The sequence below is a fragment of the Ambystoma mexicanum genome, chromosome 6q (genome assembly GCF_040938575.1).
Source record: "Ambystoma mexicanum isolate Mex_15411 chromosome 6q, UKY_AmexF1_1, whole genome shotgun sequence".
Lineage (NCBI taxonomy): Eukaryota > Metazoa > Chordata > Amphibia > Caudata > Ambystomatidae > Ambystoma > Ambystoma mexicanum.
The window spans coordinates 1,432,808,758-1,433,097,115 of record NC_090937.1 but is presented as its reverse complement, the minus strand read 5'-3'; positions in this window follow the sequence as shown (position 1 = coordinate 1,433,097,115).

Below are 288,358 nucleotides of genomic sequence, written 5' to 3'. Positions count from 1 at the left end.
TATTGAAGTTACAAGGGACCACCACGGGAGAACCAGAAGGGGCAACAGAAGCAATAAAGGAATTAGAATTGGGAAAGGATGTAAAGGCAGGCAGACAAATGACACGGGAAAAGAATATTCACGGGAGGAGGAGGAGGCAAAACTGGAAGCGAGGATAGCGGAGCTGAAGGAGAAAAGGAAAGCGCTGGTGAACCAGTTGGAACAGACGGAACGGGAACAGGAGGAGCAGCTAGCATTAGAAAGGTGAGAAAAAGCAGAAATCGAAAGGAGGGAACGGGAGGTGATATACAGGATAACAACGAGAGATTCGAGTAAGGTAAGTACGGAAGCAAAGGGGCATAGAATATTAGAGAAAGAAAGGGTTGAGGCTGAACGAGAAATGGCATTTTGGAGATGGAAGATATTGTTGGACAGCACCCGAAAATATGAGGAAAGCAGGCTGAAGGAGTTAAGGTTAGCAATGTCAGAGGAAGCGCAAAGTAAGAGAAAAGAGGATGAGGAAACGCTACAGAGGATACACAAAGAAGTAATGGAAGAAATAGATAGGACCCGGCGGGGTAAGAAGAAGGGGACGAGCACCAGTGTAGACGAACACCAACGGGACCCACAGGCAGTAGCATGGGAATCACTGGAGTACCTCAGGCCGGGTCCGTACAGCAGAACGCAAAAGAAAAAGAAGATATGGAGGCGGCAAACTTTACAAACATTGATCTTGAAAGTGTGACAGTACGATACCCAATACCACGCAAACTAACATTCTCAGATGGATTTTGCAGTGTGGAAGATGAAGATAGCAAAGGTATAGATAAAAAAGGGCTAAGCAAATTCTACATTACACGAACAGGCACAGGTATGTCATGGGAGTGTAGGACTCAAGATGAAAAGAACGGGGGACGTCACACTGACAAAATTACAGAGGACGCGAAAGCAACAGTGGCACCACAAACGCCCTACATGCTAGGCTTCAAGATCTCCCAGGGCGCGGAAGAGATAGGACAGCAATTACCCATGACAGGGCGCACTCGTGTCAGCGGGGCAGTCACACAGGGCCCCGGGAAGCCCCGCACACAACACACACCAGAAATATCTCAGACATCGGAGCATCATGCACAACGCCCAACATAGATGTTGTAGACGTTAAAGTAGACGTCGAAGATGAGAGAGGCCCAATACAGATACAACAGTATAGACGAACACCTGAGGAAAGGGCTAAATATTCACAGAAGACACTACTAGAAAGAGGGGGGAGCAGACCGCAGTATATACCATGGAAACATGCAGACAGAGAGAACATTAAGAATAGGTTACCATCACTGAGTGGAGGGGCAGGGAAATGGATATATGAAATGGAAACACAGACAGCAGGACACAGACTGGCAGTGGGGACGTCAAAGGGCTATTAGTGTCCATACTGGGTGATGCACCAGATGACATTTGGAAAAGGGTGGGATTCCCAGAAGTAACAACACAGAACACTACACATGACGGATTCCCATTTGAGCTGCAGGCATGCGGTGTGGCAGGCCCTAAGGATAGAATACCCCAACACATCAGACATAGGTGCAATTACGTCACGCAAGATGCGTGACGACGAAGATCCAGTCAGCTACATCCAAGAGATTCAAGAGCTTTGGCACCTTGAAACTCGGGAGCCATGGGACAAAACACTTGCTATCTTCTATCACATCTTGATCCAAGGGTTGCCTAAATCCGTGCAAAGACAACTCAAGAAATTAGTGGGAAATGGAAGCCAAAGCATGGTTAGAGATACAATTAACAATACTATACCATTGTAGATTATGGCAGGAAAAGATGAAACAGAAGGCAGAGGATATAAAGGTGGATGAGGCAAAATTGGTACAAAAATATTTGTCAAAATACGCCCTAGAAGGAGCACTAATAACAAGCCCTGCACTGCCAACTCAAACAGCAGTGTCCCAACCCCAACAACTACCACAACCACAGATACAACAACTACCGCAACCACAGATACAATAACAATTACCACAACCACAACAGCAACTGCCACAGCAGTTTTCACAATACAACACAGCACTGCAGTACAAACCACAGATGGGAGGGGGAAATATGGGTGTGGGTGGGTACCAACAGAAATTTAGAGGACGAGAAGGGGGAAACAGGGGGTGGGTATTTGAGCCACCAGCACACTACCCAGGAGGAGGGTCCCAGGGTTACCCACAACAGGGATTGAAAGGCCAAGGAGAGGGAGGGGGAGGATTCCCATGGCAAGCACGAGAACCACCCCAATGTTGTACATGCAGATTAATAGGTCACATCTCCAGCACATGAAGGTACAGAGCATCACAACAAGGGTGGGGCGAGCAAGGGCTACAAAGCAACCAAGGGGGTCATAATGGGTATTATCAACAGGCAGGACCACCACCCATGGTGCAACAGCAAGGCATGCCCCAGCAAAAACCCCAATATCAACAAGTACAAGGGACACTGCTACCCCAACAATAACAACAACAACACATCCAGACAGTACAACAGTTGACACATTCACAGGATGACATACCACAACAAATGGACACAACGGCTGTAGTACTGATAACATGCATTGGAGGGGTGACTATAATGGGACTCAACCCTTATACCGACAATGGACAATCACTATACATACAATAGTACAGCCCACAGACTACCTTATTGTACCCTGTGGAGGAACCACGCATAAAGGTGGTGATAGGTGACAAGATGTTTTCCTTTTTGGTTGATACGGTGGCCACAAGGTCATGCGTACGGGAAGGGAACTACACTTTGTCAGGCAATGCCATGAACAATCAAGGATTTTCTGGGGCTCGAGCAGTGGTTCCATTCACTGATCGCATCTCCCTATCTATTGGGGATCATGACCTGTCACTACCCTTACTATATTCTAAACCTGCACCCGTAAATATTTTGGGAAGTGACATAAGGAGCCGGGTGAACATGACCATCTCCTTCACAGACAAAGGCATAGTGTGCTCCAAGCCAGGCATACACATGCTCACAGCAAGACAGATATTCCAGGCATATTGTGGCATGTGCAGAGGGGGGAGCCAGTAGACCTGGTGGTTTTCCAATACGAAACGGACATGGCAATGGCATGGATGCCAAGTATAGCAGGGAAGGTATTGAAAAGACCAGGTGAGTACCTTTTCAGGCCAGAAACGCCCACAGATGAGAAAGAAGGAACGTTCATGTCCATAGACATTGAAGGGGTAGTGGCACAGGAGGATTGGGTTGCAGTACACAGCCTAGACTTGGAAGGGAAGGCCTGGAGGGCAGTAATAGCATTAGCAGAATGGTGTAGATTGACCAAATATCTGATGAAGAACTCTTCTCACAAGAAAAGGGAACGAGTGAGATGATGCTGGGAATGAGTGTGTACGTTTGAATGCGGTTAACACAGAGAAGTGGCCCAGAAAATGGCAATGGCACTAGAAGCACCACTCCCAGCACAACCCCCATTCTGTGAGGAGGACCTAGCAAAGGTACAAGCTTATTTATGGACAACAAGCCCCTACGACATTGGGTGCATCAAAAGCATAGGGGGAGTTAGGATAAAATTGAAGAAAGGAGCAATTCTGTCCAGAGTTAGACAATACCCACTGTCAAAAGAAGCAGATGAGGGCATTTTTGAGGCAATAAGTGCCCTCATTGAACGAGGCATTCTAGTACCATCAGAATCACCCTGCAACACTGCTGTGTATCCCGTCCGCAAAGGAAAACAGAGGGCCATGGCATTTCATACAAGATTTGAGACCCCTAAACCACATTGTTGAAGCAGAATATCCAGTAGCAGCTAACCCAGCTACAATACTTAGCGGCATCCCAGCAGAGGCTACATGGTTCACCATGATTGACCTCAAAAACGCATTTTTCCCTATACCACTACATCCAGATTCCCAAGACTTAATGAGTTTCATGTACCACAACACAAAGTGGAAGCACACAAGACTACCCCAAAGATGCTGCGAGTCACCATCAATTTTCAATCCAAATGGCCCTAGGGAATATAGAGACAGAGGCCCCCATCACGAGTTGGACAGTAGGGGCAGCGCTATAAGCGCTGGGGCAATTAGCGCTACCGCCAAACCCCCCGGTGCTAATAGCGCTGGATCACAGGTTTGGCGGAGCGGTTGGTTCCCATTCCCCATTGGGCCCATTCGGGAATTCCTCATTCCCCATTGGGCCCAATGGGGAATTTTTGCGCTATTACTGCCGCTGGATTTCCCTCCGGTGGTAATAGCACCGAAAATCGGCACATTTTTGGTGAATTTCCCCCAGCTCAGAGCTGGGGGGAAATCAGCCAAGGCCATGATTTGGCAGACCATTAGATGCAGCGGTAATAGCGCTACAGCCGCATTTAAGGGTTACCGCCAAACTCGTGATGCGGCCCAGAGAGTACGATTTTGCAATATGTGGATGACATTCTCATCTGCAGCACAACAGAAGATGAATGCAGGAAGGACTCCATCGAAATACTTAAAGTACTAGCAGAAAAAGGATACAAAGTAGACAAGGCAACATTGCAATATTGTCAGGAAGTGGTTCTATACATAGGGCAAATGATATCGCAAAAGGGCAGACACATAGATCCACAAAGGGCACAGGCAATACTAAACACAGCACAACCACAGACAGTACGGGAATTACAACAGTTCCTCTGCCTATGCAACTATTGCAGGGCATGGGTGTTTGATTACAGCACATACACAGGTCCCTTACTTATGGCCCTAAAGTACACACAAAGGGGGCAGAAAACACTGAACTGGACACGGGAAATGACAGATGCATTTAATGAATTAAAAGAGGCGATATCAACAGCAGCAGTCCTGGGTTCCCCTGAATACAAAAAAGAGTTTTTCATATTCTCACACTCTGATGGGGTGGTAATGAAAACGGTACTAATACAAAAGACAAGCATGGGCCAAAAACCAATTGCATATTACAGTGGCCAGTTAGACCCAGTAATGACAGGACATTTCCTGTGCAAACAACACATGGCTGCTGCAGTTTTTGCTGTAGTAAAAACATCCTCAATAACAACACTTTATGTGGAGCACACTCTTTTTGCAATTTTACACAAGCCCAAAAGCACCTTGACTGCACAAAGAGCAACAGGCTATGAAATAATCATATCCCAACCAGAAAAAAATAGTAAGGTGCAAAAGCGTTAATCCAGCACAATTCCTAGCAGAAGAACTAGGAGAGGGAGAATATGTTCATGACTGTACAAAAGCTATTGAACTATACTCAGAAACACAGAAAGTAGAGGAAGATGCATTTGAGGGGGGAGATGTACTATACATTGACGGGTCCTCAACACTCACCAAGGTGATGGGGTGAGAAGAACAGGGGCAGCAGTGGTAAGATTAATAGAAGACTGGACAAGCGAGGCAATAAGGTGTGTTAGCTTACCACCCCAGTATTCTGCACATGCAGCCGAATTAGTAGCCCTGATAATAGCCCTTAGAGAGAGTGAAGGGAAAAGGGTCTCTATCTATTCAGATAGTACCTATGTGACATCAAGAGTCCATTCTGGTCTGGCAAAGTGGTTAAGGAGAGGGTTCAGACGGGAAGATGGCACACCAGTACAGCACACACTCCTTCTGAGGGAACTAATTGAGGTTGTGACATACCCAATACAACTCGCATTAGTTAAGTGCCAAGCACACATTAATGGAGAGGACCCAAATGAATTGAAGCAGTCCATTTCTATGCAAAACACGCATCATATTTTGGGGAATTATGGGACCTCCAAGAAAAACAAAAAGAGAGGGGAGGGGCAAGACAAATGCTAATGAAGGAAGGTTATAACTATTCACCAGAAACCCAAATAATGGAAATACAGGCAGCCACATCAATGACAGAAAAATAACTCTGGGTAAAAAGAGGGTGCTCAAAGTCCCCTACTGATGCCCTGTGTAGACAAAACAATACAGGAAACGTAGTGATGCCTCTCACATTATTACAAACAGCATTAACACAACTACACCATCCTGCACATACTGGGAAGGAAGTGATAGCGGCACAAATAGGAGAATCATGGTTTTGTCCCAAATTAAATACCCACGTAGCGAATTTCATCAGTAATTGCCTCACCTGCTAGCAATTTACAGCCAGACATACACTTAAGGTGATCAAAAAAGGTGATCAAAAGTATAATACCAAGACCGGCGGGTCCCTTTCGGCATCTCCACATCGACTATGTCGACATGATAAACGTATGCCAAGGATATCGCTACATGATTGTGGTAGTTTGTCCCTTTTCAAGGTGGATAAAAGCAGGACCATGCTCCCATGTTGACGCACTAAGGGTGGCCATATTTTTAGTTAGAGAAGTATTCCCAAGATGGGGCGTCTGTGGAGTCCTAAGGTCAGACAACAACCCCTACTCGGCCAACAAACTATTCCAACACACCACCACGTTGCTCAGGATAAAGCACAAGTATGCCTGTGCACATCACCCACAGGCTAGCAGCATCTGTAAACGCCTCAACAGCCTTCTAAAGGAAAGAATTGCTAAAACCCAACAGTCAACTAAAATGAATTGGCTGTACTGAACCCCTTGGCTCTATTTGAGCTACGGAACAAACCCAGGTCGGACCACCACCTCACACCCCACAAGGTGGTGACCGGGCGCCAAATGCACCTTCCACTGGCTTCATCCACAAGGGTCATGTATGATTGCGAGGGGACAGCGGAAGTATTGGGGAAGGAAAAGCATGAATACGCCACTTCACTGGTTACTAGTGCTTCATTTATCTCTCAACAGATCCAACGAACACAGGGCAGGTCAGAGAATGACCAACAAGTAGCCAACGACACTCAAGGACAAGCAAAAGACTCAGCGATAAAAGTAGGAGACAAGGTACTCCTATGTAATTTTACACGCAAGTGAAATGCACCCTGTTTTACTGGTCCCCACGTAGTGGAGAGCGGCGCAGACAGGGCGGTGAAGCTGGAAAGTAAAACTGTCTGGTCGCACCTCCACGACATCAAGCCCTACAAAGCATCGACCTCGCCCCACCTCAACATCGACAGGGCTGATGCTCCAGCAACTGATACATCAAACAAAAGCAGTGCCCCATTTTCAGTATCCCCCAATTTAGACACATCTAAGGACACGAATGAACAGGAGCGCAAAGGCCACTCAATGGTCAGGCGCTCACAGACATCTGATGTCCCCACAGAAATGTTAATTGAACTATAATAAATTGGCCGTTATCACCAAAATACGTAGAATTTTAATACAAATGCTGGCTGTATAAATAAAGAACGCTAGCAGATAGGGCTATGCGGCATGCACCCACCCATTAGGAATACACTGTGTCACTCTGTCTTTGCATGTTCTCTTCTCCCTTTTTGTCTCGCACATGCAGGTTTCTGCATTTGACAAATGTATGAGACAAAAATGTTGAAGATATATTGAAATTCAGTGATTCAGATGTTGCCTCCCATTGAACACCCTGAAGCACTCTCCTGCCAATATATTCACGTCCTGAAAGACCCACTCACTCCAGACCAAGACCACCACGTGTGTATTATAATGCGTTTATCGAATATATAGCATAATCAGACCCACAACTCCACCACACCCCTCCCATACTCAGGAATAGAGCAATAAGGAGGATTTGGGAGGAACTTTTCTCCTGGGCATTAAACGATTATTTAGTTCATCAGGCTTAAAATACTTACAAATGGTAAAACATTAATGTGATTTACTGCAATTTCCAGGCGGACAGCTATATCTTCTCAATGACTGCAAGACTGCAGGGTAAGTGGTAATAATGGCTACGCAATAAAGATTGTAATAAAAATAATATGGGTAGTTTTGTCTACTGGATTGGTAGCTTCCTTTGGGTGGCAAGCTTAAACAGCTTTGCACGTATCTGCAACACTAACATTCCTCCCACCCAAGCTGCAAGGAGCACGGTGTCAAGTGGTACGACAAGCACAAACGAGAAGGTAAGGAGAGGTAAGCATAGCATTGGCACTGATGTTAATGGGTTTGACACATATCTCACGGGTACAGCACATGTCACAAACAACATATGGTACAAGCACATGTCAAAAATTGCTAAGGACACAACACGGGATAGCTGCTATGTCTGCTCATTGATCCCATATGCCATGAGCACGTCCAGAACCTTTGTTGCCACAGAAGTACCAGCAACAACAGCACAATGCCTCTTATACCTTGCATTGTTCCAAACACGAGGGAGATTCCAAGGAAAAACAGCAACACTCCGGTGGAGATCAAAAGCAACGTACCTGTATGAGGACAATTTCATAAAGACATTACCGATGTTTGATAACTACCGGCACCACACACAAGCAGTCCGGTATATAACTGACAGGCCAGAAAAAGGAGAGACCAAGGAGGTAACCTTAGACTATCTACCATGCAAATGGAGAGCCAGAGAAACAGGCGGAGAACCTGGTTGCTGGGAACGCCCCCAGATATTGATATACGGAAAAGTATACACAAAGTAAGGATGGGTGGATGGAGTGGTAGGAAGCAAACCTTTAACACTAACAAAGGCTGCTGTGAACAAGGTCCAGGAAGAAAATGATAAGTGCCTCAAGGAATGGGCCAAGAGTACAAGCTTGCTGACGTGGTTGGATAAGGAAGACAGCCCACTGACAATCATTCCTCTTACAACACCAATGCTATGTTACCAACATGAAGGAGATGTTGAAGTAGGCACAAATGAGGGATGCAGGAGAATAAAAAATCTAGGAGACTTGGGATTAGGCACAGCGGTACTGATGGACCACTATTGGGTATGCAGGACAAAAGCGAACGACAAACTACCGCCTAACTGGGGAGGGATCTGCTCCCTAGCACATGTCAATGTACCCTAGCTAGTAGTACCCCAAACACATGTCAAGATGGACAACTTCCCTAAAATGGATGAAAATAACAAGCGGAGGAAAAGATCATTATCCCCTACCCCACTACCATCCAATAATGGCATCACCAGAGAGATACCATTATGAAGAGTGAAAAGGCAGGGAAATTACTTATGGGGCAAGTCAGAAGCTGCACTGGACGAAGTACCTGCCTCACATCGGCTGTTCAGCAGGGCTGCCATGTTTTTCTCAGCAATAATAAACCCAGGGTTCCAGACATACAGAAATGCAAAGTGGCTCCAGATTACAAGGTAGGAGCTGATGATGACGATAAACTCAACAGTTAACGGATTCAATGCAATAAAGAAGAGCTCTGAGCTATACGGTTAGTGGCCCTACAGAATAGGTACGTGCTGGACCTGCTCAAAGCCATGGAAGGAGGAGTATGTGCAAAAATAGGCAGTTCCTGCTGCACTTTCAACCAGCAAAAGACGAAGATAACGGAACGTTATCAGAAGCAGTATCGCAATTGGCAAAAATGTACGCTAAAATGGAGGAAGAATCAAAGGGCACGAAGAAGGACGGAAGCTGGTTCTCACATCTCTGGTCATGGATGCCATCATGGCTTGCTGATGGCCTAAAAATACTAGCAGGGGGCCTGATACTGAGATTGGCTTCTCTACTTGGAATAACAGTGTGCATGTCAAAATCAAAGACCACTGCAGAAGAAATTATTGGAATGAAGCTACTCTTACCTGCAGAAGGCGAGAAACAACAAGACATAACACATATGGAACGAGAGAGGCTAAGACAACAACTAATCGAATGTGACATATACCCACCATCGATAAAACTGGAAAACCCAAGGAATCCCAAAATCTATGTCAGAAAATGGGTTTACGGCAGGCCCGGTGGAGGACGTGTATACATGTATTGGTCATTTGAAGATCATGTGAACCACTACGGATATCTAGCTGGAATTACGAAGGTATGGTGCCTGAGGGACTACGTAAGAAGCGACAATTTTGTGGTCGACAAGTCGACCAGAGGGGGGACTGAAGAGGGAAAATCCGAGTGTCCCTTCCCTCCTGATGGCACCCCTAACCAGAAGAAGCACTCCCGACAGAACTATCGATTATCAGAGATTGCATCCAGTCCCACTGCTCCCAACACAAGCTCGTATCATGACTGACATCCAGTCATCTGCCGGATCAACCGCACGATGGCAAGAGCCTTAGCCAACACAACCAACGACAACCAAGACGGAGCTGGAAATGACTATATGGACCAAATCGATTGATGTCCCCACAAACCATGTAGCAGGTCGTTAGAGACTCCATGACAACATAGCCGCGTTAGACAAGAAGCACATGTGCATTAGGCACAACCGGGACACTCATAAACCAATCCACATGAAGAACATACATGTACAGTTCTATGAGCTAGAGGACAATGACACACATTCTGTCTGCACGTTTGTTATTTTTCATATAGACCCGCTATCACACTGCAGAAACGCAAGATGCCAAAAGAGCTTGTGTATATGCTTGCAGATGCTACTCGTTAGTTACTCTATGGATGGGCAGGAACACTCAAAGGACCTGAACACTCATTGCATGCTTTTAAACCTGAGCAATCATATTGGAAAAATAATCAAAATTTAGGTAGGCCTCGGATCAATCCAGCACACTAAAGTGCTTTTGCAGAGATCAAGACGCTGCAAGTAGCTGAGCAAGCAGAATCACCCTGTCAGGGACTGCACCACCAAGGCCATAAAGTTGCAAATTGATATCCCTCACTCACAGTGCCACAATGAGCCCGGCAACAGGGTAGGACACCTCAAGCTAAAATACAAATCGAATTGAAGTAATTCGACTTCCCTAGCGGTAGTGTACTGGGGAGTCGTTTAGTTCATTGTCGTCTTCATGCATGCTTCTCTTGATTCTTAAGGTTTTCATGTAGTTTTCTATTACTACATCTCTGAATGCATCTGTATGGCTCTTTCTTGCTGGAGGGTTCTCAGGTATCCTGGCCCATGGTGCAGGCTTCTTTATCTGCGTCATTTGAGCGGACAGGAGCCTGGCAGCTCTTTCCTGGTCTTCATGCATCTTTTCTCTGCTGCGTGCAAATGCCCATGCCAACCAGCCTGACACTGGTCTAGTATATGGCTGTATTGTAGACCTGGTATTTGTCCCTTGTGTTAGAACATGTGTGTTAGTTGATACAGTCTCTGCCATTTTATTCTTCCGTTCCTCTTGTAGTTTCCTTGCTCTGGGTATGTGCTTGAATAGTAAGTCTACTAACATTTGTGTCCTTGCGGAGAGTTTTTCTGAGGCTGCTTCTGTTTTCTTAAGGGTTTCTGATATGGCTGCTTTTGTTGGTCTTTCTCTTAATTCTTCTTGTCTTCTCCCACTATCTCCAGTGAAGGTTTTTATGGTAGGCAGTCTCATCTTCTCTGCTGCTTTTGTCCGTGGTTCTGCGGTCATTTACACTAGGCCTGTTTCATGTGCATTCAGTGAGTGTGTGCGTGTAGTTGTCAGTGTTTTTTCTTCATTCATTTCATGCCGACCCTGTCTCCTGCTTTCCTGCTCATTCGTTACCATATGTGTGTGTATATCACTATTAATCACGTTCATTTCAATTTCATTTACCCTACAATTAGATTTTCTAGGGACTGAAATGACTATATAGGGTCTGGGTGCTCTTGTAGGTTTCATGCATGTATCATCAGGTGGGTGCACTGAAATTGGAACGCTTCGTGCACCAATAAAGAATGCAGTTCTGATCGTTAATGACAGTAAAATAATGATCAATACAATGCACAAGTACATTATGGTTCGATATGAAAGGCGAGAGGATTTCATCCCAGAGAAGTGGGGGTGCCTCTCTGTTAGTGGGAGGATCAGGTTGCTGCTCTGGGCCTCCATCTCGATCATTCACCAAATGTCAATGTTATTATTTCCTTAACCAATAACATCTTTGAAATGCTGCGTTTGCGAGTGTTAGATGGTTCACACGTGTCCCCCCTCTTGCGGGCGATGGATTGTCTCTTATTTCAGGATACAGTTCCTCTGTTAGACGATGGGAAAAACAGGTTATATAACACTTCAGTGAGTCCTTTTACTGTGCATTTTCAAAGTAGGTCAGCTCCCAGTCCACCCCTCGAATCGGCTTCAGTCCTCAGGACATGTTGGACACTGGTCAGTATAAAGAAATAGGGAAAAAATAACATCAAATATAACAAATGGAGTTCTCGACTCTGCTCCCTCGATCTGTCCCTCGGTGGAAAGTTTCACGATCTTCTCCTAAGAATTCGATGGAGATTGGAAATTTTGATTTGAGCTATAATACCATGCAGGAGCATGTTTAGCTGAGTACTCTTTACTGGATCTCTGAGAAATGTAAGTACGTCAACATTGATTGGTCTTCCCAGTAGCTCTGGAAAGTCTTCAATAAGGTGAAAGAAGACATTGTATGCCAATCTGCTGTCTTCTGGTGACAAGGACACCTGTTCTGTCTTTGTTCAGATTCAGGATCATATGTTTTTTCCTTGATGTAAACAATGTTTGCACTGTCCAGTCGCGTGAAGTGTGACCAAAATGATGATCTTATTTAAAAATGGCTTAAATGTTCAGTGTTTGCTGGGTCTCGAAGAAATGTTAGTGTATCTGTGTTTCTTCCGACAATAGTTGGACAGTCTTCGATTATGCGCCTGTGTTGGGAGCATTGGATTCTTTCTCACTGTCCTCAGGGAGTAGGATGAGTTGTTCGGCAATGACAGTAAGCAGTTGTCTCTTTATTTTTTCATTTTCAGGATCTTGGAGAAAGTCTGTGACACTTGTGAGCCTCCCTACCAATGACGTGTATGATCTTAGCACAAGTTCAAAGTAGGTGACTAGGTCCTTCGTGATATCTCTGCTGTGGGACACCATAAGTGATTCCAAACAAAGTGTCGGTATTGAATGAATCGGGATTCTGTATTTGTTTCCAATGTAAATATCCTTGGTAAAAATTTGTCATAGTCTTTTTTCTCATGTGCCTCAGTTCAAAGCTCAAATCAACAAAACATGCTGTGGCTTACACGCGCAATTTTCTTCTTCACCGTGCAACTAGGATACACAGAGTGTCTGTTTTTATGTCCTTATCGACTTTTTGCTTAGAGGAAGTGTCCAAGTTAAGCCACAACTTGCGAAAAGTTCTTTGTCTTTACTTTGCTGGTCATGCGTCCTTCTTCCTCATCATGGATCTCGTCTGCACGTGCTGTGTTTCTTCCCCGTTGTCTGTAGTCTCTTCACAGTGGGGTGCAGGCAGGGGGATTCCTCTGATGTATGGTTTGATATTACCCAGGAAGATCCAAGCTCTTCTTCCTTGTAGCTTGACTGCAGATGGAGTAACGTCCTCAACTGTGAACGGTTGTTGAACCTTGGCTCGTCCCACTTTTTCCTTGTGTGATTCCTAACGAAGACGGCGTCTCCAGGGAAGATGAGTGGAACACGTAGACCTTGAACTGGGTCTGTTGCAGTGTCTCCTTCTGTGTCCTATGCTGCGCTGCACCCTTTTCATCGTCGCTGCAGCTGGTCTGAAATTACAGCAAGGCAAGATGTCATGCAGTTCAGATAGTTTTGCATTTCAGATCCTAAAACCTCTCCTGTTGACTGGGCATCACATCTAGCTATATCTCGGGGTTTTAGGGGAGTTCTCATTCTTCTTCCTGTGGCTATCTCGTATGGCGTAAGATGATGGTCGGAGCAAGGTTGGTTCCAAAGAGCATACAGTGCCAGTGGAAGGCAGTGCAACCATCCCTTCCTTAGAGTAAGCTTCAACTTGGCTATGCTTCTCACAGATCCCATTACCTTGTGAATGATACGCCGACGAGAACTTGTGCTTTATACCAAGCAGCAAGTTAATATGTTCAAATACTGGATTAACAAAGTGGGCCCCATAATCTGATCTCATTACTTCACACACCCCCCACCTTCGGAACTCTTCCCTCACTAGGAGAATTTTGCCGCACAGGTAGCGTTTGGGTGTGTAGATGGACCTGCCTCTATCCATCTAGAGAATGGACACACCACAACAATTAAGCATCTGTACTGGTTGCATACTTGAATCATGTCGACGTAATCAACATGCAAGTGCTGAAATGGCCCATTTGGCCTGGGGATGACTCCTCTCATAACTTTTAATGTGTGCCCAGCAGTGAATTGCTGGCAGATTATGCAGTTCACCATAAATAATGCAACATGCTCAGCTAACTTCAGTATGAACTAGTCTTCCGAGAGCATTGCTGCTAGATTCTCCTTTGTTATATACGCCGGTTAATGTAACTGCTCCAGCACTATTATTAGTAGGGCTACATGCATTACTGGTTTACCAGTGCTGTCTTGTCGTCACAAGCTGTCAGAGGGGTTTAAAGAACACCCTCGACGTTTCCACAGGTTTTTCTCTTCCTGTGGTGCCTCCCCTTGGAGCTCCATTAGTTGTATTTGCCCAAGATCGTTATAGGCTTCAGATGTTGTTCGTGCAACCATCATTCTTTTATTGGTGCACGCCACTTCCACTTCCATGATCGTCTCACTTTTGGATGCCATACGCTTGGCATCCGTGTCTGCTGCTTGGTTTCCATGTGAGACAAAATCTGTCCCTTTCGAGTGGACGGCGCATTTCGCGACCGCTATGCCCACTGGGAGCTGTAGTGCCTTAATCACACTGTCCAATAAGGCTGCGTGTTGTACTGGTGTGCCGTCCACTCGGAGGTAGCCCCTCCTTTTCCAGCACGCTAAGCCTACATGCACTGTTGACATCACATAGGCGGAGTCATTGTACACTGTTACTTCCTGGTCTGCGTGATTCTCAATGGCGAGTATCAACGCCAATAATTCTGTAGCCTGTGCTGAATAATAAGATGGTATTTGTGCACTAAGAAGCCCTCAAAATTCTCCATTTGCTGTGTGTTTCATCACAGCAACGCCTGTATATCTTTACACGTCATTTTGATCGATTCTCGAAGACCCCTCAATGAAGACGATCTCTCCTACTGCCAAGGCATTTTTTTTTCACCCTGGGTATTTCATCATAGAACTCTTCTTAATTTGCGCAGTCATGTATCGGTTCTCCCTCAGTGACTGGCTCTGCTATAAACATGGCTGGGTTCACTATTTTACATCGGACTATTTTAATTGATGGATTCAATATGATCACTTCGTAAGCAGAAGCTCTCTGAGATGTTAATGTGCCTTTCGGTTTTTCTAGAAAGGCAAATAATGAGTGCGCGACGTACAATGTCATTGAGCATCCCATTACAATGGTTCTCGCTTTCTCTATGGCGAACGCTGCGGCAGCTAAACTTTGTTCGCAAGGGAAGTGGGCTCTCATTACTGGGTCCAGATTTCCACTGTAATATGCCAGGGGCTTGTACCCCAACAAGGTTCTTTGAGCGAGTACTGCCGTCATGACGCTGCCATTTGTGTGTGAAAACAGGTAGAATTACTCTGCATAATTGGGAATCCCGAGACCTGGAGCTCTGCAAATAGCCCTTTTGAGTTCAGCAAACCCTTTCTCCATGGCCTCAGACCATTCGATCTTTTCCTTGTCACTTGGGCCTTCTTTAGGGCCTGAAGTAAAGGCTTAGTGTAAGAGCTGTAGTCGAAGACCCATGCCCTGACATAGTTGCATAGGCCTAAAAAGCTATGCATCTGTTATGCTCACCTGGTATCCACAGGGACGCCACCCAGCTGGGTTACTCGATGGTATGCTTCTCAGCTTTGCCCTGATGTGGTCTGCGGGGAAGGTTCTGCCTTGTGGTAGAATTAGGTGTGCTCTCCGTCCTGCCTTCTTTGCAGGGGCGCGTTGTCTTTCATGGGCGAGTGCGGTCCAGTTACTTCACTGACACCGGCCCGTTTGATATTGTTCAGGTAGGTCTTATTGCTGTTCTTTAGTTTTGTTGCTATCCTGCATGCCTGTCTTTGTTTAAAATGTCTCTTTTTCTCCCTTAGGTATGCAGAGCTTCAGCGCTGTGAACTAGCTTGGTTGAGCCCCGCTGGTAAATGATGGAGATTAAGAGCGCTATGATGCGGTAAGTAAGCGCTATGCGCAGCGCTGCGAAGTCCTGCCTTTGCTAACCTGTGTTTTCCTTCCTTGTAGGTCGCAGTGTTCTTCAGCGCAAGTGGAATGTCCGGAGTGGTGCCAGCCGAGAGGCAACCAGCCAGGTAAGCCTTTTGAGCAGTTCGTAATTTGTAAATGTCTCTAAAGCTTTCTTTAATGTTGCCTCTATCTTCCTCTTTCAGGTCGTTCTGTCCGGGAGGCATGCAGATTCGAGGAAGCTGTTCTCAGTAGCTCCGAGTGTTTAAAGATGAAGACTGCAGGTAAGATGCTGCTGCTAATGATGTTGCTTTTGTCTCCTTGCAGGTTCTGCTTTTCCGAGGTTCGAGGGAATAGCTGGATACGGTGAGTGTCACGTTGCAAGCTGCAAAGTAAAACAAAGCATGTTCTGCAGTCAGGGTGTGGTTTATATAGCCCAGGTAAAGGAGTACCAGGGAAAGTAGTTCCAGGCCTGCCACACCCAAAACACTAGACCGCATAGCTTGGTTCTTAGGAACCAAGCTATATGGATGCCTCCATGTTGGCTGACAATACAATAAAGTAGTTCCCAAGCACATTGTTGTTCATGGTGTATGAGCCTGGTGCCATAGGCGCCATGACTGGCCCCGTGAGGGCTTTTGAAGAGGATGCCAGGCTCTAGAGGCCCGATTCCTGACTCCACCTGGCCAATGGGTTTGCCAGAGGGGGTTTTGGGCGAGAGTTGTGACAGCACTTCCCCCTAAGGCCCCTTCCATGGTGTTCCTCCTGTCTGGCCCAGGTTTGGTTGGGAAGTTCCAATGGAATTTCCTGATTAGACGTGGTGCGTGGATATTCTCACTGGGCTCCCAGGATCTATCTTGTGGTCCAAATCCTTTTCAATCGACGAGATAATATAGCTTGGTCCTAGAGTATTTAGAGTCCAAGATATCTTTCACTTCAAATTCTGGTTCTACGTCAACAAGTATGGGCTTAGGTGGTGTCCCAATCCGTGTGCCGGGATGCATTGGTTTCAAGAGGGACACATGTAATACCGGGTGGATGTGTAGATAAGGTGGTAAATCCAGTTTCACGGCTGCTGGGTTGATAATTGCCTTAATGGTAAAAGGTCCTAAGAATCTGGGATGAAAAGTCTGGGTTCCCTTGATGGGTATGAATTTAGCGGCTAACCAAACTTTGTCTCCTACTTGATAATCAGGGGCCTTTTTCTGGTGTTGGTTGGCGAATCTCTTTTGTTTTTCTTTGGCATGAATAAGGTGTTCCTTTGCCCTTTTGAAAGCCTGAGTAATGGTTGTGTGTAGAGTCTTTACCGCTGGCATTTCCAAGCTGGCTGGAAGGTCTAGTTCAGAGGTACGTGGATGTCTGCCATGAAGGGTATAGAAGGGCGTTTGTCCCGTGCTTGAATGCAAAGAATTGTTATATGCATATTCGGCTATCCATAGTAGGTCTTTCCAATTCCTTTGTTCGTGGTGCAGCATGCACCGTAAATATTGCTCGAGTGTCTGATTGGTTCTCTCGGTTTGGCCGTCCGTTTGGGGATGGTGACTGGTAGATAGCCGAACGTCGATCAGCGCCATTGCACAGCATTTTTTCCAGAAGTTTGAAACAAACTGGCTGCCTCGATCAGAGACCAGAACTGAAGGGAAGCCATGTAGCTTAACCACGCCCTCCAGGAACACTTTTGCTAAAGTGGCTGCATCTGGGAGGCCTTTGAGAGGAATAAAGTGGGGCATTTTCGAGAATAAGTCCACAACTACAAGGATGGTGTTGAATCCTTGGCTTGGAGGAAGATCAGTGATGAAGTCAAGGGAAAGAGTGTGCCATGGAACTGGAGGAATGTCTAATGGTTGTGGGAGACCAGATGGGTTTTGTTTCTGTAATTTATTTTGTGCACAGACACCGCAGGACTGAATTTACCAAATGATGTCCTTACGCCAGGTGGGCCACCAAAAGTTCTCTTTCAACTTAGCTAGGGTTTTGGCTATCCCAGGATGCCCTTTGATCAGTGAATCGTGATAGTTTGAAATAATATGCTGTTGTAATTCCTTCTTGGGCACATATAGGCGATCCCTAAAAAAGGGTAGGCGGTCCTTGATGGTATATTGTTCTCCTTGAGTTTGCCATGCGAGGTAGGCATCAGGATTCATTGTCCGTTGGATTTCTTTTTGTAGTTCTGCTTGTGTTAAGGCTGTCGTGATACCCAAGAGTTTGACTTCAGGTATAATAGGTACTGGGTCTGGAGTTGTATATACTATTTCATCTATGCCCATGCGAGATAAGGCATCCGCCTTTCCGTTTCTGACTCCTGGTCGAAATGTGATTACATAATCACATTCAGCGAAGAAAAAGGCCCACCGTAATTGGCGCGAGGACTGAGCCTAGGCTGTTTTGAGATATTGCAGGTTTCGTGGGTCTGTGATGACTGTAATGGTGTGTCTGGCCTCCAGAAGGAAGTGCCTCCAGGCTTTAAAGGCAGATTTGATAGCCAGGAGTTCCTTGTCCGTGATGGCATAATTAATCTCTGGAGGTGAGAACTTTTTTTACCAGAAGGCCATAGGATGTAGCTGGCCGGTTTCCAGGTCTCTCTGTGAAAGGACAGCCCCCATTGCGAGACTGAACGCACCAGTTTCAACGACATAAGGGAGGTCTGGACAAGGATGTTGCAGGATTGGAGCGGAGGTAAACCTTTGTTTAAGTTCCTGAAAGGCTTCTTCTGCTTCTTCGGTCCAAGCAACCCTTTTATTGTTGTTTTATAATAGTACTGTGATTGGGTGCACAACCTGAGAGAAGTCTGGGATGAACCGGTGGTAGAAGTTCGCAAAGCCCAGCACGCTTTGTACCCCTTTCAGAGATGTCAGTGAAGGCCATTTCAGAATGGCATCTACCTTGTGCACGTCCATTCTGATGCCTCCTGGAGTAAGTATAAAACCAAGAAATTCTACTTCGGTGACGTGAAAAAAGCATTTTTCAAGCTTTGCAAACAAGCGATGCTGACGGAGCTTGGTGAGGACTGAACAAACGTACCTGACATGATCTTGTTCCGAGGCTGAGTATACTAAGATGTCGTCTATGTGCACTAAGGCGCACACATCAATTAACTACCTTAAGATGTCATTCATAAAATATTGGCATGCCGCAGGAGCATTGCATAACTTGAAGGGCATGACTTGATATTCAAACAAGCTGTACTTAGTACGGAAGGCGGTTTTCCATTCATCTCGTTTTCTGACTCGCACCAGGTGGTACGCTCCTCGAAGGTCCAATTTGGTATAAATTTGGCCATCTTTAAGTTGGTCTAGCATCTCAGGGATAAGTGGCAAGGGGTAGCGGTTCTTCACAGTGATCTGGTTCAATGCGTGGTAGTTAATACAGGTTCTCAAGTCGCCTTCCTTTTTCAGTACGAAGAACAAAGGACTGGCTGCGGGGGACTTCGAAGGACAGATAAATCCGTTTGCAAGGTACTGGTCTAAATAGGATTTCAAATGAAGGTTTTCTGGTTCTGTGAGAGCGTAGATCCTGCCACAAGGGATTTGTGCACCAGGAACAAGGTCGATCTGACAGTCATAGGGCCTGTGCGGTGGCAATGTATTGGCTTGGTCCTTTCGGAAAACATCCTGGAAATCATGGTATTCACTTGGCAAGGTATTAGTTGCTCCCAGGGTTGATACTGTCTCTCCGGGAGTCATGGGGATACAGACGTCGGGTTTCTCCTCTTGGTAATAGCGGGCAGGGGAGCAGTCACCGGGGAAGGTTAATTCTTGTGCCTGCCAGTCTATCAAAGGGCAAAGGGTTGTGAGCAACCAACCATGGCATCCCTAGTATTATCCTGAACTGAGGTGCCTTGATGAGATCGAATGAAATAGACTCCCGATATCCGTCCTGACACAGCAAGGTTACCCTGTCTGTGCACTGGGTTACTGGTCCGGAAGCGATTTCTGTCCCATCCACAGTGGTTACCTTGTCCATAGTTGGCTTAGAACACAAAGGAAGCCACATCTCTGCTGCCAGTTCTTGATCAATATAATTTCCAACTGCTCCGCTATCGATGTATGCTTCAACTGCATGCATTCTTGACGACTGTTGTTGGTCAATTCAGATCACTGGTATTGCAAAGTGCGAGGTCAGCAACTCTTTCTTCTCACTTGACAAACTGACCTCTACGTTTGTCGAGCTTGGTAGTTTCTCGATTCCTTAGCTTCATCCTTCTCTGTGGCCCTGACTGTTCTTCTTGGGGGTTTTACTGGACAGTCCTTCAGGAAATGTCCTGGTTTCCCACAATACAAACAAAGCTGTTGTTGTCTTCTTTTGTCCCGCTCTTGTTTTGTTAATGGAGGTGTATCCCTCCAATCTGCATGGGTTGTACAGCATTTTCAGGTACACGTGGTATGTTTTCCCTTGGTCGAACATACACAGTCCGAGGGTCCGTCTTAGACCGGTCTGCCTTTCGGTCCTGCAACCGGTGGTCTAGCTGCATGACCAGATTTATGAATTCTGCACAGTCTCTGGGTGGATCAACCACCTGGGCTAAGACGTCCTTTTCCTTTAATTCTCCTCATAAGCCTTGATGGAATAACGTGGTTCTTTTGTTTTCTGGCCACCTAGCTTCGGCAACCAGTCTGTTGAAGGTAGCAATGTACGTTAACAAATCCTGATTCCCCTGTCGGAGGGACAAGAGTTCATTGTGTACTGCTTGTTCCTGGGTATGGCGAGCACAAAGTTTTTCCATTTCTCTCTGGAACTCCCCAAAGTCATGTAATAGAGGATCGTCATGGGTTACCAATGGCACCGACCAATCTGCTGCACTACCACTCAGGTATGATAAGACAAAAGCTACCCGAGCTTGGTCGTTTGGAAATGCTCCAAGCCTACAAGGAAAATGAAGGCAGCACTGATTGATGAATGCTGCATACTTCTGTGGGTCGCCGGAGAACCTTTCTGGTGATCTGTACCGGAGTGGGTGGTATGGCAGGGTTTTGCATCATTGGATTGCTTCCAGGTAGAGGCGTCTGTCCTGCCTGTGATTGCAAGTATTGCCTGCTAATCTCTTCAGTGCGTTCTTTGGTCACTATTAGGTCTCTCTGGAGGGTATTAGTCTCTTGTCGGGCAGAATGAACCTCATCACAAGGCTCTCCTAGTAATTGGGCCAATTGGCCAATTTCTGATGTCTTCATGGTGCCCAGGTGGATTTGTTATGGTAGGCTTTGTGTTCTGTTACGCTCACCTGATATCCACAGGGACGCCACCCAGCTGGGTTACTCGCTGGTATGCTTCTCAGCTTTGCCCTGATGTGGTCTGCGGGGAAGGTTCTGCCTTGTGGTAGAATTAGGCGTGCTCTCCGTCCTGCCTTCTTTGCAGGGGCGCGTTGTCTTTCATGGGCGAGTGCGGTTCAGTTACTTCACTGGCGCCGGCCCATTTCATATTGTTCAGGTAGGTCTTATTGCTGGTCTTTAGTTTTGTTGCTATCCTGCATGCCTTTCTTTGTTTAAAATGTCTCTTTTTCTCCCTTGGGTATGCAGAGCTTCAGCGCGGCGAACTGGCTTGGTTGAGCCCCGCTGGTAAACATGATGGCGCATTAATAGCGCTATGATGCGGTAAGTAAGCGCTATGCGCAGCGCTGAGAAGTCTTGCCTTTGCTAACCTGTGTTTTCTTTCCTTGTAGGTTGCGGTGTTCTTCAGCGTGAGTGGAATGTCCGGAGTGGTGCCAGCCGAGAGGCGACCAGCCAGGTAAGCCTTTTGAGCAGTTCGTAATTTGTAAATGTCTCTAAAGCTTTCTTTAATGTTGCCTCTATCTTCCTCTTTCAGGTCGTTCTGTCCAGGAGGCGTGCAGATTCGGGGAAGCTGTTTTCAGTAGCTGCGAGTGTTTAAAGATGAATACTACAGGTAAGATGCTGCTGCTAATGATGTTCGTTTTGTCTCCTTGCAGGTTCTGCTTCTCCGAGGTTTGAGGGAATAGCTGGACACAGTGAGCGTCAGGTTGCAAGCTGCAAAGTAACACAAAGCATGTTCTGCAGTCAGGGTGTAGTTTATATAGCCCAGGTAAAGTAGTACCAGGGAAAGTAGTTCCAGGCCTGCCACACCCAAAACACTAGACCGCATAGCTTGGTTCTTAGGAACCAAGCTATGTGGATGCCTCCATGTTGGCTGCCAATACAATAAAGTAGTTCCCAAGCACATTGTTTTTCATGGTGTATGAGCCTGGCGCCATAGGCGCCAGGACTGGCCCCATGAGGGTTTTTGAAGAGGATGCCAGGCTCTAGAGGCCCGAATCCTGACTCCACCTGGCCAATGGGTTTGCCAGAGGGGTTTTGGGCGAGGGTCGTGACAGCATCTGCTTTATCGTGTGCGGCTTAGCCGTGTTCAATATGGCTTCAGCCCTTTCTGGGGTCACTTTCTTCCCTTCATGTGAGATCAGCTGTCCCATGTATAGCACTTCCTGTTGACTATATTGCAACTTTTCTTTGTCAACCTTATATCCTTTCTCAGCCAGTATAGTCAGTAGTCGAATAGAATCGTGCCTTCATTCCTCTTCTGTTGTGCTGCAGATCAGGATGTCATCCACATTTTGTAGGACAACACTTTTTTAATGCAATATTGCTTAAATCCATCTGTGAAGGGTTTTGACCCATGTTGGATCAATAGACTGGGTAGATGTGGGGATGAGCTGTCGCCGCCCATTATTCTATCCCAGGACAAACTAAATCAATAGACTGGGTGGATGTGGGGATGAGCTATCGCCGCCCACATTCACGCTAGAATCCAGGAGAACTGCGCAGTTGGCACAAGACCACTCTAAATATTGAACCTTCTTGTGGGGGGGGTTCCACATAACCACTCTAATGTCAGGATGCCTATCAGAACAATAGCAAAAATCTCCTGTCAAATTCAAGACAACTCAAAAATGGATGCAGTACCGACAAATTCCCCAAGGCGGCGCTAGCGGTCTAAACTCTGACAGGGAAACTGTATTTAGGAGTTGCAAGAGGGGCAGGGACTTCAAAGCTTGTTGGTTAATTGAAAATCTTAGCCACCTGCTGTTCCCAGAGGCCAAGAGGCTGGGAAACCTTAACACCTCAGAGATTCCCACACCAGGAGGCAGGATATCACATGACCCTGTTGATTGATTGAGGAGAGACTTCCAGGCAGCCTGCTGGAGCCCACACAAAAGGCTCTTTCTGTTGAATGGGGTATGTTAATTTTGTGTGTTTCCTGTCAACAGCCCTCTGCCAGCAAGGAGAGACATGTGATCACTGACCCACCCAGACTTCTGGAGGCGGACCCAAACACTTGGGGAGTTGAATTGCAACAAATATATATTTTATAGAAACAGTGAATACTTATTGTAACCAAATGACAGGAATGTAAAACTTTGAGAGTCTTAGTTTGAAAAATGCCCTCACGATTTGAGTCCAAACTCCAATTTGTACCATGTTCTGGGGCAAACCCCCACTATTTATGAATATTGTAGACAATGTGTTTAAGCTAGAGACATGGAAAGTTACTGGGAAATATGTGGAAGGAAAATGTATGTTTGTATAATTTTTGATGAAAATCCCATATTGCAAAACCCACTAAAATCGAAAATAAGTTGCCATTTTTGAATGCTAGCTCCTAGAAACGCCAGAGTCGGGACAGGGACTATCTTTAGTAATATATGATGTGTGTACGTGATGTCAAACAACTGTGTACCTGGGAATTATGTATTTGGATCAGGAATAGATTTGTGTGCACATTGACCAGGGGAGTGTAATTTCTGCAGGTCATAAAAATGACATCACTCTGACACACTATCCCTTCCCAAATCAGGGACCAAAGAATCTATTGACCTATCAAATCAAGAGAGGGGCTGGCTTAGTGATGCTAGCCTCTCCACCCACTTTTTAAAACACATAAAAAGAGACTGCTGGGACAGGTAGAGATTCGATTCCATTTTCTGTGGGACGCTCTGCCGGGAGACTCCAGACTTCACATCCATCAATCTTCAGAGACCAGAAATGTACTTCAGAACTTAAAGCAAGGGCCTAAACCCACAAACTGAGAACTCTTCTCAGCAGGCCTCAGCATCCTTAAAATCATTTGCAAACTATTCAACAGCCGGGCGAGCTGTTTGAATTCCCTGCCAAGAACTTTTGCCGGAACCGCAGACCAGACCCAGATCGCTGTGAGCAGAACCGGTGCCTGCTTGACCCGCCGAGCAGAGAGAACCGCCGCCGGATGTGTTGACCAGATCCGTGACGAGGCCTATTTCAAATTTATATTGTGAGTACCTAGCAGAACTGTGCAGGACCAATCTCTTAGTTAAAATTATCTAATCCAAACTATTTTAACCTAATTAGAACAGCCTCCTAGAAATCCTGTCATCTGTCATTTGTAAAGCTGCACAACTGTCACCTGTTAATTCTGAAGCTGCAAGCTGTCACCTGTCATTTTGAGTTTTAATTTAAATCCGAAAATCTACCGTTATTAAATCGTCTGTATCTCTGGAACCGTTTGTCCTAGGAACGTGGTTTAAAGCTGTGATTCTAGGCTTTCCAACGAACCTAGAACCGACTCCCTATACTTTTTCCGCAGTTGCGATTTACGCACTCGCGAAATTTACCGCAATTTGCGATTTTGGCTCAATTTCTCCACTTGTCAAAATAGCAGCTCCATTCTTTCCTTTGTTAAAAATCCGTTTGCAACCTGGTAATAACTCATAGAGCATTGCTAAAGTGAGCCTGAACTAATACCAACAAGCATCTCTCACTCACCCTGAATATCTAGAGGGAATTAAAAGCATTTTTAGCACATTTCTCACTTCATTGTCATCACATTCAAAGCATTTTTGGGCCTGTGTTTCAAACCTCTACCCATTTTCCTCTCAGCTTGCTGGGGGAGAACTGCATTTCGTATTGCATTTTGTTGGGATTCTTGAAGACTGTGTGCTCTCCTTCCATTTCTTACATTGCATAGGGGGGGAGTGAATTGTCAAAAGAAAAAGTGATCATATTACCTTTTGCTAAAATCATAACAAGTTATTTCTGTACTGCATTTTATTCCACCTTGCATTTCCTTGAAACCATCAAGCATTTTCAGCTACCTCATCCTCTACACTACTCTTAAGTAACCAAATCAGTGTACCCCTGTAACATTATCCATTGTTGATCACGGTCATATTCTGAAGTGTGATATCAGTTATCAATTTATTTATAAAGTGTGATAGATATATATTGTTGAATTGTCCAAATAAACCTTTTAAATTTGCAAAACAAACCTACTTCTTGGCTCAATGGGGTCAGGGGGATTCTAAGAGGGAGGTGTTATACAAGGGTTGTCATCCAGAGTACTGAACTGGACATAAAAATACATCAATAAGGGTTTTCCTCAGCATCCCAGACTAGGCATTGACTTAGCTGTAGTGTTGATTGAATATCGCTTACACATCTGCAGGACTCTGTTGAAAATAGACGGGGACTCACAGTACCCCTGTGGCAGCCTCATGCTTTTCAGACGCATTTGTCTGAACCTGAATGATCTCAGATTTGTGAGTCACGGTGCAACAGGATTTTTTTTTCAAGTCAATCACCATGAAATAATTTGCCTCAACGGATATATTGCATAATATTGTGGCCGGGTTCGGGACTAGAGGGAACTCGGCCTCAACAATATCGTTTATCGGCCTTCGATCTTGAATTAGCCTGCAAGACCCCCCCTTTGATTTTTTGACAGGATACACTGACGTATTACATGGTGACTCTGACGTCACTAAGATGCCCTGGTCCATCATGGCACAAATTGTCTTAGAAATCGCTTCATTCGCCTCTCTGGACATGGGATATTGTCGGGCTCTTGGTAGGATTGCTCCTGGTTTCAGTTTAATCCTCCAACCCCCTTCAAGAGACGCATGTCATAGGGTCCGGTAGTCCACACTGAGACAGGCACTTTAGCTATATCGTCATCAATATATTCAGGACGTTTACATGCCAACATCATTTTCTGAGGTACTTCTCTTTTAATCATCTTTACCCAAAAGGTGAGACTCACTTCTACCATTGTCTCTCCCATTTCTGTTTGTTCTTCAAACAGATCGTCAACGGTGACGTCAGTCACTCGATATCCTTCTTCAATGGCAATTATTACGCACAATTGTCTGCCTTCATCATCGTAACCGTCAACCAAGACCACGTTCCCTCGCACTGCAGCTGTGTGTATCATCAAGGGAAATACTTGTCCCTCCTCCTCATGCATAGGTATTCTTGCTCTGAATAAAAACTCATCAGGGGTTCTCATGATTCTGTCTGCAAAGCCTGGCAATCCCGTCGTAAGCACTCGCATGCCATATGCGAAAATGTCTGGCTCTAATAGTATGGCCCTCATGGTTACGTATCCTGAGTAAGCTCTAATCATTTCACATACCCACCCTCCAGGACCGTAATAACAGACTCAGCGCTAGACTCCCTACCACATCTAGTAAGTTGTCTACCACACCTGTCACCAAGACCACAACCACTAAGGACAGCGTAAAAGGCCACTAACGCGACTTCTCTAAAAGGTGCACTACTCAATGTTAGATCTCTAGTAGCCCACCCCACCGAAATTGCCGACATTATCCTCTCAGGAGACCTCGACTTCCTTGCTACTACAGAAACTTGGTTACATGAAGCAGCAGGACCCTACCTCACTCTTGCCGTCCCCGACAACTACTCTATCCTCAGAGCAGACAGACCTAATGCTCGCGGAGGAGGTGTAGCTATCATTTTCAAATCTTCACTCGACCTCAGACTAATCACCCCCCCCGCTAAAGTCCTGCGAGCACCTCATCATCAAAGTACTAACCACCCCTAAGAGTACCATTACTTGCAACTAATATATAGGCCCCAGGCCCCACAGGCTCCTTCGAGGAAGACATTACCACTCTCATAGCAGAGAATTCCAAGCCCCACTCCCAAAATATCATTCTAGGAGACTTTAACCTAGGATTTAATGACCCTGCCTCCTTGGCTAACGCCTTATCCGAGCACGACTTCACTCAAGTCGTTACACTACCTACCCACCAGAAAGGTAGAACCATTGACTGGGTCGCAGCCCACAACTGCAATATCACCTGCAAAGCCCCACAACCTCTTGTATGGACTGACCACTCCCTCATATTTATTTAACATCAACCAAAATAATCCTAACCCCAAGCAGAGCTCCTGTGCACCAGCCTGCCTGACTAGAAACAAGCGCAACATCACTGCGGAGACCCTCACACCTCTGATCCTCCCCCTTCCAAACACACTCCCAGCCACCGCTGACCTTAACCTTCTAGTCAACACCTACAATGATGCCCTAACCAGCGCCATTCATGCCGTTGCACCCCTAAAGGAACGCAAAGGCAAACCCATAGCTCACTTGAACCCTTAGTACACACTGGAACTCAAAACTCTAAGAAAAAAGAAAGCCAAGATGGAAACCCTATGGAAAACCAACCCCTCTGCAGAAAATAAATCCAATCTCGAAACCATTCCCTCCTTCTATAAGAATGAGATAATCCGCACTAAAAAAGAAGCATACAATACTAGAATAAATAATGCCCAATCTTCTGCTAAAGAACTCTTCACCATCCTGAAGGAATTAAAAAACCCGAACCCTCCAACCGATACCTGTGTGAAGGACAAGCGATGGTGCACCAGTATCCAAAATGCCCTGGCCAACAAAATTACTGGTCTCCAAAACAAAATTGAGGCCAAAAGATTACAACTCTCAAATAGCAACGCCTTCATACCTAGCACACCCACCCCGACCAGCAACACCTCCGGCTACACATTCAAACCAGTTACTATACCCGAAATCCAAAAAATCATAGCATCCCTTAAACCTTCTAATTGTAAAGGGGACAGCTGCCCCACCCAGATCATCAAAGATGCTACACGAGACCTAGCCCCCTTCATCTCCAAACTAGTAAACCTATCCTTCTTGACCAATTCTGTACCCAACAACCTGAAACAGTCCTGGGTTCTCCCCCTCCAAAAAAACAATCTCTCGACCCGGCCATTCCCACCAATTACAGGCCTATCACCACGGTCCCCTTCCTGCTAAAAATCCTTGACAGAGTTGCCTACCTGCAAATCCAAGATTACTTGGAGACCAATCAACTGTTAGGCCTGCGTCAATCTGGCTTTCGTCCTCAACACGGAACAGAAACTGCCCTTGTTGACCTCAAGAGTCAGATTGATGACATCAAGGACAAAAACAAAGCAGCTATCCTACTCCTCCTAGACCTCTCAGCAGCCTTTGACCTGGTTGACCACAAAATACTCTGCAACCACCTCTCTTCTGCTGCCCACTTCTCACCCTCTGCTGTCACATGGATACAATCCTTTATAGCCAACAGAACCATGAGGGTTTTCTCATCTGTGGCTGCAGCATACCCCATCCCCATCACATGCGGTGTCCCACAAGGGTCCCCTACCCTCTATAACATCTTTACAAAGCCTCTCTTTAAAAAACTGGACCATCTGGTTGTCACCTACACCAACTACGCAGATGACACCCAGATACTCCTCACCATCACTGGCAACTACAACACTGACGCCACCAGGATTAAGGCATGGATGGCCACACACAGCCTGTGCCTGAATGATGAGAAGACCGAGCTCCTCCTGGTCGGGTCCCCCAATAAGCTACAGAAACTCAGCCCCGATTATTCCATCATAGATGGCAACATCATTCCAGTTGTGAATAATGTGAAAACCTTAGGCTTCTACTCTGACGCCAATACCAACCTTTCCAAACAAGTTAATATGACCGCCTCAGCTACCGCCTACACGGGAAAATTAATCAGGGCTTGTAGATCTTTTCTATCTACAAACAGCTGCCTCGTTCTGGCGAGGGCACTCATACAATCGAAGCTTGACTATTACAACAGCCTCTACCTGGGTGCCAACCAAGCTATGATCAAGAAACTACAGATCCTCCAGAATAATGCGCTGAGAGCAGCATTAAATATTCCCAGGAGAGAGCACATCTTCCACATAAGAATATCTTGCATATGGTTATCTATTCAACAAAAAATCGACCTGAAAACCCTCTGCCTCACCTATAAAGCCTTAAACCTCCTAGCCCACCAGTACCTCACCAACAAACTCTCCCTTAAGCCAAACACAACAATCACCAGATCATCCAATACTCTCTGCCTCACCGTGCCTAGATTCTCCGCCAAAAGAGCGGGGGGCTCGAGCTTTACTGTCCTCGCCCCTCAGCTCTGGAACACCCTGCCACTGAGTATTAAACTGACCTAATCCTTCCAATTGTTCAGAAGACTAGTCATTAGTTGGCTTCTGGAGAAGGCAATCCTCAGATAGACTAAGCTCAGTACCAACTGTATATATTGTACATACTCTGAAATGTTTCCTACTACCTGCCTGTACATACTATATATGGCATATTAACGCCACAATTGTATAACTGCTTATATACTTTAACTATGTAACCTGTCCTTAAGCGCCCATTTACCCCAGGGTCTGGAGCGCTATACTAAATAAAACAAACAAACAAACATACATTTGAGTAGTGCATTCCTGGAGTGGAGCATACTATGCCCTCCTCCGTGAACGAAATTGTCATGTTCAACTTTTGTCATTAAGTCTCAACCCAAAATGTTTACTGGGGTCTGACATGAATATAATAAAGGTACATTCATTTCACACTCTCCTATGGAGACTGGGAGTGCGTCTGTAAAGGGAACTCGACTGTGAGCTCCTGTAAAACTCTGGGCCTCATTCCGAGTTTGGAGGTAGTCATGGCGCTATTTCCATTCTGACCCTGGCGGGACCGGTAAATCCTCATTCACCAAACCATTCCCCATTCCCATTTCAGCCCCCACAGGGCTCAATGGGAAGGCGCTAATAACGGTACCGCAAATTACGGTACCGTTATTAGCTCTGAAGTCCCTTAACGAGCCCCGTCCATAACGCCTGGTAAAACCAGGCGTTAACGACGGGACCTGCTAGGGGACCTTGGAATAGGGGCAAAGGGATTACCAGCACCGGTGTCCTTAATGGTGCCTGTTATCCCTTTGCGCCCTACTTGGAATGACCCCCCCTGAGTATCTATGGCCTTGCCGGACAAGGAAAAATTGCCTTCTCGTATGCACGAGTGTGCCGCACCCGTGTCAACTAGGAAGGAATATTCTTTACACCCTATAACGACATTCACCCTAGGTTCCCTATGAGGGTCTGGTGTCACTGATAGGATAGAGCACATCAGGGTTCCCAGTGAGCTGGCCTAACATATATAAATTCAGCCCACCGTGTGCTGGTGGGTTTCCCCCATTCCCATTGTTACCTCTCATTCCAGGGTTCATGGTCTGTGATAGTTGCAGCGGTGCCTGTTGGGATTGTCCTGGTGGAAAATTCCCCATGCTTCGCAGTTTGCGCCCCTTGTTGCACTCCTGCCGCTTGTTGCTGCACCGTGTGATTCTGTGCAACGCCCTGTTGAAAAACTGCAGGTGGATTCGACATGCCTGCTCCTGTTCCTTGGCCGTTCTGCATCATGCCTTGACTTCTGCATGTGCGCGCCAAATGCCCTGTCATTCCACACAGCCAACATACTGGCGATGGTCGGATCATTTGCCCATTTGACATATCTTGGTTACCATTTTGCATATTTTGAAAGCCTCCTTGATTATTTTGGAAACCTCCCTGATTGCTCTGCCATCCTCTTCCCCTAAATCCTCTTCCCCGGGGATAGAATCCCGTATTGCCCTGATTATTTTGCTGTGGATTAGCTACCTGCTGCATGCCTGATTCAGCTGTGCTAGTTATCATGGCTCCCTCAAGAGCATACTGTGACAATTTCCTTTGCACCAACTTCGCTTCCTAACCCTTACGAGTCGCTTCCTTTTTGTGATTCCTTTCTTGTAACAGTCTACAATAATGTGCGATGGTCAACTGTATTTCTGCCCAAGGTTTGGCTTCGATTCCCACCAATTTCTTGAGCTGTTTCTGCACTGGTTCTGGCAACCATTGGCACAGTATATGGTAAAACACAGGCATAGGTGTCGTCCAAGATTCATGTGTTTCGAGCACCCAGGCGTTTTGGAAATTCTGTATATAAATCAACAGATCTTCCGACTCCTTCATTTACCGAGTCATTCTAGCTCCCATATCGGAAGTATCTGGGTAAAGTACTCATAGCGTTTTCCATACTGCTGCTCTACAAGGATAAATTCACAATTGTATAATCACGCTGCTATTACATATTCAAAAACATTTTGTCTGCCGAGCAGAGCCCTTCCGGGAAACTTTTCGGTTGCCTAGGAACAGGGATCACGTGTCAAGTCACCTGACCGGGTCCTTGTTCATGTTGCCTACCTACTGATGTCACTACCGATGCAGTCTCTTTGACTGACGGCGTCTGCCATTGTGCGCAAGACTCTTGAGATATATGTCGTTGAGTACGTACTTAATGCTAAATGTGGAGGACACAATCTTTAGGCGTTTAACATGTCTGTAAGGATTACATATTGATATACTTTACTAGAGACTGATCAGGAATCTTTCTCTTTATATTTTCAACCTTGGAGATTACGGCCAAATAACTATTAGAGGGAAAACGGTCTGAAATCACTGTTTCTGTTAAGCGGCCGCTGACGATTCTGCAGCTAAAATAAGATACAGGTACAAGCCATTACTTATACCATTTTCAATATATAAATCATAGCGATACCGATGCAAATATGGCACAAACTATAAACTAAATGTGCTATTTGCGCTCTTTCTATTTTTTAATGGCCAAACAAATAGATAATAATAACTGGAATTTTCAAGAACTACCGTATAGAAACCAATCGTACTCATGGGTAATTATAAATCTTGTTGTCACCTCTACGGGAATAAAATTTTAGTGAATTCTTAGAAACGAAACCGATATATTGAAATAGAATCTGGGCAATTAGAACTGTCACCAATGAGTCACTAATTTCGGTTTATACTAACAAAATGGTGCAATCTTTGGTCTATTAGAGTGCAAAACCGCACTCATAGGTAACCATATATCAACTCACTGTTCTACGTGAACCAATATCTGCTGAACTCCTAGGGACAAACTGATATAATGGAACAGAATCTGTGGAATTACAATGTTTACAAAATTGGTCATAAATCATGTTTTGTACTAACAAATAGTGCCATTTTTGGCAATCTGTGTGCAACAACTAAAAAATGGAATATATCTAATAATGTTTGTTCTGTTTTCTTTGTCTCTGTGTTTTACTTTCTCCACTCTCCTCTCTACCCCGTTTTTGTCTCCCCACTCTCACCTTAGGGTAAATAATTCTTGAAATGCTCTAAAACTTAGGTTTTGACAAATAATTTAATACTATTTGTTGCAATATTAATTTGTTATGCGCCCTGAGGACAACCTTTTGTAGGGTTGAAACACGTGTCGGAGTGATGTATGTGCTATTTACATCCACTAAACTTGTATGTTGACATTGATTCAGGCGGGATGTATGTGCTACTTACGTCTACAAAACATGTTTGTTGATTTTGACATTGCCAATCTGTATGAATAACAATACAGAAGTTTAAATACTTAAATATTTACTTTGACTCAAGGTTTTTTTCTCATTATTTTCTTGAACTACCAATACACCATCATCCTTTATTTGAGTGGTTAAATGCATAGATATGACTCGATGGTAGAGTGCAGCCTGTGAGGTCAGTACTTTCCCTTACATGTTCATTATATAGGCGTTAGTGGAAAATCGCCTAACTCACCACATGGCTGCAGCTAGACCTTGACTCACATTTATACAAGATTCTACCTTCCTTTTGCTGTGCGCATACCCACATTGGGGGCTTTTTGTTTCCACAAACCTTCATAACTATCAGTTGGGCGTCTACAGCCATGTTTCTAACATTACTCTTGTAGACGTCACTAAAAGTACGGTGTCCCATTGGTTCTACTATCTATAGGACCCTCCATTATTTGGTCCATTGTGACTGGGTTGGCTTCAACCCCATGCATAAATCTCCACTTTACTTAGCAGCACGCAGAATGGTCAGCCAGGTGCAAGATGCCCCAAGATTCACCCGGCCTCCCTTCAATCAATCATTACTTTACTGGCTATGTGTCAATTAGTTGGCTGTGGTTGGCCTCGAAACTGTATCTTCTTGTCAGAAAAGGTTACGATATCTCTGTCTGGGCAACAGCCAGGCGTAGGTGTGAACCCGTGCCTCTTCTTGCTCGGATGGTCATGTGCTGCTCACACCGTGGATCTGCCTAGTTTCCTTCAATTTGTGCATTTAATTCTTGTCCTGCTTGCCACCTGCCTGCGCCTCCTTATCTCGGCCTTCCTGAGATAGGCTGTTCTGTTCTTAAGTTTCGATTCCGCAAAGCTATTGGTCGCTCCTTCTATTGGTCTGACCTTGGCTCCCCAGGCACGAGTTGCTCTTGCTGAGTGTGGATTCAGCCATCTCTTCTCATTTTAGCTGGAATACGAATCCTGTCCTGTTTGACCTCTAGTAACCTGAGTTAAATCTGCTTTTGTGTAAAGTGGATACGCACTTGTATAGTGTGCTTCGTTGAGGTAGATATATATAGGTGGCGCTTGCCGCGGTCTATCTTCTACTAAGCATAGCAAGCCGCACTGTTTTTTTAGCTTTCTTGCAGTTACAAGCATATGTATAGGCGTTTAGCTGGTTGAATGACTTCATCCTGCTTTACAGCTTACGTTTCTTTATATTCCAACATCGTATCTCCTTCTAGGTTCACGATATCCTTATTCATGGCGTTTCCTCCCTGTGTGCCATCTTTGGGTCGTTATATCTTCTATGGGTGCGTTAGTCCAGGCCCTCGTGATGTCACCATTCGTCTTCAATTAAGGCCTTTGAGTTTCTTCCGGGACAGTGTTTAAGCAATTTTCAATTCGTTTCATTTGCTGGTAGGGTTTTCTTAATGGGTACCTTACTGCCCATGTTTGTCTGGTTATTGGTACTTCAACAGGTATTGTTCTTCTGATAGGCACTGGGCAGAGCCCTACTGCGGCTCTCTGCTGGTTTATTTGTTCATTATACGTCACGTATTTCGGTGTCAATGTTCCTGGTACTTCAAAATGGGCGACTGGGGTGAGGCTTTATTTGGGACCACCTCTACAGTCTCCTCACACATGATCCGGCCGACCGCCGACCTGACATGACGCCAAGACCTGGAAGCTGGGAAGATGCAGCCATCTCACGTCTGAGACTGAACCTTGCCACATAATTCCAACAATCCACCTACAATATGTGCTTGGACTGGACCTCTCCCATGGCATTAGCAAAGACCTCATTGTTACACACTGTCACATAGTTATATCTTGTTGATGCATAGTATACGAGAGCAGGTGTCTCATGGGTTGGGAACAACAGTAGTCCTAGGCTTGGGGGCACATGGCCTGACCAATCAGCACACCGGGAGACAAAGGTTGGTAGACGGAATCTGGAGCCAATCATCAGGGGTTCTAATGTAGCAATTGTCAGGTAGCAACTTTTAGGGATGAACCAAGTGTACCACCTGACACTGCAACCACCAAAAACACGGCACCACATACGTCTCTATACTAGACCTACCACTCTGAGAGCCAACCTAAGGTGGCGTTAGGTTCTGGGAATGATTGTGATGTCACAAGTGTACAAAAAGGGCCTGAAATTGTCGAGACGTGCTCGGATGAAACTTGATGCCTAGTATGTTGTCCCTGCTCGTTTGACATAATAAAACGGCTGTTAACCTTTGCTCCTTGTGTGGACCTCGTCTTCTTTGGGACATTGGAGGGAGTTAGGGCCCTCTGTGAGCTGGAGGTCCGCGGACCCTAGGTACGGCTCTGCTGACCCCAGAATCTCCCCTAACACCCCCACTAGTTACACACCTGCACTGCCTCCCTGGCAACACCTGCACTTGGGGACTGTTTTCTGCATCCCTACAGTCCCCACCAGCACTTGGCACCTCCTGATGTCTGCATGCACTTACCCTTGCACTTGCCACCAGCTGGCCCTACTTCTCTTATTGTTATTTATTCTATTATCCCATGTACTGCACTGTCCCCTTCCCACCTCCCACTCCAAACTTTTCCTCTTCCTCCTTCCCCTGCACTTTCGCGATCTGAATGACACTTGGCCAAGTAGGATCACTGCCTCTGTCTTCCCTCTTTTCCCCCTCGCTTGCTGCGTCACGCCTTGAAACACTTGTGTATAGGCGCGTTATAAATGCCATATCATATCATATCATATTATATCATATCATATGTGAAGCTATCATATACTGGAGACATCCACCGTCTCAAGGCTTGGCTATCCCTGATCCAGACCTGGATGTCCAGGCCTGAACCCCAGTAGGAATGTCTGCTCCTTACCAACAACAGCACTACATCCAGATGTGGCTGCCCACCATGATCTCTAGTGCATAAAAGCATATACCAAACAGAAAGAAATACGAGCACACACAAATATATCCAAAATAACACACCCATGTACACTCCACCAATACATTCATCTATGCACTGCACATCTCAGACACTTAGACCAAGGCTGCCTATTAGCTTCACCAAGGACTGATTATTTTTCTATCCCTACTTCAGAGGTGCACATTTAGCATATATGCGCATACTCTGTCGGAGTGTTTCTATGCCAAGCAGAGCAAGGCAGAAATGGGTCGGAAAATACCCTTAACTGCTTTGCCCATTTCGCCACACATTGCCTGTGACAGGGAAGGCGAGACTTACATGAATGGTGCACTAGCGCCGTGATACCTCCGGGACTGGGCGCTATCAACAAATACAATAAATAAATAAATAAAAAGTAGAGGCAGTGTACCACTTTGTGATTTATTGCAGTTCCCCATGATACTCTATTCACACCCATGACATGCCTGTAAAATGCATACAGGACATCTCTGCTACACTATTTGCTCGAAGGCTACTTGGCTTGCATTTCTTTTCTATTGCTAATTAGCCCAGTGGCAAAAGGTGTTCATTTTTGTTTTGGTTATTAGGTGGTGTTTGAATGCCACCTATAAGCTAAAACTGTTAGGAGGGAGATGACATGTGAGGATGCACACACAACTTGTGGGTGTTACTTGGTTAAAACAACTTAGAATTCACGGAAATGATCGGATTACATGAACAGATCTGAGTGCGTGGAACGGTCAGGAGTGCGTGGGACGGTCTGGAGTGCGTGGAACAGTCTGAGGTGAGTGGAACGGGTTTCGGCGTGCGTGGAACTGACTGGAGTGCATAGAAGTGTGCGTCATACATGAATGGTTTGGAATGCATGTAACGTTTGAAAGAGCATGTAAACCATCTTATCACATCACCATGCTTACTCTCCTCTTTACCCCACCACTCAACTAGAACACAGAGATACTATGACACCATTCGGTATAGCTGATCTCATACCAACATCTGCCTCATACTCCACATCACTCTAACTAATCACTGCTGGTTTCACACCCCCCAGCCAGGCGTTCTCCTCAGGCCTAATGCAGTCAGAACCGGTCTGGATAAAACCTGCCAGAACGAACACATACCCCTGATCTCTCAACCACCACACCTACCGCTATGAAGCAGCTATTAGACAAATGCCACACCAGCTGCACACATATTCGGTGCTCAAAAGCACTTTTGACTCTCTCTACTCTCTCTACTGACTTGAACTTCGGTTCCCGAGGGCGTTCAACCTACCAGCGCCTTCAGACCATACCAATGGTACATAAGGCGCTATATAAATGCAAAGTAACATAACATAACATAACATTTACCCACCCATTGGCTGCCCCTGGCCCTGTTTATCTCAGTGGAAACTTCCATTTAAAATCTGCCCCGCCTGCATACAACACTTCCTCCTGTGATATCTTTGAAATAGCTATATCAAGCAGTAACACCAACCTTTGGTGTGAAAGTGTTCTTTCTAAATAGTCTTCTGGGACTTAATGGATTAATTGCTGCTCTAAATGCTGGTGTAATAAAAATGTCTTAACCAAGTGTGTCTTTCTGTCTCTTGGTTTATATCTGCTCCTTGCATTGAAGTCCTGTTAAAAAACAAGCACAGACAATGCCAGCAGTTTTGGCTTGTGTATGGGTATTGCCATCTTATGACAAGGTTGTACCATAATGTCAGTACCTTGTAAATGCTATAATTACCTGTTCATAAACTACCTATGAACACGGCAAAACCAATGACTTTGCCTATACACATCTAAAACTATTGACTTTCCCAAAGCGTGTTCCTACTTGAGCGCAGAACCTGTTCATGAATGATGACATGTCATACGTCCTTCAAATAGGAGTGCACTAATTGCCAAACTGCATGGCAGCAAATGTTATAAATGCACCCAATATCTCCAGAATGATGTCATGTTGTATCGGCTGCAGCAACAGAGTCGCCAGGCGGTGGCTACATGCAGCTTCTCAGCCGCTGGGGACCTCTAATGCAGCAAAAATGTAGCTACATTAACAGTTCCACTTGCATGGACATCCTACTGACCATACTACAAAGTACAAACTAGCAGGACAATGCACAGTGAACAGCGTGTCTTAACAAGACAGCGCCTAATCAATCAATTACTCATTAAACACAGGTCCACTGACATCTTGCAGGTCTGATCTGAGAGATGCGCCAGGAATGGCGTATTATACCTGCGAGATTTCCCAGACAGCCCTCGATGGATGATGAAGATATGTTATTGAGACAAAATGATGTAACTATGCTTCCCCGTCAAATAAATTATCATGTTCTCTTTGATCCCCGGGCAAAAGGAATAAACAGACCAATTTCAAAGCAGCAAGAACTGGCCTGAGGTGAATAGTTGCATATGCCGATATCATTCTACCTGGATAACCAGCGCATCAGCACGTGATGTCAAAGCAGAGCCTGCCGCCACCTGCACTTACAAGCAAGTATTATTCATTCATTAGATCAAAGCAACGCCCATTGCAACATCAAGGTGAATGATGAGCAAGGACTTTCACAATCAACAGCAGCTGTGTTATGAGGAAGGTAGTAATCTGGTTATAATGGTGCCCTCCAGCATTCAAGACTTCGGATGAGACACGTTTTGGGCAACGGTGGATCCTTAGCCTTCAGATAGTATGACTTTTGCAGAAGGCAAACACTTTAAGAGAAAGAGACAGAGAGAAGACATGGATACATGATGCTACTCATTGGGCCTCATTACAAGTCCGGCGGTAACCCTGCCGGTGCTACTGAGAGATTCCAAGTCCGGCGGCCCGGGAAGTCAGGCGTCGATAAAATGTAAGTTCCCATTCCCATAGAGTCTGATAGGAGTCTATGGGAGAGGGAACTCGGAAGTGTGGGCACCGTTGTGCCGGAGCGTCCGTGAACGGTCTACCTACAGTGGACACTACACCTAGCAGGGTCAGACCTGTCGGGCGCAGCGGCCACGGCAGACGGACACATAGTTTGCCAGATTGGAAACAAGGGTGCTGGAGAGCTTACTGGCAACCTTGTTTCTGGACCGGCAAACCTATAATGCGGCCCATTGACTGAAAAATGCTGTGTTCAGGGGACCGGCAAGGTTAACACTTACATGATATTGGGTTCCCTGCACGCAATTCTCTAGGTCCCAGGCAGTTTATAATTTGACCATCCAACTCTCTGACCTTATGTTAGCAATGACCATGAGCTTTATACATAGATATCGTCATGATCAAGTAATGGAAACTGAATAGCGCTCCTCTGACATTTTGGTGGCCGCATTGTGTGTTGCCCCGTAAAATAAAAGAAGGGCATTGGTTGTTAGTGGGATTAAGAGGGATGTGAATCAAGAGATGTTTATGTTTGTTCATTGGGTGTTGCCTCCAGAACACAAATATGTATTTGTATCTATAATTTGTTTCGTGATTAAATAAAAAGATGTAGGCAATTGGAGGGTTTATGAATTCATTTGGTTACATAAGTATCATACATTTTGGATAATAATCAGAATTAAACTCTGATACGTTGGAAGGATTATTTGTCACGAGTAGGGAGTAATTAAGCTATCTTCCCCGTGTCTGGGGGTATACAGGGCAAGAAACACCCAGCCTGAGTCTATGTAGGCCCGAGAGAGGTAATAACCTCTGCACAGGCTTCTTAGCAAAGAAGGTTGCACTGTTTTGCCTAGTTGAGAAATCATTAATAGTTGGCTATCTATTACAATTAAGTTTAAGTGAGCTTCTGCCTTGCCCAACTCAATGGGACAAAGCAAATACCATACTTGGGAATTGACAAACTGGATAGTTCTTGCAACACTTGCCACTTCTCATGGGTTACATCCAAACTTGCCTGCACTCACCCAAACTTTCTCCTCTGGCTAGCCACAAAAACATGAGACGTGCATTTCACACTCAGTTACAGCCACACAACATTATCTTCTGTCATGTACATCAAATGTCACATGTTGACCAGCTCTGCATGGTTGTCGGTGGGGCTTATCCTTTGCAAGTAGTGACAAAATATAGCACATTATAGCAAACTCACTTACAGACACTTAATGGTAATTGTCTGGCTCCAATAAAGTGTAGGATATTGAGAAAATACCTAACCATCCTATTTAATTTTTCACTTTTCCTCCAACCAAATCCTATTTCAGTTTCCTACCTCTTGCCCAACTACCCTCGTTTAGGTCTACTTACAAGACTGATCACAAATGCCAACCTGGTGCCTTATGTAACTTGCAAGGTCAGACTTCATCAAATCACTTCTCTCAAACCCCAAAGGAAGTTTGAGAAAATTCGATCTGGCCAAATCGGCACACTTTGGTTGTTTGGAGGGTGTCATGTCTTTACTCTGCTGGTACTTGGAGCGCAGGCTCTTTCCCATGCTGTCTGCCCCCTGTTCCACCCCATCCCGCTTCTTCAAAGGGGAGCCATGTTTTATCCACCAGCCTCCACATCGCGCTGTCCCCTTCATCTCAATACACACCCCACTCTTACCTGAGTCTCCCACTGTGCCACCGCTCCCTCCCCACCTGCTCTGATTATACCTCTTCCTCTATACCTCTTCCACCACACCTACTAACTACCCCCTTCCCACCCACTCCCCGCCTGACTCCTGACATGGAACAATGATCCAAAGTTACCCTTGCCACTTTTGCATCATAATAATGACCCATGATGAAAAGGAGTTGTGGTAAAGACCTTCTCTGAAAAGGTGGCAAGGGTGAGATCCATCCCCATTAAGGGTTTACCCAGAAAAGTTTGCGCTGGGCTAATTAAGTTACAAACCTCTTTGACAGTGTTTGTTTATGGACCTGCCACATAGTTCGATGTTTTAAGCATGGATCCACATTGTATCATTCGTCCAAGTTACTTGACTCTACTCCACAGTTAATGCTTTTGGTCTAATAACAAGAATACAAGAATGTATGCGAAGAAGAAAAAGAAGAAGAAGAATGTATGCGAAGAAGAAGAAGAAGAAGAATGTATGCGAAGAAGAAGAAGAAGAAGAAGAATGTATGCGAAGAAGAAGAAGAAGAAGAAGAAGAATGTATGCGAAGAAGAAGAAGAATGTATGCGAAGAAGAAAAAGAAGAAGAAGAATGTATGCGAAGAAGAAGAAGAAGAATGTATGCGAAGAAGCAGAATGTATGCGAAGAAGAAAAAGAAGAAGAAGAATGTATGCGAAGAAGAAGAATGTATGCGAAGAAGAAGAAGAAGAAGAATGTATGCGAAGAAGAAAAAGAAGAAGAAGAATGTATGCGAAGAAGAAGAAGAAGAATGTATGCGAAGAAGAAGAAGAAGAAGAATGTATGCGAAGAAGAAGAAGAATGTATGCGAAGAAGACAAAGAAGAAGAAGAATGTATGCGAAGAAGAAGAAGAATGTATGCGAAGAAGAAGAAGAATAAGAAGAAGAAAAAAGAAAAAGAAGAAGAAAAAGAAAAAGAAGAAGAAGAAGAAGAAAAAAAAGAAAAAGAAAAAGAAGAAGAAGAAGAAGAAGAAGAAGAAGAAGAAGAAGAAGAAGAAGAAGAAGAAGAAGAAGAATGTATGTGAAGAAGAAGAAGAAGAAGAAGAATGTATGAGAAGAAGAAGAAGAATAAGAAGAAAAAAAAGAAAAAGACGAAGAAAAAGAAAAAGAAGAAGAAAAAGAAGAAGAAGAAGAAGAAGAAGAAGAAGAAAAAAGAAAAAGAAAAAGAAGAAGAAGAAGTAGAAGAAGAAGAATAAGAAGAATGTATGCGAAGAAGAAGAAGAATAAGAAGAAGAAAAAAAGAAAAAGAAGAAGAAAAAGAAAAAGAAGAAGAAGAAGAAGAAAAAAAAGAAAAAGAAAAAGAAGAAAAAGAAGAAGAAGAAGAGGAGGAAGAAGAAGAAGAAGAAGAAGAAGAAGAAGAAGAAGAAGAAGAAGAAGAAGAAGAAGAAGAAGAAGAAACTGCTGCCCTGCATCTGTCACAGGTGAAGAGCTTCCTCGCCTTTTCTTTAAGAGGAAAATGACGCATAATTTGAACTGTAGCCCTGGTGGAGTTGACCAAGATATACGAATTTCCAAGTATTTGCCACTTATGTAGTGTCGGCAAATGTATAAAGAAGACTGGAAAGAGCAGGCAGTTCAACTAAAAGTATGCCAAATTCCCCCGCTTTTCAGCACACAATAAAGATTTTTTATTTTTGACTTTTTCTTCCCCTTTTATTGTTTTCTGAGATATGTATTTTAACCTACTTCTCATCTGCCTGCAAGCTAACATTTTCCCTCGCCTCTAACCTGCCTCTGTCCCTCACTTCATCTCCCTCCACTGTAGCACTTCACCCATCATGGTTCCATCTCGAGCACAGCTGGCCGTACGGGCTTCCTGCACTTACAAATGTCCAATGTTGGTTGTCCTTAATCTATGTATTTCCACTTATGTATTGTGCCGATCACTGTTCCATTTAATCCCCTCTACAACTGGTCAAAATGTCCCTCAAACTGGGCATCACAATGGCGTGATTACCATGATAAACTGAAGCAAATCAAGAATTACACCAGTGTTGTCCAAAGCTAGCTAAATGCTTCGTCTGGTGCATAGGTGAAACATATCAATCAGGCTACTTGGCCAATGTTGATATGAATCTCCACGTTTGCTGTGCAGCAAACACATGCAGAGAGTGAACAAAAGCTTCATGTAACCTTCTAGACACAATGAGGGATCACTGTCGATCATTATCACACGATGCCATAAATTGGGGACGGTCATCATCCCAAGCAATGATGACCTCTCCCGAGGTATTTAAGGCAATTAGCACATGGTGGTCGTAGCAATACATGTTCTGCAGTTTTTATGGTGATGTTAAATATTGTGCTTTAAGAGTGAGTAAAGTAAATAGACAAACTGAGCTAAGAAATTAATTTTATTTTTTGTATTTAAATAACATGATTGTCTTCATAAATTAAGCATTTTAATTGCAACTTGGGTAACCTGTAACAGGTTTAAAATGTGCATGCATTAGGTGTCATGTTAAAGTAAACGGTTTCTCTGTAAGAGTAAGAAAGCCTTTTCTACTGTTTTCTCTTTCTCTTTCTGTGCTAAGTGGCATGTACAGCAAAACAAAATGGTCCTCTGAGTGAGGAACTGCGTTATTGTTTGCCTGTCTGCTTCTGAACGTAAAACAAAAGCGGTGACGGCAGTCCAGCCCAAACTGCTAGGTCACATCCCTTCTGCACGAGACCACAAGCATCCTCAGACATGTTTAGGCCTCATTGGCATCATCAGTGAGCATAACTTGGGTATCTAGGCCCAGCAGGCTCGGGACCCATGTCTGCACACACCCATCCCACTCAGGGTGACTTACGCAAAACAGAAGAGGTGGTGGCTGGAAGGTTTGTAATTAATTCTAACCTCTGCCATTATTCTGTGCAGCCCCCCAGACTATCGTTCTTTAGCCTGCCAAGTCATTACAGAAAGGGAAATACCACATGAAAGTCAGGTTTGGTCCCACCCCAAAAAGGGCAGTCCAGCCAAAACTGCTAGGTCACATCCCTTCTGCACGAGACCACCAGCATTGCCACACATTTTTAGGCCTCATTGGACATCATCAGTGAGGATAAGCTTGGGCATCTCAGCCAAGCAGGCTCGGGACCCACGTTTGAACATACCCATCCCACTCATGGTGACTCACACAAAACAAAAGAGGTGATGGCTGGAAGGCTTGGAATTGATTCTAACCTCTGCCATTCTTCTGAGCAGCCCTCCAGACCATCGTTCTTCAGCCTGCCAAGCCATTACAGAAAGGGTAAGACCAAATGAAAGTCAGCCTTATTCCCGCCACAAAAGGGTCAGTCAGGCCAGGACCTCCTGGTCATATCTCGTCGCATGAGACCACAAGCATCCCCAGAGATGTTTCGACCTCATTGAGCATCATCTGTGAGGAGTAGCTTCGGTTTCTAGGCCCAGCAGTCCCACAACCCACATCTGGGCATACCTATAGGAAACCAAGCTGCACCCCATTGGTTAGGCCCAACAAGGCCATAGCATGTGTGTGATCGATTGTGTTTCCATGCAGAGCGGAGCTGACCTAGTAGCTCAGGCTGGGCTGTTCCCATTGGTGGCAGTGCCTGACTGATTCGAATATGGCTGGACCCCTTTTGCAATGGTGCACTCAAGCTAAAAAACAGTAGTGTGGAAGGTTGCCCAGAGCAGTGCCAGTGGTTCAGATTTATTCAAAACCTTCTACTCATCACTTTTTTGGTTATAGTTTGTCTCCCTGTCTGAGAGAGGGTATGCCCAGATGTGGGTCCCTTGCTGGCTGCGCCGTAGGGAACCAAGCTGGAACTCACTGATAAGGCACAACAATGTAATTTTGCTGCTTTACAATCTCCGATTAATGCAGTCGTGGGAACTGGCTGTAGGTTCAAGGGCCCCCCTCTATGCATACCTGTGTTTCAGACACATTCAAGACACCAAGGTATGTACTAACTGATGAATCTCAAATGGGTGGGTCTGTGATCATCCCTCCTTCCCGTAAGGCACAGAAGAAAAGAATATCCAGTAACGGGCCATAAAACAGCTTTCAGTGGAAATGCCATTTCTATATTTCCATCTGTATTTTAATTTGGGCAAGGAAATGCTGCCAGGGTCTGAAACGACCAATGGTAGCTTTGCACCTGTCTTCAAACAGGGAAGACTAATAGGTGACGCAAGAAGCCTGTACTTGCCCCACAAAAAATAAATACTCAAAGTATGGGAAAAAGGCCTTGCCTGCTTTTATCCAAAACATAGCATAGTTAGTGAAATTGTTTTAATGATTTATTTACTTATAACAGGCCATTGACCCGCAGGCATCTGGATGCACAAAAATGCAAGGATACATACATATTATGACAGGACAAATTCAGCAGAGGTCTAGTGAGACAAAGACCAGAAGGACTGTGACAGGGAACCAGAATCATAAAAAAAGACTTGTTTTCAGCTAGTTGAACGATCTGGTTTTTAAGGCTAGGTGAAAAGTTCTGGCATTTTGGTCCAGGCATAGTATACTTGGTAACAAGGTGTCTGACGTATAGGTTGAAAAGCGTGGGCGAGATGCAGGCCCCCTGTGGAACACCACATGCAATAGAAGCTAGTTTGGAGGAGGCATTTTCCCAAAATACTGACGATTGTCTATCAGAGAGAAAATATTTGATCCAACTGGTAGATTGGGGGGGCGCAGCTCCCCAGATCAGATAGAGTGGAGATCAAGCAATAGTCATCCAGCAGAACAAAAGCTGCAGATAGATCAAGGAGGACTAGGATACCTATTTTCCCCTGGTCCACCATCTCAAGCCTGTTAGTTTGTAGATCCATCAGAGCGGTCTCTGTGCTATGATCGCATATAAAACCGTATTGTTTGCAATGAAAAAGTGAGGAAGATTCAAAGTGAGCCTGTAGTTGATTAGTGGCAACCTTGTCCAAAATGTTCAATAACAAGTTGGAATTGGTGATAGGCCTGAGGATTTTTGCGTCCTTAGGATCCAGGCCGGCTTTCTTCACCAAAAGGGTGATAGTAACTACCTTAATGGCTTCAGGAACTGAGAAATGGTCAAAGGAGGCGTTCACCAATCTAGTGAAGAATGGAATAGAGGGCTCTCTTATCCAAAATAAATTTTAAGTATACAGTGTTTATATCAAATCTTTTTTTTTTTTTTAAATTTGCTTTTATTGGTTTTATCATATACAACAAAGAAAAGAAACAAGAAAGAACAATAAAGAAAAATCAAGATACATACCAAATAATGCACCGGTTGTCACATTTAGTTACAAAACAAAAAACCAAAAGCTTAATGTCAGCTCACAGTGTTATACAGTTATCTCAGTTCTCAATTAAGGTGCATTTCCTGATACTTAAAAAGAAAAAGAAAAAACAACTCTCCTTTCCACCATCCCACCCTCCCTTAATTTAGCACCAATCCGTTTTTCGCAATTAGAGCGCCGAAACGTTGATAGGGCAATGTTCCTGATTCCAGTGTCTGATCACACAGTGCTCGCTTGTATCAAGAGATTTTTCTTTTTTTTTCCTTTTTTTTTTCCAATCACTGCTACCTGAGCATTGGATTTCCATTAGGTCTCCTCAGGTTCGTCTGATAGGGACTCATTATCTGGCGTTAGGTGTCAACGTTTAAAGTCCATCCATAAGGTTTCACATTGGGCTGCCCTTCCGTGCAAAGCGGCCATTATGGTTTCCATCAGATAGATGTTCGTGGCTAGGGCAATCCATTCACTCTTCCTAGGGACTGTACCGGATTTCCATTTGATCGCCAGGAGGGCCCTGGCGGCAAGGAGTAGATAGGGGGTCAGGCCTTTCACTCTGTTCCATTCCTCTGCGTCTCTCTCTAAGGCAAAGAGCACCAGATAGGGGCCAGCATCTCTCTGAATACCATCAATATCCTTGATTCACCCCAGTACTTCGTTCCAGAATACTTTGATGCACGGGCAACCCCACCACATATGCCAGTAGTTAGCCATTTGACCACATTTCCTCCAGCATGTCGGGCTCATTGACTGAGACATTTTGGATAGTCTGAGGGGGTCGTGTTGCCACCTGTGCAGGAGTTTGATGGCATGCAATTTGTATTGACACGATAGCGATGTTCTAGAGGCGGCCCTGCACATTAGGTTCCATTGCTCGGGGTCTATTTCTTCCCCAAAGTCCTTTTCCCACCTAGACCTCAAGGGCTCCGTGGAACCGTCTCCCGCTGCTATTAGTTCCTGGTACATTATTGATATGAGACCTTTCCTCTCCACTCTAGAGTCCAATATCTTCTCGAATGGGGTCAATTCTCTGCTCAGTTTGTCCTTCCATTCTGCCTTCGTCAGGACCCTTTCAGTTGGATGTACTGAAATGTGGATAGTGTGCCTATGCCCAATGCTTCCGTCAGTTCCGGAAGAGTGATATAGGAGTCCTTCCTCTGGAGCTGGCCCACTCTCTCCAAGCCAGCCTCATACCAGGATTGGTATCTGCCCACCTCTGGTATGCGATCGTTCATGCCGGGAGACCATAGATGGCTGAGCGGGGATGGCCAGGTGGTGATCCCGCGCATCTCCCGATTCGCACGTCATACACTCCAAATCGTGCTCAGTATAGGGTGGCCTTTGATTTTCCGTAGTACCCTTTTGTGCGGGGTCCATAGCCATTCTGATACTGTGGCCGGGGCAAAGTAATGGTTGTCCATTTGGGCCCATTGAAGGTCATGGTGTTCTCTGAGGTGGGGAATCATGACTCGTAATTGGGAGGCAATGTAATATGATCTCAGGTCCGGGAGCCCAACCCCTCCTCTGTCCTTGGGGAGTATCAACGTGGTGTATGCAATTCTAGGTTTCTTACCCTGCCATATAAATCTCATCAAGATCTTTTTAGCTTCACTGAAGAACCCTTTGGGTATTTCAATTGGCAGCATTTGGAATGGGTACAGGAAGCGTGGGAGGCGTGTCATCTTAACCGCGTTGATGCGGCCAAGCCAAGAGATCGTAGGTTTACTCCATTTCTTAAGGTGCGCAGTAAACCGCTGTAGGAGTGGAGGGAAGTTAGCTGTTACGCTCACCTGGTTCCCACGGGGACGTCGATCTGGACCGGCCTGGTGCCACGTAGAGCCGAGATGACTGACTGGACACCCCCACTTACTTCGTTTGTAGGCTCGTATGAATATCTTTCTGCAAAGGAGAAAGGGAATTAACCTCCCGTAATTCGAGCGTTAACCCACCTTCCCCTCCCGTTGTCTGCCCACTGACCACTCCCGATGTTCCCTCTTGTTCTCACCTGATGGTTTAGAAAGGTGGGCTCTCCATCCTGCATCGAGCGCAGGGGCATGTAGACGACCAGTTACTTCACTGGCGTTGAGGAATTGGTGTGTTCCAGTATTGACTCTAGGATCCAATAGTTTGTAAGAGTTCAAATGTCTGATCTTCACTCTTTCCGATTCCTTGTAGGTTGCCGACTTAACCACCACGAAGAGTCCAAAGGGCAGTTGGTGAGAGTCAGGTAAGTCTATAGTGGTTTTCCCCTTAGGGGCCGGGGTACGGCGATGATGCAGAGTTAACAGCGCCAACCCGATATGAGGTGAATACCCCCTGCGGTAAATCAGGTAAGTCTTTGGAGGGTTGCTTGTAATGTCCAGTGGTTTCCCCTTAGGGGCCGGGGTGCGGCGGTGATGCAGAGTCAACTGCGCCGACCCGAGATGAGGTGAGTACCCCCCGTGGTAATCCGGTAAGTCTTTGGGGGTAGTTTGTATTGCCCTTTTGCATTCCCGTGCTCACCTGGCTTTTCTTGTCCCCTTAGATATCGGAGAGCGGTGTGGAAATGCAGAGGACTGACTTTATCCTTATGAGCCTGGCGCCATAGGCGCCAGGACTGCACCCAAACAGCCCCTAACTGGAGTTTTTGGGCATGCTTCAAATGGCATGATGCCTGCTTCCGGGGTTGCTGGGCCTGGTCTGGCTTCCCGGGGGCAGGCATCATGACATTAGCTTCGAATAAGTAATTCAGGTTTCTAGTAATCTGTATGCCCAGGTATTGTAGTGTGAGGTGTTCCAGCTTAAGGCCTAGTGGAAGAAACTTGAGATCATTTTCTGTCCTAGTTCCCTGAAGGGGGAATAGAATGGATTTTGCCTTGTTTACTCTAAAGCCGGAGAATTAGCCATACTCGTCCATTAGTCTAAGGACTTGGGGAATTGACTCTGCGGGATTGGTCATGTGTAAGACAATGTCATCCGCATATAGCGCTATTTTATATTCCACCGGGCCTAATCGGATCCCTTCTATCGCAGGGTCGGCTCTTATCCTTTGTGCGAGGGGTTCTAATGAAAGGGCGAAGTGGATCGCGGAGAGGGGACATCCCTGTCTAGTCCCTCGTTGTAATTCATACCAACGGGAATATTCACCATTCACGGATATCGATGCTGTAGGAGATGTACATATTGCCTGTATCCCCCTCCTAGTTTTGGGGCCTATTCCAACCCTCTGCAGGACGGCTCCCAGAAAATCCCACTCAACTCTATCAAAGGCCTTTTCAGCATCGATTGATAGCAGGACAGGGTCCCCAGGGAGGACGCGGGCCACATGAATGAGGTGCAATGTTTTGCGTATGGAGTCAGCTCCCTGTCTCCCGAGTATGAACCCAACTTGATCTGAATGGACCAGGCGGGGCACTAGCGTTTCTAATCTAGCCGCCAATACCCTGGAGTAAATTTTGGCATCAAGGTTGAGAAGGGAAATAGGGCGATAAGATCCACAGCTTCTGGGATCCCTACCCTCTTTGGGAATCACCGTTATCAAGGCTTTTTTAAAGGAGTCCGGGGCCTGTCCTGTCTCTAATATTTCATTAAATAGAACCGAGAGGAAGGGGGCTAGTTGTTTGGCAAACGTCTTATAGAAACCAGCGGTATAGCCGTCTTTTCCCGGGGATTTAACTAGTGTTAGCCTTTTGATCGCCTTATGCACTTCCTGTTCATTAATCGGGGAATCCAGAAACTCGGTTTCTGCGTTCGTTACCGTGGGCATAGGGATTGATGATAGGTAGGCTGATGGGTCAGGTTGGCCGGGAATTATCTCAGATGTATAGAGTTTCTCATAAAATTTGGCAAAGGATTCTGGGATATTGCAGGGGGTATAGGGAGGAGGGACAGGATCCTCGATGATTTCATTCACTCTACGGTCAGCTCTTTGTTCCCTAAGTCTTGCCGCCAATAAGGTGTCGGCCTTATCTCCTTTCTCATAAAATTTCTGTTTTAAAAATTGCAATTTACGCACCACTTGATCGTGTTCCAAGAGCCACAATTCTTCCCTTTTCAGCTGCGCAGTTTTCACTTTATCGGAGTAAACTCTATGTTCTTTTTTCATCTCCGCTTCTAATTGACCTATATCGGCCCTCAACCTTTGCTCTATAATTTTCCGTTCCCTTTTCTTTGCGGCCCCCTCTCGTATCAGGGTCTCTCGCCATGTGGCCTTCCCTGCCTCCCAGACCACTTGTTTGGAAACCTCCCCATCATCATTAATTTTAAAGTACTCTTCGATTTCGGTCTCCATAGTCGTCTTGAAAACCGTGTCCTTCCAGAGGGTTTCGTTGCACCGCCATTTCCCTCCCATGGTGGGTAGGTCCGCCCAAGAAATGTCAGCCAGAACCATGTTGTGGTCCGACCAGGTTATTGGAATAATGTCTGAGTGTTGTGTAGTTGGTATGAGGTCGTTCGACATGTATATATAGTCAATGCGCGTAAAAGTGTGGTGGGGATTTGAATAGAAGGTGTATCCAGCTACACCGGGATGCATTATTCTCCATATGTCACTCATGTTGTACAGATCCATTATCTCGACAAGGTCGGTACGTCCCTCTTTAATCTGATTCCTTGTCTCTGGATTCCCCGGTTTCCAGTCAATACCTGGATCAGCCCATTGGTTGAAGTCACCCCCCAAGATTATGTGCCCCGTTGCCTTGATCATTATTTTTGGGATTACTCTCTGGAGGAATGCAGTCTGACCAATGTTTGGTGCATATACAGTGGCAATAGTCACTTTTACTCTGGCTATTTTCCCCATGATCAGGAGGCCCGACCTGCCACATCAGACCATGTCTTTTCTACCTCGAATTGGATGCCCCTCTTGAGCAGGATACCAACCCCACCTTTTCTCAGTGGGCCTGAGCCCCAGAACTCCAGTCCCCCCCGCTTCCCGATGATGCTTCTTTCTTCCCCTTTGGCAAACTTGGTCTCTTGCACAAGCATTATGTCAATGTTGGATCTGCGGAATTCCCTTGCTACTAATGACCTCTTAGTTGGAGAGATCAGCCCTTTTACATTGATGGACGCCACTCTGAGTGAGTCTTTCTTTTTTGGGTTATCAAGAGATGCCATCTTCGAATGTCTCTGGAGTGTCTTTCAAGACTGTCGGCCAGACAATTGCTCGCTTCTCAAGGCCCATATCAACGTTGGTGTTGCAAACAAATTCAAATGGTGCTTTCATTATTCCCACACCCCTTTCCCTCAGAAGTTGCTGAGGCTCAAGGAAGCCCAGGCACTGAGGGTGCTGCATTAGCAGCTTTTGACGGCGTCCGAAACGGACTTGGTGACAGTGTTCCGTCCATTGTCAGACCATCAATGGGGACCGTTACTTCACGGTCCTAGTCAAATTTTCCATCTCAACATAAGGGTGAGCCCCCGTCCCACTCCCCCCCCTCACTTCATGTAATACAACAGTGGTAACAACGATAATCATACAAAAATATAACAATATAACATTCCGTGCATTCCCGGGGTTGTCTCACTCGGGTTCCTACCCTCTCTTACTTCAGAGGGGTGTTCTACTTCCGTCGTCCCCCGAGCACTTGACTTCCAAGCTCTCAGTCTCCATATGACCAGAGTCCCATGCTTCAACCATGGGTACCAGTGCTCCTGGTCATGGCATTCAGGAGGAACATCCTCATTTTCCATTATCGGGTGTGTTATTGGGGCGTCTGTATTTTCTGGATCCTTTTACTCTTTTGCGCCTAGGTCCATGTTGTTCCCATTGCATTCCATCTCGTCCATTATCCCCATTTTCATTGTCTTTCGGGCCTGTACTCAGAAGGTCGGCAATGCATTCTTTTATGTCATACTCTGATCTAAGGACGATTTTCCTACTTCCAAGTTCAAAGGTAAGTGAGAACGGGTAACCCCATCTGTATCGTATGCCCTGTTCCTTGAGCCATTTTGTCAGGGGACCTCAAAGGCGTCTAAGCGCTAAGGTAAGCACAGATAGGTCCTGAAAGATCGTAATTTGAGCTCCTCCCATCGTGAGTGGGCCTCCGGATCTGGCCTTCTCAAGAATCCTAGTCCTGTCCTGGTATCTATGGAATTTGGCCAGGACGGAGCGGGGACCACCGGGGGGTCCACCAGCTCAGTGTATTCTTTCGGTTTTGGGCTCATCGATTTCTTCATCGGCCGTTAGTATTTTTATAATATCGTGGATCGTGTCCTTTTCGGTTTCCTCTTCACGTTCCGGGATTCCAAAAAAGCAAAGGTTATTCCTTCTTTCCCTATTTTCTAAATCGTCCATTTTAAGGCGCATCGCCTATTCCTTTTTCTCAAAGTTCCGTATCCTCATGTCCATTTTTATCTCAAGTGTGTCGATCGACGCCTGGTTGTTTTCGACACCGTCCAATCTCTATTCGAAGCTGTCCATTCTCTGGGTGATCTTATCGATTTTGCCACCAAGGTTGGAGCCCATGCTTTTAATCTCACTTAGTAGTGCCGCAATGTCCCCCCTAGTGGCCGCGGCTCCCGCCTCCGAGGCCTCCAGCGACATGGTGGAGATGTGTCGAGCAGTCGGAGAAGATGGGGCGTATGCAAATCTGGAAAGTCTATGTCGCACGTTCATAAAATGGGCCCGAAGTCAGAGGAGGCACATGCCCCTGGATCGGGGGCCTTACCCTCTGCGGGGTTGTGTGGGGTCCTAAGAACAGGACAAACTCGAGTGCTTCGCTGGTGATGTCAGGCAGGTCTTCAGTGGGGATTCCGAAGAGCCGAGGGGCAGCAAGTCGTGAGTGCCAAGGCTGTGCCGGCCTGCCCGTGGCTGGGTTCTGCGTATCACCAGGCCGCGATCCCTCTTCCTCAGTTTAAGGCCGTTGACTCAAGCGTAAGTGCGCTCTGAGCGCGTTTTCGATGCAGGGTCTAGTAGTCTCTGGGTTCAGGTGTCTAAGGCACGATGTCAGTGAAGTGCAATAGATTTTCGGGTTTACCGATCGGGGAGTGGATCCGAGGTGAGAGGAGGCACACGCCCCTGAGTCGGGGGCCTTACCCTCTCCAGAGTAGCTCAGGCGAGTAAGTTCCGGGGGCGCTCATACACTGATACAAGGCTGTCATTCTAGGTGGCAAGGCAGGTCGCCAACAACTGTCTCGGATCCTCACAATGTAGCTTGATGTTAGGATTAGGGCCACAGTAAATGGCTGGCAAAAATGGGGCTTTCCACTCAGGATTCTGGCGGCGCGGTGTTCCTGAAGAACGAGTGCGCAAAAGTGGCTGGACTCTCCTTAATTACTACGTTCCGTACCCGAGGGGCACAGCCCATCCACATTCAGCGGGGGCAGAGAAATTCGCCTCCCAGGCGCCACACACACGACTCTCGGGTGCAGGAAGTCTTCCGCCGGATTGCCGCAACCCGAGGGCGCGGTTTCACTGTCTCCGCTGGGCCGCCTCCAGTCTTAGATGTTCACACAGTGATATTCCACTTCTACCGGTCTGATTTTGACCGCGTTTGCTCCCAGGTGAGGGGGGGGCCCTCATACAGCTCCCCAGCACTTCTCAACTGGTAGGGGGGTCATGAGACGGGAGCTCAGGTCATCTCAGGGACCATGGGTGCTGGAGCTCACGCAGAGTCGGTGTTCATCCATGCGCCCCCTGGTGGCCAGTCATATCAAATCTTTTACATAGAATGAACATATATCGAATATTTTATAATGAAAACTTTTAAAGTGAATGCAGTTAGGGGTGGGGTAAAGAGTTAAATATTGTTGGAAAATGGTTGGGGTGGGTTTTTAGGGGTGTGAAACGAGGGCTTAAGGGGAGGACCCCCCCAAAAAAAGAAAGAAATAAGTGCATACACTATAAAATCTTTCATTATAAAATATTCGATATATGTTCATTCTTTATAAAAGATTTCGGTATAAAGACATGTAACCTAACTTTGCTGGGATAATATTCACTCGGCAAGAGGTAGGATGCATGGAATGCAGATATCTTTCCATCTCAAGATTGGTGATATGCTTGAAAGAAAATGTTGGTAGTCCATCTCCATCTGTGACAAAGGATGGTCGCATACATTAAGGACCTGATCTAGTACCTAATTCATGTTAAACTTTATCGTGGGCGACCTTAAGATTGTTCGCAAAGGCTTGCTGAACATCAACACAGTCCTGGTCTTAAGGACAGATGGGGGGAGTTAATGCTTTTGCGTTTTCAAGGATTTACATGATTTCAAAACGTTTTTGGGAGTAAACATTTGCCCCAAATATTTCTTTATTGGAGACATTTTTCTTGCCACTGATGATCTTGATTTTATACTTGTGTCCCAGTATTTTCCACTGACCCTCATTGGATGCAATAGGGAGTTTTAACCAAGCTTGTTTAATGCTCCTTTTCTGATTTTTCAAGATAGAAAGTTCTGGCGTAAACCATTTTTTGTGGTTGACATGTTCCCTCACCAGTTTCTTCTAAATGGGGGCGATCTTATGCTGCATTTTAGACATGACGTTGTTAAATGTCTCAATAAGAATTTCAGGAGAGTCCGTGTCCGCTGTAGTGGACATAACGTCTTGAAGACAGCTCACTAAATGCGACGGTGTGTGGTCTGTGGGAGTATCTGTGCTGTTTGATTTGTAAATAATCAGCTCTCACTTTTCATGTTCTTTTCTGTGTTCACCTGTCAGCAGTCCCCAGTAACTCACAAGAGCAATGGTGATTGCTACGGTACATGTGGATGTCTATTTTGAAGTGAAATAGGAAACAGGAAACAACCATAAAAAAACAAGCATGAGTTCAGTTATTCAATAGAGAAAAAAGCAAAGTGACGAATCAGAGCAGGGGACAATACTCCTTCGAGACGTTCATTAAAGGTCTATATCGTCTCACGGTTGAAGACCGGTGAATGTACTGCTGCTTCCTAAAGCTGTGCTGTGTGACTGAGAGCATGGCGGAGAAGCTTAAACAAGGTTGATACTTTGCCTGTATGTCTTGATGCCCGCACAGCGTGCTTACAGCTGTAAAGTGCGTAACTGCTTTATAAGCCCATCCATTTGACTGTAGACTCACACTCTACCCACGTTTACACTTTATCAACAGTTGACCATTCAAAAGAGCATGTTTCCCTGTTCAGGCAGAGGGAGGGCACATGAGGTGCCGCCAGCTGCGGATAGCTGCAAATGTCCGGTCACATCCTACCTAACGACTCCTTCCGATCTCCTACAGGAGTAGAGCAATTTAGGATTCCATGCCGTCTGTGGAAGCACGCATGAGAAACTGGTTTGAGAGGCTTTTTCAGGTCCTGCCAAGGACAGATATGTTTGAATGCTAATGATGAACACCATCCTGTTTTAGAGATGAATAACTTTCCTTCCCATCATTGTACAACAAAACTATATATTTGATCTAATTATACCGAAACACATTTTTGTATTTGCATCCAGAAAGTTATATGAATAGTGATATCTCTTTGCAGAGTATTTCTTTCATGTTCTGATTTATTAGCAGGGGCATAGTCTTTATTTGCTGCCCTTTTGTCTGAGCTGTCACACGCTAGCATGAGCAGTGAATATTTCAAATAAAGCTCAGTAGATTGCATGCTCTTTCAATTGATACTGAATTACAACACAATGACTGTCCTTAAAAAGTATAATCAAAGCCAGTAACACCCAGAGTTAGTAGTTGGCAACAATAGCTGGCTTCCAGACACTGATGGCATATTTGCCTAATCGACCTTCTCATGAAAATTATTACTATTGGAACCCTCAATCTGAGCCAACGTTCTCCCCCTAACCACTCTCCCCTTTGCAAACTTCCTGGGAGAAGTTTTTAAACAACCTCTGTTTCAATTGGACACTCATCAGTTCTTGAGCCTGATTCTGTGCATCTTCAGATCTCGCTGCGGACCTGAGACACCCCTAATTAAGGAAATAGATGATGTTCTATTGGTAGTTGCTTGTGGATTGGCCTAACTGCTGTTGTAGTTGGACCACTCTGATACCTTTGACACACATAGTAGACCTCAATATCGTAGAGCAGCGGATGGCAACCTTCAGCTCTCCAGATATTTTGTATTACAGCTCCCATGATCCTTCATAATTGACTTTGCTGAAGTGGGCTAATGGGAGCTGCAGTCCAAAACATCTTGAAAGCCAAAGGTTGCAGAACCCTGTGGTGCAGTATTCTACTAGCTTGACAGATGTGGCAAACACAAGCTGGCCACCCAGAAAGGATTTCATCTTTACTCAATAACAAGATTTTGTTGACCTCACAGGGATGTTTTTGTTCCACATGGAGAACAGTTGAGAATGCAGAAACACAAGGGTCCATGCTATCACCTATTAGCACATAGTTGAAGAACAGGAATGTCAATTTCAATCAGAAATTACTTAAAGCGGTACATTTATGATGGCAGTGGTGTGCCCTGTAAGATGACTGTACAATATCACAAAGAGGAGAACAAGTGGTGAGCCAGTTTATGAGGATGTGAACAAAATGAGAAAAAGACCAGGGCGAAATAAAACAAACAAAAAATATAAGACACAGGAGAGCTGTAAAGGTAACATTAACCAAAGGGGAAAGTGCTTCACACTAAAGAGGGGAACTGAACAAATATACATTACATTCTTACATTAGTGCACAGAACTGGAGGGAGTGGTGATGTCATCAAGGGAGGATGGGGAGACAGAAAGGTGGGGATCCTTCTGTGGAAAGTAAGCAAAGTTTAAGCTGAGTCTTGAAGAGATCCAGGGTTGCACTATCATTAATTGTGGGTCCATGGGTTTCAATGGAGCTTGGCAACTAGGGAGAGAGAGCAAAGTTAAAGGAGGCAAAGGGAGCATGGGCCTGAGCTGTTGAGAGCAGAGGCAGAATTGAAGGAGCAAGCCCCTGAGTAGGCACAGATACAGAGAGGTACCAAGTATCAAGACCATTGATAGCTTTGTAGGCTAGCAGAAGGAACTTCAAGAGGGAGCATCGGCGCATGTAGAGCAAACAAGCATGGTGTTCCTAGGTGGGATCTGAGTAGATTGTAGAGAGTGTAGGGAGGCAAGATGAGGACGTTCAGTAGATAAGAACTGGGAAGTTGGGAGTACAACTATTTTTTAGGGAGTTGAAAGGTAGTTTCTATCCCTTTTTGAGGGAGTAGAATAGATATATTGTTGCAGTCTCTACATCTTTGACCCTAGTAATTAATACAAATTAAACGGTACAGTTCAACCTCACCACAACTCTTTGTTATAAGGCAGCAATGATAGCAGATCTCTTCCTTATGGCACTGCTTCACTGGTACCACTGATGCCAACACTGTGGTGTGTGTGGGTATAGGCATGGGAAGGCTTCTATGTGTCAGTTGTTTCCAATTTTATGGTTGTGGCATTTCTACTGCTTTATTTTTTGTTTGAAGTATTTGCCCCCTTTTACAGAGTAATGATGTGCTGTACACTGCTTTTCTTTTCTGTAGGGCTGAGTGCACCTACTACATTCCCTAGTCAGTGTGACCCAGTGAAAGTCTGGCTAACTGGCCCTACCCACCGCGGAAGACATACCCTAGTTCCCATCCTATCCTCTTCTCATATGCTTTTGCATATCTTTCCCATCAGCCCCCTTCCTTGGACAGATCATCGCCTGCTCCTCACTCTGGACTCTCCAAGTGAGGCAGGCCCAAGAAGAGTGTAACCCCAGAATTATCATCTTCTACTTTAAAAAACAAACATGAATTGTAGTGGTGCACAGCCACGTTCTGATGGGTGAGGGAAAACAGTATAACATATTGAGGGATTCAAATCAACCACAATCTAGATTCACTTTATGCCAAAAACTACCCCGAGTTAGTGCATCAATCAGATCAGACCCACAATGATGGGGTTTTACAGAGATTCTAGACCAGCCCATGTGGAAAGTGGGAAATTAACATCTTACTGTGGTTGCTTTATTTTTTACAAGTATTGTAGAGCTCTGTCCCTAGGTTCTTTTTCACTCAACTTAATATGCATTGCTGGGGTTTGTCCATAGGTCCTTTTTTGGTCAACCTAATAAAGTAGCATTGTGCATTGTATCGGGCAGAAGAAGAAAAAACGTCCATCTTGAAACAACTGATGAAGGCCTTTGGAGAAAGGGAGGTTTTTCCTTTTAATATTTCAGGCATATTTAGATGCAGCGCTGATTTCCACAATCTTTGAATGTTCCTATAAAGACACACAAACATTCTGAGCAGCGATGGATCATGTGGCCATTAAGACGTCTGTAGGAGGTGTTTTGGGGCTACAAAAAAAGGGCAGACCCACAAATGCACAAGCAGAACAACTGGGATGGTGGCTAAAATCGAGGGCCTTTTAACCTCCAAGTATCAGCTCACCTTTTTCACTTGCCATTACACTCTGATTCATCACAGCTCTAACTTCACCCTGGCTCTCGGTTGTCCTCATTTAGACAAATGGAAATGTGAACTTCTATCCATTTGGATTGTCCAACCTATCTATCTATATGCCTGCAAATGGTCCAGAATGCAGAAACATTTCTTCTTTCTGGGGCACATAGGTAAAACCACATCTCTTGGGTACTTCACACACTCCAGTGCCTCCTGGAGGAGCACTGGGTTCACTTTTTGGTCCTGTATATGGCCCTTTGAGTTATTATGGCAGTGTGGCCCACTTTTTTATCTCCACATTGCAACATGAAATCCTTCCTGGTCGCTCAGATCTATCACCTCCTCTGTTCTAGTGATGCCCAGCTTTGAAGTAAAACTCAAGGTTGCTCTGAATTCTCGCTTCTGGCCCATTCATGTAGGATTCACTGGGGACCACTTGTCTTTGAGACAAACATTGAAACCCACATATTACCATTTCAAGTCTTTCCGTTCTGAGCCCCACTTATCTTACTGACACTAGTCCAAGACTTTCTTGGGTGAACATTTGCTTTAGAACTCAAAGTTACATAACTAAACATATTGTAACTAGACAACACTGGCCTCATTACAAGTTTGCCAGTCTGGTAACGACAGTACCGGGTAGCTTGCCGGTACAGTGGTTACTGGACCGGCAAACTACGAGTTCTGCTCACGGGTGACTACCTGCCCGCCAGGTCTAACCTGGTGGTTATGCCGGCACCCGCGAGCAGACACTGCCGGTAGCACCGGCACCATTCTGTATGGTATCGGTGCTAACAGCCTCCCCATTCCCATTGAGCCCTATGGGGCTCAAATGGGAATAGGGAGTAAAAGTTTCCGGCCCCTGGCAATGGGGAAATACAGGGTCCGCCAGGGTTGTAATGGGCCTGTATTTCCGCCGTGCGAGGGGCCGGAAAAATTTGCAAGTTTGGCGGCAGCCTGCCAGTTTTACCGGCAAGGCTACGGCCAAACTTGTAATGAGGGCCACTGTCTCCTAATCTTATGACCAGGGGATTACTCCTAAAACACACCGAAGGTAGCATGGTGCCTCCATAACTGGAGCTGTAGAGGCAAGCTTAATACGGGTAACAACTGCGCCTGTTCACATGCCCTAATTTCCCAGTGAAAAAGAGCTATAGCCATTCAAGTGCTGCATCCAATGAGTCATTCCCCAGCCATTCACACTGCACCAATAGCCATATAATGAGTAATACAAACAATTGTGTTACAAAGGGATTAAAGGCCAGACAGAGCGCCTACCATGAGGAATCAAGGACAGTAATTAATAAACACATTAAATGGGCCTAAATTGTCCAGTGCAGTGAAATGTGAAATGGAGAGGGAGTAGAAGGCTGTCCTTTTTGATGGAATTTTTACGAAAGAATTCACTTGAAAAAATTCATCGAAATGTATTTGGGTGATGGGTAAAGCGTTAAAATTGGTGGGGAGGGGTTCCGGGTGGGGCAATGACATGGGGAAATGGGGGATGGGGGCTTGGTGGGGATCCCACCCAAATAAAAAAACATTTCAATGAGTTTTCCATTGATTATTTTCAGTAAAAAAATCCATCGAAAAAACGAGTGTCCGTAAAACAGCATAGAGCCAAAATATTGAACTAGGCACAACGCAGGATGGACATCAAACTATAGAAAACCAAACATCCTATATATCAGTGGAAAAACAAACGCATAAATGAGCTAAACAATAGTGCATATCATGGTAAATCTAACAGATACGCTTAGAGCATTCAATCAATATTCGTTTCAAGCACTTCTAGACAGGTCAGATAGAGTAGCCTCAAGTCCTTCATTTCTTTCCAGAAAGGATTATTTGATGTAAGGACTGTCATAGCATACACAGTTGTGAAGGATATCATTGTGCCAGAGGTTTGGGGGGCCGGGAAGGGCGTTTGCTTCCTCGTTTGCTGTTTCCTGGCTAATGAGACATGGCTTATTGGTAGAGACTGATAGAGTCACCCTTACAAATCTCTAGAAAATGTTCTCCTTGAAAATTTAATTTATTAATCAAAACATCCCAAAGTCATTGAGGATTTGTCCTGGGACTTTATTAGGCCCAGGGACTCTTCCATTTTGCATGTTCTGAATGCCTTGGTCTTCCGACAAACTGTAGGGGACAGTATCCATCACTAGTAACCCCCATTTCCCCATGGTTATTTTACCACATTTCGGAACTGGAAATGTCACTGAATTTTACCGCATCCTTTTTATGGGTGGTAAGGTGTCAGTGGTAGACGAATAGGGATTGTGTTAAGGTGAGAATCACGGGAATGCTCGTACCTGTATTTCTGGATGGTCTCGACGGGGCAGCCAGACTGACAAGAAGACTTGGTGACACAAGCAACCAGCCTCTCCTCCACCCTGAGTGGGAACTGGGTGAAAGATGGACCGATTCCCAATGCCACAACCAGGTTCTAGAGATGGCAGTTCTGCACCGCGTTGACAGAAGAAGTGGTTGGAGGGAATCCTTGAAGAGGAGTTGAGAGTCCAAAGGTGTGGGAGGCCACACTTGTAGCAGGCAATGGGTGCTGAGAAGTAGAGTCCAAAGGTGTGGGAGGCCACACCAGTAGCTGGCGATGGGTGCAGAAGAGTAAGAGTCCGAAGGTGTGGGAGGCCACACCCGTAGCTGGCAATGGGTGCTGAGAAGTAGAGTCCAAAGGTGTGGGAGGCCACACCAGTAGCTGGCGATGGGTGCAGAAGAGTAAGAGTCCGAAGGTGTGGGAGGCCACACCCGTAGCTGGCAATGGGTGCTGAGAAGTAGTGTCCAAAGGTGTGGGAGGCCACACCCGTAGCTGGCAATGGGAGCTGGGAGGTTGGGAATCCAAAATGGCACAGGAGAAAACTTAGGGAATTGGCCAGGCCAAAAGAAGGGAGGAAGGATGCAGGCAGAGAACCAGGGCTGACAAGGAGGGGAACCAGGAGGGAATGAAGCAGGACCAGAGAATAATCCCAGGAAGGAACCTGGCCAAAGGAGGCAAGTCCGGCAGTAGGCGAGAGGAAGGGTCAGGAGGAGCAGGGAACAAGGTAAGCACTAACCAGTTGAGCGGGAGAAGGCGAGGACACGATCCGGAACAGAACGCGTTGAGACGCGATCTGCTCCCGACCGCATCTCTCCCTTTATGGGCCGCCGGCGCCTGCGAGGCCTGGAGCGCAAGCCTGATGGTTGCCAGGCGCCGGCGGCCCCAGAATGAGGCTTGAGCAGCAAGCTGCTCCAAGCCTCGGCGGCCGCCCCCACAGCGCATGCGCGGGACCGTAATCGCGGTCCCCGATGCAAGCGCCGCGGAGCTGCCGCCCCTGTCCCTGGAGCTCTCCCCCCGGCGCCTCCCCAAACGCGGAAGCGCGGGTAGAGGCGCCAGGGAGGGGGAGCGCGAACAGTGAACCCCGGTCTCCTGGTAAGCGTGACACTATACCCCCTCCTAGGAAGATCCGGAGCCCCAGGCTTCCAGGGAAACCGCCGATAGAACTCGCGCACAAGGCGCGGAGCGTGCACATGCCGAGAGGGTTCCCAAGTGCGATCACAGGCCGGGTACCCCTTCCAATCCACCAGGAAATGGAGCACCCCCCTGCGATAGCGGGCATCACAGCTCTCCTGAACCTCGAATTCCGGAACCCCCTGTACCAGAACTGGGGCTGGACAAACACTGGAACGTCCATAAGGATCTGCCACATAGGGTTTCAGGAGGGAGACATGAAAAACAGGATGAATGTGCCATGAACGAGGAAGCTGGAGACGAAAAGCTACAGAGGATAGGCGTTTGACAATCCTAAATGGGCCAAAGTATCGGGGAGCTAATTTAACAGGTAGGTTGCGGAGAGGCAGATTCCTAGAGGACAGCCAAACCCTATCACCAACCTGGAAATCGGGTTCCATCCGCCTCTACCGGTCAGCCTGAACCTTCATGCGGTCACGAGCGGCCGTCAAAGAGGTACGTGCCAATTCCTGCTGCTGTTGGATTGTGGAGACCAAGGCGTCAGCGGAAGGAACCGTACTGGTTGGTACAGGGTGGAAAGGGAACAGCTTGGGATGTTGTCCCATAGAACAATGAAAGGGGCTGGTACCGATGGAAGAATGAAAAGAATTATTGTAGGAGACCTCAGCTAGGTCTAAATAGGTGCTCCAATTGGTTTGTGTGGCATTAGCAAAACTACGGAGATAGGCTTTCAAGGTCTGATTCGTTCTCTCCGTGAGACCATTGGACTGTGGATGATAACCCGAGCTTAAAGCTCTATGAATACCGAGATGACCACAAACCTTACCCCAAAAGGAAGAGAGAAACTGAGACCCTCGATCTGAAATTATCTTCTCAGGAAGACCATGTAAACGGTAGATTTCGTGAAGAAAAGCAGTGGCCATCTGGACCGCAGTGGGTATCTTCTTAAAGGGAATGAAATGGGCATACTTTGTAAAACAGTCCACTACGACCATAATACAAGTATGTCCTGCAGAAGGGGGAAGGTCGACAATAAAGTCGGTAGCAATTGAGTGCCAAGGGTATGGCGGCAATTCAGTAGGAGAAAGCAGCCCTAAAGGATGTTGTCTGGGAACCTTGGATTGGGCACAGATGGGACAGGCCTGTACATACTTCCGAACCTCCTCAGCCCAGCCAGGCCACCAAAACTGTCGTGATAGTAACTCTTGTGTTGCACGAATCCCACGATGACCTCCAATGGGGGAATCGTGAACTCCATGCAGAATGCCATCGCGAATATCCCCTTTAGGGATGTATAGTCTCTTCCGAAAGAATAAAAGGCCATGACTTTCAGATATTGAGGGTCGTTGGAGCAAGACTGACCTCCAAGAATCAGACCGGGTAGCATCTGATATCGACTTTAAGAGTGGCGATACAGTCGATAGAAAACGATGAGAAGGAATCAGAGGTTGAATCTGACTGGAGCTGTCTTCGTTCTTCTCTCTCTCCAAGGACCGAGACAAGGCATCTGCTCTTACATTCGAGGATCCGGAGATGTAAGTTATATGGAACACAAACGGAGAAAAGAAGAAGGCCCACCGAGCCTGTCTGGGTGTCCGACATTGTAAAGAGCGTAAATACTGTAGGTTACGGTGATCTGTACGGACCTCAACCGAGAAACGGGCTCCCAACAGATGGTGTCTCCATTCCTCGAAAGCTATCTTGATGGCCAATAGCTCCTTCTCAATAACTGCATAGTTCCTCTCACTAGGATTCAGTTTGCGAGAGAAGTAAGCCACGGGATGTTCGACTGACGTAGCAGGATCCTTTTGTAACAGTACAGCTCCAACAGCAAAGTCCGAAGCGTCTGCTTCAACGATGAAGGGCAAGTCATCCTGTGGGTGGCGTAAGATCGGGGCAGCCATAAAGGCAGATTTCAGGGCGTTAAAGGCTTGCGAAGCGGAATAATCCCACAGAAAGGTTATCTTGCTGCTTGTCAATCTCGTAAGAGGTGCTGAGATTTCAGAGAAGCGTGGAATGAATTGCCTGTAAAAATTGGCAAATCCCAAAAAGCGTTGCAGAGACCTTACGTCATGTGGCTGCTGCCATTCTTGAATTGCCTTTACCTTCTTGAAATCCATCTCAATACCGGACTGACTTATTACAAACCCTAGGAATTCGATCCTGGATTGATGGAAGGAACACTTCTCCGCCTTGACAAACAGGTGATTATGGAGCAGTCGATCGAGGACCTCTCGTACATGACTTATGTGTTCCTCCTTAGATCGGGAAAAGATTAAGATGTCATCCAGATAGATCCAGACAGAGATTCCAATTATGTCCCCAAAGATATGATCCATGAGCCGTTGGAAAATCGCAGGGGCATTGCACAGACCAAAAGGCATAACCCTATATTCGTAATGCCCAAAAGGAGTCTTGAATGCCGTCTTCCATTCGTCTCCACTCTTGATTCGGACCAGATGATATGCTCCTCGAAGATCTAGCTTAGTAAAAATCTGAGCCTGATGTAAGGTCTCTAGGATACTTCGAATCAGCGGTAGTGGGTACCGATCCTTGATGGTGATATCGTTTAAGAGCCGGTAATCCACACAGGGTCTTAAGGAACCTTCCTTCTTCTTTACGAAAAACAGAGGAAACCCAGCGGGAGACTTGGATGGTACGATGTACCCCTTACTCAAGCAGTCCGATAAGTAATCCTGTAATACTCGTCTCTCTTCCCGAGACAACGCGTACAGCCTGCCATGCGGAATCTCAACTCCCGGAGACAGTTCTATGGCACAATCGAACGACCGATGAGGCGGCAGAGGTATATTACTCGGTTCAGCAAACACTTGTTCGAAGTCAGCGTACTCAGGAGGAATCAGCAATGCAGAAAAAAGGTGAGTCCCCTTGTCTCGGAGTTCCAGATTAGTTGAAGAAGCCTGAGTCTGGACAAGCAAGCTGCATCTCGAGGTACAAGAGGTGGAGGAGAAGGTCAAGGTATGAGTCCTCCAATTAATAACTGGATTGTGATGCTGGAGCCAAGGTAACCCCAAGACCAACTTGTAAGTAGGTGACCTGATGACGTCCAAAGCAAGCCTCTCCACGTGATCGGCGATCCTAAGTCTTAGTCCGACAGTGTGCAGACGAACTGGTCCAGAGGATAAAGGAGTACCATCAATAACCTCCACAGGAAGGACTGAGTGTCTGGGCAAAAGAGGGATCTTATGAGTGCTAGCAAAATCCTCATCAATGTAATTGCCCGATGCTCCACTATCCAACAACCCAAAAACTTCAAGTGTCCGGCCGGGCAGTTGAATCTGAATCTTCAAGGTTAGTAGAACAGCTGGTTGCATGGGAAGAAGAATCGAGCAAAAGGCGGAAAGGTCTGAAAAAGGGGTGAGACCTGTCGTTGCCTCTCCTCCACACGACAGGTCCTCTAGTTTCCCGACTTCTTCTTCTGTGGCCGTAAAGGACACATTCCCAAATAGTGTCCGGCGGCTCCACAATACAGACATAATCGTAATGTTCTTCTCCTCCTTCTTTCTTCCTCCGATAATGGCCCTCTCACGGCACCCAACTGCATAGGTTCTGGTCCAGATTCTGTCGAACCAAAGGCGCCGGCGGGAAGACTGGCCGTTCTGGGAGCGACTCTCTCTAGTCGACGTCTCTCGGTCTTTCGTTCGGTTAGTCTCTGGTCTATGCGAAGCACCTGGTTAATTAAGAGTTGGAGACTTTCAGGTTCAGGGATGTGAAGTAGTTCGTCCTTGTATTCCTCCCTCAGCCCCCGGCGAAACAGGGTCTTTTGCGTAACTTCGGGCCATTGCGAATCCGTAGCCAGCAGGCGGAAGCGACTGATATATGTTATTATGTCTGAGCTGCCCTGTTTGATGTCCATTAACTGATTCTGCGCAGCGGCAGCCAAGTTTGGTGTCTGAAAGACCTCCAGAAATGCCTTCCCGAAAGCAGCAAAATCGTTAAGAATGGGACTGTTGGTAGCCACAAAAGGTGTCGCCCAAGCTAGGGCGTTTCCAGTTAAGTTTCCCAAGATATAACCGATCTTGGCCTTATCATTATTGAAATAGGTTGACCTGAAAAGGAAATGGATACGACAGTGGTTGCAAAATTCCGCCACTCGACGCGGGTCTCCATCGAACCTGATTGGGGCAGTATGGGCCAATGAACTTTCGGCCTGTGGAGCACCTCCTGTCCCCTGAGTTACCATCTGTCGTAGGACTTGATTTTCTTGCTGAAGGGCAGACATCTCTGCCCTGAGGGCTTGCAACTCACTCCGCAGGTCCTGCGTGTCCTCCATATCCAAATCGGAAGGAAGGCGTCTCAATCTGTTAAGGTGAGAATCACGGGAATGCTGCGTACCTGTATTTCTGGATGGTCTCGACGGGGCAGCCAGACTGACAAGAAGACTTGGTGACACAAGCAACCAGCCTCTCCTCCACCCTGAGTGGGAACTGGGTGAAAGATGGACCGATTCCCAATGCCACAACCAGGTTCTAGAGATGGCAGTTCTGCACCGCGTTGACAGAAGAAGTGGTTGGAGGGAATCCTTGAAGAGGAGTTGAGAGTCCAAAGGTGTGGGAGGCCACACTTGTAGCAGGCAATGGGTGCTGAGAAGTAGAGTCCAAAGGTGAGGGAGGCCACACCAGTAGCTGGCGATGGGTGCAGAAGAGTAAGAGTCCGAAGGTGTGGGAGGCCACACCCGTAGCTGGCAATGGGTGCTGAGAAGTAGAGTCCAAAGGTGTGGGAGGCCACACCAGTAGCTGGCGATGGGTGCAAAAGAGTAAGAGTCCGAAGGTGTGGGAGGCCACACCCGTAGCTGGCAATGGGTGCTGAGAAGTAGAGTCCAAAGGTGTGGGAGGCCACACCCGTAGCTGGCGATGGGTGCAGAAGAGTAAGAGTCCAAAGGTGTGGAGGCCACACCCGTAGCTGGCAATGGGTGCTGAGAAGTAGTGTCCAAAGGTGTGGGAGGCCACACCCGTAGCTGGCAATGGGAGCTGGGAGGTTGGGAATCCAAAATGGCACAGGAGAAAACTTAGGGAATTGGCCAGGCCAAAAGAAGGGAGGAAGGATGCAGGCAGAGAACCAGGGCTGACAAGGAGGGGAACCAGGAGGGAATGAAGCAGGACCAGAGAATAATCCCAGGAAGGAACCTGGCCAAAGGAGGCAAGTCCGGCAGTAGGCGAGAGGAAGGGTCAGGAGGAGCAGGGAACAAGGTAAGCACTAACCAGTTGAGCGGGAGAAGGCGAGGACACGATCCGGAACAGAACGCGTTGAGACGCGATCTGCTCCCGACCGCGTCTCTCCCTTTATGGGCCGCCGGCGCCTGCGAGGCCTGGAGCGCAAGCCTGATGGTTGCCAGGCGCCGGCGGCCCCAGAATGAGGCTTGAGCAGCAAGCTGCTCCAAGCCTCGGCGGCCGCCCCCACGGCGCATGCGCGGGACCGTAATCGCGGTCCCCGATGCAAGTGCCGCGGAGCTGCCGCCCCTGTCCCTGGAGCTCTCCCCCCGGCGCCTCCCCAAACGCGGAAGCGCGGGTAGAGGCGCCAGGGAGGGGGAGCGCGAACAGTGAACCCCGGTCTCCTGGTAAGCGTGACAGATTGTAGGGGCGGGGGGTGTAAGACTGGAGGGCAGGGGACTTGCATAATAAAATGCTGCAGTAAAATAGAATATGTCCACTGCAGGGAAATGCTTTCTTAGCGATATTTTGTCCCTCAACACCTGAGGGGTGACCCCTCAGCTTTACCCAGCTCTGGCATACCCAAAATCTGAAGGCTAGCAAACAATTCTTAATCTCTTGATATGTTTCGAAGTGGCATCATTGCTCACCCTCATGGCTTGACAGGTCAGCTCAGCTGTTTAATGATTTCATTTCAGAGCAAAGATGGTTGATGTTATGTTTCTTCCATCAGATTCATATTTTGGAGTGCCAGCAACTATCTTCTGTGTGCCCAAGAGGCTGGAGCTCTCACTGTGTCAGAGGGTCCTGGTCTTTCTTCTTGGTGTTAGGTGATGTGGCATCCTGATCCTTTCTGATGTTGTGCCCAGTCCCTTTAACTGCAAGGCTATTATGCAAGTCTATGCAAAAAGGGCGAGCATACTGAGTGCCTCAGAGTCAGGAGCTTTGGGCTCAGGCAGCAACTCCACCAACAGTTACTTCTATAATCCATACATGAGTGCATACATCTAGTCCATATGGCAAGGAAGAGTCATTTTAAGCAAGGAATGCTACGCCTATATGCCGTAAATGCCTTTGACACGGTCTACTGTGAACTTGTCAATGCACTTAGAGAAAGCTTTTGTGAATGCATACCTGCATATATGATGGATTTAAAGGGTTGATCCCCACAAACACTCCGTGCTCAAAAACAGAAACCACCTCCAGGAGATGCAAAATAGGATTGTCCCATTGCTACCATGCCCTAAAAAGGAGTCGTAGAGAGCTTCTCTAAGGAAAATGTGAAGATGAAGATGGGTGAGAATGAATATAAGGGACTTACTTCAGGCAGTTATATGCCTCCTTTTATCTCAAAGCAGGAAAACAACTGATCAGCAAATGCTGAGGTCATTTAGCTCGTATGGTTATCAAAAAGCATAGTATCTCGGCAAACGTAAATAGGTCAAAATTCACAATAATGCCAGTATTACACAACACATCCAAGAAACACTCAGGGAAATGTTCCTTTAAACTAAAACAAAAATTAAAGACCTTCTTGGAAATGTAAATATCAAAAGAAATAAAGCAAGTAATTAATATATTTTTGTTTGGAGTATTTTTACTCCCTATTTTTCCTTTTTGTAGCTGGTAAGATAACTCAGTGGGTTGAACGATCATTTGTGTGTGATCTGCAGGTCGCAGGTTTGAATCTCGGCAAGACCAACTCAGCCTTTCATCTTTCTGGAGTGGATAAATGAGTACGCACTTCGGATGGGTGATATTGTAATTAACTATGTTCTCTCTAAAGTGCTTTGGCCAAAGCACTATATAAATAGCACATCATTATCATTGTCCAATTTTTAGGGAATAAAAAGACCTGATACAACCCTTATCTGTAGGACTGGTTGATGATGTTCAGGAGAATAAAACATATTTAAGGGGAGGCAATAGTTATTTAGGGAAACAAACTCCCGAGAGGTCACAATTTCTGTAGCGGGCAGCAATTTCCATCAAGGATGGGGTAGGAATTTCCAAGAAAAATAAGGATTTTGGAAGGAGATAACAATGATAGAGGAGATAGCATTGTCAGATGGTGACCTTAATTTCACATGGTGAACAACGCTTTGGAGAAGATGCTATAACCTTGCAAGAGGTGTACTTTTTGAAAATGTGATGACATGTCTAAGTACAGCATACATTAATGGGGGTGTGTGACAATTGCAGTAGGGGTCAAGAATGTGAAAGAGCAAGAGTCATTCTAGAGAGGAGACATCTGCTCCTGAGGAGCAAATCTGATACTCCACGTGTGGGGACAACAGTTCCAGAGAAGGTGTAGCAGAGCTATTGGTGGGCAACAGATATGGGTACCCAGTGGATCTAGGAGAGTGCTGTAGTTCCTGAAATGAGATAAATGTTCCCATGAAGGGCAGCAGTTTCCAGCAAGGAACAGCAGTTCCCTAGGGAAGATAATGAGGCTGCCTTCATGGGTAGTATGAAAATGGGTTGAGGATAACCTTTGTTGTGGGAACTTATAGGTATAGATTAAATTATGTGATGAGATTTCAGAAATAATGTTGTGGGCAAACATTAGTTATGGAGATACTAAGTATTCTCACATGTTTACTAACAGTTATAAGGATTTTCAGAATATGCTAGAAGTTGGGAGTGAAGGAGCAGTATGCTAGACTGATAATACCAGGACTGCATCAGTGAATCCGACCCTCCCATATCATAGCCTGCAATCCTTGCCTCTCTTTCTAGTTAGTTAGTCAGATTTAAACCCAACAGACTTTACATTTCCCCCAAACCACTCATTGGACAGGGTGTCCTTGACACTAAACCTCTGATTCTCTATATCCATGGTCTCCTGCGTAGTTTGGTGGATATGGGATGCTGGTTCTGAATCCTTTTGCTCCAAATCATGTACTCTTTTAGGTTTCATAGTGGCATGAAGGATCTGCTTAGAGGACATCTTAGATACTGCGGAAGTGGGTCTAAATTTGGGGATCTTAGCTAGATCTCTCCCGCTTTTGATATCTGCTTCTTCAGTCCACCTGAGTTGCAACTTAAAGGACAGCAGGCTGGAAGGAAGGATTGCTTGTGATCATTTCTTGGGCACCAACTTCTTGGTGGATTTTCTTCTGTGCAGTCACCTTCCCTAGAGGGCTTCTTCACCCTGATTACCATTGGTCCACATTGGTGCCTTTGGGGTGAGTGTAAAGACCGGAGGGGGGTGTCTGTAATCCTGCTCTCTATATGGTAGAGGAGAGGCACACAAGACCTCAGCCAACATTCTCTGTTATTGGTATGTGGTCGAGCAATCAAGGCCTAGCTTCTCATGAGGTGATGCAGGCTGGTTCTTAAGTACAGTGTAGTCCCCGAGCCACCACAAAGGAATGTCCACACACTGTATTAGTTAAAACACAGTCTTTATATAATTAATGTTCAAGGTTATGTGCAATATCACAATAACTCACTTTGTACTCGGTTATCTATAATGGCAAATATACAGTTCTATGTGGTACCACAATTACTATTAGATCTCTTTAAAGTGCATGACTGTACGGTTAAATGTCACACAAATCAGTTCATAAAGGAAACCAAAAATAGATATAAGAGGAAAGCAGTTGGTTAGAACCATTGGCAGAATACTGTCCCGCTACCTAGACACAGTTCTGTGTGGAGATCCCTCCACCTGGGCAACCTGTAGAATAAAGATATATTACAAGCCCAGTCCATATATTGTTCACAAGAGACTTTCCAATAGTTCAGCAATGTAGGATGCATTAACCCACTCCGCTATGCTATGCAGCATCACCCTGCCAGTTATGGGGAAAGAAACAGCAACAATGGCGGCAAAATCCTTGTGCGCGCCAAAAACCTACAACAACCTACAAAAACTGTGTGCTTAAGCACACAAAAAGAGGGATGCACAACCTGCCACCCATGGTACATGAGCGGTGGAATTGAGCCCATCCTGCAGAGATGTGCCAGTGGGCTCTATGACCAGCAAAAAGAGTGCAGAGAGAAAAGCAGCACTTTGCAAATGAAACTCAAAATGTGCCTACAAATGACATTTGCTTTGTTGGCAAAAACTCCAAAAGGCCTATAACACAACACTTTTCAACATTCACAATCTTGCCTGGTGCTCAAATCCATGTATCAAATGAAACATTGTGAAACATACAAAGTCTGAAAACTGACAACCTCTATGCCAAAATCTGGGTGCAATACCCGGGACCACCTGAATGACACCTGTCAGAGGAGTACTGAGGTAGCTTTAAAATGACCTAAAACTAAAAAGTATGCTGAATTAGCAAACATAAACAGGATTGTTGCCAAAAAGGAATACAGATTTTAGTTGTGTTTTTTATTCCACAGATTTTAAGGCCAAGAAAGAAATGTATTTGTATGTGATGCAACAAATGTAGTTTTTGCTAAGTTTAAAAGTTAATCAGCTTGGCTGAAGCTGCAAAAAACTGGAAAAGCAGGGTTTTTTTCCCAGAAGGAGGGCCTTCCTCTCAGAAGAAACTCACGGGAGGTGTTAATTGCAGGTAAGAACAGAATCTTGTCTACGGAAAGCAAAGGAACAAGGACAAAGCTGCAGCTCAGGAAATTGGAAGTGTGAAAGGGGTCATAAATGGCCTCTGGAAGGAACAAGCAAGGAGGGGGATTCCCTGGACGGCAGGGAGATAAAAAGAGGTGGAGCCAAGCGACCATCTGCTGCTAAACATGAACAAAGAACACATTTTAAAAGACTCATAACTTGCTATTCAATATGGTGAAAAATATAAAAAGGACAGAGTTGTTAATTTAATTTCTGGCTGCATGTGTGAAGAGGTGGCAGAACTGTGTGACATGTTCTGGACAGGAATGGCAAGATATGTGGTTTTATGCAAAATGTATTACTGTTAGAATTGTGAAAATGGGTGAAGCCCGCGAGGAGGAAAGGGTGCGCTGTTAACTGCTGTACCGCTGAGAGACTTACCCTATCTTCTGTGATCTACAGAGACCAGCAGAGATTGAACGGCTGAATCACTCTTGCCACACCGAGTCGCGTAAGTCTGTCAGTTTCAGACAGCTGACAGCGGTTGAGGAGAGCGGGAAGCGAGAGCCAACGAATTTGCATTCCCACGTGACTCGTGTCACGTGCCATCAAGAGGACACGCCCCCTGACCAGCCCATAAAACCATAACAGCGCGACCCTTGAGGCATGAAGCCCACGAGGAGGAAAGGGCGCGCTGTTAACTGCAGTTTACAGCTGAATCGGCGTAAACTGCTGGTAAGTGTCAACAATTAATTCTATTCATAAAATCGACTGAATAGTAAGAAACTGACTATTTACAACCATAAATACCCAAAGATGGATATTGTAAAACCTCGTACAAGACTCCAAGAAAAATTAGAAGAATCTGTCATCATGACTAACAGAGTCAGGACACAAGTCACCATTAAACATCAGCCCATTACTACATTCATGGAGGAGAAGCGTAGATTAGCAAAAAACAAAGTGATTAATGCACAAAAAACAGAGACTAAAAACAACATCTATGAAACAACACCTAAGACAGCAGCTATCATAGATGATTATCTATTTATTTATTTATTTATTCACATTTGTTAAGCGCACAGCAGACCGAAGGCATCGTGGCGCTTGTTGCAGTGTTTCTTAAACTTGGTTACATACAAATACTGCCCGTGGTTACATTGGACAATGATTGTGCTTTAATGATATACATACATTGAGCACGAGAGAGGTCTGGTGAACATGTTAGTTGAAGAGGGCTGTTTTAAGTTGTTTGCAGAAGGAGAGTAGTTATGTTTCGTCTCTGAGGGTTGTGGGTAGCGTGTTCCAGAGCTTGGGTACAAGGTAGGGGAAGCCTATACTCCCAGCCTTGGTTCTATTGATGCGTGGTATGGTAAGTAGGTTGGTGTATGTGGATCTGATAGGTCTTGTGGATTGCGATCACAGCAGGATAACATGGGAGCCCAGACACAGTCTGCAATCGGAAGTACTTTGGAGCTGACAAGCGTACCAGCAACAGAACTTCTAACCAAATAGATCTTAGCAAATACTGATAGATACGGATACTGATGTAGTAGCACCAGGCCAAGGAATTATCAAGAGTGACAATCTACAACAACCAAGATTGGAAGACTACTGCTTTACACTATCATTGCAAGAGAGAGCAAGGATTGCAAAACAGCATTGCAATCAACATATCGCCCGACCAACTCACTTTGCGATAATAATATGCAGACTCTACCTATCAGGATAGCACGCCTGTCACTTGACATTACTGAAATAGACGCAATAATGGACTCTCAAGAGAAAAGATAAGAAGTATTCAACGGGATCCATCCAACTCCCCATACGAATCAAATAAACACCTCTACACTGATAATCCATAAAGAAAGCCATACAACAACGAAAGCATGTACCGAAAAACCAAATAACCATGTAAAGGTACAAAGAAAAGAGACTACTGAATCCTTATCCATAAGTAATCATTCCGACCTGACGAGGGACCTGCCTAAATCTCCTCAGAGATTACCTACCACAATGTTAGATTTGCAAAATACCTTAATTGCAGTACTATCACAAGCAATGATTCCATTTTTGAAAATACAGGAATCCATGGTCGACGCTACAAAATATCAAGCGACGCTTTTAGCGATGATCATGACGAAACAAACTCAGTTCGAATCATTTACTAATACCATACAAGAGCGAATGAAATAGGAAGCAGAAGCATCCAGGACATGGCCATCACGATTAGCGGACATGGCAAGAGTGGACCGCATAGATAAACAGAATTTACTGGAGACAGTGTCAACAATAACAAAAAAATTAACAGACAAAAAAGCGAAAAAACAGTCACGTATGACAACTCAATCACAATCATCAAATCAAGAAACTCAAACTGAGGAAAAAGGCTACGGTGATAGAACTAACACTGATCAGACAACACAGTATGAAATGCAACCTTTGACGATTGAAACAAACAACCACTTACTACCGATAATTCAAGGCACAAATGAAACCCCAATGTGCACACCATGTGATATATTTGATCTTTCCAAACGAGGCACGGTGGAACAAGCCTCCCTGAATAAATCAACTCACAAAAAAGCGATTAAGAAATCACAAATCGGATCTCGAGCGTTCCAAAGAAAAATGCAAAGTGTGCAAAAAGCACTAGGTGATAAAACAAAGTCAGCTAACCAAAGTAATGTTAAAAAATTCCAAACCCCAATTCGGCTATAGTAAACATCTCGAGATCAATATCACAAATTGTTAAACAAGTACCAAATGAACCATTGGATGACCTGTTAGCGGAAATCAATCATGACGCCCAAAATCCTACAACAAGCCAAGCCCCAGTAGCAGAGATCCAAACAATTGAGGATTCGTCGGGTGACTATTCAATCACCAAAAACCCTCAGGACGACATATTGATCGCCATTGATGAGTGCTACGATACATCCTTGGCAACTTCAACAAAATCCCAAGAATCAGACGACCAAGAAAATAACATATCTTTTATATATTCATCGGTATCAAACGATGAAACATGGTCATCCGCAGAAAAGCAGAAGAGGGAAAAACAACGACACACCGATGTCTAGCAGAAGTCCTCCTATTACGAGACCGAAGTTTCAAACCCCTTGAGTACTATGTAAGCTCATAGAGTAGCTCTGTTTCAAATGACGACAACTACAGAAGCACCGGTGATACTCAACAGATCTAACACTCTACGCTTACTAAAAGCCATCCCAGATCTTAGCGAAATCGAAAAGGACGACATTGAAGTAATCATTTTCCCGAATAAAAATCACATGGAGGAAGCTCATATTGACTTCTATTTAGAAGAAACCATGCAGAGAGTTCTAGCGGCAAATCATCAATTTAAGAAACTTGGATTTAAAGTAGAAGAAATCTTTGTATGCAGAATGATGGCTAGGAAAAAATCCAGGAATATTTCACTATTTGATCAAAGAAAAAACTATAACCAAAGAAAGGAGACAAAAGAAGAAAAAAAATCAGTGCGACAATATATATACAGCAAAACCGAAACATGTTTCCGAAAGAGAGAATCAAACTTCCCGACCAAGTAGAAAAACATACTTATAACCACCAAAGAATAAAACTAACGACACAAACACAATATCCCTAACATCTTGGAATACAAGGGGTTACAAACATCTCTTAGAAAACCCATCGATAACCTTAGCAGAATCAGAAATAATCTGCTTACAAGAAACTTGGTTGACCGAGGAAGTCCTTTGTGATGGATATATAACTTGGCTGAATCATGCAATAGCGTCGAGTTTAGGCAGACCGGCATCAGGGATGCTTATACTAATGAAAATCAATGCGACGTGGTCAATATTAGCAAGAAAGAACATCAATTCATGGGCACAATATATCACTATCAGCATGCCAACTTATAACTCGGAACATAACGATAACAATATGACTGAGTGTTTGGAAAACAAATGCATCTCAATCTTTAACATATATTGGAACCCTACTGTAATTAGTGACAATAAATTAATCGACTCCATATGTGAGGAAATTGACTCCATTGCAAGATCTAACACTGGAAACGAATTCATCATAGCTGGCGATTTCAATATACATTTAATCAATAAAGAAGGCAATAATTGTACTCTTGAAGAAATGTCACCCCGTGCAAGGAAATGGATGAAAGAAATGAGAATTTCGTAATATATTCTTAGCCGAACAACCTAAGAATGCTAAAGGAATACCATATTCGACCTGGACAAGCAAAACCTCCACTTCAATAATTGACTATATATTTGCCCCCGAAACCCTACAGAAATCAGTAATTGCAACTAACAACATCCCACACTGTTCAAGTGATCACCATCAGGTTTCAATTTCATGGAGAGCCCAAAAAACTATCGCTGAGCGAATACACCAGATATCGAAGTCTTGAACGGACTGAAGAAGTTAAAAATTCAAAGACATCAAGCCACTGAATACTTTCCACATTTCAAGAAGCACCCTTGAATGAACAGGAAAAGTTGAACTATGGATGGATCCTAGAGAAATACAAAGATTCACAGGTTAAATCTACGAACATCAAGACTACTCATGGCCATCAATACAATCCAGAAATTAAGCTAAAAAAAACAAGAGCATCAAAAGAGACTACGGCTATAGAAAAAAAAGAAAGATCCTGACTTTGAAAAACAAATAAAAAAATAAAATAAAAAATAGTCTAACTATTTAAAAGCAAATAAGGCTACTATGAAACAACATGATGCCGAAGCGATTTTAAGAGTTCTAGAAAACAGAAACACGAGAAACCTATGGTCAATGATGAATGATAATTCAATCCAACAAACTATGATACAAGAAGTGAAAGCCCACATCTGGGTTAAACACTTCCGTGAAGTATACAACACCAATACAGCAAACTTGCCTAAAAGCAAAGAAAATGATACGAGTACTTGGAAATTTAATTTGGATGTGGATGACATAACAAACAAAATTAATGCCTTGAATCCATCCAGAGCTCCAGGCCCTGATGGGCTTTCAAATGCTATCTTCAAAGCTACTCCGGAAAGTTGGGCAAAATTCTTCTTCCATCTATTGTATCTAATAGAAAAAAGAAAAGAAATTCCTTACACTTGGACAGTTGCGATTCTGATTCCGATTTACAAGACTGGAGACCGAAAGAACCCGAATAATTATAGGCCAATAGCCCTCCTAGATCCGCTAGAAAAACTATTTGCAAGGTATTTACAAAAACAACTGAACAACTGGGCTGCAAATAACGAAAAACAAGCGAAAAGACAAACAGGATTTGTGACAAAAATTGGAACTAATATAAACCTATTGATATTGAATTTGATTAAAACGGAAGCAATCATCAGAAAGCAACAAGTTTATGCTATATTCATAGACCTGAAAATGGCGTTTGACTCTCTAAACAGACATAAACTCTGGGAAAAACTATCAGCATGGGGTTGTCCTACTTGCATCCTCAATCCGATAATACAGCTCTACTCAAATACATCTGTTCGAGTTCGCCTAACAAACAATGGTATGGTCACACAATCCATTCCCACTTGGAATGGACTGAAACAAGGATGTCCATTAGCTGCTTGTTTATATAACTTATACACCAACGACTTTGAGGAACAAATCCAAAATCCTAAAGCAAATCCAACGAAGATTAACAATGAGTCAATACAAACACTAATCTATGCTGACGACATCATCATATTAGACAAAACCACAAAAGGCCTTCAAGAAACCTTGGATAAAACACAAATGTATATGTGTACAAATGACCTGCAAATTAACACAAGTAAAACAAAGGTCATGAAACTTGTCACTCAAAACTGGAAAATCCAACATCCCGTAAAAATATTTCTTGAAAATAAAGAAATACTGGCAACAAAGACAATAAAATATCTGGGCGTTCTGATTAATCGCTCTACCAATGAAAAAGAATGGTATGAATGCAGCGAAGAAAAGACAAGATCCTTAGCCAGACAAGGAAGGTTTTTTCACCTGAAATACGGCACATATTCAGTAAAGGCTACAACCCTATTATACAGACAAAAGGTAGTTCCAAAAATAACCTATGCAAGCGAAACATTAATCAACTAGAAGGTGATCAATAGGTCTTTTCTAGAAGGACTATACTGGCGAAAAACACTAGCTCTCCCAAAATCGTTTCCCATTGCAAGGATCAGATTTGAATTGGCCTTACAGTCTATCGAGTCTATAGTTTCATGGAAACAGATGGACCTGTATAGAAAAATAATTTCGGATGGGCAGATTCCATCACTGGAAATACTAATAAGAAAAATGACAGCTCTTTCGAAATGGACAACAACAATAAAAAGAAAATTGCAACTTGAAGAAATATCAGAAGAAATGCTAACAAAGAGGCCACAGCAAGCGAAACAAAAACTAAAAAACAACGATTGGCTAAAAACAGTAGAGAGCCAAACAACCTACGAACGTTACCTCAAATGTGACTCCGAGACAAGAGCTCTAAACGAACTACCTGACTATTTATGTCAATTTCCGGACAGAAATATACGTGACTTATTTCTAAGATTTCGTCTGAATATACTACCGACCAGAGACTATCTAGCAATGATAGATTAATCTGACACCGTTTCCTTGGATTGTAGATTTTGCAAAGAAGTGAAAACAACAGAAACATTATTTCACATAATCATGGAGTGTCCGATGCTGAAAGTAAAAAAAGGGAACTCTTTTTTTAACACGACTGAAGAAAGATAGTCTAATCTCCTACTAGGTAACGATCAGTGGCTTATCATTACAATAATTAAATTCTGGATTCAGATTACAAATGAATCGGAAAGTGTCTGAATTAAATGACTTGTTCTTATTCTAATGAAAAGTTTGTTAAATCAAACAAATCATTTTAAATAAAAAAAAAGAAAATGTACACACATATCCCTATGTTAAACAGGCACACTTGTGGACATTTGCAGAAAAATTGGAAATTGTGTTCATCGTGAAAAGGGCAAAATTCTGCAGAAAGTGGAGACCAGATCCCACCACTGCTGGGTTTTGAGGAATAGATGCTATGTGAAATATGGTATCTTTGTGTGTGATTTGTATAAAGGTGACCAATGTAGAAATGTACATTTAGTACCAAATCTGATTTTGTGACCAGTGGCTAAAGGGAGGACTCAGAGGATTGTAAAGCAAATCATAATACATGACATCACCCAGCCTTGATCCAATCACTGAAATTGCAAGGCGGAAATGAAGTTTGGTCCAATCCCAGCTCACTGGGGCAAGCTTAGCTAAGCCGGCATACACAACCCCTTTGTGATGTCATTCTATAACATGAATAGAGACAGCTGACAAAACATAGGGATTCACAGAACCAGCCACCTTCCTGATTCCGGCGAAGCACTCTGATCCAGCTTTCTACATCCAGCTTTAAATATTCATCCAGATCCAGATGCTAAATCTCTTGCCAGCAATATAGACTATTGATTTCCAGCAAAGCCCCAAATCCTCAAATGTATTCTCTCCACTCAGTAAAGCGCTGTGTGAGAAGGCCTTTTGAACCAGTATACAGAAATTCTCTGACTTGCCACTACTAGGCTTGCCTGAGGAACTTGCCATCCCTGATCCAAATACCCACAGACTGGGAGAGCAGATCCTGTGCCAATCCGGCGACCGGCCTAGAGGATCCAGTTCCATGTCGGATATGCTGTCTTTCCTAGACCAGACCCAATCCTGACCAGAGCTGACAGTCCCATTTAAAAACTTATCCTGTGAGTATGAATAGGAAGAACTGTGGCCCATAGCATATGTACTTTGCATAGTTTTATACCTATCTCAGACCGATCCTATCTTTCATTCAGAACCAGTATTGGTAGGAGTATCTTTGCCGTGTCTTATCCCTATCCAACCCATCCTATCTTTCCTTCAGAACCTGTATTGTTAGAACTGTCTTTGTGCTGACCCTTTTCTCATCTGAAGAAGTCGAGTTTCCTTATCAGGTGGGTCACCCTGATCCAGTGACTGTAATCTCCCTGTGTGGTATTTGATTCTTCATAGTCATCCTCTAGTGTAAGCAAACCCCTTTGTCATTTTCAAAAGTGCATTTCTGTTTTCTATTATCGCGTCTATTTTTATAATAACAACCTTTACTAAAACCTCCATAACCCCCTCAATTTTTGGAATAGGAATGGAATTTCCACTCCTCCTTGTATCCAACATCGATAGCTATCCATAGAACCCAAATGAAAAGTTTGCTGCGATTTTAAAAATCGGAAATGTTTACACGTGTAAAATAGCTTTAAACTGCTTCCAACTTGGACCTTAAGATTTCAATTGTTTTCTGCTGACCAAATCATTGCTTGTGCTTGTGTGCAACTGTTCAAAGCGGCTCCCATAGGAATTTATAACAATTTCAGTATTTTTTACTTCAGTATGTTTTAGCCTAGACCATTCTAAAGACAATTTTTGAAGCCAGTCTGACAGCTGAGAAGTCAATTCCGTTTTTCTCTTGTATTTACTGGGGGAAAGTGGGACTGATATTCTGTTTGATTTGTGCTATTCCAGAATACCTGCTCTCTCCTCCTATCTCTTTACATTGCTTATTGGGGGTTTGAGGGGTGTGGCAGGGGGAACTTCTAACCATAGTGCCATCTGATCTGAAACCAATACAAAAGTATTATTTTCTGTGCTGCATTTGTTTTGCTCATTACTTAATTCTCGTGTATTAAAGATATTATTCAGTGTTCTGTCACCCCATTGGGGATTGTTGTTTACCTATCAAAATATATTGTGATTAAATTTTAAATACATAAATAAATATTTACCTTTGCAAACCAGCCTGATTCCTGGTTCAGTGTGACCGGAGGGTTCCAGGAGAAGGGTGTGATATGAGTGGTATATCGTTCAGAATATTGAACTTTTAGACCAAAATAAATAAGGATTTCAGTTGTGCACTACATGCTGGGCTTTGACTTTGCCGTGTGCCGGATTAAAATTACATAAGGCTTGGGGGCTCGTTGTGAGATCCTGAATTAGACATACCACTCGTGGCAGTCTAACACAGCATGCTAGCTGATGGGGTACATACACCTTGTTGGGTTACCATACTGTGCTACACTGTATAAGCACCTTTCAATAGAAATACTCAAAGGCGTTGGGCCTGTTTGCAAAAGTAAAGTAATCCTGAGATAAGCCAGAAGGAAATTAATATTTCGGGAATGGCGACCCCAGTGGAAATCAATATTGCAAGGGAACACCTACTGCACAAATTGTTTGTCAGGGGTGAGTGGCTAGAACAAGACGGGTATGGCTGCAGGGAATAAATCAAGCACTTAGCGAATTGTATATGACCCCTAAAATAAAAGAGGAGCAATGCAAAATTGCCAAAATAGCGGCCTACATGTACCTCCACATAGGAGTCATACAGGAAAAGTATGCAGACCATGTAGACTTCACAAAGAGGCAAGGGGAAGCAATGCAGAAAATCCAGACCAATCTGGAATCTGCAGAACAAAGGCTCCAGAGTATCCAAGAAGCTGAAACAGAGGCTAGGCAGTATGCCACCAAACTGCAAGAAGAACTGTTACTCTTACTGCAAAAGAATGCAGAGCAAGATGCCAAGGTATGGACACTGCAAAAAGAGTGTCAGGAAAGGTTGGACTCTCTACAACAGAGTCAACAAAAGTTGGACCACAAATTCAGTTTTAATAGAATCTGTGTAGAACAGATGGTCGTCTTACGAGACCAGATAGACAAATTAAAAGGGGAAAATAATAAATTAACCATTAAAGATCTAGAATTCCAAGCAGAGTTTGATGAGGAGCACCAGAAAGCCGGTCAAAAAACAGAGGGACGACCTGGCTGCACAGAGGGGAAATCTATCTCAGGAAAGGGACTCCTTAGGCCAGGAAGTCAGTCATTTAAAAACAAAGTTAGAAGAAAATCACCTGTCCCTTCAGGAACTTGGTGAAATCAAAATGGATTATGTAAAGCTTTTAGAGCACACCAGGCGGGTTGAGGAGGCTCTGGCAAAGAATAATCAGACCACTAAAAATTGGCCCAATACTCCCAATTCAGGCAGGAAGCACAGAGAGACAATGCGGCTCTCTGTGAAAAGAATGACAGGCTCCATAGACAGATAGCCATGCAAGAGCAAATCATTGAGACCAGTAAGGCCTTAATAGAGGAACAAAAGGGTCAGATATTGGCATGTCATCAGGAAATAGGGGCTGCAAGAGATGAGGAAAGATGGGAGAGAGAAGCCCCTGAGCATAACTTCAGGGTGGTATCAGGGACTTTAATCCCTTCAATTCATATGAACCAAGGGCCATGGGGATGGTAGACTTCAACACAATGGTAAATATGGGACTACTAGATCAATGCCTCCCAGAAATGGAGGGGCGGGCATCTATGTACAGGTTCCCAAATGCTAGGGCCAGGCTCTCTGATCAGAGAGACTCCAATGAGCGGAGAATCAGAGAACTGGATCCTCAGAAACATCACCTACCTAGAGATCAGTCAGTCAAATTTGGTGGGGAATTCCATGAAAATAGACCCACTAAGAGCATCTTAAAAACTGCTTCCCAGCTAGGACAGTGGGGGAGGAGGGTATTCAGTCAACCCTGGGAGCAAGGGAGAGTCAGAAGACTTTTCCGAGAACCACAGGCCTCAAGAGACTAGGCCCCCACATTCTGCCAGCCATTTTCCAGCCCGCAGAATCAGGAAGAGCCTAGAAGACCAGACAGCCACCTTAGGTAGCAGTGCCTCTGAGTCAGAGGATGAGTGGACCAGGATGACCAGAACTAAAAAGGCCAACAAAGTTAAGAGAGCTCTGCTGAAAGACCCCTGAAGCAAATCAAAGCTATTAGGAGCGCCATCACACACTACCACAGAAATGCCAAATATTCAGTTTGGGAGCACCTCGAATTGTTTGAGCAAATGATGGAGGCTTTCCACCTGAAGGACAGCCAAAAATGTATTCAGTATGTCAAGTGGACATTTTCGTCCGAGTACTTCAGCTTCTTTGCAGGGCTGGAGGATCAGAACCATTCAAGATGGTCCACCTACAGGGAGGCCATCTTAAAGCATTTTTCAATCCATAGAAACACTCAAGAGGCCCACAAGGCAGCCTACAACCTGCAATGTGGGGAAGACCAGGCCCCACAAGAATTTGTCCAAGAACTGAAACGTGCCTTTGCGCAAACCACCAGTAGGGAATTTTTCAATACCTTCTTTCATGCCATCTTTAAATACATTATGACCCAGCTAGTGTGGGACTTCCTTGAGAAAAGATCACTAGACTGGGCCATTGAACAAGCAACTCGCATCTACGAAGTGCAGAAGCCTCTAGAAAGTAAAAGTGCTAACAAAAGCCCAAAACCAACCAACACCTCTGCTACTGCTAAGGTGGCGGAGGTGAAGGTAGCCCCCATTTTAGATCTGGAGATGGGGGGGCCTAAAAACATTCCCGCACAGAATCCTACCAACCCCAGACATAGAAGGCCCTCGGGCCAATCCCAAACAGGGAGTCAGGGAGGTAACCCCACAAATGGGACCCCTAACTCCCCTGACTACATCAGCCCCTGTTACAAGGGGCACAGACCCATCCTGGGCTATGTGTGGACTCCTCCAGCCCAAAGGAGGAGGGGTCCAACCAGGCAGCTGCCAACCCAGGAAACTTCCCTCCTCACTTTCCCCAGGAGAGGTGTATTCCATCAAATGTTGAATTTCTTTCCCCGGTACCCGCCAAACCTCAACCCCCAAAACAACCCTTCTTTCTTTCCCCACTTTCCTGAGCCCAGACAGCCCAATCCGGGAGAGGGAAGGCCAAGGGTGGAGGGTTACCAAAACTATCCTAACCATGGGTATTATGGGAGAAGGGATAGTTACCCTTCCCGTGATCAACCAAGGGTAGACCAGAGGACCCCATACCAGCCAGAGCGGGAGTCCCAACTAGAGCACCAGGTTCAGAACATGGCACAGGATCTGGGTCGCATGTTGAGAGCGCAGCAAACCCCTCTGATGAACATGGCAACTCAGAACTCCTCAAATCAAAGGTCTGGTGCTCCAGAACAATGACGGGGGAAGAACCCAGACAACCCACTGGTTCCTAGGGAGGAGGCACAGGGGGAAGGGGGATATAAAGCCTTGGAGGAAGATTCCTTCCGCACTTGTGGAAAGCCCCTGGAAACCCAGGAAGTGGAACCAAAATCTCCTGCCACGAAAACCTGCAACCCAAGGAACAGAGGTTGGGTAGGAGAAATAAAGAGCCTAAAAAGGCCCATTTTGTGGAGGAGGTGTGAATCTTCCAATTTGAAGGAGAGGGGTTCTCAGAGGATTGTGGGAAAAGGATCTTCTCCTTCAGGGATGGGGGAACCCCTCCCAAAGAAAAATGGGTCCCAAGAGAACCTGATCAAGACTGGATAGATGTGGGGACCGAGTTAAAACTGCCCATCATCAAACCCCAGAATGACCAGCCAGAAAATCCCCTTGTTCAAAACAATTCAGGTGACTGCCTCCAAAAAGGTGGAATCAGACCCAGGGGAGCCCAAAACTTCCCCCATATACAATGGCCACCATTTTCGTACAAGTTCCCAAGATCCCACACAAAATCCTGCCCAAATCTCCCCTCTGTCAGAATCCAAAGCAAAGAAATTAACCTACCAATTGGCCAAAAATGCACATTATCTTTGCCCCCTTGAGGAAATGGAGGGAAGATTTTATGCCCCAGTCCAAATACAGGGGCAATGTACATTTTTGGCACTGGTGGACACTGGATCCCAAGCCACCCTTCTGTCAAAAAGGGCCTTTGATCAGCTGAATTCGGAATTCGGCGATTGGGAGAAATACCAAATTCCTCTCACCCCTCTTCCTGGACAACTTCAGAACTTTGATGGGAAGGAAATTCATGTCGAGGGGACTGCAGATTTAGACATTAATATTGGCTGACACAAGATGAAGCACCCGGTCATAGTTGTGACTCCAGAGGTCACACCATATTTACTAGGGAATGACATCCTGCATAGATTGTCTCCCCTCATAGATTTTGGAAACAAGGTCCTCTGGACCCAGACTAACCGACCAATAAAATTGAAACATAGTGTCAACCATGTTAGTTTAAATGGCACATGCCACATGGTTTAACAAAAACCTGACCAAATTGAATTCCACTCCCAGAATAACCGAATCCCTGATGAGACAGTAATTGCAGTAGGACAACAAACTGGTGATGGGGAGTCCTCTCTATTTCTGAAAATCAACCTTCCTTCCAGTCTAAGGGGGCATTCCACACTGGAAGGGAACACTCTAAAATTCTATACAAATTCACAATCAGAAAATCCTACTCCTATAGTCCAAAAAGATGCGAAATCAGCTCAAAGCTTGGCTGATACTCAGAAAATTGAAGAGCAGTTGTTCATCCCTATTCAGTTAAATGAAGGGAAGGAGTCTATTCTCGCTTGAGTATGTATGAACAACGGTAGGAGCTTCATCAGCGAGGCCATGTTCCGCAAACTCCCAAAATATCCAGCCATTCCCACATTTAAACTGTTAGACAAATGGGAAATGGACCTGGAAACACCCAATTCCAAACATCTCATGCCCAGCAGGTGTATGCTCAAATTTTCCATAGGCAACAAGAGCATAGTCTATATTTGTTGGGTCGTGCGAGATGTCCCTGGTGCATTTTATTTAGGCAGTGACATTCTCAATTGCTTTGCCATTAGTTTGGACCTAATAAACTTCAAAGCCTGGTCCCGATTAGCGGGTCATCCCATGGACTTTGATGACCCAGAGAGAGTATTTCGGTCAGCTCAACTGCTGCCACTTGCAGTTGAAATTCAGATTGGAGAGGAAGTCACCAACCCAGAACGGACCCGACAATTCTCACTGGAAGCAAAAATTAAAAGAGGAGAGAAACTGAAAAATTCTGACGCCTATGTTCATCTCAATGCTCATTTGCAACAGCAAGGGTTGGGGATGAACCCAACACCACCAGTTAACATAGAACACAACACCATTCCAATAGAGGTGGATAACAGCGACCTAAAGAGTATCACTCTGGGCGCAGGCACCATTATTGGAATGGCGGTTGATGACTGACATTTTTCCATAGATTTAGGTAACGAACTGTTAGGACCAATCCCCAAGGACTGTTTTGACAGTGATAGCGATGATGACACAATACCAGAGAGGATCTTCACCCGGCATGGGGGGAATTTCCTGGTGTACTCTTCCTGCCCTTGTGGTAGGGACGATGTGACCTGTGAATTAAGGAGGGATGAGGTGATCTTTCAAGTCCACAAGGACTGCATTCCCCACCTGAAGCCATCAGTCCAAATCAGTACTTTGACACAGGACTTCTCCACCCAGCTGGAGGAGACCGCTGAGATAGCCAAACCAGAAGTCTTTCCGGGCTTCAGGCAGATGGTTGAAGAGAGAGTCAACCTAGCTGATGCCCGTGAGACTCTGGAGCAAAAGCAGAAATTGAAACAAGTTTTCTTAGATTTTCAAGATCTCTTTGCGGTGGACTCATATGACTCTGGTCGCACCAACATCCACACAACAACAAATCCCATGGATCCTGGCATGACTCCAGTGTTTGTGAAGCAATATCACTTGCTTCTCGCATCAATGGAGTCCCTTACTGAAATAATTAAGAACCTTCAGTCCCGTGGGTTAATTCGGTGCTGGGGATTTTGAAACCAAACAGCCAGTGGAGACTCTGTGCTGACCTAAAGGAGCTCAACAAACGGGTCCATACTTCCCAATGTCCTCTTCCCTACATTGACCAAGGGCTGCCCCAGATCCAGGGGTCAAAGGTATTCACTGCAATTGACCTGACCAATGGGTACCTGTCAATAGGGAGGACCAATACAAGCTGTTCTTTACTTTTGGGGGGCAGCACTACACTTGGACTCGGACTCCCTTCCGAAACATCAACTTCGGCAATGAATTTAACATCTTTCTGCATAAGACCATGCCCGACTTGGGTGAAAGGGGTAACCTGGCCTATGTAGATGATGTTCTAGTCAAAAGCTCAACTGTGGAGGAACACATAGTGGAGATCCGTTATGTTCTAACACAGTTGAGGGCTGCCGGAGCAAGACTCTCTTTTCAAAAGGCATCGTGGTGCAGAACCCATGTCAATTTCTTGGGGCATGAGATAACTCCTGAAGGTCTCTGTCTCCAGGAAAAGAAAGGAGAAGCACTCCAGAAAATCAAAGACCCCACAACTCTGCGGGAACTAAGGAGCCTCCTTGGACTAACTAATTACAGCAAAAAGTTCATTGAGGACTACGCAGAGATCACAAGACCTCTGATCCATCTGTTGAAGTGGGGGTCAAGTGGGAGAGGGGTCCAGAACAAGCCGAGGCAGTAAGACAACTCAAAGGAAGCCTCTCACAAGCGCCTTGCCTAGCTTAACCTGTCAAAAACAAGGAGTTCTTCTTGGAGACAGGGTTCTCAAATACATGCTTGACTGCAGTATTATATCGAAAGCATGACAAGGTCAATAAAGTAATCTCCTATGTGAGTAAGACTTTATCCTCTGTGTAGGAAAAATTCAACGATTGTGAGTATTAAAGAATTACCGCCCGTTTATCCAGGGAGAACACATCATAGTGGAGACTTCACATCAACCTTTGCAATATCTTCAAAGTGACAGAAACCGGGCCGGAAATGTGAGTAATTCCTGAATTACTTCCTGGATTCTGTCAATGCAAGGCTTTCCTGTGGAGGTCAGTTATGGCCAAAACAAGAAGACACCCCTCACGCAAGGTCTGGCTGACTTGCATGATTGTGCCAGAGAAAACTGTCTCGAGGACGAAAGTCTTAAAATCAAGGACAGCATGGAGGCATACCTTAATTCCCCACACAAAGTCTATGAAGAAGACAAGTGTGAGGGAATACCCATGGTCTATGTGGATGGGTTCTCCTACCACGTTGCCAACAATGGGGAAAAGGAACTTGTGGCCGGCGTGGGGAAGGTATGGGTGAATGATGCCCCAGAACCCTCCGCTGGGTACAAAATTGGTCCCCGAAGTAGTCAAGTGACAGAGCTGATGGCTGTGCCTCAAGCCATCCTCACTGCTGTCCAACACCAACTCCACAAACTGGTCATAATCACTTATTCAGATTATGTACGGAACTTGTTTGTGGAACACCTGGTTAACTGGAAAACCAGAGGCATGCTGTGTGCTAATAATAAACCTTTAAAACATGGAAAATTAAGACAAAATATTGATGATCTGGTCTCCTCGAATGGGAGGACCATCTACTGGAAAAAGATCAAGGGTCATCGTAAAGTAGAGGGACAAGACAAAACTGGAAATGACCTAGCTGATTAGCTGGCCAAAACCAGAGCCATCCAAGGGCATCTACTTGAGATCGAGTCCCTGTTGGGGGAAATCCAGGTCACTGCTATCACTAGGTCCCAGACAAATGCTCACAATGAACTCTCAACTGCACAATAGAGTAAGGAGAGTCCAGATGCTCATTTGATTATGGCTCAAAAAGGGGATCCAATAATTGGTAAGTTTTATCAACACATTGAGGACCCTGAGAACTTTTCCCTGATGGATACCAATTACATTGGGAAAGAGGACCTCAGAGTGTTGATGAAATGTCCAAAAATGTTCCGAATCCAAGACGGTTTGCTGGTAAGGAGATTCATATCTGGCCATGACCATTGGGTGGTCCCTACCTCATTCCGAAACCTGATACTAAGTCACGGCCATGATGCGGCCACAGCCGGTCATAGGGGGTTTCATACGACATTAGAAATCTTGCGAGAGTTTGCATACTGGCCACACATAGGGCAGGACCTCGACCAATACTTTAAGGGGTGTCTTGTGTGTGCACAATTTCAGCCAACATCACTCACACACTGTGCGGTGCTCTCCTCCAAAGAGGGGATGACACTGCCTTGGTCAGATTTGCAAGTCGATTTTATCGGGCCTGTGTTTCGCTCCTCTAGGGGGAACAAGTACATGTTGACCGTAACATGCTTGTTCACTAAATGGGTGGAATGTCCCCCAGCCCCAAATTGCAAGGCAGAAACAGCAGCTGCTCTGATGATCTTCTTCTCGTGTTTTAGACTACCCCAAAGGATTGAGTCAGACCGAGGTAGTCACTTCACTAGTGAAGTGATGACAAAGATGTGGGAGATACTTGGGGTCAAAAGGAAACTACACATTGCCTACCGACAGTCCTCTAGTGGTTGAGTTGAGAGGTACAATAAAATTATTGTGAGCATATTAGAAAAGTTTGTGGCAGATTCTGGGCCAAGTTGGGACATTAGAGTACCCCTTGTCCTGATGGCCATCCGATCTACCCTTTCTTCTGCAACAAAAATGTCTCCATTTGGGCTGATGACTGGACGAAGGATGGTGCTACCCCAGCATCTGCTCTACAGAACCCAAGAGCAGACCTTGATAAATGCCTCCACAACTCACGAGGATGTTGAGAATCTGAGAAAACACCTTCAACATGCTTTTGCCTATGCTCAGCAGAATCTAGAAAGATCTGCAGGCAGTATGAAGACCCACTATGATCTCAAGACAACTAACAAGGAATACCAAGTAGGAGACCGGGTCTACTTGTACAATTTCCAAAGGAACCAAGCAAGTAGCGCAAATTCCTCCCAACTTGGCGGGCCCTTTTGAAATTGTGGACAGAACCTCACCAGTCGCCTACGGAATCCGCAACACCAAGGGCAGTTTGGGAGAAGGGGAAGACAAGTGTGTCCACATAAACCAGCTGAAGAGTTGCCATCCCAGGCATACTTTGCGGCAAATAGTGGAACCAACCAGAAACCCATAGGGGGAATAGTGCCAATTATAACCAATGCAAGTGTCTTTCCCACTGCTGACATCCCCAGATGACGTGTGGACACAGTATTGGACAAATATCCATAACCATGCTCTGTTCTATCTTCTAGATGCTGGAATAAGAATCATCCAAAGTACTACCAAAGAAGACCACTCGGGGACCGGGAGGAGAGAACCAAGGAGCCCGGAGTGCTCCATACTCCCAACCAGAACCAGCAAGACTCCTGACCAGAACCGGCGAGGAGAGTGTGTCGCTTCATCACTGACGGGAGAAGAAGCAGAATTTCTCCACATGGACAAAAGAAAAGAACATCCCAATCTCCTGATTTCCCCTTGACTGGCAGCCAAAATCAAGTCGGGAAAGGGGGCTTTGTGGGATGTATTGACCCACGCCGCTATGCTATGCGGCATCACCCTGCCAGTTATGGGGAAAGAAACAGCAACAATGGCGGCAAAACCCTAGTGTGCGTCAAAAACCTACAACTAGCTACAAAAACCATGTGCTTCAGCACACAAAAGAGAAATGCACAACCTGCCACCCATGGTACATGTGCGGTGGAATAGAGCACACCCTGCATAAATGTGCCAGTGGGCTCCATGACCAGCAAACAGAGTGCAGAGAGAGAAGCAGCACTTTGCAAACGAAACCCAAAAATGTGCCTACAAATGACATTTGCTTTGTTGACAAAAACTCCCAAAAGGCCTATAACACAACACTTTTCAACATTCACAATCTTGCCTGGTGCTAAAATCCATGTATCAAATGAAACATTGTGAAACATACAAAGTCTGAAAACTGACAGCCTCTTTGCCAAAATTTGGGTGCAGTACCCGCGACCACATGAATGACAGCTGCCAGAGGAGTACTGAGGTAGCTTGAAAATAACCTAAAACTAAAAAGTCTGCTGAATTAGCAAACATAAACAGGATTGTTGCCAAAAAAGAATACAGATTTTAGTTGTGTTTTTGATTTGACAGATTTTAAGGCCAAGAAAGAAATGTATTTGTACGTGATGCAACAAAAGTGGTTTTTGCTAACTTTCAAAGTTAATCAGCTTGGCTGAAGCTGTAAAAACTGGAAAAGCAGGGTTTTCTCCCAAACAGAGGGCCTTCCTCTCAGCAGAAACTCAGAAGGAGGTGTTAATTGCAGGTTAGAACAGAATCTTCTCTACAGAAAGCAAAGGAACAATGACAAAGCTGCAGCCCAGGAAATTGGAAGTTTGAAAGGGTCGTAAATGGCCTCTGGAAGGAACAAGCAAGAAGGAGGATGCCCTGGACTGCAGGGAGACAAAAAGAGGCAGAGCCAAGCGACCATCTGTTGCTAAACATGAACAAAGAACACATTTTAAAAGACTTATAACTTGCTATTTAAAATGGTGAAAAATATAAAAAGGACAGAGTTGTTAATTTAATTTCTGTCTGCACGTGTGAAGTGGCGGCAAAACTGTGTGACATGTTCTGGACAGGAATGGCAATATGTGTGGTTTTATGTATGCAAAATATATTACTGTTAGAACTGTGAAAATGTACACGCATATCCCTATGTTAAACATGCACACTTGTAGAAATTTGCAGAAAATTGGAAATTGTGTTCATCGGGAAAAGGGCAAAATTCAGTAGAAAGTGGAGACAAAATCCCACCACTGCTGGGTTTTGAGGAATAGCAGCTATGTAAAATATAGCATCTTTGTATGTGATTTGTATAAAGGTGACCAATGTAGAAATTTACATTTAGTATCAAATCCGATTTTAAGACCAGTGGCTAAAAGGAGGTCTCAGAGGATTGTAAAGCAAATCATAAAACGTGACATCACCCAGCCTTGATCCAATCACTCATATTTCAAGGCAGAGATGAAGTTTGGTCCAATCCCAGCTCACAGGGGCAGGCTTAGCTAAACCGGCCTACACACCCCCTTTGTGATGTCATTCTATAGTATAAATAGAAACAGCTGACAACACATAGGGACTCAAAGATCCAGCCACGTTCCTGATTCCGGCGAAACACTCTGATCCAGCTTTCTACATCCAGCTTTAAATATTCATCCAGATGCCAAATCTCTTGCCAGCAATAGAGACTATTGATTTCCAGCAAGGCTCCAAATCCTCAAATGTATTCTCTCCACTCAGTAAAGCGCTTTGTGGTGTGAGAAGGCCTTTTGAACCAGTATCCAGACATTCTCTGGATTCCACCACTAGGTTTTCCTGAGTAACTCGCCATCCCTGATTAAAATACCCACAGACTGGGAGAGCAGATCCTGTGCCAATCCAGCAACCGGCCTAGAGGATCCAGTCCCATGCCGGATGTGCTGTCTTTCCTAGACCAGACCCAATCCTGAGCACAGCTGATGGTCCCATTTAAAAACGTATCCTGTGAGTATGAATAGGAAGAACTGTGGCCCATATCATATGTACTTTGCATAGTCTTATCCCTATCTCAGACCCATCCTATCTTTCATTCAGAACCTGTATTGTTAGAAGTATCTATGCCTTGTGTTATCCCTATCCAACCCATCCTATCTTTCCTTCAGATACTGTATTGTTAGAACTGTCTTTGCACTGATCCTTTTATCATCTGAAGGAGTCGAGTTAGCTTATCAGGTGGGTCACCCTGATCCAGTGACTGTAATCTCCCTGTGTGGTATTCGCTTCTTCATAGTCATCCTCTAGTGTAAGCAAACCCCTTTGTCATTTTCAGAAGTGCATTTCTGTTTTCATTCTCGCACCTCTTTTTATAAAAACAACCTTTACTAAAACCTCCATAACTCCCTTAGTTCGATTCTCCTGTTATCGTGAATATCGAATAGCGAAAGTTTGCCGCGATTTTAAAAATCTGAAAGGTTTACACGTGTAAAATAGCTTTTAACTGCTTCCGACTTGGACCTTAAGATTTCAATTGTTGTCTGCTGACCAAATCATTGCTTGTGCGCAACTGTTCAAAGCGGCTCCCATAGGAATTTATAACAATTTCAGTATTTTTGACTGTGTTTGGTGTTTTTGCCTAGTCCACTCTAAAGACAATTTTGGAAGCCAGCCTGACAGCTGAAAAGTCAATTCCGTTTTTCTCTTGTATTTTCTTGGGGGAACATGGGACTGATATTCTGTTTGATTTGTGCTATTCCTGAATACCTGCTCTCTCCTCCTATCTCTTTACATTGCTTATTGGGGGGTTCAGGGGTGTGGCAGGGGGAACTTCTAGCCATTTTGCTATCTAATCTAAAACCAATACAAAAGTATTATTTTCTGTGCTGCATTTGTTTTGCTCATTACTTAATTCTCGTGTATTAAAGATATTGTTCAGTGCTCTGTCACCCCATCAGTGATTGTTGTTTACCTATTAAAATATATTGTGATTACATACATAAATAAATATTTACCTTTGCAAACTAGCTTGATTCCTGGTTCAGTGTGACCAGGGGGGTTCCAGGAGAAGGGTGTGATATGAGTGGTATATCGTTGAGAATATTGAACTTTTAGAACAAAATTAATAAGGATTTCAGTTGTGCACTACATGCTGGGCTTTGACTTGTTGTGTGCTGGATTGAAATTACTTACAGCAACCCCAAAGTACCTGGCATTGTAGCGTTCCTCGTCAGGGAATCAATGACCCTTCTTGAGTGCCGTCCCTTTAAGGCAGGAGTCACGGTCGTCGAACGTTCGACGGAGAACAGGGTGAACCACAGCGGTGAAGTGGCAGCTTCGTTCCTAGCAGTGCTCATTGGCGACGGAGCGTAGACGTCCTGCAAGGATGAGGCGTGCGGGGCACCTCCATGTCGATAGTTCAGGACCGCAAAGAGTTTGAAGAACTGTGGCCCAGCAAGGCCGTTGTGTCGTCGGCGTCTCTGTGGTCTTTGGGTGGCAGGAAACCCACCGGTGGATGCTCCTCGGTGAGTCAATGCCCTAGCCTTCTCTGTCAGGATAAGGCGGGTGGCGGCAATGGGAGCACGGCAGCTCCGGTCGGCGACAGCAGTCGTCGACAGTGGCGGACAACAGTCCGGGCGCTTCTCTTTGGGATTCCGCGACAGTCCCCGTCTCCGGTCGGCAGCCTGTCGTAGGTCTGTCTACCAGGGAGCTTTGGCAAGGATCAGCTGGTGCACGATGGTCCCTCGTAGCTCAGGAAACGGGCGCCTTACCAGGTCCTCTCTTGGTCAGTCCTTGGAGACACAGCAGCTTTCAGATTGATGAAGTAGAGCAACAGCAAGACTTCTCTTCCAGCAGAGCTTCAAGGTTAAGCTTGAGTTTCAACTCCAGTTTCTCTTCAGCTAATGAACACCAATTCTAGCATTGAGAGGCCCCCAGATATACTAGTTGATCTCCCATTCATTCTGCCGGGTCACACTCAGGCAACCAATCGGTCAGAAGGGCATACATGCAGGCAGGCAGCCAATCGGGTGCATAGTGCATTCAGGCCATTCACTTCTCTCCAGACACTCACAACAAGTTATGTGTATTGGGATAAGTACCCAGCCATTCAACGCTCCACACTGCATTCATACCAGCTTCGGGCAGGGCTGTCTCAGTCATTGTTTCAAACAACAGATACTAGACATCCACAACACAGAATGTGTATTCGTCACACACTCCATTCACCCTGATCCCATCCACAGGGTGTACCCACAACATACAGTCACAGGGAAGGCTCCAGCCAATCTGGACTGGACTTCACAACAACACCATATATGGAACTTCCACCCAACAGACGGTCAGGGGGAAGGGACAGAGTCAGGGCTTCCCAGGACTTTGGGAAAACAAGGTAACAGGCAATAGAAAGCAGGAGGCCACAGGGGCCATGTTGTTTCCTATCAGGAATCAACTGATTCCAATGGCAGGGCCTGGGTATCCCAAAATAGAGGCTACTCAGAGCACCTGACAAATGCAGCATGGAGCTGCCACCAGACCATACCCTGCTCTGTGGGCCACACACAGGTGCCCAAAAACATACACTAGGTGCACAGGGTTGTACCCCCACCCATGGGTGCCATAAGGGTATCCCATGGGTCTGCACACCAAACCAAAATCAGGAAGAGCTGCACTACCAGGAGTCCCATATGGACTCCTGGGCAGAAAACAATACAGAACACAAATGAAAAAGGACTACAGGACAAGGACAGGGAGGGCCTGTCCCTCCAATGCATTTCCAGCATCTCAGTCACCACCCCCCAGACCGAGGTTAGGGTGCCTAATCGCCCACGAGATAGACACCTACATCCAGCCGGTCAACATACCTTCTGGAAAAGCCATCTGCATTATCGTGACTCTTCCCTGGTCTATGGTCGATGGTGAAGTCTAGCCCTTGCAGGCTAATGGACCTTTTCGCCCTTCATCTGCATAAGCCCCTTCAGGGGCTTATGATCTGTTTGGACCTTGAAGGTAGCTCCGGTAAGGTAGGGTCTAAAACGCCTAAGGCTCCAAACTATACTAAAACATTCCTTTTCAACGGTAGTCCACCTAAGTTCTCTACCCTTAGTTGTCTACTGATAAATATGATCGGATGTTCTTTTCCTTTGTCATCTAACTGGGACAAGACAGCTCCAATTCCGGTGTCACAGGCGTCCGTATGAACGATAAAGGGCTTGCTGTAATCAGGTGCACACAACACGGGTGCCCTACACAGACTTTCTTTCAAGCCATCAAATGCTCTCTGACAGTGTTCAGTCCAATTAACCTTCCACGGCTGTTTGGGTGAAGTCAGTGCTGTCAGGGGTGCAGCTATGGTTCCATAGTCTGCCGTGAAATTGCGATAATAACCAGTGAGTAGTGAGATAATACCCAGTGAGTAGTGGGAGTCTCCCAGTCATGCACATCATGTACTTTACTGGGGAGAGGTTGGAATTGACCCCCTCCTACCTCATTACCAAGGTACCTGACTTTCCCCTGAGCTATCTGGAACATGGTGGCATTGATAGGGAGTTTAGACCTTTTCAAGGCCTGCAACACCCTATCCAGATGTGTCAGATGCTCTTCCGAGGTGGAACTGTAGACGGCAATGTTGTCTAAGTAGGCCACACAAAAGGCCTCCAGCCCACTGAGCGCATGATTGACCAATCTCTGGAAGGTGGCAGGGGCATTCGTCAACCCAAAAGGTATGACCCTAAACTGGTAGAGTCCCTCAGGTGTTGAGAACGCCGTCTTTTCCTTGGCATGGTCCATTAGAGCTATTTGCCAATAGCCTGAGGTAAGGTCAAAGGTGCTCACAAATTTGGCAGCACCTATGGTGTCCACAAGCTCACCAGCTCTGGCCAATAGGTGCCTATCAGTTTTGGTGATGTCATTGACTCCTCGGTAGTCCACACAGAACCTCCAATCCTTGGTACCTGCCTGGGAACTTGCCTTGGGGACAAGGACCACAGGACTGGACCAGGGACTGGTTAAGGGTTCAATAACACCCAGATCCAACATCTTGGCGACCTCAGCCTGGATGTGGTTCTTAACTGTATCTGACATACGGTAGCACCTGCTTTTGACAAGCACACTGTCACCAGTGTCAATCTCGTGCCTACATCACGGTGTAAGGCCTGGAGTCAGTGAAAACAGAGAGGCATACTGCCGGAGCAAAGCCCTGCAGGCCCTCTGCTGCTCTGTCCTCAGATCGGGAGAGAGATGTACTCCCTCCACTGAGCCATCCTGAGGGGTGCTATGCAGCAAATCAGGAAGGGGCTCACTCTCATCCTCTTCTTGCTCTGAAGCTAGCAGGAGACATGAGACTTCTGCTCGCCTGTGGAAAGGCTTGAGCCTGTTAACATGGAATACCTGAGGGGCTACCCCAGGGACTCCCATGTCCACCAGATAATTGACTTCGCCCATCTTGGAGATGATCCTGAAGGGTCCAGTCCACTTGTTTTCCAAAGCTCTAGGCTTGGTAGACTCCATCACAAGGATTTCCTGTCCCGGAGTCCAATCCACTTGCGAGGCTTTAAGGTCATGCCAGTACTTGTTCAATTCCTGGCTGGCCTTGAGATTTGCTGGTGCCTGACCCATCATCTGTGTCATCCTCCATCTTATAACTAACAAATAGTCCCCCACTTGCTTGGCTGGACCTAGAGGGGTGGCCTCCAAACCTTCTCGGTTCAAGGCAAGGGGCCCCCTCACGGGATGTCCAAAGAGTAACTCAAAGGGGCTGAAACCACCATCCTCTTGAGGTACCTCTCTGTAAGCGAACAGCAGTCATGGCAGGAGGAGATCCCATTTCCTCCTTAGGGGCTCTTCCAAAGCGCCTAGCATGCCCTTGAGAGTTTTGTTAAATCTCTCAACCAGACCATTGGTCTGGGGATGGTAAGAGGTGGAGAACTTGTAGGTTACCCTGCACTCTTTCCACATGGTTTTCATGCAACTAGACATGAAGTTGGATCCTCTGTCAGAAGCAACCTCCTTAGGGAATCCAACCTGGGTAAAAATGCCCAGGAGAGCCCTGGCAACCACCTTGCAGTAATAGTCCGAAGGGGTATAGCCTCAGGGTACCTGGTGGCATGATCAACCAAGACCAGGATGAACTGATGTCCACCTGAAGTGGGAGGGTCAAGGGGACTGACAATGTCAATGCCCACTCTCTCAAATGGTGTGCAACCACTGGCAATGGCTGCAGTGGAGCAATGACACTGCCTCCAGTCTTGCCAGACAACTGACACGTTGAGCAGGTCCTGCAGTGGGACTCCACTTCCACTCCCATCCGGGGCCAGTAGAAATGGGCAGAGAGCCTCTGCTTAGTCTTCGTGGTACCAAGTTGACCAGCTAAGGGCACCTCATGTGCCAACTGCAGCAGGAAGGGCCTGTAAACCTGGGGTACCACCAACCTCTTGAGGGCACCAGGTTCAGGCTTAGTGGGCTCACTAACAAGGAGCTCACCCTCCCAATAGATACGGAATGCCCTAGGCACTTCTGCTTGTGCCTGGGACAGGGCCTGTTTCCTCAGACCCTCGAGAGAGTGGCACTCTCTCTGACCCTTACAGAAGTCCGCCCGGGAGGGTCCCCCTTCAGCCAACAGGCATTGAAGATCAGGATGGTCCTCCGGGTTGAGAACCTCTCCCACAGGAGAGTCTTCTGTCTCTTCTCCCTCAGGAGTTGAGTTTGGTTTTTCCACTGGACCCAGCTGGTCCGGAGCATGGATCCCAATGGGTGCTGTAGGAACAACAGGAAGAGAAGGAGCCCCCTTCACAGAGGTGGCCTTTGTGGTCTTCCATCGTCTTGCCTTAGGCCTCGCCTTTGGCTCGGGTACCTGACTCACAGCCAGACTCTGTGTCACCTGTGACCTAGTGACTGCAGTAGCAGTCAGGGGGAGACTATCCAAGATGAACCCCAACTTCACTAGATCATTACCTAACAGAATGTTAGCAGGGACATTGTCCTCAACCAGGACATGAAGCTTTGCTGTCTTGTCTCCAATCATGAGTGTGATTAAGGCTACAGGCGATAATTTGGGAGGCCCACCAGCTAACCTGGTGGTTCTCAGAGGAGCACCTACACAGTCCTCTGTCTTGAGCAGGGTCCTGTCCAACACTGTCATGCTTGCCCCAGTGTCTCTCAAACCAGTAGAAGGCTAGCCATTCAAGAGGACACTTCTCAAGAACCTACGGGTGTTCTGTGGGATAGTCGCCAGTACTTCTGCGTACTGATCCCAGGCCCCAAGGGACACTAAGGAAATCTCTACAGGAGCACCAAATGTGATCCCTGTAGAGGAGGGGAGGACAGTGGCCTCCCCCTCAGACATCGGGTAAGGGTAGGTCAGGCTGACAGCCTGGACTCCAAGTGCCTTACCTTTAGACTTGGGGTCACCCCTCTTGTGATCCGGAGCCCCACAGTCCCAACAAGTGCCAGGAATGCGGGGTACGGTACTGGAACCATTGGGAGCCTGCTTTGCAGCAGGTGGACCACTACTCTTATTCCCACCCACAGATGACTTATCCCCACTACATTTTTGGGTCTTAGGAGAGGAAGGTTTTGGTTTACTCGACTGTGATTGCTTCTGGGACTCCTCAGCTTTCTGAGAGGTCCCCTTTTCTTTGTCCTCGTCCTTCCCACAGGTGTCAGTCAACCTAGCCAGCTTAAAGGGATCCAAAATGTTCTGGTCAGCAACATACTGACGCAGCTCTGGTGAACAGGCTTCTGAAAAATGCTCAAAAAACAAAAGGTGGGACAATTCAACAAACGTTTTCACTTTGTAACCATCAATCCACCCCATCATGTTCATGTGCGCAGCACTCACCCAGTCAATGAATTGCACAAGCCGTCTCAAATGCTTCAATCCACTGGAGAATATGAGAACCCTCCACAAACCCACCAACCAAATCTTTCATAAACTTGTTGGCTGGGAACCTGCCACTCTCAACTGGTTTAGCTGAAGTCTCCACTCTAGCTTTCTCTAGCTGGATTCTTTGGTGAACTTTGAGTATCACTTGCTGTGCCAACTCCTCTTTCTTCAACTCAGTTTCTGTTGCCAACTTGTTGTATTGAAAGGCTAACTGTTCCCGTTGTAGCTCCAATTTTAAAAGTTCAATCTTCAGGGCTTCCCCCTGAAGAGAAGTGTTGGGGTTTGGAACAGAGGCAGCAGGAATGGTGGCATTCCCAAGAATAGACTCCATTGCTTGTAATGCAGTTATCTTGTACACAACTAAACCTCAATTTAACAAAGTGCAGATATTTTGTAAGTGGCATGGTTATACACTGATTCTTAAAACCCTTAGCATCCCACCACTGCCACCAGTGTCTGTCTGTACTCCTGCTCTCTATATGGTAGAGAAGAGGCACAGAGGACCCCAGCCAAGATTCTCTATTATTGGTACGTGGTCGAGCAATCAAGGCCTAGCTTCTCAGGAGGTGATGCAGGCTGGTTCTTAAGTACAGTGTAGGGCCCAAGCCCCCATAAAAGAATGTCCACACACTGTATTAGTTAAAACACAGTCTTTATATAATTAATATTCAAGGTTATGTACAATATCACGATAACTCACTTTTTACTCGGTTATCTATAATGGCAAATATACAGTTCTATGTGGTACCGCAATTACTATTAGATCTCTTTAAAGTGCATCAACTGTATGGATAAATGTCACATAAATCAGTTTGTAAAGGAAACCAACAATAGATATAAGAGGAAAGCAGTTGGTTAGAACAATTGGCAGAATTCTGGCCCTGCTACCTAGACACAGTTCTGTGTGGGGATCCCCGCAGCTGGGCAACCTGTAGAATAAAGATATATCAAAAGCCCAGTTCATATATTGTTCACAAGTGACTTTCCAATAGTTCAGCAACCCCAAATCGACAGCCCTTCTTGTCTGCACTCCCTTTAAGGCAGGAGTCACGGGTCGTCCGACGGAGAACAGGGTGAACTACAGCAGTGAAATGGCAGCTTTGTTCTTAGCGGTGCTCATCGACGCGTCGACGGCCTGGCCTTCTCTGGCGGGATAAGGCGGATGGTGGTGCAGATGAGCGCGTCTGTGAATCGAAAGTTCTTAGGAAACGGGAGCATGGCGGCTCCGGTCGGCGAACGGCGGTCGTCAACAGTGGCGGACAACAGTCCGGGCGCTTCTCTTTGGGATTCCGTGCCAGTCCCCGTCTCCAGTCGGCAGCCTGTCGTAGGTCTGTCTACCAGGGAGCTTTGGCAAAGATCAGCTGGTGCACGAACGTCCCTCGTAGCTCAGGAAGAGGGCGCCTTATCAGGTCCTCTCTGGATCAGTCCTTGGAGACACAGCAGCTTTCAGATTGATGAAGTAGAGCAACAGCAAGACTTATCTTCCAGCAGGGCTTCAATGTTAAGCTTCTGTTTCAACTCCAGTTTCTCTTCAGTTTCTGAACACCAATTCTAGCAGTGAGAGGCCCCCAGATATACTAGTTGTTCTCCCATTCATTCTGCTGGGTCACACTCAGGCAACCAATCGGTCAGAAGGGCATTCATGCAGGCAGGCAGCCAATCAGGTGCATAGTGCATTCAGGCCATTCACTTCTCTCCAGACACTCACAACAAGTTATGTGTATTGGGACAAGTACCCAGCCATTCAACACTCCACACTGCATTCATACCAGTTTCGGGCAGGCCTGTCTCAGTCATTGTGTCAAACACCAGATACTAGACATACACAACACATAATGCGTATGTAACGCTCACCTGACTCCCACAGGGGCGCTGGCCTGGTTCGCGCTGCTGTGACCTCGTCTAAGGTGATGCGCAGGGTTCGGAAGACGGACTGGACCGGGCCCCAGATCTGGCTTGTCTGACTCGCAGAAGTATCCTTCTGTAGGTGAGAATAGGGGGTTAACTGTCTGCGGGGTAATGCAATCGGCCTCCCACTTACCCCTCTCACCCTCCTCAAAACCCTTCTGTGCTTCCCCGTAGCGTCTCACCTTAGGGTCTGGAAGGACGAGCTCTCCATCCTGCTTCTGATGCAGGGGCGCGTTGATATCCAGTTACGTCACTGGATTTTCGGATGGGTGAGAACCAAACTTGCTTGGCTTCCAGGTAAGTTTTTCTATAAGTGGTTCCCCTTGTGTCCATGCATTAATGTTCTAATGCTAGTGTCTTTTTCCCCATAGGGGCCGGGGTACGGAATGCCGGGGAACAGGAACCGACCCGAGGTGAGCGGTGAAATCCTTGTGGAAATCAGGTAAGTCTTTAATGAGTGTTTTGGTAATGTCTTTTCATTCACTCATTAACGCTGATGTCTTTTTCCCCTTAGGGGCCGGGGTCCGAAAATGCCTGGATGCGGCACGGACCCGAAATGAAAAGGGAATGACCCAACAGGTAAGTCTTGACATGGAGTTTTAGCTTCCCTTTTCCCTTCTTTCTCTCACCTTTGTTCTTGTCTTTTTCTCCCTAGGCGTGGGGGCGCGACTGCGAATCCGGATGGTCGCTGCTGAACATGGAGGCGCCCTGTAAAGGTGAGTAGAATGCGGCGCTGCAGCGATCGATGCGATGTGCTTTTAAAAATAAATGTCTTCCTTTTCAGGATTGTCGGCGAAATGTCTCTGGGATGCAGATTTAGCAGGTGAGGCCTTTTCCTTCTTCTGTTCTCTTGTTCCCTTCCTTTGCAGGTGATTCAGGATGCTGGCAGGTGTGGCAGAAGTCAAGATGCAGGAGCAGACACGGTGAGCGTCCAGCTGCTAGATGCAGAACAACGCGAAGCACGTGTGGCTGATCGGGTGTGGTTTAAATAGCCTTGGAAGAAGTTCCTAGAATGTGTCCTTCCTCCAATCAGGTATGTATCCTTCCCCGACCACGCCCGGGTGGTAAATGAGTCCCACAGGTAGAGTAGTTCCTTTCAGGCCTCAAGGAGGCCGGGGTTCTGCAGCATGGTCTGCATCAGGTAAGTGCACCCAAACACTTTCATAATGTCCGCTTTCGGGGACACAGTGCCTGAGCCGGCTCCCCGGGAGCGGGCATCGTGACAGCACTCCCCCCCAAGGCCCCTCCCAAGGTTGTTCCCTCCGGGGGTTTTGGTTTGTTTGGGAAGAGTCGGTGGAATTTCCTGACTAATCGAGGTGCATGCACATTGTCACTGGGTTCCCACGACCTCTCCTGAGATCCGTACCCCTTCCAATCAATTAGGTAGAAAAGCTTTGACCTAAACATTTTTGAATCTAAAATGTTCTTCACTTCGAATTCGGGTTCCCCATCTATTTGAATAGGTTCTGGAGGTTTGAGTAGTCGGGTTCCGGGTACCACTGGTTTCAGAAGTGACACATGAAAAACAGGGTGAATTCGCATATTAGCTGGTAAATCAAGTTTAACCGCTACTGGGTTCATTATTGCCGTAATAGAATAAGGTCCCAGATATTTTGGGTTAAAAGTTCGAGGCCCTTTGAGCGGTAAATGTCTGGTAGCTAACCACACTTGATCCCCAATCTGATACGGAGGTGCTTCACTCCGCTGTAGGTCAGCATTCTCCTTGTATTTTCTCTTGGCTTGTTGTAAATGCGTGGTTGCCTCTTTGAAGGCTCGGGTAATGGTAGAATGCAGATGTTCTACTGCGGGCACTCCGAGGTTCCGAGGTGAGTCGAGGTTTGAGGTTCGAGGGTGATGTCCAAACAAGGTATAAAAAGGACTATGGCCAGTTCCAGAGTGTACCGAATTATTATATGCGTATTCGGCTATCCAAAGAATGACTTTCCAGTAGCTTTCAGATTGCTGTAACATACACCGTAAGTACTGCTCAAGGGTCTGATTTGTCCTCTCGGTCTGACCATCGGTCTGAGGGTGGTGACTGGTCGATAATCTTTCGTCAATTTGTGCCATTTGACAACATTTGCGCCAGAAGTAGGAAATGAATTGGCTTCCCCGGTCAGAGATTAGTATAGATGGGAATCCATGTAGCCGAACAATATTTTCGAGGAATTCTTTGGCTAGGACAGAAGCTGAAGGTAAACCTTTCAAAGGAATGAAGTGGGCCATTTTGGAAAACAAATCCACAATTACCAGAATGACATTGTATCCCGAACGAGGAGGCAAGTCCGTAATAAAATCCATTGATAGGGTGTGCCAGGGTGCTGGCGGTATGTCTAGAGGTTGAAGGAGACCGGCTGGTCTTTTCTTTTGACCTTTATTTTGGGCGCAAACACCACAGGACATCACAAAAGATTTAACATCTTTTTGCCAAGAGGGCCACCAGAATTGTCGTTTCACCTTTTCCATTGTCTTGGCAATACCGGGGTGTCCCTCTATTAATGTATCATGATAACCTGAAATAACTAGTTCGTGTAAATCCTTGTGCGGCAGGAATAAGCGTCCTTGGTAATAAGGTAAACCATTATCTATGGTAAAGTCTGATCCCTTTTGTATCCAATCCTGGAGGACTGTAGGGTCCAGGAGTTGTTTCACTCTGACTTGAATGTCTTCAAGCATCTGTAACGAAGTCATGCCTAGAATTCTCTGTTCGGGAATTATTGGTACTGGTTCTGAGTTTGTATCAGATTCTCCCATTCCAATTCGGGATAAGGCGTCTGCTTTGCCGTTCTTGCAGCCAGGTCGATAGGTAATCACGAAATCAAATTCAGCGAAAAACAAAGCCCATCGGAGCTGCCGTGATGACTGAGCCTTGGCGGTTTTCAAATACTGTAAATTCCAGTGATCAGTGATCACCGTGATGGTATGTCGAGCGCCAAGCAGGTAATGCCGCCAGCCTTAAAAAGTGGACTTTATGGCTAACAGTTCTTTGTCAGTGATTGCGTAATTAATCTCTGGTGCCGAGAATTTTCTGGACCAAAATGATACAGGATGAAGTTGGTTGGTTTCAGGATCTCTTTGAGACAGAACTGCTCCCATGGCTAGGCTGGATGCGTCAGTTTCAACGACATACGGGAGATCTGGACGTGGGTGTTTCAATATAGGTGCAGAGGTAAACTTAGCTTTTAAATCCTGGAAGGCCTGCTCGGCTTCTTCAGACCATTCAAAACGTTTATTTTTCCTCAAGAGTGCAGTAATGGGTTGTACTATGCGTGAAAATTCCGGGATAAACCTGCGATAGAAATTGGCAAAGCCGAGCATGCTTTGAACCCCTTTTACAGAGAGCTAGGTGATGGCCATTTGAGGATGGCATCCACTTTTCTTGAGTCCATTCGGACTCCTTTGGGTGTCAGCATGAAACCGAGAAACTCAACTTCTGTGGTATGGAAAACACATTTCTCCAGTTTAGCAAATAGTTTGTGTTGGCGCAGTTTTTCCAGAACTGCCCTAACGTGTTTTCTGTGATCAGATTCCGAAGAGGTGTACACTAGAATGTCTAGAATGTCATCGATATAGACGACAACACAAACATCGATGAGTTGCCGAAGGACATCATTCTCGAAGAATTGGAAGGCAGCAGGCGCATTGCACAACCCGAAAGGCATTACCTGGTATTCGAATAATCCATATTTTGTACGGAAGGCTGTTTTCCATTCGTCGCCTTCTTTTACTCGCACCAGATGATATGCCCCCCGGAGATCTAACTTGGTGTATATGCAAGCGTCCTTCACCTGGTCAAGGAGTTCAGGAATCAGAGGTAGAGGATAACGGTTTTTAACCGTTATCTGGTTCAAAGTGCGGTAATCGATACAAGTTCTAAGGTTGCCTTCTTTTTTAGGCACGAAGAACAAAGCCGAGGATGCCGGGGACTTTGACGGGGAATAAAACCATTGGCGAGGTATTAATCCAAATATTGTCTCAAATGCAGGTTCTCAGGTTCGGTAAGGGCATACATCCTGCTACAAGGGGGTTGTGCACCGGGCACCAGATCGATTTGGCAATCGTACGATCGGTGAGGAGGTAACATGTTGGCCTGTTCCTTTTGGAAGACGTCCTGAAAGTCCTGGTATTCCGGAGGTAATTGCATGGAGGCAGAGGTTACAGATGCTAGATTAATCTTCAGGTTTTCTGAGTAGCAGGTTTGTGCACAATCCGGGAAGGTTATTCTCTTAGCTCGCCAATCAATTCGAGGATTATGTGTCTCTAACCAAGGAATTCCAAGAATAACCTGAAACTGTGGAGCCTTGATTACATCAAACACAACTGCCTCCCGATGGCCGTCAGGACCAATAAGAGTCACCTCAGTAGTGGAATGTGTTACCGGTCCAGAGGCAATTTCAGTTCCATCGACTGTGGTGATGACATCTTTGCTGGTTTTAGGACAGAGAGGGAGGTTAATCCTAGAGACCAATTCACGATCCACATAGTTTCCAATAGCCCCACTATCGATGTATGCCTTTATTGCATGCAACCGCTTAGGCTTTTCTGGATCTACGAGAACCATTGGCACAATGAAATGCGAGGTCTGAGAGTTAGTTTTCAAGCTCGGCAAGCGGACCCCTACGCTTGTCGGGCTGAGTCGTTTCCCAAAACAGAGTCTTCATGGTTTTTATCAGCGGCTCCTACCGCTTTTCGGGGTGGTTTTGCCAGGCAATCTCGTAGAAAGTGTCCAGAGTTCCCACAATAAAGACATCATTTTAACTGCCGCCTCCTTTCACGTTCCTTTTGAGTTAAGGGTTCTTTAACCCCTCCAATTTGCATAGGCTGAGAGACATCAACTCCCTTGGGGTTAGCGTGGGTCTTGACCAACACCCGGGTCTCAAACCTGGACCGATCTGTTTTTCTGTTTTGAAGTCTGTGATCCAATTGGACCACTAAGTCTATATATTCTGTGCATTCTTGGGGCGGATTTACAACTTGGGCCAAGACATCTTTAAGTTCTCCGCGTAGACCTCGATAAAATAACGTGACTCTTTTATCCTCTGGCCATCCTGTTTCCACAATTAGTCTATTAAAGGTTGCAATATAGGATAGGAGGTCCTGATTGCCCTGTCGCAGGGATAGAAGTTCGTCATCCAGAGCCTGCCCCTGAGAGTGTCGAGCAAATAACCTTTCCATGCTTGCTTGAAATCCTTGAAAATCACGGAGAATCGGGTCATCTTGAGTAACCAGTGGAACTGACCAATCGGCAGCGCAGCCGCTGAGATATGACAATACAAAGGCTACTTTGGTCTGATCATTAGGGAAGGCCCCAGGTCTGCATAGGAAGTGCAAACGACACTGATTCATGAATACGGCGAATCGTTTGGGGTCCCCAGCAAAGCATTCAGGTGGGGCCAGCGGCATGTTTCCAGGTAGATTAATCTGCACAGGGTTACTGGGAACCGCAGGAGCGGGGTTCCCTCCGGAACAGGGTAGAGGAGTTTGTCCAGCTTGACCTTGCAAAAGCTGTCTGGCCAGGTCATCAGTTCTTTCCTTTGATATTATTAATTCCCTCTTGAGGGCATTAGTCTCTTGACGTGCGGCATGTACTTCGGCCCGTAATTCCCCCAGTAATTGGGCCAACTGATCAGTCTCAGAAGTTTCCATAGCGCCTGGGTGGGAATTTGTAGGAAGGCTTCGCGTTCTGTAACGCTCACCTGACTCCCACAGGGGCGCTGGCCTGGTTCGCGCTGCTGTGACCTCGTCTAAGGTGATGCGCAGGGTTCGGAAGACGGACTGGACCGGGCCCCAGATCTGGCTTGTCTGACTCGCAGAAGTATCCTTCTGTAGGTGAGAATAGGGGGTTAAAAGTCTGCGGGGTAATGCAATCTGCCTCCCACTTACCCCTCTCACCCTCCTCAAAACCCTTCTGTGCTTCCCCGTAGCGTCTCACCTTAGGGTCTGGAAGGACAAGCTCTCCATCCTGCTTCTGATGCAGGGGCGCGTTGGTATCCAGTTACGTCACTGGATTTTCGGATGGGTGAGAACCAAACTTGCTTGGCTTCCAGGTAAGTTTTTCTATAAGTGGTTCCCCTTGTGTCCATGTGTTAATGTTCTAATGCTAGTGTCTTTTTCCCCATAGGGGCCGGGGTACGGAATGCCGGGGAACAGGCACCGACCCGAGGTGAGCGGTGAAATCCTTGTGGAAATCAGTTAAGTCTTTAATGAGTGTTTTGGTAATGTCTTTTCATTCACTCATTAACGCTGATGTCTTTTTCCCCTTAGGGGCTGGGGTCCGAAAATGCCTGGATGCGGCACGGACCCGAAATGAAAAGGGAATGACCCAACAGGTAAGTCTTGACATGGAGTTTTAGCTTCCCTTTCCCTTCTTTCTCTCACCTTTGTTCTTGTCTTTTTCTCCCTAGACGCGGGGGCGCGACTGCGAATCCGGATGGTCGCTGCTGAACATGGAGGCGCCCTGTAAAGGTGAGTAGAATGCGGCGCTGCAGCGATCGATGCGATGTGCTTTTAAAAATAAATGTCTTCCTTTTCAGGATTGTCGGCGAAATGTCTCTGGGATGCAGATTTAGCAGGTGAGGCCTTTTCCTTCTTCTTTTCTCTTGTTCCCTTCCTTTGCAGGTGTGGCAGAAGTCAAGATGCAGGAGCAGACATGGTGAGCGTCCAGCTGCTATATGCAGAACAACGCGAAGCACGTGTGGCTGATCGGGTGTGGTTTAAATAGCCTTGGAAGAAGTTCCTGGAATATGTCCTTCCTCCAATCAGGTATGTATCCTTCCCCGACCACGCCCGGGTGGTAAATGAGTCCCACAGGTAAAGTAGTTCCTTTCAGGCCTCAAGGAGGCCGGGGTTCTGCAGCATGGTCTGCATCAGGTAAGTGCACCCAAACACTTTCATAATGAGCCTGGCGCCTACGGCGCCAGGACTGATGTTTTCTTTGAGCCTGGCGCCATAGGCGTCAGGATGCTGTCTTAAGGGCCCCTATAAGGGGTTGCTGGGACCTTCCCTGGGGACTTGATGTCCGCTTTCGGGGACGCAGGGCCTGAGTCGGCGCCCCAGGAGCGGGCATCGTGACAGCGTATTCGTCACACACTCCATTCACCCAGGTCCCACCCACAGGGTGTACCCACAACATACAGTCACTGGGAAGGCTCCAGCCAGTCTGGCCTAGACTTCACAACAACACCATATATGGAACTTCCACCCAACAGACGGCCAGGGGGAAGGAACAGAGTCAGGGCTTCTCATGATTTTGGTAAAACAAGGTAACAGGCAATAGAAAGCAAAAGGCCACAGGGGCCATCTTGTTTCCTATCAGGAATCAACTGATTCCAATGGCAGGACCTGGGTATCCTAAAATGGAGGATACTCAGAGCACTTGTCAAATTCTGCATGGAGCTGCCACCAGCCCATACCCTGCTCTGTGGGCCACACACAGGTGCCCTAAAACATACACTAGGGGTACAGGATTGTAACCCCCACCCATGGGTGCCATAAGGGTATCACATGGGTCTGCACACCAAACCAAAAGCAGGAAGAGCTGCAGTGCCTGGAGTCCCATATGGACTCCTGGGCAGCAAACAATACAGAACACAAAAGAAAAAGGACTACAGGACAAGGACAGGGAGGCCCTGTCCCTCCAATGAATTTCCAGCATCACAGGCGAGGGGAAAGGTCTTGGATCTTTCCTGCCTCGTTTGAGGGCTCTTTCATTGCCCCAGGCCTTGTCCGCCTTTTTGAATTATTTTTGTTTCACCTTATCCAAAGGTTGGATGGATCCACTCTTGGACAACTGCAGGTCAGTAGTCGGCATGGATACACTCAGATAAGAGGTCTTTCTGGAGGCCTCTTCCTGATCATGTGGCTCTGTGGAATAGATTTCCGTTTGTTGCATTTTTGTGTTAGAGAAAGTTGGGCCCACGTCTTGCTACGATTTGTCCTTAGATCCCCCCATTTTGGAAGTTGACCTGGGGTTTCCCTCTTCCCTGGTCTTTCTTCTGGGATTCTGTGAGTGTCCTTGATTTGGATTGTCCAGGGTAAGGGCCATTGGCTTCCCTGAAGTAATCCTGTTGAGCAACCAGGATTTGTGTCTATCCATGGTACCTGGGTTTTTGCCCCTTTCCGAATGGTATCTGTGAGGGATGTCCTTCACGTTCCCTGTTCTCTCCTTGCTGTGGGTTGCTTGTGACTCTCCATGGCGTTGCCAATGCTCCTGCTGTGGCAGTCTGATCTTTGGTATACATCATAGAGTAAGTACTGTGACAAGGAGCAGGTAATGCTCTGATTACTGATTGGTAATCTTCATTACTCCTTGTCTTACTCTTTCTCATCACAGTACTGACACCGACCTCTCCCTCCCAGTGGTAAAATCGCCACAGTTCTTTAGTATAGACAGAACAGGTTAGGTGTGTTGTAACCCAGTGGTGGGTAGGCAAACCTTGTTAGTAGTGGCGCTTTGACGTCCTTCAAGAAGCAATCCCAACCATGGTGATGACCATGGTTGGGATTGCTTCTTGAAGGACGTCAAAGACACCATGTTCGTGTTTCACACATTCAATTTTTATTTGTTGATTTTTGTAACCATTGTCCTGGCACAGAGTGTGCTGGGTGCATGTGAGAAAAGCCAACACGTATTTTGACCGAAGTCTTTGTCAATGCTGTGCATGTGCAGTGATTTCTGTGTGTGTTTTTTCGATCCTATATACATGAACAGTATGTACATTGTTCGTAGAGAGATGCAAAGTGCTGTTGCAGTGACAGTGTGAATATGCATTTATAGTACACATGCATTTATAGTACACGTACATGTTTTATAACATATTTGTTCACAGGGCGTACCAAGGAGGAGAGAAGAGCAGGGTGGGGGAAGGAGAGAAGTGGTTGAGCGATGAGTTTAAGAAAAGTAGCTTGAATAGCTTGGTATCACTACTTGATATGGGCCTCATTAAAAGTTTGGAGGTAGCCATGCCCTTAGTAAGGGCATGGCTACCCCCAAACCCGGGTCCAGGTTCCCTGAATGGGGAAATACCGGGCCATTCCGACCTTGGAAGGCCTGGTATTTCCCCATTCAGGGAACCCAGACCATCCCCATTTGAGCCCCCATAGGGCTCAATGGGAATGGGGCGCATGCTAACAAAAGGGACCGTTAATGACGGGTCCGTTGTTGGCATGCTGGGCTGCTTGCGGGACCCACCAACGATGTAAAACCAGGCGTCCAGAGCGGGTCCCGCGAGGGGACCTCGTAATGAGGCGGTAGGGGTTTAACGGCGCCGGCAGCTTTACCAGCGCTGTTAAACCCCTACCTCCTCACTCGTAATGAGGCCCACAGTCTCTTACCAGAAGCAGAATGGTTGAGGATCCTTCTTTACGGATGTGGGCGGCCTGGGGAGTGTGGAAATACTGGGTCTGCATAGGATTGGCTGTGTAGCCATTGTAACAAGGGAAAAAACCATCCGTTACTAGCCAGGCAAATTGCATGATTGATTCTGATTATGCAGATGTTGTTGTGTTGTGTGTATGTCAATTGTGTTGGGCGTGTGTGCAGGGCCTGTGTGTGTGGTCAACTTGGTGAAAGGTTCAAGCTGCTGTGGGGTATCCCATGTCAGAGGGTGGGTTGGCTACGGGTTAATACCAGTGCTAATGCGATTGATAGGGTCATGGTGGCATCTGATGGTGTCTGGGTGGAACCCAGAGTGCAAAGGAAAGATAGCACCAGGGATACGGCGGTATGGGTCCCGTGGAGAATTGCTGTTAGTGCCCACATGGATAGAGACAACCAGTGGTTAGAGCGGTGTTTGATCAGAGATGCCTTGCATAATTTGAATGTTCTGATGCGTGAAGATATTTATTAACAAAAGGACTAAAGTAAACATGCGACAAGCTGCATGCGCCTGTTCAACGTGATATGTCTCTGCTTCGTAGTTGCATGGTGACAGTGTGTTGAAGAAGCTCGGTTCATTGGCGATCAGTAACCCGGAGGTTCGGCATGCCAAAGGCCTCGCCATCAGCCTCAAGAATAGTTGCAAAACCGACTAACAGGTAAGAGAACAAGTCTCCTCGAACACCGCTGAATGCCAGGGCTTGTAATTAAACGTCACGGGACGGGACCACAACTGAGCACAATGCACCCATCAACGCGCCTAGCCAGTATCCTCCCTCTGCCATGACCATCAGCCCTCCTCACCAGGTTCAGTGGAAGACCACTAAGGTGAAACACAGGCTCCCCTACTATTACAGCCCATGCAGCATCAAAGCATGTCATATATATTTATGTCTGGTAGCCAAGATCTACCGCCATTTGGCAAAGATTGGAACATGCAAATGTGTCTATTCATTAATGTACAAGAGGACCACTCGTTTTTGTAAAGTGGATTCTAAGTGAAACTAAGTACCTATCTTCCCCACTGATTAAAATTCGTTCTTCGTAGGGATCATGTCACTGGTGTGAATTACGCACATATTTCACAGGTATGACATCAGTCCCAATAATTATGATTTTGAAACGTAGCCAAGGGAGTAGTGTGTTTAATACTCAGGTCGTCATGTTTGGTGACATTTACCTACCACATTGAAAGACTGTTTCATTCCATGGAAGTGCAGCAGCAAAAGAAGAGGTATTGTCAAGTTTCCAACAATGTCAGGGCAACAGCTTCAGACTAACAGAACCGAAGGATGAACACTATGCATACCTAATTCTGTTGTTTTAAGAATAAAGAAGTAATGAATTGTGTAAATAGTATATCAATAGAGATCTCTTTGTAGTTTGAGGTGCAGGGAGATAGTCTCAACATTGGCATCTAGGTTGGAGAGATACAAGAACATAGAAAAGTGTTCCCAATAAGGACATGAGTTGCTTATTGGGAACACTTTTCTATGTTCTATTTCAGACTAACAGACATCAGGAAATTGGCCCATCCAACCAGTTGCTTTGAGGAAGGTTATCATGAATGCATTTAACCCTTGGAAGGCGTATGACTTCTCCATACATGCCACCAACCATTTTTTTTAAACATTGGCTGCCCTGCTTTAATTCAGCTCAGCAATGTTAGATTACTTTTTGAATACATGTGTATCTATGTCGTTCTTAGCATGCGTCTCTTGGTAGCTACTGAACAGGGCATCATCCATGATGTATGCATGTGGAAGGCCTAGTTGAGCAGCCTCCGTTAAGGCCTTTAATATGAACAATCTGTTGCTCGCCACCGAATGAGGAAGAAGTGAGCACATCTGGAGTTATATGTTTGCGTATGACTCAGGCTGGTTTATGTAGGTTTACACAAGAGCCTCTGTCGCAGTGACCACATGGAGACGGCCTTCACCTAAACCCCGTGTAAATCCCTCTGCAAACCAAAAATGAAACCCATGATTGTTTTAAAATGTAAGCGTGTCACGCTATCACTGGAAAACTGGAACCAAGGAGGAATTTTGACCCCAAAAACGAACGTCGAGATGTTTCATTATTAGAGGCCGTGGGAGTCCAGAATGTGGAAAAACAGTTCTTGGAAAAGGACAGGTTAGTGTAGGAATAGTGTGCCCCAGTGAAAGCTGCCATTCAGCGGGTCTTATGTACACTGCAGATGCTTCCCGGGCAAATAAGGGAGCTAAACACAGGATAATGAGGAAAGGCGAAAACTTCAGTCAGTATTATTTTCTAAACCCGCTCCACCAAATAGTCTTTGTGTCAAAAGTGAGTTTACAGCCCTGAATGATTAGTTCAATAAACACGCTATTTTCTGTAAAGAGATAAAATGTTTCCTGTCTGGTTCTCCGGTATCCCCTAACACGGGACGTCCTCCTCTGTTTCCCTCCCAACTCGGTTTCGGTTACATTACAAATATACATTCACAATGAAGCAAGGTGTGGGTAGAGGCCTGTCCAATAAAAAGTAATACAACTTTGTAGTAAATCTCCTGTAGGCTGCTGTAAACGGGCAAAGGTCATGTGCCTTCGTCTCATGTGTCAAATTCCAGCCTGGTAGACTCCCTCTGACCTGTCCGCAGGGAAAGTAAAATGGAGTCTGCCTGCTCGAAGTGCCCATATGGCCCGTGACAAACTCTGTTTACGAATTGCTCTAAAGGGAAGCCGCCAACTGTTTCAAAAAAATCTGCAGATGGTCCTGCTACATGGTCATACTTACTTATTTGTTACACTTTCTAAGCCCTGGTGGAGTTTAAAAAAACGGTACATTCTCTGCAGTCAGCGAAGAAAACGGCTGGCGTGTCCACATGCACACACCCCCCTGAAATAGAGTCTTAAGACATGGGCAGGCAAAGTACCATGCAACACCTGACTGCTCATAAAAGAGACAATGGGGTGGGTCGTGAGGCAAGTCCCTTTTCAGTTGTAATGACCCAGACAAAGGATGCAGAAGTAAAGGGCAGGTACAGTAATCACCCGAGTGCTTTAAATGGGCTAGTTCTATTTATTTGTTTATATGTTTATATAGTGCTGCAGCCCGTGGGCATCAGAACGCGTTCCATGTAAACAAAAGACGCAGTTAGCTCAGGACAACATGAAGGGTGGTATCTCAGTTAGAGAGTGATATAAGCAGGTGACTTTATTTGAAAAGCAGGGTCTTAAGATTTTTTTATGAAGCATAGATAGTTTGTTTCTGATCTTAGTGTCAGCAGTAGTTCATTCCATTTTGTGGTTGCATTTGTCGTGAAAGTCCTACTTAGTCCTATTCACTTTTTTGTTGGTATAGTTTGAAGAAGGCCTTTGTTGATCTCAGGTTGCAGCTTGGTTCATACCATTTTAATTGTTTCTTCAGGTATGCAGGGTCATTACCTAATAGGCAACAGTGAACAAGTGTAAGTGATTTGAAAGTGATGCGATCTGCTACGACAAGTCAGTGAAGATCTCTTCTGTCCCCTGTGACGTGCTCTCTCTTTGAGTTGCCGGTTATTGTTCTTATGGTGTTATTTTGGATCACCTGGCATTGTTCTAAGCATTTATTGTTTGCACCCAATAACAGAGCGTTTCCATAATCAAGCCAAGAGAGGATGGTGGCCCTAGCAGTTATTGTACTATTTTGTTGGTTTAGCAAGGTTCGGATTTTATTTAGTAATTTTTGGTGGTATTGGCAGTTTCTTTTAAGGTAGGCTGTTTGGGCTTCTGCACCCAGTGATGCTTGTAAGTAAATACCCGTGTCTTGATTTTTTCTGATATGGTGATTGGCGACTCTTTGATGTTAAAGGAGGAGTATGCTGGGCTCAGTTTTTTTCTGGCGCAGGATGATCCGAAGATCATTAGCTCCGTTTTGGTGCCATTAAGGCACATCCAATTACCCTTCATCCATGTTTCAATGATGCCATGTACAGATGTTAGTCTGTCGCTGTCTTGGCTGTGGTTCCCACTCAGTCCGAAGACCAGTTGGTTTGTTGAAGACCAGTTTGCTTGTTGAAATTTCAACCACCATAGTGGTGGTTGAAATTTCAACAAGCAAAACGAAATTGATGAATTTCGACCTATATTTAGCTTTTGCCATTTAGCAAAATATTAATATTTTTGAGTGCAGCCAGATGATCTAGCATTTTCTTTGGTGCTAAAAAACAAAACAATTTCACTTAGCACCAGAGTTGTTGCTTGTGTAATACGGAATACAGCAAACAGGTTTTACCCTTTCTGGAGTACCATTAAAAATTGTTTGCACTTGGGAAAAAATCAAACTGTTTCTTTTTTTTTACTATATTTGCTGTGTGACATAAAAAGAAATACATTTGACCTTTAACTTCCAGATTTGATATATTGCGCAATACATGAGCAACGTATATTTTGCAGTTCTTTATTTCATAAACAGAAGAAAAAAAAAATGTGTGTGCTCAGTTGTAGCGGGGGAAGAATAAAACAGTCATTTGTTATATGGCAACATCTATTTTCTTCATTCCATATCGCACAAGCAGTAAAACTAATGCTAAGTGCATTTTTAGTACTTGTTGAAACCTTTGACAACCTGTCCCAGTATGGTAACAACGATAAAACAGTGTACCCTGACTGGCGGGGCTTTACTGAAGTGACTGCTAGTTTAAATCTAGTAGCCTGGATCTGACCAAAGCTTCCTTAAAGAGCACAGATTGGATATTGTAGGAATTCAAGTGTAGTTACGAGACTATCTGCAGTGACAGCGGTAAAGTTCAGCAGTATTGAGCAGTATTGAGAGCTTTCGTCAAGCTATAATAGACCTACACCTCTTGGAGACTCTGGGGAGGGCTGGTACAGCTCTGTGAAACCACACTAACTAACAGCCTCTCACTGATCTTTTAACAAACAAATGGTACCAAGTAAGGCCTTGTTTTTAGGTTATGGTGCATAGGACACAGTGGGCCGGATTTACAACATTGTTTTAACATGGGAAAGTCCAAATGTATTTTTTGTTGTAAATCAGGCACAGAATCTGACCTGACCTCATAGACAGCATCGATAGTTGCCTCAGGCTCACTCTTCACAAGTCGAATTGTGAAGATCTTAGAGATGAGCATCTGCATGTATTCTTTGCATATTGGAAGACTATGGGCCTCATTACGAGGTGGGCGGTGAGGGATTACCGGCACCGGTAAGGGCGCCGGTGCCGGTAATCCCTTACCGCCCTACTACAAGGTCCCTTAGCGGGTCGCTTCCTTAATGCCTGGTTTTACTAGGCATTATGGAAGGGACATGTTAAGGGACTTCAGAGCTAATAACGGTACTGCAATTTGTGGAGAAATTTGATCACCTGGGCACCAGGTTCTCTGCCTCTGGAAGGTGGTGTGATCCTATGAACATATGCTCATTGGCTCGGTCCCAGAATGCCGGATAGATCCAGACAGTCAATGTCTGCTTTTCCTCACCCTGCATTGATATAGCTTTTGGAGGTGCATACTGCTAATGTGGTCCCTACTGCCAAAGATGGGGCTAAGCTGTGGGTGCCGGCTCCATACAACAAGTTAGGTTGCACTGAAAATGCTTTTTTCAGATTCCTTTTGAGGCTGGAGGTAGGTACATCAATGCTTGCAATGTGGGCGGAGCTTGTTATTACCTTGGAAGTCCAGGTGGCCAGGATGATTACCTTGGTGTCCCAGATGGCCTGGATGAAGCCTTGGGTTTAAATTGTCTATGTCGACATGTATACTACCTACTGTATGGATAAGTACAGAGAAAATGGCCAAGCAAGATCTTATAGTAAATAAAAGAGCATTTATGGTATTATTGTAGGGGATTAGTGCTTGTTCAAGCACTTCAGTTTCCCAGAGCATGTGGCTACAGAGAAGAGAGGACTATTTCTGTGTGGTGCTCGGATTACTTGAAAGGTGCTTTATCTCCAGCTGAGACTGGGTACCCTCCATCTATCACCTGTTACTTGCTCGGGAGCAGGGGGAAGGTAGTCAAGGTGTTCCTACCTGTAGTTGTGATCATTGCTCTTCAACATTATATACTACGTTTTTGTGCCCTAAGTAGGATATTTGGCAGAGCAAGTGATCAAAACAAGATTTGGTGGACACACGTGTGCCCATTGTAAGACAGGGCTTGGTTTTCATCAGTTGCTCTGAGACTTCGGCCTCTCCGTTAGCTGTGTTTCATTTCCTGTGGAAGGCTTGGGGGAGTCATAAGTATAGCCAATAAGGACCATTCATCTTTCGATCTGTACTGTGTAATGAGTTGTGCTTCTCTTGTTGGCCGCGTTCCAGCTTCACGAGCTACCCAACCCATTCTGTGCTGCTCGTGAGGCTGGAATGCGGGCTTTGAAAGGAGACGGTTAGCGGAGCGTGAGGAGGTGAGTCCGCTACAATAAAGCCTAAGACTTACAGTACCCGATTCCGTGCATCTTTTCATTTGCGACGAGATCCTACGAGGCTGTAGTGGGCCCGCCACACATATATATATTGTCCTGCCACCGAGGGTCCTGCAGTGCAGACCGGGAACAGCTGTTATGGCTGTTTCCATATAAGTCGCTCTGCCCCCTTCCCAGGGTGTTGTAGCGGCCAACGGGGGACTTGCGCATATCCAAACCAGGAACAGTCAGTTACTGTTCCCAATCAAGCCGCTCCGCTCTTCCCCTGCGCATGATGCAGCCAACATAGAGCAACGTGCCCCTGCTTTGCCCCACCCAATTGTTTATGTCGAGTGTTGTAGGCCTGCTACAATATTAACTGTTATAAAGTGGCAGACAGTGGACAGGATAGACATAATAGAGCGGCCAGTACACCCATCAAAACAACTCAAGTGCCACAAGCTGGGTGGTAAGGAGCAGGAGGTTTGGGGCAACTCTAGTGCTGCAAAGTCTGGTGGCATGGAGCAGAGAGTTGGAATTCCCAAGTGCCATACCATCTGTATGAGAGTGGCAAGCACATTGATTGGGTCAGCTCTACAGCTGATTAAAGGGGCAGTGAGCCTTCTCAGGCCACTATTGGCATATAGTAAGGCTGTAATCACCTTCACATTTGGGTCATCTACTTGTGCTACATACACCGTCACAACAAGCAGAGTATTTGTGCGCAGGTTACCCAGATAACCATAAACAAATAAGGACTTGAAAGCCACACCTGCATCCTAAAAGCAAACATGGCAGCTGCAAGTATGTCCCCTCCTCCACCTTTTCTGTCCGAACCAGGCACTCCGCTCATCAGATGGGACAGATGGAAGAAGCAATTTGACACTTACTTGGTGGCCATTGGGGGTGGATAAGTTTGCTCCAGCCAGGATGAGGCTGTGTTTCTGCATAATTTGGGGACTGAAGGACGCAGCGTCTTTCACGGTCTAGCAGAACCCATGGAGATGGGTCAAGGAGAAGAGGACCAGTTCTCTTTTGCAGTCAGGAAATTACAATTACACATTGAACTAAGGAAGAATGTTACCTTCGAGAGACCCAAGTTATTTTCAAGGAGCAAAGAACTTCATGAACTTGTAGAAACTTTTATTGCTGCACTTCGTACTCTCAGCCATTCGTGTGAATTTGGACATTTGGCAGAATCACTTATTCGTGAACAGTTGGTGTGCTGCATTAACAATCTAAATGTGGCAGTGGCTAACATTCTTAATCCTATCTAGGTGTGACGCAAGCCAATAATCACAATTCTATCTAAATGTGGCAAGGGATAATATTCACGGTTCTCTCTAAATATTGCAATGTCTAACATTCACAATCCTGTCCACATGTGACGCTGGCTAATATTCACAGTGATATCTAAGTGTGGCACTAGTTAACATTCACAATTTTGTCTAAATGTGGCTTAGGCTAATAATCAAAATCATGCCTCGAAGCGACACAATCCTACCTTTACAATCCCGTCTAGATGTGATGCAGGTTAATGTTCACAATTCTGCCTAAGTGTGGGACTGGCTAACATTCACGATCCTGTCTAGATGTGACGTGGGCTAACATTCACAATTTTATTGAAACGCGGCAATGACTAACATTCACAAATTCTATCTAAATGTGGCAATGGCTAACATTCACAATCATTTCCAGATGTGACGCAGGCTAATATTCACAATGCTATCTAAATGTGGCACTAGCTAACATTCACAGTTCTGTCTAAATGTGGCTTAGGCTAATAATCAAAATCTTGCTAGAAGCGATGCAATCCTACCTTTACAATTCTTTCTAGATGTGACGCAGGCTAACATTCACAATTCTATCCAAATGCGGCAATGGCTAACATTCACAATTCTATCTTAATGTGGCAATGGCTAATATTTACAATCCTGTGTCGATGTGACGCAAGCTAATATTCACAGTTCTAACTAGTTGTTAAGCTGGTTAGCATGATATCCTGGTCTGCTATGTTCTGTGGGTAGGTTGAGTGGCAAGGCTTCTAGAGTAGAATAATTGCTCTACTCCCCACACAGGCAACACATACCTTGATGGTTGCTGCTGGTTGATGGCTGGCCGTTCTACTCCCCTGCTGACACCTGCAGACACTGACTGGAGCTGCTACTGTAGGAGCCGCCCTTTGTCTAGGGGCCCTTAGCCACAGAGGCTCCCGGGCAGAGGGCTGCCCTGGGAAGATGTTTTAAGGGTTGCAAAAGAACCAATCAGGGCAAGGGGACGGGATGGGAGGTGGGAGGAGGGGAACAGGGGACAGAGTTTGGGGCATCCAGGACACCAACAGGGGCTGGGGGATCTCATACCACAGACCATGAAATAAAACATGGCCCAGAAGGGCCTACTCTCACCTGCGCGCCCAAGTTGTATGATGTTTCTACCATACAAAATTTAAATCAGTCTTATAAAAGTTTTGGCACACAGGTCCTCATTTTGTGGATTGATATTTTGAGTTCAGAACATTGCTGGGAGGTGCGATTAGAATCGAGGTAGCATGACGCCAGCACCCTCTCTAAGGATACTCGCCTATTGTAATCCCTGGATTGCATATGTGCATTTATCTATACAACAGAACCAATCCAGCCATCCATATGCCCTTTGCACAGGGAATCACGACAAACCACTTTTCACTGCCAAGAAATAAATATAAATGAATACATATGCCAAAAGCTTCCAGTGCGGTATTGCATGTATTTGGCAGCAGGACGATTTCCTACTTTTGTTTACAATAATGGAACATTTTTGTCAGTTTGAGCTGGTCCCCTCTTGCTGGCATTGTGCCACATTCTGCCACATTTGATCAGATTCCGTTTTGTTTAATACATTCCTTTAATGGCCACAGGCCTCGAGTGCCAGATCCATGAAGGCTTTTCAGGATGCCCCTCATTAATATTCATGAGATACATTTGCATACAATGATTCTTAATGTAGGCACATTTTTCCTCATGCATATTAATGAGGGATATTCTGAAAACCCGTCAGAATTCCGGCCCTTGAGGTCCGGAGTTGGACAACCCAATACATGTTTTTGTTCAAAGCTTTAATGATACCATTACCTAGTTGCAGTCTACGATAGTGCCTTCACCCCAGTCATGGGACGAGGATGGTATCAATCGTAAAGTTGCTAAGATAATGGTGTAATGGGCATGCAGCAATATACAAGTTTGCACCCTGGGTGGTTTTCCTGCATTGCTGACTGCCAGGGGAATCCGTAATGGGTGGTGGTTCACATTGGCTCGCTTGCACAGGTTCTCCCTTTGATCTTTGTGTTGCATTGTGTGGAGGAAATAGGTATGGATCTTTTCTATTAAGCTGTCACCACAGATGCATCTGAAGCATGGCTCTGCCATGGCAGAAACATTTGTATCACACTGTCCCAGCATTTTTCTTCCTTACAGTGTTAATTGGAATTAAGTGGCCTGGACTGCATATGATTTAGTAATCCATCAACCATGGGTGGATTATGAGCAGTGACAGCTAGTGACTTTGAAAGGTTTTGGGCATGCATTTCTCCGTGCGAAATTGGAAGCAAGAGCAGCAAGTGAGCCTAACCGACATCAAGGATTGGAAAATCGGGAAAAATGGCTTCCAAATTGTGCAATTTACTGTCCAAACCCACACAAATATGACCTAAAAAGCCTTTAGGTTTTAGGTATTAATGGTGGTACAAGTGTGCAGGTTTGATAGTGTCAGCAGACCCAGGCATTCAGCAGCATCTGGGCAGTGTGACAACAAGGTCGGGCCCGGTGTGCCAGCAGTCGGTGGCCCCAGAAGCTGGGAACCATGCTGTGCGATGGCGGTACCGGGGGAGTAATATAGGGCCACCCCTGAGGTGCCACAATGCAGCCTGCTTACTTAGCAGGGAACTGTTAGGGCATGATCGATTCTCGTTAGCGCCAATCATCACTCATATCCTTAAAGGAATGGGTGGGGGTAGATTAATACTGTTCACTTAGCTGCACTCTTTTAAAGTGTACTATGGATGTTGTAATACTGCACGGAACAACCAAACAATATGGCTGCTTCAGGCTTGATTTCATATTCTAGCAGAAGAGCCTCCTTGCCATTGTCAGACAAAAGACCTAACTGAAAAGCAATTCTACTAGGACACCCAGCAGAAAGGCTGCCCACTGGCAGTAGAGGCCCTCTGAGTCTATATCCAGAGCCGGTGCAGGACCAGTGTGTGAATACCCAGTGGCAGTGGAGGCCCAGTGTGTCTATACCTAGAGCCGGTGGAGGACCAGTGTGTCTATATCCAGAGCCGGTGGAGGACCAGTGTGTCTATACCCAGTGGCAATGGAGGCCCAGTGTGTCAATACTCAGTGGCAATGGAGGCCCAGTGTGTCTATACTCAGTGGCAGTGGAGGCCCAGTGTGTCTATACTCAGTGGCAGTGGAGGCCCAGTGTGTCTATACCTAGAGCCGGTGGAGGACCAGTGTGTCTATATCCAGAGCCGGTGGAGGACCAGTGTGTCTATACCCAGTGGCAATGGAGGCCCAGTGTGTCTATACTCAGTGGCAATGGAGGCCCAGTGTGTCTATACTCAGTGGCAGTGGAGGCCCAGTGTGTCTATACTCAGTGGCAGTGGAGGCCCAGTGTGTCTATACCTAGAGCCGGTGGAGGACCAGTGTGCCTATATCCAGAGCCGGTGGAGGACCAGTGTGTCTATACCCAGTGGCAATGGAGGCCCAGTGTGTCTATACTCAGTGGCAATGGAGGCCCAGTGTGTCTATACTCAGTGGCAGTGGAGGCCCAGTGTGTCTATACCCAGTGGCAGTGGAGGCCCAGTGTGTCTATACCCAGTGGCAATGGAGCCCCAGTGTGTCTATACTCAGTGGCAATGGAGGCCCAGTGTGTCTATACTCAGTGGCAGTGGAGTCCCAGTGTGTCTATACTCAGTGGCAGTGGAGGCCCAGTGTGTCTATACCCAGTGCTAGTGGAGGCCCAGTGTGTCTATACTCAGTGGCAGTGGAGGCCCAGTGTGTCTATAAGCAGTGGCAGTGGAGGCCCAGTGTGTCTATACCCAGTGGTAGTGGAGGCCCAGTGTGTCTATACTCAGTGGCAGTGGAGGCCCAGTGTGTCTATAAGCAGTGGCAGTGGAGGCCCAGTGTGTCTAATAATCATCCAGCCTCCAGGTCTCTCTCACCAGAGGTGCTGTGTTCCGCAGCGTCCGTTGAGATCAGCGACCTCAATGGAACAAAACCAGCCATGGGGCAGCCTACAGCTAGGGAACGTGCATGCTTCAGTCAGAGAAACTGCACACGCCCTCACAGTCTCTTAGTCTGGACAGCTATTTTGCCGAAAAAATATGATACCTGAAAGTGGGCAGTCATTGCCCTAGGGCTATGGCTGATTAAAGATGCCCTTGGGCCCGGCGAGCTATATAAATAAATAAAAAAATACAAATACAAAGCAGTTGTAGGCCCTGGAAGAGCCGCAAGACTTACAAACTCGGTTATTTTCAGATCAAGGAAAGGCCAAATAGTATTTTGCCTATCCTTGTTCTGAAAATAATTAAGTTAATTACTCTGGAATGGAGCTCTTGGGTGAGAGCCTGAGAGGTGAGCATGACGTTGATGCAGGGCCTTCCCGGCCTGGCCTAGACAGCGTTGACAACTAGGCCCCGCATTCCTCAGTGCAGGGATCCAGGACGGTCGTAGTTTGGAGCGCTGTCCTGGGGAATGAAGGCCAGGCACAAAGTTAAATCTTCAAGTTACCTAACTTATCAGCAGAGTTGGCAATGTAGGCCGCGCACATGGTGGGCTCTGGCCTCAGCTGTTCTCTGGGCAGCTCTTCTGCTTCAGTCCATGCAACTCAACTCAGCAGCACGAGGTAAAAAGATTGCATGCACCGTCACCATCACCTAACCACACCCACACTCAAATATCATTGGCTGACAAACAGCAAATGACATTCAGTAAATATTCTGTTGCTATGCTGTAAGGTCAGATATGATCATACCGATCCTCACTAGTGGCTGTTTGCTCAAAGATTAATAACGGTGGGGCCACCCCTCTGGCACCCCGCCAGCCTCTAGCTGTTGAATGGTTTACTAGAGTGGATGTAGCTATGAGCTCCACGCACTTTACAGAAGAAAAAAGCTGCGTAAAATGTGACGCACCACTCTGTGGCAGCTGGCCCAGCCATGATTGAAGACGTGACACAGCAGCAGATAATTATTTATTCATGGTACTATAGTACACATTGCTGCCACGCCACGCTGCCCGTAAAAGATGCGGAACAGATTCAGAACTTAAGAATCTGTTTTGCAGCACTTGTTTAACACTGTTCTCGCTCCCGGACGGAGTCCCCGACTCTATGAAAGCGGCTGCCACTGATTGGAAGAGTGTAAGTGCTTTCAATCCAACCAGGACCCAAATCACATCGGACTGCTTAGTCCCACCTCAGCGTCATCATGAAACTAATTGCACTCCCTTGGAGCACATGTCAGCGGTAGCACCAGGTCACCCTGATACAATACCCTTGTAAGTTTGATGGCATCTTACCTCTCCACTGCTAATTTTCTTCACTTCCTCTTTCTCGAACCAGAGAACTCAAATTTACACTCACCCAACCTAAACCTCCACCAAACACGCCCCTACCTAGGTCCTAATGTATGTCATGGTGTGCTTCTTTAGTATTTATGTGTTACTCACTTTCTAAAATGTTCTTTTAATTTCGAGGTAGTAGCCATTCTCGTTGAAACATGCAATTATCAATGGCGACATGTTACTAGTGACGCTAGTAACAGATTTACGTAACGTATCATTACGAGTTAGGCAGTAATTCCGCCTGAAATCTGCGGTAAACGAATTACCGTTACCACCACTTGGTCTGGTAGAATTTCTGCCTGATTACAAGTGGTGGTGGCGGTGTAATTCCCCATTTATTTTGGGTCCATTGGACCCTATTGGGCTTTTTTTGTGTGGAATTACCGCATCGGAATTACCGCTGCAGCAATTCCACCAATTCTGTGATTCTTGGGCATAGAGTTGGAAGATTTACCTCCAGGGTTTTTCTGGGAGTAAATCCTCCACTCAACACCAAAACTCACCATTTGGAATAGTGGTAAAATTGATGGTAACTCTGTCACCTCCAAATTTACCACTTACTACCATACTCGTAATGAGGCCCATAGAGTGGGCTGATTTTGACATCAGCCATTACTAACGCTTCAGACGACAAGTCATAATATGTTTTCATTTTATATAGTACAGAGCAAGTACAGAACAACACATCAACAGTAACTTCTGGGCATATATGTGTCATAAAAGGCTTCTTCTGACCGAAATATTCTAAATCAAAAACATTTTTTAAACATACTTAGGACTCATTTCCTCCACTCAAGCAAAGCATGTTGCCGCATAATGCACACTTTGTATTAAGCACAGAATACACTGGTATCTGTATAAAAACATTGATTATATTGTGTGATATTGTAGGGCCTAAACATATCTTTCAAATGAGACTTTAAAAATTCAAATCATAGTGTGACACCACAGAAAATATTCCTCTATGTGTAGTTTCTGACACAACACCAGTCCCAAATTGTCCATACTAAAGCTGCCACGCAGCAAGTTGTTTCTAAATATGCTCCTGTGCGAATGACACTACCCCAGACAAACCATTGGATCCCAGCTGCGGAATGTTCCAATCAGCACATTTCTGTTCCTTCTTCTGAATCAAGGTCTGCATAGCAACGCTCTCCAATAGGACCCCTGGCCCATTATATTTGACTTACAAGACTGTTTGTTGGTGAAAGTGGCCAGTTATGGCCATCACACTTCCTATGGTAGTTAGTTTGTTTACTTACCCGTTGAGTACTGTTGATCTGATGCCGGTTTTATAGAATTCTAAATAAATGGTATAAAATGTTTAGAAAAATCATGGATCTAGTATGGCGCCAAATGCAAGGCTCGTCTCTCTGCAATGTCAGAATTCCCAATATTCCTTTATGTTCCGCAGATCAGGCCCAGAGCCCTACAGCACAGCCTGCCCCGCCCTTGAGAGCCAGACACTTGCTTCAAGTCTGTGCAGCATATGAAGCTTTATCTGAGGCCAGGATCTGGGCCTGTGTGTATATTTCTACAATCCGTTTCAAGCAAAAGCTTTGTGTCTTGATGTACTGCAAATAATAATACAGGAAGTGTATTAAAGGAAATAATTAAGATGAAACTACAAAGATGAACCGAACAGATAGGATCCCAGATGCGATTTGAAGTGTGAATTTCAAAGAACGCTCTGGAAATAAAATAAGACAACAGATGCTGCTTCTTTTTGCGCCTTTAAGGGGATTTGGAGAGAAACTAGAGGGCATTGCACAGTAGAGGGAAATATTCCCTAAAAGTGCATAAATACATATCACAGTTTTTTAAGGGCTCAATCAATCATCTCTCCATCACATCTCAACACTATTTTGGACCCAATGGCCCTCATTACGAGCATGGTGGTCTGGGAAGTACGGTACCGGTAAGCATGCTTTTTCCTGGCGGGTGTAACGGCACCCGCGAGCAGAGCACGTCGGATGCTCCGGCACATGCAGAGTTGAGCTGGTGCATCCGACGTCCCCATCCCCATTCAGCTCTATGGGGCAGAATGGGGATGAGGAGACCCTGGATTCCGGCACCCGAAAATGGCCAAGTACCGGGTCTGCCTAACTCAGCATGACCTGGTTCTTGCCCATTCATGGGTGCCGGAAAAAATGCAACTCCAGCGGCAGCCGTGCCGTTTTTAATGGCACGGCTACCGCCAGAATTGTAATGAGGGACAATGTATCCCAGATACAGGGCTGCTGGGTTGTTGTACATCATTTCACCACTAGGTGGCTCCTTGCCATTAAATGGTGGTCATAGGCTGGACTTGCTCCCAAACCCACCGAGTGTGGTAGGCGGTCTTTTCAAGAACATAGGCGTTCTGGCACCAGTCGTTCTCTGTAACTGGTTATTGCAGGGACAAGCCCCTGCACGGTGTATCCTTAATGGATTAGGGACCAGAATTGGAGCCTGGTACTGGCATCCTCCACTGGAAAAACTGGATGACCCCAAAATCAACCGACTCCCAAGGGTCAATCCAATCCACCCTTGGTATTTGTATTACGTTCAATAAACAGTATATTGAAGACGTGAGGTATTTATACCCTTGATTTTACAACCTCAATTTTATTGATGTGGTTTTTTTTAATACATTCTATTAAAATTAAACATTACTAGACGCTCACATCAGCCTTTGATCTGCAAAATACACAGAGCGGAGGCCAGGGTGCAGAGGGCAAGGAAACAGAAGCAGTGCAAGTGAACAAAGGTTCACCATGCATTCAAGGTTTGGAGGGTACACAATACAGTATGAGCCACCACTGGGCACAGTGTGCAGTAGCAGGCGAATCGAACCATGGCAGCCCAGTGTATCACATCCATAACTGCAAAGCCCTCTCACCGTGGCAACAGGTCTCTTACTGGGGGAAGGGGTTGTATCGTGCGTCAGCAGATATCAGACATGTTAATTATAACTACTGTTTTTTTAAAAAAAAAAATAAGGTTTTTATTATGGGAAATGAACAGACATGGCAATTCATTACTGGACAGTTAATTTGAAAACAAGACACCACACACTCCTCCAGTAGACTTAATGTACAGTACATGCTTCTTCAAAAACCATGATGCCAGGTGACAAGTACAAGACATTCAGGGGGTCAAGTAGTCAGCATCACGTGTCCTGGGCAGGAATGCAGTAGTAACTTCACAGTAAAAAAAATAAATAAATAAAATAAAATAAACATCTCTCCCCCTCAACACCAGCTCCTTCGCAAGCACTTTTATCTGGACCTGACTTCCTTCTGATGCTCTACCCTCACCCACCCGGCCACAGGCATAGGAAAGAAACTGGCATAGCATGCTGCAGTGCCTTCCGGGCAGTCTGAATCAATTCCATGAAGTAGAACCCCTGCCATAGCATGGCCCCACATCAAAGAGAGCAAGGTACCAATCACTTCGAGAAAAGACCAAGAAATGCCCAGGATGGCAGGATACACACCATCGTATGTGGGAAATAGGAGGTGGCAAAGGCACTCTGAACTCGGGGATGGGCATTCGGAAGCGACACTTGCACCTCTTAAGGAATAATGTGCACCGGAGGAGAAGAGCATGTGGCAACGGTAGACTGGCAATATATCCACTCCTTCACCTATCACCCCAGTACGGCTATTCTCTCGTCACCATCCTACCCACCTGACCTGACGCTTGGTCCCACGTGACACCAGCCCTCCAGATGGAACTGCCATGTATGAGTATGAACATGTTCCAGTTCATGGAAATACAATGGGGAAATACAGGGGCATTACAGCCCTGGCGGACCCTGTATTTCCCCATTGCCAGGCGACGGTAATAATTAATCCCCATTCCCATTGAGCCCTATGGGGCTCAATGGGAATGGGGAGGCTGGATACACCGGCACCATTCTGAATGATGCCAGAGCGTCCAACATGGTCTGCTCGCGGGTGCCGGTCTACCCGGCAGGTCAGTCCTGGCAGGCGGGAAGGCACCCGTGAGCAGAACTCGTAGTCTGCCAGTCCGGTAACAACGGTACCGACAAACGTACCGGAACTGTTGTTACCAGACCGGCAAACTTGTAATGAGCACCCAATGTAACTTCTCCTGAGTCAGGTGTTTTCACTATACTCTGGCTTTGGGTTGCTGGTTTCTGACCCCCAGCTACGTCTGTATTTTAGTTTTCACTCTCTCTTTCAGGTCCTGGCCAGATGGAAATCTTCATAGTAGGGTCCTTTGAGTATTTTCTTCTCCCTAGAGAATGCTAATCGGGACCGCAGAGCAATTGTCTTAATAGTTCAAAAAGTTCCTTTCCAGTCAGCAGTGCTTTGAACTTGGGATGTGGTATTTAACACTTCCAGTCGGTCTCTAGAACACAATGCTGCAATGTGATCATGTCCTTATCTTTCTTAGCCCAAGCTCTCCTATCTGGCGCTCCAGGCCACTGGTTGCAGCAGTGTCTTCTACACCCTTGGGAGATACTTTCTGCGTCTGAACCCCGCAGGCTATTTGTGATCTGAGCCCATGCTAAGCTTCTTCTGTGGGTTTTAGCCCCTTGCAGGATATGCTCCGCTTTAGCCCCATGTGGGATATTCTTAATCTCAGCCCCTCGTGAGCTATTCTCAATGGGAACTGATTGTTTAATGTTCGGTAATACATGATAACCTGGACGAGGGGTGGGGCAGAACTAATGAGAGACAGGCATCCAAGGGCACTGGATATGTAGAGGGCAAATGACTTCTATATGGTAAATGCAGGGCTTTTCATCTCAGGTTCAAGAGGTGGAGCTTCATGGTAGATTTAAAGGTGTGGATAGTAGTGGTATTTTTGATGTGGGGTGGTGAGTTCTAGAGGAGAGGGCCAAGGAGATAGAAGAAGTAAAAGTGTATGTGCAGTGGGGGCTAGAGTAGAAGTCATGTGGAGGAGAATGACAGGAGTTATTTTCAGATGGGGAGGAGGGAGCAAGCCTATGAACGGAATCAAAGATGAGCAGTAGACATATAGAAGTGGGACAGTTGTTCATAGAGAACTACCGAGCATGGCTGCAGTGTTGGGAAGTAGGTGGAGAGCAAGTGAGATTTTAGAAGGTGTGTGTACCAAAGCTGAGCATTGTCTACCATGAAAAAGGAGTAGATGGGAAGGCTAAGAAGGAGGCTTGTGCAATAGTCAAGTGGCTGAATAAAATAGTATGAGGGTTTGAGGAGAAAGGTAAGTGAGCAGGTACCTGATGTTTAACATGGGTAATCCTGGGAGTAGTTTGAGGTAGCAGTGACTAGGTTCTGAAGATTATGATTGATGTTAAAATGGACCCCAAAGGTGCAGTCTTTAGTTAGGGGGTGTGCAGGTTGGGTAAAACGAAATGGGTGAGAGAAGGAACGAGGCATTGGGGGTTGGGAGAGAAATAAAGGTAGGTTTTGAGGAGGTAAGCCTAAGACAGATATGTGTCATCCAGTGACAGATATCTGTGAGGCATTTAGAAATGTGTGAAGAGAGATCGGAAATGTGGGAGAAGGAAAATAAGTTTTGAATGTTGTTTGCAAAGATGGGATACGAGAAACCAAACTGAGATCGCTTTTTCGAGCGAGGAGGTGTAAAATTTGGGGAGAAGTGGGATAAGGACAGTGCCTTGGTGGACATCAACCAGGCGGGAGGTCAGAGCAGAGGTAGCTGTGTTCCTTGAGATGGAGAAGGAATATCTACAATAGTTTGGGGAAGGACAGTTTCCTGGACACCAAGTACAGTAGTGTCCAAAGGGAAGAGTAGTGGTGTGACGAATCAACCTCCGGGGGCACCAGTGGTCCAGGGATGAATATCGGTTTCTAAACCATCAATCAGCCCCACACCTCTAGTACACCAGAAGGGATACAAATAGATTGGAAACACAAGTAAATTATACACCTCCTTGGCCAATTTTGGTAACGTGGATGGAACGGCAGGGTTATCTAAGCAAGGTCGTGGAGCGTTGTTTAGTTGCAACACAGCAAAAATACAATTATTACCCAATGATAAAAGGGACTGTGAAATCAAGGTTGTATACAAATATCTACTTTATTATTATTACAACAGACAGTTCCAGCACACTATGATACAACCCACCCTGTAAAGGAACACAGAGGACAGACAGTTTCACGAAGGAAAGGGATGCACTCTATATGCCGACAGGTTTCAGCACCAAGAGAGTAAGGGGTTGTACATGTCACTAGAGGCCTTTGGAGAAGGACCAGCAGCACAGAAACACAATGTACCTGTTGCTTGAGATGATCTTGATGCGCAACAGCTTCGAGTCGGTTCCAGGATGCTCTGCAGCTCCTGCGGGTTCAAGATGGGAGACAGCTGCAGGTATCAGGCAGCTGGCAGTTCGACAAGCAAGACTGGATGGACGGCTGCTGGCTTGCCTACATGGAGGCTCACGGTCATGAATCATTGTCTCTGTGCTGATTGGTAGATCTGGAATGCTGGTCGAGGTGTCTCTTACGGCTTTAGTGATTGCACTGTGACAACAGACAGTGGTGCAGCCGGTCGCAGTTTGAGGGCCCGACTGCCTCGAAATAGTCCTTAAAAGATGGCTGCTGTGAACATAAGGTCCTTTGGGTAGTGTATCATGCAGTGGATGGGAAGCAGAGGAACTCTTACACCAAATAAGGGAACCAACTCAGGAAGATGGTGAGCTTGTCTGTTTTAATATCAATTGTCTAAAATAGGGAGTTCCACAGACATCAACGGATGTCTCACAGCATTCTGTCGAAGCATTTCATTAAAAATAAATCACATTTATATAGCAAATTCTCATCATAAGTGACGTCATACTATGTGGTAAAATAAGAAAAACCTATGAGGGGTTGTGATAGGTTCAAGGGGAACATCTAAGTATACTTTCTATATGGGATTAGGTTGTAATTGGACTTCTACTATCAGGTGGACACCTCCTGCCCACCCCTAGTCATCTTCATCAATTATTAGACAGATGGGACATCATTGGCTCTCAAACTATAAGGCCCTTTGTTATACAGCCCTCTACAATTGGTTGGCACGCTCGTGCCAGTCTGGAACATTCAGCTCACTAGCAGTATGTAAGCTCATACCCAGGAGCCAGAAGGTGGACATGACTTTACCTCCCCACACAATTAGCCCATCGTGTCTCATCACCTGCCATGAAGATTGTCTTGAACTTGGCCTTGCCGTGTATTTTTGTCTCTGGGAATATAAGGGAGTGTGAGCAAGGCTACCCTAGTTCAAAAGCTGCATGCCCAACGCTATTTCCATCCTTGCTCACGTGATAGGAGTCACAATTTGGCCCATTTTGTAGTATTTCATTGTCTTGAATGATAAAACTCGGAACTCATGGTGTTCTTTCTTTGCACCTTAAAAAGGGATGATTCAGCATGCTTTCAAGGATAGATAACCAGTCTTGGCTGCCTTAACCTTGACACCAGGCCAGGCAGCTCTCCCAGGGCATTCCACGATCTCTGCTATTTTTGTGCTGCAACACAGCTTTCAGCCCTTCTCTCCGTGGGTTTGAATTTACTAAAGTTGTGACACTGATGTCCAGCTTCATTATAATGGTGGCTCTGCCTGCAATCTATTCACTATATAGAGCCAGCTTTTATGATCACTTGGTCTACTTGCGTTTCAGCAACTGTACAGTTTTTGAACGATTTGCATTTTCTGCAGTGCTTTTCACATGTGCAAACTTTGTTTAACATATTAAAGTTTACTCAATTCTTTATTTTGTCAACAGTTTTTATAAGATCCATACACTTTCTTCTTCAGCCGATCTTCTTTGTGTGTCATGCTCATTTCTTGTGACTTTACCAGCTCCTTTTCTTGATCCTTTCATATTCCTTCAGAAACTAGCTCCATGAGATTGTTTTCTCTTCAGCAATACATTTGATACAGTTTTCTCAATGGGTACCTTTTCTCGAATATTCGCTGCGGAATGGTCACAAATGTTGGTTTCAAACATGGCACAATTTCAGGCTCCCCACATATAGGCAGTAGGTGTCACACTTTGCCTGGAATCTCACCTGTTTATCTTTCAAAGTTTTGGTCTGGGGTTTTTCCTTATTCCGGACAGATCGGGTCTTGTAGAGATAAAGTCACATATTCTCTGTCGCCAGCGTGCAGGTTAAATCCGACCGAGGTGAGTATGCGTTCAACTCCAGGAAGGAAAGGAAGATTTCGCAGCGTCTCGGGAGGAGGGAAGCCAGGAAGGGACCAGGACAAGTACAACGCGGTAAGGGAAAGCGCTAAGGGCGGCAAGGCCCAGAGAAGGGTGAGGGCTAGTAAGCTAAGAGGAGAAGGGGATTTGAACAAAACCTGGAAGGAAGAATGTACTAAGCGCAAGGGAAAGTACAACCACACTTGCCGAAGTATGGAAAGTTAGCGCTGAGAAGTGAAGCGCCGCTGGGTGTGTCTCTTTTCAAGTGACTGGCGAACTCCTGGAAACACTAGAGCGGTAGTGATGCACTAGCGGTGGCCATGTTGTATATACTTTGGAAGGGATGTAGCCGTGTCTTATGGACCACGTAGTCCAAAAGGGACTGAAACTTCGAATCATGACAGTAGGGGGATGAGACTTCCTGGCTGCTCCTCTACATCTGGTTGATGCTAGTTGTGGCATTCTCCTAGCTTCTTTGCAGGGCTTGTGTCGGTCTTTAAGCCGGACGGCCCAAAGCTGAGGGGAGTGTTGGCAGGCAACAGCCTTGTCCTTTGTTCAGAGACTCTCTGGCACTTCCCAACTAGGAAGCTTGCTGGCAGAACCTAGCAGGGCACACTATGTGCTGGCTGGGTACCGGTTCTGGAGTTGCTGGACGGGTCCTCTGAGTCCGGTATCTCCCTATTTTCCCAAGGAGATGTTTAGGGGAGGGACCTTGCTTCCCTCGTTGGAAATCCTGGCCTTACTTCACTGGTGGAAGATGTAAGTTAGACTGCACCTACAGTTCTGGTCGAAATTAGTCCTTCTTCTTACTAATTTCAAGGTCGTCAGATAATGTGATAAGTGAAGAGCTCAGCCCTCTTTTAAAGCCAAATGGGCCCCAGTGATTGGTGCAGGCTATGCCTACCTTAATGAACCAATCCTGGGCACATACTAACAATCTCCTGTTATGCGTGAGGCCCGGACCACAGTGCTTTGCAACAGGAAAGGTAAAGGGGTGACAACATGTACTATTAGGTCCCACCCATCTTCCTGTCTGTTGTGGATCAAAGTGTCTCTCTGGTTAATTGAGCTCTCTGTGGTTCCTAATTAAAAGCGGTAGGTTTCCCTTGAAGCAGAGGTCAGACCAGACTTATGGTCACCCCCAAACCACATACTCGTACCTTCCCAAATGTGGTCCCCCTGCAGGGATGACCACTGTAAACAGTTGACCAAACATGACACTCCACTGCCCTTGAAACTAAGAGGCGGGAGCTGACTTCAGGTTAACAAAGATGCATTTCAAAAGGTTTTTGGGTATCCTGTACTTTGTCAGTCCTGCGACCAGGCCTCTAGCAGGCCTGCTTCAATTTACTTCTCATCAGTATGCGCTGCCACCAGTAGGGTGGACAAAGGTTAGGCCAGATACACGGAGCCTTTGTCAGTTAATGAGGTTGGCCATGGCAGGAGGAAGGTTTTGCCTTCCCCCTTATTGAGATGCTTTGATGTACCTGTGGTGGTCATATTACAGCTGAACATGACAGGAGGACGGCACCTGTAGGTTGTGTACCCCAGAGTATACATGACCATGTGTTTGTTCCGGTGAGCATAGGAAAATGTGTGCAAATTAGCCCCACACATTTTCCGGAGGTTGATCTCCCAACATTCCATTTAATTACAACATTTCAAAAAAGCCCAGGTGGGCGCTCACTTCCCGTGCAGATGGTCGAATTCCTCACAGGGGGAGGCACTGAAGCTGGTAGTGCCCTCTGATAATCAGGAAATCAAAACGCCACCCAGCTGATTTTGGTCTGCCTAAGATGAAAACTGGTGAGTAAAGGAGGCTAAATCAGGTAAACAATTGTGTCCTTTGGTTTGTGAGGTGTTTTGATTCACACAAAGAAAGGATGCCGATAGATGCTTACCATAGCTGAGCAGTGAACACAGGAGTATATGGTGCAGAAATATTGTCCTGTCTGCCAAGCACTGCTGCGACTACACTTAATTTTGTTTGGTCCAACCTCCTCTGTGTGTCCTTGCACATTATGCAGTCAGGTGTTGGCATGCATTTGGTGGGGATCCTGGCTTAGGTCAAGGCAGTGACGATGTTTTTAAGCCTTCTGGTATATCATAAGGGCAGTCTCTTTTATATGCATTTTGTAGGTTTGCTAGCATTGAGTTATTTGAGCAGGATAACTGGTCTGCCTATATCAAAAGGGGTATAATTGATTTGGGTCTGGTCATCACGTAATACAGGACATGGATAGGACTGTAATTTAGTGGCTAACAATAACGTACTGCCATTGCCTTAGAGATAGGTATATTAGCAAAGCTGCCTTTAGTCAAATTATCCTGTAATATTTCGAGCACAAGAATAATATTTTGAATAATTATTGACCCAAAGGGTTCAACGAACCTTTTCCACATTGTTTTTTGCCAAATTCATTTTTGGCGAATTCTACACCTTTTTTGTGGTAAAAGGCAGTCGGAGACCCCCATACCACACCAAACCCTCACCCCCATATATACCCTAACCCCACTTACCATCTGCATTTTGCCAACCAAAACCAAAAAAATTGTGAAATAAATTGGCAAAATGCATTCGGCGAAAAAGTGGCCTATAATGACCCAATGAGCTCAGCAGGTTGATCTTTTCTATATAATGAGTTATATACTTTGGCCCACTGCCTTTACCTGCATTTGTCATGAACTTGGATTGGGAGGATGCCACTTCACTCTACATATTGCGAGTGCCCAGCCAGAGATACTCGTGGCTGCCCGCCCTAAAATGGCCGCCCACTTCGCATGAACTTTGTTTTGCCTCATCGCCCACCCACATGGATGTCCGACGCCATTGGCCACAGCTGACTTTATTTTAGCCAAACACTCACCGGTAGGCGCGAGCCAGTCCGCCTCTCGAAGGCCGCTGAGCTAAGGCTTTTACCCTGTCCCTGCCTGTCCACGCCTGCCCATGCCGAATGCCAGAACCCCTGGACCTGTCCTGACCCATTGACGCGGGATGTTTATAAAACACAGGTACTGTTAATATCCAGATATCCTTAGTCACGCTCCCATACCCAGCCACAAAGTCTTCACCTCTGAATAATCGGCCGACTAACTGCGCGAACATGGCTACCTCACTGCTTCACCTCTAAAGTATTTGTGGACTGCTGCTATCAAATGCTAGCCTTGCGCCATCAACCTCACTCTTCGCCTGCAACGCCCTAACACTTTGTAACGTGTCCAAGCTTGTCTTATCTTGCATTTCAAACTGCAACCACGATTCTGTCCAACCCATTGTCTACTTACCGCATTATATTGTATTGCTTTCTTGTAAACCTGCCTAGCTCACCGGCACACCACTGCACATTGCACTAAAGTACTGTATTGATGAACCAGTAGCCCACAAACACATTATTGAACTAGCTCAAACTGCATTGTTGTGAACTAGCTATATCTGTAGCATTAAAATAGCCTATGTTGGATTGTGAAATGTGGAACTTAAACTACCTGCAATGGCGAATTATCCTGTAGTATAGAAATCAACTATACTTTAAAGTGGAATGTCTCTGGTGAATTAGCTTACTGTGTAAGTACTGAAGCACTGAAATAACCTACCTCTGTAAAGTGCACCGAGCCGATCCTGGCGACCCAATCCATACGGCAGAATTAAAATAGCTTACTTGCATTGGTGTATCAACCGTATTGACCTGCTGATCAAGTACCTACCTGCTTTGTTTACTAGCCATTACTATAACGTTGATCATGGGCATACATTGTACTGCTGTAATAGTCCTATTGTATTAATGTCGATCTAGCCCACGCGGTACTTTAATTAACCCATTTCGTACTGCACTGGAGACCAAATCCACACGGCAGAATTGAAATAGCTTACTTTCAGCAGCAAATCTACAGTTTCGTCCGGCTAACCAGTGTTTGCCTGCTCTGTCCATTAGCCCCGTCTGTAATGTTGTTCATGTTTTTACATTGCTTTGCTGTACCTGCCTTACTTTAATGATGATTATTTAGCCTATTCTGCACTGATAATTAGCCTATTCTCTATAACTGAACTAAGCCTGTTTATATTGGTGTATTTGCCTGTGTCAATATTGAACTAGCCCACCTGTAGTACTAACTAGCTGTGACCATACTGATCTAACCTACCCTGTATGGTCGAACTAGCCTACATTGTAACGCTAAAACTAGCCTATCACGGACTAGCGATCTAGCCCACGCTGATCTTGTCAGTGCCTAATCCTAGAATTCCAGCTTACCACTGGTATTAGAACACCTAGCTCACTACTGCATTCCTTCACTACCACTCGCCAGTTCCTCATTACCACTGCCCACACTAGCATTTCTCCTACACTCCGCTCCACACAGTTGCACAATATGCACCTGTCTTATCTACTACAACTCATTCCGAGGTTAATCTCACTGTATACCCTATTAGCCTGGGCACTCACTCCCATCACCACCTATACTATCCATACTCTGAGTCATCTTGCCCTACCTACCTCTATAATGATATACCCACCTAATAGCTCCAACGGTAATTGGCAAGATAGGCATTCACATCAGTCATCGCCTCATCACAGCCACACCCTAGGAAGTAACCTTATACTGCCTAGCACCACTCACCTATCTACCAATCCCTACTTAAACTCACCTGCCTTATGGATAGAACACTTTGCCATGAAACCTACACCTAACCAACCCTGCGCGTTACACCTCAGAAGCACCAAATTGGGATCTAGAATCCACTGTGTAATCAACCACACACAGAAGCCTTGTACCATGGAGAAACTTCCACATCCCAACTCGAGACACCCGTTGCCCATTACCTCCCCACTCACATCTACTCATGACGTCCAAGCCACTAATCCTAAAAATAGTACGATCAGAGGCGCACTGGTCAACACTAGGTCTCTCCTCGCACAAGCATTAGACATTGCTGATCTCAACTTCCTCGCCATCTCCGAGACATGATTACACACAGTATCCGGACCACTACTCTCCCTTGCCATACCGACTGGTTATGCCATCTCTAGATGCGACCGTAACTCCCCCAATCGAGAGGTGGCAGAGTCGCCTTTATCTACAAAACTCACTGGGCCTCAGAGCAATGCCTAATCAACAGCTTCCTTCAGCTGAGCTCCTCTCAGTCAAGCTCCCCATTTCTCCTAACCAAACGGCCACCCTACACTTGATCTACAGACCTCCCAGCCATATTATCACCTTCCAGGATGAGATTACCTCCCTACTAGTTGATAAATCCAAACCAATTATCAAATCATACTACTAGGGGATTTTAATCTGGGCTTCCAACACCCTAACGACCATAATGCAGCTGACATTGCTAACTCACTAACTGACCTAAGTTTCACTCACCATATACTTGAACCTACCCACACTAAAGGGAGGACACTTGGCTGGTTAGTTGACTCTAACTGCAACATCAGCTTACAGTCTAATTCACCTTGTGCATGGTCAGACCACCATATTAACACCTTTAGTATAGAAGTTAACCAATGACACAAACCTACCACTGCCCCTGCCTTGCATACCAGAAATAAAAGGGACATCACCTGCAACAAATTACTGACACTCATCATTCCCACCCTTAATAAAGCCATTGCTTCCTGCTCTGACCCCACTGCACTAATCAATACGTACAACCAGGTCATACTTACAGCATTGAACTCTATTGCCCCAATTAAACTTCGAAAATCTAAACCACGCGCACATCTCAACTCCTGGTTTACACCACATTTGAGAGTGTTACGTAAAGAAAAACGTACTGCTGAATCCCGGTGGAAAAGTCATACCTCAGATGCCCACAAGGGTAGCCTTATCATAGCATCCCTTAACTATAATGAGGACATTTTCCAAGCGAAAGATCCATACAAACTGTGTATCACACAAGCGGACTCTAACACCAAAGAACTATTCAAAATTCTGAAAGAACTGGAATCCCCTGCAGCCCCACCTGACTCCTGCACCAAAGACAATACTTGGTGCTCAAACATCCAAAAAGCACTCTTGGACACAATTGCCACCCTCCAAGCTAAAATCAAAACCAAGCAAAACTCTTTGCAGTTAGACCTGCCTCCGAATCCCCCTACTAGCCCCAATATCCAGGCCACCTTCACGCATAAACCATTCAGCTTCTCGCCACTTTCTGTCGTTGATGTTGATTCAAGCTCCAAAAAGCGGGGTGGATTAGCTTCCCGGCACTAGCCACGAATTTATGGAATACCTTACCTAATGACATTAGAGCTGAACCATCCTTTTAGTCCTTTAAGAGTAAAACCAAACACTGGCTCTCAGCTCAAGACATCTGAGACACTTCGCTACTGCCGTCAAGGCAGACTTTCCCCTGTAATTGCTCCTTTGACATCTCCTGCAGCCCACTTGGCAACTTTTGTATATTGACTACTGAAATTGTACCGCTCTGCACACTATTTCCATGAATTCAAGTTGACTTATTTCTCCTTCTGTACCTTACCTGTATGTGCTCCCCTGTACTGCTATGCCAACTTGACTGTATTGTATCATCATTATGTTATGTTTGTAAAATGTAACTGTCATTGTAACCTTTAAGATATGCGTTCAGATGCCCTGGGCAAGGCGCGCTATACAAATAAAGAAAATACAAATACAAATACAAATACGCAGTGTCTTAGTTTAAGGCAGAAAATCATATTTTGTGTTTCTGTCCCTCTTACTCACTTCTTAGAGCATGTTAACTTAAGCCATTACTAACATTATATGGTATAAGTACAGTGCAGCTGGTCCAAGCTTACATTAATTTAACTGCAAATGCACTAATGGTGACTGCCATTGAAAAATGTGTACATATGGCCTGCAACCAGTGAAGTTGCAATATGTTCACGGCTTTCCATCTCCAAAATAGGTTTAAATTGTTGTTTTATTGTGAATATGGTGATAGATTTGCATATCTATGCCCCCATGCCCCCCGTGAGTCATTGTGTGCCCCTCTGCCCCCCGTTAGTCATTGTGTGCCCCTCTGCCCCCCGTTACTCACTGTGTGCCCCCCTGCCCCCGTGAGTCACTGTGTGCCCCCCTGCCCCCCCGTGAGTCATTGTGTGCCGCTCTGCCCCCCGTTGGTCATTGTGTGCCCCTCTGCCCCCCCCCGTTACTCACTGTGTGCCCCCCTGCCCCCCCGTGAGTCATTGTGTGCCCCTCTGCCCCCCCGTTAGTCACTGTGTGCCCCCTTGCCCCCCGTGAGTCATTGTGTGCCCCTCTGCCCCCGTTAGTCACTGTGTGCATTGTGTGACCCTCTGCCCCCCGTTAGTCACTGTGTGCCCTCCTGCCCCCCCGTTAGTCATTGTGTGCCCCTCTGCCCCGTTACTCACTGGGTGCCCCCTGCCCCCCCGTGAGTCATTGTGTGCCCCTCTGCTCCCCCGTTAGTCACTGTGTGCCCCCCTGCCCCCCGCGAGTCATTGTGTGCCCCTCTGCCCCCCCGTTAGTCACTGTGTGCCCCCCTGCCCCGTTAGTCATTGTGTGCCCCTCTGCCCCCCCGTTAGTCACTGTGTGCCCCCTTGCCCCCCGTGAGTCATTGTGTGCCCCCCTGCCCCCCGTTAGTCACTGTGTGCCCCTCTGCCCCCATTAGTCATTGTGTGCCCCTCTGCCCCCCGTTAGTCATTGTGTGCGCCTCTGCCCCCCCGTGAGTCATTGTGTGCCCCCCTGCCCCCCATGAGTCATTGTGTGCCCCTCTGCCCCCCGTTAGTCACTGTGTGCCCCCCTGCCCCCCGTGAGTCATTGTGTGCCCCCCTGCCCCCCATGAGTCATTGTGTGCCCCCTTGCCCCCCGTTAGTCACTGTGCGCCCCCCTGCCCCCCATGAGTCATTGTTGCCCCCCTGCCCCCCGTTAGTCACTTAGTCACTGTGAGACCCCCTGCCCCCCGTGAGTCATTGTGAGCCCCTCTGACCCCCCGTTAGTCACTGTGTGCCGCCCTGCCCCCCGTGAGTCACTGTGTGCCCCCCTGCCCCCCGTTAGTCACTGTGCGCCCCCCTGCCCCCCCCGTGAGTCATTGTTGCCCCCCTGCCCCCCCGTTAGTCACTGTGAGCCCCCCTGCCCCCCATGAGTCATTGTGTGCCCCTCTGCCCCCCCGTTAGTCACTGTGTGCCCCCCTGCCCCTCCTGTGAGTCATTGTGTGCCCCCTGCCCCCCGTGAGTCATTGTGTGCCCCTCTGCCCCCCCATGAGTCACTGTGTGCCCCCCTGCCCCCCGTTAGTCACTATGTGCCCCCCTGCCCCCATGAGTCAGTGTGTGCCCCCCTGCCCCCCGTCAGTCACTGTGTGCCCCTCTGCCCCCCCGTTTAGTTACTGTGTGCCCCCTGCCTCCCCTGAGTCATTGTCTGCCCCCCTGCCCCCCTGTTAGTCACTGTGTGCCACCCCTGCCCCCCGTTAGTCACTGTGTGACCCCCTGTCTCCCCGTTAGTCACTGTGAGCCCCCCTGCCCCCCCTTTAGTCACTGTGTGACCCCCTGTCTCCCCGTTAGTCACTGTGAGCCCCCCTGCCCCCCCTTTAGTCACTGTGTAACCGCCTCCTCAATTCCATCCTCTACTACCTTCCTACTCCCCCCCTTCTCTCTCCCCCCTCTCAGCCCTCTTCCTCCTAGCACTTACTCCTGTCATCTGTTCTGTGACTCTTGACAGCAGCTTGTCTGTCTCCCCTCCTCCCCTCCTTGTTCTTCTCCCTCCTCCCCCCTCCCCTGCTTTTTAAATTTGTCACCGACATTTTTGCTCAGTAGCGTGCCTTGTTCTCCTTCCTTCCCCCTCCTTCCCCTTGCCCCCCCTCCCACCCCGCCTCTTGTTACAACCTGCACTGCGTAAATTGTCGTCAGACATAGTAATGTTACTGCTTGCTTTGTTCCCTTTCCTATCCATTACCTCTTACCTTACTTGTTCTATGCACTTGCACTATCAGAAATGTCGACAGGCCTATTATGATAGTTATTTTTCACATTCTGTATTGCTCAAGGACTTTTACTGAATGAACTGTATTTTCCTATGTCCCCTCCCTCCTTGAAGCACTTTGAAACACTTTGTGTATAGGCGCTATATAAATAAACTATCATATCATATCATATCATATTTATGAGGGGCTTTTACACAATGTGTTTCCAGGTGCCACAAGACAAAACAAGAGGGCCTAGGGGGACAAGGAGATTCAAAATAATAATGGTCCTACTAGGCTTTGTGACATTCAAATCGTGCAAGTGCAGCATCAATAAGTGCAATGGTGAGAGTGGGAAGGGGAAAGGGGCAGGAGGGCCCAGGGTTAGGCAAGTGCTATGGGGAGCCCAAAGATATCACCTACTAGTGTGGGGGATGGGGTGGAACGGACTCGGGGGGGGGTTGCAATCCTCCAGGCTGGTCAGGGAGGGGCCCTGGAAGGGTAGTGCTAGGTTGGGCGGGTGCTGAGGCTGACTGGACGAGGGGGCCTGATGCCCTGTAAGACTGATGAGGGACCAGGCTCCGAATCCGAGTGATTTGCCCGCGGCTGAAAGTACCGCAGGCAAATCGTTCGCATGAGAAAGGTGCGAACTACCAAAAGTTCGCACCTTTCTCACGCGAACACACATACATTCTCACACCCATAACACACCCCCACCCACACCCCTAACATAAACAAACCCCACTTACCTTCAGCTTCACGCTGGTTCCCTGTAGCGCCAGTTCCCTTTCACTTCCATGATCGGTGTTAAGCGACTTCAATTCAGCACTCCAACTAAGTCAATGCCTGGTCTGGGATGCCCAATGAAAGCCCTTATTTATATATTTTTATGACTAGTTCATAAATCTGATGATAAACCCTTGTATAACGCCCCTCTCTTTGAATTCCCCTGACCCCACTGAGCCAAGAAGTAGGTTTGTTTTGCAAATTAACAGATTTATTTGAAAATTAAACAATATATATATATCACACTTTTATAATAAATTAATATTTGATCGCACACTTATGAATATGACAGTGATCAACAATGGATAATATTACACTAGCCCACTTTTGTAATCACTTAGGAGTTGGTATTGGAAGGATAAGGTAGCTGAGAATGCTTTTATGGTTTCAAGGAAAAACAATGATGGAAAGAATGCAGCACAGAAATAAACTGATATGGTTTCAACAAGAGAGAATAGAATCACTTTTCCCCTTGTGGCAATTCACCCCCCCCCCCATGTAATGTAAAGGGATGGAAGGAGAGCACACAGTTTTCAGGTATACAATGAAAAGGCAATTCAATGTTCAATTCCCCCCAGCAAGCTTAGAGCACAGGGATGATTTTAAAACACAGGCAAAAATACTTTAAATGTGATTTGCAAAGACGTGAAAATATGCTAAAAATGATTTTAATTCCCTATAGGAGATTCAGGGTAGGTGATAGCTACTTAAGATTGGTTCAGGTCAACACTACCAATTATTCAGGAATGGTTATCAGATTGAAACGAATCTCAGCAATGCAAGCAAAAGCAGCTATTTTTTTACAAGTGAAGAAGTTTGAGCTAGATTTCAATTTGCGGCACTTTTTCTGAATGCATCGCGCGTGATTATGGAAAAACTATAAGGAGTAGAAGTTGAGGATCTTAACTTTAAAATGAAAGTTAAATCTCGTTCCTAGCACACGCGGTTCCAAAGATACGGCCAATTCTGTGGAGGTAGATTTTCAGAAATAAAGTAGTGATTCAGAATGGCAAATGACACTTTCACGGGTTTAAAGTCAGAGAATGGACACGATTTCTATGATGCAGTTCCGGACAGGCTAAAATGGTTTGAATCAGATTATTTTAGACCAAGAGATTGGTTCTGACACAGTTTTCAGGATACTCACTCCTAGTCTTGGAAGGAATGGGCCTCCATCACGGATCTGGCCAACAGGTTTAGCTGCGGTTCTCTCGCCACGGACGGTCTCTGGTACCAGTTCTGCTCACAGCGATCTGGGTCAGCTCTGCTCTGCTGGTTCTGGCAAAAGTTCTTGGCACTGCACAGCGGTCTGGTCTGGATACAGCACTGCTTTCTGGGTTCTGGCATAGGGTTCTAGCCAGAATCAAACAGCACAGCCCGGCTGTTGAAGAGTCAGGTTGCAAAAGATTTTGAGGCCTGCTGATCAGGATTCAGCTTGTAGTTCAGGCCCGTCTGCTTTAAAATTCTGGAGTCTGGAGTCTAAGTTCTGGATGGTCCTTCTTGATATTGTCTGGTCCGGCAGAGTGCTTCGCAAGAAATCAGTTTGAAATGGAAAAATGAATGCCCCTTCCTGCGTCTTAGTGGCTCTTTTTATATCTTTTGAATGTGGGTGGGAAGGCTGACTTTCTATGCCCAACCCTCTGAGGATCCTGATAGGTGAGCGAATCTGCCGTCCTCTGATTGGGAAAGAAAATGATGTGTCATCGTGATAAGGTAGGTTTATGGGTCAGAGGATCCTCCCCTTGTCAATTTGTACACAAATCTATTTTTGATCCAAATACATATTTATCTATGTACAATTTTTCTAATATTACGTGTCCAGTTAACCTATTTTCTGTAGCACCAAATCATCCGATCCCTGTCTTTGTAAGATGTCGTGTCCACTTCTGAGAGAATTCTGCCCTTTTCATCAAGAACACAACCTCTAAACTTTTCCAGAATTTACACAAACGTGCGCAAGGAATATGGCCATCAGATGATAAAGTGTCAGATTTTTAACATACAGACATTTGGAGTAATAACTTATTTTCCGCTACTATCCCCCAGAACATACCACAGAGTTCTAACACCTCTTAAAATGTGCACAGAAAAATCACAAGAATAAATGATATTATTATATAATTTTGACAATTTCGTACTATGAATTATCCATCTTTTTAAATTTATGCTCTGGCCCAGATGGGTGTGGTTTAGGTTCCAAAGCACATGGGGGGATTTCTGTCTGTCCCCGCCTGCAGCTCAGGTGGCTCCCAGAAGCACTGCTTCTCCCAGTTTCTTCCAAGAGGAAGCCATTTACGACCCCCCTAATTTAAAATTTGCCTGAGCCAAGGAAAGCTCATTGTTCTGTTTCCTGCAGCCACAGGTACCCCACCCCTAATTCAATCAGAGAGGTGTAATCTCCTTTTGGTGGGAACAGCAGAAGGCAGCCAGGCCTGTGAATGCAGTTGCTGGGCAAGTTTCATCTCCTGTCGGGGGTAGTTGCCGGGCAGAATTCAATCTCTTCAAGACAGGCTTCAGCCCAATGTCACTTTTGTTCCAGTTTTTTTCATGCAAATCAAACTTACAATTTTGACACATGCAGCTAGAACGCTGATTCTAAGTTCAAAACTATGACATTTAAACAGTTGCAACCTATGTGACACTCCAAAGTAAATCACTCATTTATTTTAAACATTTCGATTTTAGTGGCTTTAAGTCCAATTTCACTTAAGCTGCTGACATCCACCGCTCAGCCATTTGTGTTATGAACATTATTTTAGGCTCTTCATCTTTCCAGATTTTGTATGCACACAAGACTACATTCTGCCAAATGTCTGCTGGTGTTCAGTGAGATTTTTGAATATCTTGCAATGTTTGGAATAGGCATCTTGAGCTTGCATTTCAGAGAAACAAAGGTTATTTCAAGGTGCTTTTTGAGCTAACCGGCACTGCTGTATTTTCTTCGGCACCACGTTTCACTCATGGCACTTCTGGCCCATCACGCTCGCACTGGTGGGTGGCAGGTCAGGCGACCATTTTGGTGTGCGCAAAACTGCGCGGTTTTCCTGGATTCTGGCGCAAATGTGGGCTTTCCAGCCATCTTGGATTTTCTAAGCCCACATCACCAAATGTTGTAGCATAATGATTCAAATGTGGGTCAAAACACCTGGCAAGCCCACTGCCCGTCTGCACTTTGATTTCGAGTCGAGGGGGAGTCGGGTGCAAAGGATGTTTTGATCCACGCACTGGGATGTCTGCATCATCTTCTTCTGATTCAGCAGATGGCACAGTTCAGCATCTTTTCCTCCATCAGGGTGGATCGATCGGTTCTCCTCGCCGGTCTTGATGGGAGTTTCGGGTGGTACCCCGGGCCCCTCGGATCTTTGCTCTCGGTCCCCGGGTCGTCCTCCATGGTCAGTCTCCATGGTTTCATCTCTCCTAGGATGACAAAGCAAAGCGGCAATACAATAGACATTTCTCCCCCACTATTGATATAGTGGGGCGGCATATACATTTTATAAATCAAGAGACATTTACATTCTTATTTTAAAAAATAAGATATAATCAGGAGACATTTGCATTCTGTTACTATATTTTTGATATGTGGAATATTTTAGGGTTGGAGTTTTTATTACTCTGGATCGGTCCCCTCTGGGATTGCAGAGGACTCCTCCAGTTGCTGCAGAGTGTGCTTGGGATGGCAACACTTTAGCTGATTAATATGGACCCATTTGTCTTCCTCTTCCTCCGAACTACCTTTGGGGATGCGGATCTTTTAGGCGACTGGGGAGATCTTGTCTACAATTTCAAAAGGTCCCTTCCATGTAGGCAAAAATTTCTGCTGTTTGGCCAGGTTCCTTTGGAAATTGTATAGATAGACCCGGTCTCCCACATTGTATTCTTTCCTGGTAGTCTTCAGGTCATAGTGAGTTTTCATACACTCGGCTGATCTTTCTAGATTCCGCTGAGCATAGGCAAAAGCATGTTGGAGGTGTTTCCTTAAATTCTCTATGTATTCGTGAGTTGTGGAGGCATTTATTAATGTCTGCCCTTGGGTCCTGTAGAGCAAATGCAGGGGAAGCACCATCTTGCGTCCAGTCATCAGCTCAAACGGTGACACTTTAGTTGCAGATGAAGGGGTAGATCTGATGGCCATTAGGACCAGAGGTAATCGGATATCCCAACTTGGCCCAGAATCTGCCACAAACTTTTTTAAGATGCTCACAATGGTTCTGTTGTATCTCTCTACTGCACCAGAAGAGGCTGGCCGGTAAGCAATATGTAGCTTTCTTTTAACCCCGAGTATCTCCCACATCTTAGTCATTACTTCGCTGCTAAAATGGCTACCTCTGTCTGACTCAATCCTTTGGGGTAGACCAAAATGCGAAAAGATGTGGTTGATCATCAGGGCAGCTGCTGTTTCTGCCTTGCAGTTTGGGGCCGGGAGACATTCCACCCATTTAGTAAATAAGCATGTCACTGTCAAAATGTACTTATTCCCCCTAGAGGAGCGAATCACGGGCCCAATAAAGTCGACTTGCAAATCTGACCATGGCAGTGTCAACCCCCTCTTTTGGAGAGGCACACGGTGTGTGAGGGATGTTGGCTGAAATTGTGCACACACAAGACACCCCTTCAAATATTGGTCGAGGTCCTGCCCCATGTGTGGCCAGTATGCAACCTCTCTTAAGATCTCAAGTGTTGTGTGAAACCCGCTATGACCGGCGGTGGCCGCATCATGGCCGTGACTTAACATCAGGCTTCGGAATGAAGTAGGGAACACCCTCTGATCATGGTCAGCTTGGGATTTCCTTACCAACAAACCGTCTTGGATTCGGAACATTTTTGGACATTTCATCAACACTCTAAGGTCCTCTTTCCCAATGTAACCGGTATCCGTCAGGGGAAAGTTATCAGGGTCCTCAATGTGTTGGTAAAACTTCCCAATTATTGGATCCCCCTTCTGAGCTGTAATCAAATCAGCATCTGGGGTCTCCTTACTCCATTGTGCAGTTGAAAGATCATTGTAAGCATTTTCTGGGACCTAGTGATAGCAGTGAACTGGATTTCCCCCAACAGGGACTCAATCTCTATTAGATCCCCTAGGATGGCCCCGGTTTTGGCCAGCTGATCAGCTAAGTCATTTCCAGTTTTGTCTGGTCCCTCTACTTTGGAATGAACCTTGATCTTCTTCCAGTAGATGGTCATCCCATTCACGGTGACCAGATCATCAATGCTTTGAATTAATTTCCCATGGTTTAAGGGTTTGTTATTAGCACATAACATGCCTCTGGTTTTCCAATTAACCAGGTCCTCCACAAACCCGTTCCGTACATAATCTGAATCTGTGATTATGACCAGTTCGTGGAGTTGATGTTGGACAGCGGTGAGGATGGCCTGATGCACAGCCATCAACTCTGCCACCTGACTACTTCGGGGACCAATTTTGTACCCAGCAGATTGTTCTGGGGACTCATTCAACCATGCATTCCCTACGCCGCCACAAGTTCTTTTTCCCCGTTGTTGTGAACATGGTAAGAGCATCCATCTACATAGACAGTGGGCATTCCCACACACTTGTCTTCTTCAAAGACTTTGTATGGGGAAAAAGGTATGCCTCCATGTTGTCCTTGATTTTTAGACTTTCGTCCTCGAGAGAGTTTTCTCTGGCACAATCATGCAGGTCAGCCAGACCTTGCGCGAGGGGACTCTTCTTGTTTTGGCATATCTGACCTCCACAGGAAAGCCTTGCATTGACAGAATCCAGGAAGTAATTTGGGAATTACTCACATATCCAGCCTGGATTCTGTCACTTTGGAGATATTGCAGAGGCTGGTGCAGAGTCTCCACTATGATGTGTTCCCCTGGATAAACGGGTGGTAATTCTTCAATGCCCACACCGTTTCCAGGAGTGCCTTCTCACAATCGTTGAATTTTTCCTCCACAGAGGATAAAGTTTTGCTCGCATAGGAGATCACTTTATTGACCTTGTCATGCTTTCGATTGAATACTGCAGTCAAGCATGTATTAGAGAACCCTGTCTCCAAGAAAAACTCCTTGTTTCTGACAGGGTAAGCTAGGCAGGGTGCTTCTGAGAGGCTTCTTTTGAGCTGTCTTACTGCCTCGGATTGTTCTGGACCCCATTCCCACTTGACCCCCCCTTCAAGAGATGAATCAGGGGTCTGGTGATTTCTGCGTAGCCCTCAATGAACTTTCTGCTGTAATTAGTCAGTCCAAGGAGGCTCCTTAGTTCCCGCAGCGTGGGGAGGTCTTTCCGTTTCTGGAGTGCTTCCACTTTCATTTCCTGGGGACAGAGACCCTGAGGAGTAATCTCATGCCCCAAGAAATTAACACGGGTTCTACACCACTGTGCTTTCTGAAAGGAAAGTTTTGCTCCGGCGGCCCTCAACTGTGTCAGAACATAACGGATCTCCGGCTATATGTTCCTCCACAGATGAACTTTTGATAAGGACATCATCTACATTAGCCAGGTTACCCCTCGCACCCAGGTCGGGCATGGCCTTATGTAGGAAAATGTTGAATTACTTGCCGGAGTTGAGGTATCCGGAGGGAGTCCGGGTCCATGTGTACTGCTGGCCCCCAAAGGTAAAAGCCAGCTTGTATTGGTCCTCGCTACTGACAGGCACAGTCCAGTATCCATTGGTCATGTCTATTGCAGTGAATACCTGTGACCCTTGGATCTGGGCCAGCCCTTGGTCAATGTAGGGAAGAGGCCATCGGGAAGTATGGACCAGTTTGTTGAGCTCCCTAAGGTCGGCGCAGAGTCTCCACTGGCCGTTTGGCTTCAATATACCCAGCACCGGATTATTGAAGGTGCTGTGGACTGGACGGATTATTCCCCGGGACTCAAGGTTCTTAATTATTTCAGTAAGGGACTCCATGGATGTGAGAGGCAAGCGATATTGCTTCACAAACATTGGAGTCATGCCAGGGTCCATGGGAATTGTTGTTGTGTGGATGTCGGTGCGACCACAGTCATATGAGTCTACCGCAAAGAGATCTTGGAAATCCAAGAAAACTTGTTTCAACTTTTGCTTCTGTTCCAGAGTCACACAGGCATCAGCTAGGTTGACTCTCTCTTCCACCATCTGCCTGAAGCCTGGACAGACTTGATTTGGACTGGAGGCTTCAGGTGGGAAAGGCAGCCCTCATGGACCTGGAAAATCACCTCATCCCTTCTGAAGTCACAAGTCACATCTTCCTTACCATAAGGGCAGGAAGTGTACACCAGGAAGTTCCCCCCATGCCGGGTAAAGATCCTGTCTGGTGTTGGGTTGTCATCACTGTCACTGTCAAAACAGTCCTTGGGGATTGGTCCTAACAGTTAATTTCCTAAATCAATGGAAAAATGTTGGTCATCAACCGCCATTCCAATAATGGTGCCTGCGGCTAGAGTAATACTCTTTAAGTCGCTGTTATCCACCTCTATTGGAATGGTGTCATGTTCTATGTTGACTAATGGTGTTGGTTTTACCCCCAACCCTTGCTGTTGGAGAGAAGCATTTAGATGAATATAGGCATCAGGGTTTTTCAGTTTCTGCCCTCTTTTAACTTTCACTTCCAGGAAGAATTGTTGGGTCCTTTCTGGGATGGTGACTTCCTCTTTAATCTGAATTTCAACTGCATAAGGTAGCAATTGAGCTGACCTAAATGCTTTTTCTGGATCATCAAAGCCCCTGGGATTATCTGCTAATCGGGACCAAGCTTTGAAGTTTATTAGGTCCAAACTAATGGCAAAGCGATTGAGAATGTCACTGCCTAAGTAAAAGGCGGCAGTGACGTCTCGCACGACCCATCAATTATGGACTATGCTCTTGTTGCCAATGGAGATTTTGAGCATACACCTGCTTGGCAGGAGGTGTTTGGAATTGGGTGTTTCCAGATCCATTTCCCATTTGTCTATCAGTTTGAATGTGGGAATGGCTGGATCTTTTGGGAGTTGACGGAACATGGCTTCGCTGATGAAGCTCTTACCGTTGATCACACACACTCGGGCGAGAACAGAGTCCTTCCCTTCATTCAACTGAACGGGGATGAACAACCGCTCTCCAATTTGGTGAATATCAGCCAGGCTGGGAGCTGATTTCACATCTTTCTGGACTATCGGAGTGGGAATGTCTGATTGTGGATTACTAAAGAATTTCAGAGTGTTTCCTTCCAGTGTGGAATACCACCTTAAACTGGAAGGAAGGTTAATTTTCAGAAATAGAGAGGACCCCCCCATCACAAGTCTGTTGCCCTACTGCTATTACCGTCACTTCTGGAACTTGGTTGTTCTGGAAGTGAAATTCTACTTGGTCAGATTTTTGTTCAAGCATGTGGCAGGTGCCGTTTAAACTAACATGGTTGACACTCTGTTTTAATTTTATTGGTTGGCTACTCTGGGTCCAGAGGACCTTGTTTACGCAATCTATTAGGGGTGACAACCTTCTCAGGTGGTCATTCCCTAGTAAACAAGGGGCGTCCTCTGGAGTCACTACTATGACCCGGTGTTTCACCTTGTGTCGCACAATTTTAATGTCCAAATCTGAAGTCCCCTCGACGGGAATTTCCTTCCCGTCAAAGTTCTGAAGTTGTCCAGGAAGAGCGGTGAGAGGAATATGGTAATTCTCCCCCCTTCCTGTATTTAGTTCATCAAAGGCCTTTTGGACAGAAGGGGAGCTTGGGATCCAGTGTCCACCAGTGCCACAATTGTACCCTGCCCCTTGTACCGGGGCATAGTATCTTCTCTCCTTCTCCTCAAGGGGGCACAGATAATGCACATTTTTGGACAACTGGTGGCCTAATTTTCTGGTTTTGGACTTTGAGAGACAAGAGATTTGTGCAGAGTTCAGCAGGGAGTTTTGGGAATCTGAAAGAAAAAGTTGGCAATTGGATATTGGTGCGGTTTTGGGTTTCCCTGGTTCCGGGCCACCCCCTCCCCTTTTTGGAGGCAGTCACCAGGATGGGTTTGAACCAGGGGTTTACGCTATTGTTGGTTCTGGGATAGAATGATGGGCGGCGACAGCTCAATCCCCACATCTACCCTGTCTGGATTGGAATCCCTTGGGACCCATTTTTCCTTGGGAGGAGTTCCCCCATCTCTGAAGGAGAAGATCCTTTTCCCAGGATCTTCTGAGGATCCCTCTCCCTCTGTACCTCCTCCACAAAATGGGTCTGTTTGGGTCCTTTGTTTCTCCTACCTCCTCTCTGCTCCTTGGGTGGCAGACATTCAGGGGTAGGAGATTTTGTTTCCGGTTCCTGGGTTTCCAGGGGCTGTTTACAAGTGGGGAAGAAAGCTTCCTCCAAGGTTTTACACCCCGCTTCCCCTTGTGCCACCTCCCTGGGAACCGGTGGGTTATCGGGGTGCTGCCACCGTCATTGTTCTGGGGCACCAGGTCCAGAGTTTGGGGCATTCTGCGCTGGCATGCTCATCTGAGGGTTCTGTTGAGCCCTCAGCATGTGACCCAGATCCCGTGCCATATTTTGGACCTGGCGCTCTAACTGGGAAACCCGCTCAGGCTGATACGGGGTTCTATTTTCTCACCTGGGATGATCCTGGGAAGGGTAGCTATCCCTTCTCTGGTAGTACCCAGGGTTGGGAATATTTGGGTACCCCTCCATCCTTGGCCTCCCCTCTCCCGGATAAGGTGGTCTGGGCTCAGGGAATTGGGGAAAGAAGGATGGATGATTTTGGGGCTGGAAATTGGGTGGATACCTGGGGAAAAAGTTCTGGCCAGGGTTTGGTGAATTTCTGCCCTCCTGTGGGAAGTTAGGAGGGAAGTTCCCTGGGTTGGGTGCCTGGTTGGATCCCCCCCTTGGGCTGGAGGAGTCCACACATACCCCAGGATGGGTCGGGTTCCCTTGTAGCTGGGACTTACATAGTCAGGGGAGCGAGGGACCCCATTTGTGGGACTCCCTCCTTGACTCCCTGTCTGTGACTGGCCCGAGGGCGTTCTGGGCTGAGAATTATTCGGTGCAGGCAGGTTTTTAGGCCCCCCATCTCCAAATTTAAAATGGGGGCAACCTTTACCTCTGCTACCTTGGCAGAAGCAGGGGTGCTGGTCGATTTGGGGCTTTTCTGAGCATTATTTTTATTTTCTATGGGCTTCTGCACCTCATAGATCCGGGTAGCCTGTTCAAAGACCCAGTCTAGTGACCTTTTCTCGTGAAAATCTCTCACTAGCTGGGTCATGATGTATTTGGCCAAGGCGTGGAAGAACGTATTTACAAACTCTTTACTGTCCGTGCGCACCCTTCTGGTAGTCTGCGCAAAGGCACACTTCAATTCCTGCAGAAATTCTTGTGGGGCCAGATCCTCCCCACATTGCAAATTGTAGGCTGCCTTGCGAGCCTCTTGGGGATTTCTGTGCACAGAAAAATGTTTCAAGATGGCCGCCCTATATGTGGACCATCTTGAATGGTTTTGGTCCTCCAGCCCCGCAAAGAAACTGGAGTATTCTGGGGAGAATGTCGATTTTACATACTGGATGCAGCTACTGCTGTCCTTCAAATGGAAAGTCTCCATCATTTGCTCATAAAGCTCCAAGTGTTCCCAAACAGAATACTTGGCGTTCTTGTGATAAGGGGTGATGACACTCCTTATTGCCTTAATCTGTTTTAAGGGGCCCTTAAGCAAGGCCCTTTTTGCCTTATTGGCCTTTTTGGTTCGGGTAACCCTGGTCCATTCATCCTCTGACTCAGAAGCACTGCTCCCAGAGGTGCCCGTCAGATCTTCCAGGTTTTCCCGGATTCTGCAGCCTGAGAATGGCTGGCAGAATGTGGGGACCTGGTCTCCTTTGTCCTGGGACGTTCAGAGGAGTCTTCAGATTCCTCCTTGCTACCAGGATTTGATAAGTACACCCCCCCCCCACTGACCTAACTGGGCAGAGGTTTTCAGAATGCCCTTAGAGGGCCTACTCTCCCAGAGTTCCCCACTAAATTGCACTGCCCATACCCGGATGCCCGCCCATCCATTCCTGGGTGGTACTGGCCTATGAGCCCCATACTTTTGGCTGGATGGTAATCTGCCATCCCCGTGGCCCTGGGCCCATGTGCGCCATGGGACATGGGGGTGGCAGAGTCCAAGGACTGGGAGAGATGAAGGCCTCTGGTACTAGGGCTCCTGAGGTTATGCTCAGGTGTTTCCCTTTCCCAGGGAACCTCATTTCTATCAGCCCCTGCTCCCTGTTGCCATGAAAGAGCCTGTGCTTTCAGTTCCTCAGTTAAGGCCTTACTAGACTCTATCAGTCTCTCCTGCATGGCTACCTGTTACTGGAGCCTATCATTGTGCTGGCAGAGAGCCTCATTCTCTTTGTGCCTCCTGGTTGGTCCTGGAATACTGGGCCAGTCTTTGCTGCAGGAGGGTTACCTCCTGAGTCCCATCCCTACTGGCCTGTTCCTTTCTTGCCAGAGCATCTTCCACCCTCCTGGTGTGCTCTAACAAGTTCTGATGCTCTTTTTGGAGGTCACCCAGTCCCTGGAGGGCCAGGTGATTTTCTTAATTTTTTTCTTTTAATTGGCAGACTTCCTGGCCTAAGGTGTCCCTTTCCTGACTAAGAGCCTGCATCTGTGCAGCCAGGTCATCCCCTTGCCTATTAAGGGCCCCAGCTTTCTGGCGCTCTTCTTCAAATTCTGTCTGGGTATCCAGGTCTTTCAGAATCAGTTTGTTGATCTCTGCCTTCTCCCTATCTAGGTAGCTTTGCAGGGTGACTACCTGCTCTGTGCATGCCCTATTGAAGTCCAGTTGTTGCTCCAGCTTTTTCTGGCTCAGCAGTAGGGCGTCCAAACCTTCTTGGTACTCCTTCTGCAAGGCCAGAAATCTGGTATCCTGGTCAGACTTTTCCTGTTGCATGATACCCATATCCTCTTTTATCTTAATGATATACTGCCTTTTATCATTTTCTGACTCCTGACTCCTCTGCAGCCTCTGCTCAGAAGAGACCAGATCAGATTGGGCCTTTTCTAATGCCATCTGTTGCCTATTTGCCATATCTTGGCCTTCAGCACATTTGTCCTGTATGGCTCCCATATATAAATATAAATATGCCGCTACCCTGGCAATCTTGTTGTGCTCATCCTTGGCCTTAGGGGCCATATATAGTTCACTCAGGGCCACATGTAAGGGACCCTGATCTTTCCAGCTGTCTAACCCAGTCGCATTGACCTGTTGTGTGATCGCCTGCAGCCACACATTCTGGTCCTGTTCCGTCCATTCGCCTCTCACAAATAGCTTATGTAAGAGGTGCTCTCTGGCTATTTTGATATCTACCAATGTCGTCATTCTGGAAATTGATTCCCTTCCTGACTTAGAGAAGTTAGTATTTTATTTTGCAAAACAGACCGTTTCCTTAGAGCGTTCCTTTGAGGGGTGTTTTACAGCGTGGTGATCCAACAGGATTTATGTATCCTATCAGTTAGCACACTGTATCAAGCTGCACAAGTGGTAGACTAATCCAGAATCCCCGGCTACGAGCCCCCACTCTGTTAAGCGACTTCAATTCAGCACTTCAGCTAAGTCAATGCCTGGTCTGGGATGCCCAATAAAAGCCCTTATTTATATATTTTTATGACTAGTTCATAAATCTGGATGATAGACCCTTGTATAACGCCCCTCTCTTTGAAACCCCTGACCTCACTGAGCCAAGAAGTAGGTTTGTTTTGCAAATTAACAGATTTATTTGAAAATTAAACAATATATATATATCACACTTTTATAATAAATTAATATTTGATCGCACACTTATGAATATGACAGTGATCAACAATGGATAATATTACACTAGCACACTTTTGTAATCACGTAGGAGTTGGTATAGGCAGGATAAAGTAGCTGAGAATGCTTTTATGGTTTCAAGGAAAAATAATGATGGAAAGAATGCAGCACAGAAATAAACTAATATGGTTTCAACAAGAGAGAATATAATCACTTTTCCCCTTGTGGCAATTCACCCCCCTGCCCCCCCTATGTAATGTAAAGGGATGGAAGGAGAGCACACAGTTTTTAGGAATACAATCAAAAGGCAATTCAATGTTCAATTCCCCCAACAAGCTTAGAGCACAGGGATGATTTTAAAACACAGGTAAAAATAGTTTCAATGTGATTTGCAAAGAAGTGAAAATATGCTAAAAAAAGATTTTAATTCACTATAGGAGATTCAGGGTAGGTGATAGCTACTTAAGATTGGTTCAGGTCATCACTACCAATTATTCAGGAATGGTTATCAGATTGAAACGAATCTCAGCAATGCAAGCAAAAGCAGCTATTTTTGAAGACGTTTGAGCTAGTTTTTAATTTGCGTCACTTTTTCTGAATGCGTCGAGCGCTATTACGGAAAAACTATAAGGACACGCGGTTCCAAAGATATGGCCAATTTTATGGAGGTAGATTTTCAGAAATAAAGTAGTGATTCAGAATGGCAAATGACACTTTCACAGGTTTAAAGTCAGAGAATGGACACGATTTCTATGATGCAGTTCTGGACAGGCTAAAATGGTTTGAATCAGATTATTTTAGACTAAGAGATTGGTTCTGGCAGTTTTCAGGATACTCACTCCTAGTCTTGGAAGGAATGGGCCTCCGTCACGGATCTGGTCAACAGGTTTAGCTGCGGTTTTTTCGCCACGGACAGTCTCTGGTACCGGTTCTGCTCACAGCGATCTGGGTCAGCTCTGCTCTTCTGGTCTGGATCTCTGGTTCTGGCAAAAGTTCTTGGCACTGCACAGCAGTCTGGTCTGGATACAACACTGCTTTCTGGGTTCTGGCATAGGGTTCTAGCCAGAATCAAACAGCACAGCCCGGCTGTTGAAGAGTCAGGTTGCAAAAGATTTAAAGGCCTGCTGAAAAGGATTCAGCTTGTAGTTCAGGCCCCTCTGCTTTAACATTCTGGAGTCTGGAGTCTAAGTTCTGGATGGTCCTTCTTGATATTGTCTGGTCCGGCAGAGTGCTTCATTAGAAATCAGTTTGAAATGGAAAATGAATGTCCCTTCCTGCGTCTTAGTGGCTCTTTTTATGTCTTTTGAAAGTGGGTGGGAAGGCTGACTTTCTTTCTATGCCCAACCCTCTGAGGATCCTGATAGGTGAGAGAATCTGCCGTCCTCTGATTGGGGAAGAAAATGAAAGTGTCATCGTGATGAGGTAGGTTTATGGGTCAGAGGATCCTCCCCTTGTCAATTTGCACACAAATCTATTTTTGATCCAAATACATATTTATCTATGTACAATTTTTTTAATATTACATGCCCAGTTAACCTATTTTCTGTAGCACCAAATCATCCGATCCCTGTCTTTGTAAGATGTCGTGTCCACTTTTGACAGAATTGTGCCCTTTTCATCAAAAACACAACCTCTAAACTTTTCCAGAATTTACACAAACATGCGCAAGGAATATGGCCATCAGATGATAAAGTGTCAGATTTTTAACATACAGACATTTGGAGTAATACCTTATTTTCCGCTACTACCCCCCAGAACATACCACAGAGTCCTAATTCCTCTTAAAATGTTCACAGAAAAATCACAAGAATAAATGATATTATATAATTTTGACAATTTTGTACTATGAATTATCCATCTTTTTAAATGTATGCTCTGGCCCAGATGGGTGTGGTTTAGGTTCCAAAGCACATGGGGGGATTTCTGTCTGTCCCCACCTCCAGCTCAGGTGGCTCCCAGAAGCACTTCTCCTCCCAGTTTCTTCCAAGAGGAAGTCATTTATGACCCCCCTAATTTAACATTGGCCTGAGCCCAGGAAAGCTCATTGTTCTGTTTCCTGCAGCCCCAGGTACCCCACCCCTAATTCAATCAGAGAGGTGTAATCTCCTTTTGGTGGGAACAGCAGAAGGCAGCCAGGCCTGTGAATGCAGTTGCTGGGCAAGTTTCAACTCCGGTCGGGGGTTGTTGCCGGGCAGAATTCAATCTCTTCAAGCCAGGCTTCAGCCCAATGTCACTTTTGTTCCAGTTTTTTTCATGCTAATCAAACTTACAATTTTGACACATGCAGCTAGAACGCTGATTCTAAGTTCAAAACTACGACATTTAAACAGTTGCAATCTATGTGACACTCCAAAGTAAATCACTCATTTATTTTAAACATTTCGATTAAGTGGCTTTAATTCCAATTTCACTTAAGCTGCTGTAATCCACCGCTCAGCCAGTTGTGTTATGAACATTATTTTAGGCTCTTCATCTTTCCAGATTTTGTATGCACACAAGACTACATTCTGCCAAATGTCTGCTGGTGTTCAGTGAGATTTTTGAATATCTTGCAAAGTTTGGAATAGGCATCTTGAGCTTGCATTTCAGAGAAACAAAGGTGATTTCAAGGCACATTTGGAGCTAACCGGCACTGCTGTTTTTCTTTTGGCACCACGTTTCACTCATGGCGCTTCTGGCCCATCACGCTCACACTGGTGAGTGGCAGGTCAGGCGACCATTTTGGTGTGAGCAAAACTGCGCGGTTTTCCTGGATTCTGGCGCAAATGTGGGCTTTTCAGCCATCTTGGATTTTCTAAACCCACAGCACCAAATGTTGTAGCATTATGATTCAAACGTGGGTCAAGACACCTGACAAGGGGAACCGGCACTGCAGTGTCCTTTTCTTTTCTTTTTTTTTTTTAAATGGAAGGCTGCGGGGGTGTCCCCCGCAATCCTGTTTTTGTTTAAACGGAAGGCTACGCTGGTGTCCCCCACAATGCCTGCTCACTATACCATGAAGTATATAGTGAGCGGGGCGATGCGGGGGACACCCCAGCAGCCCCCGTTTATTTTTTCAATGCTACCACCAAAGGTTCGAACTTTTGGTGTTCGAGCCTTTGGTGGTAGCATTTTTAGAACTTTTGGTCAATGCGACAATTTTTTTTTAGGTAATTTCAACTTAAACCCCAGGCTGCCTGTCACAGCAGACAAAATGGGGGGATTAGCATGGGAGGGCGAGAGGGAAGGAAGAAGAGAAGGGCAGGGTCTTGAGCCACTTCCGGAATTTAGGGAGATCCCGCTTAAGTCTGACAGATGCAGGCAGGCCATTCCAGAGGGAAACTCTTGCCAAGGATAGAGATCTACCCCCCACTCACTGTTTGGAGAAACAACGGATCTGCAGAGAGTTGGAGCTAGAGGACTGAAGTGCTCAAGCTGGGAGGTATTTAGGGAGAGAGAGTTTGATGAACCAGGCTCCTAGGCCCCAGAAAGACTAGTAGATGATTTTGAGGGTCTAGGATTTGTTCCTTGCAGCCACCGGGAGCTAGCGGAGAGATATTAGGGCTGGAGAGATGTGGTCCCTGGGCTTGAGGCCACAAATACGTATTGCAGTCCTATTCTCGATTAGTTGGAGGGGGCAAAGAGAGGAAAGTTGCAGATTGAGGAAGAGGCTGTTGCAGTAGTCCATCCTACAAAGGACAAAAGCTCTGGAGACACTAAGCTTCTGGTGGAAGGTGAGGAAAGGGAGAATGCCTCTGAGGAGGAGGAGCTGAAAGTTGCCCTTCTTGGCAAGGGCCATGATGTGGGGAGAGAAGGAGAGAGAAGTGTCAACGATGACACCAAGGTTTTTAGCCTCACAAGAGGGTGAGGGGAGAGGAACCAAGGATAGTGGTTTCATGCCTCTGGATGCTCTGAAGGCAGCCTGGTGGTCATGGAGCAGGCCAACAGATTCAGTGTGTTGGGTTATTTGGGGATGATAAACTTCTCCAAGAGTTTGCCTTTAAAGGGGTGATGGAGAAAGGGTGATAGCTGGAAGTGTTTTTAGGAGAGGGTGCACAAGGGAGTGCTTGAGGGGTAGTGGAATAGAGCCTGTGGCAACAGAGTGATTACAGAAGTCAGTGGTGAGAGAGGAGATGTTGTCCTTGACAGTTCTGGAAGAGCAGGGGAACACTTGTTTGGATGAGACTTTCATAGAGCAGACTACTTCAGAGACCTAATCCGGTGCAATGGGAAAGAACGAGGAGAGTATGGGGGATGGAGAGAGGGGGCCAAGGGAGGCATGAGGGGAGAGGTGGTGAGGGTAGGAAAAGAGGAAAGTGAGGATAGGATGTACTGGGTTTTTGTGGTGAAGTGGGTGGCCAGTGTGTTGCAGAGGGCCAGGGAGGGCAGAAGAGAGGTGGAAACTGCCGTAGGATTGGCAAGTTCATTAGAGGTTTTGAAATGTTCTGCTGTGTGGTGGCCCAAGAGATGCATGCTTGGACAAGGGCCCTCTTCTTTAGAGCGAGTGGAGAGTCGGTATTGCCTTTAGAGCAGGCAGCAGGCCAGTTTGTCGAAGGATGTACATGAGGCCTGCCACTTCCGCTCAGCAACTCTGCACTTGCGTTTCAGATCGACCAGGTCGGAATCATACCAAGAATTGCACTTGGATGCCGGTTTCATGCTGATGAGTCTCATGACAGGGCTAAGAATGTCCAGAGTTTTGGAGATGGAGCTGAGTCAGTATGAGAGTCAATAGCAGGGTTGGGAGGAGGAATGAAGGTGGTGGAAAAGGCTGTGTGACTGGCCCTCGTTTCACCAAGCCTACAGACGAGGCATTCAAAGGAAGAGTAGGATTGAGTGGTATGATAGTAACAGGGACCCATTCAGGGACGATAAGGGCCAATCCGCCCCCAGACTGGTTTGGCCTGGGATTGGAGAGGATTGTGTAGCCATCAGGGAGAAGAGTGTCAAAAGCAGTGACAGAGCTGGCATTAAACCACGTTTCTGCGAGAGCGAGGCCGTCAAGGCCAAGGTCTTCTATGAGGTGACAGATGTCATAGGAGTGTTTGACAGCAGAGCGAGAGTTGAGGGTAGCTAAGTGAAGCTGATTGCCACCATTAAAGGTCTTCCTACGAGTACAGGAGTGGGGTACATCACTTGGAGGGGGCATGGTAATGAGAGCTGGGAGACGCCTGTCCAGAAGGAAAAGATTGGGCTGAGACTGAGCCCTGGGCCAGGACAGTGCCATTCAGGTAGACATTAAAGATGCACCTAGACGATGTGAAGTGAGCCAAGAGCACTTCCCATCTGGTTCCCACATTAATGGGTGAGGAAGAGAAAGGCGAAAGGACAGAAACTATATGGGGAGTTCACAGGTCAGGAGAAGGGACAGTAAAGAGGATGTCAGTGATAGTCTGCCTGGAGGAAGCATTGACATAGGTGTCAGCAATGGGCAGTCCTGGGTTGGAGACCACGAGTGCTTTCTTACATTTTTTTTCTTCCATGCTTCAAGAGAGAGGTAGGAAAGAAGATAGAGTAACAATTAGAAAAGATAGGCGCAAAGGAGAACACCACAGCTGATAAAAAGAGGGGGAAGCCAAAAAGGAAGGGAGCTGCACAAGGCACTAGATACTCACCAGGTGGCTTAGCAACAAATCAGGAAAGGAGGAGTTGGATGTACAAGAAACAGTATTTCAAGCTTAAAGAGGGAATTGCTTTTCAATATACAGTCCGCATGTCATTTTGGGTAAAGGCTGCAGATTCAATAACAGCCAGATTCGAATTTCGTACATGGAGGCAAAATGCAGCAATTTGGATGAGGCCAAAAAGGATTTACGTAAGGCAGACAAATATCAGAACAGCCAGATTTGAATTTCAAACATGTAGACAGAAACGCAAAACGTAGATTTAGAGCAACACATCAAGAATTGAAATTCAGGAAAAATTGTAAAAATGCAGCATTTGAAATATAGTCAGCAGTTATATAAAAAAAAGCATCCCTGCATCCAGAAGTTGCAGGACATCTTGAATTGGCATTCAAGAAAGGTGAAAAAAGGCTTCCAAGTGAATCAAGCAGGAAAGATGTCGGGAAGCGACACTCAGGCCGAATTTCAATGGAGCGGGCCAGTATGCAAACGATCGAGGGCAGTCCTAGAGAGGAAGCCCTTGGGCAAGAGATGTAAAGTAAGGTAGCAGCTAGTGATGTTTGGAGCTGGATCGGCTTAGTACAGGCCCCAGCAGTAGCACAAGACATCCCCAGGTAAGGGAGATACACCGGCACACCCTCTCCATCCATTGTCCTATCTGAGACTGCCACTCCAGCAACACTCACAAGTACACAGCATTCCATATTCAGAACATTCATGACATCACAACATGCATGCAGGTATGATGGAGTAAGAGGAAGACACATCACACCACCTCCAGTGGCATTCAGTGAGCTACAGGTATGAAAACCACTGTGTAAATAGATAAAGCAGAAATGTAATGCATAAATAAATAGACCAAAAAGATTCCTCTATATGCAGGAAGACTGGGCCTCTACCAGCGAGTCTGAATCAGTGAATGTCTCCTTCTGAGACATGCACAGCAGTGCAACTTTAAGGAGTCATATGTCCTGCCCTGGGTGCAGTATGAGGGAATGGGAGGCTAGATCACTGCATGACAACCTTGGACGCCATTCACTGTTCTGCAGTCACTCATTGGGTAATAATGAGGCGTGACCCTATGCCCCGAACAGATGGACAGTGCAGAGTGTTATGAAGATGTGGCATTCATTACAAACACAAAGAATGGCACTTGTTCTCTGCAGCGCATCAGAGTGACACTCACTCTGTAATGTCGCGTGAGTACTGCCTTCTGGGGTCCAGGGGGAGACTTTCTGGATCTCAGCATGTTTTTTTAGCTAGTGGCAACCTTTGGCACCAGCACCCAAGTCGTCACTGCCAGCATCTGTTGTAGCAGGCCATACATTCACCAGCCAGCTAAATGCGGATTACATTCCTACTATATACTCGAAATACAACCCATGACCTCCCTTCCATCTGGCTGCACAGGGAGTGCTGCCAAACAACTGGAGGTCAACACATAGCCACTGGACAGTTGCTAGTTACATGCCTGCTGCCTCCTCTGTGGTGGCACCTCCTCCACCCCCCAACCAGATGAACAGCATATTTAGTTTGCTTGAATATTCTCTCTGTACAGTGACTTATTTCTGGCATTTCCTCCTTGCAATACAAAAAATCACGCAATCGTTTTTTTAAATCTTGGCACTGAGTTTGTTTTTTAAATATATTTAAATGGCACGTACTGTAGCTCTGAATATTGAACATTTTTCTGCTGCTGAGCACCTCACATGTCATGGCCGAGGAGCAGGAGGACTTTGTTCTTTGGAATCCTTAGTTAAACATTTGGATGTTGAAACACAGACAATTACGTAAATGTGCCTTTTTATTTTTTTATTAAGTAAACATGTACGGGATGTTTACGCGGTAGTCGTCTCTTGTGGGCCACCCTAGTTGCCACTTGACAGCAAAAAAGACTGAACGTTGGACAGAATTTATAAAATAGTCTGTGGCCATTATACATAATGAAGCTTTATAACCCTTCGCCCACATGCCATACATAGTCAAATGATCCTGAAGCCTAGGTTCATTCCAGATCTAAGTCAGGGTGATACTGCGGGCTCAGGGACATTGCCACACAGTGTAGGCCAATGAGAAGGGCTACACAATCTATCAGTACCACAGGAGCAGGTTGTGTGGGTGGGCAGCAGCAGCCAGTGGGTATTAGTAAAGAGCCCACGCTGGAGGACACCAGGGAGAGGTGGAGCTAAATACAGTGCCCCCAGTGTGAGAGGATGTGCTGCCAATGCATGCGAGGAGACGGCTGGGGCACAACCAGAAGCCATTCATTAAGCGAGAGCTGGACAATGGCAACTGGTGCAGCGACACTGGGTATTAGCGACGGAGCAAAGTAAGGCAACCGTGGAAGGCTGCTGCAGAGGGACGGAGGAGAAGGTTCAGCAGAGGATTGTGGAGGGGCTAAAACTCTGGGCTGTAGCAGGAAATATAGCCTTATGTTTAGCCAATGAGGAAACATCACTCCACAGGGTACGTCTTACTGTCCTGGCTCTCAACTCTTTCTTCCCTGATCTGACACATCTCCTTGTGGCATTTCCTATTGGCATCCCCATTGTCATACGGGCGGACTTTCACCTCCCCAAACCCTCTGCAGCCACCTGTCTTAATCTTCTTCCTATCTGACCATGTCCTGTACGACTAGCCTACTCACTCTGGTGGAAACTCTCCATTACCCCTCTCCCCCTGATCACTCTCTTGATCACTTTAACATCTCCACCTTCTACTCTTCATCACTTCCCCTAGTCAATGACTAAGAAGAAATTCAGGCAAGACTCTCTTGACCCTTACCTTGATGATGTGAGAACCTCTCACCTTGCACTTGCCCAAATTTATGCCTCTCCCCACCAACACGTGCGTGCTCTCCACTCCGACCAGCACTTCCTTTCCCTCCTTAGCATTAGTGCATTTGGTTCTGACCGGCACTTCCTCCCTTGCCCACTCCCCTGCACTTCTTGTTACTGCACTTGCACGACACGAATGACACAAGGGCTAGTAGGACCATTTTTGGTATTTTGATCACTGCCCCCACTCCCCACCCCCTTTGTCTTGTTGCTCCTTGAAACTCCATTTGCTCTATAGGTGCATTATAAATACCCAATTAAACCACCTTCCCAACCTCAACCTTGGATCACCCATGAAGACCCTCAGAACAAGCATGCACTGTGACCTATGACTCTGGCACAAATTACAGACAACTATCCTACCCCTAACCTACAAGAATCCCCTTTCAGCCCTAAACTCTGGCCTGGATTTTGTCAAATTCTCTAACTTCACAAACCTAATATCCACCATTCGTAATCACCCCCACAAACCTTCATCTACCCTCTGATCTTTGCTCACACCTCCAAAGCCAATATAAATTGCCCCCTCCCTTTCTGCTAACGGCTTTGCCCACTAATTTTCCTTTTAAAATCTCTAAAGTTCATTTCACTCTCACAACCCTCCTCTCCCTCCCTCCCAAATGCTCCTCCTGTCCCCCTACCTCTTCTGCTCTTGACTACTTTTCCCTTACCTCTCTTATTGACTTAGCACCCATCCTTCTCAGTGCCATCCCACCATGTGCTCCCAAAATGGTCAAAGGCTTATCCTCATGCATTTGCCATTATCTTTCTGAGCTCTTCCACCTCACTCTATGCTCTCTGCTGGACTCTTCCCTGTCCCCTTCAAATCTTCAACTGTCTTAACCCTATTCAAGAAACCCTCTGATGATCAAATGTCCCAGCAAACTATTGCCCCGTTCCGTCTTTCTCCAATTTTTCAACAGTCCTTGACCAGATAGTGTTTGACCGGATCACTAAGTACCTTGAAAATGGCCTTACAGATCCACTTCACTCTGGCTTCTGTAGTAAGCACTCCACTGAGATTGCACTAATGCATGTCTCACGCCTTCTCTCTAATGCTCACCACTCCAAACTCTCTTCTATACTCATTCTTTTGGACCACTCTGCTGCTTTTGACACTCTGAACCACTCTTCTTTCCTCCTCATTCTCCAGGACCTTACGTATCACAAATCGGCTCTTTCCTGGATCACCCCCTACCTGGCAGGTTGACCCTTTAAAATCTCTTGGAGCTCGACCCCAGTCCTATCTCTGTTGGCATCCCCAAAGTATCAGCCCTTGGATGTTTGCTGTTCACTCTGTATACCTCTACCCTTGGAAGATGTATGTCACCCTTTGGCTTTCACTATGACCTTTTTGCTGATGACATTCAAAAACATTTCTAACTTCCCTCCTTCATCCCACCCAGCCATTTCAGAATGGATTACAAACTGTCTTACGCCAAGACATCACAGGGTGGCTCTCTGCTGCCTCATGATGCACTCTTCAAAAACAAAAGTCATTCTTCTCCTGGTTCTCAACTTTGCTACCCGCCCCATTTTGAAGTTCATTCTCCTAGTCTACAAAGCTATGGTCTTGTTCCTCAGTAACTGTCTTATTGTATCTGAGTTTACTTACCATTTTGTTCTGTTCGATCCTCCTCTTTGGGGTGCAACAAAGCACTTTACAAACATAGGGGGAGAACACAGTGATGGAAGCAGAGAAAAAGGGAGTGGGGAGCTAACAGAGAAGGGTGGGCAATTGGCAGCAAGCGGTCTTCAAGCAACGAGGGATCTCTGCACTTGACTTCATCATCCAATATCCTCCCTGTGCCTCCTCTCGCTTCCGCTCTGTCTATCTACTCACCCTGCTCCACTGGAACCCATTGCCCATAACAATTAATGCCAGCCCAACTGGGGATCTCTTCAAAGCTCAGCTTAAATGTCACTTACTTGCTAAAGAGTTTGCTTGCCCTACGCTCTTTCCCATCCTCCCCACCAGACCCCACCACTACCTCCAGTGCTGTTTAATAATACGGCAAATCCCTCCATGGATTTACCAGCATTTTCCCCACGTGGAATCTGGCAAGTGGCAGAAACAGTATTACATTACCGGCAAACTGTAATATCGTTTCCGCCACTTGGCAGATTCCAACTGGCGGAAACGCCGGTAAATCCATGGTGTCCCGTGGAGGGTTTTGCCAGTATTACCAGCACCGGTATTACTGGTATTGGTAATACCAGCAGTATTTTGCCGATAGTGTGGCGAATATGACTCCGGTATTACCATAGGGATACTGGCAAAAATGTAATGAGGCCCATAGTGTTGGATGGGAGGATATAGGCAGCTGGGATGGGAGATTGCAGTGTGTTGGAACGTACAGTGTTCAACAGCTCCTTGATGGTGCCCCCTGGGGGGGTGACAAGGTGTTATGAAAGACAGGGATTGTTTGCTTGCTGTTGCCCATGGAGTGACATGTTTTATGTTGGTGTAAAATACTACTTTATCTCTTTGCCTTTCTTTAAAAATATTGGTGTATTTGCATCGGTGTAGTTCTTTTTCATGGAACAAACTGTTCCCCTGTTTAAAAGGGAAAACAAAACAATGCAAATGCACTCATGTTTTGACACACATGCAAAGATGAATAGATGTGTACATATTTTAATTTGTCTGTTTTTAATGAGGAAATCTTGGATGGCATTGAAAGTATGTGTGGATTTCTGTGCAATGTGATCAAGGAGAAGGGACACGTTAGCTATAGACAGAAATGCACTTAAGTCTTTAGCAGTGATGGGAATTTTAATGTATGGCTTTTGGCTGTGGTAATAAGTTTTTTGCTGTTGAACAGGCAGTCTTGGGAGGGTGTGAGTTGACTGGGATTTGCCTGGGGGTGGAGTGTTTGCTTTTAGTGTTGAGGTGTGTGTGTGATGAAATGGCTTCTGTCCCATAGGAATACAAGGGAAAAGCCAGTGGTTGAAGTGTACCAAAAGAAGTATCTGAACTATGTTCCCTGCAGGCTTGCTCCCGCTTCTCACAAACCCCATCACCACACCCCCTCCCATGGGCAATCTAAACCCGCAAGCAAACACATCTGCTGTTTAAGGGAATGTTCAAGTTCTTCCTACATGCATTCAGGAACGGTTTCTTTTTCAAATAAAAGTATAGGAACAATATAATGATATTTTTTAAAGCAGAAGAGCACCGCTCCTAAAAACAAGAATGATCCCAACCGTAAATGTGAAACTGGCACAGTTACGAGATATACCTCCCTCGCATATTGTGGTAACGTGGGACGAGGGAAGGCAATACTCTTAAAAGCAGTGTGAAGGTGATACAGATACAAACGCAAACAGCAAAGCATAACATTATATATATTATAATTAAATGCACCATCTGAATAAATAACGAAATAGTAAAACACTACACAGAACCTACCCCTACCCCTGAGGATAGAACATACCAAGATAAACAGATGCAGCACTATGGGTAATGAATTAGGGGTGAAAGACAAGTAAAAACAAAATGATCTTAAAAGGGATATGTTCTTCAGTGTAGAAGGGATTCAAGTGCTCTAACCAGTCTCTAGGGCCCGGAAATGGGGGAAGTTGGCAGTCAATAATACTTTTTTGAGGTTCTTAGCATTACGCTTCTTGTTCCTGGGAGAGCCGATTGAGCCAAGTTCAGGTGTGGTGGATCGTGCAGGCCCAAAGAGAGAGTGGGTGTTGGGCTGGTTCAAAATGGTGGCTCAGAGCAGTGTGAGTGTAACGTTCAAGCAATGCAGTTCAGATGGCTCACCAGGGTTGGTTCGAAGATTGGGTCGAGTTTGAGTCATTGTAACTGCTGGTTAGGGTCAGCATGTGACACTCCAGCGGTTTGAGTCTTTTGGTAACTACTTGGTCAGGGCTACGCTTGACGCGATGCTACCAGTGGTCCGAAAGAGGCAATGATTGGTTGGTTCTCGTCAAATGGGCAATGAGCTCTGCTTGGGACACTGGTTCGAAGAGGTGCTCAGTGAGGTGAGGGTGGTGAGGGCCACCAGGGGCAGTTTTATCATAGGTTTGATCACAAAGATGCTGGTGACTGGATGTGAAATTTGCAACAGGTGTCTCAGTGCAGAATTCGAAGGTCACGGTTTGAGGATGCACTGGTCGATTGTATTTGTATTTTATTTGTATTTTTATAGAGAGCCTTAAGCCAAAGCGCTCAACATTTTAAAACAGGATACAGTGCAATAAAAGTTAAACAATCAAATCCTAGTAGCAATCATACAGTAATGTTGAAGAAAGTAGGTTTTCAAGAAGTACGAAAGAGAGAGTCAACAGTGATAGAATGTAGGGAAAGAGGGAGAGCATTCCAGTTGAGAGGAGCAACAAGCTCAAAGGATCAGATTGAGACTGGGCACAGTGAGGACAAGGAACCATAAGTTTAAAGAGAGAGAAGTCCAGAGGGAACAAGAAGAAATATAGAAGGATAAAAGCACAGAAAGGTAGGTAGGAGAAAGCCCAGAGAGATATTTAAAGACAAGGCAAAGGAAGTGAAATTTTATTTGAGAGTGGAAAGGTAACCAGTCGAGTGTGGCGAGAGAGGAGGAAATATAATCTCGATAGGTAAGAAGACAAAGTAAACGCATAGAAGAGTTAAAGACTGATTTTAAAGGGGCAAGACGAGAGCTTGAAGGCCAAACAGAGTGGTAGAACAATAGAAGAGTCGGGAAAAGATCTGTGAGGAAATATGGAGTTTAGATGCTTGGAAGGTAAGGAAGGGACGAGCTTTGCGAATATTATGAAGATGAAAATGACAGGAACGAGAGGTGAGAGAAATACGATGAGAGAAAGAAAGATTTGAGTAAAACTGGAGACCAAGGTTGCGAGCTTTAATAGAGATCGGAAGATTAGAGGGAGGGAAAGATATGAACGGGGGTGGAGGATGAGGAGGAAGAGTGTTAGCAGGGAAGAACAGGACCTCCATTTTCCCTGCATTAAGGGGTGAGAAAATGAGATAACATCCAAGATTTAATAGCGGTGAGACAAGCAGTGAGGGTGTGGTGGTTTTCGGGAGTGAAGGAAGAAAAGGATAGAACAATTTGAGTGTCATCCACATAGAAGTCATGAGAAAGACCAAGAGAGGAGATAATAGCAGTGAGTTGTATAATGAAGAAATGGTACCCCGTGATTAAGGGGGAAAGACATAGAGAACTTGCCTGCTCATGAGACAGAAAAAGTTCGATTGGACAGGTAGGAGTTAAACCAGGATAAAACAGGACCCTTTAGACCAAAATGTAGAAAGTAATGCCAGAAGCAAAGAGAGATCCACAGTGTCAAATCCAGCAGATAAGTCAAGAAGAATGATAAAGGAGGAGTGTTTATAGTATCGAGCTGAGAGAAGGGAATTGAGCACGGAAATCAAGGCAGTTTCAGTAGAGTGGAGGGGGTGAAAGCCAGACTGAAACCGAGGAAGAAGAGAATGATCAATGACAAAGGATGAGATCTGAGAATACACAAGATGCTCTAGGAGTTTAGAAAGATAGGGTAAAAGAGAAATAGGCCGGAAATTGCAGATACTCAAAGGATTAGCTGTAGGTTTTTTAAAGATAGGAATAATAGTGAATGAAGATCAGCAAAAAAGAAGCTGGTGGTTCGAATAGCGGTGTGAATGGTGCAAGTGTAGCAATGGCTTCTTGTTCGCGCCGTGGAAACGATGCACTCGGCTAACGCGGTGACGCAGTGAACTGATTTGAAAACACAGTAGTTCGATCAAACAAGTGCCGAAAGGCAGCACTTGATGTTCCTGTTGGTTCGACTGGGTCAAACGAGTTTGAATCACACTTCAATGGCAGAAATTTAGGGAACCTTGTTGGTCTGGCTCGCAGGCTGCTGCGAGTCCTAATACACGACTCAGGATAGGATTAGCTCTTGTTCTCGGACTTCCACCATGGGGGAAGCTGCCACACGTCTACAGGGGTCCTTCAGCATGGTGTGGTCCTTGGTAACACTTGGCTGGCAGAGGCAGGTCATGCTCCTGTAGCAGGTCCCCCACAAGGTGCCCTAGGGATGGTTAGGGGACAGAGCTTGCCTCTGCCTTCTAAACACTGTCTTAGCATCTAGCGGATGGCTTTAGAAAATCAACTTTCCTCAGTGAATTCCTCCTTAGGTGTTTGTTCCAAAGAGAATACAAGAAGGGTGCGAGATCCCTTCTTTTATAGGGAAAGGGCCCTAAATGATTTATTTATTTATTTCTATCACATCATTCCACTAAAGCAAGCACTAAAGCAATCATCTTCTAATCCCTGTGCCTGAGACAAGCGGTCTCTGCCTTCCAACATAACACCCTAAGTTGTTTCTGCTAATGTAACTGAAGGGGACGGGCTGGTAGGATAGAGATAGAAAAAACAAGGTGGTGGAATCTCCCTCCAGCAGGTCTGAGTTCCCCCTTTTTACACTAACTCCACTCCCATCCCTTGTCAATATCATCAACAGTGTTTTTGGTATGCAGCACCCTGTTCTGAGGCTAGTCCTTTGGGATAAGTGAGCCCTAGGATTCCTGTTTCCGAGGACAGCTCCTATGTGACAGTTGGCTCTCTGGACAGAGGTGTTACCCAATCTCAAAGGATCAAAGGAGAGGCATAGTCATCCAGTCCCCTGCACTGTCACTTGGCAGGGCCTGGATGTCTGACCAGAATACACATAATCCTTCCACAGGTGGGCTGAGATCACAGGGCTGACACATGTGTGATTTGAATCTGATGTATCTGCAGTAATTATGAGAGATACTAGCCACCACACCTTAAACTCAGATATGGCTTAGATTTAAAATTACAACAGCCACCAGGCTAGTCATTCTCATAGTTATGTGGTTATGTGAACAGGGGTGCATCTTTAAAGCATCCCCTGTGCGGCCATGACTTGTCTGTCATAGCAGCTGGCAAAGGGCATCTGTGAACATTGAACCAGCTCTGTGCCACTGGAGAGCAAGCACTGCAGATCAGGCTACTGATTCAGCAAGGAGCAGGTGTACACTTTGGTTTTGTATGGAACATATGAATGGGGACTGTGATTACCCTTTCTGACATGGAATTACCAGCATCATTTATTATATTAATAAATATTAATCAAAATAAAAAAGCCAGGGATTTTACACCTTTGCCAGATACAATTCCACACATTGGACCTCATCACGACTTTGGCGGTAACCCTTAAATCCGGCGGTCGTGCTATTACCACCGGATTTAAGGGTCCGCCAAATCAGGACTTTGGCGGATTTCGCCCCATCTCTTGGCTGGGGGGAAATCCGCCGAAAATCTGCGCTATTACCACTGGCAGGAAATCCGCCAGCGGTAAGAGCGTGAATGGGCATTCCCGATTGGGCTCAATGGGGAACGGGGAATTACATTACCGCCGAACTCGTGATCCGGCGCTATTAGCGCCGGGGAGTTCGGCGGTAGGGCTAATACTGCCGGCGGTAATACCGCCGGCGTTACCGCCAAAGTCGTGATCAGGCCCATTGTGTCTGTCGAATTTGACCTTCGGAGTGTGATTTGGTGGAGTGACTGTAGGAGTGTGAAGACGTTGGTGACAGAATGAGAGGAAGAGGTGAGATCAATGACGTCTTGTTACAGTATGTTGATGGGCAAGCCCATGAAGTAGCAGGAATTATGTTTGCTGGGCCTGTTTACCATTAGTAGCTGTGTGATGTTCTATAGATGTGCGTGCCATAGGGAATAGCTGACTGCTGTGGAATTGTAGGTAGGCATTCAAGTAAATGTATGAGGGAGAACATAAATACGGTTGCTCCATTTAGCGGTGGTAGGGACCAATGATGCATTGCTTGATTCTAAAGATATGGAGAAGATCAAAGAGAGATTGTTTTATCTTCTTGGTGGATTGGTCTCCTGAGAGGTTGAGATTGCTCTGGCACCCCCATAAATGTTCTGGTTAGTTTTTTCTTTTTTTTTCTGTTGTCTGCGCCTTCATGCCTGCGGGTCCATAGTGCGCTATATAAATACCGCCTTTCTGCACATTTGTGTAGCCCTGATCGTGAAACAATCTGCACTTCTAACTTACATTGAAGTCCGCAAATAAACACCTCAGGAAACAGTGTCCAGGTGTTTCTGAGCCCCATGGGAATTCTTGCAGAGTTTATTGCAAACCAGGATACGCTTGCTTGTGCCACGTCCTGCCTCCTGCCTGCTGGGCCCAGCACAGGCCCTGGCGTAGATGGGAAGTTTCATGATGCCTGTGGAATATGGATTTATTATTATTTTTATTATTATTATTATTTTGGGATTTATTGAGCATGGAGATAGCTCCAAGAAGTAATGGAGTGCTTTACAGAGGTATACACCAATACAAATGTATAACAGAGCACTTTATAGTGGTAAACAACATTACAGATGCATAACAGAGTGCTTTTCAGTGGTAACAATAGAACAGATATACAGCAGGGGGTAGGAAACAGAGGAGGGGTGCAGCTGTACTAGGTGGTGGGGAGGAGAGGGGTGGGTGGTATCTAATGAGTCAGGTGGTACGAGGGGTGACGTGATGGCATAGGTGTTGAGGAGTAGAGACTCCTTGAAGAGGTGTGTCTTTTGTTATTTTCTGAATTCAACTCAAGACCTTCATTTCGCTTCCACTTTCTCTCTCCCTCTCCCTTGCTGATGTGCCTGTCTGCTGTGCATACTGGTTATCTGGCCCCCGATTGAAGTTACAGGACCAGGCTCCTGCATGACCGGTTGCCCTTGCACTGCCTCCGGGCCTCCCAACCACTTAAGGGACTGTATCTGCAACCCTACAGTCCCCTGACTCTTTGCACTGATAAGCCACCCTTAGGCTGCACTTACCAGTTGCTTGCACTCTCCCCTCCTCCACAGCCGGGCACTTCTCCCCCTCGCTCCCCCCTGCACTTGCGTAATCAGAATGACACTAGGCCTAATAAGATTGTTGTTTTGTTCTAATTCTGTCCTCCCTGCCTTGTCTCTTCACGTCTTGAAACACTTCTGTACAGGCGCGTTATAAATGACTTATCATATCATATCAATTGTAGGAGCATGGGGGAGAGTCTGATTTCGACGGGGACGAGTTTCCATAGTCTTGTTGTTTTCTTTTCTTTTCCTTTTTGCAGCAGTGGATTCCAAGTCTAAACGTGTCCTGTCTTCTGGTGGTGCCCGGAGATGCAGAGTTTGGATGAGATGAACTGAACTGAGCTTGTAGCACACAGATCCCTTTTGCCACAGAGACTGCTAAATGTGTTTAACTTACTGCCATGGATCCCTGTGTGTGTATGTGTGTGGCTGTCAGTGTGCATGTCTGTAAAAGTGAGTGTGTGCATGTAAGCATATGGGTGCCTCTCTTCCACTCTGGACACAGAAAGTAAATTTATTTCCAGGAATTTAATAGATTTTATCTCAAATATGTATAATGTAAATATCTCACCAATAAGCTACTTTGTCAAATGAAAAGAGAAAAACCCCACTGTTAAAGCAAAAGGAAATATCGAGGCTGAGTACCACAAAAGGAAATACACCAAATACGGGCTGTAAAGATTCACAGATCTATATTCTACTGTACAGTTTACAAAGAAACATAGAAACAGATAGGTATCTGGCTCTCAACACCCCGCAATGAGTACCAGCCCATCAAAGAGAGGAGAGAGAGTGCTGGACTTCTGAACATTCATACTTTTATACATTCCTAACAATATTGTCCAGGCCCTCTACACGTTAATAATCTGCGGTCTAGAGTTTGTGCTGAGTTCGCATACAGCTTATACAATAATATGCATATGGATTACATGAGTTTATATTTCCGTGGTGATACAATGACAAGATATGCTCTGAAATCCTACAACAAGCATCTTTTACAACTATGTTACAATTGAGTTCGGCCTGTGTCCACGCTTGATGTTTACTCTGCATTGTCCCAGGCGTGGATTTAGTGAATTAGTCTTGTGAGCACAGACAATGCTGTCCAAACAGTCTGCTCTTGGTCAGCCTAAACATTAACAGAACTCAAAGGTCGACAGGCGTGGTTGCAAGTTGAAAACACAGTCCACCATTTTAGAACAGAGAATATGTGAACAGAAATCAAAATGGCGGATGATTCTAAAATGGCGGCGAAGTCGATCCAAAATCGGAGCTTTGCAACGCGGTTTTCTTCACAGAGCGACTAGGCTTAGGCCAATATAAATCAAAAGGAGGCACTAATATGATTTTCGTTTAACACTACAAGTGAATATATTGCAAACTAATTAGTATAGCACATGGTTAAACAGTGTTGCCACGAGTCTCCAGAAATCTAAAAGTTAAAGACTCACATGTGAACTATCAGCACGGAATGTGTCAGAAAGATAAGAAAAGTAAATAGTGTGTTTGCTTTCATAAAGGGAGGGCCTAAAATGTTCCTGGATATGCACATTTTATAAATTGGCTACATTTAGGTGCATGAAAGCAGCAACTGGCATCGTGAACACCTTCTGTGCATGTGAACCATGCATCCAAATGCTACTTTTTGATTTAAAAAGCTCATCTTTAGTGTGCAAACAGTACAAAATGTGCCCTAACACAGTATAAATCCCTGTTTTGGTACAATGTTTATTCATCGCCTGTTTTATCTTTTTTGCATAGTTTTTTCTGCTGATTTGTTGCTGAAAAATCTCAAAGGAAAACGTGGGGGTGGGGGGGTAAAGGGATACATGTGGCAGGGGGTATATAGAATAGGTAGTGAAAGACTGGGTACCCCTGAAATAACCCCCCCAAATAAAAAATAAAATAACAATCAATGTTTTTTAGTCAAAAACCAGCAGCAAAAAAATCAGCGAAAAATAACCTGCTGAAAGAATGACATAGAACCCTTGTTCTATAGCTCTGCACTAACTCTTTCTATACAATATGCCTTACTGCATTAAATAAAATCGCCTTCTTCACTCTTCCCGTCCATGTTAACGTTTGGAGGGCTGAGAATTCACCATCATGCGGTATGTGTTTACCATTTAAAGAAGCAAACCTAGAGATCTCTGTTGAGTTGATCCCATCCTACAGGAGCAGAGCCACCAGGTAAGAGAGAGAGAGAGAGAGAGAGACAGACAGAGAGAGAAAGAAAGAGAGAGGGATTGTGTGCGTGCGTGTGTATGGTATTAAGTGTGTACGTCTATTGGGCTGTGTTTGGTAGGCTTATGGTGGAGCACTGCCAGCATATATTTTTTTACAAACTATGCTGGTATATATATTGTTGACACAGGCCACAAGGATTTTAATTGGACACATCAGCATGAACATATGTTTGAAAATGATCCTGTGTACTGTTTGTGACCAGCCCTATTCCATGTGCCCCCTACAGAACGGATTGTAAATGAAATGCCTATTTTACCCAGTTATTCTGAAATGTATTCTGTAAATTCTCCATTTCGGCTCCTTATTTAACATTTGTCAGGGGAGAGCTCTCCAATCCTTGCTAATGGTTAGGGCTTGCTTAAATATGTATGATTCATAAAGCACCACGAAACTGGAAAGCAACAGAGTGCTGTACACAGGGGGAACACCCAGGGGCTTACAGGTAAGGTGTCGGGTGGCCGAGGTAGGCGTTTCGATATATGAGAGCAGGGGATGGTGGTGCAATGGATAGAGAGAGAATTAGGGCTGAGTACAGTGAACAGCGGATGGCGAGATGTTCGTCACAAAGCAGCGTCATCAACTACTTCCTGAGGAGTAGGAAGCAGTGGGCAATCTTTTCTTCATTGGTTACTTGTTCCACAGATATTTTATTTTGCAGGAAAGGACCTGTTTCCTATTGTTTCCCTCTAGCAGTTCTTTGTGTCTAGTCTGCCGATGCTGTGGCTTCCGTTGATGCATTGGCCTACAGAGATGCCGAGTTTCTCAGCCAGGTAGAATGGTTCTTTGCTCATAACTGCTTTGTTGATGATGCAGGCTGTCTTGAACATGATGTATGCTAGAAGAGGTAGCCGGTGCAGCTCCTTAAAAAAGGGGGTGATGTGGTCACATTTTCTTAGTTATGTGAAGAACAGACTGACAGAATACTGGCTTTCAGAGAGGAGGAGGTGACATCTGGGACTCCTGAGCATAGTGCGTTGCCATTGTCCTGGTGGGAGAGGACAAGGGTTTTCACAACTGCTCTGAACCCGTGACAATGATTAAAGGGTTGAATTTGCACAGGAGAGCAAGCTGGTACCATATTGATGGGTCTTCCTGGGGAAGTTAATTTTTGGTAAAATGCCACAGCTTATTGTAAAGGCAAGAGATTTTGCAGAGGTTGACAATTGACGTGTGAATCTGTTGAGCTTCTTTTTCATAAGCTAATTGTCATTCAGTATGCTTGGCGAGGTTCCTGGGGAAATTAATTCTGTCTTTGTGGGGATGAGTTTCAGATGCTTGGCATCCAGGATTGAATGGGGGACAGGAAGTTCTTGAGTCGATGAATGTTGTTGATGCATTTAATCTTTGGATAAAGCCAGCTTGCTGTTCTTGCACCAGTTTTGAGCAAATATTGACTCACACCAATTGGAAAATATATCAGCCCTACTGCTGTGAATCCATATCCATGGGAAGTCAGGGTACAGAGAGAGGCAAATGACTGACAAATCATCACAGGCCTTGTCTCTGATGGCCCATGCATGTTGAATCAGCTGGTGCCCCTTCAAGAGCCTGCCATCATCCCCTATGAGCAATTTCATTCAGAAGCTGTATATTGGCGCAAGCGTACAATCTTGAGGGGAGCTGTGTGGGATGCTGTGACAAGAAACTGCAGTGAGTTCACCAAAGAAGTGAGGTACTGGTTTCAGGAGGGTGCAGGAACAGGAGGATATGTGGAATATTGAAACCTCCGCCAGTCCTTGTGGTTAATATTTTATATGTTGGATCCTGGACCCACCCTGTTTGAATTTACCAAAGATCAATATAGGGCTGGAGTTGTGCCATGATTCTGTTCTAACCTTTCAGCAGGTTTCTATGGGTAACTGTGTCTGTGATGTTGGTGGTGTGGCGCACCACAAAGTGAGAATTGTTGGGCATGAGTTAAAGTGCTTGTTTTTTGTGAGAAATGTTGACTTACATGGGTTTTCAGATACTAGTTCTGGCCAAACAGGGGAAACACCTTTTTGCTTGTTTCCCTTAGCTTTACCACACAGACTGGTCACACTATAAATGGTGGTGATGAGGAGGAGGGCAGTGACATGTAACTCTTCCCAATCAATCACTAGCTGATGAATTGCCTCCAATCACTCAGGAGGTGGCACAAGAATGATGGAGGCGTGAAAGAGAGGGGAAGGGAAGCAGTTTGGTGGTCTCTTCATGCTGTTTTGGGGGTAGGATAAGGATTTCTTGAGAGCAGGCTCCCTTTTTTGCTTATGAAAACTGGTTTAATTCCCATGGGGTTCAGGCTCACAAAATCCATTTACGTTGCTCCTTCAACTGATCAATCAGCAGCCACAGGTTAGATGCTGATCCCTGTGGAGGAAGAGGATAGAGGATAGAAAGATGAAAAAAAGAAAAGAATGAAAAAGGTATCAGCGTGGTGTTCTTTCATATGACCATGGGGAAGTGATAAGGTAACCATGGTGAAAAACTTTGCGTCATTCCACGAGAAACTGGATGACATTAATGCAAGTGTTGCTTCTATGCGGGCCAAATTGGATCAGCATGGTACCAGGCTGGCAGAGGCCGAGACACGAATCGGGGTCAACGAGGATGGAATGCACACTCTCCAAAACACTGTCTCTGAACTGGTGCGCGATATGAAGCAAGTCAAGGCAAAATGTGATGATTTGGAGTCCAGGTCCCGTCGGAATAATCTTCGCATCGTGGGGGTCCCAGAGTCCACCCTCAAGGGCAAGATGGAGCAAGCAGTTGAAAATCTGCTGAGAGGCCTCCTGGGTAATCCCCAACTATCCCAGTTCTTCACGATCGAGCGCGCTCATTGGGCGCTGACCCCCCGTCCCAAGCCAGGGAACTTCCCCAGGCCGATCATTGCCAAGGTTTTGAGTTTTAGGGACAGAGACCATATACTTCGCTTGGCCCGGGAGAAGGGGGAACTGAAATTTGAATCTCAAACTATTAGAATTATTCCAGACTTTTCCATCAGTGTGCAAATGGAGCGCAAGCAGTTCAACGGTGTGAAAAAATTGCTCAGGGAGAGGAAAATTGAATATGCCATGCTGTTCTCGGCACGTCTGAAGCTTATTCATCGCAATAAGTTATATTTTTTCACGGTGCCGGAGGAAGCAGTGAAATTTATCGAAGCCCACATCCCGCTTCCTGACTCGGCCGAGGAGTCAATACCTGATGGCTGAAGAAGCGAACACCGACCCGCACAAGTGGCCCGCCTTGGGCGCTGCTAACACACATGCTGTCTATATCTCCCTTGTTGTACTCATGAACCTTGCATTCTCTATATCCTCTGCTATACGTAATCTGTTGTAATGGCTCCCTGTATTGTACCAATTGATACCGCTACTAGATCCACGGTGTATTTCACCAATCTCACACTCAAGTTGAGTTAACAGCAACAGCGACCCCCGCTGCAGCTGTAATGCCGAGTTTGGCATGTTATGACTGTCGGATGCGCCCCTGTTGGGAGCGCAGGCAGGCGTGCCCCTGTTCTGTTGGGCGCACCTCTGTTGGGTCTTTGGGAGGGTTTCTGTGCACTGCTTGGTTGGGGTGGGCAGTGAGGGTGGGGGGTGGCAGGATCGAGGGATGTTATCTCAAAAATGGCAAGGAGAGTGTGGCTTGGAGGGTGGAATGGTGTGTCACTGCATCGATAACCATCATACGGTCAACAGTCAAAGCTACGCGATGCTGGGATGTCCCGTAAAGTCGTAACATGGCTATTAGACTAATGTCATGGAATATTCGAGGGCTCAGTAATTTCACTAAGGCCCGCAGGATAACGGCGTACGCTCAGAGGCATGGGGTTAATATTCTACTTTTACAAGAAACCCACGCTCTTGCGCATCTCTCATCCTCTCTGGCCCCGGCATGGGGCACCAATAAATTCTATACTGTATATTCCTCTCAGTCCAGGGGTGTCCTAACCTTGATTCACAAATCAGTGGAATTTTCCTTACGTACTAGCCACATAAATCATGAGGGCAGATACGTGATCCTCCATTGTTTATTAGCTAACACAGAGTGCCTGTTGGTCAACACGTACGCCCCGAGCTTGACAGATCAGGCACTGCACACAGGACGGTATCCAGAGCTGCCCGTCGGCTCCAAGCACACATGGGCCCAGCTGGCCTAATCGATGCCTGGAGAGCGCTTAACCCACTGGCTAAGGAGTACACGTTTTACTCTTCTGCACACGACAGTCATTCCAGAATCGATCTCTTCCTTCTGTCGGCCGGGTTGATGGGGAAGAATCTCAGCATGCAGATATTACCATGCACGCTCTCAGACCACTCCCCAGTGACACTCGACATTACCTTGCAGCCTGCACTACCTCGCCACTCCAACTGGCGATTTAAATCGGAGGCACTACATGACATAGTCTTTAAGGCCGACATCCTTGCGGATGTCAATTCGTTTTTTGACAACAATAAACGCCATGACACAACTGATGGGGTCCGATGGGAGGCTTTCAAGGTGTTCATCAGGGGGATGTGTATCTCTAAGGAAGATGGGGTCCTGAAAGACATTAGGAACTCTTTGCAATGCTCCGAGACAAAACTCAAGGAACTAGAGCGTGAATACGCCTCTGCTCCCTCCCTGCCCAAGTTGGCACAGATACGTGCGGAATTGGAGACCTTTGAGGCACATGCCCTCAGGGAGATATGATATTATGCACGACCCATTGTGGCTCGTAAATATGGCGAGGGGGAAAGACTCGGTCAAACCCTGTCCAGGCTGGCCCGGATTGAGTGGGGCAGAACCCGGATTGACAGTATTAGGAGCAAGAACGGTGTCCAGCATTGGGCTGACCAACCCATCCTTGAGACCTTTTCAGAATTTTATGCTGCCCTCTATGACCCGCAGAGTGAGCATAGCCCTCAAGACCTGGATCGTCTCCTTGACAGTATCCCCATGTCCTATATATCCCGCGCCACTAAAGAGCAGCTGGACGCTCCTATCTCTCTTGATGAGATCACTGTGGCTACCTCTGCCCTTCCCAAAGGCAAGGCCCCCGGTCCTGATGGCCTAACCGCTGAATTTTATCAAGAGCATGTTGCTTTACTGGCCCCGCGCCTCCATGAGGTGAGGGATGAGTCCCTCCTCCTTGCAACTCTCCCCCAGTCCCTACGTAAGGCTATTATCACTGTACTCCCCAAGCCGGGCAAACCCCCGGAGGAGTGTGGCTCCTACAGACCTCTTTCTCTTATGAATACAGACACCAAAATATTCGCCAAGATTATTGCGAACAGGTTCCTCCCTATCATGACGTACCTAATCCACCCGGACCAAAGTGGCTTTGTTCCTGCCCGTTCCACTGCTTTAAATATCCGGCGCCTATTCAATATCATCTCCAGAATTGACCCTAAAGCTAACGCGGTTGCCATGACACTAGATACCCAAAAGGCGTTTGATATGGTTTCATGGCAGTACCTGTGGGCGGTGCTGGAAAAGATGGGAATTGGCCCACGCATGCTCTCCTATATCAAACTGCTTTACACGAACCCAGCGGCCAGAGTCCTGGTTAATTCTCATCTCTCAGCTCCCTTCACCCTCCACAGAGGGACGCGTCAGGGGTGCCCATTTTCCCCCCTATTATTTGCGATGGCTATTGAGCCAATGGCAGTCAGTGTAAGAGACAAGCATACTCGTAAGGGGATACGCCTGCGCGACACGCCCGAAATTATATCACTGTATGCGGACGATGTGCTTCTGTACATCAGGGACCCCTCGGTCCACTTAGACCCAATCATCCGTGAGATAATCAAAATAGGTAAATTTTCGGACTTCACTATAAATTACACTAAATCAGATATCTTCCCTCTCACACCTGCAACCCCTCAGCCGTCATGCGAATTCCCACTCAGCTGGGCCCCAGAAGGGATTAAATATCTTGGGATCCAGGTCTCCCTGTCTAGAGCCTCCCTATTGGCTGATAACTATGATGCTGCTGCGCAGTATGCGGAAGCTAGAATGAAGAGGTGGAGTAACCTCCCCCTGTCCCTGGCGGGAAGACTGTCGCTAATCAAAATTATTATAGTTTCAAAGCTCCTATATATATTCGCCAACGTCCCACTCTGGCCCGGGAAGCACTATTTCACAGACCTACACGCGGGGTTTGCCCGGTTCCTATGGCACTCCGGGGCCGTCCGCTGGAAATGGCAGCATATGACTTTACCATACGAGAAAGGGGGTTTTAACGTGCCGGATATAGCCCGATAATGGATTGCTGCACAAGCCCAATACGCAACTCACTGGTATAAACACCAAGACCCACCTCCTCATGTCAAAATCGAGATCCTGGCAACCGAGGAGTTCAATGTTATGTCCCTGATCTTCTTCCACTCATATCAATCCGACGCCCCGGCTGACCCAGTGGCCACCACAATCAGGGCATGGAAACAGATGCTGCAACCCCACTCTGAACTCCGTCCGTACTATAAATGGCTGCCCATATGGTCATTCCCAGGCCTCATCCCCACACAGGATAAACTCCTCATGCGACACTGGCAGGACCTTGGGTATCGGGCGCTTTCCGACCTGTTGCCCGAGGGGAAATTCATCACCCCGCAGACATGGAGGCCGGGACACTCTGGCTCACCACTGGAGTTACTGCAATACTTTAGACACAGAGCGGCAGTGCAGGACATGTGGTCCTCATACCCGGACGAACCCCCAGAGTCCTCCGAAATCTATTACATTGCTAATTCTGCAGGGGTTAGGGGCATAATATCCGCCCTTTACAAAATGCTGATGGAACGTACTGCAGAACCATCCTATAAGATTCGGGATGCATGGAGTCAGGAACTGGGGTTGGCAATCACTGACGAGATGTAGGCGAAGATGTGTACACTCACACGTAAGGTCTCCCTCAACTCTAGATTTAGATGTGTGCAATATAAACTCCTTAATCGCCTGCATTACACTCCCTGGGTGGTTGGGAAGTTTGCACGAAATCAACCCCACGTTTGCCAGAGATGCAAATCCAATGAGGCGGATCACACGCATATGTTCTGGTCCTGTGGGGCGCTGGCCCCATTTTGGGAGGCTGTGCTCGAGGCCCTCTCAGAGATGGTGGGGTTTCGGATTGATCCTGACCCTCTGGCTGTGTTGTTTGGGCTGTGGGAGGGAGCGGGGGCTAAGCGGGTTGCTAAATTTTTGAACGTGGGAGCCATAGTGGCCAAGAGATGCATACTGCAGTGCTGGAAGCAGAGATCACCCCCTACGCTAGAAATGTGGCTAAAGGCTCTCACCTGGACACAGGTGTGTGTGGAGGACTATATCAATACATTGTCTGTGAATGCTCACCCCAAAAACGTGTGGACTGAGTTCTGTAGCTATTTGAATAGCAAAGCTGATCTGGAGCTCCTATCCTCGCCCTCATCGCCAGATCAGACAGGAGTGTAAGCTGAACTGTGGGTCCCCTCTTTGGACTCGATTTGTTCTTGAGAATGTAACTGCCTTGTTACTAATGCACTGATTGTTGTCCGTACCTTTAAACATGTATCAGGGTTTTGCTGATGTAGTATGTAATGCACCTGCTCCTTGCCAATAAAGCGAAGTTTAAAAAAAAAAGAATGTAAAGAAAGACTGTAAACATGATCTCATTTTTCATACAATTACAGCTATGGGACTCCATGGAATGGGGAGTAATTACCCTTACTTGCACTTGGAACCTGGCGGTAATCCCGGCAGTCCAAGTGCCAGTAACGGTATTTTTGTTTGGTGGTATCATGCCACATTTACTGGTGGGATACCACCAAACCTGTAATGAGGCCCAATGGGTTCATTTCTCCAGGCTAGCTAAGCACGTGTTTTGGCTGATGGCTTTGATATCGGGGCTCTTGATGGCTCAATGTTAATCATGTTTGGGTAATAATTGGTAGTTTGAAACAGGCATTCTTGGCAAAGATTGAATAACTGACGATATTGTGCTTCATGAAGAGGTGCAGGTGTTCCAGAGGAATGAGGGAAAGAAAGTTCTAAAGTATATTGCCTTAAAATTAGACATATTACGGAGAGGTCCTGTTTTTATTTTTTCTTTGCCCTTGTATTTCTGAAAAGCTACCTTAGATAGGCCTATGAGTCCCTCTATATGGACGATCCAATGGAGGGACACATAGAGGGGCTATGCTATCCATGTTCTCACATGCCAGGGAATCCATCTATTATGTTTCAGGAGAAAGCTTATAAATTAGAGTTTCAGAATAGCTAAAGCTTCGCGGACTGCAAGAAGTGATGGCGTGAAAGGGTGCCTTTCCTAGGTACTTCCTGGGCAAGATATTGCAGAATGTTATGCACTCACCTTGGACATGTGGGGCCAACCCGCAGGACCCAGCCCTTCATCCTCCCAAGGTACAGTTGTGAAGTGCTTGGAGTGTATGCAGACGTATGATGAGCTAAGAGAATGTTGGTGTGCTGTGGCGGATGGTTTGGGTGTGAATGCCATGTGAAGGTTCTAGGATTGAATAGTTCGTAGAAGCTAGCCTGGCTGATGGGATCCAGTGGTTCGCTGTAACATCTTGGAAAGTAACTACAATGAAGCTTACCTGAAGAACCTTACCAGAGTGACTATTAAACACCTGCAGGACCCAGCTCTTCATCCTCCCAAAGTACCATTAAGCTGGGCAGTGTTTACAGCTATTAGTGCAGTACATAGAACAAGGGTGTTTCCACAGGGCAAGTGTGTAGGGGGAGCATGTTATCAAACTATGAAAAAAAACATACTTTGCTTGATGGGGAGTCAATGCATGGATAAAGAGGGGTGCAAGACCTAACCAGCCATCTCTTGGGCGTCCATGCTCTACTCCGAAAATACCACTACAGTCTAAACCAGTGGCAGCTGTTGAACCTGTAAAGTGGAAGGGAGCACAATGTTTCCCTGAATGAGAGCCCGTGCCTGAACTAATCTAATAAGGCTGTGTGTGGTTCCTGCCCTTAGACAGGTTTTAAAATGGTGGTTGGAAGCAGTAATTTAGTGGCACAAATGTTCAGAGAAACTGGGTAACATTCTATAGCATTTACACTCAGTTTGGCAGGGCAACAGATGAAACTCCTTTAGATGCCAGGTCACCAACAGAACAAAGGAGCATCTTGCAACATGTGTTACTGCTAACTATGCTCAAAGAAAACCATGAGGCCTTTCTCAATAATGTATGCCAACAATTCCCTGTTTTCAAGCAGGTTCTGCCCAAATCAGATCTTGAGGTCTGTCCCCTGTCCCCCTTGCATGGTGGTTGTGTCCAAAGAAGGTAATGAGGCTGCTCTGAAAACACGTCACCTCTGTCACTTCTGACACTGTACAACCCATTTCGTGCTGGCAGTGGCCAGAGACAAGGTGAGTTCTGTTTCAACAATATATGCTCCCGTTTCATGCTGCCACCGGCCTAATCAAACCTTGAACTCTCTCTCAATATATGACTGTGCTTCCACCAGTTCTGAAACATTTGCGCCTTGGCCCCTGCCATGATTTCACATGTATACACGACATCCGTAAACACACATTCACGCACACATGTATGCAAAACACGGTTTTTAAAACATGCCTTATTTTATTTTCTGTTAGTAGTGGTTAAATATTTCGCACCTGTAATTGGAATAGTTTGGATCTCTTTAAACTATCCTATTGGTATTACTAGGTACTTGACAACGTACACACCACCAGAAAAGCCTTGATTGATTGGTTGACTTGTTGATTGATTGATGACATGGACAATGCTGACCCACTTTAAAGTTCAGCTAAGCAGGAGCCACTCTGTGGATACATTTAAAGTCAGACAATTTTGAAAGTTAAAGAGGACTCCAGTGAAGAGAATTTCTGACTGAAGTTACATGCTTATTTTTTCCGAGTTCACAAATCAAGCACAAAGCCCCATTCTGCATCCACTGAATTTTGCGAAGGAGGCAGGTGGAGAGACCTCCATAGAGGACATTACAGTACTCCAGCCCTCAATTAAAAGTCACTTCAATGACCAGGGTTCTACCCGGGGGGGCTCTGTGATAAGCCCAGCTGCTTGTAGTCACTATTTCACAAAAGTATGCATCTTCTTTTTATGCATAATGATATGCACATCAAGCAATCAGCCATAAATAGCACTCTTCAGATAAAAGGGTCACTCGACTTTGTTTTGTATGTCTTAGCCAGCCATTAATAAAACAGTTGCTTCTTAAAAAGGTGCATTGTTGGAAGCAAAGGCAAGCGTGAAAAAATGATTTGCCACCCCAGAGTGTTATGTAGTGGCTGTCTGTGTCATGCTGTCATGCTGTGAGTCTGTGATGTCACATGGAATGTTACTGTGTGGATGATGGAATGTTTATCTGAGGGTTCCATACTGAGGCAGGCAGTTAGAGCTCCCCTGCCTGGGTGATGGGGCCAGTGCTGATATAATCCATACTCTCATGTATTTATCTTAATTTAACCGTAACTTAAGTGCTTGGAATAAATCTAAGTTGTAACCCAAGAAAGACTGCAAGTCACTTTACACCCCAGAGGCCTGATGGAGGTGATCATGAGACGTTCTGCCACCTGCATTGTCCTCCTAATGGTTCTCGCAGGAGCAACAGCTGGGAAATAAATCCTGGGCTGTTGCAAAATGTCCTAATTGTCTCCACTGCATGGCTGGTGCTCCGGCAAGATGCACTCCCCCTGTCCAGTGGCAGAGCTATTGAGAGGGCAGGGGGCGCCCACCTACCCCTCTCCCCATGTATCCCCTTGGTGCCCGGTGCACACTCCAGCCTCCCCCTGGCACCCTATTATCTGCCCCCTCTGGGACCAACAGCTGCCTCCTCTACTGACCCTGGCCCGCCAGTGAGTACACAGCTGACTTAGAAGTGGGAGCAATCAAACATAAAGCACAATCTAAAAAAGAGATTATCATTGTTAATCACATTAATTGCTTGTAAACAACGTGTCATCAAGAGCATACATGCAAGCCAAGGTGATGTCAGGCAGTGTCTACAACAACATTGCACCCTGCGATATTTCTTATTATTGCGTAGATGGGAATATATTTGAGATCGCTTAGCTTGTGACTCAATCGAGCATCCTCAATAGTACACCATTTCTGCTTCCTTGAAGACTGTTTCCAGGAACCCGCAGAATAATGTTTTTCACTGAATATAAACCCCAGAGTAATCCGCACAGAAAGCCTCTGTTTTCATCTGCTGAACTGCCTCGGCCTATCTTGCCAATCTCACTCTATTTTATGGTGCATGGAAATGGGATTTCACAGAGTTATTAAATACCAATTCTGCTTATAAATTGCTGTAATCTTTCCTCTTCTGGATGTGTGTGAGCTGTCAGGGGCACCGCTCTATTGCTGGTCCCAGGGGGTGCCGCTGCATCTTTAGAGGGGAATATGAGCGCATGTCTGGCTTGCTGTGTTTCCAAGTTAACGCATTATTATATCGTTGGTCTCAGATAAGAGCGCGCGCACTGAACGCTCGGCTTCGGAGGAGTATTCACTTCAGGTTTGGCAGGGCTTCTTCTGCTTTTATTAGCTTCCTTAGTACATTTGGCGATATATCATAATAACCCAACATTGATCAAATGTACAAGAAATGATTAAAAGATCTCTGGGCATCTTTGAAGTAAGCGCTTGTTCAATGATGGGTTGTGTCATGCCTCAAGTGAGTATGCGTGTCCAAGAAGGGCCCCCTTGAATGTAAAACGCTCCCTAAATGTAGGAGCGCTATCCTGAACTCAGGAGACAGCAGAAGGCACCAGAGCACAGATGGGAAAAATTCTGACCACACGACAATATGATCGTTTATTTGATATGATTGTTTATTTATATAGCGCCTATACACAATGTGTTTCAAAGTGCTTCAGGGCAAGGGAGGGAACAAGGGAAAATACAACCACATTCTTACAGGCCATGAACAGTAAGGATGTGAAATTGACTATCGTACTCGGCCTGATGACATTTCAGATAGTGCAAGAGCTAAGACATAGATAAGGAAGCGAGGGGGAGAGTGGGAAGGAAATGGAAACAGACAGGCGACTACCGTACTAGGCCTGACGACATTTCTGGTAGAGCTGGATAAAAACAAAAGGTGAGGGAGAGGGGAGAAGAAAGGGAAGGGAGGAACAAAACAAGCGACTATCATACTAGGCATGACAACATTTCAGATAGTGCTGGAGGGGTGGTGGGGAGGAAAAAAACAGTAATGGGAGGGTGGAGGAAACAGACGAGGTTGCTATCATATTCGGTGCAGGGACAATTCTGATAGAGTAAGTGCATAGAAGAAAGTAAGGGGAGGAGATAGGAAAAGGGAGAAGGGAAAGGAGGAGAGAAAAGAGAGTAAACAGTCAAAAAAAAGAGTGGAGAAGCAAGAGTGGAGAGCGAATACAATTGCAGAAGTCAGTAATAATGTTGCAAGCCAGGATACAAGATGAAGATGGGAACAGCATGATTCAGGGCCACCATGAGTACAAGATGCAAAGGAAGTCCAGCATGAGAGTTGAGAAAGAGTGACGCACCGTGAATGAATGAAGTCCCTAAAAGTCAAATCCAGCATTGGCCACAAGACCGTGATGGTGAAGGAAAGCACCAGGTGGGCGGGGTTTGCTAAGTGGTGAAAAAGAGCAGCAGGCAGGAAGGTACCAGGTGGGCGGGGCTTAGGCCAGGTGACCTAGATCCACTTGCACCTGCTCCCCATCTGCAAAGGAAAAGAAGCTGGAAGGCTCCTTAAGTGGTGAAAAAGAGCGGGAAGCAGGAAGGCACCAGGTGGGCGGGGCTTGCTAAGTGGTGAAAAAGAGCAGCAAGCCAGGAAGGCACCAGTTGGGCGGGGCTTGCTAAGTGGTGAAAAAGAGCGGCAGGCAGGAAGGCACCAGGTGGGCGGGGCTTAGGCCAGGTGACCTAGATCCACTTGCACCTGCTCCCCCATCTGCCAATGGCAGATCTTGCCGGTTGCCTTGCCCTTACTTGCATTCCTAATATTGCGAACATGATATACAGACAATCTCTTTTGCATGTGATCGTCGTTTTACATTGTGTAAACATGTGAGTGACTTAGTAGAACGATTTCTGTAGCATGCACTGTGGACAATAATAATCAAAAATTGACTAATAGACAATGATGACGGATTCCATATGTATGTAATCAAATGTTTTTACCAACACAAAATCTTCGTTTTATTTCATTATAATAGTTCATCAGATTGATCACAAACTCAACTTTTTATCCATTCAACCTTTTTTTCATAACTCATACATACCATACACATATCCAAAAAGCGTATACTGGCATAGATATCTAGTGTAACCTAAACCAACATATATAACATGTTTCCTAAATTACACGTGTTATAGTTCACAGATGTATCCCACTATACACATGTAGGGGATGATTGCTTGTCGACACGTGTTTCGGTTGTATTTTGTGGGTGCATGATGTCTTGCTCCAGTTGTTCAGCCAACCTTCCTCAGGACGGAGGATAACGAATAAGTGTTCCTTGCCTCTATGATAAATAGGGTGACCCCTGTGATCTACAAATAAAATAATAAACTAATTACAATGAATTCAGAAACCTAGTCATCTCCAATGATATGTAATAAATGCGAGCTCAGTAAATAATCAAATTGTTACCCAAACAGGATCACCTAGGACAAAAGTTCCAGTGGTGATGCCATTCACCGAATTCTATCTCATATAGAGAGTACAATGCACCCTATCCTGTAGAGTGAGAAACAAAAACACAATGGCCTAGTTTTAGGTGAAGGTTTACTTTATAACCTTTTGTTCTGTATGCCAATTATGTAGCAGCATATATTATTTTCGAGAAAGCTACTTACTAATTCAGGGTTTTCAATATCGTAGATATTGCATGTTTTTCTGGTACTGACTTGCACAGAGTCTGGTCTCTCAAGGTTACCATAAACAGCCTCACTGTGGTGTTGGAAGGTGTGGTCTTGTGGGTACCGAACAGCAATTCACCTATACAGTGGGGTAGAGAATGCCGTATTAGTGCCTCTTAAAGGTGCCGTAAAACCATGATTTGTCACTTAATGGGTGCACAACTTCCTTGTTGAAGGTTTGCGTACTGATTGGACTTCGTGCTAGAGAAGAGGTTCAATGATCTTCTCACTCGCATGCACCAATGTCCATTGCATTCGTATGGACACGTTGTTTATCATATCCCATTCCTGCAATGACATGAATATCACTGTCACTGATATAGATATCCGCGATTCACATGGACTGCAAAGGCATATTATTTGTTTCTTGCCATCCTTCTTATCAGGTCTATAAAGTATTATCTATATGTATGACCCATGCCCAACAACTCAAAGAACGCCTACAAACACGAGGCTACCCAAGGAAAATGATAAAAGACAATTTGAAGAGGGCCGCAAATACTAATAGAGAGATGAGTCTCACTACGAAAGAAAAAAGCACCAGTGACAGATTGGTGTGCGTGACTACGTACAACCCAATCAGTAATGATATTAAAAAGATCATCAACCGGAATTGGAGCCTAGTGCAGAATCCAGGCAGCCTATCAAAAAGGCCAATGTTTGCATTTAAGCAAAACAGTAATCTGCGCCAAAGGTTAGTACACACCTACCGAGATGCACCAAAAGAACAAAAAATTCTCAACCAATGGGGGTTACCACCGATATTCGGACACCATAGATGCGCTAATTGTGTTGTATGCCCACTCACCGAGACTAAATATGTTTTCGAACACGGAAACATCAAATGAGAATAGGAAAACCATACAAACCGATGGAAAAAAAAATGCCATCTACATTATCTCATGTCCTTGCAATCTATTATACGTTGGCAAAACGGTGCAAGAAATTAGAGTGGAGGTAGGTGAAAACCATTCCTGTATTCGCAACAATGTGAGTGACAAGCCTCTGGTTGAACACTTCAAGAAGAAAGACCACAAAGACAAAGATTTTAAATGGTTTGTTCTACAAACCATTAAATACAGAAGCAGAGGGGGAGACATGGCTACGGCGTTGCATAAGTTGGAACAACGTTGGATTTATTCCCTTAATACAGTCCACCACAGTTTGAACATCTCCGTAGAGTGGAACGCCCTAGTGACTAAATAAGCTGTTTTGCTCGTCTGAGATACTGTATCAGCATTAGTTACACCTAGAGGAGTTGATATATCCACCAACAGAAAATGAAATACATAAAATAAGGGATTTCCATCACCTAAGGGCTGCACATTACCAGTTATTTGTATAGGTCTACATCTCCCAGAATACCAGTTGCTTATGGAAGTATGATAATTCAGATAACTGAACACAAGGTGAGTAACAACTCACATTTCCGCTGCTCAGGGGAGTGGCAAAATAGCAGGTAAGTACTGTCCCAAAAATATATTCACCCTAACAAGAGGCACACCATATTAGGTTATTGTCCTCTTTCTATGACCATGGTCGTACTCACGCGGCACTCTTGATCATATGAGAATCAGAGGCGTGGACGTAAGATTGACTGGTGCCAGCATCAGAGAAGAAGTTGGCTTCATTCAAGATGCACGCTAGAGGAAGGTAATGAATGGAAATAGCGGGCCGTGACCACTCAGTCCAGCGCGGGTCGTACATATACATAATACTTTAGAGATCCGATAAGAAGGATGTCAAAAAATAAATAATATGCCACGCATGATGGGGGCCATACATACCTGACCTTTGCAGTCCATGTGAATCGCGGATATCTATATCAGTGACAGTGACAGTGATGTTCATGTCTTTGCAGGAATGGGATATGATAAACAACGTGTCCATACAAATACAAAGGACATCAGCGCATGCGAGTGAGAAGGTTATTGAACCTCTCCTCTAGCACGAAGTCCAATCAGTACGCAAACCTTCAACAAGTAAGTTGTGCATCCATTAAGTGACAAATCATGGTTTTACAGCACCTTTAAGAAATGGCATATAGGTGAATTGCTGTTGGTACCCACAAGACAACATCTTCCAACACCACAGTGAGGCTGTGGATGGTAACCTTGAGAGACCAGATTCTGTGGAAGCCAGTACCAGAAAAACATACAATATGTATGATATTGAAAACCCTGAATTAGTAAGTAGCTTTCTCGAAAATAATATATGCTGCTACAGAATTGGAATACAGAACAAATGGTTATAAAGTAAACCTTCACCTAAAACTAGGCCATTGTGTTTTTGTTTCTCACTCTACAGGATAGGGTGCAGTGTACTCTCTATATGAGATAGAATTGGGTGGAGACTTCCACCTGAATAGCATCACCACTGGAACTTTTGTCCTAGGTGAGCCTCTTTGGGTAACAATGTGATTATTTAACAAGCTCATATTTATGCATATTATTTGAGATGACTAGGTTTCTGAATTCATTGTAATTAGTTTATTATTTTATTTGTAGATCACGGGGCTCAACCCATTTATCATAGAGGCAAACAACATTTATTCGTTATCCTCCGCCCTGAGGAAAGTTGGCTGAACAACTGGGGCAAGACATCATGCACCCACAAAATACAACCGAAACACGTGTCGAAAAGCAATCATCCCCTACATGTGTATAGTGGGATACATCTGTGAAATATTACGAGCGTAATTTAGGAAATGTGTTATATATGTTGGTTTAGGTTACACTAGATATCTATTCCAGTATACAATTTTTGTTGAATGGATAAAAAGTATGAGTTGGGTCTGTGATTAGTCTGATGAACTATTATAATGAAATAAAACGAAGATTTTGTATTGGTAAAAACTTTTGATTACATACATATTGAATCCTGTCATCATTGTCTATTGGTCAATTTTTGATTATTATTGTGTATATTCACCTGGAGGACCATAGACCTATACCAGGTACCCCAGGTATGCTTTGTGGATCCTTAAATGCATGCACTGTGGAGACCAGTGTCTCGGAGTAAAGAGCGTGTAGGAAAACAGGGAGGGGCTAAGACACAAAAGAGGAGTGTTTTAGGCAACCTCTAAAAGTGTAGTAGTTGGATTCTGTCCTGCGGTCAAATGTTAAACTGTTACAGTGGGTGGGACACCAAACATTGAAGCATCTTCTACCCCTGAGAGTGACATCACAGTTAGCGATCGAGAGGAGGAGTTTGACGCTTGACCTGGATCAATGGGTATTGTTGGCGCGATATGATGGATCAGTGCCATAGAATGACTTGTGTACCAGGTAAGGACCCTGAAGAGGATCCGCTGTTTTACAGGCAGTCAATCAAGAGATGCTCAAGCTTTATAGAGGTGGTGTTTGTTTGAGTGGCTAAAAGATGATGCAGATGGTGGAATTTTTAATACAATTTCATGTGAGCAATTTCTCGACAGGCCACTTTGTTCACACCGTGGCCTGTTGGGAATTGCTGCATCAGTGTTTCCCACAATGAGAGTGAAATGGAGGAGAGTGAAATGGAGGACGATGTCGGCATTGAGCACCGAGAGGTAAGGAGTAGTGCAGGGCTGGGGAAACATACATTTTTTAAGGGGAGGGATGCAGGAGACAGGAAGGAGTGGGTGGGCATGTGGGATGGTGTTGTCATGATGCCTACCCCCGGAGCATCACGCCAGGCCCAGCACCCCCGGAAGCAGGCATCATGCCCTCGGGTAAAAGCCCAGCGGCCCCTTATAGGGACTCTTTGGACTCAGTCCTGGCGCCTTTGGCGCCAGGCTCATGTTGGACATCAGTCCTGGCGCCATAGGCGCCAGGCTCATAAAGGGAGGTGTTTTGTGCACTTACCTGATGCAGACCATACTGCCCGCTTCAGTCCTCCCTGAGACCTGAAAGGGACTATTTCTTCATAGGGACTATTGTTTCACTCGGGCGTGGCCAGGGAAGGATACATACCTAGTTGGGGAAGGATACATACCTGGGACTTCTTTGGAGGCTATTTAAGCCACGCCCAGACAGCAGCTCATGCTTCGCGTTGTTCTGCTTCCTGCAGCTTAACGCTCACCGTGTCTGCTCCTGCTCCTGGACTACAGCCACGCCTGTCTTGAACCTGGAAGACCTGCGAGGAAGGAAGAGAAGAGAAAGGTGAAAACCAAGGATTATTTCAAGCTTCTTACCTGCATCCGGAATCTTCTCGCCAGCATCCCTGAAGGAAGACTTCAATTTAAAAGCATCGCGTTGCTCGCTGCAGCGCCACGCTTAACTCACCTGTCCTGTCCTCGAGACATCTCCCGGCTCCATCGCGGCTGTCAGCATCGGACGCCACATCTCTGCACCTAGGGGAGAGAGGAAGAAACAAAAGGTGAGCAGAAGGACACACAGAAGGAAAGCCTGATTAACAGCCATAATACTTACCGGCTTTTCTTCCACATTTCGGGTCGGCGCCACCCCGTTGGAAGGTACCGTACCCCGGCCCCTATGGGGAAAGGACTAGAGACATTTCAGAGGAATGATAAGGACATCTAGAGGGATCGCCCTCATTACTACTCACCTCGGCAGGTTAACCCCTCGACGCATCGCCTTCATTCTGCACCTGAAATAAAGGACAGATCACAGGTGAGAAAGACAGCATAAAGGGGGCCTCACTTGAACTTTGAACTTTCATACTTACGGCGCATCGCTCAGGAAAGTCAAGTGGATTTTGCCAGCGCCATTCTGAAAACCAGTGAAGTAACTGGACGAACGCGCGCCCCTGCACCAGAAGCAGGATGGAGAGTTCAACCTTCCAAACCATAAGGTGAGCTTAAACCGGGTTTGGAGGAATAGAGAGGAACGGAGGAGGGAAGGGGGGAGCTAGCACACCATTCTGCAGACTGTTAAACCCCTTTCTCATCTGCAGAAGGATATTCCTACGGGCCAAGGAAGCACGATTTGGAGGTCCTGTCCAATCGGTGTTCCGGGTCCTGCGCATCACGCTAGAAGAGGCCGCAGTAATCCAGACTAGATCTGCGCCCCCGTGGGAACCAGGTGGGCGTTACAGGTGTACATGGGGCATAACTGGAGATCGGGGCTACAGGAGTGTTGTTATAACCAAAGGGGCACTAGAGGTACAATTTACAGAGTAAAGCACTAACAGGCCAATGTATTAACACAAAAAGGAGGGCAACACACAACTGTATGTAGTTACAAAAAAAAGGCAATGCGGAAATCCCTCAAAAGAAGTGACGGGCGCATGTACAGTGACCAGGGATTTACTGGGTCAGTAAGAAAGACAGAAGGATAGATGGAAAACCACTTCCTGTCCCTGTCTGATCCCAATCATAGGAAAAAACTTTCCTTAGAAAATGCTGGTGCAACGTTTACAAAAACAGGGACAGAAAAAAAAGGCAAAGAGAAGACATTTTTGAAAAACCATAAAAATGTAGAGATTGTTAAACTCCTGTATGTCCCAGGTCACTGTAATCCTCATAGGAGGACTGACGGCAAGCAATGGGGGGAGTTTACAGCTAGGACTGCAAAACATGGGGCCGGATAGCCTACTCTGGGTCAGCAATCCTTTAATATCCCGTAGACTAGTCGGCCCATCCCAGGGTAGCTCAGGATTAAGAACTAGTAAGGAAGCTGAAAACACCACTGCAGATTGAAACTGATATGCTGCAGACGGTACTCCTTAGTATGGGTGAGCTCGCTTTTTTAAGATGAAGACAAACACTGCCCGCGTTGCCCGTCCTAGAAAGGTACTAGATAGTAGGACGTAGCGTGGGGCAGACATAAAACACATATAACAGGTTGTTCATGGTACAGGTAGAGCAAGTTTATAGCCTCCACCACGTAACGACCGCTGTCTACCGGTTTCTGTGGTGTGTATTTGGGTGGAACCACTTTCATCAGGACAGTCTTCTAAAAGCGAAAAGACTTGGTGATACTCAAGCATCAGTCACCATTGTCTGCCACAGGGTGCATACTTTACCCTGCTTCTTTGCGCCAATGCAGGGAAGGTCAAGAGGAGAACCTATGGAAAGACAAACAAATATATTCCATAGTCACTCCCCAAACGCTGCCAAAGGCTCAGATGCTTGGAGACATCAGACAAAGTATCTGTGTCTCCCTTGCAGGTCAAAGGAGTTTGGACCTTTCCATTTCACACACTAAAGATCAACTAAAAGTACCAAGCGTTCTGCAATGAAGAGTGGAAAATCTGCAGAAACGTCAGAGTTTAGTAATATTATGTAAAGTCTCTGCTGTCAGGTAGTTTGAAAAGACATGTCAGGTAGTTTGAAAAAAACATAACACACCTCCACCAGGCTACATACACACTCACACAGACTTGAACTGTACAGGCCGTGTACTGACCTTCCGGCTGCATTCAGCAGTCAAAACTGGTTGTTGGCAGAGTCTTAATGGTAGAATGTTGACGTGGTATTGGAAACCCTGTCATGAACAGCTTTTTGTGAAAAAGAAGGAGAGAAGGGCAATCACTCAAATTGTAAACTGTGATAGCCCGACCTTCCCTTCATCTCCTAAGTGTAAATGCACAGCATGAAAAGACATGAAAAGACATGAAAAAACACCCAGCCGGCAAACTCCATATTAATGAAATTGTCGCCTAGGGAGGAAGAAGGAGACCGTACAATGCACGGTGAGTGCAGGCTACCACATGTTAATGCTAAAGTGCACCGACGGTGTTGTGTACCCTGATGTTGAGGTTTAGGATTAAATCAAACACTTACTTGCTCGCACGAACGCAGCCGCGTCAGGAAGTACAGTGGTCTGCAAATGCTACTATAGAATCTACTAAAGACTCAAGTCTCCCGACATCACGTGACATGGGGCCTCATTACGACCCTGGCGGAGATCCATGGTGCAATTTGCACCATGGTCCATGGCGCAAAGCTGCCAACTCCGCCATGGTGGTTGGCGGATTTACCGCCCCATTCCGACCTTGGCGGGGCGGTAAGTCCCCAATCCCCATTTACCCTTCCCCATTCCCATTTTTGCCCCATAGGGTATAATGGGAGTGGGGAAGGCGTTAATTACGCCACCGTAAATTACGGTGGCGTAATTAACAACAAGTCCCGTAGCGCCATGGATTTTTCCGCCTGCAAAAAGCAGGCGTAAAAATCACCATGGCGCTACGGGAACTCGTAGTCAGGCGGAAAGGGGCGCCATGGTTTACGCCGGCGTAAACCCCTTTCCGCCAGGGTCGTAATGAGGGCCATGGTAATGTGTCACGTGTGCACGCGGCCCAGAAAAGGAAGTCTTTCCCCTGTTCGGTCTGTTGTTGGGTGCTGGAGTCAGGCAGGGTCAGGCAGGGCGAGGGGGGAGCCACGAACCTTTAAATCTGAAAAAAGTTATTTTTAAATCAACAAAAGTAGAGTCCAGGTGTATGCAATCACTTGTTGCACGTATGTAATAGCGCAAGGTTCCCCCGGGCAAATTATTTCTCTTGTGTCATGTGTCTTAGCAGGTGAGACCTGTGCATATCGTAGAGTGTCTGTCTTCCTATAGATGGGCTAGGAGGTGAAGTGCCTGTAATTAGGGCCCAAAAGATGGCAGAACAAACGGGCACAAGGGAACATTATATGTTATCTATGTTCCTGAAAACATAAGCAGGCAAGAACATGCATCAGTGATTCCTATATGAGAAATTCAATATAGGGGACTATGATGGTAAAGGGCATAATGTCCAGGTATCCGAAGATGGAAAACACAATATCAGGGCAGTGCAGTGTTTATGTAATGCTAGAGAGGGCTTGCCAAGGGATGGACTCATTCAGTCCCCCTCTGTGAGTTTTTAGACGAAAAATCCAGCTATGTTCTCTTTTGAGGAGCATGCTGGCAATGTCCTCCTCTTATAGGACACTCCACCCTTTCCACAATGCTCCATCTGATGTCCTCTGGTGTGTGTTTTTGTTCCTGGAAATTAGACACCAGCGGTGCATATTCACACCTAGCCCTTATGCAGGACATGTGTTCCTGTATCCGGTTTTTTATAGGTCTGCTGGTCATCCCTATATAGATGAGATTACAGGGGCATTTGTTTGTTTGTTTGTTTTATTATTTGTAATGCGCAAGCATACACTCGGGTAACAGTGCACAGCATTTACAAGGGATTGCGAAGCTTGGTTACAACAGTAATGATTATGTACATACACATATGGCGCATATTAGAATGACAACCGGAATATACACATAAAAACGAAGGCAGTAAGAATACAAACATTATACTATGTACAGATGGCAGGAGTATAGAGACTAAGTGCCTCGGAATGTTAGTAGGCCTATGATCATGTAAATGGCATTTTCCGTATTACAGTTGGTAAATGTACTTTGTTTCCAGACAGTGCAGAGACCCAAGTCCAGGGTTCTCATCCGTGTGGTAAGATTGCATGCATTATAGTGCCCACATGGCGCATGTCCTACTGCCGGTGTGGTGTCCCATAGAGTTGTTTGTGTGTCATCAAAAGGTTCCTGGTAGGAATGCACGAGAGTGTCTCTGATGTTTTTTCTTTTCCTGATTGCAAAACGAGGGGGTGGACGATCAATTGCCCCTTCGTTCAAGATAGGCCACAGTTTCAAGATTTTCCTTTTGATTATGCTGATTCTGGTGGAGTATCCGAAGACCACTGTGATAGTTTTTTGTCCCTCTGGTCATGTTGTCTATTGTAACGCAACGTCCCTGGGAATGTTCCTTGCCCATTTTCTGGCTTGCCTAATGATTTTATTAGGGTATCCTCTTTCCAATAGTCATTTTTTAAGGATTAGGAATTGAGTATCATACTCCTGTAGGCTAGAAAGTTCCTCCTGTACCTGAGGACCTGTCCAAAAGGCAAATTATCACGCAGGCTTTTCGGATGAAAGCTTGAGTATTTTAAGAGGGAGTGGCGATCCGTGGGTTTTCTGAAGACTGTGGTGGTCAAAGTCCCAGAGTCTGCACTTATCTCCACATCCAGGAATTGTGTTGTTTTTCTCATGGCGCTGTGGGTGAATTTTGAATATCTATTTCTAGAGTTCAGCCACAACATGAATGCATGCAATAACACTTCATCTCCTGTAAAGACTAAGAAAATATCGTCAATGTAACGAGCCCACACGGAGATGTTATTCAAGTATGGGTTCGTATCAGGGTATATGTGTGTTTCCTCAAACAGGGCCACATACAGGTTCGCATGGGGTGGTGCAAATGTAGCTCCCATAGTTGTTCCGGAGCACTGCTGAAAAAATGTATCTTTGTACAGAATTTTTTTTTTGTCAGTGCTATTGCTGTGAGTTGCACAATGAACTGGACGGGCATGTCGAGTTTCGAACCCAGGTCTTGTAGGGTTTTTTCGACAATGTGTAGAGTCTCCATCTGTGGGATGTTGGTATACAATGCCTCTATGTCGAGGGTGACCAGAAATTGTGTCCCAGGATCAAACGGTAAGTCCTTGGCCATCTTCAGAATACTAGTTGTGTCCTTTAGGTATGACTGCATTTTTGGAACTTCAGGTCTCAAAAAGAAATCCACAAATTCAGAAAGTGGCTGTAGGATGGATTGGATTTCTGCCACAATGGGACGGCCTGGGGGCGGTGAAGTGCCCTTATGTACCTTAGGTAATGCATAAAAGGCCGGGAGTTTTGGAAATTTCAGACAGAGAAAAGCTGTTTCCTGGGGGCTAATGTAACCTTCACAGGCCGCTACCTCCACAATCCCTGTGATTATAGTGCACAGTTCTTCAGTGGGATCGTGGGATAGAACTTGATAATGAGTTCTGTTATCTAGGAGTTTTTTTTACCATAAGTTCATAGTCAGTGCTGTTTAGAACCACTATGGCGCCCCCCTTATCAGCTGGTTTTATTATGATGGCCTTATTAGTGCTGAGGTTTTCGAAGCGCTCGACGTTCTTCCATGGAGACATTCTGGAAATGTGTTTCTTCTTTTTCTTCAATCTTTTCCAGTTTCTTCATAATCGCCTTCTCGAAGGTGATTGACTCCGGCGAGATGTTTTGAGGATAGAAACTTGATTTGGGATGGAGGCCGGTCGTGTCGTTCTTGGTGTGGTGATCTCTTTCGGTTTCGTGTTCACCGAAATGTTGTTTCAGGTGGATTTTTCTCATGAGTTTAGCTAGGTCTATCCTAGTTTGAAAAGCATCATGTCTTGCCGTGGGTACGAAACTGAGCCCCATCTGTAAAACCTTGGTTTCACTGATTGTAAGTGGATGTGTGGAGAGGTTGATCACCAATAGGTCTACTGCGGAGGCAGACCTCTCCCCCTGTTCCTCGTGACTCTGTCGAAGTCTTGATTGTAACCTCTGTTCCGTCCTTTTCCTCTGCCACCTCAGCCTAAAAAAGGCTTCTTTGTGTTTCCTTGTCTCCTTTGGTTATACTGGTCCTGGAATTGGACCCGTCTGTCTACAGAACGGTCTCGATTTCTGTAATTACTGCATTCATGCCCTCCTGAGGTACCGGGTCTAATGTCTTCTTCCGAGCTGCCACTTGAAAAACTCCAGGCTGCAGGTGTATTGGGCGTCTGATTCTTTCTTGGTTGGCGCCATTTTCGTATCTGGTTAGATGGCTGTTGCTGTTGGTTCTGCGGGGGGTCGTCATAGTAGCTGTCCAAGTCGTAAGGGTAAGTGCGTTCATGGGTGAATGCTGCAATATCTTTTTTCAATTTTTGTATTTTCTTTGTAAGGTCAGCTTCCTTAAATTCTTTTAAGGCAGCATCCAAACCTTCCAGTTTTATCTTAAAGGTGTGTATTATGGCCGTAGACTTTAGATTGTCAATTTTGAGTTCTATTTCTGCCATGAGTTTGAGGGACACTGTTTTAGCTGTGTTGATTATTAAAATCAACCAGTCCCTGGTGCATTTATTGGCTATGCAGCTCCAGTCTTTTCGAAACTGGATTTGGATGAGAAAAATCCTAGGTTCAATTCGGATGATCAGACCATCTGGTGCTGCTTGTGCTCTCAGGTATTCGGTCATTAGGAGGCCATGCAATTCAGTTCTTATATGTTTTTTCCTAAGACCTTCTAGTTCATCCCAGTCGTTGTTGTTACTCACGACTTCAGCTACTGGAACCCCTCCTATTAAGGATGGTGCAGCCAGAATTGTCTCCACTAGGTCTGCCATTCGGGCAAAGATAGCCAGATATTGCAATGTAAGAAGATGGTTCCACTGAAACAGAGGGGTAAGCCCAACGGTAGTGTGCGTCAGAGTACTTGTGTCTTTGTGTGCAGAAATGGACGTCCAAGGTCCAAAGGCTGTGCAGGGATCGTTGGGGAAAAAGACCCGAAGATCAAGGTACAGGGGACTGAATCAAACAGGCCCACGGCTGTCGCCGTTAGAAAAGTAGTTATAACCAAAGGGGCACTAGAGGTGAAGCACTAACAGGCCAATGTATTAAAACAAAAAGGAGGGCAACACACAACTGTATGTAGTTACAAAAAAAGGGCAATGTGGAAATCCCTCAAAAGAAGTGACAGGCGCATGTACAGTGACCAGGGAGATACTGGGTCAGTAAGGGAGTGTCCCCAGCACAAATGAAGGGTCAGTGGAAGACAAGCGGGGCCTGTAGGGACTCACCCACTCAACAGGAGGGACAGGGTGGGAAGCAAGTTAAAGGGAGTGATTTTCGCACAGTGAAAAAAGCAGACCCTGAAACCAGGTTTTAGCAAAAGAGGCTTGTCAGCAAACTTCATAGACGCATCCTTTTACGCTTCCTGCAGTTTGTGGATGAAAGATTTGGGAAGGCCAGTGAGGAGGCCCTTCAAGTACTTTAGATGGGAGTTTACCACATATGCCATGATTTATTTGAGCTTCCTTGGAATGCATGGTAGAAGACATTTTCGTCTACAAAGGTGAGTAGTATGACTTATTTGCAGAATACATCCAGATTACCAGATTGATGGTACCCATGTAGAAAGGAAACAAGTTACTTAGAAAGGAGTATTGGAATGTTGAGTCAAAATGTAGGGTGACTAAAGACCATAACTGCCGTTTTTGATTGGCTTAGAAATTGGTGGCCTGGGAGGAAAAGTGAGAAGTTAGGATATACATCTGGGTATCACTGGCAGAGCAATGATACTACACAAAAGGTTGTCCAACAGAAAGAAAAGGGATCAAAGATATTGAAGAGAAGAGGGGATACAGGAAGTCATAGGGTGCACTGCAATTAAGGTAAGTAGACAGGGGGAGGTGAGAACCCCAATGGACAAGTTGGTACCCACATGAGAGGAAGAGTTAAACCAACTCACTGGTATGAGTTTAAGGTGGCCAACTGAGATGAGGCCCCTCAGCAGCACCCGATAGCTGTCATCCTGAAGGAGGTGCACAGGACTAACAGGTACAGACGACTTGCCTTGCTATCATCCTTTTCCCTGAGCACATCATCCCAGAGATCCAGAGGGACCCCCTCCATCCCAGGCCCTGGTTGAAACCCATACTGGAAATTATCAAGTAGCATTTGTTTAGGAGATATTGATACAATTTCTGAACTGCTAGAGTCTGAGGGAGGATACAAATTGGGCTTCGTTTCTCAGGTGCATGGGGATTAAAGTAAGGGGTGAAGAGTCTAGGGAACTTCTGGTGGTGGAGAGAGGAATAGAGTCAACAAAGAAAGTAGTGAATTTGAGGTTAGCAGTGATGTAACAGAGTCTGTAGAGATAGACATAAAGATTGTAAAAAGAAAAGCAGGGAAACAGAAGGTGTGATACTGGTAGGTGAAGGCAACTTTACTTTGCCTGCATTAACGTTGATGTTCTTTTGCATTGACATTATTACTTCTCCGTACCTTTCCTTCTCCAGTTTTCTGCTTCTCCTAGCATTAACTACTTCATTACTGTGGGAGACCATCTGTACCCCCCTTCTTCTCAACCCTAAATTCTTCCCCCCTGTGATTCCTTGACTCAAACCGCAACTTTAAGCAAACCTTAACTACATCAATTGCCTCCATCACAATGTAAAGATGCAGATGAAGTAAAGGCATAAAGAAATAAATGCATGACAAAGTAAATGTCTTGTAAAGTAAATGTAGAGAAAGTAAGTGAAGATAGAGTTGTCTGACAGAAGTAAGGGGGATACAAGGCAAGCCAAGAGTTGTATTTACCTCAGACATGGGAGCCAGCATGAACTTTGGAAGTTCAAATACCAGCTGACTCAGCCCTTCATCTTTTTAAAGTTGATAAATTCAATACCATTAAATTGGTGAAACAGATCTTAGAAGCATGAGGAATTCAGCATGATGTGCTATATAAGAACACAAAGTTTAGAAAATGATGCATTGTATGTGGACTAGAAGTCTAGGCAGCACTGATCAATTGAGGGGGTTTACTGATGCCAGCATCATCTGCAACTATCCTTGCAAGTGCTAGACAATCCATATGTAACACCAGTTCCTTCTCATCCATGTCAGACTCCACTTCTTCAAGATTAATTTCTCTTTTGAAGACGTATGAGATGCTAGTTGCCCTGCTGAAGACTATCTGGGAAAACAAATAGAAGATTGTTTTCCTGCCAAGTTTTTTTAAGCTTAAAACTTATTTCACTCCACCCTCCTCTGCAGAGCCCTTTCCGAGTATTTTTCTACATTGCATGTTTAGACCTCAATATCATAAAGATTTGATAAAATCATACAATGCATGGATTGTTCATGAGTGTTATCACCACATCAAAGTCTATCGCCCTGAAGCTACCTCTGGATTTCATTATAACAGGTACGGTAGAAAGCCAGATCATCCATCAGAGTGGCCCCTGCAGCGAGGAGCACCATTAGAAAAGGTTGTGTTCTGAACATCTCAACAACTCAATCTAAGTCCATAATTGCATTGCCGCTTATCATCCAGAGTATTGAACTACACCAAACTTTCATATAGAACTGGATTTATCAAAGTCACTGTAAATTAAAACCTAGTTTTCTCCAATATCAAAAATAAGTATTGGTATCAGAGAAAAGTTGCATAAAAATTTTTATTATTGTGAAACCCATTTAAAATAAATACCCCACATATGTAGGTGTGGTGCCGAGGGTTTCTAGCATATGCATGGAATTTGAATAAAATCTATGGTGAGTTGTCTCAGACTCATTAGGAATGTGATTTAGAAGACACAGTGTAAGGGTTCAGTCACTCAACAGTAGAATATGGTTTTATGATTTTCTAATAAAGGAATAAATAAAATATCCCTCCCACTTTACTTCACAGGTCGTGTCCCACTAGTGCAGGCCCCTTCCCTACTGTGTGATGGATTGAGCGAGGAGTTAATGTAATTTACTTTGTCATAATTTTCTATGGAAGTGGAAGTGACACAGCTAAGATCCCTTTCACCTCAAATCTGTCTTTTTAAAAATCTATGGCTTTCAAAGGTCACAAATCATCGGTCAATCCTGGAGATGTGGAAGTGTGCATCCTTCCATGAGTATGGTGTTAACCTACATATGATAAAACCAGCAGGTTTTCATTTAATTGGCTTTGGATTTACAAAGAGATGTGCTTTATCTGAGCAGAAATTCTTTTTCCCCATGTAAAACACACCAGGGTTGGTTTTTAATAGTGGCACAGCAAAATGCAGTTCCCACTTTACATGCTCAAGCATTCTATTTGGAATGATATCCCCCCAGTGGCAATTACCTTGACAGTCTACCATCTTGTTGGACCTAGAAGAGAAATGTTCTACAGGACCTACGTCTAATTACATTTGGGGATTCTTTATATCAACTTTTTAATGGTTTTTTGATTCATAGAGATATCCAGGACCCTCAAGTATTTACAGGGAATTCCTAGTCAGATGGTTTCTCCTGGTCTCTTTCTCCCTTCTCTAAGAATGCAAGTCTGCCTCAGGTAAGATTTGGCCCAGGTTACCTCATGGATAAGGCCCATCATCTCCAGATACAATCCAAGCTCAGCACACATCCATTTGGAACAGTTGTTCTCTTTTCTGTAACCTTCACAATCCCAGATCCTGCATTATCTGTGTGTTTCTACTTTTATAATTATGGGAATTATGCAATGTCATTAGGGCATCCAACTTTTTGATTGGTCAAGTCTTTCCATTGGGTTGCTCAACAGGCAGACACTCCCAGGTAATACACCATTTCATTATAGGTAACAGGGTTGGGGCTGCATAGTCTGGACAATTGTAAGCTCAAATGCATATCTCATCCATATCTCATTCTAGCAACAAGACACATTGATGAAATATGGGTTTGTAATTTCCCATGGTTCCATGCGCAGGGACATATGGCATTAATGTATGCAATGAAATATCAGTTATTTATTAATATGTCTAGTTTTATTATTTTTTAATACATATTAGTATTGAGGTGAATCTTATGGTTGCAGTACACCTTTCCATTTGACTCTAAATCCTATACTTGTGGGGTTACACTGAAAATAGGGTTCTGGATCTGAAATGTCATTATTGAAATACTAAGTGTGCATTTCTTTTGCATTCGGGGATGTGAAAACATGTCTGAGTTTGCCGCTAGCTAATGATTGACCTGGGCAAGCTGACCGGGACGTCTACTGTTTGCAAAACCTCTCATAAACTCCATCTGGAAAGGTATATTGGGAGCCTAGTACACAGTGTAAAACCTTAAGTTCAATAAACTGTCTTTGAAGCCCAGACCTGGAAATACCTGGCCCCTAACATATTATCAGTTTTGATTCTATCTTTAAAGAAGAACTTGGACTCAGTTGGAATGTAAAATATATTTTTCCTTAAAAATGATTCTATTGTGATAGGTCCATGTCAGTGAGAGTCATCTCATGAAATGTTTCTCTCAGAAACTCTGAACAGATTGGTTATAGAGAGTTTTAATGTGTTTCTCTGTTGTAAAATAAGCCTTGTTTGTCTACAGATTGCCACTAATCACCTGGAATATAAACCCTAACAACTCCATTAACAATAAGCAGAGCTGAACAGAAATTACCTTGTCGCAGGTTCACTGGGCTGGTGTGGTCTTCAAACTGGAAATGTAATGATATTATTGAGCTCTCTTCATCAGCTTGTCGATATTTTCCAAATAACATATACATTGGTGCCAGTCCTTTGTCTTTCAGTGCTTTTTTCCAGTGCAGCAAGGCACCTTTTTAAATTACTTCAAAAAGTGTTATTTTTGGGACAGTAGCTATAAGCACACTTTGCTATCAATTTGAAGTTGATTGCAAGTAAGTACTTGGAAGTACTTTTTCTCCTATGCTGGGTGAAGGAAAGTTCAGTTTGTGGTAAAATCTCCACAAATTTGAGGAGCTTCTTCTCAAGTGAGAACGTAGTTACCTGCATTTTGCAAGTGAACTTTTTTGATGTAATTGAAGAAAAGCCCATCCCATGAATGAAACAAGGCATCATTCTGGCACCTGTCACTTTAGTTTAATCCAATTTGACTTTTCTCTAACAATTGCTAACTACTTCCATGACCTTATAAAGGAATATGGCCTTCGACCTCCTTCTTCTATTTGATCACAGAACTAATTGGTGACTTGCAATATCCTCATAACGTATGGCAGCGAGTACTTCAACCCAAATATCTGACCAAAGACACATTGAATCAATGTCTTTGTTGTTAGAGAGGATGGCAGTAGCTGCTCATCACCCAACCTATGGCATGGTTGCTTCTTTGCAGATATAAAGGTATTGTTGTTTGTGAGCTTGGAATATAGCCCGGTCTCAAGATGCCAAATAAATATGATCCCCTGTTGTGGGGAAACTAAGTGGAGGACGGCCATGAGTTGTAGAAAAACAGGAATACCAACATTCAGTGTATTGATATTGTGCTCGTACACAAGTGTTTCAGAGCGTGACAAGGCAAGGCGAGGGGAAACAGGGGAGAAAAAAACAGCGATCTTAGTAGGCCCAGTGAAATTGAGAACACACAAGTGCATGGGAGAGGGGAAAAGTGCATGGGAGGGGTGAGAAGTGGAAAGTGCGGAGCAAAGGAGAAAACAGATCAATAATAATAATAAATAGATAAATAAATAAATAAATAAATAAATAAATAAATAAATAAATAAATAAATAAGAAAGGCAACAGTGGTAGTGCAGCCAGCAAGCAGCAAGTGCTGGGGTTAGGGCAGCAGACAGGGTAGGTCTGATAATTGCAGGAAAAAAGAAAAGGGGAGACATGAATGGTTACAGATACTGACCCTAGTGCAAGAGGTGGCCCGGAGGCAGTGCGGGAGGGTGGCAGGGTGAGCAGGTACCTGGGTCCGGAAGACAGAGGGTAGGCCAGGTGCACAGTGTTGAGAGAGAACAGATCAGCAGTGGAGAGGGTGGGTGAAGGCAGAAGCAAAGAGGAAGGTCTTGAGATGCTTTCAGAACCGGCAATGATTCTCCTCAAGAGCTGTTCCTATGTACATTTATCAATACCGTGGGCCCACTACATAAACTGAATTGGATGTTGCGAATCAAGATTGCTGTGCATAATGGCATTTCCTGGTTATTTGCTCTTTTGGTATTAAATTGTGCAGGGCACTATTGCACGTATTAGCGGTACATGGCAGCTGGTGATACATTTCACCCATTATTTGTGTTTATTTCTTTTTATATATAAAGTTGAAGTTTAGTCACATTGACTACATGCTTGAAGAAGCAGAGCACCCAGCAGAAATAGAAAATATCAAACAGTGCAAATGATCACCTAGTGCAGTGTATCTTATTTGGTCCCTATTCTTTGATTGGCTAGCTTCCCAGGGCTAGATTTTGATTTTTGGTCTGCAAGTTGCATTGCCACTGTTTTCTGTGTCACCCTTTTATGTTATGGTATGTCGTAATACTGTGCTTGTTAATGGGCCAAATCACTGATGTAGCAGTTCAAAAGTGCCAAATCCTTGTCTGGGGCCTATTTTCTCCCACTAGTGGTCACTAGACTTTAGTCCATTGCGAAGAATAGCATAGGCAAGGATGAGGTACGAGGGTAGTAAAGCCTGACAGGAGTTTGAAGACACAGGGAGGGAATTGGGCAGGTCTACATGCATGTATTCGTATGAATGCATGTTTGTCCATTATATATGTACCATTTTCTAGAGAAAGGTGAAACCGAATATGTTGAGCTAATATGCACATTGGGATTCTAAGGCTGTTTTATAGTATTGTGGGAGAGAGACTGAGAAGTGTTGGGTATGTGAGCGGCTCAAGAATGCGCTTGGGCATTCCTTGTAGATACGTAGGCTTTAAAAATATTCTGTGTCTATTTATGGTATCAAAGGTAAATTCTGAAGAACAATTCTGGGACTGCCAAGCATACTCAGTAGGTGACCGAACACAAGAGTAGGGTGCGTGAGAGGAGAATGTTGTTGCTAACAAAAGGCAAGAAAGTAGATGGACAGAGTTAAGAAAGTAAATGTGCTATGGCTGGGCCTAGATGCAAAGGAAGAGATGTTTGAGTTCTGTGGCGCTTCGTGCCACAATAAGGCCACCTCACAGAACTAGGTAGTGGAAAGGGACTCATTCAGGCTACAAGCCATCAATGTAGGCAATGATTGTACTGAAGGGCCCTAGTAGGGCTAAGTGGGTGACCCTGGAGAAACCTTCTGGTTAGGGTGGATATAGCCTGGTACCAAACCGTTGAAGAGTCCTGGATTTTTCTGCATACTGAGTCCCTCTTATGTGGTTGCTAAGCTCCTCTGGTAATAATCTCATAGGCCACTCCTATCTGACCACGTCCCTGAGCAGCAGTTGCCTAGTCCGTTTAACGGGTGTCATATGGAGAAACCCAGATCGATATTTTGTCAACCATAGTCCCACTGTGCACTTATTTTGTTGCTGCCATCAAAGTTGCTGGAACCCAGATGTCAAATTTGGAAAATAAGCATCAGCTTTTTGATGGATTCCCATTAGTGCAGCTGAAAAATGTAAAATTGCCAGCAAGCGTGCTAAAATAGAGGAATTTTCAAAAATGCTGTTGAATGCCCCCAAATGTAGTATTTTCCCCCAAAAATGGCTCACCCGGTTGACCATATATTCCATATATAAATGCATACATGAGTTGGAAAATTGCCTTTCTGTGACACTCATGGTTGTCCTCACACAGCCAATGCTCCATATGCAGCTTTAAAGCCATAGTCAATATTGTAAATCTTGCAAAGCCCCAAACTGCTTAAGAGCAAGTTTCGACATCTTTAATCTACCAAAGCATTGCAAACGCAAACAAAATCCATTTCTTGGGCAAGTAGATGGGACATTAGCATCCTGCATGCTCAAGCCAGTAGAAGCCAGAAATGCAATCATAAACAACTCGCAAAATCAAAAGACATACATTTTGAGCAAAAACACGTAATCGTGTGGACATTTTGAAAGTGGTTCTAAACTATTTTTCTGCACATTTATAAAACTGCAGACATTTAAGACCGACATCAGAATCCACTTGTCACTCCTTTTAGGTTTCAGAGCACACGTGAAACCTTGCGTCTACACAAATTGATTACCTTTGATTTGATTAATTGATCTCCTGTCGTTCCATCGCTTAGGAGTGTTAGGAATCCATGTATTAGCGCTTAGCACAAATTGCAATGAAGATTACCCCTGCTAGCTGCGCAGGGAGTATTAATTCTATTAAAGACTAAGGAGGCGAGCATTATGCTTCATCTTCATTTATTTCTACTCTTCAGCAGTTCAACAAAACACTTAAAAACCATGAAAAATGTAAAACAAAACTTTTCTTTATTATTATTTTTTTTTTTTTCAAACTACAAAATCCATGAATCTCTGTAGTCCATGCTCTTTCCACCAGTCACAATCCACTTCCTGTGCTTGGACTCCTCCTCTGCTTTTACTTGCTCTGATCGTCCTTATGTTCATAATTAATCCTCGCCAACGGTGCAAAATCTCTTCTGAACTTTTAACTCAACTACCGGGGCACTTCCGGTTTCCTGCAACTGTCAGCAACGCCACTGTCCTCAGTTATTCTTCTGATCTTCCCCTACAAAGAAAAAACATAATAGGAGATCTTAGGGTGGTGCGTACGTAGTGTACTAGCTCATCTAATGCATTGACATTTTATACACAGTACAATACTCGGGTGGGAATTTAATGCTCGCCTCCTTAGTCTTTAATAGAATTAATACTCCCTGCGCAGCTAGCAGGGGTAATCTTCATTCTATAACAAGACTGGAGGCGAGCATTATGCTTGTTCAAAGCTTCCCTAACACCGTACTAGCCAAACCCTATACTGGCTTAAAGTAAAACTCTTTAAATGTACGTTCGCTGGACCAGTCTGCTGCTAGCATTATCTCACTTAAGGGTACTCCCGCTCTCGCGGCTGACGAGGCCATTGCCCCTCTCACAGAATGAGCACCATACACGGTCACATGCACACCAGCTGCTTGCATTATTTCCTTAACCCATCTCGCGATGGTAGCTGCTGCTACCGCGCGGTAGGGCTTCCAGCGCGCTATTAGTAACTGGGTTGTACTTGCCGCCCTATTCTCCGCAGTTCTACCCTCGTATTCCTTAATGCATCGCGCTACGCACCATTTTGGATTGTTCGAGAAGTACGGATAATGGACCGTAGAGGTCCCTGACTTGGTCCTTCTGACAATGGAGAAAGTGACTGCATCCGGTCCAAAGGACCTTCTGTTAATCTCCAGAGCTCTTACATCTGATACTCGCTTGCAGGAAATTAAACATAACAGCATAGCTAGTTTGCCTGATAACTGCTTGAGCGAGAGGTACTTATCAGCTGGCCAACCTGATAGCAGGTTCAGCACTGCCGCAACGTCCCATGTTGTATCATACCTAGGCTCCGGGGGCACCTTAAATCTTGCTCCTCTAATGAGCCTCACTACTGCAGGATGTTCCCCTGCTGGGGCGCCTTCTATCGGGAGATGACCTGCCGAAATTGCCGATCTGTATACTCCTATCGTACGGAAGGCTCTCCCGTTCTGCAACAAACTTGCTAGGAAATTCAAAATCTCCACTACAGGTGCAGAAATTGGATGAACACTTCTGTTCTTACACCAGCTTGTCCACTTTGCCCAAGCTGCGTCATAGCTCCTCCGAGTGGAAGGAGCCCAGGATTCAGCGATGAGCTGAGCAACCTGCGCCGAAATTCCTGGCAGCGCCCAACGCTTCCTGATATCCTGCACGCGACTAACGGGAGTGTCCCTCTCACTCTCAGAGGATGACACGATCCAGCTGGGTCCGTGATGAGTCGCTCTCCTTCGGGGAGAACTCTGGGTATGTCCATTACTAGTTCCATTAAAGTGGGAAACCACACTTGCGATCTCCACAAAGGCGCTACTAATACTAGCTCCGCTTTCTCCCTGCGGCATTTCGCGAGCACTCTGCTCAACATCATGAACGGGGGAAAAGCGTAGTGTGGTCCTCCTATCCACTCTTAAAGGAACGCGTCGGTTCCTTGAGCTCCCGGGTCCAGCCTCCAGCTGTAGTAGAGGCTCCTCTGCGCATTTAGTCGGGAGGCGAAAAGGTCCATCTGTAATGGACCCCATCTCGCGTTCAGTCTCTGAAACACTGTCGGATCCAGTTTCCAGTCGCTGGTGTCTGTCAGGTATCGAGAGTTCCAATCCGCTACTTCGATCAGTGATCCTGGCAGGTATTCTGCTGTCACTGATGTTCCTGACTGGAGGCAAAAATGCCACAGGTCTTTTGCTAGCTCTGCCAGCATCTTGGATCTCGTGCCGCCTAAGTGGTTGATGTATCGCACTGCTGAGATATTGTCCATCTTCAGCAGGACACAAGACTTTACTCTTTCTTTCGTGAAGGCCTTGATCGCGAACGATCCTGCTAGGAGTTCCAGACGGTTTATGTGTAACTGAAGCTCCTCTTCGCTCCACTTGCCTCCGGTTTGTAGAGACCCGCATCTGGCCCCCCAACCTTTCCGACTGGCATCCGATTCTATAATCAGATCCGGCTTGTCTCCGAATATGGCTTGCCCATTCTAAGCATCCATATTCTTTAACCACCATTCTAGCTCTGTAATGGAGTCTTGATCTAGGGGAACTAGTTGATGGTACTTCAGACCTTGGTGCAGATGCTTTATTTTCAATCGCTGCAGTGCGCGATAGTGCAGGGGACCAGGAAAAATGGCCTGGATAGAAGCCGCTAATAGCCCCACTATTCTCGCTAACGTCCTGAGAGATACTTGCTTCTTCTTTAAGCATACTCTGATCTCTCTCTTGATATCGCTCGTCTTCCGAGCTGGAAGTTCCAGAGTCGCCTTCCTGGTGTCTAGTACGAATCCTAGGAAGTCTATTCTTTGCGCAGGTGTAGTGTCTGACTTTTCTGTGTTCACTAGGAATCCCAGTGAGGTCAGAAGGTTCTGAACCCATTCCGCCTGGTACACTAGTACTTCTCGGTCCTCTGCCATGAGTAAGAGATCGTCTAGGTAAATAATCAGCCTGACGCCCTTCTCTCTGATAGCTGCTGCTACTGGCTTCATCAACTTCGTGAAAGCCCAGGGTGCAGAAGCAAGACCGAATGGCATTGTCCTGAATTGCCAGAATTGTTCTTGCCAGCGAAAAGCTAGGAATGGTCTGCATTCTCTGATCACAGGTATCGTAAGGTAAGCGTCTTTCAGGTCTAAACACGTCAGCCAGTCTCCCTCTCTTAGGGAGTCTCTGAGCTGATGGACGCCCTCCATCTTGAAGTGCCGATATATAATCCAGCCGTTCAGCTCTTTGAGATTTATAACCGGGCGTACCTTCTCCTTCCTGTGGACCAGGAACACATTGCTCACAAACCTCGGTGGTATGTCGCACTTCTCTATCGCTTGTTTGGTGGCTAGCTGCGCTATCTCGCTGTCTAGACAAGCCTGTTCCGGGGACTCTATGAAATCTAGCTGTAGACCTCTGACGGTCTGCAATATCCAAGAATCGCTTGAAAACTTGCGCCAATTCTCTAAAAACCTGCGCGTCCTCCCCCCTACTGGGGGATACTGTATCGCTCTCACCTGGTGTAAAACCATGACCTCGTCCTGCTCCTCTGGACCTACGGCCTCTCGGGAATCTTCCCCTGGCCGGAAAGAAAGTGCCTTGGCTTCTGTTCTCCCAGTATTGCGCCCTGGTGTTCTGGGGTCTTCTGCCTTCTTGGTTGCGACCGGCTGCGCGACCCCTGCCACGGCCGGTCCCTCCAAAAACTCTACTGGGGAATATTTTTCGGATAGACGCTTGTGCTTTTTCTAATGAAGCGTATGTTCCGACGAAGCGTCCCATCTCCTTTCCAAAGGTCTCTCCGAAGAGGAGTCCTTGGGCTCCTTCACCCGCTTCATATGATGACAAATCGCTGAGCTTTGAATCTATCTTGAGTAGGAGACCCTTTCTTCTTTCTGACGCGATGGCACAATTCGCGTTCCCGAGCAGGCAGACTGCTCTCTGGGCCCACCCTGCTAAGGCCTCTGGGTCAACCTCTTCTCCAGTATCCTTTGCCCTTTCTGCAAGGTCCATTATTTTGGCTAGGGGTCCTGCTAAGTCTAATACCTTTTCCTGGCAGCTTTTCCAGGATCTATCAATGCCCTTGCGGGGGTCCTTACTCGTCTTTGACACAAAGGTCAACATTTTCGGGTCGAGCTTGGGTGCCTCTGCTACCTTTCCCTGCAGGTCTGGGCGTGGGCACTCTGCCCGTAGGTGTTGTCTCAACTCCTTGTCCAGGGGTTTGCGCAGCCTTGCTGCCATATATTGTGCCACTCGAGGGGACGGTTGCCGCTCGGTGGATCTCGGATTGCGAATGCTGTCCAGGTCGAACATGTCGTCTTGCGATTCTAGGAGGTGCGTCTCCTTCCGCAGCTTTTTACCCTCGCTGGGACGCGCCCAGTCGTCCTCCTCGGCCTCCTCCTCATCCTGTGAGGCCTGATCTTCAATTGGCTCCTCTTCTGAGCCTGGGTCTTCTCCATTGTTGTCATCCCCTGGATTGGGGGTCGTGAGGTTCGGCACAGCCTGCTTTCGTAGATAAGCATCTTTCAGCTTAGAGAAAGCGTCAGGCACCTCTGAGGTCTTTAATACTACCTCTTCCAAAGAGCCCCGGGGGTCGTCAGAGGCTTTCCTCTTGAGGGCTAGTGTACTCCCCTTTTGTCCCTCCTTCACGGGATCTGCGGGCGTGCGCTTCCAGATCTTGGTGCTGTTACTAGGCTGCAAAAGCATGGCTTCCAAAGTCTCCAGCCTCTCCTGGAGGGGTCTGACGCCCTCTGCCACTGCGTCAACCAGGGAGCTTCCAAGCACTTTCTTAAAACTGTCCGTAGGTCCTGAGGCTGTTCCTCCTCGCTCCACTCAAATTCGGACATTTTTGTACTGTGCTGTGTGCCTAAAATGCCTGTGTCAGGTGTCTTAGCACGCCCACTGCTCCTTCTTACTGGTGACTATTTGGTATTCGTATCCCTTTTTTTTTTTTTTTTTTATGTGGCTGCACCTTTATCTGTACACTGACTTTCTTCAGGGAAGTGTACTTTCTTGCAGCATCAATCTTCTGCTGCTCAGCAGTGTGGGGGACTCGTGGTCCTGTGATCTGCTGATCCTTAGCACGAGTGCTGCTATCTCATTGAGTGATCTCCTGCCACTCCGTCGTGCGATCGTTATGACCGCTGCTGCTACTCAAAGTACCTAAGGTCGGAATGTCTTCGGCTCGTATGAGCGTTCCGAAATGCGTGTATTCTTACACTGTTGTCGCGCTAATGCGACGAATTTCGATGCGCGGATGCCTTCGCGCTGATGCTCCGCCCTTCCAAGGGTGGGGGCTACTCCTCCGGAGTATGGAGCTCCGTTTGGGCTCACGCAGCCACAGCCCGCTCACGCGAGGGGCTGAATTCCGGCCCGCTGTTCCCTCGCGAAGGCTAACTCCTCCCACACAAAGGTGGGGGCCGCCCTCGCGAGTGCGGTCGCGAGCCGTGCCGCGTAGCTCGCGAAGCTGATGGAGCCCCTGGGGTGTCGGTCTTACGACACGGGGCCGTCAGCCTGCGAGTAATCTCCTGCTTGATAGGAGAAAACGTAAGGGTTTTCCTGACTAATCATCGCGGTATCTAAAGACCGCACAACGCCTAAAGCTGCTCGCGAAAGCGCGCTAAATCAAGGCGAAAACCCCACATGAAAAATTATATACATTATTTTTTTTTTTTAATAAAAACGCTCTAAGTCAATCACTCTTACGTGTATGTCTACTATATATACTTTTCTAGCTAATCTTCCGATCACACTCAGTCAATTCTTTCACTACAAACGGAGAGGGAAGAAATGCTACTTATCTGCTTGAAGAGCAGTAAAAGAAGAGAGGAGTCCAAGCACAGGAAGTGGATTGTGACTGGTGGAAAGAGCATGGACTACAGAGATTCATGGATTTTGTAGTTTGAAAAAAAAAAAAAAAGAAAAGTTTTGTTTACATTTTTCATGGTTTTTAAGTGTTTTGTTGAACTGCTGAAGAGTAAGTAGAAATAAATGAAGATGAAGCATAATGCTCGCCTCCAGTCTTGTCATAGAATCACCGTTTGATGTCTGGTTACATATAAACAGTATCTGAAATCAATGTTCAACAGTAAAACTTTCAGCACACTACATTCTTACTGCCAGGTATATTTATTTATTTAGCGAATAAGCCAAAATAAATACGCCTATCAATTTCGTTGCAACCGATAATAGTGTGCAATATTTTTGCATGGTTGAATTGATAGGTTTGGCCTGAACCCAGTGCGAGCCATGTACCTCTGTTTTACGAACATATACGATCTGAATGAAATAAAACACATGTATGTCATAGCTTCTCCAGCTAGAGCATGTTTCGTGCCACGCCCCAAGCAATCATTTTACTCCCTCCCCCCAAAGTACCTTGACATGGACATCTTTTTGACTCACTCCTGTGGTCCCTCCACCAGTATTTGGCTGTTGGGTGTTAAAGGAAAAGAGCGGAATGTGCTGCCTGTGCCCTCCCACGCAACGTCTGACGCATCATGCAGGAAATGGTCACCGTATATACTGCGCCATAGGCTGAAAGAATCTTGGGAACTTCGCGTCCATGGGCCTTATCATCGTGCATAAAGCAAACCATTGATAATACGGCGGACACACCTGAAAACAATGCTAATTTACATGTATGTTATGATATGTTTTTTTAAAAGAAAAGCATGTATTCTCTGCGCATCGTCACCAAAGTGGTCTTACGGCAACAAAGCGTGTCTGAAACGGTTTTGTATTATAACCCTGTCCGGGAGGGAACCATGCGTATGGAAGCGGGAGCAGAGGTGAGAAACACGGAGAAGGATGCTAACAGTGGGCGCTAGGGGTAGAGGGAATAAGGAGAATGCAGGTGTAGTCAATGCGGGTGCAGCAGAAAAGAGGCAATAACACCAGCTCGTAAAGAAGACAAGCCTTTTCTGGGAAGCCAAGTAACTTCCATGACACGCAGGTTGGGGACTCGGGCTGTTAGACTTCCTTTATGAATTGAATCCCAGGGCTTGACTAACAGGAGTTTGATTTGTACATCTCATCATTACATTACTCAATGTGTCCTCCCTATTATATTCAAGAATATTGTCAAATAGTTTGATTAGGAGGTATCCATTTTTTAGGTTATTACCATTTACATAGAGGAACATGCAATAATCTGAACCATGATAAAGATTTAAACAGTTGTAAAAATGAAAAACAACTGTTCATGTTTCCATTGTGATCACGATTATGACTGATATTGATATGCGAATTAATGCAGTGGATAAGTCTAATATATCTCTATATACAGGGGCGTAGGAGACCCATCAAATATGGGGGAGTGGTGGGGGACAGGGGACACCTTGGGGACTTTGCCTTATTTATTTATTTATTGTGGTTTAGTCAAATAACTTGACTTTTCACAAAATCAATTAGCAGTACGTATTAAATTACATACATCATCACTGTTTAAAACAAGAGAGTTGGTCTGATGATCCGTTTCACTTCTTGTGTTTCTTCAGGTCTCCCAGCGATGGACCTTTAGAGAGATCTTTTATAATACTCTCATCTGTGTTTTAAGTGCAAATGCTTTATGGAGTTTCGCAAACCCATCCTATCCTATTCCACTTGAACCCTCAATGATGGAACATGAGTGAGCCCCTTTAGAGCAGTTTATGGGCTGCAATCATACCTCGGCATCAGGGCAGTCATTGGATTTACATGGTAGCGGAACAAGTGCTGTTGTGACTCTTGAGGCTCTGTTTAATTTTTTTCTGAGTCACCCAGATGGCTTATGGTGGCCTCTATTAAAACGTGTCTATAACTCATTATTCAGCTGGTGGTGGGTACCAAAATGCAGTTGCATCCCTATTTTAAAACAAGCGTTGGCAACGCCAACCATTTGGGCTTTAATGTATGCATGGAAAAGGCACTTGCCAAGCACTGCCATAGTGGTATTAGGTACCCACTGATGGTAGCAGCTGCAAAATGGTGCAAGCACCTGGACATGCAATAGCAGTGCCTGGCAAATACCCAATATGTATACACAAGCAAACACTTGCCATTGCTGGTTTTTAGCAGGACTTCAGTGAAGGAAATGCATAGTGCTAATAGAGTGGCTGAAGGCATCCTTGGATAAGACATTTGTTTTACACCAGTAGTATGTTCCCAGCTCCAATTAAGTTATTAACTACACAAGGCTTTGTAGTAGAAAGATCTATAAAGGGCACGTAAAGTGCCAGCTCTGGTTTAGATAAAGCCACTAAGTCAGTGGCTTTATCTAAACCAGAGCTGGCACTTTACGTGCCCTTTATAGATCTTTCTAGTGTTGGTTTAAAGGAATAGGTAAAACCCACCTAGACGTGACTCAGTTGGCAGTGTACACTATAACAAAATGCCTCAATCGTAAACGTTCTAACAGACAGGCCGATTCATGGAATAATTAGCGTGGCGCAAGTGGCCAAAAATGTGCGAATCGCAGTGGAATAGCGAAAATCGCAGTGCAAGTGCGAAAATCGCACGAAAAGCAGCGCACATCGATTCATGGAAGGCCGTGCGCGAGAAAACCATCGGATGTGCGATAAAAAAGTGCGCGGCGCACGTTGGCGCACAGGCCATCTAACTGCGTGCGCCAGGTCACAGCGAAAATCGCACAGGCCACAGCGAAAATCGCACATAGCGCGGCGCACGCAACAAAAGTAGGCGGAACACGGGGCGTAACACTCGGAATGGGGAACAACTTGCCAAAATGTGGGCGTCACGGTGGAAGTACAGGGCACAAGTGCGCGGAGCGCCCACACGCTCGCCTACAACACGTATTCATGGAATAGAATAGGGCAAAAAAGCGCACGCTCAAACCAGCGCACAGGCACAAACACGACCGCCACAAGAAAGCAGGTAGTAGCGTCTCTGCGCCTGTAAGAAATGTGCGCCAAAAGGTGCGCCAACAAATAGCACCTATATACTGCCATGATGAATGTCCCATACTGTGGCCCTCCAGGACAAATGACGTGCAAAGGGGTACCCACAAACACAGACACCCGCTGACATAAAATACGTGTGCGTGTATACCGGGGTGCGCGGGAAGTCTCACACGCGATTTGGCCGTGTACGTGGATTTCAGGGGTGCGCGGGAATTTCCACACGCGATTTGGCCGGGTACGTGGATTTCAGGGGTGCGCGGGAAGTTCCACACGCGATTTGGCCGGGTACGTGGATATCAGGGGTGCGCGGGAAGTTCCACACGCGATTTGTCAGGGTACGTGAATTCCAGGGGTTTGCGGGAAGTTCCACACGCGATTTGTCAGGGTACGCGGATTACAGGGGTGCGCGGGAAAATCTACACGCGATTTGGCTGTGTGCTCCCAGGTATTCCCTGTACACCCTCCACAGCCCCTGCAGGCAGCACACACCACAGGGGACTACCCTGCACACCTGCTCATGTCACCCAGCACCCCCACCCCCCAGCCACCAGGGGCAGCCTCCACCAGGCCCCTACTCATGTCTCCCACCACCCCCACCCCCCAGCAACCATGGGCAGCCCCCACCAGGCTCCCACCCATGTCTCCCACCACCCCCACCCCCCAGCAGTGCAGGGGCACCCTCCACCAGGCCCCCAATCACCACCCCCCCCAGCAGTGCAAGGGCAGCCTCCACCAGGCCCCCACTCATGTCTCCCACCACCCCCACCCCCCAGCAGTGCAGGGGCAACCTCCACCAGGCCCCCACTCATGTCTCCCACCACCCCCACCCCCCAGCAGTGCAGGGGCAACCTCCACCAGGCCCCCACTCATGTCTCCCACCACCCCCACCCCCCAGCAGTGCAGGGGCAGCCTCCACCAGGCCACCACCCATGTCCCCTATCACCACCACCCCCCAGCCACCAGGGGCACCCATCACCAGGCCCCCACTCATGTCTCCCACCACCCCCACCCCCCAGCCAGCAGGGGCACCCTCCACCAGGCCCCCACTCATGTCTCCCACCACCCCCACCCCCTAGCAGTGCAGGGGCAGCCACCACCAGGCCCCCACTCATGTCTCCCACCACCCCCACCCCCTAGCAACCATGGGCAGCCCCCACCAGGCTCCCACCCATGTCTCCCACCACCCCCACCCCCCAGCAGTGCAGGGGCAGCACCACCAGGCCCCCACTCATGTCTCCCACCACCCCCCCCCAGCAGTGCAGGGGCACCCTCCACCAGGCCCCCACTCATGTCCCCTATCACCACCCCCCCCAGCAGTGCAGGGGCAGCCTCCACCAGGCCACCACCCATGTCCCCTATCACATACTTGCCAACCCTACCAATTTAGGCGGTAGGATACCGCTTTTTAAGCAGTCCTACCGCCTACCGATTTGGTGGCAACAAATAACGATTTTTTTAAATATTTTTGAAACTTTACGATTTCTACACATTTTTGCTTACAGAATGTTGGCATGTATGTGGTATATATGTCCTGTAATTTACAGACATTTCTTTTTTTTGTTAGGGTGAATGTTGTGACTAATCAAAACAAAAGAGTCCATTATGCACTTAAAAGCGCTTCTTACTGAATCACTATAAGACATGTTTAACATTTTAAATTGTGCACATTATGATGTTCCCATAATGCTCCTTGCTTTTATGCAAATCGCTAGGATTGGGTTCTATGAAGAGATACTGGGGCCCACAACCTGGCAGGGGACGATGCCCCTTGTCCTCACCACTTCCTTTCAAAAGCCTTGCCCCTCCAAAGAGGTGACAGTTCCCCCATACATGTTTTCCATTTCCAGCACTGACCACAGTAGTACAGCGCTTTGACAATGCTCAGGTAACATGCATGTAGAATGCTGAACTCTCTCCCAAGGTTAGGGATTGTTGAATGCCAAGGATTAGAATTGTGATTGTGTACAAGTGCCAGGCTCAGTCATTCTCTCTCTTTGCTCCTTCCTTGCCCTCTTGCACAGCCATTCCTAATCAAGGGGAGGAATGGGTAGAGTCCTGCCTCCTCCACGTCTCCTTAATACTCCCAAATACTACCAGTGACCTTGACGGACACAGCCGTCAGTCCAAGTGAGTCTCTGGTTTAGCCTCCAACCCGCTTAGGGTCAGGACTGTGGCTCTGCAAGCTGCCTGGCCACCCTGGGCCAGAAGAGTGTTAAGCCTGTCCCTTAGAGGGCAGGAGTGGCAGCTATAATTCAGTCTAGTTTAACATGGCAATGATTTTTTATGGCCATAGAGGAACATGTTGCTGAATGGCTTTTCATGTTGAATGCTACACTATGAAGACCCTAAGCATTAATATTTGTTTTGATATTTTTTGGAGACTATAGAATACCCACATCGTGGGCGCTGCACTGCAACACGAACCAAGAGAAAATGGTCCAATTTTTAGGATGCATATAGTTCTTTTTGCCAAATCGTTTTAAAATTCACTTCCAATATTGCAATTTAAGTCCACTGAAAGGCAGATGGATTCAGTGATTTGTTATGTTATGCTGAGTGTCTTTTAAAAAAAAAAATATATATATATATGCCTCCAGATCTGAGCCACAACAACAAGGAATTGTGGGTATGCAAATTAGCCCAAATACATATCTTTTTCTCCAGGAAACTGCTTTGTCTAAGGGCAGTGCTACTTTATAAATGGCTTAATCAACCCAAGAAAGACATCTTGAAAGGCTTTCAGGCCAACTAGATAATTGGTTTCCCCCTTATTAGTGAGCATCAGTGCAGTATAGTCCTGACAGTGCCTGCTTCTTCTCCCCGCACGCCCATCTGGAGAGAAGATGTTCGCTGTTTGTCTCTCTTGTCAGTCATGCAACTCTGCTAAAGCTCCTCCCACTTCCCAGTGTCCCTAATATATTGAAGGAGGAACTTTGTAGTTGGAGCATTTGGCTATGTTTTTAGCAACACCAACAAAGTTATGGTGGGTTTAAAAAGGTTTGGGAAAAAAATAACCTTTTACCTGAAATGTGAAAATAGGAAACTCCATAAGAGCCAAGTCACACACTCCACAGCGCCCCTAGTAGCCATCGCCAGAAGTTCACCTCCAGTTCTAAGCCATATCAGCAATGGATTGTGGGTATATAAATTAGCCAAATTGCAAACCTTTTTCTCCAGCAAATTGTCTTTGTCCAAGAGGGCAGTGCTACTTTATCCATAGCTTAATCAACCCAAGACAGACATTTTGCAAGACTGTCAGGACAACCACATACCTGGGATCGTACAGTGAAGGAAAGAGAGAGAGAGACACACACACCCCAACACCTATCTCGTTGGGACAAATATATTCCTGTGAAGGTTTTGAAAGACTTCAGAGAGGAGTGCTTTAGAAATTAGTGAACCATGGATGCATGATGGACCCAACAAGTGCTTGGGCGTTCCCTATTTGAGTGTGTGTTGGCCAAGTGTATCAGGTTGGGTTGATGGGCGACCAATGCTGTCCCATATATGTAAGTTGGTGTCTGCCAGGCCGTATGTCGGGGGTGTCATAGGCAAGAATTGGCTGAGTGAAAGGGAAAACAGGGAGAGGAAAGGGTTGTGCTCATTAACGCGCCACCCCATCCTACATACTTGCCAACCCTACCGATTTCGGTGGTATGATACCGCTTTTCAAGCAGTCCTACCATCTACCGATTTAGTGGCAACAAATACCGATTTTTTTCAATATTTTTGAAACTTTACGATTCCTACAGATTTTTGGTCACAGAATGTTGGCATGTATGCTATCACCACCACCCCCAGCAGTGCAGGGGCAGCCTCCACCAGGCCCCCACTCATGTCTCCCACCTCCCCCACCCACCCGCAGTGCAGGGGCAGCCTCCACCAGGCCCCCACCCATGTCCCCTATCACCCCCACCCCCCAGCAGTGCAGGGGCACCCTCCACCAGGCCCCTACTCATGTCTCACACCAACCCCACCCCCCAGCAGTGTGGGGCAGCCTCCACCAGGCCACCACTCATGTCCCCTATCACCACCCCCCCAGCAGTGCAGGGGCAGCCTCCACCAGGCCCCCACTCATGTCTCCCACTACCCCCACCCCCCAGCAGTGCAGGGGCACCCTCCACCAGGCCCCCACTCATGTCTCCCACCACCCACCAGCCACCAGGGGCAGCCTCCACCAGGCCCCCACTCATGTCTCCCACCACCCCCACCCCCCAGCCAGCAGGGGCACCCTCCACCAGGCCCCCACTCATGTCTCCCACCACCCCCACTCCCCGGCAGTGCAGGGGCAGCACCACCAGGCCCCCACTCATGTCCCCCTGCACCCCCACCGCCCAGCATCCAGGGGCAGCCTCCACCAGGCCCCCACCCATGTCTCCCACCACCCCCACCCCCCAGCAACCGAGGGCAGCCCCCACCAGGCTCCCACCCATGTCTCCCACCACCCCCACCCCCCAACAACCATGGGCAGCCTCCACCAGGCCACCACCCATGTCCCCTATCACCACCACCCCCCAGAAGTGCAGGGGCAGCCTCCACCAGGCCCCCACTCATGTCCCCTATCACCACCCCCCCAGCAGTGCAGGGGCAGCCTCCACCAGGCCCCCACTCCTGTCTCCCACCACCCCCACCCCCCAGCAGTGCAGGGGCACCCTCCACCAGGCCCCCACTCATGTCTCCCACCACCCCCACCCCCCAGCAGTGCAGGGGCAGCCTCCACCAGGCCACCACCCATGTCCCCTATCACCACCACCCCCCAGCAGTGCAAGGGCAGCCTCCACCAGGCCCCCACTCATGTCTCCCACCACCCCCACCCCCCAGCAGTGCAGGGGCACCCTCCACCAGGCCCCCACTCATGTCTCCCACCACCTCCACCCCGCAGCCACCAGGGGCACCCACCACCAGGCCCCCACCCATGTCTCCCACCACCCCCACCCCCCAGCAGTGCAGGGGCAGCCTCCACCAGGCCCCCACCCATGTCCCCTATCACCCCCACCCCCCAGCAGTGCAGGGGCAGCCTCCACCAGGCCCCCACTCATGTCTCACACCACCCCCACCCCCCAGCCAGCAGGGGCACCCTCCACCAGGCCCCCACTCATGTCTCACACCACCCCCACCCCCCAGCCACCAGGGGCAGCCTCCACCTGGCCCCCACCCATGTCCCCTATCACCCCCACCCCCCAGCAGTGCAGGGGCACCCTCCACCAGGCCCCCACTCATGTCTCCCACCACCCGCACCCCCCAGCCACCAGGGGCACCCACCACCAGGCCCCCACCCATGTCTCCCACCACCCCCACCCCCCAGCAACCATGGGCAGCCCCCACCAGGCACCCACCCATGTCTCCCACCACCCCCACCCCCCAGCCACCATGGGCAGCCTCCACCAGGTCCTCACAATCCACAATCATGTGCGTCATGGTCAGCCTCCACAGCCAAAAAGCCCAACCAAGTAACCCATTCACCCACATGGAAAAGGATATTACATGTTACACCCCCAATGTTCATAAAGCTAATGAACCCATGTCCGTCACACACAATGGTTGCAATTGAATGGGAAAACACCCAACATGACATGCATGAAAGCAATAAGATGATACCACACAGTATGAAAACAAAATTGTATTAAAAAAATAAGAATGCAAAAGAAATGAAACAAACTACAATGGGAATGAAAAAAAGATAAGCTGCATGTCTGTTTAAAAAATAAAAACACCAAATCCTAATCCAAAAAAATGTAGTCCAAAGTCAAATGAAAAATAAAATCAATCCAATGAAGAACTATGTACAAAACATCCAAGGGTCCATGAGCCCAACTGAACAAAGGAAACCTACAAAAAACCCTAACTAAAATGCAACTATATACAAAAAGTGGAGCAGTGTCCGTCGACTCCAAATCATAAGAACAAACAAAGGAAACCTAAAACTAAAGAACTATATACAAAGGCGGCGGGCAAGTCCAGCGGCTCACTCCGTGGTGTTCCGGGCCAGGGCATCATCGAACTCCTGTTCGATGTCCCGGAGGCGGTCCTGTTCCATGGCCCCGAGGGTCCGCAGGGACGACGCCGTGCCCTCCTCCAACCCCCTGCGGATTGCCTCGAGGCACTCGGCCCGCCTCAGGGCCCTCCGCATGGAGTTCTCCGCCCTGACCATTGTGAGCCGCGCCTCTTCCGCCCGCCGCCGCTCCGCACCTATGGCGTGGCCCAACCGCTGCCACACGGAAGACACTCTCTGTCCTGGGTCCTCCTGCCCTCCGGCCGATGCCTGCCCCTCCGATGTCGAAGGCCCCGAGCCTTCATGGCTCCCACCATGTTGCTGCTGCTGCTCTGCCTCTGCCCGTGCACTGCCTCCTGCTGCCTGCACATCCTCCGCCGGCTGGGGTGCAGTTGTTGATGTGGCCACCCCTGCTGGACGTCCGACTCCCGACTGTGGCAGGGATGCCTCCTCCACCAGCCTAGCCGCACCGTCAGAGGCAGCTCTACAGGGCACCCAGGTGACTGATGGGTGGGAAGATGGCACAGAGGACGACTGGCGCGTAGGGGGTCCAGTTGAGGAGGGGGTCGGAGCAAGCCCCATCAGACGGAGGAATCCGGCCTGGGTGACCTGTCCCAGCAGGCTGACGTGGTCAACGAGCCATTCGAGATGACGTGCAGTCTCTCCATGAAAAGACTGCAGGTCACCTTGCATGGCCCGTTGACGCAACGCCACACCAGCCAGGACAGGCTCAACCCGGACCTGGATGGCCACGTCCGCAGGCAGAGGAAGGCCAGTTGACGTCAGCTCATCCCCTGCCTGAAAACGGGTCTGGACGTAGGCATCCCTGCTGGTGCAAGATGATGCAGGGACAGGATCGGGGACAGGATTGCACACAGGCACCTCTGCGGCGGCCTGTGCTGCCTCCTGTCCCTGGTCCTGCACTGCACCCCTAGCACCAGTGGGATCCCCACCTCCAGACCCCGTCTCTGGTGCTTGCACGGCCTCCTCCTCCACCAAACCCCCCACCAACCTGGATGACTCCGTGCCATCTTCCCCTGTTGGGCCCTGTGGGGTCCCAGCTGCCCCTTCTGCTGCCTAGGAGTCCAACTCCAACCTCCGCCTCTTGGACCTCCCCCCGGCAGCTGCGGCCTGGGACGCGACACCAGACTCCTCACTCCCCGACGAGATGACAACACGGGAGGGGAGCCGGGCCTTGCGTCTCCGGCTGGCGGTGGGATCCCCGCCGCTGTGCTCCACAGCACCTTCTCCGCCCTCTTCATCAGTTGACGCTGCAGACAGGGAGAAACAAAACACAGGCATCAGGGCACTGTACAATGGACACATACACACATGACAGTTGCACATGAGTGGCATTGGCAAACCTCAGACATGTCATCACAATCCCCAACACACATGTCATTACAACTCGCACACATGAGCCATACCACAGCCATATCGCAACTGCCACCACCATCCCTACACATACAACTGCATGAGCAGCCAAAGGGGAGCCAGACATCACATGCAACACAGGAAGTGCACCACACATGTACACACACCACCACACTTGCATGCATGTGTACACCTCTGCCAAGTGTCGCACTGTTCAGACGGGCATCCATGTCACATCTGCCAATCAGGCTTCCACATACCGCTGTCACATGCATCCATGTTGCATCACTGTTGCACCCTTGTCAAATACACACACATGCACATGTACACAGTGCTCATACATGCAGCCGAAAACAACATACATGCGTGACATCACGGACATGTCTACTTACATACACATTCATCCAAACATGTGTGCACACACAACTGCATTTGGCATGCAAGCCTACACACACAAGCACCATTCATGTCTCACACATTACAGCCCTCGCATGTGTCAGCCCCACGGCCCTGTACACCCCCACCCATACTCGACCCCATACAAACAGATGTGCAACCTGCACACTACCGAATAATCACCACACGCACTGCTCACAATCAGGATGCATGTACACTCACCGCTCGACTCCAGACGGGTCTGCTTCTCTAGGACCTGGACGTGGAGCGCTGGGGATATGCGTTCCAGGACCCTCATCTGTTCTTCCGACAAGTGGCCCCGGCACCCCTTGGCATCCGCTGCCTTCAAGAGGCGCCGGGCCTTGTTCAGGGTCCTGGACCTGAAGTCCTCCCAGCGCTCCCTGACATGTTGTAAGTCCCGGACTGCCACCCCCTCCGCGTTGATGGCAGTCACGATGTCAGTCCAGATCCGAGTCCGTCCTTCCTTGTCAGCGCGGGAACTTCCTAAGAGGGCATCATACTGCCCCAGGACTTGCTCCACCAGGACACCAACTTCGGTGGCACTGAAGCTGGTGCCCCTCTGCCTCTCTGGCCGGGGGTTGTCAGTGGTCACAGATGGTGTTTGCCCCGACATGACAACCCCAGAGGCAGGAGTGGGTGGGCAACTGGGTCCTGGGGCTGGGCTGTGGAGCGATGGAATCCCAGTCGGGAGTCTTCAGTTCCAGCAGGGGTGGTCACAGCAACAGCACCCCTGGCTGATGTGCAGGCAGCAAATGGCAGTGCACGTGGGCAGCAGGCAGTCAGGCAGCAGCAGATGGCAGGTGGGAGCGTGCTCGGGGCTCTGGGGGGCAGTAATTCGACCTTCTGGGCAGGAGCGTGGTCTTCCGTGTGCTTACGCGTGGCCAGCTTGATACGGAGTGATTTGGCACGTGAAAATCCTGCACGTCAGCGTGAAAATCGAGGAAAGGCCTTAGCGCGTAAGCGCGTCAGCACGTATACGCGATTCTATTGGACCAAAGGCCCTCAGTGCGTAAGCGCGTCGCCAGCGTATGCGCGTCTATGAAGTCACGTGCACGTTGAATTGGGCACACGTTTGAAAATGTTGCGTGTAAAAAAAATGAAAGACACGTCCGAGTGTCAAAGCGTGTAATTGGTGGCAATGGGCCTAGTGCGTACACGCGGCAGTGACAAAGAGTGTAATTGGTGGAAATGGCCCTACACGCAGAAGTGACAAAGCGTGTAATTGGTGGAAATGGCCCTACACGCAGAAGTGACAAAGCGTGTAATTGGTGGAAATGGCCCTAGCACGCACACGCCGCGTAAGTGACGCTGGACGTGTGGGCCTGTATAAAAGGTACGTGTAGAACACCATTTCCTTGTACGTGCTTTTCGTGGAGAGCGAGTGGGTGAATTCTGTACTTCTTGTCGTTTCACACGCGATTTACTTCACGGCGTTTCAAGTTCGTATTCCCTGTTACCTCTGACAGCTTTTTCTCTTTTTTCTCTTTTACTGGTTTACCTGGGCCTGTTCCCTCAAACAGTGTTCCCTTCTACTGTTGTCCTGTCTCCTCAGACAGCGTACAAATCTTCTTTTGGCGGGGGTGTTGCCAACCAAACGCGCTCCTTTTTCACGCTCTTTTACCTGGCAGACGGTGAGTCACGCACGTATCTAACATCTGTGCTTGCCCGTGTGTAGCCTACCCCTTCAGAGGTCATTCTAGGCTGCGTGTGACACGCATATGTTCATTCTTGTGTTACTGGGTGCCACAGCGTAGTGCAGGTTTTTCTTTCTGCACACGTGGTCTAGGAGGGGTTGCGTGCACCTCATCTCCCTTTTTTGGGGCTCCTGTGCGTAGCGCGACCCGTCATCTTTCCCCAGGGGTTACATTCAGCCTTGCTAGAGCACTAGGGTACAATTACCATCTGGTACCCAACCCCTTTGACCCCCAATTGCACAGGACAATAGTTTACAGCCACTCCCATACGCACATTAACATCAGTGCCATGGCTGGGAGGCGAGGATTCGGTAAGGGTGGCAAAGGTGGAAGAGCCACAAGTGGTGGCCGTGGTGGATCCGGTAGGGGACGTGGTCGTTACTTGCAGGGTGAGCCTGTCCCCCCATGTGTGGAGGACCAGTCAAGGGCACCCATAATCCCCCCCCCTCCCGTTGAGGCTGATGTGGCTGTCACCATCCATGCTCAGCCCTTGTTGGACAAGCCCATTGTGGCACCAGACCTGGCTGACTCCATGGCTGACTTCCAGGTCAGCAGGCCTATGACACGTGCGCTGGTGCACGTTGATGTCATCATGCCACGTGCATCTGGGGCAGCAAGGTCATCTGCTGCCCCAAGTAGGCAGGGCGGAGAGGCTGCAGGGGCAGCTGCGGCTCCATCCACCCCAGCTCTCACACACCCAGCCAGGACAGTGTCGGTCCTAGTCCATCCTGCTGACATTCCCCCTGACACCATTACACTTGAGCCAATGCCTGCACCAACTCCCATGCTGAGTGTGCAATCCCACACTCCTGATACAGAGTCCACCAGGGCTCCTGCCCCTAGTGTCCAGAGCGGCGCAGGACACTCAGGATCACCACCACCTTCCAAGCGGAAGAGGAAGAGTGCTCGTCCGGCACAGGCTGATGCCCCAGACACGGCTACACAGTCCGGCCCGTCCAGGAAGCCCAGCTTCACGGATGACGAACTGAATGCACTTGTCGAGTATGTGTCCGCACATGATAACGAGAGGGTCATTGTTGCAGGATCCAAGACCACACCTGCACAACGCCAGGCACACTGGCAGACCATTGCGGACATCGTAAGTGCCCTTGGAATCGTGAGGCGCACAGCCAATGATTGCTACAAGCGCTGGAATGACCTTAAGCGCAGGGCAAAGAGTAAGCTGGCCTCAAGTCATGCCGCAACTCTAGTGACTGGAGGTGGGTCTCCAGTAGTAGACATGGAACTCACTCCACATGAGTCAGTCGCTGGGACCTACGTCACGGAGGAACAGATCCAAGGCGTGGGAGATCTGCCTGATTACGAGGCATTGTCCGGTGAGTGCACATGCATGTGTGTGTCATCCATGTGCATGGTGTGTGTGTGAGGGCTTCTGTTTGTGTGCCAGGTGAGAGTGTGTGCGCCTGAATCGTATGGGTCAGCCATGTGCTTCATGCAATACATCCTGCGCAGCTGCATTTGGCCATAGCAGTATCCCTTCTGCCAACAGTAGACATCTAGCCCAACTGCACGCCAGTTGCCCTTGAAGTGTCACCTTGCCACAACATTGTTGCTTATTTTTCACTGTTCATTCAGGCAGATTGTTTGCATTCCACCACTTTTACTAGGCATTTCGCAGTCCTCTAGTCACATGTCTGACATGGCTATGGTAAAGTGGAGTGACTTTGTTACCTGGATATCATTTGTTCACACATGTCCCTGTGCAATTGGACCATTTTGGACTGGCAGCTCCAGGTGAAAAATCTGACCTGTTTGAATTAGAAAAGCTATTACATGCGGGAACTGGACTGAATGAATAGGTGCTGCCCTCCTCTCCATCTTCACTCAATAGCAATGGTACATGCCATCTGTGTGATGGCATGTGTGTTTCACCTGGCAATCACAGGCCATTGTGTGATGCCACTGCCAGGCAGCATGCAGAAAATCTGTTCATCTTCCATCTTGGTGTCATCAGTGTGTGCCATTTGCCTGCCCTTCATATGCAGTGAGGGTGCATGCATGGGAGGGTTTTAGTCATGTGGGACATGTGTCAATCAAGTACTGGTTCTCTTGCTTCTCAGCCCTCATTGTGTGCCATGGTGCTAATGCCTGTTTCCATTTCTTTGTTTTTATGTCTTTGCAGGGGAAGACGCTCCTGTTACTGCTGGGGTTGTGGAGATGGTGCAGACCCAGGAGGGGTCCGAGGGCCGACCAACCACCAGTGAGGGACGTGGTGTGGTGGTGGGTGAGAACCCACAAGTGCTGCAGGTCGTGCTCTCAAGGGGTGTCTCTGGCTGCACCTCCCCCGAGCTGTACTCAGGTGTTGATTCGGATGATGAGACCTACGTGCCGTCGCAGGTGAGTGTTCCAGGGAGGGATTCTGTTCTGTCCCACCCACCTGCACCAGGGTCAGAACCCTCAATGGGGATGTCAGTGTTGGCAGCTACGCCTTTGGTGGTTACGGATGCAGGGTCACACTCCGCGACATCTGATCCTGTTCCTGGGCCAGCAGATCAGAGGGGGAATGCAGTCCTGCAGCCTCAGGCAGTGCCGGCACAGCAAGGCGCACTTCACCTTGACCCAGACAGGTGTGGTGCCCGCCGACGTGGTGGCCGTACGCCACCTGGCAATACCGCATGGGAGCAATCCATTTACGGTATGGCAACCCAACAGGCAGCATCATCCGAGATGATGGCTCAGGCCATGGATAGGGTGGCCACTTCCATTGTCCCCCCTGAAAGGCTGATGGAGCGACTACAGCAGGCAACCGACTCCATCTGCCAGTCACACAGGGAGGACATGTTGGCGTCCAACAGGGACAGGCGGGCGGCACTGGCGACTCTGCAGGAGGCCATCTCCATAGAGTCCCAGGGCCACAGCGAAGCCCTGAGGCAGGAGCTCCTTCACCTCAGGACGACTCTTGTTGAGCTTGAGGCTTCAACACACCAAAGGACAGAACAGCAGCTGGAGCGTCTCACCCGTACGCTCTCAGCTGAGATGCAGGCAACGAGGGCGGAGGTCTGGGCTTCCCGTGAGTTGTTGCATGGGGACCTCCACACACTCATCCTCCAGAACCAGACCTACCACACCCGCATGCTTGCAGCCATGGAGGAGCAGACTAGGGCCTTGCGTGGGCTGCCTCCCATAGTGCAACCACCTCCGGATGCAGCTGCACAGGGTGATAATAGCGACAGCAGTGATACTCCCACAATAGGGTAGCCGTGTGGGCCATGAGCCCATGGAGGTGTTTTTTTTTTCCCCAGGATCCACACAGGTGGGTTTTGGTGTGCACCCTGTCCTCAGACCTCCTGGGTGGCCTCCCAAACCCCCCCCGGGCCCATCAATGGCCATTTTTTATTTTTATTTTTATTTTTATTTTTATTTTCATTTTTAAATTTATTTTTCCCAATTTTTTTGGGACAATTTGTTGCCTTCCGTGGTTCCTGTGGGCATATGCTGCATTGTGGCTGGGCACATGCAGGCTTGTCATGTATTTGGTTCAGATGCTTGGGTTTGAGTCACACACACCCCTCCTGCTTCCCATTTCCATGGGCTTGCAAAGGGTGTGCCCAAGTGACATTGACGTACATGGTGACATTGGACTCCCACTACATGTGTGGGTAGTCTAGTCAATACTGTGTATACATTCCTAGTGCATATTGCTGTTGTGTTGTACACTGCATGTTGCATTGATGTGTAACTCATCATCTGTGTCTACCTCCCAATTTGCAGGTCCCTTCCTCATGTCTACACAAGGCCCTCTAGTTTGGAGATGGGGTCCATGTTGGCAGCAGTGCACCTACTACTCTACATGGCGCCAACACTGCACAGTTGGTAGTGGTGGGAGTGCAGACATTTCCAGGTGGTGAGACTACTAATTTCTTACATTTGTGATGTCATGTTAATGGTAGTACCTGCTCAAGTTTGTTGTTGGTCCTGCATTACTGTGAGCATTTCAGGTGTTGCAAGTTTAAATTAGGGACACTGTACATTGTGACACTAGTGTCATGTTGTGGGGATTACTTTGTTTACAAGCAAATGGCATGACATGGCACGGTGTGTCGTGTGGCGGTGCTGGGGATGGGTTGGCTGACATGGCACTGTCCTCTTGTTGCATTTTGCAAGTGGGTATTCATTTTAGCTGCTTGGATGTGTTTCTTCACAAAACTGCATTGGTGGTGTCTGTGTGGGTAGGGATGCACACATTGTAACACTTCCAGGTGAACAATCTCAGGCTGATATGGTTTTCACGGTTGATTCTCCAGACATTCAGGATCAGTGTCAGGTTGAGTCATCATTGATTGTCAGATGGAATGTGCCAGGGCAGTGTGCACTCCACAGGGGTGTGATTACTATGTGAAGTAATTAGCCACTAGCTGTGTACGGGCTGCCTCCCCCCGTGCCCTTTCCCCTCCCATGCGCAGCGGCTGTGCATGTGGTTGGGGATGTGGGGGCACCACCATGTCCACGGCCAGGCCCCGGCGTGTTGCAACGTTGTGCAGGACACATGCTGCCACTATGATCCTGCACACTACTGGGGGAGCGTACAACAGCTGCCCGCCAGAACGGTCAAGGGAGCGAAAGCATGACTTTAGCACTCTGAATGTGCGCTCCACTATGCCCCGGGTTGTAATGTGGGCTGTGTTATATCTTACCTGGGGTGGCGTGGTGGGGTTCCGAATTGGCGTCATCATGTGGGGGCTGAGAGGGTAGGCACTGTCCCCTGTGGAGGTGGTGATTGGTATCATTGGTGGGGTTGTGACCTTGCTCAGTATCTGACATGCATGCATGTGCAGTGGCATTCATACTCACCAAGCAGCCATGTATCGCCATGCCGCCCAGCTTCTAGGTCCCGGCTTAGGGTGGACATTCGGTAAATGAAGCTGTCGTGGGTGGACCCGGGATAGTTGGCATATACTGAGGTGATGATTCCCTTGGCATTATATACTACCTGCACGTTGATGGAATGCCAGTGCTTGCGGTTCCTATAGATGTGCTCTGATGCCCTGGGGGGACGTAGGGCCACATGGGTGCAGTCGATGGCACCTAGCACTTTGGGGAATCGTGCCACACCGTAAAAATCCAGGGCGGCAGCATGCCTTTCTGCAGGTGTTCTGGGCAGGTATATGTGCCTGCGGACTGATGGGCGTGCAGTGATGATGTTCAAGACCTGGTGTATGCAGCGTGACTGGGTGGCCTGTGATACCCCACCCACTATGGCACTTGTCCGCTGAAATGATCCAGTGGCTAAGAAGTGCAGTACATTGAGGACCTTCTCCAGGGGGCTGAGTGCTTGGGAGCACAGGGTGGGTGATGTGAGGTCATCCTCCCACTCACTCACCAGGTCCAGTATTATGTGTGGTGGAAACCTGCATTTCCCATACACCTGGTCATCAGGCATCCCGAAAAGGCTGGTTCTGGGTGTGAATATTCTGGCCCTGACTATCCTCCTCCTCCTCCTTTGGTAGCCCACGCCCACTGCTGCTAGGAACGGTATGTTCATCCTGGGTCTGAGCTTGTTATTTTGTTTGCGCGCAAATTTATGCGTTGCGCGTGTTGTAGGCGAGCGTGTGACCCGCGCACCCCTGAAATCCAGTACCCAGTCCAATAGCGTGTGGAAATTCCCGCGCACCCCGGGATACAGGTGCGCTGACGTACTTGCGTGTGTAAGTGCCCGCACACCCCTGATATACACGTACATAGGCCAATCGCGTGTACGCGCACTTTTGTCCAATTACACGCGATGACACTCTGACGTGCTGTCCAATTACACGCGATGACACTCTGACGTGCAGTCTTTCCACGTGTGCTCTGTCATCACGTGCTGTGTGGGAAACACCCGCGCGGGTCACGTCACAGACGCGCTTACGCGCTGAGGGCCTTTGGTCCAATAGAATCGCGTATGCGTGCTGACGCGCTTACGCGCTGAGGGCCTTTGGTCCAATAGAATCGCGTATGTGTGCTGACGCGCTTACGCGCTAAGGGCCTTTCCTCGATTTTCACGCTGACGTGCAGGATTTTCACGTGCCAAATCACTCTGTATCAAGCTGGCCACGCGTAAGCACATGGAAGACCACGCTCCTGCCCAGAAGGCCGAACTACTGCCCCCCAGAGCCCCGAGCACGCTCCCACCTGCCATCTGCTGCTGCCTGACTGCCTGCTGCCCACGTGCACTGGCATTTGCTGCCTGCACATCAGCCAGGGGTGCTGTTGCTGTGACCACCCCTGCTGGAACTGAAGACTCCCGACTGGGATTCCATCGCTCCACAGCCCAGCCCCAGGACCCAGTTGCCCACCCACTCCTGCCTCTGGGGTTGTCATGTCGGGGCAAACACCATCTGTGACCACTGACAACCCCCGGCCAGAGAGGCAGAGGGGCACCAGCTTCAGTGCCACCGAAGTTGGTGTCCTGGTGGAGCAAGTCCTGGGGCAGTATGATGGCCTCTTTGGAAGTTCCCGCGCTGACAAGGAAGGACGGACTCAGATCTGGACTGACATCGTGACTGCCATCAACGCGGAGGGGGTGGCAGTCCGGGACTTACAACATGTCAGGAAGCGCTGGGAGGACTTCAGGTCAAGGACCCTGAACAAGGCCCGGCGCCTCTTGAAGGCAGCGGATGCCAAGGGGCGCCGGGGCCACTTGTCGGAAGAACAGATGAGGGTCCTGGAACGCATATCCCCAGCGCTCCACGTCCAGGTCCTAAAGAAGCAGACCCGTCTGGAGTCGAGCGGTGAGTGTACATGCATCCTGATTGTGAGCAGTGCGTGTGGTGATTATTCGGTAGTGTGCAGGTTGCACATCTGTTTGTATGGGGTCGAGTATGGGTGGGGGTGTACAGGGCCGTGGGGCTGACACATGCGAGGGCTGTAATGTGTGAGACATGGATGGTGCTTGTGTGTGTAGGCTTGCATGCCAAATGCAGTTGTGTGTGCACACATGTTTGGATGAATGTGTATGTAAGTAGACATGTCCGTGATGTCACACATGTATGTTGTTTTCGGCTGCATGTATGAGCACTGTGTACATGTGCATGTGTGTGTATTTGACAAGGGTGCAACAGTGATGCAACATGGATGCATGTGACAGCGGTATGTGGAAGCCTGATTGGCAGATGTGACATGGATGCCCGTCTGAACAGTGCGACACTTGGCAGAGGTGTACAAATGCATGCAAGTGTGGTGGTGTGTGTACATGTGTGGTGCACTTCCTGTGTTGCATGTGATGTCTGGCTCCCCTTTGGCTGCTCATGCAGTTGTATGTGTAGGGATGGTGGTGGCAGTTGCGATATGGCTGTGGTATGGCTCATGTGTGCGAGTTGTAATGACATGTGTGTTGGGGATTGTGATGACATGTCTGAGGTTTGCCAATGCCATTCATGTGCAACTGTCATGTGTGTATGTGTCCATTGTACAGTGCCCTGATGCCTGTGTTTTGTTTCTCCCTGTCTGCAGCGTCAACTGATGAAGAGGGCGGAGAAGGTGCTGTGGAGCACAGCGGCGGGGATCCCACCGTCAGCCGGAGACGCAAGGCCCGGCTCCCCTCCCGTGTTGTCATCTCGTCGGGGAGTGAGGAGTCCGGTGTCGTGTCCCAGGCCGCAGCTGCCGGGGGGAGGTCCAAGAGGCGGAGGTTGGAGTTGGACTCCTCGGCAGCAGAAGGGGCAGCTGGGACCCCACAGGGCCCAACAGGGGAAGATGGCACGGAGTCATCCAGGTTGGTGGGGGGTTTGGTGGAGGAGGAGGCCGTGCAAGCACCAGAGACGGGGTCTGGAGGTAGGGATCCCACTGGTGCTAGTGGTGCAGTGCAGGACCAGGGACAGGAGGCAGCAGAGGCCGCCGCGGAGCTGCCTGTGTGCAATCCTGTCCCCGATCCTGTCCCTGCATCATCTTGCACCAGCAGGGATGCCTACGTCCAGACCCGTTTTCAGGCAGGGGATGAGCTGACGTCAACTGGCCTTCCTCTGCCTGCGGACGTGGCCATCCAGGTCCGGGTTGAGCCTGTCCTGGCTGGTGTGGCGTTGCGTCAACGGGCCATGCGAGGTGACCTGCAGTCTTTTCATGGAGAGACTGCACGTCATCTCGAATGGCTCGTTGACCACGTCAGCCTGCTGGGACAGGTCACCCAGGCCGGATTCCTCCGTCTGATGGGGCTTGCTCCGACCCCCTCCTCAACTGGACCCCCTACGCGCCAGTCGTCCTCTGTGCCATATTCCCACCCATCAGTCACCTGGGTGCCCTGTGGAGCTGCCTCTGACGGTGCGGCCAGGCTGGTGGAGGAGGCATCCCTGCCACAGTCGGGAGTCGGACGTCCATCAGGGGTGGCCACATCAACAACTGCACCCCAGCCGGCGGAGGATGTGCAGGCAGCAGGAGGCAGTGCACGGGCAGAGGCAGAGCAGGAGCAGCAACATGGAAGGCTCGGGGCCTTCAACATCGGAGGGGCAGGCATCGGTCGGAGGGCAAGAGGACCCAGGACAGAGAGTGTCTTCCGTGTGGCAGCGGTTGGGCCACGCCATAGGTGCGGAGCGGCGGCGGGCGGAAGAGGCGCGGCTCACAATGGTCAGGGCGGAGAACTCCATGCCTCGAGGCAATCCGCAGGGGGTTGGAGGAGGACACTGCGGACCCTCGGGGCCATGGAACAGGACCGCCTCCGGGACATCGAACAGGAGTTCGATGATGCCCTGGCCCGGAACACCACGGAGTGAGCCGCTGGACTTGCCCGCCGCCTTTGTATATAGTTCTTTAGTTTTAGGTTTCCTTTGTTTGTTGTTATGATTTGGAGTCGATGGACACTGCTCCACTTTTTGTATATAGTTGCATTTTAGTTAGGGTTTTTTGTAGGTTTCCTTTGTTCAGTTGGGCTCATGGACCCTTGGATGTTTTGTACATAGTTCTTCATTGGATTGATTTTATTTTTCATTTGACTTTGGACTACATTTTTTTGGATTAGGATTTGGTGTTTTTATTTTTTAAACAGACATGCAGCTTATCTTTTTTTCATTCCCATTGTAGTTAGTTTCATTTCATTTGCATTCTTATTTTTTTAATACAATTTTGTTTTCATACTTCACTGTGTGGTATCATCTCATTGCTTTCATGCATGTCATGTTGGGTGTTTTCCCATTCAATTGCAACCATTGTGTGTGACGGACATGGGTTCATTAGCTTTATGAACATTGGGGGTGTAACATGTAATTTCCTTTTCAATGTGGGTGAATGGGTTACTTGGTTGGGCTTTTTGGCTGTGGAGGCTGACCATGACGCACATGATTGGGGATTGTGAGGACCTGGTGGAGGCTGCCCATGGTGGCTGGGGGTGGGGGTGGTGGGAGACATGGGTGGGAGCCTGGTGGGGGCTGCCCATGGTTGCTGCGGGGTGGGGGTGGTACGAGACATGGGTGGGGGCCTGGTGGTGGGTGCCCCTGGTGGCTGGGGGGTGGGGGTGGTGGGAGACATGAGTGGGGGCCTGGTGGAGGGTGCCCCTGCACTGCTGGGGGGTGGGGGTGGTGGGAGACATGAGTGGGGGCCTGGTGGAGGGTGCCCCTGCACTGCTGGGGGTGGGGGTGATAGGGGACATGGGTGGGGGCCTGGTGGAGGCTGCCCCTGGATGCTGGGGGGTGGGGGTGCAGGGGGACATGAGTGGGGGGCTGGTGGTGCTGCCCCTGCACTGCTGGGGGGTGGGGGTGGTGGGAGACATGAGTGGGGGCCTGGTGGAGGGTGCCCATGGTGGCTGGGGGGTGGGGGTGGTGGGAGACATGGGTGGGAGCCTGGTGGGGGCTGCCCATGGTTGCTGGGGGGTGGGGGTGGTGGGAGACATGAGTGGGGGCCTGGTGGAGGCTGCCCCTGGTGGCTGGGGGGTGGGGGTGGTGGGAGACATGAGTGGTGGCCTGGTAGAGGCTGCCCCACACTGCTGGGGGGTGGGGGTGGTGGGAGACATGAGTGGGGGCCTGGTGGGGGCTGCCCATGGTGGCTGGGGGGTGGGGGTGGTGGGAGACATGGGTGGGAGCCTGGTGGGGGCTGCCCATTGTGGCTGGGGGGTGGGGGTGGTGGGAGACATGAGTGGGGGCCTGGTGGAGGGTGCCCCTGCACTGCTGGGGGGTGGGGATGATAGGGGACATGGGTGGGGGCCTGGTGGAGGCTGCCCCTGCACTGCTGGGGGGTGGGGGTGGTGGGAGACATGAGTGGGGGCCTGGTGGAGGGTGCCCCTGCTGGCTGGGGGGTGGGGGTGGTGGGAGACATGAGTAGGGGCCTGGTGGAGGGTGCCCCTGCACTGCTGGGGGGTGAGGGTGATAGGGGACATGGGTGGGGGCCTGGTGGAGGCTGCCCCTGCACTGCTGGGGGGTGGGGGTGGTGGGAGACATGGGTGGGAGCCTGGTGGGCGCTGCCCATGGTTGCTGGGGGGTGGGGGTGGTGGGAGACATGGGTGGGGGCCTGGTGGAGGCTGCCCCTGGATGCTGGGGGGTGGGGGTGCAGGGGGACATGAGTGGGGGCCTGGTGGTGCTGCCCCTGCACTGCTGGGGGTGGGGGTGGTGGGAGACATGAGTGGGGGCCTGGTGGAGGGTGCCCATGGTGGCTGGGGGGTGGGGGTGGTGGGAGACATGGGTGGGAGCCTGGTGGGGGCTGCCCATGGTTGCTGGGGGGTGGGGGTGGTGGGAGACATGAGTGGGGGCCTGGTGGAGGCTGCCCCTGGTGGCTGGGGGGTGGGGGTGGTGGGAGACATGAGTGGTGGCCTGGTGGAGGCTGCCCCACACTGCTGGGGGGTGGGGGTGGTGGGAGACATGAGTGGGGGCCTGGTGGGGGCTGCCCAGGGTGGCTGGGGGGTGGGGGTGGTGGGAGACATGAGTGGGGGCCTGGTGGGGGCTGCCCATGGTGGCTGGGGGGTGGGGGCGGTGGGAGATATGAGTGGGGGCCTGGTGGAGGGTGCCCCTGCACTGCTGGGGGGTGGGGGTGATAGGGGACATGGGTGGGGGCCTGGTGGAGGCTGCCCCTGCACTGCTGGGGGGTGGGGGTGGTGGGAGACATGAGTGGGGGCCTGGTGGAGGGTGCCCCTGCTGGCTGGGGGGTGGGGGTGGTGGGAGACATGAGTGGGGGCCTGGTGGAGGGTGCCCCTGCACTGCTGGGGGGTGGGGGTGATAGGGGACATGGGTGGGGGCCTGGTGGAGGCTGCCCCTGGATGCTGGGGGGTGGGGGTGCAGGGGGACATGAGTGGGGGCCTGGTGGTGCTGCCCCTGCACTGCTGGGGGGTGGGGGTGGTGGGAGACATGAGTGGGGGCCTGGTGGAGGGTGCCCATGGTGGCTGGGGGGTGGGGGTGGTGGGAGACATGGGTGGGAGCCTGGTGGGGGCTGCCCATGGTTGCTGGGGGGTGGGGGTGGTGGGAGACATGAGTGGGGGCCTGGTGGAGGCTGCCCCTGGTGGCTGGGGGGTGGGGGTGGTGGGAGACATGAGTGGTGGCCTGGTGGAGGCTGCCCCACACTGCTGGGGGGTGGGGGTGGTGGGAGACATGAGTGGGGGCCTGGTGGGGGCTGCCCATGGTGGCTGGGGGGTGGGGGTGGTGGGAGACATGGGTGGGAGCCTGGTGGGGGCTGCCCATGGTGGCTGGGGGTGGGGGTGGTGGGAGACATGAGTGGGGGCCTGGTGGGGGCTGCCCATGGTGGCTGGGGGGTGGGGGTGGTGGGAGACATGGGTGGGAGCCTGGTGGGGGCTGCCCATGGTGGCTGGGGGTGGGGGTGGTGGGAGACATGAGTGGGGGCCTGGTGGGGGCTGCCCAGGGTGGCTGGGGGGTGGGGGTGGTGGGAGACATGAGTGGGGGCCTGGTGGGGGCTGCCCATGGTGGCTGGGGGGCGGGGGCGGTGGGAGACATGAGTGGGGGCCTGGTGGAGGGTGCCCCTGCACTGCTGGGGGGTGGGGGTGATAGGGGACATGGGTGGGGGCCTGGTGGAGGCTGCCCCTGCACTGCTGGGGGGTGGGGGTGGTGGGAGACATGAGTGGGGGCCTGGTGGAGGGTGCCCCTGCTGGCTGGGGGGTGGGGGTGGTGGGAGACATGAGTGGGGGCCTGGTGGAGGGTGCCCCTGCACTGCTGGGGGGTGGGGGTGATAGGGGACATGGGTGGGGGCCTGGTGGAGGCTGCCCCTGGATGCTGGGGGGTGGGGGTGCAGGGGGACATGAGTGGGGGCCTGGTGGTGCTGCCCCTGCACTGCTGGGGGGTGGGGGTGGTGGGAGACATGAGTGGGGGCCTGGTGGAGGGTGCCCATGGTGGCTGGGGGGTGGGGGTGGTGGGAGACATGGGTGGGAGCCTGGTGGGGGCTGCCCATGGTTGCTGGGGGGTGGGGGTGGTGGGAGACATGATTGGGGGCCTGGTGGAGGCTGCCCCTGGTGGCTGGGGGGTGGGGGTGGTGGGAGACATGAGTGGTGGCCTGGTGGAGGCTGCCCCACACTGCTGGGGGGTGGGGGTGGTGGGAGACATGAGTGGGGGCCTGGTGGGGGCTGCCCATGGTGGCTGGGGGGTGGGGGTGGTGGGAGACATGGGTGGGAGCCTGGTGGGGGCTGCCCATGGTGGCTGGGGGTGGGGGTGGTGGGAGACATGAGTGGGGGCCTGGTGGGGGCTGCCCATGGTGGCTGGGGGGTGGGGGTGGTGGGAGACATGGGTGGGAGCCTGGTGGGGGCTGCCCATGGTGGCTGGGGGTGGGGGTGGTGGGAGACATGAGTGGGGGCCTGGTGGGGGCTGCCCAGGGTGGCTGGGGGGTGGGGGTGGTGGGAGACATGAGTGGGGGCCTGGTGGGGGCTGCCCATGGTGGCTGGGGGGTGGGGGCGGTGGGAGACATGAGTGGGGGCCTGGTGGAGGGTGCCCCTGCACTGCTGGGGGGTGGGGGTGATAGGGGACATGGGTGGGGGCCTGGTGGAGGCTACCCCTGCACTGCTGGGGGGTGGGGGTGGTGGGAGACATGAGTGGGGGCCTGGTGGAGGGTGCCCCTGCTGGCTGGGGGGTGGGGGTGGTGGGAGACATGAGTGGGGGCCTGGTGGAGGGTGCCCCTGCACTGCTGGGGGGTGGGGGTGATAGGGGACATGGGTGGGGGCCTGGTGGAGGCTGCCCCTGCACTGCTGGGGGGTGGGGGTGGTGGGAGACATGAGTGGGGGCCTGGTGGAGGGTGCCCCTGCTGGCTGGGGGGTGGGGGTGGTGGGAGACATGAGTGGGGGCCTGGTGGAGGGTGCCCCTGCACTGCTGGGGGGTGGGGGTGATAGGGGACATGGGTGGGGGCCTGGTGGAGGCTGCCCCTGGATGCTGGGGGGTGGGGGTGCAGGGGGACATGAGTGGGGGCCTGGTGGTGCTGCCCCTGCACTGCTGGGGGGTGGGGGTGGTGGGAGACATGAGTGGGGGCCTGGTGGAGGGTGCCCATGGTGGCTGGGGGGTGGGGGTGGTGGGAGACATGGGTGGGAGCCTGGTGGGGGCTGCCCATGGTTGCTGGGGGGTGGGGGTGGTGGGAGACATGAGTGGGGGCCTGGTGGAGGCTGCCCCTGGTGGCTGGGGGGTGGGGGTGGTGGGAGACATGAGTGGTGGCCTGGTGGAGGCTGCCCCACACTGCTGGGGGGTGGGGGTGGTGGGAGACATGAGTGGGGGCCTGGTGGGGGCTGCCCATGGTGGCTGGGGGGTGGGGGTGGTGGGAGACATGGGTGGGAGCCTGGTGGGGGCTGCCCATGGTGGCTGGGGGTGGGGGTGGTGGGAGACATGAGTGGGGGCCTGGTGGAGGGTGCCTCTGCACTGCTGGGGGGTGGGGGTGATAGGGGACATGGGTGAGGGCCTGGTGGAGGCTGCCCCTGCACTGCTGGGGGGTGGGGGTGGTGGGAGACATGAGTGGGGGCCTGGTGGAGGGTGCTCCTGCTGGCTGGGGGGTGGGGGTGGTGGGAGACATGAGTGGGGGCCTGGTGGAGGGTGCCCCTGCACTGCTGGGGGGTGGGAGTTATAGGGGACATGGGTGGGGGCCTGGTGGAGGCTGCCCCTGCACTGCTGGGGGGTGGGGGCAGTGGGAGACATGGGTGGGAGCCTGGTGGGCGCTGCCCATGGTTGCTGGGGGGTGGGGGTGGTGGGAGACATGGGTGGGGGCCTGGTGGAGGCTGCCCCTGGATGCTGGGGGTGGGGGTGCAGGGGGACATGAGTGGGGGCCTGGTGGTGCTGCCCCTGCACTGCTGGGGGGTGGGGGTGGTGGGAGACATGAGTGGGGGCCTGGTGGAGGGTGCCCATGGTGGCTGGGGGGTGGGGGTGGTGGGAGACATGGGTGGGAGCCTGGTGGGGGCTGCCCATGGTTGCTGGGGGATGGGGTGGTGGGAGACATGAGTGGGGGCCTGGTGGAGGCTGCCCCTGGTTGCTGGGGGGTGGGGGTGGTGGGAGACATGAGTGGTGGCCTGGTGGAGGCTGCCCCACACTGCTGGGGGGTGGGGGTGGTGGGAGACATGAGTGGGGGCCTGGTGGGGGCTGCCCATGGTGGCTGGGGGGTGGGGGTGGTGGGAGACATGGGTGGGAGCCTGGTGGGGGCTGCCCATGGTGGCTGGGGGGTGGGGGTGGTGGGAGACATGAGTGGGGGCCTGGTGGAGGGTGCCCCTGCACTGCTGGGGGGTGGGGGTGATAGGGGACATGGGTGGGGGCCTGGTGGAGGCTGCCCCTGCACTGCTGGGGGGTGGGGGTGGTGGGAGACATGAGTGGGGGCCTGGTGGAGGGTGCCCTGCTGGCTGGGGGGTGGGGGTGGTGGGAGACATGAGTGGGGGCCTGGTGGAGGGTGCCCCTGCACTGCTGGGGGGTGGGGGTGATAGGGGACATGGGTGGGGGCCTGATGGAGGCTGCCCCTGGATGCTGGGGGTGCAGGGGGACATGAGTGGGGGCCTGGTGGTGCTGCCCCTGCACTGCTGGGGGGTGGGGGTGGTGGGAGACATGAGTGGGGGCCTGGTGGAGGGTGCCCATGGTGGCTGGGGGGTGGGGGTGGTGGGAGACATGGGTGGGAGCCTGGTGGGGGCTGCCCATGGTTGCTGGGGGGTGGGGGTGGTGGGAGACATGAGTGGGGGCCTGGTGGAGGGTGCCCCTGCACTGCTGGGGGGTGGGGGTGATAGGGGACATGGGTGGGGGCCTGGTGGAGGCTGCCCCTGGATGCTGGGGGGTGGGGGTGCAGGGGGACATGAGTGGGGGCCTGGTGGTGCTGCCCCTGCACTGCTGGGGGGTGGGGGTGGTGGGAGACATGAGTGGGGGCCTGGTGGAGGGTGCCCATGGTGGCTGGAGGGTGGGGGTGGTGGGAGACATGGGTGGGAGCCTGGTGGGGGCTGCCCATGGTTGCTGGGGGGTGGGGGTGGTGGGAGACATGAGTGGGGGCCTGGTGGAGGCTGCCCCTGGTGGCTGGGGGGTGGGGGTGGTGGGAGACATGAGTGGTGGCCTGGTGGAGGCTGCCCCACACTGCTGGGGGGTGGGGGTGGTGGTAGACATGAGTGGGGGCCTGGTGGGGGCTGCCCATGGTGGCTGGGGGGTGGGGGTGGTGGGAGACATGGGTGGGAGCCTGGTGGGGGCTGCCCATGGTGGCTGGGGGGTGGTGGTGGTGGGAGACATGAGTGGGGGCCTGGTGGAGGGTGCCCCTGCACTGCTGGGGTGTGGGGGTGATAGGGGACATGGGTGGGGGCCTGGTGGAGGCTGCCCCTGCACTGCTGGGGGGTGGGGGTGGTGGGAGACATGAGTGGGGGCCTGGTGGAGGGTGCCCCTGCTGGCTGGGGGGTGGGGGTGGTGGGAGACATGAGTGGGGGCCTGGTGGAGGGTGCCCCTGCACTGCTGGGGGGTGGGGGTGATAGGGGACATGGGTGGGGGCCTGGTGGAGGGTGCCCATGGTGGCTGGGGGGTGGGGGTGGTGGGAGACATGGGTGGGAGCCTGGTGGGGGCTGCCCATGGTTGCTGGGGGGTGGGGGTGGTGGGAGACATGAGTGGGGGCCTGGTGGAGGCTGCCCCTGGTGGCTGGGGGGTGGGGGTGGTGGGAGACATGAGTGGTGGCCTGGTGGAGGCTGCCCCACACTGCTGGGGGGTAGGGGTGGTGGGAGACATGAGTGGGGGCCTGGTGGGGGCTGCCCATGGTGGCTGGGGGGTGGGGGTGGTGGGAGACATGGGTGGGAGCCTGGTGGGGGCTGCCCATGGTTGCTGGGGGGTGGGGGTGGTGGGAGACATGAGTGGGGGCCTGGTGGAGGCTGCCCCTGGTGGCTGGGGGGTGGGGGTGGTGGGAGACATGAGTGGTGGCCTGGTGGAGGCTGCCCCACACTGCTGGGGGGTGGGGGTGGTGGGAGACATGAGTGGGGGCCTGGTGGGGGCTGCCCAGGGTGGCTGGGGGGTGGGGGTGGTGGGAGACATGAGTGGGGGCCTGGTGGGGGCTGCCCATGGTGGCTGGGGGGTGGGGGCGGTGGGAGACATGAGTGGGGGCCTGGTGGAGGGTGCCCCTGCACTGCTGGGGGGTGGGGGTGATAGGGGACATGGGTGGGGGCCTGGTGGAGGCTGCCCCTGCACTGCTGGGGGGTGGGGGTGGTGGGAGACATGAGTGGGGGCCTGGTGGAGGGTGCCCCTGCTGGCTGGGGGGTGGGGGTGGTGGGAGACATGAGTGGGGGCCTGGTGGAGGGTGCCCCTGCACTGCTGGGGGTGGGGGTGATAGGGGACATGGGTGGGGGCCTGGTGGAGGCTGCCCCTGGATGCTGGGGGGTGGGGGTGCAGGGGGACATGAGTGGGGGCCTGGTGGTGCTGCCCCTGCACTGCTGGGGGGTGGGGGTGGTGGGAGACATGAGTGGGGGCCTGGTGGAGGGTGCCCATGGTGGCTGGGGGGTGGGGGTGGTGGGAGACATGGGTGGGAGCCTGGTGGGGGCTGCCCATGGTTGCTGGGGGGTGGGGGTGGTGGGAGACATGAGTGGGGGCCTGGTGGAGGCTGCCCCTGGTGGCTGGGGGGTGGGGGTGGTGGGAGACATGAGTGGTGGCCTGGTGGAGGCTGCCCCACACTGCTGGGGGGTGGGGGTGGTGGGAGACATGAGTGGGGGCCTGGTGGGGGCTGCCCATGGTGGCTGGGGGGTGGGGGTGGTGGGAGACATGGGTGGGAGCCTGGTGGGGGCTGCCCATGGTGGCTGGGGGTGGGGGTGGTGGGAGACATGAGTGGGGGCCTGGTGGGGGCTGCCCATGGTGGCTGGGGGGTGGGGGTGGTGGGAGACATGGGTGGGAGCCTGGTGGGGGCTGCCCATGGTGGCTGGGGGTGGGGGTGGTGGGAGACATGAGTGGGGGCCTGGTGGGGGCTGCCCAGGGTGGCTGGGGGGTGGGGGTGGTGGGAGACATGAGTGGGGGCCTGGTGGGGGCTGCCCATGGTGGCTGGGGGGTGGGGGCGGTGGGAGACATGAGTGGGGGCCTGGTGGAGGGTGCCCCTGCACTGCTGGGGGGTGGGGGTGATAGGGGACATGGGTGGGGGCCTGGTGGAGGCTGCCCCTGCACTGCTGGGGGGTGGGGGTGGTGGGAGACATGAGTGGGGGCCTGGTGGAGGGTGCCCCTGCTGGCTGGGGGGTGGGGGTGGTGGGAGACATGAGTGGGGGCCTGGTGGAGGGTGCCCCTGCACTGCTGGGGGGTGGGGGTGATAGGGGACATGGGTGGGGGCCTGGTGGAGGCTGCCCCTGCACTGCTGGGGGGTGGGGGTGGTGGGAGACATGAGTGGGGGCCTGGTGGAGGGTGCCCCTGCTGGCTGGGGGGTGGGGGTGGTGGGAGACATGAGTGGGGGCCTGGTGGAGGGTGCCCCTGCACTGCTGGGGGGTGGGGGTGATAGGGGACATGGGTGGGGGCCTGGTGGAGGCTGCCCCTGGATGCTGGGGGGTGGGGGTGCAGGGGGACATGAGTGGGGGCCTGGTGGTGCTGCCCCTGCACTGCTGGGGGGTGGGGGTGGTGGGAGACATGAGTGGGGGCCTGGTGGAGGGTGCCCATGGTGGCTGGGGGGTGGGGGTGGTGGGAGACATGGGTGGGAGCCTGGTGGGGGCTGCCCATGGTTGCTGGGGGGTGGGGGTGGTGGGAGACATGAGTGGGGGCCTGGTGGAGGCTGCCCCTGGTGGCTGGGGGGTGGGGGTGGTGGGAGACATGAGTGGTGGCCTGGTGGAGGCTGCCCCACACTGCTGGGGGGTGGGGGTGGTGGGAGACATGAGTGGGGGCCTGGTGGGGGCTGCCCATGGTGGCTGGGGGGTGGGGGTGGTGGGAGACATGGGTGGGAGCCTGGTGGGGGCTGCCCATGGTGGCTGGGGGTGGGGGTGGTGGGAGACATGAGTGGGGGCCTGGTGGAGGGTGCCTCTGCACTGCTGGGGGGTGGGGGTGATAGGGGACATGGGTGAGGGCCTGGTGGAGGCTGCCCCTGCACTGCTGGGGGGTGGGGGTGGTGGGAGACATGAGTGGGGGCCTGGTGGAGGGTGCTCCTGCTGGCTGGGGGGTGGGGGTGGTGGGAGACATGAGTGGGGGCCTGGTGGAGGGTGCCCCTGCACTGCTGGGGGGTGGGAGTTATAGGGGACATGGGTGGGGGCCTGGTGGAGGCTGCCCCTGCACTGCTGGGGGGTGGGGGTGGTGGGAGACATGGGTGGGAGCCTGGTGGGCGCTGCCCATGGTTGCTGGGGGGTGGGGGTGGTGGGAGACATGGGTGGGGGCCTGGTGGAGGCTGCCCCTTGATGCTGGGGGTGGGGGTGCAGGGGGACATGAGTGGGGGCCTGGTGGTGCTGCCCCTGCACTGCTGGGGGGTGGGGGTGGTGGGAGACATGAGTGGGGGCCTGGTGGAGGGTGCCCATGGTGGCTGGGGGGTGGGGGTGGTGGGAGACATGGGTGGGAGCCTGGTGGGGGCTGCCCATGGTTGCTGGGGGATGGGGTGGTGGGAGACATGAGTGGGGGCCTGGTGGAGGCTGCCCCTGGTTGCTGGGGGGTGGGGGTGGTGGGAGACATGAGTGGTGGCCTGGTGGAGGCTGCCCCACACTGCTGGGGGGTGGGGGTGGTGGGAGACATGAGTGGGGGCCTGGTGGGGGCTGCCCATGGTGGCTGGGGGGTGGGGGTGGTGGGAGACATGGGTGGGAGCCTGGTGGGGGCTGCCCATGGTGGCTGGGGGGTGGGGGTGGTGGGAGACATGAGTGGGGGCCTGGTGGAGGGTGCCCCTGCACTGCTGGGGGGTGGGGGTGATAGGGGACATGGGTGGGGGCCTGGTGGAGGCTGCCCCTGCACTGCTGGGGGGTGGGGGTGGTGGGAGACATGAGTGGGGGCCTGGTGGAGGGTGCCCCTGCTGGCTGGGGGGTGGGGGTGGTGGGAGACATGAGTGGGGGCCTGGTGGAGGGTGCCCCTGCACTGCTGGGGGGTGGGGGTGATAGGGGACATGGGTGGGGGCCTGATGGAGGCTGCCCCTGGATGCTGGGGGTGCAGGGGGACATGAGTGGGGGCCTGGTGGTGCTGCCCCTGCACTGCTGGGGGGTGGGGGTGGTGGGAGACATGAGTGGGGGCCTGGTGGAGGGTGCCCATGGTGGCTGGGGGGTGGGGGTGGTGGGAGACATGGGTGGGAGCCTGGTGGGGGCTGCCCATGGTTGCTGGGGGGTGGGGGTGGTGGGAGACAAGAGTGGGGGCCTGGTGGAGGGTGCCCCTGCACTGCTGGGGGGTGGGGGTGATAGGGGACATGGGTGGGGGCCTGGTGGAGGCTGCCCCTGGATGCTGGGGGGTGGGGGTGCAGGGGGACATGAGTGGGGGCCTGGTGGTGCTGCCCCTGCACTGCTGGGGGGTGGGGGTGGTGGGAGACATGAGTGGGGGCCTGGTGGAGGGTGCCCATGGTGGCTGGAGGGTGGGGGTGGTGGGAGACATGGGTGGGAGCCTGGTGGGGGCTGCCCATGGTTGCTGGGGGGTGGGGGTGGTGGGAGACATGAGTGGGGGCCTGGTGGAGGCTGCCCCTGGTGGCTGGGGGGTGGGGGTGGTGGGAGACATGAGTGGTGGCCTGGTGGAGGCTGCCCCACACTGCTGGGGGGTGGGGGTGGTGGTAGACATGAGTGGGGGCCTGGTGGGGGCTGCCCATGGTGGCTGGGGGGTGGGGGTGGTGGGAGACATGGGTGGGAGCCTGGTGGGGGCTGCCCATGGTGGCTGGGGGGTGGTGGTGGTGGGAGACATGAGTGGGGGCCTGCTGGAGGGTGCCCCTGCACTGCTGGGGTGTGGGGGTGATAGGGGACATGGGTGGGGGCCTGGTGGAGGCTGCCCCTGCACTGCTGGGGGGTGGGGGTGGTGGGAGACATGAGTGGGGGCCTGGTGGAGGGTGCCCCTGCTGGCTGGGGGGTGGGGGTGGTGGGAGACATGAGTGGGGGCCTGGTGGAGGGTGCCCCTGCACTGCTGGGGGGTGGGGGTGATAGGGGACATGGGTGGGGGCCTGGTGGAGGGTGCCCATGGTGGCTGGGGGGTGGGGGTGGTGGGAGACATGGGTGGGAGCCTGGTGGGGGCTGCCCATGGTTGCTGGGGGGTGGGGGTGGTGGGAGACATGAGTGGGGGCCTGGTGGAGGCTGCCCCTGGTGGCTGGGGGGTGGGGGTGGTGGGAGACATGAGTGGTGGCCTGGTGGAGGCTGCCCCACACTGCTGGGGGGTAGGGGTGGTGGGAGACATGAGTGGGGGCCTGGTGGGGGCTGCCCATGGTGGCTGGGGGGTGGGGGTGGTGGGAGACATGGGTGGGAGCCTGGTGGGGGCTGCCCATGGTGGCTGGGGGGTGGGGGTGGTGGGAGACATGAGTGGGGGCCTGGTGGAGGGTGCCTCTGCACTGCTGGGGGGTGGGGGTGATAGGGGACATGGGTGAGGGCCTGGTGGAGGCTGCCCCTGCACTGCTGGGGGGTGGGGGTGGTGGGAGACATGAGTGGGGGCCTGGTGGAGGGTGCCCCTGCTGGCTGGGGGGTGGGGGTGGTGGGAGACATGAGTGGGGGCCTGGTGGAGGGTGCCCCTGCACTGCTGGGGGGTGGGAGTTATAGGGGACATGGGTGGGGGCCTGGTGGAGGCTGCCCCTGCACTGCTGGGGGGTGGGGGTGGTGGGAGACATGGGTGGGAGCCTGGTGGGCGCTGCCCATGGTTGCTGGGGGGTGGGGGTGGTGGGAGACATGGGTGGGGGCCTGGTGGAGGCTGCCCCTGGATGCTGGGGGGTGGGGGTGCAGGGGGACATGAGTGGGGGCCTGGTGGTGCTGCCCCTGCACTGCTGGGGGGTGGGGGTGGTGGGAGACATGAGTGGGGGCCTGGTGGAGGGTGCCCATGGTGGCTGGGGGGTGGGGGTGGTGGGAGACATGGGTGGGAGCCTGGTGGGGGCTGCCCATGGTTGCTGGGGGATGGGGTGGTGGGAGACATGAGTGGGGGCCTGGTGGAGGCTGCCCCTGGTGGCTGGGGGGTGGGGGTGGTGGGAGACATGAGTGGTGGCCTGGTGGAGGCTGCCCCACACTGCTGGGGGGTGGGAGTGGTGGGAGACATGAGTGGGGGCCTGGTGGGGGCTGCCCATGGTGGCTGGGGGGTGGGGGTGGTGGGAGACATGGGTGGGAGCCTGGTGGGGGCTGCCCATGGTGGCTGGGGGGTGGGGGTGGTGGGAGACATGAGTGGGGGCCTGGTGGAGGGTGCCCCTGCACTGCTGGGGGGTGGGGGTGATAGGGGACATGGGTGGGGGCCTGGTGGAGGCTGCCCCTGCACTGCTGGGGGGTGGGGGTGGTGGGAGACATGAGTGGGGGCCTGGTGGAGGGTGCCCCTGCTGGCTGGGGGGTGGGGGTGGTGGGAGACATGAGTGGGGGCCTGGTGGAGGGTGCCCCTGCACTGCTGGGGGGTGGGGGTGATAGGGGACATGGGTGGGGGCCTGGTGGAGGCTGCCCCTGCACTGCTGGGGGGTGGGGGTGGTGGGAGACATGAGTGGGGGCCTGGTGGAGGGTGCCCCTGCTGGCTGGGGGGTGGGGGTGGTGGGAGACATGAGTGGGGGCCTGGTGGAGGGTGCCCCTGCACTGCTGGGGGGTGGGGGTGATAGGGGACATGGGTGGGGGCCTGGTGGAGGCTGCCCCTGCACTGCTGGGGGGTGGGGGTGGTGGGAGACATGAGTGGGGGCCTGGTGGAGGGTGCCCCTGCTGGCTGGGGGGTGGGGGTGGTGGGAGACATGAGTGGGGGCCTGGTGGAGGGTGCCCCTGCACTGCTGGGGGGTGGGGGTGATAGGGGACATGGGTGGGGGCCTGGTGGAGGCTGCCCCTGGATGCTGGGGGGTGGGGGTGCAGGGGGACATGAGTGGGGGCCTGGTGGTGCTGCCCCTGCACTGCTGGGGGGTGGGGGTGGTGGGAGACATGAGTGGGGGCCTGGTGGAGGGTGCCCATGGTGGCTGGGGGGTGGGGGTGGTGGGAGACATGGGTGGGAGCCTGGTGGGGGCTGCCCATGGTTGCTGGGGCGTGGGGGTGGTGGGAGACATGAGTGGGGGCCTGGTGGAGGCTGCCCCTGGTGGCTGGGGGGTGGGGGTGGTGGGAGACATGAGTGGTGGCCTGGTGGAGGCTGCCCCACACTGCTGGGGGGTGGGGGTGGTGGGAGACATGAGTGGGGGCCTGGTGGGGGCTGCCCATGGTGGCTGGGGGGTGGGGGTGGTGGGAGACATGGGTGGGAGCCTGGTGGGGGCTGCCCATGGTGGCTGGGGGGTGGGGGTGGTGGGAGACATGAGTGGGGGCCTGGTGGAGGGTGCCTCTGCACTGCTGGGGGGTGGGGGTGATAGGGGACATGGGTGAGGGCCTGGTGGAGGCTGCCCCTGCACTGCTGGGGGGTGGGGGTGGTGGGAGACATGAGTGGGGGCCTGGTGGAGGGTGCCCCTGCTGGCTGGGGGGTGGGGGTGGTGGGAGACATGAGTGGGGGCCTGGTGGAGGGTGCCCCTGCACTGCTGGGGGGTGGGAGTTATAGGGGACATGGGTGGGGGCCTGGTAGAGGCTGCCCCTGCACTGCTGGGGGGTGGGGGTGGTGGGAGACATGGGTGGGAGCCTGGTGGGCGCTGCCCATGGTTGCTGGGGGGTGGGGGTGGTGGGAGACATGGGTGGGGGCCTGGTGGAGGCTGCCCCTGGATGCTGGGGGGTGGGGGTGCAGGGGGACATGAGTGGGGGCCTGGTGGTGCTGCCCCTGCACTGCTGGGGGGTGGGGGTGGTGGGAGACATGAGTGGGGGCCTGGTGGAGGGTGCCCATGGTGGCTGGGGGGTGGGGGTGGTGGGAGACATGGGTGGGAGCCTGGTGGGGGCTGCCCATGGTTGCTGGGGGATGGGGTGGTGGGAGACATGAGTGGGGGCCTGGTGGAGGCTGCCCCTGGTGGCTGGGGGGTGGGGGTGGTGGGAGACATGAGTGGTGGCCTGGTGGAGGCTGCCCCACACTGCTGGGGGGTGGGGGTGGTGGGAGACATGAGTGGGGGCCTGGTGGGGGCTGCCCATGGTGGCTGGGGGGTGGGGGTGGTGGGAGACATGGGTGGGAGCCTGGTGGGGGCTGCCCATGGTGGCTGGGGGGTGGGGGTGGTCGGAGACATGAGTGGGGGCCTGGTGGAGGGTGCCCCTGCACTGCTGGGGGGTGGGGGTGATAGGGGACATGGGTGGGGGCCTGGTGGAGGCTGTCCCTGCACTGCTGGGGGGTGGGGGTGGTGGGAGACATGAGTGGGGGCCTGGTGGAGGGTGCCCCTGCTGGCTGGGGGGTGGGGGTGGTGGAAGACATGAGTGGGGGCCTGGTGGAGGGTGCCCCTGCACTGCTGGGGGGTGGGGGTGATAGGGGACATGGGTGGGGGCCTGGTGGAGGCTGCCCCTGGATGCTGGGGGGTGGGGGTGCAGGGGGACATGAGTGGGGGCCTGGTGGTGCTGCCCCTGCACTGCTGGGGGGTGGGGGTGGTGGGAGACATGAGTGGGGGCCTGGTGGAGGGTGCCCATGGTGGCTGGGGGGTGGGGGTGGTGGGAGACATGGGTGGGAGCCTGGTGGGGGCTGCCCATGGTTGCTGGGGGGTGGGGGTGGTGGGAGACATGAGTGGGGGCCTGGTGGAGGGTGCCCCTGCACTGCTGGGGGGTGGGGGTGATAGGGGACATGGGTGGGGGCCTGCTGGAGGCTGCCCCTGGATGCTGGGGGGTGGGGGTGCAGGGGGACATGAGTGGGGGCCTAGTGGTGCTGCCCCTGCACTGCTGAGGGGTGGGGGTGGTGGGAGACATGAGTGGGGGCCTGGTGGAGGGTGCCCATGGTGGCTGGGGGGTGGGGGGGTGGGAGACATGGGTGGGAGCCTGGTGGGGGCTGCCCATGGTTGCTGGGGGGTGGGGGTGGTGGGAGACATGAGTGGGGGCCTGGTGGAGGCTGCCCCTGGTGGCTGGGGGGTGGGGGTGGTGGGAGACATGAGTGGTGGCCTGGTGGAGGCTGCCCCACACTGCTGGGGGGTGGGGGTGGTGGTAGACATGAGTGGGGGCCTGGTGGGGGCTGCCCATGGTGGCTGGGGGGTGGGGGTGGTGGGAGACATGGGTGGGAGCCTGGTGGGGGCTGCCCATGGTGGCTGGGGGGTGGTGGTGGTGGGAGACATGAGTGGGGGCCTGGTGGAGGGTGCCCCTGCACTGCTGGGGTGTGGGGGTGATAGGGGACATGGGTGGGGGCCTGGTGGAGGCTGCCCCTGCACTGCTGGGGGGTGGGGGTGGTGGGAGACATGAGTGGGGGCCTGGTGGAGGGTGCCCCTGCTGGCTGGGGGGTGGGGGTGGTGGGAGACATGAGTGGGGGCCTGGTGGAGGGTGCCCCTGCACTGCTGGGGGGTGGGGGTGATAGGGGACATGGGTGGGGGCCTGGTGGAGGCTGCCCCTGGATGCTGGGGGGTGGGGGTGCAGGGGGACATGAGTGGGGGCCTGGTGGTGCTGCCCCTGCACTGCTGGGGGGTGGGGGTGGTGGGAGACATGAGTGGGGGCCTGGTGGAGGGTGCCCATGGTGGCTGGGGGGTGGGGGTGGTGGGAGACATGGGTGGGAGCCTGGTGGGGGCTGCCCATGGTTGCTGGGGGTTGGGGGTGGTGGGAGACATGAGTGGGGGCCTGGTGGAGGCTGCCCCTGGTGGCTGGGGTGTGGGGGTGGTGGGAGACATGAGTGGTGGCCTGGTGGAGGCTGCCCCACACTGCTGGGGGGTGGGGGTGGTGGGAGACATGAGTGGGGGCCTGGTGGGGGCTGCCCATGGTGGCTGGGGGGTGGGGGTGGTGGGAGACATGGGTGGGAGCCTGGTGGGGGCTGCCCATGGTGGCTGGGGGGTGGGGGTGGTGGGAGACATGAGTGGGGGCCTGGTGGAGGGTGCCTCTGCACTGCTGGGGGGTGGGGGTGATAGGGGACATGGGTGAGGGCCTGGTGGAGGCTGCCCCTGCACTGCTGGGGGGTGGGGGTGGTGGGAGACATGAGTGGGGGCCTGGTGGAGGGTGCCCCTGCTGGCTGGGGGGTGGGGGTGGTGGGAGACATGAGTGGGGGCCTGGTGGAGGGTGCCCCTGCACTGCTGGGGGGTGGGAGTTATAGGGGACATGGGTGGGGGCCTGGTGGAGGCTGCCCCTGCACTGCTGGGGGGTGGGGGTGGTGGGAGACATGGGTGGGAGCCTGGTGGGTGCTGCCCATGGTTGCTGGGGGGTGGGGGTGGTGGGAGACATGGGTGGGGGCCTGGTGGAGGCTGCCCCTGGATGCTGGGGGGTGGGGGTGCAGGGGGACATGAGTGGGGGCCTGGTGGTGCTGCCCCTGCACTGCTGGGGGGTGGGGGTGGTGGGAGACATGAGTGGGGGCCTGGTGGAGGGTGCCCATGGTGGCTGGGGGGTGGGGGTGGTGGGAGACATGGGTGGGAGCCTCGTGGGGGCTGCCCATGGTTGCTGGGGGATGGGGTGGTGGGAGACATGAGTGGGGGCCTGGTGGAGGCTGCCCCTGGTGGCTGGGGGGTGGGGGTGGTGGGAGACATGAGTGGTGGCCTGGTGGAGGCTGCCCCACACTGCTGGGGGGTGGGGGTGGTGGGAGACATGAGTGGGGGCCTGGTGGAGGGTGCCCCTGCTGGCTGGGGGGTGGGGGTGGTGGGAGACATGAGTGGGGGCCTGGTGGAGGGTGCCCCTGCACTGCTGGGGGGTGGGGGTGATAGGGGACATGGGTGGGGGCCTGGTGGAGGCTGCCCCTGGATGCTGGGGGGTGGGGGTGCAGGGGGACATGAGTGGGGGCCTGGTGGTGCTGCCCCTGCACTGCTGGGGGGTGGGGGTGGTGGGAGACATGAGTGGGGGCCTGGTGGAGGGTGCCTATGGTGGCTGGGGGGTGGGGGTGGTGGGAGACATGGGTGGGAGCCTGGTGGGGGCTGCCCATGGTTGCTGGGGGGTGGGGGTGGTGGGAGACATGAGTGGGGGCCTGGTGGAGGGTGCCCCTGCACTGCTGGGGGGTGGGGGTGATAGGGGACATGGGTGGGGGCCTGGTGGAGGCTGCCCCTGGATGCTGGGGGGTGGGGGTGCAGGGGGACATGAGTGGGGGCCTGGTGGTGCTGCCCCTGCACTGCTGGGGGGTGGGGGTGGTGGGAGACATGAGTGGGGGCCTGGTGGAGGGTGCCCATGGTTGCTGGGGCGTGGGGGTGGTGGGAGACATGAGTGGGGGCCTGGTGGAGGCTGCCCCTGGTGGCTGGGGGGTGGGGGTGGTGGGAGACATGAGTGGTGGCCTGGTGGAGGCTGCCCCACACTGCTGGGGGGTGGGGGTGGTGGGAGACATGAGTGGGGGCCTGGTGGGGGCTGCCCATGGTGGCTGGGGGGTGGGGGTGGTGGGAGACATGGGTGGGAGCCTGGTGGGGGCTGCCCATGGTGGCTGGGGGGTGGGGGTGGTGGGAGACATGAGTGGGGGCCTGGTGGAGGGTGCCTCTGCACTGCTGGGGGGTGGGGGTGATAGGGGACATGGGTGAGGGCCTGGTGGAGGCTGCCCCTGCACTGCTGGGGGGTGGGGGTGGTGGGAGACATGAGTGGGGGCCTGGTGGAGGGTGCCCCTGCTGGCTGGGGGGTGGGGGTGGTGGGAGACATGAGTGGGGGCCTGGTGGAGGGTGCCCCTGCACTGCTGGGGGGTGGGAGTTATAGGGGACATGGGTGGGGGCCTGGTAGAGGCTGCCCCTGCACTGCTGGGGGGTGGGGGTGGTGGGAGACATGGGTGGGAGCCTGGTGGGCGCTGCCCATGGTTGCTGGGGGGTGGGGGTGGTGGGAGACATGGGTGGGGGCCTGGTGGAGGCTGCCCCTGGATGCTGGGGGGTGGGGGTGCAGGGGGACATGAGTGGGGGCCTGGTGGTGCTGCCCCTGCACTGCTGGGGGGTGGGGGTGGTGGGAGACATGAGTGGGGGCCTGGTGGAGGGTGCCCATGGTGGCTGGGGGGTGGGGGTGGTGGGAGACATGGGTGGGAGCCTGGTGGGGGCTGCCCATGGTTGCTGGGGGATGGGGTGGTGGGAGACATGAGTGGGGGCCTGGTGGAGGCTGCCCCTGGTGGCTGGGGGGTGGGGGTGGTGGGAGACATGAGTGGTGGCCTGGTGGAGGCTGCCCCACACTGCTGGGGGGTGGGGGTGGTGGGAGACATGAGTGGGGGCCTGGTGGGGGCTGCCCATGGTGGCTGGGGGGTGGGGGTGGTGGGAGACATGGGTGGGAGCCTGGTGGGGGCTGCCCATGGTGGCTGGGGGGTGGGGGTGGTCGGAGACATGAGTGGGGGCCTGGTGGAGGGTGCCCCTGCACTGCTGGGGGGTGGGGGTGATAGGGGACATGGGTGGGGGCCTGGTGGAGGCTGCCCCTGCACTGCTGGGGGGTGGGGGTGGTGGGAGACATGAGTGGGGGCCTGGTGGAGGGTGCCCCTGCTGGCTGGGGGGTGGGGGTGGTGGAAGACATGAGTGGGGGCCTGGTGGAGGGTGCCCCTGCACTGCTGGGGGGTGGGGGTGATAGGGGACATGGGTGGGGGCCTGGTGGAGGCTGCCCCTGGATGCTGGGGGGTGGGGGTGCAGGGGGACATGAGTGGGGGCCTGGTGGTGCTGCCCCTGCACTGCTGGGGGGTGGGGGTGGTGGGAGACATGAGTGGGGGCCTGGTGGAGGGTGCCCATGGTGGCTGGGGGGTGGGGGTGGTGGGAGACATGGGTGGGAGCCTGGTGGGGGCTGCCCATGGTTGCTGGGGGGTGGGGGTGGTGGGAGACATGAGTGGGGGCCTGGTGGAGGGTGCCCCTGCACTGCTGGGGGGTGGGGGTGATAGGGGACATGGGTGGGGGCCTGCTGGAGGCTGCCCCTGGATGCTGGGGGGTGGGGGTGCAGGGGGACATGAGTGGGGGCCTAGTGGTGCTGCCCCTGCACTGCTGAGGGGTGGGGGTGGTGGGAGACATGAGTGGGGGCCTGGTGGAGGGTGCCCATGGTGGCTGGGGGGTGGGGGGGTGGGAGACATGGGTGGGAGCCTGGTGGGGGCTGCCCATGGTTGCTGGGGGGTGGGGGTGGTGGGAGACATGAGTGGGGGCCTGGTGGAGGCTGCCCCTGGTGGCTGGGGGGTGGGGGTGGTGGGAGACATGAGTGGTGGCCTGGTGGAGGCTGCCCCACACTGCTGGGGGGTGGGGGTGGTGGTAGACATGAGTGGGGGCCTGGTGGGGGCTGCCCATGGTGGCTGGGGGGTGGGGGTGGTGGGAGACATGGGTGGGAGCCTGGTGGGGGCTGCCCATGGTGGCTGGGGGGTGGTGGTGGTGGGAGACATGAGTGGGGGCCTGGTGGAGGGTGCCCCTGCACTGCTGGGGTGTGGGGGTGATAGGGGACATGGGTGGGGGCCTGGTGGAGGCTGCCCCTGCACTGCTGGGGGGTGGGGGTGGTGGGAGACATGAGTGGGGGCCTGGTGGAGGGTGCCCCTGCTGGCTGGGGGGTGGGGGTGGTGGGAGACATGAGTGGGGGCCTGGTGGAGGGTGCCCCTGCACTGCTGGGGGGTGGGGGTGATAGGGGACATGGGTGGGGGCCTGGTGGAGGCTGCCCCTGGATGCTGGGGGGTGGGGGTGCAGGGGGACATGAGTGGGGGCCTGGTGGTGCTGCCCCTGCACTGCTGGGGGGTGGGGGTGGTGGGAGACATGAGTGGGGGCCTGGTGGAGGGTGCCCATGGTGGCTGGGGGGTGGGGGTGGTGGGAGACATGGGTGGGAGCCTGGTGGGGGCTGCCCATGGTTGCTGGGGGTTGGGGGTGGTGGGAGACATGAGTGGGGGCCTGGTGGAGGCTGCCCCTGGTGGCTGGGGTGTGGGGGTGGTGGGAGACATGAGTGGTGGCCTGGTGGAGGCTGCCCCACACTGCTGGGGGGTGGGGGTGGTGGGAGACATGAGTGGGGGCCTGGTGGGGGCTGCCCATGGTGGCTGGGGGGTGGGGGTGGTGGGAGACATGGGTGGGAGCCTGGTGGGGGCTGCCCATGGTGGCTGGGGGGTGGGGGTGGTGGGAGACATGAGTGGGGGCCTGGTGGAGGGTGCCTCTGCACTGCTGGGGGGTGGGGGTGATAGGGGACATGGGTGAGGGCCTGGTGGAGGCTGCCCCTGCACTGCTGGGGGGTGGGGGTGGTGGGAGACATGAGTGGGGGCCTGGTGGAGGGTGCCCCTGCTGGCTGGGGGGTGGGGGTGGTGGGAGACATGAGTGGGGGCCTGGTGGAGGGTGCCCCTGCACTGCTGGGGGGTGGGAGTTATAGGGGACATGGGTGGGGGCCTGGTGGAGGCTGCCCCTGCACTGCTGGGGGGTGGGGGTGGTGGGAGACATGGGTGGGAGCCTGGTGGGTGCTGCCCATGGTTGCTGGGGGGTGGGGGTGGTGGGAGACATGGGTGGGGGCCTGGTGGAGGCTGCCCCTGGATGCTGGGGGGTGGGGGTGCAGGGGGACATGAGTGGGGGCCTGGTGGTGCTGCCCCTGCACTGCTGGGGGGTGGGGGTGGTGGGAGACATGAGTGGGGGCCTGGTGGAGGGTGCCCATGGTGGCTGGGGGGTGGGGGTGGTGGGAGACATGGGTGGGAGCCTGGTGGGGGCTGCCCATGGTTGCTGGGGGATGGGGTGGTGGGAGACATGAGTGGGGGCCTGGTGGAGGCTGCCCCTGGTGGCTGGGGGGTGGGGGTGGTGGGAGACATGAGTGGTGGCCTGGTGGAGGCTGCCCCACACTGCTGGGGGGTGGGGGTGGTGGGAGACATGAGTGGGGGCCTGGTGGAGGGTGCCCCTGCTGGCTGGGGGGTGGGGGTGGTGGGAGACATGAGTGGGGGCCTGGTGGAGGGTGCCCCTGCACTGCTGGGGGGTGGGGGTGATAGGGGACATGGGTGGGGGCCTGGTGGAGGCTGCCCCTGGATGCTGGGGGGTGGGGGTGCAGGGGGACATGAGTGGGGGCCTGGTGGTGCTGCCCCTGCACTGCTGGGGGGTGGGGGTGGTGGGAGACATGAGTGGGGGCCTGGTGGAGGGTGCCTATGGTGGCTGGGGGGTGGGGGTGGTGGGAGACATGGGTGGGAGCCTGGTGGGGGCTGCCCATGGTTGCTGGGGGGTGGGGGTGGTGGGAGACATGAGTGGGGGCCTGGTGGAGGGTGCCCCTGCACTGCTGGGGGGTGGGGGTGATAGGGGACATGGGTGGGGGCCTGGTGGAGGCTGCCCCTGGATGCTGGGGGGTGGGGGTGCAGGGGGACATGAGTGGGGGCCTGGTGGTGCTGCCCCTGCACTGCTGGGGGGTGGGGGTGGTGGGAGACATGAGTGGGGGCCTGGTGGAGGGTGCCCATGGTGGCTGGGGGGTGGGGGTGGTGGGAGACATGGGTGGGAGCCTGGTGGGGGCTGCCCATGGTTGCTGGGGGGTGGGGGTGGTGGGAGACATGAGTGGGGGCCTGGTGGAGGCTGCCCCTGGTGGCTGGGGGGTGGGGGTGGTGGGAGACATGAGTGGTGGCCTGGTGGAGGCTGCCCCACACTGCTGGGGGGTGGGGGTGGTGGTAGACATGAGTGGGGGCCTGGTGGGGGCTGCCCATGGTGGCTGGGGGGTGGGGGTGGTGGGAGACATGGGTGGGAGCCTGGTGGGGGCTGCCCATGGTGGCTGGGGGGTGGTGGTGGTGGGAGACATGAGTGGGGGCCTGGTGGAGCGTGCCCCTGCACTGCTGGGGTGTGGGGGTGATAGGGGACATGGGTGGGGGCCTGGTGGAGGCTGCCCCTGCACTGCTGGGGGGTGGGGGTGGTGGGAGACATGAGTGGGGGCCTGGTGGAGGGTGCCCCTGCTGGCTGGGGGGTGGGGGTGGTGGGAGACATGAGTGGGGGCCTGGTGGAGGGTGCCCCTGCACTGCTGGGGGGTGGGGGTGATAGGGGACATGGGTGGGGGCCTGGTGGAGGCTGCCCCTGGATGCTGGGGGGTGGGGGTGCAGGGGGACATGAGTGGGGGCCTGGTGGTGCTGCCCCTGCACTGCTGGGGGGTGGGGGTGGTGGGAGACATGAGTGGGGGCCTGGTGGAGGGTGCCCATGGTGGCTGGGGGGTGGGGGTGGTGGGAGACATGGGTGGGAGCCTGGTGGGGGCTGCCCATGGTTGCTGGGGGGTGGGGGTGGTGGGAGACATGAGTGGTGGCCTGGTGGAGGCTGCCCCACACTGCTGGGGGGTGGGGGTGGTGGGAGACATGAGTGGGGGCCTGGTGGGGGCTGCCCATGGTGGCTGGGGGGTGGGGGTGGTGGGAGACATGGGTGGGAGCCTGGTGGGGGCTGCCCATGGTGGCTGGGGGCTGGGGGTGGTGGGAGACATGAGTGGGGGCCTGGTGGAGGGTGCCTCTGCACTGCTGGGGGGTGGGGGTGATAGGGGACATGGGTGAGGGCCTGGTGGAGGCTGCCCCTGCACTGCTGGGGGGTGGGGGTGGTGGGAGACATGAGTGGGGGCCTGGTGGAGGGTGCCCCTGCTGGCTGGGGGGTGGGGGTGGTGGGAGACATGAGTGGGGGCCTGGTGGAGGGTGCCCCTGCACTGCTGGGGGGTGGGAGTTATTGGGGACATGGGTGGGGGCCTGGTGGAGGCTGCCCCTGCACTGCTGGGGGGTGGGGGTGGTGGGAGACATGGGTGGGAGCCTGGTGGGCGCTGCCCATGGTTGCTGGGGGGTGGGGGTGGTGGGAGACATGGGTGGGGGCCTGGTGGAGGCTGCCCCTGGATGCTGGGGGGTGGGGGTGCAGGGGGACATGAGTGGGGGCCTGGTGGTGCTGCCCCTGCACTGCTGGGGGGTGGGGGTGGTGGGAGACATGAGTGGGGGCCTGGTGGAGGGTGCCCATGGTGGCTGGGGGGTGGGGGTGGTGGGAGACATGGGTGGGAGCCTGGTGGGGGCTGCCCATGGTTGCTGGGGGATGGGGTGGTGGGAGACATGAGTGGGGGCCTGGTGGAGGCTGCCCCTGGTGGCTGGGGGGTGGGGGTGGTGGGAGACATGAGTGGTGGCCTGGTGGAGGCTGCCCCACACTGCTGGGGGGTGGGGGTGGTGGGAGACATGAGTGGGGGCCTGGTGGGGGCTGCCCATGGTGGCTGGGGGGTGGGGGTGGTGGGAGACATGAGTGGGGGCCTGGTGGAGGGTGCCCCTGCTGGCTGGGGGGTGGGGGTGGTGGGAGACATGAGTGGGGGCCTGGTGGAGGGTGCCCCTGCACTGCTGGGGGGTGGGAGTTATTGGGGACATGGGTGGGGGCCTGGTGGAGGCTGCCCCTGCACTGCTGGGGGGTGGGGGTGGTGGGAGACATGGGTGGGGGCCTGGTGGAGGCTGCCCCTGGATGCTGGGGGGTGGGGGTGCAGGGGGACATGAGTGGGGGCCTGGTGGTGCTGCCCCTGCACTGCTGGGGGGTGGGGGTGGTGGGAGACATGAGTGGGGGCCTGGTGGAGGGTGCCCATGGTGGCTGGGGGGTGGGGGTGGTGGGAGACATGGGTGGGAGCCTGGTGGGGGCTGCCCATGGTTGCTGGGGGATGGGGTGGTGGGAGACATGAGTGGGGGCCTGGTGGAGGCTGCCCCTGGTGGCTGGGGGGTGGGGGTGGTGGGAGACATGAGTGGTGGCCTGGTGGAGGCTGCCCCACACTGCTGGGGGGTGGGGGTGGTGGGAGACATGAGTGGGGGCCTGGTGGGGGCTGCCCATGGTGGCTGGGGGGTGGGGGTGGTGGGAGACATGGGTGGGAGCCTGGTGGGGGCTGCCCATGGTGGCTGGGGGGTGGGGGTGGTGGGAGACATGAGTGGGGGCCTGGTGGAGGGTGCCCCTGCACTGCTGGGGGGTGGGGGTGATAGGGGACATGGGTGGGGGCCTGGTGGAGGCTGCCCCTGCACTGCTGGGGGGTGGGGGTGGTGGGAGACATGAGTGGGGGCCTGGTGGAGGGTGCCCCTGCTGTCTGGGGGGTGGGGGTGGTGGGAGACATGAGTGGGGGCCTGGTGGAGGGTGCCCCTGCACTGCTGGGGGGTGGGGGTGATAGGGGACATGGGTGGGGGCCTGGTGGAGGCTGCCCCTGGATGCTGGGGGGTGGGGGTGCAGGGGGACATGAGTGGGGGCCTGGTGGTGCTGCCCCTGCACTGCTGGGGGGTGGGGGTGGTGGGAGACATGAGTGGGGGCCTGGTGGAGGGTGCCCATGGTGGCTTGGGGGTGGGGGTGGTGGGAGACATGGGTGGGAGCCTGGTGGGGGCTGCCCATGGTTGCTGGGGGGTGGGGGTGGTGGGAGACATGAGTGGGGGCCTGGTGGAGGGTGCCCCTGCACTGCTGGGGGGTGGGGGTGATAGGGGACATGGGTGGGGGCCTGGTGGAGGCTGCCCCTGGATGCTGGGGGGTGGGGGTGCAGGGGGACATGAGTGGGGGCCTGGTGGTCTGCCCCTGCACTGCTGGGGGGTGGGGGTGGTGGGAGACATGAGTGGGGGCCTGGTGGAGGGTGCCCATGGTGGCTGGGGGGTGGGGGTGGTGGGAGACATGGGTGGGAGCCTGGTGGGGGCTGCCCATGGTTGCTGGGGGGTGGGGGTGGTGGGAGACATGAGTGGGGGCCTGGTGGAGGCTGCCCCTGGTGGCTGGGGGGTGGGGGTGGTGGGAGACATGAGTGGTGGCCTGGTGGAGGCTGCCCCACACTGCTGGGGGGTGGGGGTGGTGGTAGACATGAGTGGGGGTCTGGTGGGGGCTGCCCATGGTGGCTGGGGGGTGGGGGTGGTGGGAGACATGGGTGGGAGCCTGGTGGGGGCTGCCCATGGTGGCTGGGGGGTGGGGGTGGTGGGAGACATGAGTGGGGGCCTGGTGGAGGGTGCCCCTGCACTGCTGGGGTGTGGGGGTGATAGGGGACATGGGTGGGGGCCAAGTGGAGGCTGCCCCTGCACTGCTGGGGGGTGGGGGTGGTGGGAGACATGAGTGGGGGCCTGGTGGAGGGTGCCCCTGCTGGCTGGGGGGTGGGGGTGGTGGGAGACATGAGTGGGGGCCTGGTGGAGGGTGCCCCTGCACTGCTGGGGGGTGGGGGTGATAGGGGACATGGGTGGGGGCCTGGCATAGCTCTCAACTCACCCGCTTTTGGCGGGTGTCACCCGCCTTGCAAAGGGCTGACTCACCCGCCAAGTCTCCTGCACGCCCATTCATTTCAATGGACGTCTCACCCGCCAGAAACAAAATCGGGAGATTTCACCCGCCTTTGCGAGACAAATGGTTGAGAGCTATGGGCCTGGTGGAGGCTGCCCCTGCACTGCTGGGGGGTGGGGGTGGTGGGAGACATGGGTGGGAGCCTGGTGGGCGCTGCCCATGGTTGCTGGGGGGTGGGGGTGGTGGGAGACATGGGTGGGGGCCTGGTGGAGGCTGCCCCTGGATGCCGGGGGGTGGGGGTGCAGGGGGACATGAGTGGGGGCCTGGTGGTGCTGCCCCTGCACTGCTGGGGGGTGGGGGTGGTGGGAGACATGAGTGGGGGCCTGGTGGAGGGTGCCCATGGTGGCTGGGGGGTGGGGGTGGTGGGAGACATGGGTGGGAGCATGGTGGGGGCTGCCCATGGTTGCTGGGGGGTGGGGGTGGTGGGAGACATGAGTGGGGGCCTGGTGGAGGCTGCCCCTGGTGGCTGGGGGGTGGGGGTGGTGGGAGACATGAGTGGTGGCCTGGTGGAGGCTGCCCCACACTGCTGGGGGGTGGGGGTGGTGGGAGACATGAGTGGGGGCCTGGTGGGGGCTGCCCATGGTGGCTGGGGGGTGGGGGTGGTGGGAGACATGGGTGGGAGCCTGGTGGGGGCTGCCCATGGTGGCTGGGGGGTGGGGGTGGTGGGAGACATGAGTGGGGGCCTGGTGGAGGGTGCCCCTGCACTGCTGGGGGCTGGGGGTGATAGGGGACATGGGTGGGGGCCTGGTGGAGGCTGCCCCTGCACTGCTGGGGGGTGGGGGTGGTGGGAGACATGAGTGGGGGCCTGGTGGAGGGTGCCCCTGCTGGCTGGGGGGTGGGGGTGGTGGGAGACATGAGTGGGGGCCTGGTGGAGGGTGCCCCTGCACTGCTGGGGGGTGGGGGTGATAGGGGACATGGGTGGGGGCCTGGTGGAGGCTGCCCCTGGATGCTGGGGGTGCAGGGGGACATGAGTGGGGGCCTGGTGGTGCTGCCCCTGCACTGCTGGGGGGTGGGGGTGGTGGGAGACATGAGTGGGGGCCTGGTGGAGGGTGCCCATGGTGGCTGGGGGGTGGGGGTGGTGGGAGACATGGGTGGGAGCCTGGTGGGGGCTGCCCATGGTTGCTGGGGGGTGGGGGTGGTGGGAGACATGAGTGGGGGCCTGGTGGAGGCTGCCCCTGGTGGCTGGGGGGTGGGGGTGGTGGGAGACATGAGTGGTGGCCTGGTGGAGGCTGCCCCACACTGCTGGGAGGTGGGGGTGGTGGGAGACATGAGTGGGGGCCCGGTGGGGGCTGCCCATGGTGGCTGGGGGGTGGGGGTGGTGGGAGACATGGGTGGGAGCCTGGTGGGGGCTGCCCATGGTGGCTGGGGGGTGGGGGTGGTGGGAGACATGAGTGGGGGCATGGTGGAGGGTGCCCCTGCACTGCTGGGGGGTGGGGGTGATAGGGGACATGGGTGGGGGCCTGGTGGAGGCTGCCCCTGCACTGCTGGGGGGTGGGGTGGTGGGAGACATGAGTGGGGGCCTGGTGGAGGGTGCCCCTGCTGGCTGGGGGGTGGGGGTGGTGGGAGACATGAGTGGGGGCCTGGTGGAGGGTGCCCCTGCACTGCTGGGGGGTGGGGGTGATAGGGGACATGGGTGGGGGCCTGGTGGAGGCTGCCCCTGCACTGCTGGGGGGTGGGGGCGGTGGGAGACATGAGTGGGGGCCTGGTGGAGGGTGCCCCTGCTGGCTGGGGGGTGGGGGTGGTGGGAGACATGAGTGGGGGACTGGTGGAGGCTGCCCTTGCACTGCTGGGGGGTGGGGGTGGTGGGAGACATGAGTGGGGGCCTGGTGGAGGGTGCCCCTGCACTGCTGGGGGGTGGGGGTGGTGGGAGACATGGGTGGGAGCCTGGTGGAGGGTGCCCCTGCACTGCTGGGGGGTGGGGGTGGTGGGAGACATGAGTGGGGGCCTGGTGGGGGCTGCCCATGGTGGCTGGGGGGTGGGGGTGGTGGGAGACATGAGTGGGGGTCTGGTGGAGGCTGCCCCTGGTGGCTGGGGGGTGGGGGTGGTGGGAGACATGAGTGGGGGCCTGGTGGAGGGTGCCCCTGCACTGCTGGGGGGTGGGGGTGTTAGGGAGAATTCTCTGTTTAGGCTGAATTTCCTAACCTAGTGAGTCCCCCAGCAGCTTTGCTGGATTTCTGGGGTTTGTTTTTTCCCTCCTGCCAAGAGTGTGACCCTTTTCCTCTCACTCTTGGACATGTATGTGTGGAATTCCTTTGAGGTGTCAATGTGTTCGATGGGCTATGGGGTCTTTTACTCCATAGGGTCTCATAAGTTTTTCTATGTGTGTCACTCTGCACCCTACGTGTCGTGACACGGGCAGCCCTAGCAGGTCCCCCCACCATAGACTCCATACCCGGGGACTGACTACTGTCTCCCCGGGCATGTAAAGTCACCATTGGCTTTACTAGACCTAAATTTACTAACAGAACTAGTACCAACCATCTTATTGTGGACGTGCTAGTAGGGGTAATACGATTACTCCTGGATCTGTTACTCGAGGGGGCACTGTCCCGTCCCCCCTCGTCGAGTTTTGGCTGGTGGCAGTGGAAACTACTTGTTATGTTCGGCCCCGAGCATAACCCTATGGGATTCGTCCCATTGTTGAAGATTGATACTGTTTTTCGTTAATCTCCAACGTACCACCGATCTACTTATCTTAAATAAGTTTATCGAGTGGTATTTTCTGCCAGAACTCGGGTTGAAAAATGGCGTCTGTGTTTTTCTCTGTGACTCCGAAACCAAAGGTTGAGCCCTTTGTTCCACTTTTGGCGGGCCTCTGGACAGAGACCCGCGAAGGTGGCGCCATTCTGTCTGGGTTACCTCAGGGGTGTGGGAGGGGGTTTAGACACCCTGGACCGAGTTGCCTTGCCAACTCAGGTCGCACTCTGGAGTGATTGGCCCAGGTGGTGAGCCTTCCCGCTCACCACTTAGCATGTGTTGATTGACAAGCTAGGCTGAATGAATGGGGGACGTCTGCATAAAAGCAGGGCCTTTGGGACTGGATCTTCAGGAAGTCGCCACTGGACCTAAAGAATCCGACGAGGGTAACGCTGAGCCGACCTGCACGACAAAACCTCCGGTGGAGCCCTGCGGAATCGTCTCACAATCTCCCGACGACAGAAGAGATCTCCCTGCCGGAGAGGCTCTTTCCCTGGCTGGTGGGAACAACCAGTCTTCTTCTTCTTTGCGCTTTTTGGTCGCCCAGGACGCAGTGGTCGAATTGCCCGTGCAGAGCACCCGGCAACCGGATAGCCACTACTCCTGCATCGTGATCGAAAGGTGGTGCCTTGTGACGAAGCACTCCGCGGCTGGTTTCTTCCCTGGTGGTGCACCGGACATCTTCTCTTCGACGACGAGAGCATCTCTTCTCTTGGCCAAGACCCGTCGTGCATCCACCACCAGGAACAACTGCCCCCGTCGGAGCTGTCTTCCCCCACAAGGTACCGTAAACCGCCTGGCTTCCCTTTTTGATCGGTTCGTGTGAGGTATCTGATTCCTCTCCGTTCCGTTGGGTTGCCTCCAATCTTTATTCACTCTTTGTTCTGAACTGGTTCAACCTGTCGCTAAACAATTTGCTAAACAAGACTTGAGTGCATCATCCGTAGAGACTTTCCAGGACATCGTGCCTTGCCTCTCACCGAGTGGGCCTGGCCGCCGAACTGTATGATCTAGTGTGATTAATGCTTTCTTGCCTTGCATTTTTACCCGCTTCAGTACGAACCGTGTTGACTTCGTTACCTGCCTTTCTCTTCTCTCCCTTCCTCACTAAAAAATATTCGAGTGTCATCTGGGTTTAGGTATACACCTCTGTCTGAAAATAAGTGGTGCCGTAGAACCTAGAGTTGTCGATATAGTGTTTCGGGGGGTTGAGCTTTATTCCACCCTGCAGAGTAATTGTATTTTGATTTGTTTGCCGTGGTTCACTTTAGTATTTTTCGTAGACATTCAGTTATTAATAAATAACTTACTATCTTTATACTAAAGCCTGGTTGCGTGTTTACTCGTTTTGCTGCGAAGAATTACCCTATCTTGTATACTCCCTATACTGACCAACTTTTCTTGAGAGAAGTCTGACTGCTCAGCCACAGCTACCAATTGGATCTGTGTGGTACAGACTGCTACCAAGCGGGTTCATCGCAACACCTGTAGTCCTAAATCTTTTGCAGTGGTCCCAGAGGGAACTGCACAGGTTTCCGCCTAACACTGGTGTACAGCGGTGGGATTAGTATCGAGTATACAGTTTAGAGTGTTTTTCGACGCTGTAGGACGACTAACCACAAAACGTTACAAAAGCAACTTTCAAAAAACATGTCTACAATGGAAATGTACAGCCAAGAGTCTTTGTCGGATAAAAATACTGAGAGTCTGCGAGCTCTCTGTAGACAAGAGAATCTTCCTGTAAAAGGCAAGAAGTTAGAACTGATAGAGAGATTGCTGGCGAACCAAAGTCTGGGTACTGGTTCAGAGGAACCAAACTCTCCAGCAACTGTAGATAACAGTAATGGTGTTGATCTGAATCGTAATTCTGATGATAGCGATGAAGAGGCTGACGAGGACGGCGAGGCTAACGAAACTGTCTCACCTGTTCCTCTACCTGCCTTACCAACTGTGCCTACGGGGCCAATACCAGGTCCCACAAGTAACCCTGCTTATTTTGAACTTGAAAAAATGAAGCTCGAATTAGAATATAAACGGTTCTTGGCTCAATCTGAACGAAACCAAGAGCTCGAGTTCAGACGAATGAATGCCCAGGCTGAGCAGAAACAAGCTGAGTTAAGACTCAGGGAAATAGAGCTTAATCATGAGTTACAAATGAAAAAGTTGTCTATGGAAAATGCTTCTCTCTCCTCTGGTTCCTCTAGGAGCTCCAGTCCCAAAAGACCCCGGATGCCGAAGGAATTAGTGGGTATGTACGAACCGAGATTGGATGTGTTGGATTGGTTGAAACTGTTTGAATACAATCATGGGCTCCAGGACATCACCGGGAATGCGTTGCTTCCCTGGTTGTTCTCTAGGCTTCCTCCTGTTGCGACTGATGTGGTAATGGAATTGGGGGAGGTGGATAAGACGGATTACGAAAGTGTGAAACTAGCTTTGATAGCTAGATTCGGGAAGACCCCTTCCCAGTATCTTAAGAGGTTTAGAACCCTCAAAAAGCATGATGGTACCCCTTGGGCTACCTGGGTGAGTGAAGGGTTGAAAAACTTAGAGGGATGGATTAAGGGTTACAGAGTTGACAGTTACGAGGGTATGCGAAATCTTTTTATGTTGGAGTCGATTTATGATGCCTGTTCTCCTGAGCTCAGACAGCACTTGGCTGATTCGAAGGAATTAGATTCCAGGGCTCTAGCTAAGGCTGCTGACTTGTGGGTTGCCAACAGGGCTACTCACAAGGATTCTGGGGTAACTCAGAAAAAGGACGAGGGAAAACAGCCTAAAAAAGACTCAAAGGAGAATTCGAATAACTCACATTCCAAAGAGGGCCCCAAACAAAACCAGAAGGGTAAGCCACCGGGAAAACCACAGCAGAATAGTGTGTCTTCTGGTGCCAAACCGGAAGGAGGTCAGAACAAGCCACCATTCCAGAAAGCATTCGGGAAATGCTTTGTTTGTGGCTCGACTGATCACGTGAAAGGAGATCCCAGATGTAAGGGTAAACCTTCAGGGGTCCAGCTTGTCTCCTTAGCCTTCGCTCCAGAGGAGGAAGTCCAAATGGCAAGTGGAAACTTTCTACTGCTAGCTGACGAACCCATTGGAGTCTCAGCCAGCGTTTCTTTAGTATCTCTGGGGTTGTGGGAACAACAGAATTTAGACGTCTATAATTCTATCCCCGATAATACTAAAGAGTATTATAAGGACAGTGTCCAGGTGAATGGTCAGGAGACGCCTGCCATTAGGGACACTGGGGCCAGCATAACTGTGGTGGATAAATCGTTTTTTCAGGCTGAGGATGTTGCTAAGGCACCCAAACGCCTCACCAAGTTAGCTGGAGGGCCTGTGCAGATGCTTCCCCAATTACCAGTTCTCATCCAGTGTAACGACATGACTGTAAAGATACCTGTCAGCATACAGAGTGAGGTACCAGGACGCGTACTGTTGGGTAACGATTTAAAAACTCTCGGAGTTGTATCGCCTACTCCCAGACCTCCTAGTAAACGGTTACAGGAGCTAACCAGACCTGCAAGAGAGAGGACCCTGCGCGGTACTCTCGGGGAGATGATGAAGAAAGAAATCACTCCTGCTCCATTGGAAATGGCGGCCGCTGTCTCTAGGAACACAGAAGTCAAAGGGAAACCTAAAACTTCTAAACCGAAACCAACAGCCCACATTCCGATGCAGCCGACACGGACTTCCCCGCGGTTGTCCAATGTCACACCCGTAACTCCACCTCCAGCTGAGGCTGAGGGGGAAGTACAACCCTGTATGGTAGAATTAGACTCTGAAGAAGAGCTAATGGAAGGCCCGGAACTCATTGGAGATCTGGATCCTGTTGACCATCCTGAGCTGCAGTCGTTACTGGCAGAAGGTGGACCCAGCAGGGCAGACTTCAGTAAGGGACAGAGAGAATGTCCAACTCTGGAAGGTCTTCGCCGTCAGGCAGAAACTCAGGCTGAAGGGCAAGAGCCTGGGAAACATAGGTTGCACTGGGAAGATGGCCTCTTCTATAGTGAACCGACCGAGTCTGCACCTGGAGACTACAAACGCCTTGTAGTACCCCAAGAGAACAGACCACAGTTCTTGCAGTTAGCCCACGAGATTCCTTTGGCTGGTCACTTGAGTTTCAAGAAGACTAAGGAAAGGCTCTCACTCTACTTCTATTGGCCAAAAATGGGGGCCGAAGTAGAAAAACACTGCAGAAGCTGCCATACCTGCCAGATCTCTGGTAAGGTTGGGTCCAAGAATGTGGCACCGTTAGTGCCTCTTCCCGTTGTGGGAGTCCCATTTGAGAGAGTAGGGATTGATATCGTTGGTCCCCTTGATCCTCCAACCTCCTCAGGCAACAGGTTTATACTTGTTGTAGTAGACCATGCTACTAGGTATCCTGAGGCAATTCCTATGAGGACTGTTACAGCTCCGGCTGTGGCTAAGGCCCTCCTTGGTATTTTTACTAGGGTCGGATTTCCTAAGGAAGTTATCTCTGACAGGGGGTCAAATTTTATGTCCCACTACATGAAAGCCATGTGGAAAACCTGCGGAGTAACTTACAAGTTCTCAACGGCTTACCACCCACAAACCAATGGGTTGGTAGAACGGTTCAACCGAACCATGAAGAGCATGATAGGTGCTCTAGAAGAACCCCTTAAGCGTAAGTGGGACCTTCTATTGCCATGCCTTCTTTTTGCTTATAGAGAAGTCCCTCAGGAGGGAGTAGGCTACTCTCCCTTCGAACTGCTCTATGGTCATCCCGTCAGAGGTCCATTGGCCCTGATTAAGGAAGGGTTGGAGAGTGCTCCTTCCCCCAAGCCAGTCAGAGTGACTGACTACGTGATAGGTCTCCGGAGGAGAATGTCGCACCTGATGACAGAAGCAAGCGATAACTTGAAAGCTGGACAAGCATTGGTCAAGCACTGGCACGATCAAAAGGCTAACATGGTTGAGTTCGCTCAAAACCAGCTTGTTCTTGTTATGATCCCCACAAGGCAGAGGGCCTTGCAAGATAAATGGATGGGACCCTACCGAGTAGTGGGTAAGCTCGGTGAGGTTAACTATCTGGTGGACTTGGGCAACCCCAAGGAGGCTCCGACAGTCTTTCACACCAACCGACTTAAAGCGTATGTCTCACGACCTGACGTAGGAGCGTTGCTTCTAGCATCGGTCGAGGAAGAAGAAGAGAGTGAAGCTCTTCCAGATCTCCTCAGAGGCCTACCGTTAGATGAAAAAATTGAAGGAGTAAATCTCTCCTCCAATCTGACACCCGAGCAACAAGAAGAGTGCAAGTCTATGTTGAATCAGTTTGCCTCCCTGTTCTCGCTCTCACCAGGCTTGACCCCTTGGGGCCAACACGAGATACTCACTGGTGACTGTCTGCCTGTCAAAAGCAGAGGATATCGCATGTCAGAAAACGTAAGAACCCACATCAAAGGTGAGGTCAGCAAGATGCTTGATCTCGGGGTAATAGAGCCCTCTACTAGTCCATGGTCTAGCCCAGTTGTGTTAGTACCAAAGGCCGGATCTAAAGAACTTAGATTCTGCGTGGATTATAGAGCTCTTAACGCAGTCACCACGACTGATGCCCATCCTTTGCCAAGAACAGATGAGTTGGTGGATAAACTTGGCGCCGCCAAGTTCCTCAGCACATTTGACTTGACGTCAGGCTATTGGCAAATAGCCCTGACCAACCATGCCAAGGAGAAAACTGCATTTTCTACCCCCGTTGGTTTATACCAGTTTACGGTAATGCCTTTCGGACTAAAAAATGCACCTGCTACGTTTCAACGGATGGTAAACCAGGTTCTAACCGGGATGGAGGACTTCTGCATGGCATACTTGGATGACATAGCAGTGTTCAGCAATTCCTGGGACGAACATGTAACCCACCTGAGAGATGTTTTGCAGGCTCTTGGACGAGCCAATCTGACCATAAAGGCGAGTAAATGCCAAATTGGACAGAGTAAGGTAGTCTACCTTGGGCATGAGGTAGGCGGTGGAGAAATAAGGCCTTTGCTCAGTAAGATTGAAGCTGTGCAAAATTGGACAACACCGACTACTCAGACTCAGGTGAGAGCCTTCCTAGGCCTCACCGGGTATTACAGGAATTTCATAGAGAACTATGGGACCATAGCTTCTCCACTGAATGTCATCTCCTCGCCCAAATTCCCTAAAAAGGTTAAATGGAACGAGGAGTGCAATCAGGCGTTTGAAAACCTGAAAAAGGCTCTTTGCCAAGCCCCAGTACTCAGAGCTCCTGATTACCGCCAACACTTCATTGTGCAGACAGACGCTTCCAATGTAGGGATAGGTGCCGTACTCAGTCAACTGGATGGGAAAGGTAGGGAGCACCCCGTTTGCTACATCAGCCGTAAGCTGAAGGATCCTGAAACAAGGTGGGCAACAATCGAAAGAGAATGCTTTGCTATCGTGTGGGCTCTGAAGAAGTTTAGGCCGTACTTGTATGGTTCTACTTTTGTTATTCAGACTGACCACCAACCCTTGAGATGGTTAATGCAAATGAAAGGGGAAAACCCAAAACTACTGAGATGGTCGATCTGCCTGCAAGGGTTCGATTTCACCATTGAGCACAGGTCAGGGTGTCACCACCAAAATGCTAATGGTCTCTCTAGGATGTATATCATCGACTAGAGGTATGAGATTCATCCAGGAGTGGATTAAATCCTCCTGTCCCTTAGTCTGGGGGGGGCGAGTGTTAGGGAGAATTCTCTGTTTAGGCTGAATTTCCTAACCTAGTGAGTCCCCCAGCAGCTTTGCTGGATTTCTGGGGTTTGTTTTTTCCCTCCTGCCAAGAGTGTGACCCTTTTCCTCTCACTCTTGGACATGTATGTGTGGAATTCCTTTGAGGTGTCAATGTGTTCGATGGGCTATGGGGTCTTTTACTCCATAGGGTCTCATAAGTTTTTCTATGTGTGTCACTCTGCACCCTACGTGTCGTGACACGGGGGCGCCCTAGCAGGTCCCCCCACCATAGACTCCATACCCGGGGACTGACTACTGTCTCCCCGGGCATGTAAAGTCACCATTGGCTTTACTAGACCTAAATTTACTAACAGAACTAGTACCAACCATCTTATTGTGGACGTGCTAGTAGGGGTAATACGATTACTCCTGGATCTGTTACTCGAGGGGGCACTGTCCCGTCCCCCCTCGTCGAGTTTTGGCTGGTGGCAGTGGAAACTACTTGTTATGTTCGGCCCCGAGCATAACCCTATGGGATTCGTCCCATTGTTGAAGATTGATACTGTTTTTCGTTAATCTCCAACGTACCACCGATCTACTTATCTTAAATAAGTTTATCGAGTGGTATTTTCTGCCAGAACTCGGGTTGAAAAATGGCGTCTGTGTTTTTCTCTGTGACTCCGAAACCAAAGGTTGAGCCCTTTGTTCCACTTTTGGCGGGCCTCTGGACAGAGACCCGCGAAGGTGGCGCCATTCTGTCTGGGTTACCTCAGGGGTGTGGGAGGGGGTTTAGACACCCTGGACCGAGTTGCCTTGCCAACTCAGGTCGCACTCTGGAGTGATTGGCCCAGGTGGTGAGCCTTCCCGCTCACCACTTAGCATGTGTTGATTGACAAGCTAGGCTGAATGAATGGGGGACGTCTGCATAAAAGCAGGGCCTTTGGGACTGGATCTTCAGGAAGTCGCCACTGGACCTAAAGAATCCGACGAGGGTAACGCTGAGCCGACCTGCACGACAAAACCTCCGGTGGAGCCCTGCGGAATCGTCTCACAATCTCCCGACGACAGAAGAGATCTCCCTGCCGGAGAGGCTCTTTCCCTGGCTGGTGGGAACAACCAGTCTTCTTCTTCTTTGCGCTTTTTGGTCGCCCAGGACGCAGTGGTCGAATTGCCCGTGCAGAGCACCCGGCAACCGGATAGCCACTACTCCTGCATCGTGATCGAAAGGTGGTGCCTTGTGACGAAGCACTCCGCGGCTGGTTTCTTCCCTGGTGGTGCACCGGACATCTTCTCTTCGACGACGAGAGCATCTCTTCTCTTGGCCAAGACCCGTCGTGCATCCACCACCAGGAACAACTGCCCCCGTCGGAGCTGTCTTCCCCCACAAGGTACCGTAAACCGCCTGGCTTCCCTTTTTGATCGGTTCGTGTGAGGTATCTGATTCCTCTCCGTTCCGTTGGGTTGCCTCCAATCTTTATTCACTCTTTGTTCTGAACTGGTTCAACCTGTCGCTAAACAATTTGCTAAACAAGACTTGAGTGCATCATCCGTAGAGACTTTCCAGGACATCGTGCCTTGCCTCTCACCGAGTGGGCCTGGCCGCCGAACTGTATGATCTAGTGTGATTAATGCTTTCTTGCCTTGCATTTTTACCCGCTTCAGTACGAACCGTGTTGACTTCGTTACCTGCCTTTCTCCTCTCTCCCTTCCTCACTGAAAAATATTCGAGTGTCATCTGGGTTTAGGTATACACCTCTGTCTGAAAATAAGTGGTGCCGTAGAACCTAGAGTTGTCGATATAGTGTTTCGGGGGGTTGAGCTTTATTCCACCCTGCAGAGTAATTGTATTTTGATTTGTTTGCCGTGGTTCACTTTAGTATTTTTCGTAGACATTCAGTTATTAATAAATAACTTACTATCTTTATACTAAAGCCTGGTTGCGTGTTTACTCGTTTTGCTGCGAAGAATTACCCTATCTTGTATACTCCCTATACTGACCAACTTTTCTTGAGAGAAGTCTGACTGCTCAGCCACAGCTACCAATTGGATCTGTGTGGTACAGACTGCTACCAAGCGGGTTCATCGCAACACCTGTAGTCCTAAATCTTTTGCAGTGGTCCCAGAGGGAACTGCACAGGTTTCCGCCTAACAGGGGGTGGTGGGAGACATGAGTGGGGGCCTGGTGGAGGGTGCCCATGGTGGCTGGGGGGTGGGGGTGGTGGGAGACATGAGTGGGGGCCTGGTGGAGGGTGCCCCTGCACTGCTGGGGGGTGGGGGTGGTGGGAGACATGAGTGGGGGCCTGGTGGAGGCTGCCCCTGCACTGCTGGGGGGTGGTGGTGATAGGGGACATGGGTGGTGGCCTGGTGGAGGCTGCCCATGGTTGCTGGGGGGTGGGGGTGGTGGGATACATGGGTGGGAGCCTGGTGGGGGCTGCCCATGGTTGCTGGGGGGTGGGGGTGGTGGGAGACATGGGTGGGGGCCTGGTGGAGGCTGCCCCTGGATGCTGGGGGGTGGGGGTGCAGGGGGACATGAGTGGGGGCCTGGTGGTGCTGCCCCTGCACTGCTGGGGGGTGGGGGTGGTGGGAGACATGAGTGGGGGCCTGGTGGAGGGTGCCCCTGCTGGCTGGGGGGTGGGGGGGGTGGGGGTGGTGGGAGACATGAGTGGGGGCCTGGTGGAGGCTGCCCCTGGTGGCTGGGGGGTGGGGGTGGTGGGAGACATGAGTGGGGGCCTGGTGGAGGGTGCCCCTGCACTGCTGGGGGGTGGGGGTGGTGGGAGACATGAGTGGTGGCCTGGTGGAGGCTGCCCCTGCACTGCTGGGGGGGTGGTGATAGGGGACATGGGTGGGGGCCTGGTGGAGGCTGCCCCTGGTGGCTGGGGGGTGGGGGTGGTGGGAGACATGAGTGGTGGCCTAGTGGAGGCTGCCCCACACTTCTGGGGGGTGGGGGTGGTGGGAGACATGAGTGGGGGCCTGGTGGAGGGTGCCCCTGCACTGCTGGGGGGTGGGGGTGATAGGGGACATGGGTGGGGGCCTGGTGGAGGCTGCCCCTGCACTGCTGGGGGGTGGTGGTGATAGGGGACATGGGTGGTGGCCTGGTGGAGGCTGCCCCTGCACTGCTGGGGGATGGGGGTGGGTGGGAGACATGAGTGGGGGCCTGGTGGAGGGTGCCCCTGCACTGCTGGGGGGTGGGGGTGGTGGGAGACATGAGTGGGGGCCTGGTGGAGGGTGCCCATGGTGGCTAGGGGGTGGGGGTGGTGGGAGACATGAGTGGTGGCCTGGTGGAGGCTGCCCCTGCACTGCTGGGGGGTGGTGGTGATAAGGGACATGGGTGGGGGCCTGGTGGAGGCTGCCCCTGGTGGCTGGGGGGTGGGGGTGGTGGGAGACATGTGTGGGGGCCTGGTGGAGGGTGCCCCTGCACTGCTGGGGGGTGGGGGTGATAGGGGACATGGGTGGGGGCCTGGTGGAGGCTGCCCCTGCACTGCTGGGGGGTGGTGGTGATAGGGGACATGGGTGGTGGTCTGGTGGAGGCTGCCCCTGCACTGCTGGGGGGTGGGGGTGGGTGGGAGACATGAGTGGGGGCCTGGTGGAGGGTGCCCCTGCACTGCTGGGGGGTGGGGGTGGTGGGAGACATGAGTGGGGGCCTGGTGGAGGGTGCCCATGGTGGCTGGGGGGTGGGGGTGGTGGGAGACATGAGTGGTGGCCTGGTGGAGGCTGCCCCTGCACTGCTGGGGGGTGGTGGTGATAGGGGACATGGGTGGGGGCCTGGTGGAGGCTGCCCGTGGTGGCTGGGGGGTGGGGGTGGTGGGAGACATGAGTGGTGGCCTGGTGGAGGCTGCCCCACACTGCTGGGGGGTGGGGGTGGTGGGAGACATGAGTGGGGGCCTGGTGGAGGGTGCCCCTGCACTGCTGGGGGTGGGGGTGATAGGGGACATGGGTGGGGGCCTGGTGGAGGCTGCCCCTGCACTGCTGGGGGGTGGGGGTGATAGGGGACATGGGTGGTGGCCTGGTGGAGGCTGCCCCTGCACTGCTCGGGGGTGGGGGTGGGTGGGAGACATGAGTGGGGGCCTGGTGGAGGCTGCCCCTGCACTGCTGGGGGGTGGGGGTCGTGGGAGACATGAGTGGGGGCCTGGTGGAGGGTGCCCATGGTGGCTGGGGGGTGGGGGTGGTGGGAGACATGAGTGGTGGCCTGGTGGAGGCTGCCCCACACTGCTGGGGGGTGGGGGTGGTGGGAGACATGAGTGGGGGCCTGGTGGAGGGTGCCCCTGCTGGCTGGGGGGTGGGGGTGGTGGGAGACATGAGTGGGGGCCTTGTGGGGGCTGCCCATGGTGGCTGGGGGGTGGGGGTGGTGGGAGACATGGGTGGGAGCCTGGTGGGGGCTGCCCATGGTTGCTGGGGGGTGGGGGTGGTGGGAGACATGAGTGGGGGCCTGGTGGAGGCTGCCCCTGGTGGCTGGGGGGTGGGGGTGGTGGGAGACATGAGTGGTGGCCTGGTGGAGGCTGCCCCACACTGCTGGGGGGTGGGGGTGGTGGGAGACATGAGTGGGGGCCTGGTGGAGGGTGCCCCTGCTGGCTGGGGGGTGGGGGTGGTGGGAGACATGAGTGGGGGCCTGGTGGAGGCTGCCCCTGGTGGCTGGGGGGTGGGGGTGGTGGGCGACATGGGTGGGAGCCTGGTGGGGGCTGCCCATGGTTGCTGGGGGGTGTGGGTGGTGGGAGACATTAGTGGGGGCCTGGTGGAGGGTGCCCCTGCTGGCTGGGTGGTGGGGGTGGTGGGAGACATGAGTGGGGGCCTGGTGGGGGCTGCCCATGGTTGCTGGGGGGTGTGGGTGGTGGGAGACATTAGTGGGGGCCTGGTGGAGGGTGCCCCTGCTGGCTGGGTGGTGGGGGTGGTCGGAGACATGAGTGGGGGCCTGGTGGAGGGTGCCCCTGCACTGCTGGGGGGTGGTGGTGATAGGGGACATGGGTGGTGGCCTGGTGGAGGCTGCCCATGGTGGCTGGGGGGTGGGGGTGGGTGGGAGACATGGGTGGGGGCCTGGTGGAGGGTGCCCCTGCACTGCTGGGGGGTGGGGGTGGTGGGAGACATGCATTGTTGATCAGTAGTGCAAGGTGACATGTGGGTTGGCTGGGGGGCATGCCCATGGTGGATGGGCTGCCTGCGGGACATGAGCAGGGGTGCAGGGTAGTCCCCCGTGGTGTGGGCTGCCTGCAGGGGCTGTGGAGGTTGTGGAGCGTACACCTGGGAGGACCCACACGGCCAATTCGCGTGCAGTACTCCCCAGAACCCCTGAAATACACATACCCTGCTGAAATCGCGTGTGGAACTTCCCGCGCACCCCTGAAATACACGTACCCTGCTGAAATCGCGTGTGGAACTTCCCGCGCACCCCTGGAATACACGTACCCTGCTGAAATCGCGTGTGGAACTTCCCGCGCACCCCTGAAATACACGTACCCTGCTTGCACGGGGCCAATCGCGTGTGGAACTTCCCGCGCACCCCAGAAATACACGTACCCTGCTTGCACGGGGCCAATCGCGTGTGGAACTTCCCGTGCACCCCTGAAATACACGTACCCTGCTCGCACTGGGACAATCGCGTGTGGAACTTCCCGCGCACCCCTGAAATACATGTACCCTGATGAAATCGCGTGTGGACCTTCCCGCGCACCCATGGAATACACGTACCCTGCTCGCACTGGCCCATTCGCGTCTGGAACTTCCCGCGCACCCCTGAAATACACGTACCCTGCTGAAATCGCGTGTGGAACTTCCCGCGCACCCATGGAATACACGTACCCTGCTCGCACTGGGCCAATCGCGTGTGGAACTTCCCGCGCACCCCTGAAATACACGTACCCTGCTGAAATCGCGTGTGGAACTTCCCGCGCACCCCTGAAATACACGTACCCTGCTTGCACTGGGCCAATCGCGTGTGGAACTTCCCGTGCACCCCTGAAATACACGTTCCCCGCTTGGCGTTTGCTGTTTGCCAGCCAGGTGAACTGGTCCAGGGTTAGCGCAGCCCTTTGCGATGATTTAGCGATTTTGATGGCTTTTCCTTGCGCGAGGGCGTTCTTGGGGGCGTTACTGGCGCTGCTGCATGGTCGCTGCGATTCTCTGCGCCACGGCTGGTTTGGGAGCCTAAAATCCATGAATACGCTGTGCGCGGAAATCGGTTTTAGCGCACGTGCCTGGCGCAGTCAATCGCACGCGGACACTCTGCGCCAGCCGCTTGCGACACTTTTCTGCGAAATTCTATGAATTACCCTGAGAGTTTCTTGTTGCTCCATGTATGCTAAGCATGTTGAGTGAGGGCGAAGTGGGACAAAGTGTCACAGCAATAGATGTCACATCCAGCTGGGGGACCGAGTCTCATTTTGGGAAGCAGTTATAGATACATAGAATTTGTAATGTTTTTTTTTGCAGAGAAACGTGTCAGGTGCAGCCAGCGTAATCCAACTCTAAGGAAATAAACTAGAAACAATCTCAAAGTAACCTGACGGTTTAGGTGCACTTGTATAGTGTAAGCAGCAAAAATAATCGGCACACCCTTCTCCTTAAAAAAGCCAATACATAATATATGAAACGGTTGTTGTGGCATTTGTATAGAAACTGCATGAACATGTCAATATATACCGGCTCCCATGTGCACCCTTGATCCTCTGCTGTATCAGTGAATGGCCTCTGTATTTTTTTGTGCGGCCTTGCAAGCCTGTGTTGGCCAATGCTTGGAGTTTAAATGTGAGCCCTGGCTGCCCATCAGTAAAGAACGAACAAAAAGCCATTCCGAATGCATACTTGCCATTCTACAGATTTAGGCAGTAGGCTACTGCTTTTGAAGCAGTCCTACCGCCTACAGATTTCAGTGACAGATCCTACTGCTTTTTACAGTAGCAGGTAATTTATGTGATTCTAAAGCAGGCTCAAGGACAGAACATGCAACACATTAATTAGTCTGTCTATACAGTGGACTGGTAGGTGATTACTTTGCACTCAGACCAATCCACTGACCTGACAGCTACTTGAGTCTGTCCTGCACTCTTGCCAGGGCAACCCTTAGGTGTACCACCAGTGAAAGCAAGTGGCAGAGTGTAACACCATCACAAAGCATCTGCTGTCAATTTGGTTTTATAATTCAGAATTTTACATTTGTAACATTTCAACATCTTTCCATGTTGTGCTGTTTGTATGTTTTGTATTTTCCTGAGATGTCATTGTTATGGGAATTATTATTTTTCAAATGTTGGCAAATATGCAAAAGTGATGTTCCTCTTTGGCAGGGGCTAGGGCACACTTTGATGAATTGAAATACCTCAGGGCAGCTCTGGCAGTGCCTCAGGTTTTTCAATTCATGAAAGCATGCCAACGGCAGATATACAGTTTATACACTTGCGCGGCACATTGCAAACTGATCAGGGAATCCTGGCCTCTCAATGTTTCATGATGAAACATTAAGAGGCTGGGATTCCCTGATCAGTTTTGCAACGCGCCCTTGGGAAGCACCGCACATCCGCACATCCGTCAGATGCAAAAATATGAATCAACCACATTTATTTTATATTGAGAGTATAAGACCCTTTTAATGCATCACACATTACCTGGTCATACAACATTATTTGACACAAATAGGGATGGGCACAGATGTCTAAATTCGTTCTAGCCATGTGTACAAACGTGATCATGTTTGATCAAGACACAATATTACGGTGTACGCTGCACGCTATGAGCCTGTTCAAAAACAGCATTTGGTCGACATTTTGATGGAGCATTTCTGCACCGATGCGGATGCGGATGCGTTTTGGTTTATACACATGTATGCGATAGGCCTAAAAAACGGACACAATACAAATAAACAGGCTATGCATGTTCATCTAAATTTGTCCCAGCAAATGTCCCCGCATCTTTCTCTTAATGACTGAGGGAGCCAGTGCTTTGCAAAACATTTCTGCTCCAGTCTACTTTAACTTTTAAGCTGACATGACACGTCGTATTTTACATGCTGCACTGCAGAGACACAAATAATCTGGGGGGCATAGAAGCTATTATATCCCCACTTAAAATTGTGGGGGGGATTTGTCCCCCCCTAGCCCTCCATGTCCTATGCCCATGTCTATATAAGTGCTGTAAGTGGTTCTTTACACAAACACTTTGAATGGCTGATGGTGGTATGGGCATTAGTGATTCAGGCTGTTAATGCAAGCTCTCTACTTTGGGTCTTTGGCAATTGGTGCCGTGACTAGACCCAGGGACGTCATTTCACCAAAATGCCAGGGGTAGCGGAAGTGACATCACATGACCCTTGACCCCCTGATGACATCACAAGAAGTGATGTCATTTGACCACACCCAAAGTGATATCACGGGAAGCGATGGAACACAACCTTTCACCCATTGAAAAAACAGGAAGTGGCATCACATAGCATTCTACAATACGCAAAATATGGTTATGATATCACTATAATGTGATGTACATTTCATACAAGAATGGATCGCCATAGGTAACATTAAGATCAGTGTTTATAGGCCCATATTACCAAATGACTGTGAATTCAAGCAGACATCCATAACCAAATGATAATGATGTGTTATTATATAGCACTTACACATAGGCACTTTATATAGAAAAAATATACACCCGATATCACCCAACCTGTGTTGGTACTCATTTATCGACCTCAGAAGGATGAAAGGCTGAGTTGAGGCGTTTAAGAACAGACTAAATCAGTGACTCACCCCCTGTAGCGTGCCTAGAAATTATTGTACAGAATTCCAGAAAGACACATTATTTGGGATTCCTATTCTTTCTTATTTATAGTCTGTGCTGAAAGTGTTAGACTGTTGGCACTCCTGTTCTTACTTTTCTTCTTTTTTTAAAAGGCTTGAACAAGAAAGCCAGCCACTCCATAAGTAAAGAGCCTCGTGGTGCTGGCCACAAACCAGGAGCTTACATTACAATACGGTTAATTTTTTTTAGAGGTCGCAAGGGAGACCACAAGGGTCACAAGAGAGACCTCAGAGGTTGCAGGTGCGACCCCTAAATGACATCCCTGACTAGACCTACATCAATGGCTTTGGGTTCTAGAGCTGATACATATGCTAATGCTAGCCCTGTGCTGTGGGGTGCTGGTGGTACTTGCAGTTCAGTACCTCACAGAGCAATGAGCTCTGATATGAAGTCTTGCTTTTCTGTACGCATTAAACTGTTCCTTCTTCTATTTCTCTGTCTTTCATCGCTGCATGAGACCACTAATCATTTTCCATATTTTTTGTGAGTGAGGGCTATGTATGCTGTCACAATCCATTTTTTTCTTCTTGAGGTAATAGAGCTGCTGTGTGCATGCAACATGGGTAGGATACAGAAATGTTGTGGGTTAGACCACCCCCACTCCTCACTCAAGGAACACTGCCCACTCCTCCAATAAGACTAAAACCCCACTCCATATCCAAAGACAATCCCTGTTCTGTACCCAAAGCCCCTCCATGCTCTGCATGTGAGGCGTACCATCACTCCTCAACAGAGGCCAAATCTCTCTTTGCTCTACCCTCATTCCTGCTCCTCACATGATGCCCCTCATCCTTTGTTACCAGGGGAGCATCCCTGTTCCCCACCTGAGGCTGATTCCTGCTTCCCCCATGATGTCCATGCCTGCTGCTGATGTAAGGCACATCTCAGATTCTCACTGAGGCTTGTCCCGGCTCCTCACAAGAGGTAGGCCCAGCTTGATCCTCAGCCAAGGCTCATTACTTCTCTTAAACTAAGGACCTCACCCGCTACTAAGTTCTTTTGCTATTTATCCACTGGGGCTCATCCCTTTGGTTCCTGAAGACCAACCCATCCCTCCATCCATGTCTCATGCCTGTTCCTCACTGAGGCACATTTCCGCTCCCCACATGTCCATACCTGCCGCACACCCAATTCTTATCTCCCTACTCTTCATTTAATGCCCAGCCCTACTCTAAATCCAAGGCCCATCACTGTCCCGGGCCCATCCACACTTGAAGGATATTCCTACTTGAGACTCATCCCCAACCCAATGCCAATCTCCACCACCCCTTGTAGCCCATACCTGTGCTGTGGTCTCATGCTTTATATGAGAATAGAATTCCTCAGTGACACATGATGTATAGTTGGGGGTACAATATTATATACAGCATATACATATAATACGTAGAAACCTAACAATAACTTTATTCAAACTTTTTTTATATACTTTACTTGTTTATACCCAAGTTGTGGCCTTGTCACTGTTGTAATAATAAAATGGCATTATCATTCAACTGTAATGACTGATTACATTGAATTGTGTTTCGGGGCAGGGGCGGAAGTCCCAGGCCCCTCTGCGATTTAGGACAAGGCAATTTTAGAAAGAGATGTTGTAGGTTTCATGGTCATGAAGTCGGGGCACAGGCATGCCAGGGTTGCATGCACAGGAGACCTGGGTGGACACTGTCCTGGCGCCTTTGGCACCAGGCTCATGAACAAAAGTAAACAAGAACATCCATTTAACACCAAAAAGCTTTTATTATGGACATAGCACTTTAGATGCATTAAGCTTGATCATTCCATCCATTGTGGCTGCTAATGGAATGCCTTCGCACGTGCTCACTCTCTAGGAGTGGCAGGGTGTGGCTGGTAAGCCGGCCCTAATGGGCGTGCCCACAATCTCAGCTATATAAGCTGCCCCGATCCTCAAGACAGATACTTCGCGTTATTCTGCACTTGCAAGCAGCGTAACGCTCACCGTCACCTGAGGTCAGACTTACCTTTGAAGATCCTAGTTCCTGGACATCCTGCTTCCTGCCAGCATACTTACCAACTGGGGAAAGCTGTTCTTACCTGTACATCTTTTCGGCAAACCAAGTATTCATCTTTACACTTTCCGGAACGCCAAAATCTTCATCTTGACACCGTATCACGACACGCTCCATCGTTGACAGCAGCGCCTGCAAGGAAAAACAGAAGACACGGTTAGACATAAAAAAAACAGTCAGTTTAAGGTTGCGCTTCGCCATACTTCACGCTTTCCTTAAACCATCACTTATCTGCTGTCGAACATTGCGGTAGCATCCATCTTCCATCCGGCCGCGTCTCGCGTCTCACAGATGCATTGAGGCCGCATTTCCATCTAAGGGAAGAAAACAGAAGAGAGAAATTATTGCGGGCATAAATAGGAGCAACATATAAAGACACTAAACAGAACAAACAGCATTACAAGAGCTCAAGAAAGACTTACCAATTATAAGGAGAAGCCTAGTCGCAGCTGGACTGGACTAATCCTTATCAAGGATCAGTGAAGGAACTAGATCCCATTCGACGCGCCCCTGCCAGAAGTAGCAGGATGGAGAGCTTATTCATTTATTTTATTCATTTTATCATTTGTAGAGCGCACTACAGCCCAAAGGCAACGAGGTGCTATAAGGAAGTTTTAAGAAGGCTTGCTTGAGGGTTACATTAAGCAGCCCCAAAATGTCTGTTTAAATACATTCACTTAAGCACACTTGCATGGTTACAGATGATAAAACATTGATTGTTATAGTTGGTTACTAGTATTCTTGTCCAGGTATATGGTCTCCTATACATGGTGAATTGAACAGGCTCTTCAGATGAAGAGCTTGGTTGTTTTTAGGGCTTTGCGGAAGGCCATGTGTGAGTCGATTGACCTCATCTGAGCTGGGAGGTTGTTCCAAAGGGTAGCCGCCATAGTGGGGAAGCTGGTGCCTCCCGCGCACAGTCTCCGTGTGTGTGGAACAGTGATGCGGTTGGCATATGCTGCCCTAGAGGTTCTGGCAATAGCTTATCTAGCTTATCTTCCATAATTCACAGGTGAGCTTTATGGGCAGGCGTATGCTCACAGAAACTGTACTTTGGGGTGAAGGGTTCGAGAGGTACAACAATCACAGATTTGCGCACTCACACACTCTTATCTCCACGCAGGAGCCGTATCACCACGTACCACCGCTCACAGCTTTTCTACTGAGGGAGAGGCCTGAAGGGGGTGATTCAAGTTCACGGAGGGCTGCAACCGTGCCCCAACGCCTCCGCAGACACCAGGTGAGCATTACAGTAGGGGAGTTGGGAGGCTGAAGGGGGAGAGGGGTCAACCATAGAAGTTGGATTGTACTGGAAATGTAGTGAATCCTGGTATTAATGTGTAGTGAGTTTCCATTTTAGAAATAGACACCACTTGAAATTGAGGCCTACTGCCATAGCTATGCTAGTACGATTAATCCTGTTCCGAGGGTTAGAAGGGTGGGTGTGAGTCTTCTGCTCACAGTCCCGACAGCCCTGCAGAAGGTTAATTCACTGAAGGCACACATTTCTCCATTGTGCCTTATCATTAGTGCATGTAACCCAGAATGAATGTGCCCCGCAAGGCTAAGGGAGGGCCGGAATGCATCTTTGGACAGCTATCCCAGGAGAATGGGGGCAAAAGCCTTAGGCCTTCACCAGTCCAGATCTTTAAGTTATTGCGGTCAGGGACTCCCGAGTTGAAGCCCCAAGCATTTGAGTGCACTGGCCAGCCCAAGACCCCTGGCCATAAACCTATAAATTGGCCTTTCGATCAGGAAGATCAGAGAGCAGTGACCGGTCTCCCCCACTATCAGTTCATATAATTTGTGCTGCGAGGTGCCAGGGGAGAAGATAACATGTGTAAACTGTGTGTGGGAAAGTTGTGGAGATGCCAGCATGTCTGGGATAGGAGCGGGGGTTCACATAGTTCTAAGAAGTTATCACAACCTCAAAAGTATCCGCCTTGCTCACGTCCTTAGTACCAGGTAGAGCTATGAAGAGCTATGAAATAATGATTTGTGCAATTAAATTGCCAATTAGAGTCTTTGTACCCAATGATGGAAGAAGAAGATCCCCAAATGGAAGAAGATGGGCAGAAGATGCTGGGACCAATCGCCTGACATCCTGTACGGAGCAGGCTATTTGCGTATAGGGACGCACCAACCAGCTACACAGATTTGCATTTGACGATGTGTATCAGTAAAACCCATTGCGTATGCTGTTTTTGTCAGAGCGCTCCATGACAGCAGAGTTCTTTTCTGGCATGTATTTCTACTTTTGTGAGATTAAACCTTGTTATTTAATAATGAAATTACAATTACTTATTGATGCGCCTATTGTTAATGTACGCCATGAAGCTAAGAAGACACCTACAAATACTGCTTTTTCTCTGCATGTATGTGTGGGATGCATTTCACATTGATCATATTTTTTACTTTTATGTTGGGTTTACGAGTATATTTATTATGCAATTTTATTTAGTTGGAACATATAAAAGAGGGGAATATCCGAGCAAGGTGTACCATGGGCGGGTGTTCATATCAGAATGGGTACGATAAAACAACACTGGGAGTTGACACCAATACAACATTAAATGGAAATGTGATCACACAAATAAAAAAATATAAAAGTATTACCAGATGCAAAGCTATATGGGCCATACTCGAGCACATTAAAACATTTTAGAATGCAGACCAAAATTAAAAGATATGATGAATACGGAGGATTAGGTTTTGATATCGCAGAGGACGTGCATCCTCCAGAGATGAGTAACAGTTGGTACGTGGAAATGAGCTCAGTGGGGAAACAGAGGTTAAATGGGAGTTGTTATATTTGCTCCTAAATACCACACCCGTTGGGAGCCCCCAAGGTATTAATACTGCAAGAGGTTCTGCTCTTGAATGCTTAATGTCTTGTCCATCTTGCACTATGTAGGTTTTGAAGCACATTACAAGCGCACTGCATACATCTTGTGATGATGGATCCAGATGAACAGCAGTGTACCCTCAATGCCAAAGACCCTACATGCAGCTGGAAGGAGTGACATTCAAGGCCAATCAGCGGGAAGAGACTGTGATGAGCTGTATGGCAGGAGCATTTATTGGATATAGAAAAGAAATGATTCAGAGGGTAAACAAAGGATGTAAAGAGTACTAGGGGAAGCACGTGGCAAAGCCAACATGGATTGAAGCAAAGGAGAAACCAGTGAATGTGCAGAAACAAGAAGAATATCAACTGTGCATCTATAATGCAGGTGATGGCCCTGTAGTTACACATGGCAAGTGCAATGTGACAATAAACATTCCCGACCTCAAGAAAGGGACTGCAGCAGTGATGGATATGTACTGGGTCTGTGGTGAGCAGGCCTTCCTGCACCTCCCACCATCATGGAGGGGCATATATTTGCTGACCGCACTGCACTCAGCTCTTCTTGTGGTTCCTGAAGCACACCTAACCATGAGACCAGGGACCTTGGTTACCATCACGCCACTGTCAGGGACAAAGGGACAACCGCCTACGCATTACCACTGAAGCCTCCTGTTTTACAGATCTTGCAAAGGATAAAGGAAAACATACTTTTAAAAAGAAAAGAGGGGTCTAACTATCTGTCGAAAAACTCAGCAGAGAACATATACAGACAGAGGCAAGGATTCACAAGAGTGAATGGTTCGATGACCTCTTCTCATGGGCAACTTCGTGGATGGGATCAGTCGTGAAGATGCTAGTACAAGTGGTGGTGATTGTGCTGGTTATTTTCTTCACTTGCCAGTTCGGACTTCAATGCTGTGTTAAAGCGATCCCCAATGGTGCAATGATGATGATGATTTCAATTGGGGTAAGAAGTGCACCTTGCGGTATAAAAGATGGGCAGGTACAAGCAGATGACCCAAATATGCCCCGTACGGTGAGAATAGAGCAGAGAATTGGCCCCCCCGCAACAGTTACTACGGCACCACCTGATCCTGAAAACTATGTGAAGCACTGGGTTGACCTGGAAGGAGATGTGGGCTGTATGTATCTTACTTTCACCCCAGAGCAGTACGCTCAGGGGGAAAGGGTTTGCATTCAGTATGTAAGGTGTGGGTGCTTGAGAAAGGATCATGAGGTGTGAGGAGTCTGAAAGGATGGACAGGGAGCATGTTAATATAGAATTTATGAAAGGGGGACTGTTGCATGGGTGGAAGCTCCAGGCCCCTCAGTGATAGGTCAAGGAGAGTGTAGAAGGAGATGTTATTGGGGAATTGGGAGACTGAAGGGGGCCAGGGTGTCAAACATAGCAGTTGCATTGTAGTGGAAATGTAGTGAATCCTGGTATTAATATCACATGTGTAGTGAGTTTCCATTTTAGAAGTTAATCACCATCTTGAAATGCTATGCCAGTACACTTAATCCCATTTTTGAGGGTTAGAAGGGTGGGTGTGAGTCTTCTGCTCGCAGCTCTGGAAGCCCTGTAGAAGGTTAATTCCCTGAAAGCAAACAGTTCCCCATTGTGTCTTATCATTAGTGCATTTCAACCCAGAAGGAAGGTGCCTCCAAAGGCTAAGGGAGGGCTTGAATTGATCTTTGGAGAGCTAACCCACGAGAAGGGGGCGAAGGCATTAGCCCTTCGCCTGTCCAGATCTTTAAGTTATAGCAGTCAGGGAAGCCCTGAGTCGAGGCCCCAAGTATTTGAGTGCACTGACCGGCCCAAGACACCTGGCCATAAACCTATAAGTTGACCAATCGATCAGGAAGATCAGAGAACAGTGACGGGTCTCCCCCACCATCAGTTCATGTGATTTGTGCTTTGAGGTGCCCGGGGAGGAGGTAACCAATTTAAACTGCGGGTGGGAAAGTTGTGGAGGTGCCGGCATGTCTGGGATAGGAGCGGGGGTCTCAATTAGTTCTGATAAGTTATCTCAACCTCTAAAGTATCCGCCTCGCTCATGTCCTTGGTACCAGGAGCACTGTGGAGCTATGAAATAATAATTTGTGTAACTAAATTGCCATTTCCAGTCTTTGTACCCAATGACGGAAGAAGAAGATCCCCACGTGGAAAAAGATGGACATAAGATACTGAGACCAATTGCCTGGCATCCCGTCTTCAAAGTAACATATGTAACACAACTTGGTACCAAATTGTGTAATTTATTTAATAAAATATGATGTGAAATCAAAGTAATAACATGTATTCAAATTGCCTTACAAGCATTCATACATGGGGACAAAAGAAGTGATTCATTAGTTACAACAGTTTTAGTTATTCTACCCCCTTATATCACAGGATCAGGAATTGGTCGCGCGGGAGTTATTACATCCAACCAACAATCACCCATCCACACTCAAATTCATACTAGTACACTAAACAAAAAACAAACAACTACAGTTGATATAGACAACACAATGGGCCTCATTACGACCCTGCTGGTCTGGAAAGAACGGTGGTGGTAAAACCGCTGCCACTGTTCTTTCCAGACCAGCTGATTAAGAGTCCTGCAGGTGGGAGGTGTCATTCCCGCCAGGTCTGACCTGGCGGGTTTGACACCACCCGCCTGCAGACGGACATGGAAACACCGGCACCATTACAGCATGGTGCCAGTGTTTCCACTTCCCCATTCCCATGGAGTCCTCTTGGACTCCATGGGAATGGGGATTAACAGAATTTTGCCTCCAGAATTACCGGGTCACCGGGGTTGTAATGCCCCGGTGATTCCGGTAATTATGGAGGCGGAATGGTAATTCAAGTCCGGCGGTAACCTGCCGCAATTTCCAGCATGGTTACCGAAGACTCGTAATGAGGCCCAATAACACACAAAAAATTGATTAATAGGAAACTGGATAAATCAATTCAGCTCCTATTCATCTGATGTACAACTCCAGCAATCACTGTTGATCCTGAACATTATGTGCCATTACTCTGTTACATGTGGTGTGTGAATGAATATAAAACCTACGTCTCTGTGATTGTATAAATGAAGCAATGCTGGTGCACTCAAAAGAATCCTAAACATGTAAGAACAGGGCTAGTTGACTGCTGCCAACTCGAGTTTCGGCCATCACAAGGATTGTGCCTGTGTGGGTCACAAAAGGCCTTCTTCCGGGCAAGAGGAGACCATGCAAGTTGGTCGTGAAGATGGACAGATATTTTTGTAAAAAATTTAAAAAAAAAGGAAAATGGATGAACAGATAATTTTGTCAAAAAAATGCCCAGAAAAAGTAAATGTGATGACAAGTCTAAAGGTTTTAAAGCTATCATGAGTTCAGTGACTTTGAAGAGTGGGACAGGGTAGCCAAAAACCCAAGTGTCAGAAACTGCACTCTCATGCCCCTGCCACCCCTAGTCATCCACCACTGAGTGCCCTCGGGGCAGGCCAGGCAAGACCAAGCCATGTCCACTGGGTTGTGAAACATCTGTATGCTGGCCTGAAAAGTCTGCATGCTGGTGCCTGGAGGAGCCTCAGGGATCTCTCACCAGGCCAGGCCAAGCCATGTTGAAGAGGGTGTAAGACATGTATGTCAAGTAGGTTATCTGTTGGGCTGCGCCACTGTGTTCCAAGGTGTGCATGCTGGTGCTTAACTACTCATCATGAATCCCGTTCTCACCTATATGTCCGATGGTGATAGATTTGCTCGGCAAACCGGCCGCTGTCAAGTCAGCCTCACTTGTGTTGTTCTATAGAGTCCTTGGTCTGGTGCTGAGGACGGCACCTGTTACAAGAAAATGAAGGGATGGAAAAATGAATGAAGACAATGCAGGCACATCGGGCGTCCTTTGTTGCAAAACATTGAGACAAAGTTGTTTGCAAAGATAAATGGGTAAACATGTGGATGAAAATATGAATAGCGTAGGCAAAGCGTTTGTTTGGGTTGTCATGTACACAATGGTCTTCAAGTATTCACCAGGTCGACAAGTGGCCCATTAACCTAGGTGGAAAATGATGAGCATGCTTGAATCCCATCACTCAGTGCAGATGGACAGAAGGTGTGCATGCATCATGGCAGGGGATGTGGCCAAACAATAAAGGAAGGGAACAAACCCTCGCTCGGAGAAAAGAATGCTCTTCTTGTTATATGTGAGGGGGTGATGGCTTGTCAAACTTGTTCTATCTGAAACACTGCTGATGGAAGCATGGAAGTCATCTATAAAGAGCGAGCATATGTTGCTTGCCGGTGGAATCAACGTGCTAGTGGAAGTAACCATAACTCTGCCTTCCTCAGTCTTTCTTCTAAAAATGTCTTTCTTTTTTCAGGTCCCTCTTCCACCTGTTTTAGAAAAGAGCTGACCTAAACAGGATCTTCTTCGTATTATACCAAAGGAGTTGGTCAATAGATCATCTCATTGAGGGAGAGGCAGATGTGAGGAGTGAGGAGGAACAAACAGCCTCCGCGTAATAGGGATTATGGGCAAACCATCCAATTAGTACCCCCTGTCCTCTCAATGGATGAAAGGAGAGGGTTGAGAGGATATCCCCTTCAGAACGCTCACTAGGTTCAGCCACCCTTGCTGGGAGGAACTGATCATTGCAGTAATAGGGACTGATCCTCAAAGTCGGCAGAGGTGCAATTCTTCCCAAATGATGCTGCAGCTCCTGTTCTCTGGGAGGAGAACTCATCAACAGTTAGTTCTAAAGACCTTGCAGAACCTGGATGGGGCCAGCTATGAGTTCACGGTGTTCAGGGCAAATCCATGTTGCGTTAAGCTGCTCAATATCCTGCACACACTATTGTCTGCACTTTGCAGGGTGGATCCATGGATTGGTTGTTCATCTACATAAGGCTGGACTGTGATTCCTTCTTCATGTCATCACCTGACCAGGGGAGCCAGGATCTAGATGAAGACACTTGATGTCCGTCTTAGTCCAAAGCTGTGGATGGAAATCTGGAAGTCCATTAATGAGAATTTCAAGAGCCTTTGATCTGATGACGTGATTGGTTCGGAAAGGTAAGCCTCCATATGTTATTTGATGTTATGTTATCTTGCATTTGTATAGCGCCCCCTGCACAATGCTATAGTGTAAAACTGCTGTGAGGAGTGATCACCTTTCTGCAGATTACAAACCGAAAACCAAAGGAAGTAGCATAACAGTACATTCAGCAGTAGTAGAAGAGAGAAATAGTTCAGGACAATTCTGGTCTATACAGAACAGGTAAAGAGTCCAGTGTAGATACATTGGAAGATTATGGGTGGATAGTGAAAAGGCATTAGTTGTAATAAACTGGAAGTGACTATGTGCAAAGGTGGGCCCCATTTTTTCATGGGACTCAGCTGTATTCTATGGTGCGCTGCACAAGGAAAGGTAGTGGGAAATACAAGGATATAAAAAGACAATGTAGAAATATACTGGGCTCTTAGGGACTCTGCACTGTACAAACACAGGGAGCACCATTTTTGCATAGAGAGGCTTTGTCTGAGCAAAAGGCTGTGGGAAAAATATTCTGATTGTCTTACCTGCAACCCAGTTCATTCGTATACTTCTGCTTGCTGCAACAGGAACAAGAACTGGACATGCGAGAGAAGTTGACAGGCTGGATACCGTAGAGGATGGTGAGATCATACGTTAATCTCTTGGTAACTACCTAGATCCATGGGAGATAGGAGGAGGGGATCCAGGAGATTCGTCCTAAATCCTGAATCGTAACTGCATATGCCAGAATCATTAATTGCTGATTGTGTAGGTTCACATGTATGCCATGTCATAGAGGTCGCTGCACTGATTCTTTAGGTCCAGGTCCAAAACGTGCATTCTTCTGTGTTGCAAGAGTATCTCCTTTTTCAATGAGAGGTCAAATCCATTGCAGGGTCTCTATCTTAAACCTGATGTTTAGCATGCATATTTTACTTCCTTCAAATCCAGCACCAGTTGAAAAAACCTGAAGTTTTGCAAAGTATGAAGATGCCTAATTGGTTGAGTAACAACCCTTGCTCCTTGAGTCCTGAGTAAATGAGCAGTTGCCATTCTCTCGTAGAGAAAGGTCTGTATTTCTTCTTGAAAAAAGGCTCTATTCTATGGATCCTTTGGCCAAAGAGGTCATTTTGTCCAGGGGCCTGGAGGGTAGATGCTGATCCCTGTCTTGCACACTCTTCTGATGATTTTAAGGGCACAAGCATCTTTGGAGGGTTGGCATAATTATTGGAAGAAATTATGGAGTGTTCACCCAGTCTTGGAGCATGCCCAGCCAAGACTGAATTGACTTTTGAGATTGATGTTGACGTCTTGACGTTTCTTGATGCAAGACCTGTGTTTTTCTCTGCTCTGCAGCCTGATGTGAGTGCCTTAACTCCGTGCCCTGATGTAGCTGGTGTAGGATGCTCTATTGATTAGTGAGATGGACTTTGTAACATAGCCGTGGGTTTATTCTCTACATGCTGTCTTTGCATCTTCTCTTTGAGTTGTTCTCTGGAGTGTATTACTTTCTGAAGGGCAATATGTTGAATCATGGACATCTGTGATATAGCTGATGCCCATTCTTGGATGTGGATGTGTCTCCTAGCTAAAAGGGATGTGATATGATATAGGATATGATATGAGAGGTTATATGGCCATTGTAAGAGTTTCAGCATGCACTCAGGAATTCAGTCTGCTGTTGCTTGGTATTGAGGAGAATGTTGCACTCAGATATATCCTCCGTCTGGGCATATCTCTCCTGGAAATCATCCAGACAACCATGGGCTATGACGGCAATTTAGGTATAAGTATGAAGGGATTGGTTGGACACACCCTAGTTCTTTGAAATTACTCAATTTACCTTCTTATCTACTGAATCACAAGTCGCCACCTCACAAGGAGATAGTGAGTGGCACCAGGTCAGGTTAGATGTCTGTGTCTAAATATTTGCTGATGGGTCCTTTCTTGGAATCGTCATTCGAGGGGGCTCTGGAGGAAGGGAATGGAATGCCTGGATGTGTGAACTACATTATGGCCCCTATCCCTTGCATCTTTTCTTTCTTCCTTTAATGTCTCCCTGATCAGAGACTTGATCCTCTGAGTGGATCTGGATCTGTTTCCCTGTTTACAGATTTCTTTGGTGGACAAATGTGTAGCAGGAAGTATCAATCTATCTCTTATTATATACCTTCAATTTGTGCAGGAGTGGACCACAGCA